We start from the raw sequence: 240,844 nt of genomic DNA, 5'->3' as shown, positions 1-240,844 counted from the left end.
TCAGGGTGACCGGTACTGCTTCCAGCCTTCTGTGTGGGGACCAGAAAGCTGCAAGACTCTGAGCAGGTGTGAAACCTGAGCTGTTGTTCTCATCAGAGGCGGACAAATTGGAAACAATGCCCACGGCCTCGGGTTGAAATGTGGGAATTTGACGACCATTCTCCTCCAGCAATTAAAAGTTTAGAAGGCAGAAGTTGTAGTTTGAATAAAGAAATTCACTCCTAAAAACAAAATAGGGGATCCCTGGGTGGCTCAGTGGTTTAGTGCCTGCCCTTTGGCCCAGGGCGCGATCCTGGAGTCCCGGGATCCAGTCCCATGTCGAGCTCCCTGCATGGAGCCTGCTTCTCCCTCTGCCGGTGTCTCTGCCTCTCTCTGTCCCTCTGTCTATAATGAATAAATAAATAAAATCTTTAAAACAAAAAATTAAAAAAAGAAAAGAAATTCACTCCTAGCATCCGTGGGGTTTAGTAAAGTAAGACCCACACCGCTCCCTAAATGATTTTGATGTTGCCACCAACAGCCAGAAAGATGTCTATGAAAAGAGCATCAAATATAAGAATTTACATGTATTATTAATTCTTCCTCAATAGGAAAAAGGGATTACCCACTCATTCAAGAAACGTGGCATAAATGTGCTTATACTTTCTATTCAAGAAGAAAGGAAATATTAGTACACAATTACTTAAACTAAATAGGACCTGGGGACAGGGTCCATTCAAGTTTTTCTGCACCCCATCATCCTGTGTGACGGTATTTCCCTCTGAAATTACCTCAATTGTCTGTTTGCTTTTAGTCTGTCTCCCCCAACTAGAATGTAAGTTCTCTAAGAGCCAGAGATCTTGCCTCTCTTCCTCTCTAACTGAAATCCCAGTACCAGCGCTGGCATGTAATAGAAGGCCAGTTGATACTCGCTAAATGAACTGATGATGGGTAATTGGGTTAATGGATCGATCAGTGGATGGAAGCATAGTATCCTTCAATTTTGGCTTTTCCTCAAGACAAAATAAAAGTATAGGTGGTGAGAAGGAGAGCAGTCTGGTTGTGCAGCCCAACAATGATGATTAATCCTGTAATAATTCAATAATATCCAGACAAGAGTATTCTTCTGATGCTCCATCAGGATTCCACCATTCATTAGTCTCAAATAACAGGTCATGAATTCATTCACTATATTTCCTTGGTATTGATTTTTTGCTTATTATCAAGTACAACATTTTCCTTTAACTGACCATTAAGTAGTGTCTGTGCATCTTTCTATCCTGTGGCTCTCACGGGGGCGCTGGTAGAAAATATGCTACTTTAACTAAATTAATCAGGATTCCTGTACCAAATGTTAGAATTACCCAGTCTCTTTTCCCATGGATAAGAGTGGTCCAATGTTGCATAACTCTTCTTTAGAACAAAGCCAGCATAGAGCAAGATTTCAAGGGCCACTTGTATGTTTCATATGAGCCTTTGGGGTGGGATAGTCTCATTTGTCCTGGAAATCTAGCTTTCTCATCTCAAGAGAGCAGCCTTTGGTTTGAGCCCTGGGACTAGACACAGTGGGTTATGTCCCCAACTTTGAACAGCCTCAGTCATGTCAGGAGCAGCTGACAATAGGAATCACACTGAAAAAAGAAAAATATTCCAGAACTTTCTAATTCTGAGTTAAGAGTGGGTCATGTTTTATTTCCCAAATCCCAGACGGTATTTCTCCATGTCCTTAGTTTGGGTCATGGGTATTTCACCTTATTTTGCCCCCTCTCAACCAGCCACCAGTGGTTAGAGGGTTTTTATCTTTTCATTAACCTTTTGGCTAATTGTAATCAGTAGATGATCACCACATGATTCCCTCCAATTAAAAAAAGTTAAAAGTGGGATGCCCGGGTCGCTCAGCCATTGAGCATGTCTGCCTTCGGCACAGAGCATGGTCCTAGAGTTCCGGGATCGAGTCCCACATCGGGCTACCCGCGTGGAGCCTTCTTCTCCCTCTGCCTGTGTCTCTGCCTCTCTCTTTTTGTGTCTCTCATGAATGAATAAATTAAAAACTTTAAAAATAAAATAAATAAATAAAAAGAACACATATAGTTTTAAGTGCATATATCTGATTATGATCTTCCAATTTAATAATCAAGGCTAAGTGTTCCTACTTCTTCCTCGGAGGTGTTGCTGTGTGGTCCCTTCATGGAGAGTCTCCCCTTCACTGTCTGACCAGCATCCGTCCTCACCCTCCCAGAGCCTACCTGCAGCAGCAGGAAGAAGTGGGGAGCTCCTGTGCCTGCAAAATTGTCTCCATTTTTGACGGCTCTGGCCTGGATGGACAGTGCCATTTGAAGGTGTGACTATAATGACTGTCGAGCATGTGACAGATAAGGTAGGAAGGAACTGTCTTATGGTTTCCAGTTTTTCAGTTTCAGTTAAGAAGGTGTATCATTTTGAAATATTTTTAAAAATCTTTCAAGGCGTTAAACAATTCTGTGACTATTTTTTTTCTACCCAGGGCACAACATGGTGACATGATGGGCAGTGGGACCCAGATCAGCAGCTCCTCTCTGGTGTGAGCTGCAGTGAGAGCAGCACCCAAGGGCTCCATGGCCCCTCTGCCAGCCCCCCACCCATGCACTGGTCACCCTCTCCTGCACACACCAAGCAGGCCAACACTTCCTACCCCTAAACTTCCAGTCTCCAGCTTGGGTTGAGCCCTGGAAGGATTTGACCGGGTCCCATAATTCTGCATGGCCAACATATTTGAATGTAAAAATACCATATGATTTCACTTATATGTGGAATTTAAGAAACAAAACAGATGAACATGTGGGAAAGGGGAAAAAAAGAAAAAGAGAGCAAAACAACCCATAAGAGACTCTTAGTGGGGCACCTTGGTGACTCAGTGGTTGAGTGTCTGCCCTTGGCTCAGGGCGTGACCAGGGGTCCTGGGATCGAGTCCTGCATCGGGCTCCCCACAGGGAGCCTGCTTCTCCCTCTGCCTATGTCTCTGCCTCTCTCTGTGTCTCTCATGAATCAATCAATCAATCTTTTAAAAAGACTGAGAGAGATTCTTAGTGATAGAAAACAAACTGAGGGTTGATGGAGGAGGGTGGAGGGGGATGGGCTAGATGGGTGATGGGGATGAAGGAGGGCACTTGGTGTGATGAGCCCTAGATGTTGTATGTAAGTGATGAATCACTAAGTTCTATTTCTGAAACCAATTCTGCACTGTATGTTAACTAACTAGAATTTAAATAAAAATCTGAAAAGAAATGAAAAGAAAATGGTCAAACCATATACATCATATACTTTAAACATGCTTCACTTCCTCTTTCCATCTGCTTCTCGTTATGACCGTCAACCTTGGTGTGAGTCAAACATTGAGGAGAAAACTCACATTAGCTGTGTTGAACAATTAACAGAATGTCTTGTAAACTTTATGAGAAACTCATGTGCACTTTTTCCTTGGCACAATTCCTATTATTTGTCCCTTTTGAGTATTATTATGGACTTCTAACTCTTTTTATAGGCTCAACTTGTCTCATTTGACCATAATCACTGTTTTTATGATGGTGCAATTGTCCCTGTGTGGTCTTTGTGGATTTTCCATGTTTAGAAATCTGTCTTTTTAACACTACCTTAGACATCTCCAAGAGTCTTTGGCAAAAATGTTTCCTTCCTCTTCTTGAATTCTGAATTTTTGTTTTTGTTCGTAAGCCTAGCATAGCAACTCTTCTTAGAATCATGATCTTTCTAAATTAAATTAAATTATTTATTTATTTTTTAAAATTATTTATTTAAGGAAATTCTGTAAAATCTGGATTTCTAGAGTACACATTTGATGGCCTCATGGGCTCTTGTAGTAGGCAGAGTGGTGCCTCAGCCACAGAGTAAAATAATAAATCATTTCAGGGCACCTGGATGGCTCAGTGGTTGAACGTCTGCCTTCAGCTCAGGACATGATCCCGGGGTCCTGGGATAGAGTCCCACAGAGAGCCTGCTTCTCCCTCTGCCTATGTCTCTGCCTCTCTCTCTGTGTGTCTCTCATGAATGAATAAATAAAATCTTTAAAAAATAATAAATGATTTCAAGACACCTGACTAAAAGTAAAAGTGAGAACCGACACTAAAATCAGGCCACAAAAGCTGTGCCTTCTACACGTCCACAACCAAGAACGATCCTACATTGTAGTAACTGATGTGAATGCCTGGGATACTGCAGATAAAAACCAGACGCTCTCAAGCTTTGAGCTGGACAGCAAATTACAGAGTGTGGGGTCAAAGGAAATGACATCAACCCTTGGGAAAGAAGTCACAGAGGTGGGAGACGGGGGTGCGCTGACTCATAGCCGGTCCAGGCACACGGTGAACATTTTGGTCACCCTTAGAGGGCTCCCAACGCATAGATGCAAACAGAAAGGTTTTCCTGGAAATTTGGGTCACTATGTGGCCAAGCAGGATGCTCTGAACAGTCCCACCTCTCCCTCCCTGACTAGTCGGAAGCACAACTAGAGTCTGATGAGAAGGATGGAGGACGGGGCCGTGCCTTCCCAACTTCTCTCCCCAGCTGCTCTCTGACTCTTCAAACACCCCTATTGTTACCCTCTTGGGACCCACAGAGACTCCATCTGAAATCACCAGCAAGGGGCTGTGTCAGGGACAGCCACAGAACGTGCAGTAAATTTCTTTTGGATCATGTGGCTATTGCAATTCCTTTTGTTTATAGACGTGGGACAAAAAAAAAAAAAAAAAAAAAACAGTGAGGGGTCTTGTCACAGCAATGAGAGGGTAGATGTTCTTGACCTCAGTCATCATTGTCACAAGTGAGCTGTGCCAGCTGCAGGATGCCTGTTCATCTTCCACAGCCTTGCTTCTTTCTCCACAGGTTAAGGATGCATAGGCGGAGCACGGGAACTGCCTGCCTGGAAGGGCCCATCTGGCCAAATGTGCACCTATGTCCACAACTTCTTTCTAGCTCCCTTCATCCCCCTATTTTTTTTTAAATATTTTATGTATTCATGAGAGACACAAAGAGAGAGAGAGAGACAGAGGGAGAAGCAGGCCCCACTCAGGGAGCCCAACGGGGGACTCGATCCTGGTCTGCAGGATCAGGCCCTGGGCCTAAGGCAGCGCTAAACCACTGAGCCATCCGGGCTGCCCTCATCCCCCTATTTTTAATCTAGAAAGCAGCTTTGAGTTTTTGGAAATCTGGGCAGCCAACTAGCAATCTCCCTGTTTCCTTGTTGCCTTCCTAGCCTTACCTTCATTCCCAAAAGGTCCTGGGGAGGCATATTTGCTAAACAAAAGGCCATCTAATCCCCAGAATCAATCCTGTCCCCAAGGGGACAGCAGCATTGGACAAAGAGAGGGTTTTCCTTCCACTCCACTCTCCTAAAGGGTGGAAGGTAAGACACTTTCTCTCACATTTTAGGGCTTAGTACCTAGTGGAAAGGGGAGTTATTTAATTAGAGCAAAATTTTTCACTGCTGTGTTTGAGAAGTGTACCCATTGAGACATTTCAAATGCAGCCAGGCATGTTTGAGGTGATTTTATATGTAATGTAATATGTGATGTGAAATGTAATATATTCGTAGTGTGTGTTTGTGCGTGTGTGTGTGGAGAGAGAGAGAGGGATAAAGAGAACAAGATGGATTCAACACCTCCATAAACCAACCATGATGTGCATGCAGTTTAAAAGTGAGCATCTTTTTCCCAAGTGGTAAAAGAAAGAACACTTCACTGAGACAGGAGCCAAGAGCCAGGCACGCCACGCCCTAGGCACAAGGCTGCAAGTGAGTGCTTCCTGCTCTGCTGTTACATGGGCCCGCCTTGGGCACTGTGCCCAGGCCCCCAGCCCTCACCTGCTCTCATGCGATGGGCAGCCCCATCCCCTCACCCGCTCCCCAGCATGGGGTTCTACTTCTCCTATGTCAGCGGTTGACTTGCAAGACCCACAGGATGAAATCTCGAAGGGTCGCATGCTAGATGCTGAAGGGAATGTTTGGGGCAGGACCGGGGAGTTGGTCGTCAGACCCTCATGTCCCTCTGTCTGTTGATGAGCCTGGCTGCCCTGCTCCCCCACCCCTGCCAGTACCACCTGAATCAGGGCACAGAGCGCTGCTGGGAGCTCCTGCATCGGTCCATTGGTTGCATTCTTCACCTGCAGCCGTGTGTGGCCTATTCTGAGAGCCCAGGGTGACCTAGGCAGGTGCTTGGCACCTGTTTGCTGGATGAATAGGACCCACAGCCTTGCTCCCTGAGGAAGGGCCCAGCGGCCTCCCTGCCAGGCCCTCACCAGAAGGGCCTCTGATCTCCTGACACCTGTGGCCTCCTTGGCCCCTGAGTACTTAGACGTCATCTGTCTCTGCGAGCGCCTGATCTCTGCCTTGGCGCTACCTGACAAGCCCCCTCCGCCCTCAGTCTGGACTGACTGTGGCTCCCCAGTAGCCACATGGAGGAAGGCAAGAGGGGAAGGATTGCCAGGGCCTCCCCGCCACACGTCAGGCAACAAACACACTTTCTGCAGTTGGGCTCCAGGTAAAACCCGGTCTCCAGGCCTGAGAGACCCCCCTCCATTGGGGGAGCAGGTGAGCAGATGCCCTGGAGGAGGCCGACCCTCAGTCCACACACACACACACACACTCCTCTTCGCTAAAGCCTCCTCAGAAGTTTCACCAAAGGATTCTAAGAAGGAACCGAGAAGGCATTTCCAACACATATTTTAAATATTTTATTTTATTTATTTATTCGTGAGAGACACACCTAGAGAGGCAGAGACACAGGCAGAGGGAGAAGCAGGCTCCATGCAGGGAGCCTGATGCAGGACTCGATCCCGGGACTGGGATCACACCCTGAGCCAAAGGTAGATGCTCAACCACTGAGCCACCCAGGGATCCCTCTAACACATATTTTAAAAAATGATTTGAAGCCCACATTATATATTTGTTAGGACTGAAGGATATGTTACGATCAGAAAGATATCAGGCAAGGGCCTTGGCGTGGAGCAGAAATGAAGTGCTGGTCCTCTCCGTGTAGCCAGATGTATTTTAAAATAGAGTTCGGAAGACAGGGCCTTTCTTTTCTTTCTTTCTTTTTGTCAAGGGCAAAGCTGTAGATTTCCAAGTAGCCAATGTCCATCCTCAAAGGAAGACCAAATGCCGCTCAGGCCTGAACGCTGTGGTCTTGTGTCCCTGAGAGGATCACTGAGCTTGGCCCATGAGGCCAGATGTGTTTATGACACAACCACCTGTCTCTCACCATCCCTCCCAGTTCACATTAGGAACTTTGTTTCCCAATACACTCTGAGGGCTGGCTACTATGTTGTCTTTGATTTATTTCACTGGTAAAGAAATTTTAAAATAAAATTGTATGTACTCTATAGGAATGAAATCACTTCTTCAACCAGAACTTGAACCATGTACCACATAACTCACAGTAAACTGAACTCTTTTTGATATATTTAGTACAATGCTTTACAGCTGGCGTAGGAGTTTACCTTCTAGAATCACCAACAAGAATGAAAACCAAGAGTGAAATTGAATCCAATACTCCTGGAGCAGAGGTGGCCAAAACTTCTTCCTAAGAAGATTACAGTACTTCTTGCTTTTGGATGAAGGTCAGGTTTTATTCTATTAGTTGTGTGCAAACATGACTCAGGTATGGTTTGCTGGAAGCGCCGCCATGCTTGAGAAACAAGTGCCCTTCAAGAAAGTTACATGTTGAGATACTTTTGCCAAGATAGGTACTACAAATACAAAGACATTTTCTCTCAGAGTGAATAAAACAGTGGGAAACCAGTAACACAAGCCTCTTTTACAGCAATGTTTAAATTCTACTGACTCTTCAAAATATTTTAGATAATTAGTAACTGGTAACCACCAACAGCTCTCACTAGGAAAGGTAAGTAGATGAAAGATAACCAGAGCTTTGGGAGATTTCAAAGGAAGAAAATAAAACTCATGCAGTGTTCTTCAAGTTATTGGTTTAGGGGCAGGCAAGAGTGACGAAGAACAGAGAAATAAGGGTTTGTAAGCATTTCTTCAGATGAAAACCCCATCTTCATCTCTGCCACTCATTCCGAGCGAAGTGTCTCTCTCAGGTGCCGGCACGTTCTGATGTCTGGATCTGAAGGTAAATCATGTTTTCTTTGGGCTTTGCTATCCTGCAGCAGCCAAAAATAAAAATGAAAGTTAAAAAAAAAAAAAAAAGTCAATGTTTTGATTAAGCAACTGTTGCAGGGCGCCTGGGTGGTGCCATTGGTTAAATGTCTGACTCTTGGTTTTGGCTCAGGTCGTGATCTCAGGGTCATGGGTTCGAGCCCCAAGTCGGGCTCCTACTGAATAGGGAGTCTACTTAAGACTCTCTCTCTCTCTCTCTGCCCCTCCCTCCTGTTCACTTTCTCTGTTTAAAATAAATAAATCTTAAAAAAAAAACTATTGCAAAAAAGAAGAAAGAAAGAAAAAGAAACTATGGCAAAGTTGTCCATAGGAATACATTTCAAAAGGTGAAAATGAGATTAGCAAAAGAGAGAAGAGGCCAGCAGAGGAAGATTTCAAAAGATAAGCAAGTGCCTATGGACAAATTGTAATGAAACAGCTTATGATCTGGTAATCAATATTAGCTATCTGTCCGCAACTAGAAAATGTGTTTACAGTTAAAATAGAGTGTCCCTTATCAGTGCTGAGACACCCATTATTTCTCAAAGTGAAGTTTATGAAGCACTTAAATGCACTTCATTGGCAGAGTTTATTAAAAGCACAGATTCTTGGGGCACAGTTTTCGTTTACCAACTCGATAACCCTAGAAAGCCCAGGAATCTGCATTTCAGTAAGCCGCTTTTATTTGATTCTTCTACATACTCCGTTTTGAGACTCACCGAGGAGTTTACACAATATGCGAGAAGAATGGAGAGAATTCCAGATTTATTGAACACCTACTATGTCCCAGGCAATTGTTTAGTCACTGTCACCTGCTTTATCTCATTGCATTTTCCCAGCGACCCTCCAAACTGAGTCCTACTGTAGCTACTTCTCAGGCAAGGAAGTTAACTTTCTTTAAGGTTCAACAACATCCCCAAAGTCACTGGCCAAGTGGATGACTGGCTTTGAGCCCAGGTCACTCTGACCCTACAGACTATTATCAGGGACACATGCGTCTTTCCTATGGAATTCACAGAGTGAGCCTGGACGGGGACTTGAGTGACCATCTCCTCGAGCACTATTTATTCCTTTCCTTTTTTATTGCTCTAAGAGTAGAATTAGAGGGGCACCCAGGTGGCTTGGTGGTTAAGCATCCTACTCTTGATTTTGACTCAGGTCAGGATGGTGAGCTCAAGCCCCTGTTGGGCTCTGTGCTCAGCAGGGAGTCTTGAGGTTTTCTCTCTCCCTCTCCCTCTGCCCCTCTCCCCCCACTCGCTCTTGCTCTTTCTCTAAAAATATAAAAAATTAAAAAATAGTAGAATCTGAGACTCCATTAAAGCACTTGTCCCCTTCACAAGAATGAAAATTTTAAGTCATTCTTCTTTGTAAAGAGTCACTAAAGAACCTAAACCAACAATTGCTAAAAGGACAGAAGATTGATTTAAACACAGTTCCTGGGCAACCCTGGTGGCCCAGTGGTTTAGCGCCGCCTGCAGCCCAGGGTGTGATCCTGGAGACCCAGGATTGAGTCCCATGTCGGGCTCCCTGCATGGAGCCTGCTTCTCCCTCTGCCTGTTGTCTCTGCCTCTGTGTGTGTGTGTGTGTGTGTGTGTCTCATGAATAAATAAATAAAATCTTAATAAATAAACATAGTTCCCAATGCAGAGCAGTTAGCTCCAGGGATGAGCTAGGGACTCTGTCCTTCATCAGTCAGCATCTCAGACACATGTGCTCTGTCCCACAGTTTAGAACAGATAACTGCCCAGCAAAAATCACATATTCATGCTCTCCAATCTTTCCGTACCCAGAGCCAGTGGCTGTTTGTGTTTCTCCAGCAGCTCTGGGAGTAAGAAAACACACACACACACACACACACACACATACTAATCTACAAAGCTCTCCTAATCCATTAAGACAGAGGGAGGAAATGGAGGCCCCAGAAGGCAAGTCTGGTGGGCCCCGAGCCCCAGAGCACCGTGCACTCACTTCCCAAGGTTCTCTGCATCCTCGATGGTCTCTGGCAAGGTGATCCCTTTGGTCTCAGGAAGAAGCAGCGTCATTCCCCCAGCAACCAGGCCCAACCCCGCTTCAAAGGAAACAGAATTCACAGGGAGCCTTTAGAGCACAGCCAGTGCCACTCCTAGGATGCTGGCTGCTAACTAAAGGGCTGCTAGGTGATATACCTGGGAAGGATACTGGTTTTTAGAAGTCAGGAACATCTAGGAAAAAATTAAAGTAGTAGAATAATTGGAGAAATTTCAGAGTAAGAAAAGGGAATGTTGCCTTCTTTTTACTTCCTGTATGTTCTACTGATGTTTAAGTATTAGGGGATTATTTATTATTATATATAATATATATTACATATATTATAGTTGCCACAATAAAACTATACATATTAGAGAATTATAGTATAATGATTTGTTTTATATATAATATGTTATGGTTACTATATATAAACTATGTATATACTATAGTATAGAAACTACCATACATATACTATAGTTACTGTATGTTACTATTATATTATTACATATATGGCTTGAAGCATAGATAATATATTTGTGAGCAGTATGGGCCTCTCTCGTTTCTCCCTCTCCCTCCCTCCCTCCTCCTCTCTCCTCTTCCCACTCCCTGGTGGATCTGCCTGGGGCCCAGACCCAGAAGCTCTCTGTCCACGGACAGCCGTTTTGCCTTCTGCTCAGTGGCTGAGCAGGGTCTTGGAGGTCCTGAGGTCTTGGTTTGGGGAGAGAAAGAAGAGTTTCCTCCTCTGTCTCTAATCCAACTTAATCACTAACAAAGCAGATACCAAACTTTGATTCCCATTTGTCTCCTTGTGTCTGTTCTCAATTGTTAAGCAGAAAGAAGAAGGGTAATAACTTAGCATCTTCAAGCCTCCAGCAATTACATGTCAAATACACAAAAATTGGGAGTCAAGTTCATAAGAAAGCAGCAGGCTATGTCAAAATGTCTCCCAAATTCTGTCCTGTAGGATGAATTACTGGACTCTAGAGCCATCAGATATAAACCTCTGGCCTGCCTTCCAGGAATGGCATCTTCTCTTTCCCATGAAGCAAGACAGAGTGAGCCAGGAGATAACGGGAGGGGAGGCACCATCCTTCACCCCCTTCACTTGTCTTCTGTAAACTCACCGGAAGATATTATTCACTGATCAAGTCGTTATTAAACAATCATGCTGGGCTGGAAAGAAAGAATAATAAATATCCCAGGAAGTCTTACCAAACAAAGTAAGCGGCAAGCCGTGCCAAATCTCCATCAGTCTGAAGACCAGGAAGGGGGTGATGATCCCACCCAAATCACATAGGGAAGAACACACCATCACTCCAAGGTTCCTGATAAAATACAGAGAACAGAAAAGATATCTCTGTTATTCAGTTTTTTCAAATGTTAACCTTATCCTAGAGCAAGAACAGGGAGGGGAGAGAGGCTGGAGATAGAGTTAGTCACCAATGACCAATGATTTTTAATCAGCCATGCCTACATAATAGAGCCTCCATAAAACCCTAAATTGTAAGTTCAGAGAGCTTCCAGGTTGGTGAACGTATCTGTGTGCTGGGAGGGTGGCCCACCCCAAGCCATGGGAACAAAAGCTCCTGTGCTTGGGACCCTTCCATACTCATACTAAGTACCTCTCCATCTGGCTATTAGTTCATATCCTTTATTATGTCCTTTATAGCAATAAGCCAGAAAGTAAGCCAGTGTTGCTCTGAGTTCTATGAAACATGATACCAAATTATTGAATTTAAGGAGGTGGTAATGGGAATCCTGATTTATAGCCAGTGGGTCAGAAGTACAGGTGACAGCCTGAGGCTTGTGCCTGGCATCTGAGGTGGGGGCAGTGTTTTGTGGAACTGAGCCCTTAACCTGTGGGGTCTATGCTCACTCCAGGTGGTTAACATCAGAATTGAAGAGGATGCCTAGGTGGTTTCTGAAAAGTTGGAGAATTGGTTAGTGTGAGTTGTTCGTTTGTTTGTTTACATGAAGAGATAGGGAAGGGTAGAGAGAAAATATTAAGGAATGGAGAACAAAGAAAACTAGAGGGGGAAACAGAGAAATGATCTACCTGAAAGGGATCCTCTCCATGCCTGGTAATTGTCTTTGTGCTGACATCTATTCTGTCTTATATGAATAAGGCCACTTTTTTAAAAAAAATATATTTATTTATGAGAGACAGAAAGAGAGTGAGAGAGGCAGAGACACAGGCAGAGGGAGAAGTAGGCTTCATGCAGGATCCCGATGTTGGACTCGATCCCAGGATTCCAGGATCACACCCTGAGTCAAAGGCAGATGCTCACCCGCTAAGCCACCCAGGCGTCCCATGAATATGGCCACTTTTAATTAGTGTTTGCATGGAATATCTTTTTCCATCCTTTTAAGCTTCTACTACCTCTGTTTATAGCATCTTTTCCCATTCTTTTCCTCTTAAACAAGCTTTATCATTATATTTAGAGTGAGTTTCTTGTAGATAGTACACAGTTGGGAAAACCTTTTTGTCCTATCCAACAATCTTTGCCTTTTAACTGGGATGTTTAGAAAATTCATATTTCTTGTAACTATTGATAAGTATTACCTTGTTCAGTGCTGGATATTTCTGCATTCCTGTAAATAATCTTGAGCTATGTTTTAAAAGCATGGTTAAGTAGGAACACTACACTGAGAAAAGCTTTATTCTTCAGGATATTACTTTTAAGTTTCTTCTATTATGATTATTTGCATATCTCTTACTACCTACAGTTGTAATTGTAAGAGTAGTACATTCCATTTATTTCCCAATCCTTCCCCCCAACTACCTTATCTTAGTTGGTTATATCACCTCTTAGTGTTTACCACTATGTCTTTAAAAATATTTATAACTTACTTTATCAGCTTTTAATGATATGTTTCTTCTTAGCTGGAAAAAGCATACTGAGGAAGTTATATGCAAAATTATCTATCCCTGTTTAATGGAAAGATTGTAATAATAAGAGCAGATGTTGAATTTTTTTTTTCAGATGTTGAATTTTATTAAATGTTCTTTACTATCTGTAGAGATACAGTTTTAATTTATTAGCTTTTAATTTATTAGCTCTATAAAAACACTTTCAATTTATTAGCATGAATTATAGTATTAGATTTTCTAATATTGGACTATCTTTGTGTTCCTGAGTAACTCATCTTAGATATGATATATTATCATTTTAATGTCTCCACTATTCTGTTTGATAATATATTGTTTGGGATTTTAATCAATATTCACAAACAATATTTGCCTGTAGTTTCCTTATTTTCTTTATCTTTGTTGGTCTTTGATACCAATATTATGCCAACTTTATTAAAATGTTTTTTTAATCTTTCTCCTTTTTCTGTGTCTAGAACAGTTTAAGTATCATTGGAGCTTTCTATTAATTAAGTGTTTTGTAAAATCTCCCCATGAGACCTTATGGATTTCCTCTTTATCATTGTTTAGGGACTTCCTTATCTTATTAAATACATTTTTAGCATAAATTCAACTTTGTCTGATAAGATTGTGGCTCTTGCTATATTTTTGTTTGCATTTACTGATATGCTTTCATGCATTCTTTTCTTTTCAACCTTTCCAAGGAAAAGTTGTGCATCAGCTATGCAACAAATTGTTCAGTTTTGCTTTGTAACCAACTAAAGGAGTCTCCTTTTGTCAATAGAGGAGTTGGGCCTCTTTGTGTTTATTTAAAGGTCAGAAATGCTTGCTCTTAATTCTGTCATTAGCTTTTATGTCATGCATTTGTTGTTTCTAGTGTTTTATTTTCAACATGTGTATTTTTTTTTCTGATAATCTGGAAGGTTTATATTTTTTTTAACTTTTTTTTCCCCAATAATCTAAACCCAATGTGGGGTTTGAACTCACAATCCCGAGATCAAGAGTCATATGGCCTTCTGACTGAGCCGGCCAGGAGCCCTGGAAGGTTTGTATTTTTATTCAAATGTTACCTTTATAGCTTTATATAATACATTTTATACTCTATTTCTTTAGACAGTATTCATTAACTTCGTATTACAAACAATTATAAAATGTACATAGTTGAACTTCCTTTATCCCTTTGTGCACTGATTTTAATAAAATTGTATCACTGTTTAGTGTTTGCTTGTTCATCTTAAAATGCACCTAAAACACTATATAATCTATCAAAATAAAAAATATATTTTATTTATTTATTCATGAGAGACACAGAGAGAGAGAGAGGCAGAGACACAGGCAGAGGGAGAAGCAGGCTCCATGCAGGGAGCCAGTCTTGGGACTCGATCCCGGGTCTCCAGGATCATGCCCTGGGCCGAAGGCAGCTCTAAACCACTGAGCCACCCAGGGATGGCTCCCCCTATCAGCATATTTTAAAAAGATTGTATTTATTTGAGAGAGAGAGAGGGCACACAGGTGGGCAGGGGGAGGGGCAGAGAGGAGAGGGAGAAAGAGAATCTCAGACTTCTGCTGAGCACAGAGCGGGATGCAGGGCTCGATCTCATGACCTCATGAGATCATGATGATCATGAGCAGAAATCAAGAGTCAGGGGCTCAACCGACTGGGCCACCTAGGCATGCCACATCAGCTTTTAATAATACATTTTTATCCAAGCTGGAAAAACTATACTAAGGAAACCAGTGCATTACATCACATCCAACATCCCCTCTCCCTCCCTTTTCCCTCCCTGTCTTCTAGCATTTCTTTATTAGCAGATTTATGACATTTATTGCTGTTCTGTCATCAAAATCACATTCACTTTAATCCCACATTCAGTGATTTTCAATATTATAATCAATTTGATGTTCTCCCTATAAATCTGTGACTTAAACTTTCAGCTCAGTAACTTAACTAGACTATTCTTTACCATTGTTCCTTCTGAGTTCATTTTTCCTGTTACATAAGTGCCACTTCAAATCATAGATTCAAACATTCTTTTATTTCCAGAAGTTTCTTTGAAGTTTTTTTTCTTTCCTGAAGTTTTTTTGTTTCATTATTTCAGGTATCTTCTTTGGGACATGTGCATGCAAGCATGTGTGTGTGTGTGTGTGTGTGTGTGTGTGTGTGTGTGATTTCCAAGACTTAAACTTTGCTTATTTCAATTTTAATTTGCAATTCATAGCCCAGCCTTGCCTTTCCCTCACTAAATCAGTTCTCCTTTGCACATGACTTTCAGATAGGTTTCCATTTCTAGCATCTTGTCCCATAGTCTCCCAAGAATTTTTATCTCTGCTTTGGATCGCTTGGCCTTCTTCACATAGGAGCAAGCACCCAGCATCTTTGACAGTTTATACTTTCACTCAGTCCCTTGGGTCCAGTGGCCATGAAAATGGGATTGTTTGGCTGAGCTATTTTAGACTCTGGGCTCAGGATGCCCAACGTTGAAGAATTTTCTCTTTAATTTGCCTTCATCTCTTTGTACACAGTCTAAGTAAACTTTTACAGATGAGAGTATAAGACAGGGCCTTGTAATGGAGGACAGACGTGGAAGAGGAGAGTCAATCAGAGCCACCTTTGCATAATCTGGCTATCTGAGGGGCTCAGATTGCTGTGCAGGTAAGAGTTTGGGGAACTGGAATATTTCTTAGAAACCACTAGCATGATGGCTTGGGGAATAGGAAACCATAACAGACAGAAAAAAGAGTTTAAGGGAAAATACCAAATTCTAATGAAAGTCAGAACTAAAACTTTAAAAAAAGCAGTTAATCACTTTTACAATAAAAATAATCTTCATTTAAAACTAAGTGTCTGGGCATTTGGGTGGCTCAGTAGTTGAGCGTCTGCTTTTAGCTCAGGTCATGATGCTGAGGTCCTGGGATCGAGTCTTGCATCAGGCTCCCCTCAGGGAGCTTGCTTCTCCCTCTGCCTATGTCTCTGTCTCTCTCTGTGTCTCTCATGAATAAATAAATAAGATCTTTTATGAATAAACAGATAAATAAATAAATAAATAAATAAATAAATAGTTTCCTAAAATACAGATGGCAATAAGTACTTACAAAGATGTTCAACATTGTTAGTAATTAGTCAAATGCAAATTAAAGTCACAATGATACAACTACCTCCCAGAATGACCTGGAAAAATAAAAAACTTGACAATACCGAGTGCTGATGAGGATGTAGAGCAACTGGATCTCTCACATATGGCTGGTGGAATAAGAAATGGTACAGCCATTTTGGAAAACATTCTGAGATTTTCTTATAAATTTAAGCTCACCTCATATGAGCCACTCGTAGGTTTTTGCCCAAGAGGTTTGAAGACATATATCCACTTGAAGATTCATACCTGAGTGTTTATGAGTGGCTATATTGTAATCACTGCAAACTAGAAACAGTCAATGCCAATACACTGGCAAATGGATAAGTAAATCGTGGTACATCATTCACACATTAGAACACCATTCAGCACTCAGAAGGAACAGAGCTTGGAAGTCTGCAACCACTTGGATGGCCCCCATTGTGCTAAGTGAAAGGAGGTGAACTCAAAAGGCTACATGACATGTTGCTTCATTTACATAACAACATTCTGGAAAAGGTAAAACCAGAGGGAGAGAAATCAGAGCAGTGGGTACCAGGCGCTGGAGGTGGGGAAAGGGGAGACTGATTGCAAAGGGACGTGAGGAAGCATTTGAAAGTGATCGAAATGTCTCCATATTGATTGTGGTAGCTGGTAAATGAACACGCATATAATTAAAACTCAACAAACTGCATGTTACAGTGAATTTTGGTCTAACTCTGACTTTAAACAATAAGTCTTCTAGGCCTGGGGCGCCTGGGTGGCTCAGTCATTGGGCATCTAACTCTTGATTTCAGCTCAGGTCATGATCTCAGGGTCTCAAGATTGAGCCCCAAGCAAGGCTCTGTGCTCAAGGGGGAATCTGCTTGAGAATCATTCCCTCTCCCTCTGCCCCACCCCCTATTCATGCTCTCGCGCTCTCTCTCTCTAAAATACATAAATAAATCTTTAAAAATAAAAATAATAAGTCTTCTAGGCCTGCTGCTAAATATATTGAAATGTATTGTATCATCCCGGGAAATGCCCAGCTTTGAGGTCAGAAAGACACCCTGCCATTTTCTGGCTGTGTGCCTCTTACAAATTCTCTCTCCCTCTCTGAAACTCAGCTTCCTCATCTGTAAAATGGAAATAACAACAATATTAGGGCAAAATGGAAGATTCTAGAAATGCTTTGTGTGGTCATTGTACCAAGCAGAACTCTGTTTAAGCAAGTTATGTCTGCAGATGTCAGTGCAGCTGCTGGATTAACGCAAGCAGTCAGAGCCGAGGGCTGGGCTGAACTCCGTCTCGCACTGCTGTCCAGGGCTCTCTCCATGCAGGTGCCTGTCTTCTTCTGCTTGCCCACTGCACGCTCTACTCTAATCTTCCCGTTTCACATTCTCTTCCATAATTAGGCGCTGACCTTCTCTTTGAGGCCCACAGCCCACCTCAGTGTCCAAACGGACCAAACTTTTCGGGAGCCTTGAGGAACCGTCTTGAAATCTGGTCCTTACTGAGCCTGGCTGATGCCCAGCTGTGTCAGTGGTGACCCAACCTCCTTCCCCTCTCTCCCCCCACTTTGTGCACCCACCTGACGAACGTGGGATACAGCTCGGCGTTCACCAGGCACACCATTTGGAACACGATGGTGATTCCCATTCGGCCAACACAAGCCACTGTGATGTTTAGCCAGTGTAGATCTGGATAAGAGACACGCAGAGGTGAGGGACTCATGTGGAGACTGTGCCCACGGAGTTCCCTCCCTTGAGGAGCCACGCTAGGAAGCTTGGACTTTAGAGCTGGAAGAGCCAGAAACACTGCCTTGTTTAACCCTCTCATTCTGGAATAAGTAACTGAGGGCTGAGAGGTTCCAGAACCTGATGGTGACACAGGAGGGAGGCTCCCTTGTGCAGAGGAAAAAACAAGCATTTAGGATCTCAGCTTTGCCTCCTGTCAGCCATGCGACTTAACCTCCTTGGGCCTTGGTTTCTTCAGCTATAAAATGAGAACAATTATAGCCAACCTGTAAGCTGTTATGAGATTTTGAGATGATTTATGTCACATGTTCACATGTTCACCACGACCACTCCAGAAACGTTGGCTTTTTAATTTCTCTGCAATTGCATCGCTGCTAGACCCTGACATAGTAGGTCAACAATAAATGCAGCCACTTAGGCAGCATCCCTGAAGCTGATAGACCAGATTTCTAATCCCCAATCTAGCCTTCATTTCCAAATATATACATTTTTTTTAAAAACAGAACACCTTTCCAGACAGTCTCAGATGTGAGTACAAGGGAAGCAAACCCTTGTCTCATCTGAGTAGAGGGCTACAGGGCTCCTGCTTGCATGGGGCTCCAGGAAGCCGTCCCCCTACTGAGGACCAATTGAAGAATTGGGCATCGTCATCTGCTCTACCTGGATTACCCCAAACACCAAAAAGCAAGTGGCTCTTGTGACATGCCAAGTGACTAATAAAGCCTGTGGGGTCGCAGAAATTATGTTGTCTTGACCCCTGTCCCCTACTGGCTGCTCATGGAAGACATGCTTCATTTTATTCCACCAGCGCGAGGCTCCTGGGAGAGAGGATGCGATGGCCTCGGGAATGAACTTACCGCCAGGTCCAACCAGTCTCCCAGCCTCTGGTCAAGGATGGCCAATCAAGGGTGTACTTAATCAAGTACACCCCCCAGCTTCCAATAGCAAGGAGATGAGGAAGTTCACCCAGACAGACTCTCCAGGGAGGGCCTTGCATACAAACCCCGGGGTCTGTAACCTGGCAAGCTGCTCCATTGCCCTGGCTCCCTTAGCACCTCGGGCCCCACTCCCTTCAGCAGCCACACAGACCGTGGGGCACGTCCCTGCCCATAGCCCCCAGTGCTTCCCTCCCACACGGGAGAAGCAGCCCAAGGCCGCCTCCTGCTATCCCCAACCTCTGTGCCACCACTCCTGCCCCTGCTCTCCTGATTTCAGGAACAGGGATCCCAGCCGCTCCTAGAATGCTCAGCTCTACCCTTCTCTGGGATCTTCCCTCTTCTGTCCCCCTGTGTGGGAAGCACATTCTCCAGATGGTGACACTGCTTGTTCCCCTCAATCAGGTCTCCTAATGCCACCCCGACCACCACACAAAGGATTAACACCCACCAAGCTTCCCCTTCTCTTTTTCCCTCTAGACTGTAAACTCTGTGAAGCAAGAACTTTCTCCACTTTGCTCATTGCTGAGATCCAGGGCCTAGATGCGTGCTGGCCACACAGAAGGTACTTGAAATATTTCCTGGAGGAGGGAGTGTTTATCATCTAAGGTGACAAGGACTATCGATGTAAGTGGAAAGGGTAGGGGATGGGAGGAGGGCCCTGGGGGGCATGGGGGGGCTCAGGTTCTTGAGAATACAGATTTCAGGGAACTCATCCCACGATACCCTCCAGAAAAGCTAACCAAAACAACTCAACCCACAAAGGGCAGAGCACGAGCAATAAAACATTGAGAAAATAGCAAATCTGCCTTAGTGTTTATTCAACAGTCTTCCCCAAAATAACAAATATGAAAGGCAATTTGTGTACTCAGTTGAAAACCGACTCAAGTTATTCTACTTTGGATTATCTTGGGTGGTAAGAAGGATGGACTAAAGCACAGCACTCACCAAAATGTCTGGTGTCAAAAAGACTAGCAAAACCCAGTGCTGGCAAGGACGTGGAACAATTGGGGCGCTCAGGCATCATCGGTTGGAGTGTGCATTGGTCCAACCATTTTGGAAACCTGTTTGTATGGACTTAGAGCCACCCCTGACCTAGCAAATGCACTCACAGATTTGTACCCAAGGGAAATGAGAGTCTATGCCCATGAAAAGACATGTACCAGAATGTTCACTCGGCTTAGATCCCAGCAGGCAGACGCTGAAAGCCACGCAAGTGTCAATCAACAGTGGGACAGATAAGTAGCATGGGGTTCATACAGTGGAATGCTGCCCAACAATGAAAGGGAATTAACTACACTCCGGTGTGACCGCATGGACCAATCTCACAGATGGAGTGAGTGAATGAAGCCAGACAAATATATGTGCTATGGTTCCTTTTGTATGAAATTCAAGAGCTGTCAACATTGCTTTTCAGTGACAGAGGTCAGAGCTGTGGTGATCTGAGCAGGGAGGGTGAGTACAGATTGTCAAGGAACATGGGAGAGCCTTCCGGAGCATTGGAAATCTTCCATGTATCTAGGTCATGGTACCCAGATGTACACAGATACACACACGCAAAATTTCATCACCTTGTATATTGTCATCTGCTCATAGTGTGTATGTTACACCCCAATTTAAAAATTTTAAAAATTGTAAAAACCCAGTTGGAGACTAAGGTAACCTCCCTCCCGTCTTTGTCTTTGTTCTAGTTCGAGGGGAGTATCAAGGAATTGAAACAGTGTTCCCTCAGTTCGATAGTTCGATTACGGAGAAGATAGGGGAAAGGCATGACTCACCGTGTGAGATAAAAATCATGATGAAACAGGCTGTCCCCGCCACCAGATTGGACGTGGCCAACGGGCAGGATGAGGCCGAAGCGGTCGATGGTGGCCAGGATGATGAAGGCCGCGGGAAATTCAACCAGAGCCGAGTAAAGGAAATCCAGGTAGAGGTTCCCACCAGTGGCGCCCACGTGCATGATGAGACCCTGGTAGAGCACGGAGCTCGTGAACCTGAGCACAAGGGAGAAGCACAGTCTCGGGTGGAGTCTCCTGTCTGCGGGATGGGAGAGAGTTTGATTCTGGCAGCGAAGACAAAGGTCCCCAAGAGCTGGAGAGCAATGTGTGTCACTCGATTTAAAATGTCCTGGAGCGGGCGGCCCGGATGGCTCAGCGGTTTAGCGCCGCCTTCAGCCCAGGGTGTGATCCTGGAGACCCAGGATCGAGTCCTGCCTCAGGCTCCCTGCATGGAGCCTGCTTCTCCCTCTGCCTGTGTCTCTGCCTCTCTCTCTCTCTCCCCTCTCTGTGTATTCTCATGAATAAATAAATAAAATCTTTAAAAATAAAATAAAATGTCTTGGAGCGAAATGGGAAGAGGGGGTACAAAATTAGGAAGGGTGTCCTGGGGGGCCTCAGTGAGGAGCTCCTCTCAAGGTGTATGTGACATAACGACTTCCAGATACAACCACGTGTCCTAGAGATGGCAAACGATGACCCTAATGACCCAGCGGCCACAAGGGGACACGGGCAGGAGAAGGCGCTGGTGACTGAGCAGGTTCAACAATCAGGCTGCCGTGTGAGCTGTGTGACCCCAAGGAACTTAACTGAGCCCTCGATGCCTCAGTTCCCGCATCAATAAAGGGAATTCGGTCTTCGGAGAACACTCAGACCCCCTCGCATCCGCCCAGGCATGGAGACTCAGCCAGAGTCCTCCCCGCGGAGAGCGCCTTGCGCCACCCTGACAAGGGGACAGCGGGCCTGTCCTGACCACAAACATGTAAGGCTTAGAGGCCAGCCGTCATTCAGACAGACTGTGTCTACCTCAGTGCCACCTACAGACGAGATCTGCCCTCTGCGGACTGGCGACGACAGGTGTGACAGGTGCATGGCTGAGATGGTCCTCGCCACATCTCCCTCTGCACCCCTTGCCTGCCCACAGTAAGTGCCTAGTGGCTCCTGGCACGTGGAAAGCACTCATAAAGACGGCCACTAGCGGCGTCATCATCGTCATCTTCCCAAGGTCACGTACCCAGAGCAGAGCAGAGCAGGTGCCGTCCAGAGTCTTTCCCTCCGCACAGCGGTGCCGTGTTTAACAGCTGCTCCCCTCCCCCCGGAACCCACCGCGTGACTCCTCCATCTGTATTCCAGGGGCAAGGAGCAGTGCCTCAGAATATGGCACAGAGGGGACCCCTGGGTGGCTCAGCAGCTTAGCACTGCCTTCGGCCCAGGGCGCGATCCTGGAGACCCCTGCTTCTCCCTCTGCCTCTCTCTGTGCATGTGTGTCTCCCATGAATAAATAAATAAAAATCTTAATAAAAAAAAAGAATATGGCACAGAGAGCCACGGGGGCCGACTAAGTCACTCAGGGCGAATTTAGAGTCTCACGGGGCTTTTCTTTTTAGTGACATTATAGGATTTTAGAGACTAGAAACATGTTATGATTATGTTGGTATTTACACCGCAAGAAGAGACTTTGGTTGCTAAGAAATCACTTATTCCAGCAAGTAAATTGCCTATCAGCTCCCAAACTGAGATCACAACGGATATTTCTCATTAATATACTCCCTCGTTTTATCAAGCTGCACACAGGGAAACACTGGGATGCTCTTGTGTCTAGTCCTGAATCATCCCTGATTTCCCAGACGCTCACCAGGCCCCTCCCTTGGCCCCAGTTAAATGCGAACAGTCCCATATAACTGATAATAAAGGGATGGATTGAAGAGAAAGGAGAGCACAACCTGGATTTTGCCCTTAACGCCCATGCAGGGCTGCCATCTGTTGGCAGAACCCATGAATCGCATGTTGTCCGTGGTAAAACAGCAGCCCTGGTGTTAAGCACACGCGCTCTAAGCCATTTCCTTCCACACGTAATGTCACGTCTGCCAACACGCGTGTGAGGTGGGTCCTATCATTACCCCCACTTGCTGATGAGGATGCTGAGTCATAGAATGTGGAGCTTTCTGGAAGCTGCTTGGCCGGGAAGAGCTGGGTTGGCCTCGCGAGCAGCTGCAAGGAAGGAGGAGGTGGAGGGAAGGCCAGTAAGAGGGGTGTCTGGGGTCAGCTCCTTGTGGGCCACGGAAAGGGATTCGGTGTTCTCCTCGGGGGAGTAGGAAGCCAGTGGAGGGTGTAGACGGAGGAGTGTGGTGCTGTTTGCTCTATGAGTAGCTCCTGGGGTGCGGGGCAGCAGCGTGAAGAGAGAGGCCAGCCAGGAGGCCCCCCAGCCACACAGGCAAAAGAGCACGAAACTCACTCCGGGAACCAAGGGGGCAGGGGATGCCAAGGGCAGCTTCTGAAGACATTCTCAGATCAGAGCAGAGTTTGCGGAGGGAGTGGGTGCAGGGGTGTGAGAGCAGAGGAGCCGAAGCACCCCACGAGAGGAGTGCCCTAGGGGATGGAAGTGGGGGCAGTGAGAGGAAATAGGAGGAAGGGAGGAGGGTGACACAAGTGCACCAGGCAGCTGGGGTGTTTGCAAAGATTCCCGGGGGCCCATCATGTAGCTGGTGGCAGGACTCTGGGGCCAACATGGGGCCAGGGCAGGTGACTGCTGGGGCAAAGGGAAGGCATGGTGAGCCTGGCTGGTGTCTCCTGCACTCAGGATGGATTCCGTGGAACCGTGGTTATTCATTCAACCTTCAGCAAATATTTGCGGGGCTACCATGTGCCAGGCACCACTCTATTAGCTTGAACCCTTGGTTCTAGTAAAACCTTCGTGGAAGTGGAAATGAGTGTACCAGCAGCAGAGTGGCTCCAGCTGAGGGGGTACCCCACAGTCCAGCCACCGGGGGAGTGACTGAGGAGCCATCTTCATGCCAAGGACAAAGCCATGATGATGGGGAGCTGGACGGGTGTCCTCTGAGGGCACAGGATAGGGAGCAAGGGAGCAGCCTGCAGAAAGGAGCAGACTGGGAGAGTCCATATGTGTAGATGAGTCTCATAATCAGTGGACAATAAAGGCACAGCCCCTCTCTGACAGGGTCTCTAAAGTGCCAAGATGTGACGTAGGGATCTTCTCTTTGGAAGGGCCAGGAGCCACTGACATCTCATCCACCTTCCTCCACTAAGTCAAGATGTGCTGTTCCCAAAAGACAGATACGTGGGATCTGAGACAACCTTGGGATCCCTTCATCAGGTTTCACTCATCTTACTGCTGACATCTCACACGCAACACGCTCTTCTTGATATTTTCCCCCCTTATTCCATCCTCAAGGGAGACATAAAGATGTCTAAGAGCTCGTCGGCTGCTTGAAATTCATGTAAAAATTCCTTTTCATGCTTCTCTTTTTCCACCTGCATTGCTCCACTGTCTTTAACTCATGCCCTGGTGCTCAGGCCGGCACACTGAGTCCATCAGGGGAAGGTATAGGAAAGGCCGCTTACCACAGGTACATCAGAATAAAGGTGTGCTTCCTCAGTTGTGGCGTGCGGAACAGGTCTACAAAGGAGGGGCTTAGCTTTTCGGTGACATCCTCTTCGAGAGAGAGCATCTAGGAGGGAGTCAGAGCATCAGCTGCGGCACCGCTGTGGGGGAGCAGGAGCAGCCCTCCGAACCACCCCACCGGTTCCTGAGCTCAGCCCCATCACCCCCAAATTCCTCCAGGGCCTCCCCACTCCTCAAGGCAGCCCCAGAAGCATTTTCTAAAATCACAAACCCAACCCAAAGTTCAGTGGTGTGAGAAACCCCCTGCTGGTTTGTCACCTTTAGATCAGCAAGAGGTGATTTCTCGTTCTTTTGGGCGATGTGGCCCATTATCTTCATCACCTGAGCATTCCTCTTCTGTGACAGCAGCCATCGGGGAGACTCGGGCACGCACCTGTAGACGCAGAGCCTCACCACGGGGTGGCTTCCCCAGAGCAAGGCGGGCCTAAAGCCCGGATCAGGGAGATGCTAGCGCTCTGAGCAGCACCCCCTCCTCACAAGGGGACTGGAATTCCTCAAGCAGCTAGTGGACGAGGATCTGGGGTCGTTCTGCGCTGGCCCAGGGGACCCACGAAGGAGCTCTGTGGGTCCCTCATACCGTCAGTGCCACCTCCTAAGATCTGTGAGCAAACAAGAGGATCACTACTTTCCTACGTGGGCTTCATGTCACGGAGGGCGGGTCCCACTCTCTGCTGGCAGCTGGCAGCCTTGTCCCCCTGGAAACTTCTCGCACAGAATAGATGCTCCAGATGCCTCCCCCAACCCTTGTGCTACAGCGGGCTGTCCCCATGTAATACATGGGCTGTTGAACAAGCCTCAAAATATCTCCCAAACCAAATACACCGTATTCACTGTCTTTGAACACCAGGGAGGTAGCGTGCTGTCCACTGCAAACCGGGTAAGGACATTACGACTTGAAGGTCAGGAACGTCTGGTGTAAGGTCTTCTGAAAACACTCAGGCAAAGGCCCCCCTGCCCGACCAGCAAGACTAGCCAGCGCGTCCTTCCCACCGGAGAGCCGGGGTTTCAGCCTGATGAGGGGACAGCAGACTCACCCTGACCACCAACATAGCCCTCATAGAGGCAAGCCCAGGTTTGGAGAGATTGGGTCTACTTCAGTGCTACCCACAGGTGAGATTTGCCCTCAGCAGAATGGTGACAAAAGTTGCAGGGATGCGATATTTCTCTTCCCGGCCCTCTCTGCACCCCTTCCCTGTCCCATAATCAAAGCTCAAAACTCATCTTTCTGGCTGCGCGTCCCTTGGGACCCTGCCAAGTGCTGACAGCCAGTAAGATTAACAGCTCACTGGGACTGGTTTGTCTCAGTGGCTTAATGTGCACATTCCCCGAGAATTTTCATTCACTTATTCATTCACTCATTCATTCATTCAACAAACACCAAATGTCTACTTTGTGGCTAGGTGGATTTTTATCTGACTCAGATCCCCCCATCTAAGGGGATACAAATTTAAAGAGGGTAGCTGCCCATGTAATGAGGGCCACCCCATAATATGAGAACATCTCAAATGGCACAAATGGTGGAAGCAGCCATGTGCCTGTGTGTGTGGCCACCGTGGCCCTTCGGGGGATGGACCATGTGGCAGCCAAGGTCACCAGGCAGTCCTAGGGGGTGAGCTGAGCGTGGTCTGGGTGGGGGGACCGAGGAGCAGGGGCCCCCTTGGAGGACCCACATACCAGTAGTAGAGCAGGAAGAGGAAGGTGGGCAGAGAGATGGCCAGCTGGAGCCACCGCCAGTGAGGGATGGCATAGGCCACCCCCGAGAGCACCACGAGCCCCACGGTGAAGGCCATCTGGTAGAGGATCGCCACCATTCGTCTGTAGCCCATGCCCACGAACTCTGTGACTGAACAGGAGAGGAGTCACTGTTGAGGCTCCCGTGGCCTCCTTCCCTCCTGGCAAGCCCCAGGCCCCAACCCTCTCCTGCCTGACCCCAGGCTCCTTCTCCTGTGCTGCTGCTGCTCCACTCACGGCTCCCTGAGATCCACCCGGCTGCTCATCCCAGCTTCTCTCCAGCTCTTCCTTTTCTAATCCACCCCCACTTGCTGTCTCTAGTGTCCTTTGGGTGCTTCAGGATTCGGTCTACCTGAGCACTGGCCAATCCCTCCTCCCCAGAGCTTTGCCCCTATAAGCTCCAGACTGAGGTGTGCTATTTCTTTTCCTTTTTTTTTCTTTTTTTTAAGATTTTATGTATTTATTCATGAGAGACACAGAGGCAGAGACACAGGAAGAGGGCGAAGAAGGCTCCCTGCAGGGAGCCCGATGTGGGACTTGATCCCAGGACCCCGGGATCACGCCCTGAACCAAAGGCAGATGCTCACTGAGCCACCCCGGTGCCCCTAGAGCTGTGCTGTTTCTCACAGCCCTGGGAGCGTGTACTAATTTAATAAGCATCGCTGGCCTCCCAGGGACCTGGCACCACTCCAGGCATTTGGAGCATGTCATCAACTTCCTGGGCAGAGTTGTGTCTTCATGACCCCACCTCCTTGCGAGAGGGGACAGAGAGCACACACGGTAAATGAGTAAATCGCATGCCAGGCTGGAATGCACTCTGTGCCAGGGGGAATGGAAAGCTAACGGGTCGGAGGGAATCCAGAGAGTCGAGGGGGAAGGGGTGGCTGGGTTTCGGACAGCAGTGCGGTGGGGCGAACGTCAAGGGTGAAGTTCCAGGCAGAGGGAAGAGAGGACCTGGCTCTCCAGAGGGTCATGCAAGGGGGAGGCAGTGCCTCGGGGAGGCCATCCTGGGGCCCCCATGGAGTCTGGCCTGTGCTGCAGGAGGTGCAGAGCCAGTGCCCCAGGTGGCAGCACACTCCATGTCTGCTGCTGAGTTAAGATTGGGGACCAGTGACAGAGGTGAAGCGACGGTGTTGGCTTGGGCCCAGCAGCGGCAGTGAAGAGAAGGTGGTCCCAGGTGTATTGTGGAAGGAAACCCAGCAGCAGGACCCTGAGGGGCCAGGAAGCAGGTGTAGGGAACTGGGGGCTCTGCTGACTGCAAAACACCTGGCCTGAGCAGCTGGGCAGAGGGGACTTTACAGACAGGGACTAGGGTAGGGGTCTGCAGGTGGAGCAGGTTTGGGGAGGGAGAGGACAAAGTCCTGGGTCCTGCCACATTGCAGGATTGGGGAGAAGAGAAGCCCCTAAAGGAGGACGACCACTGAGTCACCAGTGGAGGACCAGGTGGTGTGTGACCTGCAAACACATGGGGAAAGCCTTTGGGGGCGGCACGGCTCTCACCCACCAAGATAGATGGCCATCTGTCTTCCTCTCTCTGGCATTTGAGCTTCTCAAAGGGAGGAAGGGTGCCTCCTCTATCTTGGTACCTCCAGCCCTGCCCCACTGCCTGCCACAGAGTGACAGCAACCCCACGGGGCCCATCGCGGGGCAGGCATCGCTCGGGCCAGAGCTCTGCAGTGCACCTGCCCATCAGGGCTCTGCCACCCCCCTCTGAGGGCCCCCATAAGCCCCTCTGAGCCAGGGCTTATGGGAATGGCCCAAGAGTTCATGGCCGGGCAGTGCTGGGGAGTAGATATTTGACCCCAAATTTATCGTCTTAACCACGTGTCAAATAGTGCGTATTCAACATACAGATGGCCAGTGAATATGTATTGAACTGACTACACTTAGCCAGAGCATACAGTTTCGCAAGGGAGGAACATGCTTTCTCTTGGTCCTGATGAACTACCTCTCAGAATGCCAAGACCAAAGATACCACTTTCAGAGATGGAAGGACAAAGTTGTTTCTTTTCTATTCTCTACAAATGAGCAAAAATGTGGATTATCCTCACTGCCGTCCAATGCACCCACATATGGGCTGCAGAAAGCACCGGTGGCTCTTGTACACGACTTTCTTCCAAGAGAGTGATTTTCCTTTTTTAGTCTCACCCCTCATGGAAAAATTTGAAAGGGGGAAAAAAACAGTATATAGAATTACAGTGGTTCACACCTCATTTTTTTTTTTTTAGAAAAAGATGTTTGAAAAAAAAAAAAGAAAGAAAAAGATGTTTGTCTGTTCTCTTACTCCTTCTTACAGTCTCCTCCTAATTTTTGAGTGGTTTAGACCAGTTGGGCTGTTGTATTTCTTTTCAGGAGATGCCGGTCCTTTCGTATTTAAGATGTTAAGATGCTCTCTTACCTGACTCCCCCTTCCTGTATACCACCCCCCCCCCCAGCACACTGCTGTAAATAAATCAGAATGTGGTCATGTTGTTCCCAAATAGATTAGTTGATATAGAAAGATTGATATATTTAAGTGGTTATTTAAGTGTCTCTCAAACAAAAAAGGAGGGAAGAAAGGAAGGAAGGAAGGAAGGAAGGAAGGAAGGAAGGAAGGAAGGAAAGAAGGAAGGAAAGAAGGAAGGAAGGGAGGGAGGGATAAGAAGTAGGGAGGGAGGAAGAGGGAGGGGGAAAGAGAGGGAGGAGGGAGGGAAGGGAGGAGGAGGGAGGGAGAGAAGGAAGGAAGAAAGGAAGGGAGAAGGGGGAGGGGGAGGAGGAAGGAAGGAAGGAGGGAAGGAAGGAAGGAAGGAAGGAAGGAAGGAAGGAAGGAAGGAAGAAGGAGGGGGAGGGGAAGGAGAGGGGAGGAGGAAGGGAAGGAAGGAGGAGGGAAAGAAGGAAGGAAGGAAGGGAGAAGGGGGGAGAGGGGAAGGAGGGAGGGGGAGGGGGAGGGAGGCCGTCCCCACCTAGTCCCCTGGCCCAGTCAGACAGACAATCACACACAGCTAGAGTTACTACCATTTCTCTGGAGCCCACGAACACCCCCTCTCCCCCCAGAATCCCACCTCTGCGTCTGGCTCCCTCCCCTTGTGCTGCCCACCGCCCCCGTGGGAACTGAGCACAGGGGGTGCTTACTCAAGACGTAGCCGGACGTCCAGCTGCCCTTGCTCACCAGGCCCTGCAGCAGGCGGAAGAGCAGCAGGGACGTGTAGTTTGGCGCCACGGCCGTGAGGACACCCAGGACCGCACTGGTGAGCGAGGTGGCCAGGAGACATAATTTTCGGCCAAACCTTCAGAGGCAAGGACACAGGGAAGTGAAGTGGGGCTGTTGAGTGTTTGGGGACCGATGGGCCCCAAGGGACAGACGGGGTCTCGATCGGGAGGCCCATGTCACTGGTCTCCTGAGGGACCCCCGACCTGAGAGCCTGGCCATGTGGTCCTCAGGGAACAGCGGCCCTTCCGAGGTTCATTAAATCACTGTAAGGGGGAACCAGGATCCCGGTGCTCTCAGGCACCTGGTGTCTCGGCCAGGAGGGGGTGCTCCCCTGGTGGCTCTGCAGGGTCCCCTGCATGACCCCCCTCATCCCCTAGTCGACTGTATTATTATTAACAGGGTTTGACAGCAGGCGCCCTCATGCTAGACTTAGCAGCAGCCTCAGGAACTTCTCTGGGAAAATACTCCGTTCTGATGGTGTAACTCCTGAGGATTATTTCCTTTTCCTTTTTCCATGAATGAAATGGGGAAATCGTGTGCTAACTCTTCTTCCCGGGCGGTGCTTCACTGACTCCATCTTTCCAACCTGACCCGGCATTCTGGTGGCTACGCAAGGAAGCAAGGGGCCAACGTCCTGTGTGGTCACGGTGCCCTGGTCCCCACCCCAGTCTCCCCACCCTGCAACCTCTTCCCTCCCTGCCCTCTGCCTCCTAGACTCCAGCCCGGGCCTTCACTCCCCTACTCCTTGCCTCCTCACCTCAAGCCCCTGCCCCTGCCCAGCGCACCTACCCACCAGCCCGTAAACGTCCTCGTCCTGTACTAACATAGAAACTGTCTGTCGGACACTCACCCCTTATCACCTCAGAACACTCAGACCTCATGACACCCGTGTCCACCCCCTCTATCTTTTCTCCTGCGCCTCTGACCAAAGGCTCTTCAGCTAGCTCCCCAGGGCCAGCCCGTCCACTGCCCCTTTGGTCCCTCGCACCTTCCACGATGCCATTGTCCCCTTCCTGGACCCTTCCCCTGTCCCCTGTCCCTGCAGCCCACCTGCCCTGCAGAGTTGTCCACATGCACAAACTCCACTTCCTTCTCTCTCTTGCTTTTCTTCAGCCTTCCCCTGCCACCATCCCTGTCACTGGTACTTATGGGACCAAGTCCCCAGATTTTGGCCTCTCCTCCCCATTGGGCCAGACCCGTCTTGCATTCTACAGCTTCACACTACCCCAGGAGAGTGGCTGCCCTTCCATCTCCCTACCATTTTGTTTAAATCTCCTCTGCCAGCAATTCCTTCCCTGCCAACATCTACACATCTCTCTATACTCTCGGCTAGCTTATCTCGAACGTGGTTGACAGCTTCTGGTGACAAATCCCAGATATTTATCTCTAGCACAAATCCCTCTTCTGAGCACAGCTCATGTATGCAACCCCTACTTGACATCTCTTCTGTGCCTCCAGGGCCACTCAGCACAGCTGAGAATTCCCTCGGCCAGGACAGAACTCTTGATGGCTTCCCACCCCCACAACAAAGTCTGCTTCTAATCCACTCTGTCCCATCTCAAAAAATGGCCCCATCCTCCCCTCACCCATCTGCTCCATGCATAAACCTTGGCTTTGACCCCATCTTCTCTCAGCCCACCACCCCAATTCTACAATCTGCATGGAGTTTGGACCCCTGAAATCCATCCCAAATCCCAGCCTGATTCATCTTGCTGCCCCACCCCAGTCCGAAGCACCAGCCTTTGGTGCTTTTCTCTGTCACCTGGACAGATTCTTCTACCACTACCCCCTACGATCCATTCTTCTCATGGCATCGCTGCTATGTCTGGTCGAATTGGACTTTACGTACCTGTCTGCAATGTAGCCGACCCCCAGGGAGCCGAGGAAGAAGCCCAGGTTCACACAGGATTGAAAGAGATCCACCTTCCAAGAGTTGTCACACACCAGGTTGAACTGCGCATCACACCACGGGCGGACGGGCCGAAAACACAAGACCGTTTGTAAGTCAAGCTGTATCTACTGTCTTGTCTCCAAAGTCAATGCTCACCACAAAGTGATACTCTCAAGGGTTTCACATCACTTTCCCTTCCCACATTTTCATAAGACAGATTCACGGTTTCTGGCAACTCTCCGTTACTACCACTATCTACCCAACATCTTTGTTTTACCCTCACTACTGTCAAGTGCTTTGACATCAAGAGTCGGTTATTGAAAGACAACACAGCCAACAGATAAGTCTTCTGGAAAGAAGTAGAGTGCGGTAATTTCCTAAAGATAGAAATGTAGCAAAATAAATAGAATATGTTTCCGAGGATTGGTCAGAAGCCCTCAGTTAAGTACCTATTCGTTATATATTTAATTATGTGAAGTCCGCAGATAACTCCGTAGGTCATGACTGGTGTTGCCACACATGGCACAGGAGGGGATGAGCACAGACACCAGGGCAAGAAGGCGGGCTTGGCGGGGGCAGCGTGTGCGCTAGCGTCCTGTGGGTGGGGCCCAGGGTGGCTGGAGACTCAGGGACCAACATGCCAAGAGCCAGGGAGGCCAAGGCAGGAGAGTGTGGGAGCCTTTGCTGTGTTTTAGGGGCAGCCCCACCTCAGGGGTCACACACCTGCGCATGTGACAGGCCCAAGGATGAAGTGGCCCATGTCGTCTGCGGGGCTCCGAGAAGGTAGAGGTCAAGGTGGAGCCCCGCCTGGGCCCTCTCCTCCTCCCCATTCCTGGCTGCTTTACTTCCTGGACATGAGCACTTTTTAAAATAAAACATAGGTAGCCCTCTGTGTCACCACCTCATTTTGAGAAAGTAATCGTGAGCCTGTCCTACCACCAGCTGTCTACGCCCAGACCCCGCGGTCCACTCCCGTGACGGCTTCGGCTCTGGGGCGCGACGAGACACCACGGGGCGTCCCGGGCATTCCCTCTACCAACCCAACGTTCGTTCCCTTCAGCTGAAAGCACACCCTCCCCACGAAGCTTCTCCTCTGGTTCTTTGGTTTTCCCGGCCTGTCCCAGGCCCTGCCGTTAAAGACGGAGGGACAGGTCACTCCTGGGAGCTATCTGGCTGTCCCCGGGTCTGTATCTCCAACTGCCCAACTGGTTTTTTTGCAGCCTCCACCCACACTGTCTGAGACCACATCTGTGTACCCTAGATTTCCCCGAAGCTGCGGGGCACTGGTTTCGTCTTGTGCTCCAATTTTTGCAATGAGCAGGCCCAGGCTCCACGTTGTCCCCAGACTGTGCAGAAGCCAGAGCGCTCACAGCACTAGAGGAAGGAGCATCTGGCTTTACCTGCCACCATGGCCTCCTGCTGAGGTCCCTGCCCCCGCTCTGCTACGCTCAAGATCGGTGTCTGGCGTCGCCTGCCATGCCCCGTGCCCACCCCCTCAACTCACACCCAACCACTGCCCCCCAGCCCATTTGTACACGCCAGGAAGACAGGCCCAGCCCTCAGAAAAGCCTGGGACTGCACAGCATGGGGGCGCTGGATGGGTCGCTGCCCCTGCTGGGATTCCACCGGCCTGGGCCTAGTGTCTCAGGCACCGTTTACCAAGCAGCAGGCAGTGCTCTCCAAGCTTGTCTACGAATCACCCAGAGGCCTTGTCAGAACACAGACGCAGTAACTCCTCAGCCGATCCCAGGAGATCTCTAGGCTGAGACAAGTGTGCAAACGGTATAAGCACTCCCATGACCTCAGGCTGAGGCTTTGCTTGAGCTCAGGCTCATGCTCACAAGCAGGGGAAGACAGGGCTTCCCAGCCTGGAGGGGGGCCCCCAGCCCACGGTGGGGCTGCAGCTGGCAGGACAGGGCCTCCCGACAGGGGACTCAGGAGTCAGGGGAAGCAGGCACATTCCTTCCCCAGAAGGAGCCGCAGCCCCCTCCCTAGTGCAGAGGGTGGGGGGCTGGTGACACCAGGGTGTTCAAACCAGCTGGCTCAGCATCCTCCGGTAAGCAAGTTCCAAGGTCCAGGGCAAGGCTAAATTAAAGATTATTTCTGCAGAAAGGAATCACTAAGGTGAATCCTGGAGAATCCGCTTCAGTTTAGGATGAAGAGCAAGAAGCAAAGGCAGATTTAAAGCAATGGGGATGGAGAGTGCTGAGTCCTCCTGCCCCCCACCCCCTACCTAGAGCCCTGGTCTTGTCACACTTGGTATCTCCACAGACTCCCACCGCCCTTCATGCTCTACCCACAGCCACTTTCTCCCTGCTCCGTCTGTGGATGAGAGCCTCAGGATCCCTTCCATCCTTGTCAGAGCTGAGATCTGGGGTCTCATGGAAGCTCACCCCTGCTGCCACCGATGGCCACTGGGTTCTGGAGCTCTTTCTCTGTCCTCTTGTGTCTTCCCCTCCCGGCCACCACCCTGCCAAGCTCCTGCCCCGCTCACCCACACCCCCAGGACCCTTCCCCCAACCCAGGCCAGCCCTGCATCTCCCCTGAAGCATCCTGTGGGTAGATGCTTCTCACGGGGCTCGTGGCTCAGCTTCCCCTCCTTCCGGGGACACGCCCTGCCCCAGCACCCTGGGTCCAGACCACTCCCAAGGTCCAGCCAGGACTGTCTTGCTTTGCTTTTCTGCCTAAACAAAACCAAACTTCCTTGTCTGACATGAAGACAGGGTTGCCAGGTTTAGAAAAAAAAAAAAAATCCAGAATACTCAGAATTTGAATTTCAGATAAACAACACATTTTTTTTAGTGTAAGTATGTCACATGCAATGCTTGTATTCCCTGCCTTGGCTCTCAGCATCAAATAAATGCACAAAAACTGGGACATAATTATCTTTAAAAAATTGTTTGGGCGCCTGGGTGGCTCAGAGATTGAGCATCTGCCTTGGACTCAGGTCGTGATCCCGGGGTCTTGGGACCGAGTCCCACATCGGGCTCCCCGTAGGGAACCTGCTTCTCTCTCTGCCGGTGTCTCTCTCTCTCTCTCTGTGTGTCTTTCATGAAAAAATATGTAAAATCTTTTGAAAAAATTGTTTGGCTTTTATCTGAAATTCCTATTTAACTCAGTGTCCTGCATTTTATCTGGCAACCTTACATGAGTACTCTGCGCTCTCGAGGGAAAGTGAGGAGTCCCCACCCTTCATGCCTGTGTTCCTCCACAGAACCCTGAACTGCAGGCACCTGGGGGCTCAGTGGTTGAGCATCTATCTGCCTTTGGCTCAGGTCATGATCCCGGGGTCCTGGGATCGAGTCCCACATTGGGCTCCCTGAAGGGAGCCTGCTTCTCCCTCTGCCTGTGTCTCTGCCTCTCTCTGTGTCTCTCATGAATAAATAAATAATCTTAAAAAAGAAAAAAAGAACCCTGAGTTCTACGCAATGTAACAGCTCATTGTCCCAAATGAACCTAGCACACGCTCCCTCTCCCCCAAGCCAGCCTTGCCCCTTGCTCCTTCTCCCGGTCTGTCCTGTTCCCTCTCCTTGCTGCTCAGAATACTGACCGAGGCTCCATTCAAATGCCACTTCCTTCTGGAAGGTGCCCATGATCTGTGCAGCAGCCAAGGTACACGTCCACCCCGGGAGCCCAACGGCCCCTGTGTGTCTACCCACACGTGACCCCGGGCACTGGTCTTCTTCTCACTGCCCTGGAGACTGCAGCCTCCCTGAGGGAAGCTCACGGCCTGTGTCCCTCCCAGCCCCACGGTGGTGCGGGAGCAGAGCAAAGGCTCAGACACTTTCCTGAGTGAGCAGACCGCGGAGTGAATAGATGAAAGATGGTATCCGATCCTTTACTAGCAGAGGAGGTCTCATCACACAGAACAGAACAAACACCTCCCTGTCTTGGTCGGATCTACATTCCCAGCCAGACTGTCAGACAGTTTGGTCCCCCCGGGAGCGAGGCGTCTCATTGGTTACCTGTCTTTGGAGGATGCGTTGGAGACCAGGTGTTCAGGCAGTGGCAGGTAAAGCAAGTCACACCTGCGCCTGTTCCTCCTGAAGGAGAAACCTCTGTGCTGTCCCCTCCCCAGCCTTGCCCCTTGATCAGGCAAGGGGAGAGGACACAGCTCTTTCCTCCAGTAGGAGCCTCGGCTGTGCTGACACTGAAACCACTAAGTGACCTCTTGTTCCAGCTAAGCAGTGCCCTCGCCAAAACCAGGCTTTGCTAACAGAGTGCCTCTGCATAACTTCCGGCCTCTGGTTTCAACAATGGTCCTCAATGCCAATCTCCAAGTGCCCACACTTTTCACAATGTAACACTTTTTACAAGGTCTATGAAGGGAAAAAAAAAAATCTAGTGGCTTTTTATTAAAATATTCTCAAGGCACCATACAGAAAGAACCCACTGAACTATGCAAATGAGGCCCTCTGACGCCATCGTCCCACCTGTAGGCCAGGAGCAGGGCCCCTGACGCAGCCCCAGCACTGATGCCATGTACCGTTGAACTTGCCAATCCTGTGGGGCAGGTGACTTGCCATTCCTGGCTGGCCCGTGAGGCAGTGGAGGCTCAGAGGCCCTGAGTAACGTACTCAGTGACGCCCAACTGATCTGGGGCACGGCTGGCTTTGAAAAGGTCCTTCTCCGGGCAGCCCGGGTGGCTCAGCGGTGTAACGCCGCCTTCAGCCTAGGGCCTGATCCTGGAGCCCCTGGATCGAGTCCCACGTGGGGCTCCCTGCATGGAGCCTGCTTCTCCCTCTGCTGAGTCTCTGCCTCTCTCTCTGTGTGTGTCTCTCATGAATAAATAAATAAATAAAAAGAAAAAAAAAAAGAAAAAAAAGGTCCTTCTCCAAAGCCAGAGCTGCTTCCACACGATCCCAGCCAGCATTTAGCTCTCTCATGAGTGCAGAAAGGGAGACCCACCAATCTAATGACACCCCAAGTGAATGCAGCAGGCTCTTAGAGAAGCCAGTGGGCCAGAAAGAAGAGGAACCTGTCTCCCTGCAGACCAATGTCCTAACAATCCAGCTCAGCCTGGCTTGCAAAGGTCTCCCCTACCTCCAGCCCGCTCCTCTAATACCCCACGTCTACAGGGGACCAGACAGGAGAAGCAGGCCACCGAGTGCCCAGGACAGCGCCGGACATGGCCTAGGTGATCAGCGAATAAAATTCTCCCCCCTTCTTCCCTGATGCGAAGCTGAACCTTCTAGGATTTGCGGTGTGCTTCCTCCCTGCCCCTGCAGCCCTCCTGTTCCCTCAAACACAGGGCCCGGCCTCACCTCGGTCACGATGGAGGAGCCGGGCGTGTCGTAGGCCCAGCCGTGCAGACAAGGGCCCGAGCGGCAGGTGGCTCCTGTTGGCGGCCAGGCCGGCCAGCGGGTCCACGCAGCCCAGGGCGCTCTGGTTCCAGTCCACCGCGTAGCTGCGGCACTGGCGGGGGAAGGCGTCGCCCGTGGGCCCCGGGCCCGGCACCGTGTAGTTGAGCTCCTCCGCCGCGCTCCAGCCGCATCGCCGGCCCAGCTCGGCCGCCCCGGGGCTCAGGCAGCGGTGATCCGGGGTGAAGGCCAGGAAGACGATGCCCACGTAGACGGGGGCGAAGGCAGCCGAGAGCAGGCATAGGGTCAGGAAGGCTTGCTTCTGGAACCAGCCAAACTCGCCGACCTGCTCCAGAATATCATCCACGGTGGGCATAACGGAGCCAGCACCTTCATCACTTTGACCCAGCTGTCGCGGCCGCGGTGGCCAGGGTCAATGTTCCGTGCGGACTTCTCTGCGATGGGCTGGTTCGAAAGCAAGTTGCTGTCCAAGCACGTCTACCTGGAAGCCGACCAACTGGAAGCGATCTTTCACCCCGTGGCGCCCATGACAGGCAAGGGTGGAAGCAGGAGGGTGACTGGCCACATGGCTTGGCCGGGAAGCAAGTCAACTAGGTGGAGGTTCAAATTCTCTTTCTCTCTCTCTCTTTTTTTTTTTTTTTTTTTTAAAGATTTTATTTATTCATTCATGAGAGACACAGAGAGAGGGAGAAGCAGGCTCTCTGTGGGGGAGCCCCATGTGGGACTCGATCCCTGGACCCTGGATCACAACCTGAGGCGAAGGCAGATGCTCAACCGCTGAGCCACCCAGGTGCCCCCTTGAATTCTCTGGAGTCAGAGCTCCCTCCCAGAGAGGAGAGAGTTAGAGCCCGCTGGGTAAACCCCCTGGTTGGCTCTTCCAGAGAGATTGCTTATCTAAAAACTTCATTTTAGAATCCAGCTAAATCAAAGAGGGCCAGCTGCCTGCTGGCACAGCTACAGGGGCTGTGCAATCCGGCGGCTCATAGGCTGGCCTGTACCCTACCCCCATCCCCACCCTTACCCCCACCCCCACCCCCTGCACGGACTGGCCTCGAGCTTGGCTCTGCAGAGCATCTGATCCTATTTGCCGCCGCCGCCGAGGGCTCTGCAGGCCAGCATCCCAGGTGAAAGGCTCTAGACTCAGCCACCAGCCAGGCTGACCAGTGACCATCAATGACAAGGCCGTCAGCCTCCAGCACAGGGCTCCTGCGTGTGTTCTGGAACTCCTCACGACGGCCTTCACGGGAGGTGTGATCAGACTCCCCACTGCTCAGCTGGGGAAACAGAAGCTTAGGGAGCTAACAGCAGCCTCCAAGTCCACGCTGTCACTGAACTTGAACCTCCTTCAGCTCCAGAGCAACATCCCTTCATTTATTAACCGGCCCTTCTTCACCACCTGCTGTGTTAGTTCTTTGGCTCACTCCACAAATACCGTGCCAAGTCCCTACACGTTTCCAGCAGCCCCAGGCTCCAGGACGCAGAGTTGGGGCAGCCCCTACCTCCCAACAGCTTACAGTTCAGGGGGGCACAGACTTACAAAGGGAGAGCTCCAGTGGACGGCACTAGGGGAGCCCCCCACACTGACCCCTCAGCCAGTCGAGCACCTTCCATCTATCCAGTGGGTTGACGGGGGGAGGGGGACGGGGCGGGAGGGCAAGCAGTCGGTGAGAAAAGGCAGGAAGGGTGTAGCAGGCTGGGATGGCAAGGTGGCCCCCTGCTGGAGTCGGCACCTTGGGGTATCCATGGGACCTGAGACTCGCCTGTCTCCATGCAACACATCCAATGTGGCAATGCCACCCATGTGATTACATCACAGTTTAACAGCCACGTTCCTCTTCCCATTGCTGCCTTTGATGGAGCAAATGGCCCTGTGGGGGAGCCCACGTGGCAAGGACATAAGGTGCTGACAACTGCAGGGACGACGTGGGCTCAGAAGGAGATTTTTCCCCAGACTGCAGAGGGTCCAGCTACACTGTGGCCACGCTTCTGTCCCCCAGACATGGGAGACACATGTGTGTGGCCTTACGCACCTAGTTTTGTGGTGATGTGGCTACACAGCAATAAACGAGGAGAGAAACTGTGGGCTCTGGGGAGCAGCAGGGTCCTGAAGGGCCTGGGGGCCTAGGAGCCACCTCGCTCCCAAGGCCTGTGGCTGGCTACCTGTGCTCCACGCGTGCCCCCTGGGACCTCACTTGCCGGACTGACGGCCGAGGCCAGGCATTGGCAGCAGAGGCCGGGCTCGAGCAGCTCTCCCCTCGGCCCATCCGACTGCACACACCCCCTCTGTGGCCAATCTCGGAGCAGGGAAGGGGGCAGAGGGGCAGCCTGGGGTCCCCGGCCCCTCCAGGCCTTCACCCTGCTTCCCCCTTGGCCTCCTGTGGGGGGAAATCAGAGCGAGGGGCCTGCTCATCGTGGGGCAGAGCTGGGAGCGAGCCGTCAGGTCCTCTGGCCTCTCAGACAGAGACTCACGTCCCGCGTTTCGCTGGGAGGGACTGAGGCTGAGCACGCAGGGCCAGGAGCTGGCTGCAAACTGATCATAGCGCGGCAGCGGCGCCTTGGCCGGACGGGGAAGCAGCCTCTGGTTTTCTGGTTCACCAGGCCTTCAGCCTGGGGCACACGGTGAGGGGATAGCTGAGCTCCCTAACACACTCATCCCCCACATCCTCACCCCAACATAGGATGGCCGGGCTTTGCAGGACCCCATGGGACCTGACCCAGCACCGCCCTCCCAGCCTGCCCAGGTGGTAGACTCCCAGCTGCTTGACTATACAACAAGCTGACACCCGGGTCACTGGGCCAAGGGGACCAACTGGACACTGGGTGGGACCCCAGGAGCCTTGGCTGGAGCTGCTGACAGGAGACATCAAAACGGCATCAGATGGGAAATATCTTCCCCGCCCCCCATCTCAGCCCTGGGACACAGACACAGATGTCAGGACGGGTCCCTTCACCTGCGCACAGGAGAGGCAGACGGGGCAGTGTTTACGGTGCCAACGGCACCCTTTTGTTTCTGGACTCTTCTCTCTCTGCTCCGTGGGCACTGGGAGCCGGCCTCAAGCCCAGGGCTATACCGGCTGGTGTGGCCAAAGTAAGGCCCACGTCACAGGGCTGCAGCTCTGCGATACCCCTGCCTATGCGGGCTGCTGCCAGAGGGCTGAGCACTGGCTGGGAGGGTGGGAAGGAGGGGGGCCTGGGCAAGCCTCCCCAGAGCCAGGACCTCACACACTCCCAGCTGAAAGGCAGTCCTTTCTACTGGTGTGAGTTCATAGGAAATGTGTCAGGGTCTCTTTCCCCGGTTCCTTGCGTAGAGCTCCAGAAACCCTTGTAATTTCCTAGGTGACAAGAGTGTCCTTTGTTCTAATGATGTGACTCCTGGATGGCTCCTGGTCACAGGACAGATCAAGCCATGCATGGAAGCTTGGAACATTCAGCCCCACCCAATTCTCTTGAGGAGGAAGATGGGCTGAAAACAGAGCTAATGATCCATCAAGCCTATGTGATGAAGCCTCTGTAGGAATCCTAAAAGTGGGGCACCTGGGTGGCTCAGTGGCTGAACATCTGCCTTCAGCTCAGGTCGTGATCCCGGGGTCCTGGGATCGAGTCCCGCATTGGGCTCTCCACAGGGAGCCTGCTTCTCCCTCTGCCTGTGTCTCTGCCTCTCTGTGTCTCTCATGAATTAAAAAATAGAGAGAAAGAAAGAAAGAGAAAAGAAAGAAAGAAAATAAAAAAAGAAAGAATCCCAAAAGTAAGGGATCTGAGAGCTTCCTGCTGGTGAACGCATCCACAACAGGAGGATGATGCACCCCAACTTCACGGTGACAGAAGCCCCTCTGCTGCCCTATGTACCTCTTGATCTGGCTGCTCATCTGTTTCCTTGATCGTATTCCTTGGTAAACTGGTAAATATCAGTGTTTCCCTGAGTTCTCTGAGCTGCTCCAGCAAATCCATTGAATTCAAAGGGGAAGCAGTCATGGGACCCAGATCTGCATCCAAGTCACAGAAATATGGGTGACCTGGGGACCCTCGATCTGCAATTGGTGTCTGAAGTGGGGGGTGGTCTTGTGGGACTGGGCCCCTTACCTGGGGTCTGAGGCTATCTCCAGGTAGACAGTGTCATAATCCAGTTAAATTATAGGACCCGCAGGTGGTATTCCAGAGCACTGCTTGGTGTGGGGAGAACCCCACACACTTGGTGACCCGAAGTGAGACGTTCTGAGTGAGGAGCAAGGGAGATACACACAGGAGAAGGGAGAGCTCGGTTTTACCTACACAGGAAAACGAGTGGCCACTCAAGCCAGCCAGGGCTGCCCACTCGCTCTCTGTGTTGCCTGGACCAGGGACTCGGTTTCCCATCTCACGATTCCTGGCTCAGGTGCAGCGAGGGTGGCCGAGGACATCTTGGGGATCAGAATGAAAACAGGAGAAGCACCAAGCACTATGACCCTGTAATCAACCACCAAACCACCCATGGCAACTCCCCACCCCTGCCACCCCCACCTCATGGGGGCCCCTTCCCCTGGCTGCACTCAGCCCCAGGGCTGAGTCCCAGGCCTGTCCCAGGCTGCAGGCCTCCTCACCAGCTCTGGGGTTGCTGGTTCCCTCTCTGTGCCGCCAGGAGGGCACCACCATGTCCTCTCCTCACAGCCTTCAGTCCCCAGCCCCTTGTCCAAAACAACAGCTTTCTCTTAAGGACCTGAAGGGACAGGGAAACTGCAGTGGGGAGTATGGAAACCACCAGAAACGAGGAACCAGCACAGGAGCCGTGGTGAGATTCGGCAGGGCCATCAGGGCACGGCCTTCCTTGTGACCCAGGCCGTCCTCACACCGCAGGCTCCCGCCCGCCCCATGTCGGGGCCCCTCTGCTGACACCAAACCCACCGACGCGGGAGCCTACCCCCCAGAGCTCGGCCAGAGGCCCAACAGGGCAGCCTCCTGTCTCCACCTCCCATCTCCCGGCGCCAGGACCATCCGGACCCAACAGCCTGTGTGTGCCTGCCTGGTTTGCTGCTTACAACCTCTGGTCCTCATTTGTCCCAGCACACGTAGGAAACAGCCACACATATTCCTTCCTACCCTCCCTCCCTCCAGAGCTCAGAGGGCTCACCAAGGTCACCCTCGGGGCCAGGGGTCCCTGGGAGCAGAGACTAGTCAAGACACTGGGGACGGGTTTGGAGCCAGCCATCACTGGGCTCTGGGTTCCGGTTCTATCCCCAACTGGATGCCGGCATCCCAAGTCCCAGTAACCTAAGGATACCTGTCAAAGTCCAGCCCGTGAGAACCTACTGGGCTCTCAGTGACCCACCCACCCTGTCCCCGCAAAGGAGCCCACCTGTTCACTCGCCCACTCACTCCTTGACGGGCACGATGGCGATCACAGGTCACAGGGGGCAGCTTCAACGAGGCCCCCAGGCACAACTGTGGGTCCTCCCTGTGTCTGCTGGCCACCAGGACCCTCTAGGGGACCGAACCGGGCCTCACATCCCTTGATTAGCATCCCGGGGCGGCCGTAACAAAGGGCCACAGGCCAGGGGAACTGAAATCACAGGCCATGTATTAGAGGTCACAGTCCTGGAGACCAGAACCCAAAACCACAGTGTGGCAGGGCTGGTTTCTTCTCAGGGCTAAGAAGGGAGGATGTGTTCTAGGCCTCTCGTTGGCTTGTGGAAGGCCGTCTTCCCCATGTCGTCACATCCTCCTCTCTCAGTGCACATCTGTCTCTGTCTTTGTTGTAAGGACACCGGTCCTAGTGGATGAGGACCCACCTCTGACCTCACCGGCAAACATTTAGAAAGCGCTGCATACCGTACCTTCTTGGAAACCTTCCTACCCTCCCTCCCTCCAGAGCTCAGAGGGCGGAGTGCTCACCAAGGTCACCCCCAGGGCCAGGGGTCTCTGCAGGGATCACTGGCTCGCCCCATGCTCTCAGGCCACCCAACAGGCTTGCTCAAGGGTAAGGCCAACTTACCCTTTTTAAAAAAAAAAAAAATATATATATATATATATATATATATTAACTCCGTTAACTCCATAATATGCCAATCACGAGCTAGTTTTCAGCAGTTACATTCCCTTGATCACGGCTGCAGAAGGATGTAATTGGAAAACAGGGAGACCAGAGACACGGCCGGAGGTGACATCACGCAGCCTACGCCACTGCAATACAATTGTCAAGTTCAGCGGCGGTTTGGTAAAGCCGGTTCAGTTCTGTTCCCTTTGCCAGGGATTCTCACGTTTGTGAAAATTGGACCAGCGAATGCAGCTGGAGAAGTAAGCCGTGTGAGCACACCTGAGTCATGAGTGGTCTTCAGAAGCTGATGGAGATTTACATCTAACCTCTCTAAACCACCTGTCCCCAAAATGCTCATCACCCCTAGTACCTGAACCCCAAGAAGAGACTTACATGTCCATCGGTTAACTCTCATGAAGGACTGGATTATCCCCCGATGTTGTTTTAAATGCCCAGGTGCCAATCAACCTTCTGGAAGGGATCATCGTATGCACTATACAGTTTCAGTGGTTGGTGAAGAATAGTTTTAGGTGTTCTAAGAGCAGACTTCTACTTTACTAGGGTTTCCTTGACACAGGGTTGCCTCATCATGCTCATCCCCCACTTACTCTGCTCCTCCACCACGCTCGGACAGTCTCAAACAAAAGGGCATGAGATAGTTGGTTCAAGGTATCCGGGTATCAGGGATGTCCTCTTACCAATAAAATCACTTCTCTGAAAACATCATAGTTCCTACTATTTGCTGTCAGGTCACATTTTTCTAATACTACCCACAACAGCTGGCAAGGGTGGTGACTGTCTTCAGAGCCCAGGGCAGTCAGTGGCGGTTGAGGTTCTTAAGAGTCCGAGCAAACACCCAGAAGCATTTGGCAGGTGGCCGCGGGTTCAGATGAAGACCTCTGCCATCACGTTCACCAACACGGCCAGTGGGTGCCTGCAAGTGGCCTTCCTGACCCAACAGGGGTGGGGAGGGCCTTCCTGTGTGTGTCTTAGAGGGAAGTGAGCAGGCGGGAGAGGCCTGAGAGAACAGCCCCCTGGACATGAAGCTTGAGGACAACCAACTCCTAGGTGTCCGCTTTAGCAAACTGGGGACACCGTGACGTCTGCTTTCTCGAAAAAGAGGGCTGACATGTCAGACCCCCAGAAAGCCGAATGCAGGCGAGGCAGCCCCAGCGCTGCCCACGAAGGGCCAGCAGGACCCCACCGCCGAAACCCACATGCAGACCTCTTTGGGGACTCCACAGAAGAGCACACAGGCTCCCAGACTTGGCGATGGGTTCAGCGACTCTTCACATCGAGGGGGGGGCGAAGAAAACATAACACTCGACTAATAATTTATCTTTTATTGAAATTATTGAATACTTTATATTACAGTAAATTCGATTGAAAAAAATGAGAGAAGAAATCAATTTTAAAAAATACACTCATGTTGAAATCAAAATTAGCCAGCCAAACCGAGTACAAACCAAGGAATTCTGTAGGGTAGTTTGCTTTTCAGTACATGAATACCACTGAGTCTATATACAATTCTATAATTCGAGAAAAGTCATTCATTAAACACTTCAAGAAAGGTGCCAACAGCCAGGGAAGGACAGTGGCCCCGCCCTCCTGTCCTGCAGCACTGAGAGGCCAACCCAGCACCCCCAGAGCAGGAATCCCAAGTGCAACGCTAGGGCGAAACGCTGGCCCATCGGCTTTCATGCAGTTTCCGTAAGTCACGCACTGTGCAAATTAAGGCTTCTTATAGGTCGAATGGTTGATAAACACTTTTTTTTCTTAAAAAAATAAGCACAGTAAAGGTGGTATCATGAGAACCTGAAGAGGTGAGACCTATATCCCAAATCTGGAAAAAAGTTATTTTCTCTGACATCTCAACTCCATTCTCACACACACACAAAAATAATCTTTGGGTGGGTTGTTTGAATTCACCAGCCGGCGAAAGAAATACTGATAAATGTGCTCTGCGCACCTAGGATTGAAGACGTCATGCAAAAAGCTGCAGCCGTTACTGACTGAAGAGGCAGAGAACAGGCCTCCAGAGCCTAGGCACTCGGGGACCTCTGCACGTGTGTGTGCGTGCACGTGCGCGTTCCCTTAGGAAACAGGAAGCAAAGAGGAAGGACAGAATGGAGCGTTCTAACTTAGAGGCTACATTATTGACCAGTTCAAAAATCTCATATGGAACCTTCCTAGCACACCGACAGCTTCTCCTCCGGGCGGGGGATGAACCTTGACGTCACCCCTGCCGTCAGGGGAAAAAGGCTGTTGGCTTGTTTTTTTATGTTTTTTGTTTTGTTCTTTTTTTTTTTTTTTCCTTTTTCGCAAACCTGAGTAATTGTCAAAGTCAATAAATAGGAGGAGAGAATTAAATGCTAAAATATAATGGTCAAAACCATACAGGGCCTAAAGCAGCAAGGGTTTTTCTCAAATACGCAGCCCTCGGTTCCAAGATGCGTCTGGCCCGGGCACACACTATGAAGCGCCCGGCTGCCACGCTTTTAAAGTGAGGGCTGGGGACAAAACCCAGGGCCCCGGCCCCACCCCCAGTGACAGGAGCAGAGCCTCGTTCCAAGGACTGTAAACCTGACCTCATCACCCTCTCCCCCAGCACAAAAACTCTTCCCTTTTGAAACAGTTTTTGTTAAAGGCAAAAATGATAGAAGCATCATCGAGCTGAAGTCTTATTTGGTTGGAGGTGCCTGGCGAGGCCGGACCCGCGTCTCCCGTAGGCACCAGGAGACTAGATGTGCAGGAGGTCCTCGTCGCTGTCGTCGTGGAAGGATGCCAGGCCGCCGGAGGTCCCGGTCTTCTGTGGCACAGGCCGTGGCTTCCCCCTGCGGACCCTGTCCCCTGTCACCAGCCCCCCTGCACCATCGGCGCTCTCCCGAAGCCCCCTCCTCTGTGGGATCCTCCCATGCGGCACACTCGCGGCCCCAGTCCCTCTGCCCGAGTGCACCCTCACCTCTGGGATGGTCAGGACCTCATCCTCACTGTCCTGGTCATCCCCGTGCAGGGAGGTGAGGGCTTCGGCCGTCACGGACTTCGTGGTAATGTGCCCGTTCTCCTGTCCTTCCTTCCCGGGCCTCGGGGTCGGTGCCTGGATCTCTTCCATCAGCCACTCGGTTTCGTTTTCATCCGCCTCCTCCTCCTTGTTCACCTGCATGAGACAAAGCGAGACCCTGGAGCCTGTTCTGCTCTTCTGTCACCCTCCCTTCCAGGACCTACTCATGAGCTGGGGAACCCCTCCCTGCCCCCTGCAGTCACCCCTTTCCCAGGCTCCCCCATCAGGGAAAGGAAGGGTCAGCTGGCAAGGTCAGCTCCTGCTGAGAGCCTGCCAAGGCAGACAGGGCCAGGAGGAAAGCTTCCACATTGAGCTAGGTGCCCTCAGGGGACAGGAGGGGCCAAGTGGTGAGACAAGCCTCAGGAAGGAGGTGACTGTGTCTGAAATAAGCCTTTTAGAAAGCAGTATGGTGGCTGTATCAGGAGGCACGAGCGTGCATATGCTCTTTAAACAAATAATGTGTTTGGGGGAAATTTATCTGAAAGCCAACCATCCAAATGGCAGATACACAAAAATTTTCATTATTACTATTATTATTTTTAATAGCCAACAAAAGCCTCCTGGGTGGCTCAGTCGGTTAAGCATCTGCCTCCAGCTCAGGTCATGATCTCAGCAGGGTCCTGGGATCAAGCCCCAAGTTGGGCCCCCTGTTGAGCGGGGAACCTGCTTCTCCCTCTGCAACACCACCCCCCAGCCCCTAGCCCCCCGCTGCCAGCTCATGCTTTTTCTCTCTCCTGCTCTCTCTCAAATAAATAAAATCTTAAAAAAAAAAACCCTCCCCCAAATAAATACAGCCAAAAAAGTAGAGACAACTTCAGTATTAAATGTTCTAAGAAAATTGGCTATAATCACAATGAGAAAAAGTTATAGGAAAAAAGGACAAGACATGTGCTTTGGTTCAAAGCAATGGATGATGCTTCCCCTTTTGTGTTTTTCTTGTCATCACCGACTGATGTCATCACCATATGGACAGCCCGATACTGGGGGCAGGGGAGGTGGGAAATTACCTTCGAGTATTTGTAGGACACGTTGGCACTTCTCCTGCAGCAGCTGGTCAGTCTGCTCACCACGATCTCCCTGTAAGGCGAGTGGTCACTGCTGGGTGGGACCAGCAGGGCAGAAGGCCCACCTGGCCAGCCCCACCACCTCGAGCGCCCACTGACAGAAGCCGCAGCGACCACAGGCATGGCCCTCCACGGCACAGGCGCACTAAACCCACGGCAGCTGGGTCAGTTCAGTGAAAAGAATGCTCTGGAATCAGACAGAAGGGGATTTGAAACCTGCTCTGCCTCTCAGCAGTCTAGCGAGGGCAGGAGCAAGTTACCTATGTTTGTGCTGTGTGACTACAATAAGACCATGTTGTTCCCACCACCCCAAGGCTGCACTGAGATTACGCGTGCCAAATAACTAAGCCAAGACCAGCTCACACCCAGACCTTCTCCCCTGACTCTTCATTCCAGCACATGCCTCTCTGGGTGGGATGGCTGCACACAGATTCTGGACGCCCTCTCTCATTTGCCAGGGCTGACCACACACAGGGCTCTTAGGCTCTGTGTTTCACTCATGCATGATGTGGAAGTCTGCTGGATGGACAGCCACACGTGGTGACAAGCCCTCTGACCCAAAAAAGGTGAGCCAAGGGGATGGTGTCATACCTGGCACACAGCAGGCTCTAGTAAATGCTCACTTTTACAATGGGAGGAAGGGGGCGGGGAGGATAGTGTAGAGGGGTCAGTGGATCAAAAGGAAGTCTGCTCATAAAAGGTGCTAATTTTTTGTCCATCTCAGGACACATCCAGAGACCAATGTCCTAGATACAGATGGGCCAGGCCGAGAGCCTGCAGAGCATCTGCTATGTGACGTGAGCACCAGAATGTGGCTCACAGACTGGGGACAGGTTCCACAGCCCTGCTCAAATAGAACACCTTGTCACAGGAACCCAGGCAGTTAAAAAAACACAGCTTTGAAGACAGCTTCCATAATTTACACACACACACACACACACACACACACACACAGAAGCTCAGATCCCAGGACTCCAACTTTGAAGCACTGGCCTCACGGCCCACCTGCCTCTGTCTCCTTACCTCCTTTCCTTCTTGTAAAGCAGCAGGGTCAGCAGACAGCCAGTGAGTGCCACCAGCAGCAGGCTGAGGACCGCCCCAACGGCCTGGCTTCTCTCTGACAGCCCCTTGTGCTCCTGTGTGTCCTCGCCTGCATTGTCACCATCAAGGTCCACTCTGAAAGGAAGCCACATCACTTGGTGGCACATCCCCCCGAGCAACAACCCCTGCAGGCCCCAACCCAGGGTGTGGAGAACAGCAAAGGACAGAGTCCTTGGATAGCGAGATTTCCACGAATATGGAAAATAGGTGCACAAGCAGGAGTACAGGTGGTAGGTGCTGCCTGGAGTGAGGCGGGCGGCGATTACAGAGGGCCACACGCACATCCCTGGGTCACCCCACTCTGCTTATCAGACTCCTAAGTGTGTTCTCGTTTCTACTTCGGGCTCTCCTGTGGGCCAGGAATTATTCTGAAGTGTGTTTTAGTGTCTAAATGTGTTTCCATTTTTCACTTAATTTCTCATTACTGGTTCCTAACTTAATTGCACTGAGTGTGTTATTTATATGGCACCAATGTTTAGAAATTTGCTAAGACTTGCCTTACATCCATGTTCCTAGAAAACACACGATAAAGTGGACTCTTTTTAAAAATGAAAACCAATCTAAGATCTAACAGATGTGATGTGGAATCCCCACCACCATCCCCTAGCACAGTTTTTCCAGACTACAGTGAAATCCCTCTTCAGGAAACAACAGAAACAACTGCAAGGCTGGAACTTTATCTCCTGATCCTAGTCTTGGGACAGAGGATGAGAAACTCCTGTAAGAACCAACCTGGATGAACCTAAAGAAGAAATCCAAGAGGACAGCAGCTTGTAGCCTTTTGTTCTAGATGAGTGCCTCTAAACCTGGCCAAGAACTAGGCAGAGAGACGAAGGCTGTGGGGCATGAGAAGATGTAGGTTCCCTTACCGGAAAGCCCTCAGCACAGAAATGCACACTTCTCATAAAAACCTGGCCTACGGCTGATTGTCAAAATCTGTAGAACAAGTTTTCGTTCATTCAAACATAAACAATACTTTGTTCAAGTTAAAGAGAAATTTATCATATAAGAACCTGCACTAGAACACAAGGAAAAATGTGCTAGGAGCACAAAGATGAGACTGAGCATCTGCCGCCCGCAAGCCAGTGAGGGGACGCATCGGCCAGGGAAGGCCGGGGCGCAGGGGAAAGTGAGGGCGGTCAGGCCTCGTGCATGCAGCCGGCAGGTGGACAGCCAATGCACTGGGAGTGGTGGGTGGTGGGGACAGGGACCAGGAAGGGTGACGCTTGGACAGCCCCTGAAGCTGGGTACTGGCTATATGTTTGCTTCCCTGGTTCTCAGGCAGGCTGGAATATTCCCACAAAACCTGGTGGGGGTGTAGGGATGACACATACAAACATAAGCTTGAGCTAAGTTGAGAGCAGGCTGGAGGTACAGCTGGGAAGTGTCCATCCAAAGGGGAAGTGACCAAAAGTGCCGTCCGTGCCAGGACAGCACACTCACCCCAGGGGACACACAGCAGAGGTGTACCAAGAGAAAAGGTACTGGCAGTCGGCGGTCTCGTGGCTGAACTCGGGGATCCCGTCCTTCACCAAAGGATCACAGTGGAAGAAGATGGTGGAAGACACAGACTTTGTCTTATCTTTTCCACACTTAGAGGATGAGGCAAACACCACATCCAGGTCACCATCTGTTGGAAAGGAAGACAATACAGCCACGCCGCATTATCACCAACATTTCTAAAAAGCTGGTGTAGACTTAAAATCATACGTGAAGGGCCTTCTTCAAAGGTCTTCTTCGAAGACCTTCTTTCACAGATGCCTGACACATTACAGAGGCCCTGCCTTAAGTCAAGGAGCAGGAATGACTTGAACCTGGCCCCAGAAGAGGTCTGGCCTCTGTCCTCAGCTCACAGCAGGATTCAGAACAGGGACCGGCCATGCGGGATCAGCTCATCTGGACAATGAAATGGACCAACTGGGCAACCAAGCAGCCCGCCAACTAAACCAGCCTCTACAATGGAGCCCTGAGTGTTGGGGCGGGGGTGGTGGTGGTGAGCGTCTCTGGTTGGTGAGACTCCGTGTGTATCGTCACACACACACAGACACTAGGAATGTAACACATCCTCATTCCACAGGGAGAGGACGATGGAAGCATCCAGCTCCCTTCTGGGGAGCCATTCTATGTGCTTCTTCCCTTGGCCAATTTCTATCCTTAACTGTGACTGTAATAGCTCAAATGAGTCCTGAGTCCTAGCAAATGCTCAAACCTCAGGGTAGTGATGGAAGCTCCCTGAAACCTGTAGTTTGTGTCAGAAGTGAGGGAGCCATGTGCAGACGGTGCCTTCTCCAAACTGCCAGTGGCTCAAAGTCCACAGTCAGCCGAGCTACAGAGCCAGGGCGTTCAGTGTGTGAAGCGGACACGTCCACAAACAGAAGGGAGCCCTGAGAGCCGGGCTCTGCGGGCTGGGCCCAAGAAGGCCCCATGTGTTCTCACTCATAACTGGCTGAGGTATGACCCGAACAGACCATCCTGCCAGGCCGGCACACAGGCACACATCCTCAAGCAGATGGGGGAGCCGGGATGGCAGCTCTGAATCACAGTGAGATGGGGCTCCGTGATTTCCTCCTCTTGCCCTCTGTGGTGAATGAAGACTTGGGAAGAGATTTAAGCTGCATTTCTTCACGAAATGCAAAGAGTGGTCTTCAAACTAAACTGACTTTCCTGTGTTGATGAATACTGAAGTGAATAGGTCTGGAAGGGGTTTTATTAACTACGAATAAACAAACACATTGACCCAAATAAACCCAACTCAGAATTACTGGATAAGAACAGAGAACCATGGGCGTTTACACCATGACGTGGAGTTGTGAAAGCAAATCAGGCTGACCTTTGGCGGGTCCCTCTGGCGGGCCCGAGGGGCAAGACTAAGTGCAGTGACACTTGGGCTCAGTGTCCGAGCAGAAACATGGACATCTGGGCTTCTACCACTCAGGGAGTGGCTGCTTCTCCCCTCGGGGAATAGCTCAGGAGCCCTTTTTAACATCAAAGTCAGCTGGGTTTTTAAACATGTTTAACTTTTTAAAGGGTGTCTATCTTTTTCTTTTCATCCTTTTGACAAACATAAAATATCTTCCTCTTCTCTAACAATATCTGAAGTTGCCAAGAACCAACATGACAAAACCAAATGGAAGGTGACTCTTGGACATGCACACTTTGTCTTCTGCCTTCACCCCCACTTCACAACCTCTGGTTCACACCAAGGTTTGGGCTTTCAGGTGTTTCTCTGTTAACTGAGGTGCCTTCTTCTTATAGGGAAATGCTCATCTCACACAACTCTTCAGCCCACTGAGCTGACCAGGTACCAAGACACAGAATCAGACCAGGACTCCTGCTTTAAATTCAGGGATTTCAACTAAGGGAGTTTCTTCACAAAGATGTTAAGCTCTTCCCTCAAAGAAGCCGAACAGGGAATGTTAATGGAAACCAATTACCTTGAATGTAGTATTTGGTTTTGTCAGAAGTTCCAACTTTCCTACTGAAGTGTTGGTCGTTGGGCTTAACCTGGCATATGTTAGCTCCAGAGCATGCGGGATTTCTGGAGCTTGTGATAGAGGAAAGCTGGATCTCATACAGGTACTTATCCCCATTTGTTCTCATGTCTCCAGAGGCGCTAAACAGCCTGAAGAGACAAAAAAGATGGCAGGGCCTCCAGTCCTTCCAGAAACCCACTTACATACACCCAAACACACAGAACAGCTGCAGGGCTGCAGGTCGCGGCCCTGCTCCTGCTTTGCCAGCCTGGGGGGCCTAGGAAGACACCTGAGGGCACCAACCTCCACCCCATCAGCTTCCTGCCTCCCACCCTGCACTCTGAGAGCTGGTGTGCAGTCTCAGATGTGGCGTTCCCCGCACCATGACCCCCGCAGGCTGCCCCTCCGCACAGCCAGCAGGTGTGTGGCCAGTCACCTTGGCCCCCTGACCTCAGGAACCCCTCTGGGAAGACCACTGAGAAACTCTTTTTTTCACAAACCAGTAAGCCCAAGGCTTCCTGATCAAAAACTGTTTCAGGTTTCATCTTCCAGCTTCGAACCCATGGGACTATCAGGAAGGCAAGGAGGAGGGGCAACTTTATTTTTACACTCGAGAGAATTCACCATCTTTGGTGCTGAAACTTCATAGTTGAGTAATGCTTTCCCTCAGTTTAAGCAAAATATGACAACTACCTAGAAACAGTAACTAAAACACACTGCCTATTTTTCTCACAGCTCCCCCCCTCCCCCCGACCAGGGAAAGATCTAAATTGCTGGTTTAATTTTGAATACATGTCAGTGTTCTAAAGGAAAATGTTCCACTTACTTAAAATAAATATCTCCAAGGCTGAAGCTCTTGCCATTTATAGGGTTGGTGATGGTGCCGTTCACCATCTGCACCTCCTGAGGCTTCACCGCACAGGCGGCCCGAGAATCCCAGCTGAAGTAGTAAGTGCAGCTGTCGATGTCGAACCTGGATGGAGGGGAGCATGGACTGCGGTCACGCCCACTGACTTGGGGCCTTGCAGAGCCTTGTGTGCCTGGATGACGGCCACTGGCTTTCAGGGGTCCAGGCGCTTCTGAGCTCTGGGAACCCCCCCACCTGTGCCCCTGTTGCCCCCAGGATGCGTGCCAGCACCTCTGCACTAGGATGGCTATTATTTACACTTCTCAACAGCATAATAAGGAAGATGATGGTCTAGCTCATCAGCAATGTGAAAAAGTACGCAACTGTTTAATATGGGCTTGTTTGTTCAAATTAAGAAACTATGTGACATCTAGGGGCTCCTGGGTGGCTCTGCTGGTTAAGTGTCTATGTTCGGCTCAGGTCATGATCTCAGGGTCCTGGGATGGAGAGTCCCATGTCGGGTTCCCTGCTCAATGGGGAATCTGTTCCCCACTCCCCTTGCCAGCCCAATAAATAAATCAAATCTTAAAACAATAAAAAACAAAAAAATCAAAAACACTGTGTGACATCTAAAAGCTGAAAAAATTTGCCCCCAAATTTTTGAACTTTATTTTACAAGCTTTTTTGACTCCTACATTGATTTAAATCCTCAGACAATTCCCGGGTCTCCCCAGAAATTCCAGCCCAGCTTCTGGAAGAATCAAACAGCAGCTCATATGCTCCCTCTGTTGGCCAAACTCCTCCTAGCATTAGATGCAGAGTTGCCTAGAAAATTCTAGTAGAATCCAAGAGCATCCCAGGTGCCAGCCCCACCTACTTGGGGGTCTCAGGCCGCTTGAACAGCTGGCCTTGGGTGGCACCCATTGTTGCCCCTTTGGGTCTACAATGATGTTGAAGAGTCCAGTTAAACACTGCTTTACAGCACCGCTTTAGTCAACGGACCATGGTGTCCCAGCCTTTTCCAGGAAATCCCTCCTGGTGCAGAGCAGCTCTACACACTATCGGACAATTAATAGCCCTGGGCCCCTCCTCACTGCAGCCACCCAAACCCCCTTTCCCTGCACACCCGTCTGCATAGCCACAAGGGAAAACCCTGTAGAGAGATCCTGGCGAGCCCCGCTCCATGCTCGCTTCCCGTGGAGGCCCCGACTCTCTCACCTCATGAACGAAGGTCTGCCCACTGTCTTCGCACAGGTCAACTCTATGACGGCAGATGCCGTCTTATTCTCCCCACACTGATAACCTTTTGAGTAAGTTACGATGACTTTGTCATCTGAAACACACAAATGATGGAGATGACGTTATTTCTGGTTATAAAAAGCTTCAGTGTCAGAAGTCAACATCTATATTAAAACCCCAAACAGAACAAATGTTCAGCTTTCTGAAGACCCATAAGTCTTCAGTCTTGGGTTCTCAGCCTTGCCAAGCTCGGTGACCGCCTCCTGGTCCACACCACAACCTGACGGCTAGGGAAGACCTGGGTTCAGATCCCAGCCCGCCTGCTCCCTAGCTGCCTGACTCTGGGCTACGCAGCTGCTGAGCCTATCTCCTCACCTGCGCAAGAGCAATACTGCCGAAGTGTCTGCCACGAGCCCAGTGCGACAGGCACAGAGAGAAGAACCTCACATAATGCCAGCTGTCATGGCTGCTCTAATTCCAGTGTCCTTTAGGTGCTTTCCCAACAAATCCCCTCATCTGAGTCCCCCGGTAGTAACGGGAGGTGCTAGACCTCCAAACTACAACGAGAAAAACCAGAAACAGAACGACTCTGGTTTTCTCGGGTCTTCTGGCTCTGCATTCAACTTTTCCACTTCTGAAAACACAGATAAAGAGCTGAGACCCTGACCTGCAGGATCTAAGAGGAAAGTGAGCACTGGTTCTCGGCTGCAAGTGCACAGAAGCCAGTGTGGCAACCAGCTCAGCTCTCGCGCTGCTGCCAGCTACTGTGTAGGGCTGCCCAGAGTTGTCCTGGGGCTGCCTGAGCCCAGCCGGCCTGGCTCAGGGCCACAGGGAGGGGCCCTCGGGAGCCACACACACCCAAGACAGGAGAGGCCAGGGGAACACGGGCCTTCGTACCAGCTTCCCACATGTCCTACCCGGGACCCAGGTCAAAGCGCAGGGGACTTGGCTCAGCCAGAGGCCCAGGCTCTTGGCCCTCCCCAAATTCAAAGTGGTACTGGATGAGTTAAATATTAGGCGCCTCAGTAAAATTTTAGAAAAAAGAGTTCTATTGCTTTAAAAAGAAATTCTTAAACTGCTAGAGTACGGAACCAAACCAGTGCAAGTCATAATGTAAACACCCCGCACTACCAGGCAAGCCACTCGACCTTCCGCGGCTTAGTGCCCCTGACCTGTGACCTGGACTCTAACCCCAAGCCCAACCTCACGACACCAGGAGGATTACACAGGCAGAAAGCACAGCTGGGGATCAACGTTAGCAACTGGAACAGAGAGTCAACTTCTCCACCCCAAATGGCCGCAGCCCTCACTGAGACTGGGGTCATGGTGTTTGTCCTCGGACAGCTGTCCTGTTGGGGCCCCCAGTGTGCTGGGGACCAGGAGCTCCCTGCTAACGCAAGCTCCAGTGAGTCCTTCACGAAGCAAACCTCTTTCAGCTGGTTGTGGGAAACTGAGGGAAAGGCTGATCCTGTGTCCACATACAATCATGAGACTGCGGAACAGAGAGCTACCCTCACCCTCACTGTGAGCTGTGTGGGGACGGCCATGAACCCGAACCCATGGGCTAGGAGGGCCCCTCCAGGCGATGTGACCGACCTGCAAGACCTGGTGTACTTCTCGTCAAGAGTGACAGGGGTTCCCTTGGAAACCTGCTCTCCCTCCCAACAGCTCCAGCAGACTCAAGTCACCCTGTGGCCTAATCAGGACAACTCGGGGCCCCGCTCTACTCTAGCTAGGTAAAGGTGTTGTTCTTTCTGGTACCCCAAACACACCCCAGTTGTTCCTATCTAAGAAAGACCTACCTTCTCCTGTAAATAATGAAAGATAGGCATACCGGGGTGATTCAGTCAGTTAAGTGTCTGATTCTGATTTTCGTTCAGGTCATGATCTCAAGAGTCGTGAGATGGAGCCCCATGACACGCTCCGCACATGAAGCCTGCTAAAGATTCTCTCTCTCCCTCTCCCCAGCCCCATCCACGCTCTTGCTCTCACTCGTTCTCTCTCAATAACGAAAGATAGAATCTTCCACTCAACAACCAATTGCAAGTTGAATTTTCTACTAACGTTAAGACTTTCATTATATTCTAAATTATTAAGACATTCCAAAAATGTACCCCTGAACTATCTTTACCAAGATAGTCTTGGTAAAGACTTACGTAACTGCCGTTCAGCTCTCCCGAATAAATGCTGCCACATGTATACGCAGACTTCAACACTCAACCCATAATGGGAGCAAGGATTCAGGGGAACCTTAACCACTGTGACCCTCCCAGGGTAGAAGTACGTTCCCAGGAGAGGTGACCCCTCCACATACACCTGCCAGAACTGCTATCTCTGAGAATACAAAATGGTACTTATTCTAATGTTCCAGGAATTTCCAAAATGCTTTAGAAACAGTCATTGGGAAGAGTATGTGTCAGTTTCAACTAAAGCCAGTGCTGCCCTCGTGGTCCTATGAGGAAGCCCTCACCTTCCCAACTCGGATGCAACACCTATAACCTGAGCACGACAAGGACCCAGGGCCTTACCTAAGACGTCCAGCTTCTGTGTGTGAACAAGCCCCAGGGCCTGGACGACTCCAGATGCACTCTTCTTGCAAATGCTGGCTCTGTCAGAGCAGTCGAGAGGCCCTTTATATATCTTCTGACACAGATTTATATAGTACCTGCAAAACAATCCAAAGGGATGCGGGGGTGGGGGTGCAAGGTCAGTCTGCCCTGACACACTGGGTGGCAGCTCTGGGCATAACTTCCAGGAACAGTACTCATTCTGACAACCAAGTATCCCACAGCACCTCTGAATGGAGCACTGAAACAGACTTTCAAATAAAGGCCCAAGGAGTAGTTAGCTACTGGAGAAGGGAGTATGTCACCCAGGCAGGTGGGGGTGAGCCCTGAGACGCTGTGGTTTTGAAGAGCTGGAGTTGAAGAGCAGCAGTGGCTCCACTCCTAGCAAGCTGGTAACCTTAGGACCAAAGTCCTGCAAGTCCAGACAGAGGACTTCCCAATCCGGGGGCCCCTGGCAGAGGGGGAATCGCACATGGAGCGGCCACCACAGCCCACAAACCTCGGACCCACACAAAGCCAAAGGGGTTCGTGCCAAAGAGCTGAGAACACACACACACACACACACACACACACACACACACCCATACACCCAGCAGTGGACAGAAGTCCCTCAGAGCACAATGCTGATCAAGACTCATTCTATGGAACCAACCACTGATCTCCAGCTTCTGGTTCCAAAGGCTCCCTTTCAAACGTCCACCTCTGCCTTCAAAACCTGCCCCATGCCCTGGCCCTGATGCCAGCGGGCTGCTTCCCGGGGCACACCAGGCTTACGTGGCAGCCCCAGCTCTGCAAGGACAAAGGGGGTAGACCACCATGAGCCTACTACCTGAAGGACATGGCCAGCAAGTGGCAACAGGTACTCACGAGACTCCTTCATGGACAAAGAACCAGGACCCGGTGAGCGAGGACAGCAGCCGTAAGTCATAGGTTTTGTGCTTCTGGATGAACTTGCACTCCATCTTCTTCGGAGGGCAGACAACTTTTGTTTTCCACTCAAAGGTCACCTCGCAGCCACGAACTTCACTGAAAACCTGTGGCCTCCCGATATCAGCATCCTCATCGCACTTGAAGATAATCGAGGACATCCGGTGGCTGTTTGCTGGGGAACGGCACGCAGGGAAACTTAGACCACAGCGTGGTCCCAGGCCGGCTCTCAAGCCCCCACCCACTCTGCTGTGCTCCATGCTGATGACTCCACCTGTCAGTGCCCACTGCCCCTGCGCCCCAGCCAGAACTCAGCCTGCCTCATTCACGCCTACCCCGACCCTGAACAGACCAAGGCCCCTCAGGGCCCAGTGTCTGTCTCTTTCTGTGCTTCTTAATGACCCCATGGCACTAGCTCAATCCCTCATGGTATTCAACGTTTGGTCACGCATGAATGAGGACAAAAAATAAAAACAGCAACAGTAAGAGACCTGGAATTAACTAAAAACATGAGTGTCATCCAACAGACCAGGAGAAAGATCTTAAGAAGCCTCAAAACTATGATAGTCCCTGGGCAGCCCAGGGTGGCTCAGTGGTTTAGCGCCGCCTTCAGCCCAGGGCCTGACCCTGGAGACCCGGGATCGAGTCCCACGTCAGACTCCCTGCATGGAGCCTGCTTCTCCCTCTGCCTGTGTCTCTGCCTCTCTCTCTCTCTCTGTCTCGCTATGTTTCTCATGAATGAATAAATAAAATCTTTAAATTAATAAATATATACATACATAACAGCACCCTGAAGATTTAACACTTTATAGTTTCTATCATCTTGTTTCCTGTTCCTTTATAAAAAATAATTTTTTTAATGCATTTTCTCATCACTTTCCTTGAGAACTCCCATCTGTGGGTGTCACACATTTGAGAAGGATTCGCTCACAGCCCTGGTCTCCACGCATCATCAGAGCGAGGGCACGAAGTCTGGCTCACCCTGAAGGCCTGGCCCCTGTCCTGGGCCTGCCATAGAGCCGAGAGCCAGTGAATGAGCCCACCACTGTTCTCATCACTCCCAGCCTGCAGACCCATGACAAGTAGGTCTCTACAGAGGCAGGAACGGGCCTCGCCAATGTTGCAAATTAGCATAAGGGCACCAACCCCCCATGTTACTGAATGGACCTCGCTGACCACCCAGCATCTGCATCTCAGCCCTGCTCTACTCCGGTCTAGGTACATGGTCACATAACACATCCCACGGAGAATTTGAGATGTCCTTTCTTTATGGAATATAGGCCTGACATGGAAAAATATATGCGACAGAATTAACCCAGACATCCACAAAGCTCTGAGCATGAAGCCAGCCTGGGAGGGACGCCGACTAAGTGGCAGCCAGAGCCCAGATGCATGCTCCGCTACGTACAGTGTCTGCAGAAGCCCCACTCGTGGTCTCTGTCATAGTTTGCAGTGGTAGAGCACCAAAGCCTTGCGCGGCCCTCCACAACACACTCCTCGTAGCTCTTCCCATTGAATATGAAGGGGAACACACAGGGATCACCTGCCTCAGTTTCTGGAAAAAAGAAAAACATCTAGGTGACCCTGATTCCCAGCACATCAGCTGTGCTTTCCTTGCCAGGCACGGTCACCTAGGAATGCTCAAAAGGATCTCGTGTGGAAGCAATCACCCTAAGCCAACATTGGGACCACTGGGATTCTTGGTCACAGTGTAACAAGTGGCTCACAGGCCAAGGTGTGTCCGAGGCCCGAGCACTCACACTCAGGGCTGTGTGGACAGAACGCCATGTGGTCCAAGCCAGGAGTCCACTTTCATAGCATCTGGAGCTTCATTCCTCAGTTTCTTCCTGCAGGCCGGGTCTAACACCACGTTTTAAAGGAACATTAAAACATCCTGCTACAAAGATTTACCTGGAGGACAATTATCTCCATTGGCGTAACTTAAAATGACAGCTTCATCCTGGTGCCTGTAATCCAGTCTCATTGAAGCCAGCCGTCCAAAAGATGCCCCTTTACTCCCAGAAAGTAGGCAGACACCCCCATCCTTACAGCCTCCTTCATCCAGGCCCGCCGCCGCAGTGCACACCCCGATGCTGTAGGTGCGTGAGTCTCGAGTCACCTGGACAGACAATAGCACACGTGGGGGGTCAGAAGTCTGGAGGTGGAGAGAGAGCCATCACTGCAGGGAGGTGCACTTGTGCCAGAAAGCAGAGGCTGCCGGGGGCTCTGCACAGGTGCCTCGGTCCTCTCCACCTTCTCGCCAATCCTGACCTGCCTCCGCAGGGCAATGCCTTACCCACCACCTGAGCATTTCCCTCCAACCACTGGAAGGATCCATACCACACCCCCAAGCCCAGCCTCTTCCTCCTCCCTCCAGGCCCCTACTGGCTGCTCATCCTCCTTCCCAAAGCCCAAGGAGTGCTGAGGTCTGGATCGATAAGCAGAAAGCAGACACAGCCTAACTAAGCTTGGATCTTGCCTTCCTTGCTCAGCCCCGCCCTCTGTGGGCTCACACCTGCTGCACACCTGTCACACCTGTGGAAGGTCTCCATCACAGGAGCTAGCACCACTGGCTTTTGGGCTCACTACTCCCCAGCTACCACCCCCTGGGAGGTGCTGGGATCAGGTGGGCACAGTCCACAGTGTATAACTCAGTAACATCTAGACTACAGGCCCAGAGGTGGAAGGTCCCCCAGACACCAGTGACTTGAGATGCCCATGGCCTCATCAATATCACCAACAGTCCATGACACACAGGCCTGATAAGCCCCCACCCCCAGATGCATCACAAGTCAGCTCCCTCCATCCATCGCCTCTGACTCAGCAAAATAGCTGCCTCTGTGTATCTTAAAGCCAGGTTGGAAGGAGACACGGGGGAATTACACGTGGCCTCTGCGGGGTGCACCAGACCTGGCCCTATCCTTCTGCAGGACCTGGTCATATGCACGTCCCCAAGCAGCCTTCTGATCTCTGTTGTTGCACCATTTAATCTTTACAAAGCCCTAAGGAGTGAAACTCTGAACTGTGGGGCAGAGCTCAAGTGTTGGTTGTACCTTGTTCGCTACACAATCTAAAACCCCCAATAGGCTAATCCTGTGCATGTCCAGGATGGGGGCTAAACCCATTACCCCTCCATGTACCGTGCCTGAGTGGTCACAGGTGTCCCATTACCTACAACACAAGTGGATAACACAAAGAATCCAGGTCGCGGTGTCCCCCAAGATCAGCGGGCTCTGGGTGAGTGGCATTACCTTGAAGGTGCTTTTGGAAAGGCTGGACAGGTTAAAGCTGTAGTGCAGCTGCTCATCCGTCAGGGAGCAGCCGTCCATCTTCACTTCGTCTGGACAGACCAGCGGGGTCTCCCACCCAAACACAAAGTCACAGTCACTGGTCCTCAGCAGCATGGGAGCTCCCTATCAGAAAAAAAAAAAACCCACATGGGTCATGTACAGCGTCCTCACACAGTTCTCCTTCCCGTTGCTGGCACCACAGAGAAACCCTTGCTTCCAGGGACAGTGGGTACCATCCCTGCACCTGGCAGGGGAGGGAGCCATGGCCATGGCTGTGAGGCTGCTGGGTGCTCTGGGTGACCTGCAGCAGCCCCCCTCTGGGAGGGAGGGCCAGTCATCACCACCCGCTGTGCCCTCATGCCACTGCCAGGCAGCCCTGCCTACACACATGGGACCCCTCACTACTTCCAGGACATCGCCCTGCCCTTAGACACAGAGTCTCTGTGTCCATACTACCAGTTCTTCAAATATCATGACAGAGAAGGGTGTGAAACTGAGCTCCTGGCATTGCACAGGAGGGGGGGCGAGGGCTCTGGTATGCTGGCCAGCAGCGGTTCCGTTTGTACAAACTGAGGATATTCACCGTAAGGGCCACACACATGGCCAGACCTTCCACTGGCCAAGTATTCTGGATCCATGTGTTTATGCCCTTCCCTGCTCAGCAACAGCCACAAAAACACAGATGGGGCAGCTGGTCAAGAATTTCATTTTTAGTTGCCGCTGAGAATCTGTTTTTCTATAAACTTATGTGGAAAAAGTATTCCCGCTAAAGATAAAAACCACAGGGGAAGAAAATCTCTAAAATCCTTCCAACGCTGAGTGAACATTTAGTGTGAGATGCCTCTCTAAAACCCAGTGAACACTGCTCACTTCCAACACGCTGCTGCTGCTGCTCAGAGAATCAGCACAAGCCCCATGGACATCCGACCACACATGGTTAGCAGTTTTAGAGCTAAGCCGTTACACGTTCTCTCTGTGGGAAGGTGAGATAACCAGCGCTCAAGGGAGGTGGATCTTCAAAACAATCCCCTTTGAAGAATGCAATGCTGATAGTGTCGCCTTTCTACAGATAAAACCAGGCTGCCTTAAGCTGTGTGTGCTGACAGACGCCTGTACAGACACACCCATGCAAACGTGCAGACACACATACAAAGAGATAAAAAGGGTTCACTGATCACAGCTCCACCTGCCCTGATAACTCAAGATTATCCTGACGGCCAAGGGACAATCTGTGAACAGGGACACGTCCAAGGGCCCTGAGCTGTGGTGTGGCACTATACAGGGAGGCCCCAGGCAGCAATGGTCTGTGTCTTCCCTGCTCTTACTTACCGTACTGTCCGTCGTCACCAGGCTGCTGTCACATCCCCTCCTACCACAGTCAACCCACCCCTATCTGGCAGCCAGAGTTCCCTCTCCCTTACAAATCTGCTACAAGCCAGGAAGTCAGAAAATCATCTTTGTGAATTCATAAGAGACACATTCCAGAACTATAATCCATCTACTGAGCTCCTAGGGCCAGATGAGCCTTGCAATTCATTCTTCAGGATTTTAAGAGGTAATTTGAGATACATATTTCTATTACCCCTCTGTCTCATATACATGCACACACACCCAGTCCTATAGTCAAGCACATTCGTATTTCTGCAGCAAAATGTATGAATATTCTTATATCAAGTGGGACAAATAGCATGAGGAGCCTCCACTTGTTCATGTCAGAGGTCTGCAAGTTTTCAGAGCTTCACAGATTTCAGGAGTACAGCTTCTGTGCTGTGAAGCTAGGCTGCCTGGAGCAAAGAGCTCTCTACAGACGGTGAGGGTCGCAGCAGCAGGGCTGCAGGGCTGTACGAGTCACATGCATCACCCAGCAGCTCCGAGTCATTGTGAAACAGGGGCACGACCTACCCATTCATCTCCCATTCACAGAAAGCAAGAAAAACGTACACAGGAACCCTCCATAACAAGATGGTACTCATGATGGGAGCCGTGTTATTTCTAAGTGCACATAGAACAGAAGTGAATAACCTCCTTAGGGGTAACGTGTAACTTTGTTAGAGCCATTTTGCTTCTGGAGGCCTTCTTTTGTTTGCTAACTTCTAAATTTGAGGTTGTATCATGAATGATGATAGCTGCCGAAAGTCAGTCTAAATTCCCATTAGGAATAAAATCACTAATGCTACAGTATTAAAAAGGAAAAAGAAAGATGACACTTTTATATGTCGGGAGACACCATTGAATACCACTCCTGTGCTCAGGTGCTTCATATTTTTAAATCATAGCAGGCTTTGATGTGCAAAGTCTGCCCCATTAATTCAGTGTGGGCTTACTCACTGTTAAATTAATGGTTTTACATTATTCAATGCACCACTGACATAAGAGATGACTGCATACATTTTCAATACGGGCATCCTTAACTGATGCATGCTTCCTGGGCTGGGAGCTCTGGCTCACTAATCCATGCTGCACACCCAGACTGTGCACACTTACCATGCTCACGCCTCTCCTACAGTGAAATGCGATCAGTGAGGTATAGTTGAAATGCTTGTCTGCTAAGCAAGGAGTACTACTTTCAAAATTCAAGTAAACTTCATTTGCTATAGGGTTGAGTATCGGAGGTCCGGTGACTCGGCCAATATCCTAAGCAAAGAAAAAAAAAACATTTAAGGAAATTGCTCCCCAGGTTAGCAGAACAAAGACTGATACAGAACTGTAAAAATAGTATTTCATCTGTTTTGAAAATAAACTAAAGCATCTAAAAAAACTAGGTTAACAGTAACTCACTTGCCAAGTCTGGACAATAAGCTGCTACTCAGAAAATTCAGTTTGTTAGCAGTCATCAGTTTTGATCCTACAACTTCTTTCTTTTTTAAAGACCATTCATTCATTCAGTCATTCAGTCATTCATGAGACACAGAATGAGAGAGAGAGGCAGAGACACAGGCAGAGGGAGAAGTAGGCTCCATGCAGGGAGCCTGTTGTGAGGCTCGATCCTGGGACTCCAGGATCATGCCCTGAGCTGAAGGCAAGCGCTTAACTCCTGAGCCACCCAGGTGCCCTGATCCTACAATTTCTAACGATGATTCTATTTCTAATCATGGGCAATTTTCAAAGACTCCCAGCAATAGGAACTCTCTCTCTCTGGGCACATCAAGGATGCTGCGTGGTCTCCTATCACCTGATGGTGCGCAGCAGGAGCTATCTGCCCCCACTCTGGCCTGCCTCCATGACCAGCACCTCACATTATCTCGGGACTGCCTGGCATCTTGGCAGTGCACCTCAGTACAACCTAGGGAGGGCACAGCTTTGTTCTCCAACGTGTTTTATTGCTTAGCACAGCGTCTGACATACTGGCTGCTCAGTAAATGTTTCTGAGCAAATAAACACAAGAATGAAGGAAAGATGAATGGCCAGAAGCAGTGCACGTGTGCATGATGAGTGCATGCGTGAGTGAGCTGCGAGGCTCTTATTCCTCACTGTGGGCCACATTCAGGCCACAATGATGCAACAGCTGCTCTGAGTAGGGAACTGGCGACAGTTTTTAAAATTTAAAATCGGATAGCCAGGCAGAAAAATGCAGCGGATCCAACCTCTCAGAAAGGGATTCACATCAGGGTCCCAGTCTGCACAGTCAGAAAGGACAGTATCAGGTGCTTCCTACTAAGATGTGGTCTACGCAGGCCTTCTGCTCCTCATGGAACTACGACTTTGTGAGATTTGAATCATGGCCAATTTCCCCACCTACTCCCAACATTTCTCTCCATCGACGCTGCAGATAATGTCCATTTTTAAAAGGACATCTCCAGGGGCACCTGGGTGGCTCAGTTGGTTAAGCGTCTGACTTTAGCTCAGGTCATGATCCTGGGGTCTTGGGATGGAGCTCCAAGTTGGGCTCCCTGCTCAGCGGGGAGTCTGGTTCGGTCCCCCCATCCCCACCCCACTCGTCCTCTCTCTGCTTCAAATAAATCTTTAAAAAAAAAAAAAACCCACAACGTGAAGATAACTCATGAAGACAATTTTCAAAGAGCCAAAGTTGTATTAGAGAGTGCTAGTAGGAGACTCAAACTTTCAAGGCAGGGTATCCAGCAATTAGATCTGCTCTTACCCTGAATGACTCATTTACCAAAGAAAGTTCCTGCACCTCCCAAGCATTTTACCCAAGACACGCATTTCAAAGAAAGAAACCAAGCTCTTATCAGTGTTCTTTCTTGCCACTTCACATAAAAGTTTCCTAGGTCAGGGTCAACCTTGAGAGTCCTAACATGATACCAAAGTCTATCTATTCATAGGTGTTCACAGTTTTCTTCCACAGCTCAGAGACACCTTCTGGCCGTCATCATCAGCCTGATGGCTCAATGCATAAATCCTTCCATGATTCTTCCCCAACTGCCCCAGGACATATACAGCCCCAGCTCATTTCTCTCTTTCTCTCTCTGCTACAGTAACCCTCCATTGAAAGAAAGAAACTCAACATGACGGTTGTTAAAAATCATGCAAAACTTGTTTCTGCCTTGCCTTTCCCATACTTACTATAGGGGGGCCATCAACTGGAACCTTGCACACGGCCGCTCCGGCAGGACAAGGCACCCCATGCATCGGGTTCAGCGGCTGGCAGATGTTGATGTAGAAGTCAGGGCCGGTGTCGGAGGTGTCATCCTCGCTCTCGTCATATGCCTCATAGCCCCCCGTGCGGTGGATGAGCGGGGACAAGTCAATAATAGAGCTTCCATTCCTCACAGAGCACTCCGTCTGTTAGATAGGAAAGGCCTTGCTGGAGCATCCCGTAACATTTTCCTTACCACCACTGAGCACCCAGAGGAATTTAAAAGCAGGACAGAAGCACGAAAGATGGATCAACGTCCCCAAATGCTTGGGCACTTACAACTACTCATGGTTGGGAATATCGGGTGAATAAAACATGCTGAGTGTTTGCTGGGGGGGCGGGGCAGTGGAGGACAGTGAACAGTAAAACTGATGCTGTAACCAGGGCCCACCTGGGCTGTGGGGACTCTCAGGCATCAGGCAGGCATTTCACAGATGCCACACAGACCCAGCCCCAGACTCACCACCTGCTCGCAGGCCAGAGGCGTGTGCCAGGAAAAGAAGAGCGTGCACGTCTGCTTGTCGAGAGAGATGAGCATAGGCCTGTTGGTGGGCCCGGCCTCAGGCCTGCACACGAAGCTGATCACACTCTTGTAGGTGAGGCCAGACTTGGAAGGACAGGGGGATCCGTCCTCATATACCAGCTGTAAGACCTGATCCACGTAGGTCAGCCTCTTGTTTGCCTTGCCCACACTGATCCTGGTCTGCCCAAAGCAGGCCCCTGTACCGAACGTAAAGAGAGATGGAAAACACATTGTGTATTCAAATGACCACTTTTCTGAGGACTGCTTTCTGCAAATCCAGAGCTAATATGTAATTCTGAGTGTGCAATGTGGTTTTGGCAAGTGTCCTGCATTTACCATTTCATCACCATGTGCCCCCCTGCATGAGCGGACTGTTACCACATAGAAGGTGATTGACCTTTGTATCTACTCCTCTCTTTTGCCACAGGAATGCACAGGTTGGGGACAGTCTTGGGGACAGGAGAGCCAGGTGGTAGGCAGGAAGCCATGGCACTTACCTACGCCAGGGGAGCAGTTTTCATTATCCTCACAGATGCTGATGTACATGAGCCCCTTCTCACTGTAAGCAGCTGTGTGTCCAGCTCTGCCACTTAAAGAGCTCAGATCAAACAGATGTCCTGCAAGGGAGAATGGGACAGACACACAGTGATGCCAGTATGCTCACACACAGACCATGCTGGCCATCAGGCCTTCTGGCATCCTGCAGTGAGTCCCCCTTGCCTCGTGCACTGACCTGGCCCTAAATATGCTCCTGGCTAGCCAGTCTATCTCATTAGGTTGCAGACTCCAAACTTACATGATAGCTCATCTTTTCCCCAGAAGACAGCGGCTCATAGCGTTGTCCTCCTCCTGGGGCTGGGCCATAGCAGCCACCAGGATTCTGGTGGGATTCAGGAGAGCCCGATGGCATCTCTCCCACAGTCAAGGCATGTCACCTGCACCCTCCTGGGTGCCCCGCAGAGACATGCAGTCGAAGTATCCTAGCTGCCCTCCCATCACCACTGGAAGGTTAACGGGGAGCCTGATTCTAACCCATCCTGCAAGCCTACAGCCAGCATGACTGGTACCCTCGGACACAGGAGTTACAGACAGCTAGGCTCACAGGGAGATGGACCAATCTCTTCCCCACTGAAGAAGAACTCCTAGTGAACACAACTGGGGAGAGCCAAACAAGAGGCCAGCATGCACACACAGGATAGAATGCTGCTGCCCAAGGGTGGCTTGCTCCCCAGGTTCACATTGGGCCCCTCACTATGGGGCACTGGTGACTAGCAGTGTCTTCACTATGGGTGGGAGGGTCAGTGACTGGCAGTGTCCTCACTGTAGGGGGCAGGTCAGTGACTGGCAACGTCCTCACTGTGGGGGACGTTAGTGACTGTCAGTGTCCTCACTGTGGAGGGTTGGTGACTGACAGAGTCTTCACCATGGGGAGGGTCAATTACTGGTCTCATTGTGTGTGGGTGGGGTGGGGGTGGGGGTGGCGGTCCATGACTGGCAGCGTCCCTCACCTGTGGCAGGGTTGGTGACTTGGCAGTTGTCGTGCACATTGCTCCTAACAGGACAGGCGGCTGCCGTGGGCCAGGAGAAGGTGTACTCACAGTCCTCCACTGCACTGATGAACATGGGCCTGGAGTTCTATGAGCAAAGAACAGAGCATTGCCAATAGGGCACAAGATCTACGAAACATCAACTTCCATCAAGTGAGAGCTCCTCTGCGATGTGGAATTTTTGCCAATGTCTTTATGGAGTCAGAGCAGACTTAGGAAAGCAAAGGGATCTGTTCCTGGGATCTCACTAGGGGCTTAACACACATAGGGTGAGACAGACACAGAGCCAGAAATCCACTTGGGGGACCATGGAGATGTTCCTACAGCTAAGGCTAGGGAAAGACAAGCTGGGGGCAGGGTGAAGAAGGAGGCTCAGAGGCTCTTTTGAGTCAGGAAAGAGTAAATACTTGATAACACTCTGAAGAGCAAATGAACTCAAATCTGTTATTATAGACAAAACAAGAAGCTCCACCCAGAGAACTCCTCATTTATTCTACTGATGCTTGCACTGGCTAAGGCTTGCTCCGTATACCCCCACGCTTCCTGTCCATCACAGAGCTGCTCAGACTGGTTCAGCAGTACACTCCTTTCCAGATAAACCCCTGGCGTCTTTGTCACCTGGCCACAGCCCACCCTGCAGCCCAACCTACCGGGCAACCCACGTGCAGAGACCCTCACACACCACCCTCGCTTTTCCCCCCACATGTCTGTCAGCAATTTCTTCCTTTGCCATGAGCCTCTGCCCAGTTACAGAGCTGAGAAGGTCTATCAGGGCCCAGGTGTCCAGTCCCCAGTGGCTCATGTCTACACCAAGCCTCTGTATGGTTCCTGGAGGAGGAAGGCCCAGCTGCTACTGCTGTTGAGAGGGCAGACCCCAGGCTCCCAGACTCCCTGGGCTCCTCCTACCACTGCTGGCCAAATACAGGTGGAGACAGTGGGTGCTTCGTCCTAACACTGAGTGCACCGGCCCAGCTTGATCTTATTCCTAAAATTAGCTACAACCCTAATCCTAGGCAATAGCACACAGGGTTTCACATTCATCTCACGTGTGGAGATGCTCCAGGGTAGAAAAACAGTCCAGAGAAACCATTAATTCAGTCCCACAGCTGTTAAACCACAGCAACCTCTTAGAGGCACCAACCACAGAAATGAGACTAGCCCCCAGTTACAGGCCCCAACCACACAGCAGCAGTGGGGCCCGGCACCTCCAACCTCTTCTCGCTAAACCTCACAGTGATTTGGTCACATGCAAATAGCTCGTGTTGTTCATGGAGAGACAGCTTAACGTAGTTCAGTAACCAAGCTAGGAAGTGAAGAGCAGCCCTGAATGAGGTCTGTCAAACCTTCTGCTTCTCCCAAGATGCATCCGTGAAGAGAAAGGGTGGGTTGTCAAATAGCCGTTTGCCCTACGGCCTTTGGGAGATCTTCAGGGACCAAACTCCAAGCAGAACCAACTAATCCTGAGACTAGAACTGCCAGGTCAGGCACCCCAAGAGCCAGAAAAGAGAGGAGGTGCCCACAGGCCACAGGGCTGAAGTGGTACCGCTAGCACCTGCTGGTAGGCCCAGGTGTCCGAAGGATCACAGCCTCTGCTCGCATCGCCTCGTTGGCCCTCGGCTCCTTACTGCTCCCCAGCTGCCGCACCCAGGGCCAAGAACACTGTGTCACTTACGACTTGGCTCTCGCTGCAGGTGAATCGGATGGTGGTTGACTTTTTCCGAATCTGGTCTGGACACAAGTCACCATCAACATACTTGAGAACAATGGTGCCTTCTCTCCACTGTGGCCCATCCCTCACCCTGCCAAGGTTCACAGGCTTGGAGCCGCTTAAGAGACACGCAGCTGCTTCTGGAGGGCACGGCTCTGTAAGATGAGACATGGTCAAGGGTTACCTTTGCTGATTTTCCAGTCTAGGATTTACCTGGCAAGTGACATCAGATGTGCTATATATCTGATTCCAACAGCCATTCCAAAGGATCTACTATTTCCTTCCCATGAGATGACAATGACGCCACAGGACTTATTCTAAATGCTGTTTTACCATAGGTAGAACGGGGTGTGGGGAGAACCCAAGGTTTCACAGCCTGAATTATTTTTGAACCCCAAATATGTTGAGGCTAAGATATCTAGATTAAGCCAACAGGACATTCTAAATGGGCCCTGTTCACATACCGTCTTTAAGAGTTAATTACCAAAAACTCTGCCAATTTCCCAGTCCCCAAAACGTCTATGCCACCTGGCGTACATGAAGAACTAGTCCCACCTCGTGGATGAGGAGAGACCAGTGGCAGATCACACTGTCACTGGTCTGCCCGGCACAGGCAGTGAGGGGAGGGGGGCCATGGCCTCACATGTAAAAGAGCACCACCCACATTACTCTTGGTAAACCTAGAGGGCATGCACTTCAACCTCCGTTTCACCCCTCGAGTCTCCTGTTTTGCTAGAATCAGCTACCACTATGATTACCTCCACCCACCTCATTTCACACAAGGTTACTATGCTCCTCATTTCACACAAGGTTACTATGCTCCCAGCAGCACCTTCCACAGGGACTTTGGCTAGACCATCCCAGGGATCAGTCATGAGACCCTTATGGGATTCCTTCTGCCACTTCATGGCCAAAGCACCCTCAAGGAATCCTGCTCCTACTCGATCTTCCCCCAAGCCATGAGCCCACTGAGAGTTGTCTCTCACCCGAGCCAGCCTGGGGAGACAGAGACTTGCAAACATTGATGAGGTAGTGCTCGGTGGCTCCAGTACTCGTGACGGCTTCCCAGTTGTCGCTGTACCTTGCCAGGGATGAGAGGTCGAAGGTGTTGCCAGCCTCATCTCTGTAGGGAGGAAAACACTGTGGTTAGGCTCAGGCTCACTTGTTACAGAGTCCATCCAGAAAGTCTCGCTATTAAGGTGTGGTTTGTGCCTGGCATCCTGGGCCTCAACTCTCACCCAGGGGCAGAACTTCAGACTGGACCCCCATCCCTCCACCCCCGACCTGCTGGCAGATTCAGAACCCAAGTTCAGGAAACTTCAAGACTTGGTTCAGCAAAATCAGGTATTAATCCAAAAAAGAGCAAAGACTGGGCCTGAAAAGTAAGCACTCCCCCTGCTTGGGCCAGTGAGAGGACAAGAGCAAACAGTGGGCTACAGGGAGTGCTTGCGGCATGGAGCACCTTCGGGAGCAGCCACCTGCTACTGAACCCTGACAAGACCACAGCCACTGAGATAAAGATGAACTGGTGTGGGCAGGTCTGCTCAGGCTGAAGTTTACTCACTACACAAATCCCACATACAAGTGTTACTGACAGCCAACCCCATACCAGGTGCCGCGTTAAATGGGGAGCAAGATGCACACTCTGTCCCCAGGGAGCACCAGGTCCGGGTGAAGACAGGCACGATCACAGATGCTACTTCACAAGGTCTCAGCCAGAAGAGGAGAAACGGAAAGCATTCATTCATTCAAAAACTACGTGCTAAACTGAGGGTATTGTATTGAACCAAATATACAAATCTCTTATGAAATTTACAGAAATTACCAGAATAAAAACACCATAAACAGGATACAAATTTTTTAAAGTAACCAATATGTCAGAGTGTGATTAAAGCTAAGGAGGAAAAAAGGCAGGCAAGGGAGATATGAAATCTAGGGCGAGGTGGTGGGGGGAGGTGGAGATTTTAGATGGTGTGGTCAGAGAACACCTTACCGACAAGGTGACCTCATTTCACACGTTCTTACATCCCCACGAATTTATTAGAATATGCATAGCAAACTTCCATTTTAACTGATCATTCATTTCAACTTCATTAACTCTTTTTAAAATGGAGCATAAAGAAATCTAGTAGGAAAAGCTTTATGGACAAAAAAACATAAAAATAAAGACTCTGTACAATCTCAAAAAGTGGAAGACAGTCTCAAATAGCAGTAAGAGAATGGCTAAGTCAATTAGGCTATCTACTCGGGAGGATCGTTCAAGCTCACTGGAAATGAGAAAGGAATTTGTTTCACATGAAAACGCTCACAAAGTGTTAGGTAGGAAAAGTAATGTCACTTAACACAGATCCCTGAACATACACTTTTCCATTCGTTACTAAAACTTTAAAAAAATTCTACTTTACCTAAACGAAAGGAGAGAATACAACAAAATAGAGCGGGAAAGAAGGAAAACCTGGAAATGACTACACATCCCCCCAGGACTAGATGCTGTAATGCTCTGATCCACGCTTTTCAGGGTTTTCACACAGCAGAAGTGAGAGCATATCCCTTAACCATTCAGAACCACAGACAAAACCTCCAGGGATAGGACGCAGGATGTGTTTTGTGATAGTTCCAAGGACAACTCGGAATGTCTGCTGACATTCACACAAGCAAAGACCTCTACTTCCCTCAGGAGCTGCCGGCCACCTGATTCTGGGAGCCACAGGTGAAAGAGATCAAAAGAACCACTGACAGCCCCTGAGAACCTGCAGTTGGGGGGTCCCCTCCCCCACACTGTCACCAGCACCCCAGCCCCTCATCCTCTCTACACCTGCCTTCACAGTGGTGTCCTCAAACACAAGCAGCGTGCAAGGTGGAGCGGAGGCCAGGTGACATCCTGGTCACTCTACCCGCCTTATATCCATGAATCATGCAAAGTTTTCTGTTCCAAGTGCAATCACCTCCTTGTATGCATCTTAACACAAAAAAAATCACCAAAATCCAACATTGGGTAGGATCCAGGAGGTAACCTCGTCCAACCGCTCACTTGAATATGAAGAAATGAAGGCTTAGAGACCACCTAAGCTAACATCCTGTCCCCCAACTGTTAATCATTAGAGCAAAACCTTGCCACGTTCCTCTGGCTGTCCAAAGGACTCAAAAGACGTGTGTACTTACTTGAATGAGCACTCAGTCAGGTCAAAAGGTGCACAGGCATACTGTGTTCGCCACTCAAACAGGTAGGAGCAATCAGAAGTCTCCCTGAGGAACACCGGCTGGAGGAGGTAACAGAGACAAGTCAGACGGGAAACTTCAGCTGGTTTTACTACACCTTAGATCTTAGCAATGAAAATAGTAAAGGATGGTTCTGTTCATGAAAATCCAAATTGACCAAGGTTTCAACATAGCTTCTGTAACTACTACATTTACACTTTACCTAAACAGAGAATTTTGAAACTCCAGAGCAGAGAGGGCTTATAAAGCCAAAAGCAGCAGGAGTGCTGAAACAGCTCCTGAGCACACTCACCCTCTGGGTGCTACGGTCACAGTAGAAGAAGATGGTCGTGGAGCGCTGGTACACCTTATGGCAGGTGTCCCCTCCGGTGTAGTTCATTTTCAACAAGCCATTTTCGTATGTCAGCTTCTGAGTGAGGAGACCTGTTCAGAAAGAACCCGATTAATAAAAGGATTGGTACCGCCATGCTTATCCTAACAGACATGTCACATCATGTACCCTGAATAAATAGCTGAAGATCAAGTATGCCTGGCCCCCAGGGCATTGGAGCCTGCTCCCTGACCCACTGTGCTGCAGGATGAATAAAACCAGGCCTCCTCTTGCCCAAGGTCACAATGTTACAGACTAACATGAAATAACGTAACTAAGAGCAGCCACATCTCAGCCTCATCACCTAGGAGGACTGCCCGTAGGGGCTGCCCACACACTCATCACATCAGCTACTTCTGTTTAAAAGTTCTTAAACTTAGAGGTGCCGGGGTGGCTTGGTCAAGTGTCCAACCCTTGGTTTCAGCTCAGGTCCTGATCTCAGCGTCATGGGATCGAGCCCTGGGCTCACGCAGAGTCTGCTTGAGACCCTCTCCCTCTGCCCCTCCCCTCCTTGTGCACACTCTGTCTCTTAAGTAGTTCTTAACTGTAGTATCAGTCACCCAACTGCTGAGTTAGCATGATGACCAACAGCCTGTCCTCTGTCCTGTACATTCATCGCCAAACCCTATACTAAATATGCCTCCCCTCTGACTTGACTCTAGAAAGTACTACCCCAGAACACCCATTACTGGCTACTTCAGTGTGCCCTGGGTTGCAATAAACAATCAGTACCTGGAATTGCCAAGTAAGAACAGAATAAGCTCTAATGACACCTGTTGGTATGCATTCAGCTTAAGAAAATCAAGTGAAAATCAGAAACATCAGAAGTATTTCACCAGAACATAGCTTTCTTTCTACTCTAGAAAGATGTCATCCTTCAGCATAGCACCATAATACGTAATTCCATTCTGGGACAAGAGCAGAAGAAAAACCTACGGTACCTGCCACTTTGTGAAATCCCAGGGGTCCCCGCTTCTCCTGACATGACGAGATCACCTTGGACTTGTCATCAGTGGGGCAGACATCTGAGGACAGCTTGCCACAGACCCGGAAGTAATAGGTGTATTCGCCAGCACTCACAATGGTGTCATTAACAGCCAGCGGCTTCAGGTCATACAGGTTGCCATGCCTTGGGTCCTTCACTTCACAGTTGTCTCCTTCAAGAACACACAGGAAGTGAAGTGCAACTGCAATCCTACCTGCACTCACTCTCTGGGGCAAAAAGTCTTCCAATATTTAGTCAGGTGAGTACTGCCTTAAAATAAGCATTAAATGTCATTTCTACATTCTCTCATTGTGTCTGTACACATAATTCAGATTGCCTAACAAATAGCTTTCTAATAGCTGAGGTCACGGGGTGAAGATCCACTTAACCAAACAAAACCCCAAATTAAGATTCTCAAATGTGAGAAGCCAATAGCCTATCATCACTCCAGGCATGTGTGGAGAATGTCCTGGGCAAGGTTAGCAGTGCAGTGGAGTGAAAACACAAGGATAAGAAATTATCCCTCTGCTAATCAGCATCTCATCATCATGCACGTGGCCATTACTATGGGGTCTTGCAGCTAGGATGCTGTCTGGAACATATGCTACTTAATCCACAGCTATGGGTGGGCTAGGCCCAAGGTCTTACCTTCCACTCTGATGACAGGACAGGCTTCCACCGTTCTCCAGACAAACACATACTCACAATCATCCCGAAGCTGAAATGTTGGTGATCCCTACGACGGAAACCAACAACTTATGTTTTTATCTTTAAAAAATAAAATAAAAAAGATAGCTACAATCAATATCCAACTTTCAACCTCCACAATATAAACATACAGCACGTACTAAACATGTAAAACCTTGACGAAAATCATATGTTCTAGGCAAATATTACTAGAGGCCTAAAACCCATGAAAACACAGGCAGGTTTGAACTCTGAGAGACTGAGACACTGAAAGGAAGCGGGAAACGGAAGCCCCACAGGCAGGACACTTGCGTGTCATCAGCTCACGCACCGAAGTCTGTGCGCATTCAAGCGTGATCCTGGTGGAGAAGCGCTGGTTCCCGCACTTGTCACCGTTGACATAGACAAGACTCAGGGACCCATTCTCTGCAGCCTGGGGGCTGATCTGCACCACGCCCAGGTTCCAGCCATTGTCTTCTGTCACCAGGCAGGACCCCACTGCACTGCCTGCAAGAGCCAGGAGTTCATCCGGGGCAGGGGGACAAGAAAAAGGCAAATGGAACTCAAGACAAATGCTCTCAACTCACCGTGGCATCCAGGAATATAAGGGAGGGGATTGCAAACACTCAGATAGAAAGTTCTCTTTCTTCCATCAACCGAAGTGTCCACAGCCGTCCAGGGCTTCCGGACTCTGCTTAAGCCACTCAGGTCATACTCGTTTCCAGCAACATCTGAAATATATGGAAACACTCCAGCTACCCCTGCCTTCCCGTTAGCCTTACAGCACCACCCTCACCGTGCCTGAAGACTCACAATTCACAAACTCGACATTCGTTACTAAGCAATTAGGAGAGCCACAGCAGCTAGAAGGCTTTCCCTACAGATGCATACACTAGCTCTGCCCCCTGGATGCTGCCCTTTGCAATGAAGCACCACTGATGTGGAGGTACAGGGCCACCTGCAGAGCACAAGGCATCCTGGAGACACTGTTCAGCATCCAAGGTGTGCCTTATAGAGCTTTGAAGACTTTCTTTAAGGTCCTCAAATAAGATCTGATAGTATTTCCTCCCCCTGAGAATTTTCTTCTGTTCTTAAGTAGCTTCTGATTCCAAAATATAGATTAAAATCCTTAATTCTGGGACACCTGGGTGGTTCAGTGGTTGAGCATCTGCCTTTGGCTCAGGTCGTGATCCCAGGGTCCTGGAATTGAGTTCCGCATCGGCCTCCCTGCAGGGAGCCTGCTTCTCCCTCTGCCTATGTCTCTCTCTCTCTCTCTCTCATGAATAAAATCTAAAAAAAAAAAATCTTAATTCTATATCCTGATTCTCTTCAAGAAAAATATCTGAAGGATCTAAAAAGCACATAAAAATATGCTGCCTATAAAACAAAGCACACTGCAGACCACCACACATTCACACATGTGCATCTATACCCTTACACACAGGGCCTCGACCAGCCTCCTAAACCCAGCCCTCTCAGGCTTACCTGTGACCTGGCAATCCACTGGAGAAGGGACACAAGCCAGTGCAGTCTCAAACTCAAAGAAAGTGTTCCAAATTCCCAGGCCAGAGTCAATGTCCTGATGCAGGAATTTGATGGTTCCTGGGTAAACATCATCGTTGCAAACAAAGCGGATGATAAAGGCATAAGAGTTCCCTGGGGAGAAAGGAGGCCAAGCTTGAAGAAACAGAGCAGCAATCACAGCTCAGCCCAGAGCAGCAGCTCCCCTGGGAACTAATCTCCCAGCCATCCTTTAAGACGACATCACAGCACTGGGTTTGTTTCAAGGGGCCTGACGTGAGCTGCAGAGCGGTCACCCACACCATAATGACCCACACAACAACAGGTGTACAGGGTGAGCCTAACACCCTCCACCCTGATACCCCAGAAAACAAACACAGCATCCATTTCTCAACCCAAACGGGAGCTGACGTCGCTGGTTTATTGGACAATACTAAGTTCCTAGCACACGTGGGAGTGAAAGAAACAGAAGAAACCCTCACCCACCCCACTCTGGGAGCTCACGTCCCCATCCAGGGGCCCCAATACCAAGCGCATGCCATAAAGTCAAGGGCACACAAGATGGCAAGACGTGTAAGGAAAGAAGCTGCAGTAGACCCAGGCAGGCGACACCCCACAGGGCTGAGGGTTTTGAAGGAGGTGGCCATCTGAGCCAACAGCTGAGGAAAGGGAAGAAAGGGACCATAGGGCCATCCTGAGGTTAAGAGCACTATGGGCAGAGGAAAGAGCAAGGACAAAGGCTCAGGAGGGGAGGGCGCACAAGGGAGCGTGAGGGAGCCCTGACGGTTTCCAGAGCAGGACAGAGTGAGGAGTGGGATGCCGTCCCTCCGGCCACTGTGACTGTGCCAGCTTCTACACCAGGTGCATGTGGCTGGGAGTGACATGATCTAACACTTAAAATACCACTCTGTGGGGATCCCTGGCTGGCGCAGTGGTTTGGCGCCTGCCTTTGGCCCAGGGCGCGATCCTGGGGACCCGGGGTCGAGTCCCACATCGGGCTCCCGGTGCATGGAGCCTGCTTCTCCCTCTGCCTATGTCTCTGCCTCTCTCTCTCTCTCTGTGTGTGTGACTGTCATAAATTAAAAAAAAAAAAAAAAAAAAACCTCTGTGTTGAACACAGAATACTGGGAGGGTGAAGGGGACTAAGGACACAAGCAGGCAGACCGCCAAAGGGCTCCCGCAGCCAGGGGGCCCAAGTCGCAGTGCCAAGGACCCACAGCAGTCCACAGAAGCAGCAGGTAACAGCATCATCCCTGTTCAGTTTAGGAGGGAGGAGACTGAAGCAAAGAGACTTGCTTCAGTCTCGGAGGTCACACAGCTTCATGTCATCGGACCACCAAGGGGCCCGATGCTGGGAGACTGGGGGACAGGGCAGGCAGCAGGAGAGCCAACAGCACAACCCCCCTAGTTACAGGAGCGCATGTCAGGGGCCTGGCCGAGCCACAGGACAATTCTGGAGTGCGGTGCTGTGGCCCGGAGGCAGGAGGGCAGTGACAGGACTGCACCATTGCTTACAGTGCACACGCAGAAGGTTCCTAGACAAGTCAGAGCCCCCAGGATGCTCATTAGCTGCAAAACAACATGGTCCTGAGCTCACCTGTTGAAGGGGAGAGAGGCCCTTTGTAGGTCAGAGTTATAAAGCCCTCAGTGGACAGCTGGAGGGTTTTCTCGAGTCCAACCAGCCTTTTGGGTTTCAGGTTCTTTAGATCCTCTGTCTGAAATTCCGCCTCACAGCCAGAGGCCGGTTTTCCATCGAGGGTCCCACAGACCGGCATCGTGCCACACACGTTAAACTGCAGGCCAGACAGCAAGAGCCGTACATGTTAACTCAGACCACATAACTCGCCACAAACAAGAGCCCTAGGAACTTAAACCCTGCCAGACTAACTAGTTTGCATTCAGGTTACCAACTTACATGTTCAGTAAAATTCTAAATAGTACATAATGCAACATTTAAGTCCAAATGGCAATGTCCATACACTGCTTCTAAGGAAAAATAAACAGGTTTATTTATACAGCCCTGTACCTCTAAATGCAAGAGATACATTGCATATAACGACACACCATCTCTAACAGAAGAAATAAGATGTCGATATCACTCTGTCATGAAAATGAAGTTAAATACACTCTGTGGTATGAAGACACAGAGAAGACTTCTCTACATCTGTTAAATGATCATGGACAGTGTGTACGTAGTCAAGATTTACATACAGAAAGTGCTTTTCTTAAAGACCAATTTCCGACTAAGGAAATGGCCAGTTAGGATGATACTGCACACAGGTGCTCAGCAGCCGAGTGGATTGTGTGCACGAGGCCTGGGGATGAAATTCTGGGACAGGCTCCCTTTCCTTCTTTCACAGACATGCCCATAAATTAACAACAGAGCTGAGAGAAGCCTGGGCTTGCTCTGCCATGTTGTGGGCACTGGCCATCCTGGCCGCCCACATCTGCAGGCCCCTCCAATTGGAGGTGTCCAGGAGCCCCCAGAGAGGTCTCACTCGCTAGGCAGCTTCAGCAGCACGAGGAGGCCACTGGGTGTATCCAAGGGCAAGTGAGCCCAGCAGGACTAGGTGACGAGGGTACAAAGCCAGGCAGTCAGCTGGTGGGTGGTGGTGTGCTCAGTAGACAGCTCGTCTGGCGGCACACTGGCCATGCCACACCCAGGAGACCAGACACATCTGCCATCTCCCAACACCTCTGCTAGTGTGCCTGAGGCAGAGCCTGTCTGACCTGCTTCTAGCATGTTCTGTGTAAGAGCATCTTCCAGCATGTTTTCTAGTGCACCAACACTTTGTCTGCCTCTCACTCTTACATGTGGCCACATACGCTCTCACCTATTTTAAACCAAACTCCGTAGAAGCAATCTGGGGGCTGAGGGTGGGTGGATGACCAGCCACTGTGCCACTGAGGGACAAATCCCGTTTGGGTGTTCTCCTGGGCTATGGAACGAGCCATATGCTCTTCCGCATGAGGTGTACCTACAAAGTTCCCCTCGGTATCAAGTTTACATAAGACAGTCTTATCCCAACTTCCTTTTCTCAAAGGTTATTCTCTCCTTCCGTCAAGGCTATTGATGAAGGAAGTGGTGTCGGAAGATTCTAGAACACAGCCACCCAGGTCGTTGCCCTTTTATAGGATAACATAAGTACCATTTCCTTCCGACTAGTGGTTCGCAGACTCCAGCAGACAACAGAATCACCCGGGGCCTGGTTAAAACAACCTGAAGGACCCACCCCACAGAATTTGTTCTTCTAACAAATTCCAGGTGACACCAATGCTGCTGGCCTAGGACCACTGCTCTAGACACGCAGCAACAGATCAGGAATAATGGATTTTCGGAAGAATGGCACCCTCACACATCTGCAGTACAGCAGGATGGGAGTGCGTTTTATCTCCGTTTCCCCTTAAATTTGGATTCTTTCTTCTCTTTCCAGTTGAGAGCTGCCACCACAGTGCCCTGGGCCATTTCTAAAGACACCTGCCACCAGCTGCACCAGCTGCAGGTAACTCCAGTGCACTCTCTCCTGGTTTCAAAGCAAACTGGAAATTCATCACAGAATTCTTACCACAAAAGTCTTCCCAATGCCTGAGACCACATATCCTTGGGAACTGTTCAGTGGGTTAAGATCAAACACAAAGCCACTGTTTGGGTCCCTGATAGAACAGGCCTGCAAGAGCAATGGGGGGAAAGAGACATGTTCAATCCAATTCCACAGGAGCTCAGCAAATACACAGCACCTCCACAGCCTACATGTATGGACCTCACAAAACATGCGCCTCTCATGGACTTCAAACCCCTATCAGAAGAGCAGCCCTCTGTGTACTCACCAGCCCCTTCAGACATGGCCCCTGCTGTCTACCCAAGTGTGATACTGGGCTTAGAAATATTAAACTTACCTGAAAGCTCTTAGGGCTACAATTTTTACCTGAGTAAGACCACCAAAGCTGACCCCCGAAGGAAAAGTTAGGTTGACTCATATGCAGAATATAAGAAATAGTGCAAAGGACCAAAAAGGAAGAAGGGGAAACTGAGCGTGAAAAATTCAGAGAGGAAGATAAACCATGGGAAACACTTAACTCTCAGAAACAAACTGATGGTTGCTGGAGAGGAGATGGGTGAGGGGATAGAGTAACTGGGTGACGGGCATTAAGGAGGGCACATGATGTGATGAGCACTGGCTGTTACACACAACTAATGAATTAATGAATTCTACATCTGAAACTAATGGTGGCAAATATGTTGGCAAATTGAATTTAAATGAAAAAAAATTAAGTGGAAGCAACCCATAAATAATTTTTAAAAAACAAAAACAAAAAACTCAAAGTTGGTTTAAGTGTTCTGTTTTCTGTCTCATTCATTAGAGGTAACGATAATGGGAGGCACAAGGGATTTCACCGCCCCTCCTCTTCTAGGAGACATCATAAACCTTCCCCTTCCCCATGTCTGTTTTCTGAGCACTCTGCCAGGTGCAGGGAAAGGAGCAGCAGCCCCAACCCCAGAAACTAGGAATGCAGACAGAGTGTGGACCCCTGTCATCCCCACCTTCCCCAGGCTCCACAAGCCCAGGACCCTGGCAGAGACCTTTCCATTCGGTGAGTCTGGGCTCTGCTGTCAAAGCGGAGATTTTAAAAGGGGAGGGAGCAAAGTAAGTCCCACCATAAAGAAAACACGCAGGGCTGTGAATCCACAAGTCTCCCTTTGGAGTCAGAAAACACATCACAGAGTCATTTGCTGCTACGCTCTACAGGAGAGGGCTCACCCAAGGGCAAGAATACATGCCAAGGCCAAAGAGTAGGACGAGCCAGGACGGCACGAGGCACATACAAGAAATGGTCATAATAAATGTGGGATCCAAGTTTTAAAACCTTGAATGTACTGAAACAGATGGGCTAGATCCTACAGATGACGGGGCACCAATACATTTTAGGTGTTAGGGTAATGTATTAACCACTTGCATCTCTGCAGTGGTGGTGAACCCCCAGAGCCCACTGGGATGCCACTGCAATGTCAAAGGGACAGGGGAATGGAGAAGGTAGGAATTTGCAGTCACTGGGCAGCAAAGCTGAGGGCCTGATTTTCGGGCAAGCACCTGGGAGCTGGGGTCAGGAAGTGCGATGCAGGATGATTCCCAGAGGCCTGCTGTCAATGTGTAGGAAAAGGTGATGCCAATAACAGATGGAAGCACAAGGGGAGGTGTGAGTGCAGAGCGGTGACACCTGGGTAGGAATATCCAGAGGCAGCTTGGGGAGATGCCCCGGGACAGCACACGTACCTGGTCTGTGTCCGTCATTATCTGGATAGGACAGGCGGCTTCTGTATTCCACAGGAAACTGACCACACACTCCCAACTGAGGGAAAATATGGGGTGGGTATTCTGAAAAATTAAACCCCGGGTGACAGTCAATATGATAAGACTGAGCTCAATCTCACCAAGACAATACTGGCATCGTGTCTAAAAACAGCCAACTCTACTGAATGTTTAAGAACGCATCTGTGACAGGCTAGCTGCCTCATGTACACTACCAAATTACAATGTAATGTCCTCAGTATTCCTACTAAAGGGATGGTATGTCTCAGGCTTGGGTGTCAAGGAATTCACCTGAGGTCACATGGTTGTAAACAGGAGAACTGGGATCCAAATCTGGGTTTGTGTTTAGTCCAGGCTTTTGAAAAACACTCTACACCAAGAGTATAGGGCATAAGAAACCACACAGCAGACTAGAGTGTGCATGATGTCCTGTGTAAGCTCAAAACTGGGGAACTGCCCCGTGGCGTTAGAGACCAGCATGAGGGTGGAGAAGGGACTGGAAGGAGCAACGGGAGCCTCCTGGGATGCTGCTCTAGGTAGGGTCTGACTGCACAGCTCTGCTCACTGTGTCAACTTACACTCTGTACACTCTTCTGGGTGTGTACCTGTAAGAAACCCCCAGACGTGTGCCACACCATGTTCTATGCAAGGCCTGCCCACTGCAGGTGACAGCCGCTTCCACCAAGAGATCTCATTGCTCCATGAAGTTTTGTTAGCATTTCTCAACGGAGACTCCCAATGACCCCTGGGAACCAGGGTCTGTACTCATCCACTGGGTGTACGCAGACGAGAACACAGGGGCGCAAGAGAGTCTGGACACCCGCCCAGGCTCACAAGATGAGGATGTGCTGGCCACCTGATGGTAAGCCCACACTATGCCCACTGAGTGCCCTCTCAGCCTCGGCATCTCTCACAGTCAAACAGAAACACATCCTTCCCTTCTGCCCCACAGTGCACTTGTGAAAAGGAGCTGCTCTAGGCATGGAAGTTCTGTGGCCTGCTGAATTCTGTGGACAGACTTCTGTTCACAGTGTCTGCATGCACAGCACATGGCCGGCCCTATAAGGCACTCAGAGATAGTCACCACATGAAGCTGCTCTGAAAGCCAACATACACTGTCCACATAAGTAAGGTGTCCCGGGAAGGCTGAAAAACTAAGGATCCCAGAAAGCCTCCTGGAACAGTCCACTATCTCCACGGCAACAAGAAACTAGAGTGGGAAAGGGGGCAAGGCTCTAAGGAGGGGACATGGACATGCCCAGAGGACAGTAAGGGTGGGGCTGAGCAGCCGGGAGTTCTTCCCGAGGCTGAGAAGACAACAGCAAACCCACCCCAGGCTAATCAAGGAGTGGGTTTACTGTTCAGTCATGGAACACCTTTCCTGCACAACACGGGCCCATGCTCATCCAGCTAGTAATTTCATCCCCTTATCAGAGACCCTTTCTTTACCTCCAAAAAATGATCTCTTGGAAAAAATCATGTGTTGGTAAATGACAGACAACTTGGGATCTTGAAGGCAACTGGGACATGTGTGACAAAGTCCCCAGAAGGCTAGCACTGCCTACTTCGGCTCTTTGTCTCAGTGAAGCTACAGGAAGCTGTAACAGACCCTTAAAATGTGTACCTGACTGTCCTCAATAATTTAATAATAAACCTGAATTTCATTATCTCCACTCTGTATTCACCTTAGAGTGTAGTAATTATTCAAAAACCACACGATCCAGGGCAGCCCAGGTGGCTCAGCAGTTTAAGGGCCTGCCTTCAGCCCAGGGTCTAATCCTGGAGACCCAGGATCGAGTCCCATGTCGGGCTCCCTGCATGGAGCCTGCTTTTCCCTCTGCCTGTGTCTCTGCCTCTCTCTCTGTGTCTATCATGAATAAATAAAATCTTAAAAAATTAAAAAAAAAAAAAAAAAACACGATCCAGATATAAATGTGAAACTCTCAGTGAAAAAGCAAGTGGACTTGGGAGAGCCAAGTTCTGGGCACGAGTGCCAGGGACAGTGCACGACACCGTGAGGGATCTTAATACCACTGAACTATATACCTAAAAAATGGCTTAAATGATACTTTTGTTATATATATTTCTACCAACTTCGTTTTTTTTAAGAAAGCAGTTGGGATGGTCTCATAATGACCCCAAAGCACTTTTATCTGGAGATTCCTCTTCTGCTTTGCCCTGACTGAGAAACTTATGGCCAAAAGCAATCTCTGTTCCTTTCTCTATGTTCTGGCCTTAATCTTTTATGCTTGATCTGCCCACGTGTTACACACGTAGCCCTCATTGCTCGCCTATGGCCCTGTGTGGCACTGGGCCCAGGCTTCCTTACCTACAAACATCAGGGGTTCGGGCCAATCTGTCCTAAGACCATTGTGCTTGTCGGGATCCTCCATCACCAGCTGACAAGAACTAAGGGACAGGATAGGGTCCATACCACCCAGACGGAAAATGCCACCCCACCTCCCCCCAGACTCATTCGTCTCTATAACAGACACACTGACTGGTGCTCAGCCACAAAGACCTCGATGGCATCAAGGTCACAGGCAGCATGTGCCTTACCATGCTGCCCCTGGAACAGACAAGATGGATCCTCGTGGTGTAGGTAGTCAGCTTCCCATCACTGGTGGTGCACTCAGAGCCATTCACATACTCTAATAGGAGGCTGCCGCTGTCTTCCACAGTAGGGCCTGTCTTTGTGACCCCCAAGTTACTGATTGATGCTACCTCAGAAAAGGAACCCTGCAAACAGATGTGTCTGTTAGATTTTCCCACCGAGGAGAAAACAAGACTTCTTCATTACTGATATATTTTGATTCTTGTTATTCAGCAACAGCACTTGCAGTCCACAAAGTCATCACAAACAATGACCCATCATCCCAGGGGAAATATGTCCCTATACATACACTATCCCATAGAGATGATGACCTTAAATCCTGAGAACAACGCATGCTGGCAGATTCTATTTTCTTTACTTTACCATAAGGGAAAGGAGGTTCAGATGTGGTAAGTAACTTGCTGGAGGCCGCCCTGCCAATGGGCATCCAAGACAGGCCTCACCCCCTGTGCACCTGGCCCTGAACCAAGAACCTCTGGCGCTCCTCCACCCTGCCCCATGAATAAATAATGACCATTCCATGGTCATCTCGGGAGAAGAACCCTCAGAAGGCAGAGCTTTGTCTGGCTCCACCTTCTCTGGGAACGTGCACTTTGGGGCCATTCTACACACATCCACATATGAATCATAGCACTGCAGGTTTTGATTTTGGGGCCACAGATCAGTGCTGACAAGTAAGTGATTCTCAAACACAGAACCAGTGGATATAAGGATTGACTCTGAAATCCTCACTCCAACAAAGAGCGCACACAAGTCTGTGCACGTGTAAATGCAGCAAGGAATGTAATTCTTAACCACCAGAGTGCGCTCGTCAGCTTCCTTAAGATACCTCCAAGCTGGAAAAAAATGCGCCAGCAAAAGTACATTCCCGACATGCTATTTTTAAAGAAGCACACATACATCTTATTTTAAGATTCACTGTGTACGAGGAACACAGGGAAACGTACCAAAGTTCCGGCAGTAACTGCATTCGATCGATGATGAGGTGCAGCCCAGCACTCCGAGTAAAAGCTAATGCTTGGATCTACTCTCCCAAGCTCCCTCCCCACTAACAAGCCAGAAGCAAGAGCCTCTGGAAGCGAAAACTATTCTTTATACATGTCTACTGGTCTGAAAGATGCTTTTGAACGCAGGCTAGATGTGCCATCAGGAGCTTCGTCTCCCCTGTGCTGTGATCAGAGGTCACCAGCACCAAAGCATCTCATGAAGTCCTAAATCTGAACAATGACTCGAGCATGATCACATCTGTGGGGGGCCCCCACTCTTGCTCAGAGGGCTTCGCCTCAGCAGCCAGGCCTACTCTGATCTGGAAGTCCCAAAATAACTGCCTCCACCCACTGAGTCATATGCTCCGGGAGGGGGAGGGCGAAGGCGAGACTCACCTGATCATTTTTGTATTTCATCTGGCACACCGACGCGTACCGATCACAGCCCGGCACGGGGTTCAGAGGTCGACACACATTTATGTAGTATTTCCTCCACGTGCTGTGCTCGCCTGCATTGTCCATGGCATACCAGTTTCCTCCTCGACCACCTTCAGATTTTGCTAGACTAGAATTTGAAAGCAAATGCATACTCTTAATTTTAACAGACTTCAATCTGACAGTTCATGTCTAAGTAGTTAAGGACATTCAGAATGAAACACACACTACCAATTAAACTATGGAATGTGGCTCACTGTGACTCACAATACCCATGAACATCTCAACCTTCACTACCCTCAGTACTCAGTGGATCCTGCATGGGCCCACTCCCCCACATCTCTGTACTGACAGTCCTTGTTTTACACAATGAGCTGAAGTCTGACACTCTGCTGTGGCAAAGAGCAGTGGGTGTCACAAAGGCTATCACCAGACTATTCTTAGAATTTACTCTGCTTAAAACTCCCCATCTGCTTCTGCACCCCCAGAACTTGACTCTCCATTTTCAACTCAGTTATGTGCTCACCTAAGCTAATTATCACTACACTGGACTAGGGTCAGGGCCAGGGCCAAGGAAGGCGGACTCTGGTCTCACCTGGAGAGATCATACTGCTCCAGTGTGGAGGGATCGGTCACCACACATTCCAGGGGCTCCTCTGGGCAAGCGTAACTGGTGTACCATCGGAAGTTGTAGGTAGAGTTATCTTCCTCCTAATCACATGACACAGAGAGGAACAGGCGGGGTGGCAAAGACAAAGGGGAATGTTATACCAAGCCAGCATTTAAAAAATGATGGGCAATTTCTGTAAATGAGAACTATAAGAAAGTAAATCTACTTTGCTCATCTACGTGTGTCTTATTAAAATGAATATACCCCAGTAATAAATGAAGATGGAAATCTAGTCTCAGTTAAGTACCATTAGGATGATTTTTTGATGCAAGCTGCATAGACAAAACCAACAGGGTGGTCGGCTACCATTAAGGTGTATGGCCCACTGAATAACCAGTTCAGATGAACAGTGAGTGCCCTAGGTACCCAGGCAAATCTAAAAGGATTAATTAAAATCACAGCAGATGATGATTTGGCCAGGAAACCAGACTAATCATAGCTCTGCTTTCTAAAATAAGGGCCGGGACAGGCTCCTGCGTAAGTCTCGGGGAGCCAGAGAAGTTGATGGTTTCTCCCCAGGAAAGACCACAGATCACACCTCAGCTCTGGTCAGAACCTCATCTCACTCCAGAAAAGTCACAAGCTGTGTTCCACCCACTGTTTTCTTCCCCCCTGTCCTCACGAGACTGATGTTCTCTCACTCTCGGCTCTCATCAGTGATGGAAGCCCACACATGTGCACACGGCTCACAGTTCCTACCTGATATTCAGGGTGACCGACTCCAGCCTCTCGGTCACAAAGGAAGGTGATCAGTGTAGCTCTTGGTGTGTGCTTCTCATTATTGTAAGGCGTGCCATCCTTATAGTTCAACTGGATCATCCCATCATAATATGACAGCTTTGCATTACTCACTCCCAAGTTCCAAGGCTTTCCATCACTAAAACAAGCAAACAAATGTCTCTCAGAAAAGACGGCAAGGCCAGAAACCCTGTGATGCTGTAACCCAGAAGCAGAAGGAAGGGCCGCCGAGCAGTGGGGTGGGGACAATGTCCAGGATCACCAGGGTCTGCAGTAGAGTAGAAGGGCAGGCTGACCCCTCAACTCCAGGACCCAAGGCCACGCTGAGCATGGCTGGTTTAAGGTACGACCATCTCACCTGAACTATTACTACACTGAACAGAGAAACATGTGCGTTTCTAACAACTAAGAAATGCAAACTACCCAGAAGCAAGGTATTATGTAAATTCTAAGGGTGCAGTCTGCTCCTCTTCCAGGGAATTAGACTCTTAGCATCCTCTTTTTAAGCCAGGTCTTCTTTGTGTTTACTGCTCCTTGAAAAGCAATGATGTCAGTAGAGAACACACCTATTCCAGAATAAAATATTTGTCAGTATGAGATACCTAAGGGAAGCCCATAACTAAAAAAGAGTTACTTGCCTTTTTGCTATTTGACAGGCTCCAGAGTCCTTCTGACAGAAGCTCACAGACACCGCACCACAAACATTTATGTAAAAATCATACTTCTCTGTATCAACTTTATATGCACCATTTTTCTTTGTGAGGGGTGACAAATCAAAAGAAAACCCTAAGAGTAAAAACAATGCCAATATGTAAGGTCAGTTGGATCACAGGCAAGAAGGGTGGCCCCAAGCTCGCAGTTTCAGAGAGAGAAAAGTCTTCTGAGGAACTGGCCAATGGCGAGGAGCCATAAAGTGGCAGGAAAGATGCTTTTCCCTTCAGGCCTCCAGAACTGCACTTATTGACATTTCCCTGAAAATGGATTCACCACCACCATTCCCATTTGTGTTAACCTAAAAACCCTGTTCAAAGAGCCTAAACTGCTGGGTGAATAAACAACCAGTAAGTTCAAAGCTAGATGACCTTCTTGAAAAGTCTAAGGTAGGGTTTCTAGGCCATTAACTTATACAAAAAGCCCTTTCAAACACGATTTCCTTGTGATCCTCACATTCTGCATTTGGCACACCTACCTCCACCATGCATTTAAGAGGTACGTTTCTCATTATCTCAACCTCAAATGTCAGACTTTCAAATTTTTGGTGAAACAGCATTAATATAATTCTGAAGCAGGTTATGTCTAAAACTCATAGAAAATATTAAAGGGGAGAAAAACAAAAAACCCTAAAGAGTTCCAGGTGGCACCACACCAACAAGGTGCCATGCAGACACACACCTGCCTGGGAATCAAAGACCGTGCAGTTCTCGCCCTCTGTCTTAGACAGCACGCAGGCGGCAGCTGTATGCCACTCAAACTCATAGAAGCAGCCACTGTCCCCAGAGGTCCTCAACACCGGAGCACTTTCCAGATCACCTGTCAACGAAGAAGAAAAATGTATCACTAATCGTTCCTAAACTAAAAATAGTCCCATGAATACTGTGATTCCACTGACATGAGGTTCTGAGAGTAATCAAACCTGCAGAGGCAGAAAGAAGGGTGGTTGCCAGGGGCTGGGGCGGGGTGAGGAGTCAGTGTTCAATAAGGACAGTGTCTGTCTGAGAAGCTGGAAAAGTTCTGGAGACGGATGGTGGTGATTGTCCTTAAGGCCACCGAACTGGACATCTTAACAAGGTTAAAATGTTGGATTTCGTGTTCTGTGCATTTTACTAGAGTTCCTTAAAATTGGCAATTTTTGCCTTACATATATTTTACAATTCAAAAAACACTCAAAAACAAAAAATAGTCCTAGCCCTTGACCTTATCCCACAGCTGGGCATTTTTCCAAAAAAAATATTTCAACAGGAGGGGGAGAGGGGATCTGTAACAGCACAATCACCAGCACTGGAAACATGCTACTAATCCAACAATAGGGAAAACATTTAAAAATAGTAAGACCAAGCCATTAGCAACAAGGAAGTCCCTAAAAATTATTAATATAACTGCGAAACAGAAAAGTATTCACAAAATGCCATGTTTTGAGGAACACTGAAAAAAATGTATGAATATATATATAGATTTTGACTGTAAAAACAAAGTAAACCTATAAATAAAGGTAAACGAAGAAGAGCATTGTGTTTAAAGGGTGAGATCACGGACAACATTTTTCAAGCACTTACGATTTTCCCCCTTTGGAGGAAGTTAAGCAGCCGGCACGGCCACTCGGTATCAGTCCCCAGGAAGAGGAAGCCGCGCGGAGACTCATAACTCATTTGGAAAATTGCAACACGACTCTCTCGACACCATATGGTTTCTTCATTTCTGGACTGGTTTGGGGTGGGGGGTGGGGGCTCGAATCCCACAGACCACCACTGAAGGTTCTAGAACCTACATGGTGTGGCACGACCCCTTCCTACCTCCCACTCCTGGCAGCAGCCCGTGAGAAACAGAAATGAAGCATGCGGGCTCGGCTAGGGCAAAAACCACTACCCCATGTAGCCTCTTCCCTTTTTCAAAACGGCTCACCTGGCTTGCAGACAAGTGTTATGTTACTCGTTATCTTCTTGTGGCCACAGTCACTACCATCTGAATATGAGAGCTGAAGATTCCCTCTCTCCTTTGTAGGAGGAGAAATAAATTTGCCTAGATTTTTAAATCCATTTTTATCTGCGGAAAGAAAGGGGGAAAAACAGAAGACACGATTAAAAGTGATGATGACACAGGAGAAGAGGTAGGAACATATCAGCAGGACCCAGCAAGGGTGCTGCGGCCCCATCCCCAGCCTGCCTGGCCTGGCCCCGTGGTTGGTGGGTTTTCTTGAGGGATGGGTTTGGCGGGCAGTGGCTGCCACTCTAGACACCACGGCCACGTCCAGCCTCAATGAGACAGCACAGTGATAATCAACAACGTCCTGTTCCATGGGCACGAGGTCAACAGCAAGCCATCCCATGGAGTAACATTGTTCCCCTGGTTTCTGGGTCTCCGCTCCCCTGAGACACAGGGTCTTTTGAAAGCACAGCCAAGAGGCTAGAGTTTGTCCAGGACCAAAGCAGAAACTAATTGAACTTGTTCAGCAAGCCAGGCAGGTGACTGCTTCTCTCTTGGTTCAGCTGACTTTTACTATCAAGCACTGACACTCTGTCCCAAGTCCTGCTTACACAGATGCATGGGCATGCCTGGACCTGCTTCAAAAGACACATCACCAATTCTGAATGCCAGGGTAATTCCTAAAACCCAGCCTAGGTGCACAATTCTGTATCTAATATTTGTAAACATCCTAATTACTCTCACTGCCCCTCGTTTTCCAGGTGAGTCTTACGTGGCAGACAAGTAACGTGTGAAACATGTGACTGAGCAGTTTCTGCCAAGAAAGCCACAGGACCAACAGAGTTATAGCTACAGGCACCCCAGGGGTACAAGTATTCTAGGAAGAGTTAAGTGAGATGCCACTTGCCTAAAGCCGTAATTTGTTAACAGTTACAGGCAGTAGAGCTGTTAAAACCCAAAATCAGTTTTATACAAGGTACTGGCAACATTGTTCTTCAAGTTACAAAGTGAAAAGATACTCAACTTCCAGCCTGATTCCTTCTGCTCCCAGTTATGGCATTACCTACCGTCAGGAGTCTCTGGCCAGCTTTATGACAACGACATGCTACAGTTTCTAGAGCTACATTTACCTACATTTGAGTCATCAACTTTTTTTTCCTCCCCATCCCATATCTGCTGAACTCAGAGGAGATTTACATAAACCACAGGAAGACTTTCTCATTTGCTCCAAACTGGATGCAGCCGAGTTCTGCATGCCTTCAGGAAAACCACCACCGGGATCCCTGCTCTGGGCACAACTCACCAACGGAGCACACAGCCGCATCTTCAGGGCAGCCTTTGGCCTGGCCTTCCTGCAACACTCTGTGGCAGATATTAATGAAGTAGTGCTTCTTTCCTATTTCCTCCTCACTGCCATCCACGGCTTCCCAATTCTGTTCCCGTTCTGTAATTAAAAAACAACAAAAAACACTTCTCTTAGCCAAAGGCAGTGATTATTTGTCCATGAGTCACACCATCAATGGTGATTACACCCAAGGAAAAGGTCCCAAGCTCAGCAAGCATGTAGTCCGTAAGCCTCAGGCACTCACGTTTCTGGATGTAGACATACCAGAGACACAGACTCACCAAAATCTTAAGGTTTCTCCTTTCATGTGGTAGAAACAAAGCATGTCAATACCTCCTCAGAAGAGCAGGCTTCACAGGGGAATAGGGACACAGAATCCCACAGCAAAGTTTTCCTAAGCACTGAAGTGTGAAATCAGAGATGCAAAAGCAAATCAGGATGGTAGCCCTTGGCCTGGAAGCAGCAGGGTGATACACCATCAGTAACGCACCCTCCTCCGACCACCAGGGAGGTTAAGGACATCTGCCACCACTTACACACTGGCAGAATGGATGCAGGGCATGCTTTGTTTCTGGAAGATAAGACACATTGGCCCCTAAGCCCCTACAGCTTGTGATCCAGTAATATATTAACAGGATCAAAACTCCACAGGATGGGAAGGGAATGCATGCAAGCACTAAGAGCAGGACCACCAATCACAGGTGTCCCAGACACCATGGCCAAAGGGATGCCTTAGAAATGTGCGTGAAGGGTGCACAGAGATTGAAGGCACTCCTTCCACAGGTAGGATGCCAGGGCTCAAAGGGAAAGCCCCACCACTCATCAGGGGTAACGGTTATTCTGAAGAGCTATGTGCCAATGTCAACCATCAGGAAGGACCCAGAGGTGGCCACGCAAAGACAAACAGGGACAAGGATATGGGGAGAGGGGTGGGTTGACCAGCTGGAAGACAGGTGGACAGTATAAGCAAGCTAGGAAGGAGTTCTGAGCTCATCCTCAGTGGTCGGTGTGAATCCTGTAGGAATCCCCCAGCTGCCCACGGAGCCTGAGCCACGGCATGCGAGCCCCAGCATGTGCCCTGTACGCATGAGGTTTAAAACAACAGTGCTGGACAGAGGGATCTACCAGCATGGCTCAGTTTACTGTAACAAAACTGAGGCCTGTAGAAGGCAGGCAACTCACTGAGGACAACACACAACACTGTGCTCTCTTTCCACCATACAAAGCCCACCTCTTCACAAACACGCAGGCACCAGCATTGACCTGTGGCACCATTCCCAGCTTACCGGGTGAACTACTAATGTACAAAGAACATTAGCTTCTGAGGCAGTTCACCAACACTGAACATTTATAGAGGTCTCGTGTTCAAAATGCAGCTCTTCAACACTCCTTACACGACAGGAATTCCTTTTTCTAATATTATACTGTCCAAACCAGATGGGGACTCAGAACACATGAGTAATCACTCCTACTACATGGGTAATTCTGTGACTCTACGCAAGCATTCTCTCTACCTTAGATGTTATCTCTACAGATGCAAATCACTTCTACTTACAGCTAATTCCAGGGCTGCTAAAAGGGTAAAACTAAAAATGTCCCAACTAGATTCAGTTTCCCTGTTGGGAACTCTGATTCTTAGCACTCGGTGTCTGGGCCCCCCACAAGTTTGAAGAACCTCAGCTGGTGCCTACTGCATAACCAGTGCTCAACGACACCTGCTGAGCAGACTCCACCTCCACCTCGGCAAGTCTTTACCATGAAGCCAGGCCTTGGTGACAGACCTCGTCACTTTGATACGGCCAGGGACACGGCACCCAAGGGCTCCCAACCCATTCTCCTTTCAGGCCCACAAGCATCTGAGGTTAGAGAGGAAATGCTAACCCCACTTTAGAGACAGGAAAAGAGATCATGAGATAAAGGGGGAAAGCACAGGCTGAAAAGAAAGACTGATGCCGGCCACATGGCCCTTCACATCGCATGTTCAACCATCAGAGCCCGAAAGGCCAGGGCTGAGGTGGAAGCATGCCTCCTTGAAGGCTGCTTTAAGACTTTAAATTTACCCTTTTTATTGTTTTTAATTGAGATGTAACTGACATAGAATACAGTACTCATTTTAGGTGTAAATGCTATAAAATAATCCCCATGTTTAATGAGCGTCCATCACAACACACAGATAATAAGTCGTGTGTTGGGGGAGAAGCTTTCAAGATCTACCTTCTTAGCAACAAGAATTTAAATCTAAAGTAAAAAACTTTCTAATCACAAAGCACAAGGCCTGGGTCTTGGCAATTTTTACTAAACTATAATAAGATTAGCCCCAGGCATCCCAATGAGAAGAGTCATGCCAACCTCAGACTCAGATATTTTGCCTCCTAATTCGGGGTCATTTCTAATAATTTATACGACTGTGGCATGAGAAGGGGGAAAAGGCCAGGATACAATCAGTTGACAGTTAAAGAAAAAAGCAAGAACATTTCCAAATGTCTTCACAGGGAAAGAGGCAAGAGAATTTTCCCACAAAGCCACGGACAGAGCCCCAAGGGGCCCAAGAGCCCTACCTGAGTGCCGAGCCAGGGCAGACAGGTCATAGCGCTTCTTCCCGTCAATGACGCTGCAGAGGAGATCCTCCTTCTCCTTCACACAGGCGTACTTCGTGTCCCATGTGAAGAAGTAAGTGCAGTCCATCTCCCCAGTGAACACAGGAGCACCTTTCCCATCATTACCTGTGCAATTTAAGGAGGAAACACACAAAAAAACAAAAACACTCCATGATGTGACCAAGACCTAGGAATGTCAACCAGTGACACCAATGCCAACTAGGCAGTTAAACTCAAGTCCCAAAACCCACACATCAGAGGTGTCAGCGATGAGACAGGATTCTTGAGTTTTAGGTAATCACAAACCCATCCACGGCAGGCCTATGTCCCTTCCACCTTGATAAGATGGTCTCATTAAGACATAAGGCTGTTGATAACACGTTCACCAAAGACATGAAATGGGGGGGGGAGGGGGAGCCTGGGTGCCTCAGTGGTTGAGCGTCTGCCTTTGGCTCAGGGTGTGACCCAGGAGTCCTGGGATCAAATGCTGCATCGGACTCCCTGCATGGAGCCTGCTTCCCTCTGTCTATGTCTCTGACTCTCTCTGTATCTCTCATGAATAAATAAACAAACAAAAACGACATGAAACGAGTGCCTAATGAGGACTGTGTAAGCCACCAGGCAGGGCTTGCTGCACAAAGGCTGTGGTCAGCCCCCGACAGGCTGGTGGATATCTTCTGGGTTAAATAGGGATTCACCAAAAGGCAGAGGGAGAGACCAGAGCTTGAGCTCTAAGAGCACCACTGGCTTTCAATGTGATTTCGAGGGAGTCCCTGAGATTCATACCTAAACTGAAAAGAAAGAGTCGTAACGTACAACTACCCCCATCGAAGTATGCCAAGAACTACACCACCTCACAAGGTCAGAGGCATGCCTCCAGACACTACAGCACCCTTGACCATCACGCCTTCATCAACATGGATGCCTCCAACACCTACTCTACTCCGTGCTCTGCTCACCCCACCTCCAAGGAGCCCTGGCAGGTCAGCTCTGGTCTGAAAGCCAGCGCTCCATGGGCCACTTCCCTGATCCACGTAGCCTGGGATTCGGCAAACTTTGGTAATTTTTCCCTTACTAGAAATACTATCCCCTCGTCTTTCCAGGCTGGTGGACCACTGGCACAGAGCTCTGTTTTCCACCCCTTGATGGTTTAATAATCCTCCTCTGGACCTCCTACATGATTTGCCTTTCTTGAGGTCTGGTGCCCTGAAGTGCACAATGTTCTAAAGGAAAGGGAAATAATATTTTGTACAAAGGGCAAATGATGTTTTGATTGCAATTTCTCTTAAATCTTTAATATTATAAATATTATAATTATAATACCAGCGAGAGTAGCTAACCTGTACTGAGCACAATCTAAGCCAGGCACTAAGCATCTAAGTGCTATAGGGGGTCTGCAGAAAACAGGGTCAGGGGTAAATACTTCATATACGTTGGCACATTTAGCCCTATGGCACAGGTACAGTTTTAACCCCATTTTTATAGATTAAGGGGGGGTTAAATAATTTGCCTATGGTTTCATAGCTAGGAAGCAGAGGAGCCAGGATTCAAACGCAGACAGTCTGGACCCAGAGCCAGGATCATAACTATAACCACAAGGCAATACTTCCCTATACTACTGTGGGGTTTTTTTTCTTTTCTTTTTTTTCCTCTTAAACATATGTACTTCAATCCCTTCTTTTTCAGATGCAGCACTCCCAGCTTCCCTCCCGACAACAAACAGCCCACCCTCTCTCGTTGGGAACCCCCCACACTCCCTCCACATGTGCTACCCCACCACCACCCCCCACCGCAATGGAACTTATTCGTCTCTTCACCCCACCTGTGTGACTGAAGGACGACCAGCTTACTCCGACTGGGTTTGTCTGGGTTTGCATTTCGCTATCTGAAAAAAGATTTCTGTTTCCCACAAACGTGAAGTATTTGCTGCGTTTCTCTCTCACCAGGTAAGCCGGCAAATCATTAAATAACACTAGGAATGGTTCTAGTATCATCTATCCCCATTTGGGAGCTGGTTCTACATCTGAAATCTACTGATGAGGGAGAGCCAGTTTTCAATAACCACTGGTGTGCATCTTACTTGTATTCTTATTTCATTACTCAATGAGTTTTAGAAGAATAGTAAGCTGGAACTCCACAGCTCAAGGGAAAATGGATTCCTCCCATGGAACCAAGTCACTCTCTGCCTACAGCACCATCCCACGTCATGCTGCAGCGAAGACAAAGCTACCTACTCACCAAAATGGCTTAATTCTCCTGGGTGCACAGCTAAGCTGCATTTCCCAGCCTCCCTGCCTCTGAGGTTGGGACATCCCACTTAGTTCTAGCTCATTTTTGACAAAATGCTGCTCCCATTCTGCAGAGTCCTTCAAGGACAAGTTTACAGAAAGCAACAACACGAGATGAGAAGGAAACACAAGGCAGCCCCGCTGCCAGTCCCTCCAGTGACCTGCATTGGCACTAAAGAAATCTTTAACGTAATGAGTCAGCTAAATTTGTGGGTAGCTCCAATATATCGCTCTTCCAAAAACACAATTTAATGTCCTTATCTGATACAATCACCAATAAGTACTGCATTACAGCAAACTAGATGTAAGTCGCTAAAACAAAAGGTTGTATGTAGGTGTATGCACATACAGGCTGAAAGAACAAATGTATGCACCTTTGTGTCTCAAAACGTGTGAGCTCTAGATTTATGAACATAAATAATTCTAGAACATCCAAGTTAAACTATAAACCACATTATATTATATAACCAGTTAACATTCATTCATATACCAAAATTACATTATTACACGTATCCAAACAAAATCCACCGAGGGATTTTTCAATAAGAACTCTAAATTTAAGCCTGAACAAAATAATAACGAAATAACTGTACATACAGTTTGCTCTGAAATTTGAAATACTGAATCACAGAGCTGGGAGCAGTAGTAAATATTTTATATTCCAACTCCAGTGTGAGAACAAGCTCAAAACCTCTCACAAAACATCTAACATCCCCGTCTGGCCTTCCTGCCACCATCCTAACTGGAACAGCCTAGGAAGACGTTGGGTTTTTGGCATGAGGACATCTCTGTGAATCCTGTCAGGTCTGACAAAGGCCCTGGGTCACGGGGAGGAATGGAGGTGGGGTGGAATGTTATGAACCATCAGTGGTGACGTAGAGTTTATATGAAGCAAATTTGGCAAAATATTAGCAACTGTTCAGTAAAAAGTGACAAGCAGATAAATTCTCATTGTAATGTTCTACTTGTGTGTTTGAAAAATCTTTAATAATAAAGATAAAAGAGGAAAAAATGGCCGTTAGCGGTTTTTTTTTTTCAAGCTTTGGCTCATTGAGGCATCGGCATGTTCCAGCACAAGGCTTGAGTGTCGGCGCCTCTCCCCTAGCAGTCACAGACTATGTACCCTTCTCAATATCCTCCTCACCTGCTGGGATCTTTTTAGATCATTATTCTATCTTCCCAGCATGCCCACATGAGATCAGTGCGCGCGCAAAGATCTCAGCCAAGTCATTTATAAAAAGCCCAGGACAGAACGGGGCCAAAAGGGGTAATGACAAGGTCGGAGGGGGACGTGAAGCACAGAAGTTGGCCAACAGCAAAGCAGCTTGGCCAGCAGGGGAGGGTGGGCACCCCGGGGTCCCAAGGCCTGGGCACACAGAGTAAGAAGCAGGGTGCACATCCCAGGCCCGGGGACACAGTAGAGCTGGACTTCAGAGACAGTTCCTCTAAGAGCTTGAGGAGGTGAGGAGGGTGGAAGAAAGATGGGGAGTCTGGAGAGAGCAGCAGGGCATTCAAACAACATGGGAGATGCACCCAAAACACAGTCATTCACCCCCCACCCCAAGGCCTTGGGGATCTATGCTACCTTCTACAGAAAATCCAGCTACTCTGCAGGACATACAAGCTTCTCACTCTCCAGTCTATAGTCCTCTTTAGCCATGTTCTGAGTGCGAAGCTCTGACCTATTCACACCTGCCCACACTCAGGCCTATGCACGAGCTACTCCCTGTGCCGCAAAGACAGTTCCCCACAGCTGCCCAACTTCAGTGTCTGGCTTACTCCTCTCCTCATGGCCCCACAGAGCTCACCAAGCAGCCTCGATCCTCATCACTGCCTCGCCCCCAAACCGCTGATTTGGTGCCACCTTCCTGACAAAGTCCTGGGTGCAGAACCTGTCCACAACCCTGGTCCAGCCTGTGTGACCCGCACCACAGGTCCCCATGTTGTCTCCCCGTCTAGGCTTCCAGTCTAAATGCCTGTAAAGGGTACAGCCATTACGGTATCCTAAGGCCTCAGGGTCTCAGCAGATATACAAGACAAACGTATATGGAACAAATCCACTTGAACGTGGAAGTTATCAAAAGGGCCAGCAAAGGGGCACCTGGGTGGCTCAGTGGTTGAGCTTCTGCCTTCAGCTCAGGTTGTGATCCTGGGGTCCTGGGATCAAGTCTCGCATCGGGCTCCCCACAGGGAGTCTGCTTCTCCCTCTGCCTGTGTCTCTGCCTCTCTCTGTGTCTCTCATGAGTAAATAAAATCTTAAAAAAAAAAAAAAAAAAAAAGAGCCAGCAAAGAAATTCCAGAGTGAGACCAGAGCGCACGCTCCAAGAAGATAAGCAGAGTTAATGGTGAGAGGGCAGGGGAGCCAGGGGGCCAGGGACAGCAGGGGGCTGCTGGAAACGGCAAACGGCACTTTGATTTAAAGTCTTCCCAACTGCTCTACTCCAGGACCCTTCTTTGCCTGCTCCCAAGGCAATTTATTAGAGCCCGGTGCCAATCACAACCGCCCTAACCCCCTTCACCGTCGCAGACGTGAGCTTCTAGAGCACAGTCCACGTCGTGTGCAGCTGCCTCTCCCCAAGCCCCTGGTGAATCACATAGGAACCTGCCTCATGACCACTGGTCAAAGCTCTGCCATAGAAACACAAAAAACAAACAGAACGAATAGCCAAAAAGACCCTCAGGGGTGGGGCAGCCTCTCGAGCTCCTGCGGCTGTACAGCCAGACTGGAACAGGGCCAGCTCCGAAATGAGAGCTCCACGTGGAGGTTCGGTCCGCCTGCATGCACCTAGGCTCACAGCCTAGAGGCCGACAGACTGGCTCTCTGGTGATGATGGGACCCCCACCACCTCCCTCCAGACATGGACTGTGCCCATGATCTTCCAAGATACAGACAGCAGCACAGTTTTTTGAAATGCTCATGCCGCTATGACTGAAAGAAAGCTTCTCTTCAACACTCAGAAAAACCAAACGTTCCACTTAAATTTGCCCTGTGACCTGTTGCAATCCCCACATCCAGCCTCTACCACGGGGCTGCCCGTTTGCAGAAAGGGTCATCTTGAAACTCACTTCGGTCAAGAAGAGCTCTTTTAGTGACCAGCCCTCGAGGGTGGTGAGGAAACCCACACTGCTGGACCCGCACACGCTTCGGTGCAAGCCAGAATTCAAGACAGAAATGCTTTCCCAGCAAGCCCAGTGCCGGGCCCATTCCCAAAACAAACAAGAGAGCAGGGGAAAATGGAAACAGGATGTGTGTGTCGTTGGTGGGGCGGGGTGGCAGGGGTACTCCTACCCGCTACAACACAGCAACCTCGTCTGGTGACCAGAGGTGGCCCTGTCCAAAGGAGAATGTTTGCCTGGTCCATGCCATGAACACACATGCTCCCATGGCGAGGACAATCGCCGGGCACTCACCTGCGGTCTTATTACACTCAAAGTTGATGACGCTCATCCGCTGGAAGCCTGAGCTGCATTCGTCCCCTCCAAAATATATCAAGGTGAGGTCTCCATCAGAGTATCTAGATGTTTGCAACAAACACACACACAGGTTTGGTAGAACCAGGAAAGGACCTTGAATTGTTACACGTTTCTACATTAAGCCTTTTGCATACCATCAACAAATCAGTACTGACATAAAACAGCAAGCTCTCTGGCCAGCTGGGGAAAAACGTCTAGAGGAAATGAGTTCCAAATGTATGGGCTTGTCGTCCGCGTACTTCAAAGTAATAGCTGGCTGGAAGAAAGGACTGAAGGTTTTGCTGTGAGCATGAAAACTCTTCCACTCTTGTTTTGGATTTTGTACAAAATAAATAAGACCCAAGAAACACAGAGTTTATCTAGCAACTGCCATAAACAGTCTTACCTGAGGAATCCTGCACAATACTCATTTGCAGAGAGCTACGTTTTCCTAACACTTTTGCGAAGATAACTACCAACAGGAATGGTACTGAATGTTTTTTTTTTTTTTTTTTAGTCATTTCAAACTTTCATGTAATGCTAACGGCATTTTAGATTCTCTAACTGCCAGAGAAAAATCGGAACTCCTCAGGAACACGCACTTTAAAATAAAGGCCGAATCGACTGTAAACTAATCAAATACCTTTCCTACACCGTGATTCCCTACACACAATAGATAATACAATGAGCAGTTTTCACAGAAATAGTCTTATTGGGAAAGCCAGGATCAGTGACAAATGGCAACTCGCCTACGTCAAACATGCAGGAATGTGGGCTCCACAGGACCTGCCTGCACTTTATGGAAACTGGAAGGAGGAAGAAGACAAGGAGAGTCGGTTATGTTTCACAAGAACAGACACAATGCACTTGAAAATTATTGTTTACACACCGGAGGGTCTGATTCTGGTATTTTCCTGCTACTCTGACTTGAGAGGAATCCGACTTTTTCACTTGGCAAACGGCGGCGTCTCTCTTACTACAGAACGGCACTTGGATTTCTCCACAGATATTCAAATAAAACATATATTCCTTTCCATCCGAAGTGTAGTAAGGGGACAATGAAGCTAAAGAAAGGAGAACAGATGAGGAGAGGTTCGGTTACGTGCACAAGCGCTAGAGGCTGAGGGGATCACACTTCGGGCACACCTGAACCCCCTTCTGAAACACCCAGTGGCAGAGGCTAGGTGCACCCACCCCCCACAACTTCCCCTTCAAAGTGCCCCTCACCTCCGTCCTGTCTGAGTGGCTGGAGGTCAATGGTGACGTCATGCTGCGCGCTGCTCAGAGAGCAGGTTCTGCTTTCCAGATAATCCCTGTGGCATGCATACTCGGTGACCCACTCGATTTCATAGCGGCAATTGGATTTTGCTGTGAGCTTGGGAATGGTGCCCTATTAGAAACAGTTTGAAAGGAGCAAAATTAATGTTCTTAAATGCAAATTCTCCATGCTTCTGAAAAGCTCAAAGGTACGCTGCTGGGTTTTATGTGCTTCTGTTGCTGTTTCTGAATGATAACTGCCCCTCACATTGTGCGCTCACTTGGTGTAAAACAACCCCTGTTTACTTGCAACCGTTCTCGTCTCTTTCAGAGTCACACTCAAGGTTCAGCCAGTGAGCCTGGCCTGGACTCAACGTCAACCCAATAGCCACAACCTCTGCAAGCAGCCATAACTTGTGAAGGCATTGGGTCTGTTCCCTCCTTTCAACCAGAGCTGAAAGGAGCTGGTCAAACCCCCAAGCTGAGTGGAAATCACTGTGCATGAGTGTATCTGGGGAAATGGTCTGTAACCCCTTTTCTCAGGTTGTCAATGGGGTCTTGGGCACACCTCACCTATCCTTAAATCTGCTCCTGCCCCTGGGGAAAGCCAGGGCATCACCCACTACAAACCCGACTTATGCCACTTTGCTGCCAGAGATCTGCTTTTACAAACAGGAGCTCAGATGCTAGTCTTTGGTGTGATGGGGAAGGAGGCGATCACTGTCGAACAGAGTAGTGTCACCCGTGAACCATCCTCGGGAGAAAGGTTTCACTAGTCTTAGTACCAGGAATAGCCACTCTGCTTCCAGGCAACACCACGCGGCATACATCTCCCGAGTGCCTGCCATGTGCCAAGCACAGTACAAAGTGCCAGGGCTACAAACACGGGCCACAAATTAGTACGATACAGAGCTGCAAGTCCAGGTGACTCAAAATCGAGGTTTAACCACTCGGCTTAGGGCAGTGGGACCCCGAGTGATGGAGTGCCAAGCACTAAGTGAGCAAAGCCAGGTACAAAAGCCCCTCCCTCCCCCCAGGGCAAGGTGCAGTCAGTGCAGTCGCCAGAGCTGGGGGTGGGGTGGGGAGTGACCCAGTGCAGTCTCCAGGGCTGGGGGTGGGGTGGGGAGTGACTGCTCCAGGGCACAAGGTCTCTTCTGGGGTGATGGAAATGTGCTCGTGTTGGATTGTACTGGAGGTTGCACAATTCTGTTAATATGTTCTGTTAATAATGACCATTTCGTTGTACTTGAAACAGGCGAATTTTACAGTATGTCAATTCAACACAGCTTTTCTTAAAAAGATCTATATGATATGGGGAACATTTACTCAAATTCCAGCTCCTAAGAGCATTCAATGAGCCTGAGTAAAGGCTTAAAGGAACCCGCAAGTGCTAAGGTATCATGTGTCACCCAGGTCTGTCCGCAAACGGTGAGGCTGGAAATGGAACCTCTGGCTCCACATATCACAAACCGGCCTCCTTTGCTAATGCCACAAAGTGCCCTGCATCCCACGGAAAAGAAGGGAGGGAATGCCCTAATTCCCCTCGCTGTGGTGGGATGAACCATTTGTCGCTGAACGGACAAGCAGGAAAAGGTAACACTAAAGACCCCCGGCAGCTTAGGACGTCTCATCGGGCTTGAAAGATTTCAAGTCACGTCTGCAGGCACAAAAGGCAAGTGCCCGTAAACATCCCCCCAACGTGTACTTCAGAACTAACGTCGACTGCTGATCTGTGCTAGGCGGACGCCACGTGGCCCTGCAAGTCTGCAGACCTAAAATGGAAAGCTGGCCTGGACTGCACTTTTGTCTCCACATCCCCCACACACGAAACGGGCCAGCTGCCAGCCCGAAACCAGACCAAATTCCATGTTTGTTTGTGGGGAGGGGGAGCACGGTTCCCTCGCCAAAGAATTCAGCTCCTCCTCCATCATTCTATTATGAGGAGACAGAAATAAATTAGAGGAAAGCCCTGCCCTTCCTCCCCAGAGGCTATCTCCCTTCCATCAGCACCCCGCACCTGCTAGAACACTCGAACAGCCACGGACACGTGCAATGTGCCGGGCACGGGCCCAAGGACAAGCAGACTCCAGCCCTACCCTCAAGGAGTTTACGAGTGTGCTGGAAGTGAGTGAACAGCCAGAGGACGAGGACAGGGTCAGGGACCCGCCTGTGAGCATGAGAGGAGGGGATGAAACACTCCACTGCAAGACCCTCAAATAAGAACCTTCCCTCTGGCCGGGACGCTTCTACCTGCATGGCCCCCAAACCCCAGACACTGGCCTGCAGAAGCTCCACTCAGTCTGCATACCATCTGTTCCACTCATTTCTTACTGTTTCTATAAACCAATTAGCTATTTTTACCTTGCCTCATCCTAACAAAGTAGCTAGGAAATCACAGGTTTAAGATTATATACATGGCTTTTCGAATATTCATTCAAACCAGCATTACTATATAATTTTTAAAAAGCTTTCCACGAACCACTTAAAATCCTCTCACACAAAGTAGAACAAAACACCATCCTGCTTCGATGAACGTAGGGGCCCCTCCAGGTTGTTGAGAAAGAGCACACACCAAGCTGCTGCCCCTGAGACCCTCACACATGCCAGAGAGTCCATCCCAGGAATCACGTCTTCCCAGACATTCCATCACCACATCGTTTTTCGGCTCACGCCCTCCTGCCTCCAGACCCACCGCCCTACCCCCCCTCAGATGTGCTTGCCTCAACAGCCCCCACTAACGTGGGCTGCCATTAATCCTCCTAAGACAAGACACTCACCTCTCTGCGCTCCGACGGGCAGACAAACGTAATCGTCACTGCTGGGCTATGACCGTCACAGAAGTCTAGCTCCCCAGCCCCTTCCTTCACGTAACTCAGGACAAGCCTGAATGACACATGTTGAGAAAATGAGTGTTATAGAAGTAGGAGTTCCCTTCAAATTGATCTGTTGCCCTGGGCATTCAGCACGCTCATTTGAGGGGAAGGGGTAACAGAATTAACACTAAAATATAAAGGAAACTGTAGTACAAAATACCTTAATTTTCACTTTTTTTAAAAAACCTGTTTTTAAGTAAACTTCAATGAATGCTAATTGCTTTTTTAAAAATAAATAAAATGACCAACACGTAAATTTAAATACTAAGAAAAGCTGCTCGAGTAAGACAAATAAGAAAAAACTATAAACGATCGAAGAAAAAATAAACACAGCCGAGTAGGCCGAGCACATTTCTGGCCACACGGCTGCACGACCACTTCTCCAAACAATAACTCGTAAGTGTAAGCCAAGATCTTCTTTCCTTTAAGCTGAAGACAGCCAAGGGCCCCGGCCACCGTGACCTCCCACAGCCAGGAGGAGCCTGGGCCACCACAGCGCGTGTGGGTCTCCCTGCAGGACGTGCTTGCTGCTCCCAGGGCGAAGGCCAGCCGCAGAACAGCCGAAAACAATGACCTTCCTTTTCTCTGAAGACAAGCTTGAGCTCTCACTCAATGCCTGTGTTTTGCAAAGTCCCCTCTCCCCTGTGAGGAGTCACCCACTTGCCACTTAGAACGGTGGGATGGACTGAACTGTGTTCCCCTACAATTCACATTCCGAAGCCCTAATCCCTGGTACCTCTGCATATGACTGTATTCGAAGGTTTATACAGAGGTGATGAAGCAAAAATGAGGCCACGGGAGCACAGGGGACAGGGGCATGGAGCTAACCAGAAATGACTGGTGTCCATAAACAGAGGACAGCCCAGGACACAGACACACAGAGGAAAAGACATGAGGACAGCCCGGGGAAGGTAGCTGTCTACAAGTTAAGGAGAAACAGCTCTCCTGACATTTTGGACTCCTAGCCTCCAGAACCAAAAGGAAATAAATTTCTGTGCTGAAGCCAGTCTATGGCACTGTTAAGGCAGCCCTGGCAAACTGATACAGACACACATATAGAAACCTCCCAAACATTTTTAAATTTAGGTTATGCTCCAGTGTCTTTTATGGACAGAAGCACCCGCCCTGACACATCACCCGTTCCATGCTAGAACAAGCCACAACAAGGCGTCCACTAAAGCCCCCTGGAATCTAAAGCATGATCTAAGACGTGGTCTGGTGTGACACACTGTAGAAAAACATCCCTCTGATAATTCAAGGTATGAAGGCAGTAGAAGAGCATGTGCCAAAAGCACAGCTTATTATAAGAAACAACCCCCCCGCCACTCCCTGCTGGAACTAGGGTGCGGGCGGTGCCCCAGTCAGAAAGCACACCAGCAAACTGCCCCTCCAGGATGGTGTTCTCCAAGAACAGAGGACTAGGGAGATGGTGTTCTCCAAGAACAGAACTAAGGACACAAAAGCAACTTCATGAGTGACATGGAAAATACCAGAACACACCATAAGGTAGGGGTTATTTCATGAACTGAACACACATATACATACAGTTGCATCGCAATATACATTGGGGGGGGGGGCTATAAAGACAAATGATTAGAAAATCAACAAGCAAAGTGGCCTATGTGACCAGCAGCAATGACTCATGATGTCACAAGCATCGGCAAGGTCTGCTCAGGCAGCACACAGCAAGTGCAGACTCACCTGTCCGTGCTCAGGAGCTTCAGTCCTCCCTTGGGCTGGCCAACATCAAACGCCTGCTCCCCTCTCACCAGGCAGGCAGCAGTGCCGGGGGGGCAGCCACGCAACTGTAGACTTGAGTCCCGCAGTGAGTCTGTAAAACATCCATCAGACTGGACATCAGAGCTGCTAATCAATCACACTTAACCTAAGGCACAGAAGTTCCTTTAAAACAATTACTGAATTTTTGAAGGTCCTCAAAATAACACAAAGTAGCAGAAGTTTGGAAACAAACAGGAGCTAGGACTCAGCCCCATTCTAAGAGAGGCCTGGGCACACCAGTGACCTCTTCAGATGCATGAAGTGAGAACAGCACTGCCTGCCCTGCAGAGCTGCTGGGAAGTGAAGGCAAGACTAGAAAGCACTTGGTTTGCACTGGTAGGGAAGAGGTACCTGAGAGACAGGGACTATTGATATGCCTGGTGGCTCAGATTTTTAAGTGTCTGCCTTCAGCTTAGGTCATGATCTCAGGGTCCTGGGATGGAGCCTCCCATCAGGCTCCCTGCTCAGCAGGGAGTCTGCTTCTCTCTCTCTCTCTCTCCCTCTCTCTGTGCCCCAACCCCCCTCCCCCATACACACACACACTCGTGCTCTCTTTCTCCCTCTCTCGAATGAATAAAATCTTTGGAAAAAAATAAAAGAAATAAAAAAGAAATAGGGACTATAATGTAATTTGTACTCAAGGAATGCCGGTATCCCCATTCCTAAAGATACACTAACCTGAGCATAATCCCCTTCTCCAAACTATAAACCAACTAGAAGATGCAGGCACTCCATGGATCAGTGGGAAGATGAGGAAATTCATGGAAAGAACCTAGAGACCGCTCTGGGTTGAAATCTCTTAACACCACCACTTGCTATCTCTGTAACTTTGCTCTAATTATACAACTATAGAATTGCAGGTGCATCCCCCCGCCCAAAGGTCTGGGGAAGGACATCTTGATGTGCCTAGAACAATGCCCAGACTTCAGATGACCCGTGGCTTTGCTTGCACCATGGCTGGCATCTACCACGGCAGAGGGTTTACTGGTTTACCAGGCATGTGCCACCCAACTATAAGCTCCATCCAGGGCCGTGACTCAGTGCCTAGCACGTGATAGGAGCTCAAAAAATATTTCCCCCATGAATGAGTAAATATGGCCCAGCCCGGTCTTTAACAAAAGCCTCATCAATCAGAGGGGGAGGGTTGCCATATCTTCTCCAGTTTGACAGGAGGCGGCGCCAGCTGATGAAAAGGAAAGTGCCCCCCTGCAGTGGTCAAGGCTGTACTTCAAATCTTCATAAGGGTGGGTGGGTTTAGTCCATACTGAGTACCTGCTGTGCTGCTTGCCCCCACAGCATTAGTTTACTAAAGGCAAAAATAGGAGACGAGAAAGAACCCTGAGTGTGCAGAGTTAGGCATACAGCAGCAAACCCACAGCTGCTTGTGAGGTTCTCAGGGTCAATGTCAAACAGGGTCTGAGGCCTAAGACAACTTCCTGGGGATGGAGAATGTCTAGACAAAAACTAGTATATTAACTTTATTTAACTTCAAACTCTTAAATTTAAAAAATTACTGTGAGTCAAAATCACTAAAGTTTAATCCAAACTGCCAGTAATCAGAATAACAAAAAAACTTGTATAAGAATATCTCCACCAGGGACACCTGGAATCAAAATGTCTCGCAAAGAGAACTCAGCAGTTGAGCATCTGCCTTCAGCTCAGGGCATGATCCTGGAGTCCCAGGATCGAGTCCCACATCAGGCTCCCTTCATGGAGCCTGCTTCTCCCTCTGCCTATGTCTCTGCCTCTCTCTCTCTCATGAATAAATAAATAAATAAAATCTTAAAAAAAAAAAAAAGAATATCTCCACCAATTTCAGACAATCTTCAAAATGATTTAAAAAAAAAACCAGGAATCTAAATGTTTCCTAAACTAAAATGAATCCAATAATCTGCAAGATTCTTCAGCTTTATAATCCAACTTGAGCTACGGACCCACTTAAGACACAGACTTTGTCTCTCCGCTTTTTTCCAAAAGAACATTAAAAGCTGTCCTTGGAGAAAAAAAGAATGATGCGAAGAGCTGACACACACACAAAAAAATCTAAGATTATCACTGGTCACTTTTACTGAAGCACGTATGTCATATACTCACGTTTTAAAACTGTTAAGAAATAATCAAAATGGTACACAACGTACTTGTACAATTCAAAGAATCACTGTAAACTCCTGTACCTACCACCCAGCCACACCCTCCTGTACTCAGTTTATTTTTAGTATTTTTTCCAAACTTTCCTAAGGCCAAAGTTCCATGTACTATGTGAGAAACAGGGACATAAAGAAAACACTAAAAATGATCTTTTTATTTGCTAATTACCAGCAAGATTGACTTGTGACACAACTGCTGCTAGAGTAATGGAAAGTCTTGGCCTACGGGACTAACAACCCCTAGCCCTGAAAAAACACATAAAGCTAGGTTCTAGAAAGTTCTGACAGAACAAAGACTTGGTAAAATTCCTTAGGGCTCTATTTAGATAAAGATCATTTACAATCTTCAGTTCATTTAACAAAGACACCCAAGCTTCTCCCACCACTTCTAGCACCTAAGGAGAATGCCAGGCAAGAAGTTGGCTTAGGCCAAAATACGCAACACAACCAAGTTCCCAAGGTCCCTCGACCATTCTTCTCCCCCTTTCGCAGGCAGGCCTGCAACTCAAAGCCCACAGACATAAGTTACACAACGCCCGGCTTCTAAGCCATCCTCCTCACGGCCCCTCCCTGGAAGGCTGACTCAGCATGCTGCGGCAGGTCTGGGGCGCCCAGCACACCCACGGCGTTCATTCTCCCACCATCTCACTGGAAGTCAGTTACCTGAGAATCCTGGAATCAAAATGTCTGGCAAAGAGAACTCACTGAAATGGACCAATAGACTACATAAAATCTGCACTGGAACCAAAACTGACTGGGGGCTGAGGGGTGGGGTTATGCACAGAGTATCTTCCTGCCTCCTTAGAGCGCCTACTCAGGGACATGGATATCCAAATGGAGTAGCAGTGGAAAGGCAAAGATACTAAAGCCTTCTAAGAAATCCTTCACCACCACCACTGCCAAACCTACCTATGTCTCTACAAACGTTGATGAACAGAGAAGTGTCCGGGTCAGAGTCATCCACCAAGTAACCCCCACTAATCTTGATCAGTGGATTTAAATCATGCTTCTTGAGCTCTCCATCAAATGCATAGCATGGCACCTAGAAGAGAAGAGAAAAAGTGAGTCTTCAACATGCACCTCCTTGGGCTACCAGCTCGGCAGAGCCTCTGACCAATGTCGTCTAACACCAGTCTTCACTGCTTAGGGGAGGCCATGAGATCACCCGGAGACAAAAGAAACAAAGCAAAGGCCAATGAGAGCTTCAGCTGCTCTGCATTTAGCACCACCATCTTTCCCTCCCTCCTGTCCCATCTCCACTGGCATGCTATAGTAACTGCCAGCTTACGGATGTCCTCCCTCCCCTCTACACTGCCCATGGCCCTCATGCCAGAAATCTGCCATTTACAGTGAAATTACTTGACTGGTTCCTCCTCATCCACCCCCCCTTCCTCCTTTTCCATTCTCTCCTGCATGTGGGCATGGGAGGTTGCTGTTCCCACCACACCAAAACCACTCCCACCACATCACCACTGACCACCTGATGTCAGACCCGATGTGCATTCTCAGCCTCCCCCTGGCCTTGCTCACAGCGGCATTCAAATGCCACTGGCCCTTCCCTACCAGTTCTTCCCTTTGCTGCCTGGTCCCCTAGAGACTCCTAGTTTCCTTCCACCTGCTGGCTGCTCCTTCTCATCCTCCTGGGAACGTTCCTTATCTCCCTTCTAACTCTTAATGCAGAGGCAGGCACTCCACACCTGACTTCTCAGGCCATTTCCCTGTCTACACCCATTCCCCTAGTGATGTCATTCGACGCCAACCAATGATTCCCAAATGTATGTCTCTTGCCCAACTCCAGACTTCCTAGCCAACCACAGTAGATCTTGTTTATCAGCAGACTCTGGAGACAGGATGCTTGGATCCAAACTCTGGTTGCTGACACTTAGCATGACCATGAGCCAATCTGACCTCTGTGCCTCCGTTTCCCCATGTGTCAAATGGAAATAACAGTCATAGCTCAGAGGGTTGTTGTAAGGACTCAATGAGTTAATGTCTGTAAAGTTCTGGGTGCAGTTCCCATCAAGCCCACATAACTGTTGTTACTGTCCCATTATCACTTACATACTCAAAAGCATCTTAAATTTAACATTTAAAAATGAGCACTGGGTGTTACATGCAACTGATGAATCACTAAATTCTACCCCTGAAACTAATAATACACTATATGTTAACTAAATTGAATAAAATATAAAAAATTCTACCCTTGAAACTAATAATATATTTTATGTTAACTAATATTGAATAAAAATTAAAAAATAAGTAATAAATCAAAAAATAATAATTAAAAAAATAAATGGGCCTTTGATTTCTCCCCTAAAACCTACTCTTACTCCAGGGTTCTCCATCTCAGCATTCAGCCGGCTGCTCAAGCTAAAACCTTAAGATCACCCTAGACCCTAACATTCTACCTTCCAAACCATCAGCAAGTCCTGTCAGTTCTGAATCCTTGATCAACAGACGGTCCCTGACCTACAGTGCTTCACCTTATGGTTCTTCAACTTTGCAGTGGCATGAAAGCGATATGCATTCAGAAACCATACTTGGAATTTTGAATTTGAGCCTTGTCTCCAGGCTGATGATCTGCAGGTGGACCCTGTCTCTGATTCTGAGCAGCAGCGGCTCCATCAGTGGGCGACCACAGGGGTAAACAGCACACTGACAACGATTCTGCACCCATACAACATTCAATAAATTACATCAGATGTTCAACACTTTACTATAGAATAGGCTTTGTGCTAGATGATTCTGCCCAACTAGAGGCTAATGGAAGTGCCCTGAGCATGTTCAAGGTGGGCCCGGCTATGCTATGATGTTCCTTCATAGCACTGATGTGTATTTCCAGGCACTGCCATTTGCTGACTTGTCAGCTTCCTCCCACGAGTGGGTAAGCTCCCTGAAGACAGGGACTTAGTCACTCCTGTAGTCCCAAGCAAGGGGCTTAGGATAATGCCTAGAACCTCACAGGGGTGCCTCAAACACCTGTTTAGTAACACATGAAGACAAGTTCCCCCTCTGGTCATCTAATCCAGCCCTTACTGGATTCCAACTTATGATCTCTCAGCTCTATGAACTAATGTCCTCTCATTTTTAAAATTTCAAGGAACCCATCACAGTTGGAAGAGCCTGTGCTTTACAAAGTCTATTTCTGAAGGCAAAGCAGTCAAGTCCAGAGATGTGCTCAAGAATAAAACAGACCCTGCTCATGTGGTTAACACCACCTACTGCTATGTCTTTAGGGAAACATCCCTTTAAATCTTATTTCCAAAATAATACACTATCATTTTAATCACCCTGCCAGAGAGTATCCCAAACTTCATGTTCTCGGCAATCATTTCAAACTAATTTGTTTCATCACTATCTAAGGATGATTTTCCTAAAATTTTGTCTGTTAGACTGAAGCTATTCACAGGCAGATCTAAATATATAACAAAAGTTAACTGCTTACTATGTAGCTAACAAGTTTTTCTTAGAAAGATGCTATCAAATCTGCAGGAATGCTCTGACCTACTAACCCTTTTCCGCAGTCTGGTTCTCAGCGATTTCACAGTGATCTAATGGATCGAGTCAACCGGCACCTCCTCCCGGCCCCAGGGGACTCATGAACTCATTTCAACCAGACCCTTAAAGCAATCTCTCCCAACATCCACAGCGGATCAGTGGTCCCGAGGATGACTGAAGAGGCTGGCGTCTATCCCAGGGCGGGGGGGTGCACAGGCACACAAAGCCAGCAAGGTCAGAAAGCCAGGCACCAAGCCTAACACTGCATCCTGCAGAAAAGCAACCAAAATTAAAGGTATTACTGCATACTGGGACCAGGTTCCAATGTCCTGCAAATGTAAAGTCTGCCATCATCACACAGAAACATCAACTCCAGCAGGGAGCGACCCGGGTGGCGTGTGGGACACAATGCAAGGAGCAAGTCTCTAGCTACAAGACCAAGGTCTCTGAGAGGAGGGAGCAGGCTGGGAAGGAAAGCCGGGACCACGTGTGAAAGAGCTCGTAGTTCTAAACTAGCTCGATTTCACCAAAAGACTTAAAGAGATTCCAGTAAGCAAGGTCCACAGACCCCCCACTCGAGGCAGTTTTAGCAACTTCTGGCCGGCTCTCTCCTCCAGGAAGGAACAGAAGACACGCCTAACACAGCACCCCACAGAATTGGAGCATGCATCGGAAAAACAGTCAAGGCTCCTGGGGAAAGTCCTCCCCACTTCCTGCTCCACTGAGTAGAGCAATGGAGACATTCATAAGAGCAGGAATGTAGCCGCCGGGGAAGGAGGTCGTTTGCCAGCTTCACACACCACACAGTGAATCAACCTAGTTAGTGCTGTACGTATATTAACTGTATTTATGTAACTCTGGTAAGAACACTAGCATGTCAGTCCTGAATTTTCTGTGTTCCCCAGAGCGCTACAGTAAGGGGACGTATGTCCAAAATATTTTAGAGAAATTACTATCTTAAAAAACAAAAACAAAAAACACACACAACAACAACCCTACCAGAATCAACTAAACAAGCATTATACGGGCAGTCTGTAAAGGCAGCGTCTGGAACCATCATGAGCTTTGCCCGCCCAATTACTCTAAATCGGACAAAACCACTGACAACAGAAATGAGGTGCAGAAATCAAGACTCTAGGGACACTAAACCAAATCTGGGTTTCTTTATTTTTTTTTTCTAACATAAAACATTTACTACAGTTTTTGAAGTGCTACCAGAGCCTGCGAGGTGTAACAATGTAACCAAATCTTGCTGAAGACAGACAAGAGGAAATCTGCTCCCTCTGAACTGCTGGGGGTGCCGGGCGGCTGTTCAGCAGCAACCACGCTCTCCGGCTCCTCCCGGCTCAATTTCTCTGTCCCTGAGGCAGAACGGACCCAGGTCGTGAGCGAGGACTTGCCCTCTGTGGCCTCAGTCTGTGGGTTCTCCAAAAGCAAGAGCCCTCTCCAACTTTAATGAAAATCCTACTTCTGAGCCCACGACAGGCCCTCAATAAATGAAAACTGCACGAATAAAGAGCCCCGGTTGCCCCGCAGACCTAAAGGGAGTATCCCTGAGAACAAAGCACACATTTCTTGTGCATCTTTAGGTCAGCTTCGAAGAGAAATTAAATGTCACTGTTTTAAGAAAACACATAGACCATCTCTCTCGCCTCATATACCAAAAACTGATTAAGAGCAAGAGGCCCCTGTTCACTTCCCTCCAAAGAGCAACAAAGTAAATTAGTTTAGGCTCTGTGAGTCACACAGGTCTCTCTTGTTGCTGTTCTTTGCTTTTTTCACAATCCTGTAAAAATGTAAAAAGTGTTCTTAGTTCTGGGGCTGTACAAACATGGGCCAGGGGCAGGCTGTGGCCCAGGGGCTGTAGTCTGTGACTTCTGACCTCCAACACAAAGAAACAGAAAACAAGTAACTATTTGTGGATTTATTTTGCAAAGCAATATCCACCCCCCAGGTAGTGGGAGACACAACTGTCAGTTCAGCAAAGCAGCAAGGCAACGGGACGCTCAGTCCAAACAGGAAAAATGGGTATCACTACCGAGCTGGAGAACCAGAGCCCAGGAGGACATCTGTGGGGCACGGAGAGGTCTGAGGTCCCACAGGAGATCTGGAAGCACACCCCTCCGTGGTTCTCAGATGCTTTTCCTGCCACTAACCATATACCAGGAGACTCATTAACCGAAGTGTTAAAATTCAAGGTTTCATTTGACATTGTCACCTCCAGATCAGTTTCATTGTACATTATACCTTCACCCTTTCCACACTTGGAACTTCTTTCTCTCTGAATGTTCCTTATGCTCTTTTCCGGGAGGCAACATTTTGCCTCTTCTACTTCCCTATCAAACTGCCACATTTGAAAAACCACTGATCATTTATTATTTATAACTTAATTTAGCTTTATTTTTTAAAAACAAACTCCTCCCTTTTTACCCTTCTTAAATGACATCGTATTGGGCCATCAGTGAAAATAACGGATTGCTCCCATTTTCAGTTCCTAGATCCTAAAAGAGTCTTTGAAATCAACCCTTCAGAACATAAAACTAATGGAGTGATGTGAGAATAACCAACCCATAAAGCCTGTCGTCTAAGCCAGCACAGAAAACCACTTTCAGACCTGAGGTGGTGAGAGGGGAAACGCCATACAGCGGAGCCAACCTCAGAGGCCCTGGGCCCGGGGAGAGGATGGTTCATTAATCACCAAAGATGACTTGACCAAACACCAGGAAAAGAGTAGAAGGAATTCCAGGAGACATCTAGTCTCCAAGGTGAACAGCAAAGAACTGAATGGCTTAGGGACACCTGGCCTAGACTCACAAAGCATCCAGAAGCCACTCCAAGGCCGAGGAGACGGGTGCCAGTACGGAGAGTGAATAATATAAACACAAGCTCAACCATGTCAGCCACTGGGTTGCACAGCACCAGAAACCAAGAACTAACTGAGTAGACAGTGAGCCAGTCTACATCCAATCATATCCTGTGATTTTAAATGCCCTGTCCTAAAAATAAAAACCACCCAGCCACATTTTAACAATTATATCACATGGTATCTCTACTCAAATGGAATTTGAAAACTAAAAAAGATTTTTACCCCAACAGGTTTGGGCCAGGATTTCAATTCTTAAGGGTCTCAGAATGTCCTTTATAAAGCACATGACTTTGAGTCCCCTTGTTACCTCTTTTTTAGCTTTAAATGTGTCTTTCTTGCAGGCAGCAGTAGTCCTCCACTCGAAGTAATGCACACAGTCTGTTGCAGTTACAAATTCAGGAGTTCCCTATTTAAAAAAAGTAAAAATAAGTTACCATACTGCATATTGTAAGGGTTTCCCCCCCCGCCCAACTTTAAAGTTAGAAACAGTAAGGGCTAATGAAAATTTTAAAAGCAGCAAGAAGAAGGGGGAGGAGGGAGGAACACCAACTGTTTTAGTTAATCAAGGTCATCAAGAAGTTCCCAAACCCAGAAATTATGAGACAAAAGCTTCGTGAAATCACGTTGGAATTTTGGTATAACTGGTCCAAAGCTGTTCTACTGCCCCAACTATGCAAGCACAGTAAACTCATGGGATGCAATCCTCGGAGCCCTTCCACTCTCAAACTCCAAATGTTCTCTTAACCAAATGCCAACAAAATCAAAGCCAGAAAATGTGACCTCATACTTCCTGTAAGCTGAGGACGGAGGCCCATCTGGACCCGACCGAGTTCACACACCAGCCTCGCTTTAGACACCCCCACACTCAAGGGAAGCCCCTCCACACAGACTGCAACCCGGGTCGACTCCAAAATGGTCAACCACAGCGCTGCCGGGTGATTGATACGTGACACTGAATTTACCTCCACACTCCCGTGTGCAAATCTAGGGGGTTCTTCGCAATTCTGGCTCTTGTATGATGAATACAGAATTCTTGAAGGAAATCAGTTAAAATTAAAGCAGCAGCTAGCTTACTCTGTAACACAGACCTCCATATTTCATACCACTACAAACAGATCATTTTCTAAGGTTTCAACATAGACAAGAGTGTATCTGACAGGCTGGTCCAAAATTAACAATTTTAAGTTCTATTTTTAAAGTTCTTCAGAGGAGACAGAATGGGCCTGAAGATGCCACAGTCACAGCACCAAATTCTAAAAAGATACTTTAAAGCAATCTGGTAGCCCACATGAGCTCACTCAACCTTATTTTTCTAAACACTTGGGTTCTTACTCTGATTAGAGAACATTCACAGGATCTGTATGTAAATTGCTTCTCCTAAAAGCTAGCAATTATTTACTGAAAGTCCCTTTCTAAATACCAGAGATTAAAACCAACAACTCACATGCAATATGGAAGAGTAAGAACAAACAACATGCTTTAAGTAATGATGCCCTCTTGCAACTGGTCCAAAGCTGTTGCACTCAAAAAAGGTATGATTAGGGGCCATTACCTACTGGCCAAGACTTCTCCTAGATAGATGTTGGTCTCTCCAATTTAATATAAACGAGGAAACAAAAACAATTTAAAAAAAAATAATAAATGCATTGCCCTAAAAACTACCAAGATAAAAACGCTAAGAAAAGAAGTTTTAGAAAGAAAAAAAATTAGGGGGGAAAAAAAAGAAAAAAAATTAGGCCTACAATGTAAACACTCAACAGTGTTTTGAATTTAAACACACTAATCACCTTGAATTGTAGTTTTATACAGGATGTAGGTCAAGTTTCACTTAAAAGTTGTAACTATGGGGTAGGGTTTGTTTACATATTGGTTCGTAATGGTGATGGTGTTTTGGTTGCTGGTTTGATGGTTCTGTTTGTGTTTTTAACTTTGCTCACTTATTCTTCCTGGAAAAACACTATAGCAAGAATGCCTAACAGGCAAACATTTTTAACAAAAGGAACATTATATAAAGTACTTGCTGTGGACTCACCAAGGTTTTCCCACATAAGAAGGTGATGCTACTTTGGATTTTGTGACTTGGGTTTTGCTTACAACTGTGTGTTGTGCTGAATTCCAGCAGGGATCTGGTTGCAGTTTTTGAAGAAAAATCACCTATTTGGAAAAGAAAAGCATGAACCAGTGATAAAACATTCATAACCATAAAGCCATCTCCAAGCATAAGCAAATTAAAAGTGGTACATAATTCATCTAAAGCTTATAAGCTTACAAACTGTCCCTTCCCCAGAATTCTCATCTGATGAACAACATCTCCATCCACCCAGTTGCTTTTCAAGCCCCAAATACATTACATGTGAGTCTTATCTTTCTCTCATCTACCACATTCAATAAATCAGAAAGTTCTAATGGTTTTACCTCCATGTCAAATCCATCCACATCTCTCCACCTCTACTACTGCTACTACTAAAACCACTATTACCTCTCATCTATACTCTGGTGATAGCGTAGGATCAGTCCCCTTGGCTCCACTCTTGTCCCTCACCATCACCCCCCAACCCAATCTATACCTCAACCAATGTGACCTTTGAAAACACAAATCAGAAATATTTAACTCAACTGCTGAAGTTCAATAACTTCCCATCATACAGGCTATAAAATCAAAATTCTTAAGAATGGCACTAGGGTGATTACATCTCATTTGCCTGGTATGTCACCGTAGGTAACAAAAGTATAATATGTCTACATCACATCAATATAGTGATCGTTGGTATAGGAACAGATAAACTGAAAGCAGATTAGAACAGGAGCACAGAGATATAATGTGTGAACCAAATCTTACTATATGACAGTAACAGATCAGAGGGCAAAAATGAGACTACTCAATAAAAGGAGCTGACAACAAAATGACAACCTATATGAAAAAGAGATAAAAATTGGATCCGTCCCTACCTATCACTATATGTGAAAATCAACTCTAAAACAATTAAAGACATAAAAATCAAACTTTAGAAATTTTAGAAAATAGTGTATCTTTCATACCTTAATGTAGAAAAAATATTTAAGACTCAAAAACCATTAACTCCAAAATTATCAGTATATTTGACTTCCTAAATCTAAAAGTTTACATTCTTTAAAAATATAGCTTAAGGAAAACAAAAACTAATTGTAAACTGGGAGATACACAGAGCTGGCAAAGAACTGGCACCAAGAATATAGACACTTACACACAAAAGAATAATTAAAAACTTTTTTATATTACTAGAAAGTGAAACAAAATGATCTCTGAACTGAAAGAACACACACACACACAAAAATGAAGAGATAAGGGAAAACCCACCAACTAGTCATGTCTCGGTGAATTTTAATATCAAAGCCAAAGAGAAAATTCTAAGGCTTCTAGCGAGATAGAATAGTCACATGCAATAGATAACTCAATATAAAATGGATAAGATGCCATCAAAGGGAAGAAAGAGATGTCAGTAAGTATATGAAGTGATAGATGTTCAACACTACTGGTAATCAAGGAATTGCATACCGGGACCACATGACATACCAATTACAACCATTCCACGGACACAGGTTAAATACCAAGTGTTGGAGGAAAAATGGTCTAGGTCTCCTTTGTTGCTTCAGCATGGCATTAGGTCCTAAAATTGAACTTTCATGTACCTCGTGAGCTACATATTCAACTCTCAGGTATCCACACAAAAGAAAACCATATATATGTGCACATCCATATATGTAATATGTATACATACACACATATACACGATTTTATAAATGTACACATATATATGGTCTTACATACAAAAATCATAAATGTAAAAAATAAGAAACACATGAAGCATGAGCAAAAACCTGGAAACAACTCAAGTGCCCATCAGTAGAAGGGTGGATAACCTACCTTGGGAGAGCCAACACAACATTATGTAAGAGTTCACAGGAGCAAACCCCAGTGAAAGGTAACAAGGTGGTGGATCTTTAGCAACATGATATCGCTGTTAACCACTTTAAGTCCCAGAAAATCACACATAGCATGTGCATACATTTTCTATGAAGATAAAAAAAAAATCACACACACGCAGACTTTTGAGAAAGAGACAAAGACGGAGAAAGGGAAGAAAATTTTAAATACAGGCTAAGGATGGGGGAAACACGCAGACACTGGCTATTCTCGGATCACTAGATTGTATTAGGGATGGGGCTCATTACGTCGTCCAAAACAGCTAGTGGAGAAAACAGAAAAAGGTCAGCCCACGGATTAGTTGTGACTGTATCACGAACCGATACAATGGTCCAATTCGATACAAACACCTGAGATCTTTTTTTTTTTTTTTCCAAGAAAGAAAGAAGAGGAGGAGGAGGAGGGGTCAAAACCCAGCCCCGTGGAGAGGGGTAACGGGCTTCAGAGCTGCCCCCGCAGCACAGGCTCACAGTCCACTGGTCCTTCCCGACTGCCCGCCCGCCACTGCGCGAAGGTCTGCCCGAACCGCTCTCCCTAAAGCTCCCGACATCTCTCCGAAAATCCCTCTCGTCGGCCGGGACCGAGGACAGCGCCCCGCAGTCTCCGGGACCGAGGACAGCGCCCCGCGGACAGCGCCCCGCGGACAGCGGCGCCGTAGCCCCGCCCACAGAGGGCGGGCCGGGGGCGGGGCCGGGCGGGGGCGGGGCCGGGGCCGGGGCGGGGCTTCCACGCGCCCCCGCAGCGCGGCGCTCCAGGAGACGCGGGGGGCGGGCGCGGACGCGGACGGCAGGAGGCGGCGCGCGCCGCGGCCACAAGGGGGCGCCCACAGGCCGCGCCCCCCGCCGGGAAGACCCTCCCCCACGCCTCCCGCCCCCCACGCGGCGGCCCCTCCGGCCCCGCGCCCAGAGCTCCCGGGGCTCCTCGTAACAGCTGGGCCCGCCCCGCCCCGAAAAGGAACCGCGGAGGGCCCCGGCCTCGGGCTGGGCGGGATCCAGCCAACCTCCGCCGCCGCGGCACGGGGCACCGGCATCCCTAGGCGCCGGCCCGCATCTGCACCGCACCCGCCCGCCCGTCCGCCTCGCCGTCTTCCTCGGCCCGCTCCGCCCGGTGGCCGGGACCGGCTGCCGACCCCGGCACTCGGGGAGAGGCCGCAGCGAACCGCGGCAGACAACGCGGCAACCGGCCAGCCTGGCCGTCCTCCCCGGGCGAGAGCCGGGCGAGGACTGCGGGGCCGCGGCCAGCACGCCAGGCCCACGGCCAGCTCCCGAGGACGGCGCCAAATGGGCTGGGCCGCGCTCGCCGGGCCCGCCAGACCGCGCCGGGTCCTCCAGACCGCGCGCCGGGCCCGCCAGACCACGCTCTCCAGGCCGGGCCCGCCAGACCAGGCCGCACTGGCGGGGCCCCAGCAGACCAGACCGCGCAGGGTCCTCCAGGCCGCGCTCGCCAGGCCGGGTCCTCCAGACCAGGCTGCGCGCGCCGGGCCCGCCGCACCGCGGGCTCCCGGCCGGGCCCGCCAGACCAGGCCGCGCTCGCCCAGGCCCGCCAGGCCCGCCAGGCCCGCCAGGCCCGCCAGGCCGCGCCGGGTCCTCCAGACCGCGCTCCCCAGGCCGGGGCCGCCCGACCGCGCCGGGCCCGCCCGACCGCGCCAGGCCCGCCAGACCGCGCGCGCCGGGTCCTCCAGACCGCGCTCTCCAAGCCGGGTCCGCCAGACCAGGCCGCGCTCGCTGGGCCCGCCAGACCAGGCCGCGCTCGCCGGGCCCGCCAGATCGCGCCGGGTCCTCCGGGCCGCGCCGGGCCGCGCGCGCCAGGTCCTCCAGACCCCGGTCTCCAGGCCGGGTCCTGCAAACCCGGCCGCGCGCGCCAGGCCCACCAGACGGCGCTCTCCAGGCCGGGTCCGCCAGACCAGGCCGCGCTCTCCAGGCCAGGCCGCGCCGGGTCCTACAGACCCTGCGTACCAGGCCCGCCAGGCCACGCTCACCAGGGCCCGCCAGACCGCGCCGGGTCCTCCAGACCGCGCTCTCCAGGCCAGGTCCGCCCGACCCGGCCGAGCTCGCCCGGGCCCACCAGACCAGACCGCGTTGGCGAGGCCCCACCAGACTAGACCGCGCCGGGTCCTCCAGGCCGCGCTCGCCAGGCCGGGTCCTCCAGACCAGGCTGCGCGCGCCGGGCCCGCCGGACCGCGGGCTCCCGGCCGGGCCCGCCAGACCAGGCCGCGCTCGCCTGGGCCCGCCAGACCAAACCGCGCTTGCCGGGCCCGCCAGGCCGTGGCGAGTCTGCCAGACCTCGGTCTCCAGGCCAGGTCCGCCAGACCGCGCCGCCGGGTCCACCAGACCGCGCGCTGGGCCCGCCAGACAGCGCTCTCCAGGCCGGGCCCTCCAGGCCGCACTCACCCGGGCCCGCCAGACCAGGCTGCACTCACCCGGACCCGCCAGACCCGGCCACGCTCCACAGGCCAGGCCGCGCCCGGTCCTCCCGACCCTGCGCGCCAGGGGGCCCGCCAGGCCACACTCGCCCGTACCCGCCAGACCCGGCCACGCTCCACAGGCCAGGCCGCGCCGGGTCCTGCAGACCCTGCGCGCCAGGCCCGCCAGGGCGCGCTCGCCCGTACCCGCCAGACCCGGCCACGCTCCACAGGCCAGGCCGCGCCGGGTCCTGCAGACCCTGCGCGCCAGGCCGCACTCACCAGAGCCCGCCAGACCAGGCCACGCTCCAGGCCTACCAGGCCTCGCCTGCAACCCTCGGCGTCCCCGGCCGAGCCCAGCCGAGCTCGCAACTCGGCCTCGCTGAGGCTGCAAGCCCTGGCGATCCCGACTTCGCAGGCAGCCTCAGGGCCCACCGTGCGGCCACCGGGCCTCCCCAACACATCGCTCAGAGCCTGTCAGGCAGGCAGGCAGCCCTCCCCGTGCTAGTCACCAATGTGCTCCAGCAAGACTTCCCTCTTCCCCACTTCCCTTTCTTTATTGTGTCGTGTCCTTCAACGTGTACTATTCACGTGTTCTTTCACCAAATGAAGAAAAGAATCCTCTCCACCCAATTTTTCCCTCCAGCTGCTGCCTCATTTTTCTGCTCCTCTTTATATTAACACTTTTAAAAAAAAGAGAGAAAGAGAGAGAGAGAGAGATTTCTATTCTTGCTACCACCAATTACCCTCCCCACTCAAATACTGCCCCTTGTCCCCTGCACTGGCTGCTCCCCCCAGAGCTACCTGACTCACTCCCTCCACTCCAAGTCTTTGCTTAAATGTCACTTTCTCAGCGATACTTACCCCCTTTAATATTCTTGAACACACACTCCTGAGACCTCCAGCACTCCTGATTTTCCTTCCTTTTCTTTTTTACAGCACTTGTCACATTCTAGCGCACTATCTAGTCACTATTTCGGTCTGTCCCCCACAACACTATTAGTATGTAAGATCCACAAGAAAAGGGATTTTTGTCTGTTTTAGTGCTGAGTGAGTCATTCAAGTATTTGTTATAAATAAATAAATGATTAAATGTTGTCTGTTTCAAAATATAATTTATACATGTATCTTTTAAGATGTGACTTAACCAAGTGAATCAGAATACAATATACTACAGTTTATGGAACCCTTCCAGTAGTTAGGTGGTGCCAGCATATCTGCCACAGTTACCAATGCTACCAAAAAAACTACCGTGTATCAAAATCTGTGTACAGTGCTAATTCCTCTACTGGTAAGACTTACAAAAGTAGGTTATGGGAATAGAGGCTTTAAAATTTAACAGCTATTGCCAGACTATCAGGAGAGACATAAATTATATCTAAGTCTCAACCAGATTATCATCTTAAATAACCAAAAGAATTACATGGTTTTAAGAAAAGGAAAGAATACACGGCTTGAAAGGAAAAGAGATGTTCACATCTTAAGAGTCAGAGATGCAAAACTGAACCCCGTGAACAACCTGGAATGGCTGTTCTAGATTTATCTGACCACATACAAGAATCAACAAATAACAATGTCATCTAAAGTCAGGGGCCAGCCTCTGTACAGTAAATGAAGTCACCTGATGCAGCAACTACAACGGGATCCTCTGTGTCCTATCCAGGTCACCGACAAGAAGCCGATCAGAACCCCAGGCTTTGGCGGTAAGTAACCACAATGACCAGTCTTTCCTGACGTGTATGTTACCTCAGTTCTGTGGGCAGGTAACAGGCTTCCTGAAGTAGATCTACAGCTTTTAACCCTCAGAAAGATTAATGACGTTAAGACCAAAGAATTAACATTTGGGATGTCAGGAGGAAAGTGAATATATTCGGTATTTTTACATAATGGCAATGTTCAGTGTTAGGACTGCAATCAATCCACAGGTTATAACTGAGCAATTGATTGAAACTTGTGACATAGTATTTAGAACATCTAAGAGAATTTCAGGCTTATTATATTTATGTTTAAACTATTAAATTTATAATAATTATTAGTAGTACTTAAGGTCTCATAGTCAATCAGACATATGAAGCACTTTAAAAGGAAATCATATAGGTCAAATGTAAAAACCATCTTAAACTGTGGTGAAGACGGCTCCACTAGGTAGTAAAAAGAACCAAATGTTGTTCACAGGTCCCATAAAATGATTGCTAAACTCTGCTAGACTGATATTTGTAACAATATAATTTGCCTAAGGAAGAACACATGATTTTTTTTAATTAAAAATAATGTAGTATTGTTTAAACCAAAGTTGAGGCCTTAATATTCATTTCTAAGAACAAAAACAGCCTTTGTGGGCACCATAAAACTCCTATCAACAATGATCTTCCCAAAAGAGTTACAGACAACCATCCTCCTGTAGCAATACAGGCATGTGCCCTTTCTAGGCTCTGTGCCAACACTCTCTGATTCAACCATTTAAACTTCTGTCAATTTGATAGAAGAAAAATGAGATTTCATTATTGCTTTGATTTGCATTTACACCTGGCTTACTAATGAAGTTGTATTGACCATATGGGATTTCTTCTTTTGTGAACTAACTGCCTATCTTCAGACTTTGCCATTTTTCCTCGGGTTGTCTGTCTCCGTTATCATTTACTAAGAGAAGCTCCTACCTCCCCTAGATTATATTTCTGTTTTGCTAGGTTTCTTCCCAATGTTCTATTGTCATTTTACTTTTAATTTTAACTGATATGAAATTTCTGTTATAGGGTATGAAGGAGAGGTCTAAAGCTGTTGTAAAAAAAAAAGTAAAAAAAAAAAAAATAAAAAAATAAAGCTGTTGTAGCAGATAAATAGCGAAACTGCACCCCAACTTTTGGTTATACATTAAGTTTTCATATGTATTTTAATCTACTACAGCTATATAGCTTTTCCACTCCTCTGACCTATTGAGAGCTCCAATTTTTGTGGCTGTTTTCAAAATTCACATTGTTTTCTTTCTAGCAAGTTCATACATAAGAAGTTAGGTTCTCAGTTGTCCTCTCACATCCAGGAGTTCAGATTTCCCATCAGGGTTCCCATTTTAGCTCTGCAACTGTCCAACATGACCCTATGACTCCAGCCCAGAATAAGTACCCAGGCTCTGGAGTCCACCTGTCAACATTCGAATCCATAATCGTGCAACCTCTAACCAGCTTCTGTATCCATTTTGTGCTTCAGTTTCTCCATTTATAAAAACAGGAGAAAATGAAGTCATGTACTTCAAGAAGTTGGTGAATGAGCTAAATAAGATATTTTACTTAAAAATATGGCTGGCACATAAATGCACAAAAAATTAGTTATTATTTAGTTATGAAACCAAATTTATAATAACAAATTCCATTATTTCTATTATACAACACAAACTAGCAAAATTAGATCTGACTCAAGATTGTCTTACTGGAAGGTCATTCGCATTCATTCTAAACGAGAGTTTGCTCTCTTGAGCTGAAGAAGTGGGTCAATGAGGGAAGTAGCCACCACCTAGCACACCATTCTCTCCCTTCGGGAGTGTGAAACTCTGGGAAAAGTGTAAGTAAAATGAGCCTAGAAACTGCTAGGTGACATCAACCTGTAACTTAGCTTTTTAACTCCTCTAGTTACCTTCGGCCTCTTCCCTTTAACCAGCCTTTCCTATTCCATTCTACCCAGCTTTCTTAAAAAAAAAAAAAAAAAAAAAAAAAAAAACATTTTGCCAGATTACCTCCCCCATTACTGTCACAAAGAAACTATGATGGATCCACTACCTACATCTCAGAAAATATCAATTCTCCTGCCTGGCTTTCAAAGCCACCCCAACTTGGTTATTCTCAAATTCTGTCCAGCCACACCAACTTCACAAATCATCCTCCTAGTGACTTATCTGCATCCAGTGTCCATCTGTTACACTGTACTTTCATCAGCCAGAAATACTGTAGTCAAATATTAGAATCAAGTCAAGAGGAAGACTATCCTTTTCTCTCTCTGAAAATCTGAGGAACAATGACCAACAGGCCCACCTGTGTCCTACAGCAGGAAGTTGGCCACCTCATTTGCACGTTTTTAAGCAGAACACAAAATGAAATTTGTCTCACCCAAGAGTTCAGAAAAACCTGGTGCTTTCTCAGATCTCTGTCCTGAGCCTCAACTCCTTTTTACCACTGTTTCTAGTCTAGACAATGCCCTTGTTGGGAGAGAGGGGAGCCAAGAGAAGTCACTTGTCACGCAGACCTTACTCTTAACCCTCTAAACGATACTTCCTCAAAATCCTTTTTAGCCGTGTTTAGGAATTTTCATTCAAAATGACAGACAGAACTACCACAGCAAGGCAACCCTCCCAAACTCCAAAAACCTGCCCAGGAGCCTCTACCAGCTACCACACACATCTCCACTTCATGACTATCCTTCACCATCACATCTTACTGTTCAAATTGCTCTGGTCAAAGGTCACCACAGACATTCATGCCACCAAACCCAGGGAAATACCCACTGCTTTTAGGTCTGCCCTCCGCCTCCATCCTTTACGCATCTCCCCCTTGCCTGCTCCACATAACTCAGTAGGCCTGCCGCTGTTGGCCAACTTGAACCCATCATCCTCACCAGAAGAAAGGGATCCTAACCCAAAAAGAGGGCATCTGGGGAAATGAAATGAAAGGAAAATTTGCACTTTTTTTCCTCTGGGATTGGCAGTCCTTAGGACCATTAAATTTTTAAGGTAAGCTTAAAACCAATGACCATCTTTGATCCCATGTAAATACTGACAGCCTGAGACTCAAGCACAGAAGAAAGCAGAATCATAGGAGGGGGTGAAGAGGGACTGAGCACCAGAAGAAATGAGTGTGAAGGAGGGAGAAAGGTAAAGACTGGGTTCAAGAAAAACATGAGAGGGCAAGAAGAGTCATCCAGGAAACATCCTTCCATACTAATGAATAGAAAGTTGCATAATTCTTCATGATTTTTCATGATTACTATTCCACTAGATGGAAGTAATCTAATTTAATCTCATGTTGCACACATTTAAATTGTTACCACTTGTAACCATCATAAAACATGAAATGTATATATTGTAAGCAATATATAAGCCTGCATATAGATAGCTAGAGTCATTTTTGAAAAATTGGGATCTTGTACATTCAGTGATTTAAGGGTAGTTGTACTTACCCACGGAATAATAGCTGTTTGTCTTCACGTCGTACATACAAACAGCACTTGACAATCCACACTGGTCAATATTCATGTTTCCACAGATGTTGATCTTATAAAGCATGTTATTTTTGGTATCAACAGCTTCCCATGTATAACTAGAAAGGAAGAAAAACAATTTGTCACTGTCACTGATCTGCCAATAATTAAACTTCTCCCTAGTTTCACATGCAAGCCATTTACTCCAGGACTACCACAACCTAGAAGACATACTTCCATTCGCCAAAAAATCTAAACGCAAACTATGTTACGTTGAACAGAAGCCAGGGCAGAAACCACTAAATACCGCCTCGCTCTGGTTCCATCCACCCTGAGCTGCCACAAGACTGACCATCATCAAAATACTTAAAAATTCTACCATTAATTTAAGAATATCAACTCACATAAGTAACTACTCAAGAATCATGTTGAATATAAGATAGTAACCTTTCCAATCACATTGGAATGCTGAAAAACCAAAGGACCGTTTTTAACTTTATGTTATATAAAAACTAGTTACAGCATGAAAGATAGTTCTCTTCTGGTTTTACCTTTTACGGCCACAGTTGAGACCCAAGCTGACAAGACAGACTTGTGCAATGGATCCACTATCTGATTCAAAATCAGACAAAATTTACTTTAGTTTGATCCACTCTATCAAGCATTTAACATGCATTAAAACTCACTCTCCGCAAAGTAAATACTGAGTAATTGTTAAGGAGTCGATCTGCATACTTGGGACAAAATAATGGTTTGTCAGTTCTGTCAAAACAATTATTCTCAATCCTCCACTCTTCCTGGGGAGAATGTTTTGTCCGTTTTGTAAAATAGGGGTCATATCCTCAGCAAAGCTAAAGACAGGAAATGAGGAAAGTTGACTAAAAAGCTCCTTTGCAAAATGCAAAGATACTGTATCAATTCAATAGCATCCCTGAAGAGAAGTTAAATATGAACTGCTTAGGTTCAGCCTAGTCAGGAGTTGTGGGGGGTGAAGGGGAGGTGCTTGAGGTTGCTAAGCTCTGAGACCACTCAAGTGTAGCAGGAGTGTATCTCCCCAAAGCAATACCACCTCGAGGACAGAACTTAGAAAGCACTGGGCTCCCAGCTCCCAGGCGGCTCCGGCTCCCAGGCATAGCAGCGCACTTCCCAGGTCCCCATTTCCACGGGGCCTCAGGACAAAGGCCCGCACAGAGCACAGAACACCCGGCAACATGCCCCTCCCTCCCCTCCTCCCCAGTAAGGGAGGAGCCCCAAAAGTAGGGTTGTTGGCTGGCAAGGAGCCAAGCATTCTCCTGAACTTAGGGCTGGGGGATGATTGAATTTACCGGGAAGCATAGAGACATAAGCACACGGAAACACTCAGGCAGGGTGGCAGGATGCTCTCCTAGAAGGCTCTGACAGCCACTACTGGAAAACCTGAAAAACAGGCTGCTGTGCTGGGCACAGTGCAGGCCTTGCAGTACAGGCCTTGCGGTAAAGCCAGGTTCATAGCAGTGACAGCGGAACTATGTTTCTTTTTTCTTTTTCTTTCTTCAAGTATAGCTGACACAGTGTTACCTTAGTTCCAAGTGTGCAACATAGTGATTCAATATCTCTACTCCTTAGGCTGTGTTCACAAGTGCAGCCCCTGCCTGCCAGCCTACAAGGCTACTGACCACACACTCCCTAGGCTAGGCCTTTTATCCCCATGATTCTTCATTCCGGAACTGGAGTCCTCCCACTCCCCTCCACCTATCCCCCTACCCCTCTTCCGTCTGGCAACCACCAGTTTTGAATTCAGCTGCTTTATCAGCAACCCTTTAGATTTATCTCCTAAAGTCAGGAAGGCTAAAGGCAAAAGAAAATAACCCAAGTATTCCCAGGCATGAGAAAGTCATCAATAAAGGCCTGTTTCCTTTGACCTTCACTAACCTTTATTCATTTGCTTCACAAATATTTAAGTACTTCCTGCAGGGGCACTGAGGGGTGCAGCGATGATCAAAGCCAACCAGAAAATCCCTGCCCCCCTGGAGCGTGTGCTCCAGGGGACTACAGAAAATAAGCAGGTACATAAATTCACATACTTCGCTGAGCGCTCCCGGCAAAAAAACAAGATCGCCTGTACTAGGAAATGAGCAAGGACCTACTTTAGACTGGCAAGTCTTCTGAGATAGCATGTGCCCCAGGAATCGAACAACGAAAAAGGAGCAACTCAGGGGAAGAGATGGTGGGAAGCATATTCCAGCAGATAGATTAGCCACTGTTGGGCCCTGCGGGGGGGGGGGGGGGGGGGGGGGGGGGGGGGGGACGACTTAGCACCCTGATGGAAAAGAGGGCAGTGTGGGGGGAGCAAGGTGGGTGAGGTCAAGGAGATGAGGAAGGCCGACTACACCCTACACTGGGGGCTTCACAGATTCAAGCGGCAGTTTTGATTTTGTGCTTGAAACAAAGGAAGGCCAAAGACACTGTGGATCTTATTTTAAAATTTTAAGCTAGGGGTTTTATTTGCAGAGTACTAGTAAAACTTTTCTATTAATTATAGCTAACTAAATCTCTTATTCAAGAGCCATGACTATGTTTTTCTGGGATACTAGACGTTGAATCTAAAACCTTAATAGTGGCATCATGAAAGTGTTTCCCAATCCTAAGTATATGAGAGAGGTACATAGAGGTATCATTTTAGAATGAATCAACAACTAGGAAATCCACACAGGACCTAAAATGCTATGCTTTTCTTAAAACAGAAATCCACTGCTGATTTTGCAGAAGTGGTATTTAAATAAGGTAGCTGTAAAGAGTGTGTGTTTCAGGAGCAGAAAAGAGATGAAAAAAAGAAACTGGGGAATACTGTCTTATCTAATCAGTGTCCCTGGAAAGAAAAATGTTGCTCTATTCAATTTTCTTTTCTTTTCTCTATTTGCATTTGATACTTAGTCAAGACTTAACAAAACGATCAGTGGTTATGGGAATGAGGAGTAAAGAGGATCCTATGAAAGTATTTGAGTGCTGGCTTTCTGCCAGGGGTTGATATAACCACTTACCACAGAATAGACCCTCCATGCTGGCACCTTCAATGCCACTCACAATCCCAACCTCAAATACCTGGGTGTAGAGTCCTTCATCATCTCACGTAAAAATGAAGGAATGGCCAGAGCATGTTTCTAATCTATACTACCAAACTTCTGGAAAAAAGTATTTGCAAGCCACGTAGAAATGTACTCTACACACACACACACACACACACACACACACACACACCCTCACAACAGTGCTCATGTGCGTGTTTTAAATATATCTGCTACACAAAGATCTCCTGCATCAAGTCAGGTGTGAAAGCCCAGTAGGCATTTCCTTGAATCTGTAACACTCAAAGCAGTATCAAGTCTTCTAGGTCACTGTGGCTCTATGCTATCTTCCAGCCCCTCAGAGGGAAATGACAGGACACAAGGAGGTGGAATGGGGAGAACCGCAAAGGCCTAAGGAAGTGGTTGGTCAATGGGAAATAGCATCCATCAGCCCTGCCCACTAGCCTTGTGAAATTCGGCCAACATCCTCAGAGGAGGCAGCCAATTCCCAGTTGAACTGCTCTTCTGGACACACCACCATCTGCGTGAGAACCCTGGCTCTGAAAATTAGCAAAGGTAAGTAAGGTCCTTGCCATTCTACCGCATTTTCCAGTGTGTGAAATGCAGTAGGCCAATGTCCCCCTCCCACTCTCAAAAAAATTCAAATTTATTTCAATGCACACCTGACACTTCTAGATACACACGTAGACCCAGAAAGTCCCCCAAGATCCACAGCTGTGATGCCACAGCACCAGCACTGCCCCACACACAATGCTGGATCTCCTTAGGTGTCCCCAGCCATACAGGGCAGTCAGGGCCTCCCCTCCCAGAATGATGACTGCGGGCCCTGGGCCACTAGGGAAGAAGGCTGCAGTGGGCCAGGATGGCAGCACAGCACAGCTCTCCCAGCAAAGCCACCCCACCCTTCTTCCACTATTCCGAGCGCCTCAGCCTGGGAGCCAAAGATACCAAGGCTCAGAATATCAAGCTCCTTGCCCAACGTCACGCAGTTATGAAATGTGCCAAGTCCAGCTCAGCTCCAAGGGCAAGTGCTTAACCACCAACGTGAATTGCCTCATTTATTTTTAATTCTTAAAAGTTTTTTTTTTTTAACTTCCCAGAAAATAGTTTCAATTACAACACCACAACTGACAAAACACCCCAAAGAACTAAAATGAGAGATTCCGCATCGCGGAGATTCCCAGGGTGAGCGAATCCACCTGCGGAAACGCTGGGAAGGAACCTGTGCAAGATCTAGGCTGCCCCGTGCCACATGGCCCAAGAGACTGTAACTTTCTGAACTCAAGTTCTCCTCGTTTTCCACTTCTGCTGCCCTCTTGCACAGTTTGAATGGCCAAATGCCAAAGGTGCCACCTTCTGCAACCTCTCTTCCCTCACCCAGTGGTTTCTAAGGAAAGGATATCAATCCCCTCAGCCCCCTTTCCCAGCGCTACCCTCACCCCACTTGTGGATCCAAGCTGGTTGAGGACTTCATGGAGAAGGGACTCATCTCTGATTCACTCTCCTTCAAAGTGAGCACTTAGCTTGGCAGCGAGTGGCCCTTTCATACCCCAACCCAGAGTCCAAGAGTGTCACCAGGAGCTCAGAAACACCCTGCCATCACTCCTGCAGATCCAGCGGGGAGCAGGGGCAGAAGTCACACACAAGGCAAATGACTTTAAGATGTCTCTGATTTTAAAGTGAATTCTGAGCCTGAAATATGCCCTAAACATGGACAACTAATTTCATCATAAAAACTGAGCACACAGGCTGAGTCCTCCCTTTAAAGGACGCTTAAAACTGTCTGGCCCCGACTGCAATCCCACGGCCTCTGCCGAAAGTCAGTCGGTGTCTGTCCAGTGGCACAGAGGTTCCATTTTAACCTCATTTGGTTTAAATTTCATAATATCCTGAAAGGTGTTGGCAGATTACCAGCGAGAAGGAGGCACACAAGTAGCATACTGTCAACCAAGCCAGAGACAGGAAGGCATTTCTACTTTCCCAATACTGCTCCAGCAAATGCCACAGGCAGAACCCATCCTGGTCAAGAATAAACCCATGTATGGGCAGCAACAAAGAATCAAAGCCAGCTGGCCAACACAACTGCCTAGAGTTCAGAAAGCTTAATGAAGAAACACAAGGCCATCTCCTCTGAACGAGGTCGATATGTCTGTCCTAAAGAAAGAAAATTCCAAAGAAAAAGCCAGAGAGGTACTAGACAAAATGTGTAAATTATTTGAGGGTAATGTCTTCCTGGGACACCTCTCAGGTTTTCGTAACTGTCATCACTGAATATCTGCAAAACTGCAATATCTTGCAAAATAGAATATGGGTTTCTCTCATTTTTAAAACTGCTAATGTCTAAAGTAAAGGACATAAAATTCAGTTATACAATGTAGGATGTGCCCAACTTCCTAGAGAAAAAAAAAATCTTAGAAAACTTGAGTTCCCTCCCTCCAACACAAAACAGCCCCATGCACTCCTCTTCTTCACATGTACTGCCACAAAGCCACACACTTTTGAAATATACCTTAGTTCCCTCACACTCCCTGAGTCTTGGGGTTATGGTAATGGTCATGTAGCTATTAAACTTTTTATTACTGGCCTACAATTAATTATTGGTTTATAAAGCAGTATAGAAACATGATGGAATCGGTAATAAAATTAATAAGCATGTGTGAATCTATAATTTGGTTTCTTAAAAGAAAAAAACACACAAAGCTCAGTAAAACAGACTAAATTCACACAGCACAGTAACGGGGCTAGAAGAATGTTTTTCTGAATCCGGAGCGAGCAGCAAATCTAAAATTTTAGGGACAAGGGAAAAGTCTTTCCAACCTGAACATCAAAAAAAGACTTTCCTATTTTTTGGCCTGCATCCAAGTCCTCTTGCAGAACATTCAGGAAATCGTCTGGCTCACTTCTGCCCCTTATCATTACCAGATAGTTTCTCAGCTCGTATATCCAGCTCGCTAACCTTCAAAAATCTGGAACAGTCTCCCAAACTTCAGAAGGGGGAGGGGGCAGGCAGGGAGGAAAAGGAGGGCGCGGAAAGAAGCAGGATTTCCAAAATGGACATTGCAGCAGAATGTCAAGAGCTTAATGGAACCACCGTTGTGGACGACTTTCTGTAGCTGACACGAAAAGAGAAGAATCTGATTTGGCATGATAAATCTGCGACCTGGTCTGAAGGCCAGGAGACACATGAGTTTGACACAGCATGGCAAAAGCATATATAGGAAGTACTTCACTTCCTATTCTAACAAACCCACAAAGCTGTGGATAAAGATATGAGGCCTGCACAAAAAAAAAAAAAAAAAAAAAAAGAAAGAAAGAAAAAGAAAAAAAAAGAAAAAAGAAAGGAAAGGAAAGGAAAGGAAAGGAAAGGAAAGGAAAGGAAAGGAAAGGAAAGGAAAGGAAAGGAAAGGAAAAAGAAAGAGAAAGAAGCCAGACATTAGTCTTTGGTTTTCCCGGGTGGTTACACAGGGTCTGGGAGCAAGAAGCCAGTTGGCTAGAGAGGGATCCAGCTGGAAGCAAGGCTCTAAGTCCACACCAGAGCCTAAGGCGCTAGGGGATGGTTGGGGGGGTGGGGGGCAGCAAAGTTTTCAAACCATCACCAAGAGTGACTAACAAAGGTCATGTGAAATAGAGAGGGAGGTGAGCTGCACTCGGAAAGGTGCCATGGCAAGTGGAAGGAGCCCAGAGACATGGCTCCAACTCCCACCCCACCCTGAGCAGCTGCGTGGGACACGCTTAATCTCCCGAGCCCCGACTTCCTCATCTATGAAACTCAGCTGCTACACAAAGTCACTGCGAGGAAAATCATGACCAGGAATGTAGAACTTTTGAGAAACTAGGATTTAAGGCTTTCATCTGATCAATAGAAAGCTTCAGGCTGCTTAAAAATGGAGTTTACAAAAAAAGGTACATTGGCTTGGAGCCTCCTAAAGGAATGTCACGTAACACAGGTCAGGAAGTGGAGGGAACAGGCCCCTGTCTTGGGCCATCTCCATGGAGCTGGAGATGGGGGTCCCTCAGGACAACGCATGTGTGTACACACACACACACACACACACACACAAACCCTACTGCCTCCTAGGTTCTCTCAGGACAAGAGATCCACTTTGGACCTACACATGCCTGGGCCCCATAGCCACCAGTTGCCACCAGAACAGAGGCCTGATGAATTTGAATTTCTGGCAGAGGAGCAGGGGAAAAAAAACATGAGACCTTCCTAAGGAGGTTCCACTGCAATGCAAGAGGTGGAATTCTTAGTAAATTGGCAAGGGCCCCTCCACAACACAAAGTTCCCCAAAAGACTGCTTGTCCTTCCTCTGCTATGACCATGGCACTTTTTTGCTCAGGTCAACTCTGTGGTGTCAGGATGCAGGCCTGTATTTCAACCCTAATCCCTCTGCGAGGATTTTTTTAAAAATCAGAGTAATTACCTGGATGTTCCCATACTTTGTTCCTCATGTGCATAAAGAAAAGTTGGATTACAGGCTAAACCTCCTTAATTATATGGATGCCTGAATTCAACTGCTTTTAAAGCCAACCCACCAGCCCACGGCATAGAATTCAAACCATAATGCTCAGTCCCCTTGTAAGCTGTCACCAGTGTCCCAGAAACCCCTCCCAGACTCAGTGCAATTCCAGCAGAGACGTAACCCCAAGGGCAGGTCTGCCCTCTGCAGCATAACGCCCCTGAGGCTGCTCTCAGGTGCTAAATCTTCTCCAGGCTGGTGAGGCTGACACAGGAGAAAAATCTCTGCTTTGAAGATGCCGGGGTCAAATGTCAGACTGGCGAAGACAGCTCAGCAAAACCTAACACCCAACTGGGAAAAGGAAACACACAGGGCACTCCTTTAGTGCCAGGACAGGTATCACCTTTATGAGTTCATTTTAAAAGGACAGCATTATCTCACCTCAACTTCAAGAGCTCTCATGAAGAATAAGGGAAACATCTATCGAGCGACTTCATGGCTCACACTTTTGCTGAATGGTCTGCAAACACTCACTCAGCTGCCCCCAATCCCTCCGGGGCGGAGGGGGGGCGGTTCCCTTTTCCAGCACAGAATGATGGCCTGAGAGAAGAGGCAGCCACTTGCTGAACTGCCACCCTCAGCAGAGATCTTGCTTCTTGCTTCACTATGGAAATTAAAATAGAAACTTCCAGATTTCCATCATATCTACCAGTCTACCTGCATCATCTTCACACACTCCCATCACTAAGGCCCACCCTTCCTGGTGCCCTGGCTGCCAGACCTGTCCCCTATTTGGGGACAGCACCCAGGTTTTGTGTTCTCTCTCTCTTTTCCTTCCTTCTCTCCCTTCACCCTGGATCACCAATCTTTCTCTGTGCTGGTTCACTCCCTTCAGCATACCAACCTTTTATAATAGATCCCACTTTTTACAACCCTCTCCCTTGACCCCACACACCAGTGCAGTATCCCCCCCACTGCTCTGATCCCTTTACAGCAAACCCCAAACTTACTGTTTGCTCGTCCTATCATGCCCTCTCATTCCCTTAAAGCCAACTGGGCTTTCACCCACCTCTCCACCAAAACCTGTGGTATCCTCATCAAAGACCTCTGTGCTGCCAAATCCACTGGTCACTTAGTGTCGTGGTACTCGGTGCTCCACATGTGACACACCTGACCACTTTCTTCCTACAACCCTGCCTTCCCTGGGCTTCCAGGACATTGCGCTCTCTTGATTCTCATCCCATCTCCCTGGCAGCTCTTTGTCAGCTTCCCCTACAGGTTCCCAGCATCCTGCAGACCTCTGAGAACAGGGTTCCTCAGAATTTGCCTCCACCACTCCCTAAGGACTCACTCAAGTGCTTTCTAGCTATGCAACAGCAGCTCCCAAACTGACATTCCCAGGCTCGGACATTGCCCTCAACCCAAAGACACTGCTCTAGCTGCCCACCCGACCTCCCCACTCAGATGCTAGATGTAACCGAACATCAACATGGCTAAGCCAAACTCCTTGTCTTCCCCCTAAACTGGCTTTTCCCCCCCATCTCTGAAAACAGCAATTCCATTTGCAATGCAACTTCCAATTGCACAGACTAAACCCTGCACTCGTCTTTCTCACCTCATATCCCGGACACAATCGTCAGAAAATCCATCAGCTCCACCTTCAAAATATCCAACTCCGACTACTCTTCACCACACCCTTTGTTATAACCCTGGTCCAATTACTGTAACTTCTTACCCAGTCTATCAAAAAACCCAGCTTCCCCCTTTGGCCACCCCCACCCTATATCACTCCTCTGCTCAAAATCTTCCCAGGGCTCGCACCTCCCTAGGAATAGAAGCCAGAGTCATTGCAATGGCCTATGGGACCTGACACCCAGCTACATCACCTTCCCTCTGGTTCCCTCCTTCTGTTCCCTTGGACACTCATGTTTTTCCAGCCACAAGAGCCCCTCTACCATGTCCTAGCCCCACCAGCGTGCTCCCAGCCAGAGCACCTGATACAGGGTCCCCAATTTGACCCACTTCCTGCATGGTCTATGTTTTCACATCATCTTACAGAAAGGCCTTGGAAAAGTTTGTCCTGCCTTATAGAAGGGCCCTGCCCACAGCTCTTCCCTCCCTTGGTATCAACCAAAGGCGGACTGTACAGAGACAGAAAAGAGCTACGTGGCTTCTCACTTTGCTTGTGGTGAGGAACACATGTACAGCTCACAGCAGGTGAAGGAGTCTCAGAGAGACAACAAGGGTGACTCAGTGGAGATGCACCCTTGTCACTTCTAGGAATTCACTTCTTTGGCACTTCCAGTTTGGTGGTTTGGTTTTCTATTTTCAGACCAGGGGCAAACAGCAGGGAGCGTCGGGGGAAGTTTTTGGTTTTCGGTACAAAACACCATTTTACAACTGTGACTGGCTGCAGAGTGGAGAGAACCTACAGACAGCAACAACTGCATGTGACACACAACCAAAATCCAACAGTCCCCTGGCTCCTCGATGGGCTCTCTGCATGCACACATTACTGCAACACACACATGTGCATGAAGGATACTGACAGCGCTCGGGCACAAAGGCTCTGATTGAAAAGCCAGCTCCTGAACTTTCCTCCCAGGCCGCCCACTGGCAACCACATTTCAAAGGCCACCTTCCACTGTTCCCACATGCCACCATCTTTCCCTCCATTGGTTAAAATAAAACCACGAGTAACACCTTCACGATCTAACTTCCTGCATCTCTCCTCGCCCTCTGTGAACCGAAATACTTGTCAGAATCCGCTCCATCCAAGGAAGCTACCCTCCATATGTTTGCTCAAGGACAGCTGCCCCAGCAGAGCTAAGAGCACACCAAAGCTAACAGAAAAACCCCACCAAAGGTCTCTAGCTGCTCTGAAAGGTAAGTTTCATGCTCCCGGGGACCGGAGCAACCAGCCTTTCCCCACCCCGCTGTGAAGGGCTGGCGCCCTGCCGCCCCCCTGCGCTGGCTAACATAGAGACGAAAATAGGCAGATGACACAGGGCTTCGGGCACCTCCAAATCCTCTCCAGCAGCAGCTGTCTAAGCTGAGCAGCACGGTGGAGCTGAGGAAGTACTTGCACATCCACCACCACCCCACCCCACCCCCGCCTTGCCTCCTGGCTCCCTGTTCCCACCTACGACAGACAGCCTGCAATCCAGCACCCATTCCCCCTTCCAGGGAAGCCCTGCGAGGGCAGAGAAGGGGCCCCTGCTGACCACTGACACCCATGCACAAGTCGGCTGGGGCTCCTTAACCCCTACAGGAGAGAAACAAGGAGGCTCTCTCTCTTTCCTTGGACCGTGGAACTGCTGCAGCCACCCCAGGAAGGAAGACAAGCCAAGAAAGCTGCAGGAAGGGGCCCAGGGCTGGCCTGACATATGGCATCTGGCATCCGCCCAAAGCCTCCACCTCCTATCATCAAACTCCTCCTTGTTTAAGGGAATTTGAGTTGGGCTTTCTGCAACTCACAACTGGAGGAATCCTGAAGGATGCATACCTCAGAACCACAGAATTTTGGATGCAAAATGGACCCCGAGAATCACACAGCCCAGTGGTTTCTAGACTTTTTCAAATGATGGAAACGTTTCTTTCTCAAAAGGACTCTTTGGGTGGAGTGCCAATGTATAAAGCGGCTAAAGAAGAAATGCTCTCTGGTTGAGGCAGAAGCCCCAAGGCACTAATAGAGAGCCCAGGGGGTACAGGATAACAGGCTAAAAATATCAGGAAGCTAACGCAGGAACTCTAACTTATAGACAAAAAGGAATCACCGCCACTGCCCCAGTAGATGAACATGAAGGGTGGGGCAGGCACTGAAATGCATTCTGATCCTCACACCACCCCTAGAAGCTTGACTAGCACCCTGGTTTGACACAAACAGAAATTAAGGCCTATCAGGACCAGTACCTGGCCTGAGACCTAATAACTAGTAAAGGGAGGGGTCCAAATTCAAACCCAAGACAGCCACTGCCCTCTCATGTGGAGGAAACTGAGATCCAGAGAAAGGAGATGTGCCACAGCCAACTCAACAACCCAGCTCTCCTGTGTCCAGCTGCAAGCAGGACACGTTGCACTTGGCCAGTTGTGATCAACACGGGCTTATCAGATATCTCTGGGCAGGCACAGGCTGGGAGGGGTGATACCTGGAAGGGCAGAAAAGTCTCGAGAGATTCGAGATTCACAGAGCAGGCTCGAGATGCATCAGCCAGAGGCCCGCCTTGCCCATCCCCCAGACTCCCCAGAAACCATTTAGAGCCAAGAGCCAACAACTGCTTCCAGCCCTACCCTGCACAGCTGCACTAGGACAGGCAACAAATGTCCAAAAGGAGACTTACCGCCAAGACCACAATCAAGAATCACCAGTTATCAAAAGGGCGCCAACGCCATGAAAACGAGGACAAACTCCCCCAACAAAAGAAACTGGGCCCAAGGAAAGAGAATTAATAGAGCAATCAGAGCCGAACTTTACAACCTATCTTACTAGGAATGATGAAAGCTGTGGCAGCCACAAAGATGGATTCACAGGCAGCTGTGAATATACATCAACTGGAGACCTCGCTGAAATCAAAATTAAAAAAAAAAAAAAAACCAGAAAAGTTTAAGAGCTATGAGCAACAGAATGGCTAAGCTGGGAATGGGAGACAAGGCATTCTTCTGGAACTCTAAGTGGTAGCCAGATACAAAGTATTAAAGACAAGTCAAGCAGGACAAAGAATAAGTTACAATGAAGAAAAGCTGAACAGAACAATTATTGAAACTTTGACCCAAATGAAGAACAGTTTTTCCAAACACAGAACACTCCCAATTTGACTAGGTGCTAGGCCACAAGGGAAATGTCAATAAATTCCACCACATTTACTAGCCACCACGGGTGGAAGGGATCCATTCTAGGGAAAAAATGATTCTAAAAAATTAGTGAGTTCAGAGAGTTGAAATAGTTAGAATTTAGGTCCTGAAACAAACTATTTAGAGCATAAAAATAAAAAACTATGTAACAAAGCTCTGAGTAGTACAGTCCTTAGAACAAAGAAACCTATAGCTTTAAATTTATCTCATATTATGTAAAATTATTTAAAATAAAAGATCTAAGCTTTTTGACAAAGTTACTAGGAGAGAGCAAGTTAACAAAATTGACAATACATGGTGATGGAGCTTGTGAACAAATGTAAAAAATCTTTAATAAAAATGATGAAGAAAAAAATGTACAAACATCAGAAGTTTTTAAAAATTTACCTAGAGATACAAAGAGTATTTTCAAAATTATAAGAGTAGCACACTACATATTTATACGTGAATGCAAAATTAAAATGACAATTTTCCAGAAAATATAGTTTTGGTTAAACTGGATCAAGAATAAATAGAAAATCTGACTAGATACATAAAAAAGCTAAAACTGAAACCATAATCAAAACAACTCCTCTACTGTACTCTACTTTCTCAAAGACTCCAGGCCCAGATAGTTTTACTGGTGAGTTCTACCAAAATTTAAGAAAGCGAAAACATCTATCTTACACAAAACTATTCCATGGCATATAAAATAGTAAAAGCTAATTATAATTAGCTCTTTCCACAAAGCAAACACATCCTTGATGCTAAATTCAGCCAAGACCAGCATGGCAAAGAAAATTATAGTCCAATCTCACTTTTAAAAAAGCTATAAGTGGGCAGCCCGGGTGGCTCTGTGATTAGCACCACCTCAGCCTGGAGACCCAGAATTGAGTCCCATGTCAGGCTCCCTGCATGGAGCCTGCTTCTCCCTCTGCCTGTGTGTCTCTGCCTGTGTGTGTGTGTGTGCGTGTGTGTGTGTGTGTCTTTTGTGAATAAATAAAATCTTCAAAAAAAAAAAAAAAGCTATAAGCATCCTACATAAAATATTAGTAAACATAACTAGATATATGCGTGGAAAAAGTAAACTTTCACCCTGTCCTCACATCATACATAAAAATTAACCCAAAAAATTGATCATAGGGCCAAACATAAAAGTTAAAACTACAAAACTTCTAGACAACCATAAAAGAAAATCTGTTTGAGCTTTGAGTCAATCAGTGGTTCTCAACAGGAGGTAATTTTGTCCACCAGGGGCCATTTAAAATGTCTGAAGTCATTTCTGTTGGTCATGACCAGGGTGGGGGCAAGGGGTTCCCTCCTGGCATCTAATGGGTAGAGGCCAGGGATGCTACTTAACATCCTCCATGCACAATGCAGTCCCCACAACTGAGAATTACCCAGGCTAAATGTCAATAGGGCTGAAATTGAGAAACCTTAACACAGGTAAATATTTCTTAAGCTACAAACACCAGGAACCACTAAAAGATAATAATAAATTGAAGTTCAGCAAAATTTTCAAGTATTTGTTGATCAAAGTATACATCAAGGAAATAAAAAGGCAAGCCAGGAACTGGGAAAAAATATTCATAGTACACATTACACATACCTACAAAAGGACTTGTACTCAGAAAACAGAGTCCTTAAAACTCATTAAGATGACCCTTCCCCCAGAAAAATTGGAGAGGGGAGTGGCAAAAGACTGGTTTTAACAGACATTACTGAAGACTGTCCAAATGGTCAATAAACACATGGAAGATGCTCATCATTAGACATTCCAACAAATGCACAAAAAAGATATTCAACGTCACGAAGTCAGGGATATGGAAATTAAGATGGCACTGAGGTACCACTACAAACCCACCAGAATGGCCAAAATTAAAAAGACTTGTAAGACCAAGTGTTAGCAAAGACGCAGAACTGAAAATCTTATCCTACTGATGGGAATGCACAATGGACATCCACTTCTGAATACATTTGACAGCCCCCATAGTTAAACACTCACCATTCAATGAACAATTCCACTCCTACGTTTCTACTCAAGAAAAAAAGGAATGTACAAGTCCACGCAAAATCTTGTACGTAAGTACTCAAAAGCTTTATTCAAAAGAGCAAAAAATGAGTTAACATCTTAGATTATTTTTAGATCAAAGGGAAAACCAATAGGAAGATTACACTGTTTAAAATTAACAAACATAACGCGAGAAGGGTGTCATGGTTGCTGCTGTCATGGCCAGCACAATCTTCTTCCAACATGATGTTCCATTCCTGGGGTCTCCAATTCCAGCTTTGGCCTCTCCCACTGTTCCCTCTGCTTAAGAAATTATTGGAGAATAAATGAATCCTGCGTCACCTTGCCAGGATTAAAGATGAGGAGAACATAATAAGCATAAGTTCAGGCCTCTGTCCCTCAGTGGTCATGAGTTAGCTATAAGGAAGACACAAAGGATCCATAGGCATACCCAATCTCAGCTACTTCCACCTTCTCACACACCACAATGGCCGGTGCCATTACCAAGAGACAGATCCCGGTGGCTGGGAAAACAAAAAGGAAGAAAAGGGAAAGAGGAGGGGGTGGGGGGGAAGAAGAAAGAAGAAGAAAAGAAAGAGAAAGAACATTACCTGCAAAGTAATGAGCTACTTCCTGTCACTCAGTCCCAGTTCTGAGACTCTACAAAACCTCTGACCAACGCAATAGTTTTACATGCCGAGATCAAAATAAAGATGAGAACATCTGAATTATTTTTCTCAACTCCATCTTTTAAAAATCCTTCTATGTAACACTGATAAAAAAACGTGAAATCCATTCAGGAATTCATTTTCTGGGAATTTATCAGGAACACTCTTCTAAGAATTAATGCATGAGATCTAATGTACCCATAATTAACAATTGTGGGCTTCTACACACACTTACTGTTGCAAGAAATGTACACACACAAATGGATGTGGTCCAGGTTTAACATGTGGCCCAAATTAAGCATATAAGCATTGTTCCTTCAGAAAAATCTCAGGAAAAAAAAAAACCTCAGGAAAAAAAATCTCCTTAGAGACAGCAACTAAACCAACCTCAACTCCCAGCTGGCTTCATTATTCTCTTGTTCTCAATATAATAAAAACTTTCCAGCATTGGTACCCAAATGATTGGGGGGGGAACTTGTTCTGAATAAATTATAAAGTACCCTACTTAGATCAAGCAGTCCAGTGCACTATTTTATAACTAGTACAAACTGTTAAGATCTCACTAATGATGTTAACATCTAAATAAAATGGAAACTCACCTACTACATAGGATGTAAAATGATATTTTCTGAGGTGTAAATCACACGGTGATAAGTAAAGCTACTGACCAGCAGAGAGCATCTTGGTGACTTTTGGTGACTCTGCATGGCCACTTGGCTTTCACTGCTCCAGCCCCACTGACCTCCAGACATCCCTCACCAGCACTAACACTCCTCCTTCCTCAGAACCTCGGTACCCGCCAGACCCACAGCCAGGCACAGTGGCCTCAGGAAACATGTTCCTTCTCCTAGCACCACCACCACCACCACCCCACCACCCTCCCCAACCCTCCCCAAGAAACGGCTGGTGACTAAGAATACACCAACTTCTGCGGCACACGTCTCACCCGGCACAGTCATCTGTATCTTAGAGAACAGACGACCGAGGTGCTCTAAGAAACAGTGTGCTAATAAGTGCTGCAGGGGGCCAGATACACTTAGGGAAAATCACCTTTTCTGTCCCTGCTTTTCAGTACACAACTCAGAGACCTGTGCTCTCCTCCATGTGCACAAATATAGTTAAAGCTACTGCTGAAATAGTTCTCTACTGTTTTCTTCACCCCTCCCAATAACTAACCACACCAGAAACCACACCCCTGCCACCTCCTTACCCCAGGAGAGAGCTGGCCCTTGGCTTTGCCCTCACCTGGTGACCTGCAGGCAGCAGGTCGACTGAAGCAGACTCGACTTCCCTCCAGTGGGTTCTAAGGGACCAAAGATGAAAAGTACCCTCTTTGGTTCTAGAAAGCTGGACTTGAGAGAAGTTGCTTCCTAGGATCCAACTCTATTATTGAGAGACAATGAAAATTTACCACCAGGGCTCCAATTAAGGCTGTGCAGTGTCTGGGCACTCCAAAGCTGTGGTGTGGATGACAGGTTTCTGGTGACTGCCATGGGCACCAAACCACAACGAGCAAGACGATTCTCAATAGAAAAATATGTTCTGTATTACAAACAAGCAATTTACAAATATTTGGGATGTGATCCTTGGGTCTACAGGGGGTGTCTACCTGGGGTCTGCTGCCACTTGACCAAACTCCACAAACGTTAACACTTGTAAAGTCTACTTTTCATGCTCCTGGGAGAAGTGGGGTGGATCTGGGTGGGTTATTCACATTTCAGACAAATGGACTCTCAGAGATAGAATAAAAAGGCAGCTTAACACATCCTGCTTTGGTGATACTAAGAAGAACTTTTCATACTGTATTTAAAAAATTATCGCTCACATTCCTGTTCTTCAAATATATGCTAAAGAACTTTTAGCCAGTGTTACCTAATAAAAGAACACAGATTTTTTACATCCCCCCCCCAACCAAAAAAAAAAAAAAAAACTTAAGTATTTAAGCCAAGGTATTCATTTAAAATGGGAATAAATAGGAAAAATTTCATTTGGCGGAATATTGAGTTTAAAGTTGAGATTATGCACAGCTCTGGAGCAATCTCAATGCAAAACCGCAGAGTGCTGAGAGAGAAAAGAAATGTGTGCAAGCTCACCCCTGAATGGACTGGGAGATTTGCTGTCCTAAGGAAATCTGGCAGAAAGAGTAAAAGCGCCAACTTTAAAGATATTCTAAGATTGCAGAAGACACATTTGTCACACTAACAATGCATATCCCCCTAGAGCGCTCTCTAGCATTTTCGAGCTGAAAATACAAAGGCCATTTCCTACTGGACCCAGAGGCCATGTTCCACTCGCAAATGAGGTTAACAAATGCAGATTCAAATTCAAGACGCTGTGAGGACTCACTTAATGCGAAACTAAGCATCCCCCCCCCATCAGCCACTAAATATGTGTCTGCCCTCGAAGCCAACTTTAACCCTAACTATTAAAAAATAAATTCCAATTTGCTAACAAGACCAAGACTTCGACACCACTAGCCCCGCTGAGCTAATTTCTCATGGATAGGGCTGGTCACATTAGCCATTATTCCAAAACCTCCTTCCTTTGAATGTAAGCCACGTTTCTCCACCTGGCAGAAATTGACCCCCTTTTTCTGTGTACCCTGCTCATTACTGTATAGTATGTATCTTAGGGCAGCCAACTAACTATAAACTAATGTGCAGTAAATTCTCCAGCCTGCCATCCTCCCCTCTCCCCCCCAAAAAAGGGAAAAGAAATAAAGAACATGGACCTTGCAAGGAATTTCTATTGTGAGCTCAGCCTTATTCTCCTTAGAATAGTGGTATCTGCAAGTCCTAAACTCAGGGGTACGAATCAGACCATGTCTGATACAAAGGAAAAACTAAGAATCCCATAAACCCCACCAAAAGCTCAAAGTTCAGCTCAAAGCGGGCTCAACTTCATTCTGAGAAGTAACTTGCTAGCGCCGGTCCACTGGTCTTTCTGAACCCTTCATCCTGCTTCCTTTTTACCAAAGTTTAAAAAAAAAAAATAGTATAAGTTGGATTTTCCATCATCCTAAACAGTCCACGAAAGGTTGGTCAGAAAATTCTCTGGTGGTTGGTGGTTCCCCAGCCGGGGGACTCCTATCCTCGCCAGCGCAGGGCACTCACAGCCCTCGATGGGACTCGCGATTATACAATCATGATTCCCAGAGCGAAAGCCTCCACTAGAATAATCCACCCTAGAGACAATGACATCATGTGAGCAACTAGACAGGAAGTTAGGCTCGGAGAAGTGGAGGGTAAAGTCTTGAGAGCCAACACAGGATGACCACCCTCCATTCCCGATCGGGGCGGAGGTGGCGGGGGGAGTCACCTTCTGCAGAAAAGCTACTTTAAAGAGAAAAATGGAAAACCTACAGGGAGGAAATCAATCAGCAAGTGACACCGACGCCCCCCAACTCTGAGGCCACTCGTGCGGCGTCCTCCGACACTGAGGGGCCTCGCCAAGGTCCCGCTGGTGGAACTCGGAGGAAAACGTGGAGTGGGAACAAAGCAAAGCTGTAGTTCCTGCGTCCTCCAACTTTGCCGGCGCCCCGCTGAGAGGGCACGAGCTGGCGGAGGGTGCCCGCAGCGTGCCACCGGCTGGGTCGGGGCGGCCGGCTGCTCGCACACAAAGCCGCCCCGGACTCAGTGACAGCCACAAGTGGCCGGGCAGCGCCCCCCCCCGCCCCCGCCCCCGCCCCCACCCCCCGGGCAGCGCCGGCCGGCACCGGGGCGGCGGGAACCCCGCGCCCCCCGCCCGCGCGCGCGCGACCCCTCGTCCCCCGTCCCTCGCCACCACGCGGGCAACTTTCCCTCGGGGCCAGCGGGACCCAGACCCGGACGGAGGGAGACTCGGGGGCCCAGCCCCTCCCCGGAGCGCCCCCGCCCCCCACCCAGCCCCGCCGCGCGCCCCGGGCACTGCGAGCGAAGCCTGCGCCCCGGCGGGGCCACCCACCTGCACAGCTCGGGGAAGTCGGCGCCCTGGGCCCGCGCGGCGCCCGGGGCCCCGACCAGCAGCAGCAGCTGCAGCAGGACCAGGGAGCGCAGCGGGCGGGCGGCGGGCGCGGGCCCCGGCCCCAGGTGGGCGCTCCGGCCGGCGGCGGCCCCCATCGCGCCCGGCCCGGGCTGCGCGGCGAGCGCGGAGCTAGCGGCGCGCGGCTGCCGGGGGCCGCGCCCGGGACATGGTCGCACCGCCAGGGCGGAGGCTGGGCTGCAGGCGAGGAGGAGGAGAGGAGCACGACAGGAGCGGGAGCGGAGCGGGAGCCCGAGGGGCGCGCGGCTCGGCTGGGCTCGGCGGCGGCGGCGGCGGCGGCGGCGGCGGCCCCGGAACCGCGTCACGTGACCGCGCCCGGCCCCGGCCCCGCCCCCGCCCCGCCCCGCCCCGCTCACATGACTCCCTTGTTCAGGTGATCCCCGCCCGCCCCGGCTCCGCCCAGGCCCGGTCACGTGAGCGCGGCACGCGCGGGGCAGGAAGCGGCGCGGCGGGGCGCGGGGCGCAGGTGCGTGGCCCGGGCCTGCGAGCCGGCGGCGGCCCTCGGCGGGGACCGGCGCACGCCCCGGGGCGCGCTCTGGGGGCCCCGCAGCTCGGAGCCCCCGCAGCTCGGAGCCCCGCACCTCCGCCTCGACCGACGGCCGGGGTCGGCGAGGGGGGTCGGACCTTGGTGCCGCGCGGCGGATGCCGTCACGCGGCGGCGCGGCTGCGGGTCCGGCTGGCGGGGCCCGGGCGCGGGGTCCCAGGGCTCGCCCCGAGCCTCTCCCGGCCGCCGCTGGGAGTGTCACTGGCCCCGGGCAGGAGGGCGGCTCCCCAGGTGGGGGCGGCGGAGGGAGGCAGGCGGGGGCGGCTGAGAGGCGAGTGCCCCTCGCGAGGCTCTGGGAATTCCTCTGTTCAAAGGTTCTCTCGAGCCCACCCCAGGCGAATGGCTCCGAGCCGGGCTCGGTGCGAAAGTAAGCAGACCTCCGAAGCCCGGGACCCCAAGCGTGCGCCTTGCCTTACAGCAACTAGCGCGACCCCGACCCCCGGCGGAGACCGCTCGTCTTCAAGGCTTACTCCGAGCCCGACGCCGCCGGCCCGCACTGACGCACCGGGCTGGGAACCGCGAGGCTGCACCCTCGTGACAGATGAGCCGCAGACTCCGAGATGTCGAGTGACTTACCCAGGGACACTCTGGGATGTGGCAAAGCTGGGGTTCAAACACAGACGCACGGGGATCCCCGGGTGGCGCCGCGGTTTGGCGCTGCCTGCAGCCCAGGGCGTCATCCTGGGGTCCCGGGATCGAGTCCCGCGTCGGGCTCCCCGCATGGAGCCTGCTTCTCCCTCCGCCCGTGCCTCTCCCTCTCTGTGAGTCTCTCATGAATAAATAAAACCTTAAAATAAAAAGGAAGCAAATACATACATATGATTAGGACCCAATAGCAGCTGACATTTACTAAGCAGGTAATTATGTGCAAAGGAGCATTCTGGCGCTTTGGTGTAGCTCACTTAATTCTAACACGATCCTGTAAAAAAACGGTACCTTTATTGCACCTACTTTACAGATAAGGAAACTGAGACCAGAGAGAGAGAGTAAATGACTTGCCAGTCATGCAGCTAGTAAGAAAAAGCCTGGGTGTGAGCCAAGTCAGGCAGTGCCCCGAGTCTCTGTCTTAGTCACCATGCTTTTGAAAGAGTAATATAACCCAAGAAAGGAAAAGGTTGTAGTGGCTCAGAGGAGGAGCTCGGGTGTCCAACGGTGGGTATCTAGAAAGGGTACGTATTTTGCAACTCCAGTGTTATAACTGACACAGCAAAGATCTTCAGGGGATACTGAAACCAGCAGGTGAAAAATCATTACAACTGGAATATTCACTTTGTCTCAAAGTATCACCCTCAAAGTGTATTTCCCGAATACAAGGGAAATATACCTTTACAATGGAAAGATCTGATAGATCCACCTTAGGTGATTAAAATTACTATCACCAACATGTGGAAAAACTAACATTTTATGCATCCTATAGTGACACAATGAAAAATACTGCTAAAGGTAATATTTAAAAGAGAGTATAATGATGACTCAGAGGCGGATGTAAAATGAACACGTGTTAAAGATGTTATTTAAATCATTAATTAACATAAGAACGAGTAGCATGTAACAATTGACTCGAAGGGGAATCCAAAGACAGAGTCCAACACATACATCAAGTAGTCAGGAATGCTGAAGTTAAATTGCCTAATAGATGGAGGGTTGGTCACTATCCATAAGTCAAAAATCAATTGCATTTCAACGGACATAATTTGCATTTCTAAAGACAAGAATCATAGATTATCAACAGTATTCTACAATTTCCAAAGCTGTAAAAGACCATGAAAGATACAAAACCCCATAGAATCAGCACAGCAGGGAGCATTAGATGGTGCTTAGCCTTCAGCTGAGGTTGCTCCATATTATTTTTGGTCTGTTTCAAAGTCTTCCATCATTTTCCCCTATAGTAAGCAATATCACTTGTATATTCTTCTCATCATGATGTTTAATTTAAATCAGAATAAAACCATTGAATCCAGTTATGAAGCATTCTATAAGAAAACTGAATTAGACAATTAAAATATGGCAATGCTCAGGGCCCCCGAGTGACTCTTGAGCATCGGACTCTTGGTGTTGGCTCAGGTCATGGTCTCGTGGGATCAAGCTTCAAGTTGGGCTCAGTGCTCCACGTGGAGTCTGCTTGAGATCCTCCCTCTCCCTCTCCTCCTGCCTCTCTCCCTGCTCATGCTCTAATTAATTAATTAATTAATTAAATCTTTTTTAAAAAGTCAATGCTCTGTAAGGCACCCCCCCCCCCAAAAAAGCAAGAGTACTATTCCAAATCAGGGTTACAAACAACACACTAAGGGCCAAATCTGGCCAGAGAGATCTTTTGTAAATAAAGTTTTATTGGAATGTAGTCATACCTATTTGTTTATGTATTGTCTACAGCTGCTACTAAATAAAAGACCTTGAAGTCACATTGTCATTTCCTGATCCTCACAACAATAAGCGAAATAATCTGCTTTCCGGGGCAGGCAGGCGGGTGTGTGGGGCGGGGGGGAGGACTGTACAGTAAATAGTATTATCAAATCAATGTTAAATTTTGGGAGATGAGATCATGATATTGTCATTTTGTAGGCAAACATCCTTGCTCTTACGTGATACATGCTGAATGTAAAGTATCATGATGTCAGCAACTTTCATATGGCTCTAAAAAGAAGGATATGTATAGAGAGAAAACAGGTATCAGGGTGCCTGAGTGGTTCAGTGGAGCATCTGATTCTTGGTTTTAGCTCAGGTCATGATCTCAAGGTGGTGAAATTGAGCCCCGCGTTGGATGCTGGGCTGGGTATGGAGCCTGCTTGAGATTCTCTCTCTCCCTCTGTCCCTCCCCACAGCTCTCTTTCTTAAAAAAAAAAAAAAAAAAAAGGGCATGTCAAAAATATTAACAATTGCCACATGTAGGTGAAGAGTGTATCAGTGCTCTTTACTATCCTTTCAGTTTTTCAGAAGCTTGACATTTTTCAAACATGAGTTGGGAAAGAGATCCCACCAGGGAAGAGACTGCTTCTGAGATGAGCCTGGAAGGAAGTTGGATGGGGTGAGGGGGGCACATGGATACAGAGAAAGGACATTGCAGACAGGACAACAGCAAGAGCAAGGCATAGGTAGAAAAAGACAGAAGCTGTATAATGAGCAAGACCTTTTCCTCGAGTGAGAAGCACATAGGAATAGAGAGAAGCTACTTTGGCCAAAGATTGTGCTAAATCCTGGCCTTATAAAATATAATCCTTCCCTCAAGTAGCCCATGACACAGTAGAGAAGATCATCCATTTTAATGTAAGTTTGGAAAAATTTTATTGGGGTCAGCTCCTACAGGATTTTAAATGGTCGCTTAAGAAATTTAGATTCAATTGGATATAAAGTGAGGAACAATAATAGCTGACAAAAGTAATATCTATTGAAGACTCACTCTGTGCCAAAAATCATTTTGTATTATATCATTTACTCTTCATAGCATACCTATGAGATAGGTACTTTTATTACCCTCATTTAAAAGATGAGAAATTTAGACATAAAGAAATTAAATTCCTTGCCCAGGGTCGTGCAATTAGTCGTGCAATTAGAACTTCAGTGTAAGTTGTATGACCTGATATGAAAGTCCATGATTTTAACTCAGAAACTTCCCCCTCATTGAGAGGTTTGGAGCCTGAGAAAGAGATGGTCACGGTTAACCCTTCAGGAAAATCCATCTGGTTACAGGATGCCCTGGAAATGGCTTCTGTAAAAGTATCAAAATTAAGGTGACGAAGAGACGGTAGAAAGCCTTTTGTCCTTCCTCAAGAACTGTTTAACATTTGGCCAAGAGTAGAACTCAGGGCTTGTCACTATCCAGGGCACCTGGGTTCATTGTAACTACCCAGAGGGAGGGGGAATGGGGATAGAGGTGTGAGGTGGGTAGGGTTACCGTCTTCTTGTAGGCATTCTTTTCTGTGCTGGCAAAGCCCATCTTTCACTGAAGGCTTAAGACCCTGCATCTCAGCCATTCTTACAATCAGAGGGAGAGCATAAAACACAATTCTTAAGATGGAAATTAATGGGACGTCTCCAAAGACCTTCTGCAAAATATTTTCCTCTTCAATAAAAAGTGAGACCAAGAGGCAAATAAAACAAGATGAAATCAGAGATGGAGACAAACCAGAAGAGACTCTTAACCATAGGAAACAAGCTGAGGGCTGCTGGAAGGGAGGTGAGTGGAGGGAGGGTACATGATGTAATGAGCACTAGGTGTTATATACAACTGAGGAATTATTGAACTCTACAACTGAAACTAATGTTACCTTATAACTTAACTAATTGAATTTAAATAAGTAAAAAATAAAATTAAAAATTGTTAAAGTGAGACAAAGGAGGAAATTCGCCACCTCTTTTTTTTGTGGATGGAACGCTCTCTGTTGAAGATACCTGTAGGTGCTATAGCCCTTTGTAACTCTGAGGGAAGATATGTCCAACACAGTGGGAGAACGATGGAAAACATCGGGATCTTTGATGACATTGACATTCAAGAAAACTCTGGAACTGGCCAGTATCTGATCATTTGCTTTGTGACACAATAAATAAATTTGCTTAAGCCATCTGTGTTAGTTAATCATTTATTGCCTCTCAGTTCCAAAGGCACCCTCTAATATATGTTCTGTGATAAAGGAATTTTTTTACAGTAGTCCTCCTTTAAAGGGAGCATGCTGTTAAGCTTTCTGAGTAGAAGGCACCCTGGAGGGATGCTGTGGGAGACAGGTTCTTCAGGCCTTTCCAGCACATCCATGACACTGGTTGCTGATTATCTGCCACCCTCCCCACACACACTCCAAAGGAGGACCTATTGCAACTGCAGACCAACTCCAGCCTTGCTAATCCAGAGAACTTCTCTACAATTCAGTCACCTGAATCTCACCTCCTATACAATCTGAACCCCTTCCAAGCCTGTCTTTCCCTGGGTCCTCTTCCTCAGCCCTAGTGTACCATATAGAGTTTCTTCCTATCTCATAGCTGCTCTTTTGTCACAGTTAATAATTTTCTATATTAGGGACCTCTGGGTGGCTCAGCAGTTGAGTGTCTGCCGTTGGTTCAGGTCATGATCCTGGAGTCCAGGGATCGAGTCCCATATCGGGCTCCCCACAGGGAGCCTGCCTCTCTCTCTGCCTATATCTCTGCTTCCCTCTTTGTGTCTCTCATGAATAAATAAATAAAACCTTTAACAAATAATATGTTTCTATATTAAACATCTCTGGGATCCCCGGGTGGCGCAGCGGGTTAACACCTGTCTTTGGCCCAGGGCGCGATCCTGGAGACCCGGGATCGAATCCCACGTCGGGCTCCCGGTGCATGGAGCCTGCTTCTCCCTCTGCCTATGTCTCTGCCTCTCTCTCTCTCTCTCTCTCTCTCTCTCTGTGACTATCATAAATAAATAAAAATTTTTAAAAAACATCTCTATTTCTGTCTTCTGATTGGACCCAGACTGCTATACCATATTTAGTTGGCCTTTGTATTGTAGCCAAAAATGTATCAACTGACCCAATGCAACACCTTAGCACCTCGCTGGATAGGACAGACAAAGATAGCATCAATGATGATTAAAATTTCTAGATGGGAAGATTGATGCTGCCAAGAACAGAAAGAGGGAACAGGAGAAGAGACATGAACTTGAGGAGAAAGAGGCTAAGTGCCTTTCTGTGCATGAGTGAGTGTGAGGCATACCCAGAGAAAGGTACCCTGACAAAGAGAAAGCTGACAGTACAATGCTGAACATGGACAAGAAGTTGGACCCAGAAGAAAGTATGGAGGAGACACTTGCAAAGAGAAGAGAGCTGGTGATGGGAGAGATAACTGGACATCAGCAAAGTAAGTGAACTCACCCAGGGAAAGAACAAAAAAGAGATTCTTGGCATATTAGAGATCTATTGAATGTAACAAATTACCCTCAAATGTGGTGACTTAAAATAACAATCATCATTTATTAATTCTCACAAGTTGTTGTGGGTCAGGAATTCAGACAGAGCCCAGTAGGGATGGCTCCTTTCTGCTCCATGACTTCTGGCCCTCAGCTGGAAGATTCAAGGGTTCATGCTGGAGTCATCTGAACACTCATTCACCCCAACATCTGATGGTCAGTGCTGTCGACTGAGACTTTAGCTGGAGTGCCTGTGTGTGGCCTCCACATGTGGCCCGAGCTCCTTCAAATATGGTGGCTGGGCTCCAAGTCAAACAGAGAAAGAGAAAGGGGGAGAAGAGGGAGAGAGGTGGACTCAACTTGGAAGTCACATTAACACCAGTTTGGTCATGCGCAGTTGATCAGGGCAGTCACCAGACCCTGTCCAGTTTCAAGGGGAGGAATCCTAGACCCCCGTTCTCAGGGGGAGACTGTCAGTTACACCACAAGAAGAGAAAGTGGAATGAGATAAATATTAAGGAGTGGGCATCTCTGGAAAGGGCAATTTGCCACCCTTGGGAAGCACCATTATTCATGGGGGAAGAGAGAATACACCAGAAAAGGAATGGAGGTGTAGAAAGAGAACAGAGAGGAATCACAAGAGCCAAGAGGGAAGAGAAAGTTCCTGTGAAGTTCCACATGAGGTTGGTGTGGAGTTCAGTTATGAGAAGCACATACGAAAATGGAAGGTGGTGGGTGTGTTGTGGGCAACCTCTACTTTCAGGTTGGTGGTTGGAAAGTCAAGTCCTTAGATTAAAGACATCCATTCTTTAGGTTGTCCTACTAAGAAGCAAGACAACCTCATGGAAGTGAGGAGATGAGAGAACAGAAGTGCCCTTTTAAACAAACCATTCTCTGGCTGCCTTTCCTTTAGTTTGTAATGTTCCCTGCAATGAGAGTTAGGAGCTCATGAATAAATACAAACTGTCTGGGACACCTGTGTGGCTCAGCGGTTGAGCACCTGCCTTCAGCCCAGGCGTGATCCTGGAGACCCAGGATCGAGTCCCACGTCGGACTCCCCACATGGAACCTGCTTCTCCCTCTGTCTGTGTCTCTGCCTCTCTCTCTGTGTCTCTGATGAGTAAATACACAAAATCTTTTTTAAAAAATAAAATAAAAACAAACCATTGGATCCACATTAGCAAGACTCCACCTCCGTGCATTCTCTCACAGAACTAGAATGGGACCGAGGTGACTCTTTGGGCCACCATCTTTCTCTTCTCACTCTCCACAAAAGGTGTAATCCCAAGAGAAGACAGTAAAGTTAATTCAACAAACACATATTGAATATTGATGTTTTTCAATTGATAACTATATTCAGCCCTGAGGGAGCAAAGAAGGCACAGTCCATGCCTCCAAGGACTCACAGATTTAAGAAGAGACACAAGTAAACAATTTCCCACTCAGCGTGATAAGTAGGGAAATACTTGCCTACAGGAAACCAAAGGAAACAGAGTTTCCTCTAAGTCTCACTGAACCAGGAGGAATCAGGGGGAGGCGGACCCACATACAAGAAGGGTGCCACGTGTAGGTTGGAGTTCTGCTGCCATGGGCCAAGGAACCACCAGAACCTGGAAGAGAGGTCTGGAGCCTTCAAAGGGAGCATGGCCTCACCAATACCTTAATCTGGGACTTGGGGCCTTCAGAAATTTCCGTTGCTCTAAGCCATCCAACTCCTTGTGATAGTTTATTGTGCAGCCCCAGGAAACTGATCCACCTGGAGAGGGTGATGAGGGTTCAGGTAAGGCAGCCACACTGAGGACAGAGAGCAGCAGGAAGTACTCATCAGATTCGGGGGCTCCTTATGGAGGTTGGAAGAGAGGAGTTAGGACAGCTCCCCAGTCTTGTAGGAAGACTGAGTATTTGTTGGCACCATCCATTGAAAAAGAGAAAATCCTCCCAGAACGCAAGCTCAGTGGCTGTGTTTTGCTCAGTGTGACTCCTAGTGTCCAGAACAGTAACAGCTCAGTACCTGGAGCAGATGGTTACTGAGTGAACGGGGAACCAAATGAAATAGGGAGAAGAGGAAAATTATCTGTTTTATGTCTATAACACATGCATAGACATTTTCAATGTTTCCCCACCAAGTTTTTAAAGTTCCATACAAATCCATTTTGTGTGCAGCCTTCTTTTCAGTGTTCTCTATTGTCCCCCTTTTTTAGCCCTCCTACCTACCATTCCCTCCTTTTCCCTCTTCCCTTCTGCTAAAGTGCAAATTTTCTAACCAAAGAAATCAGGGTCTATGATCCCCTAACGAAAGCATACTTAACAGATTCCACCACAGTGCTTGACCAAAGCAAGTGCTCCATAAAAGTTACCTATTTTGTTATCTAAATAGTGAACTTGTACTTCTCTGATAAACCTGAACATATCTTCTCTTTTTTTTTTTCCTTCTTTTCACTTCATTTTATTTTTTACTTGCCTCCTTCTTTGTCCTTTATTTCATGGCTAATCCTTCATTCTGACCTGTGTACCCCATGTACCACCACTCTTTTGACCTAATATGGATGAAACATATTAGTTATCTACTGCAGCTTAATGAATCATCCCAAAACTTCACGACTCAAAATAACAATAGGTATTAATGTTCTCCCGTACTTCTGTGGGTGAGCAGGGCAGGGCTGGCTCAGCTCTCTCCTAAGATTGTCATCATCTGAAGGTCTGACTGAGGTGGCTCTGCCTCCAAGATGGCACTCACATGGATTGCAAGTTGGCGTGGCTGTTGGTTGGAAGTTCTAGTTCCCCACCATGGGGGCTTCTCCACAGGGCCCCTTGAGCATCCTCCCTGCACAGTGACTGGGTTTCCACCAGAGCAAGCAATGTGGGAAGCTAAGTTAGAGGTTGCAGCGCCCCTGTGGCAAAGCTTTAGAGCTGCACACTTTAACACTGCACAAAGACCAACCCTTATATAATATGGAAGGAAACTGTAGGAAAGCATAATGCCAGAAGGTGAAGGTGACTGGGGGCCATCTTGGAGATTGGCTACCATGGAAAGTCAGAGAGGAAGATGAGGAGGGGGTATTGAAATATAATAAGGAAAAAATAGATATCATAGTTGTGTCTTTTTTATGAATACTATATTTAGTCATTCACTGTTTTCCCTTCATCTAAAATTAATATGAATCAACATTTCATCTATGGGAAGTTATTTTTTGAAAATCCTTAATTTTAACCCTATGGTCATTGAAAATTTTTAATCCTATTCCAGTTGGTGTTTCTGTATTCTTAAGTGGGTGTCAAGCTTATTTCGATGGATATTAAAATATCCCTTCAATTTTCTCATGCCCCAAACTATTCCTTTATTTATAGCAGCCTGTGAATTCATTCATTGTTTCTAGGAATTGCATTAGTCATTATTAACATATTTATTCATCAAGCCTATGTCAATGTTGCTGTGTATAAGAGGCTGAATTGGCACACATCACAAAAAAAAAAAAAAAAAAAAATGCAAGCCTATCCCAAGAAATTCTTTCCTGGGGGTAGCAAGAGTTGGGCATATGGGTTAGAATCTAGCCTCTGTGTCTTGTTAGCTCTTTGACTTCAGACAGGTCATTTAACCTCAACTCCACTTCCTTCATTTAGAACAAGGGCCAGTATTTTAGGTTTTGTGAACCACATGGTCTCTAACACAACTATTCAACACAATTTTGCAGCATAAAAGCAGTTGTAAATATGAGCAAATGAGCATGGTTATGTTCCAATAAAACTTTATTTACAAAGACAGGTAGTTAGCCAGATTTGCTTCAAGGACTATAGTCTGCCAACCCCCAATCTAGAAAACAAACACATGAAAAAAAAGTTATAGTTGAGTGCTGGATACCTATTATATCCCAGCTGATTAATTTAAGTCGATCTAAGATGTTGATCCCTTGGGCCATATTAGCTCAGAAATGGGCATGCCCAAGCCATTCTGTGCCAGTGAAACATGAGGAGAAGATTACTGGAAGTTTCAGGGCAATCAACAACCTTGCTCTTAGAGAAATCCTGAAAAAAAAAAAAAAAAAGAAATGTTGAAAAATCCTGCTGCACAAGGATAGCCTCTCGGTACCCAAATCATGGACAAGAAACTACAAGCTGAATTGCCACTAACAGCTTTAGGAACAATTGTACAATGTGGATGGCAGAGAGAAGCCTTTATCTAGACTTCCTTTCATAGAACTAAAGAAATTTCCAACTTCTGGGACCTTCTGGGAACTTCACCCTTCTGGGTGGCTCAGTAGTTGAGCATCTGCCTTTGGCTCAGGTCGCGATCCCCGGGTCCTGGGATCAAGTCCTGCATCAGGCTCCCCAGGGAGCCTGCTTCTTCCTCTGCCTGTGTCTCTGCCCCTCTCTCTCTCTCTCTCTCTCTCTCTCTCTGTGTGTGTGTGTGTGTGTCTCACAAATAAATAAAATCTTTGAAAAAAAAAATTTCCAACCTCTCCTTATAAACTCTGGGTTGGATCATCTGTTATTTCAGCTAAAGTCATCCTAAGTGGAAACCTCATCAAGTATACTTATGAAATCTAAGTGGGACAGATGTGTGTGCCTGTGGCATGTAAGTTTAAATTCTAACATATGAATGTTGCTAATATTGAAATAATTGCCAAGAACCCCTCCCCCAATCATCATTGGGTCTCAGTCATGTTGACTGTATACACATGCCTTTGAGACCCGTATTCCATTGAAAAGCCCTTCATTTCTCTTCAATAATAATAATAAAAAAAAAACCCTGCAAACTATCACTTCTCTTAGATTGAGATTCCCAACCCACATAAGAAAAAACTTAGTGGAAAGAAACCAACAATAATTATTAGCTTGTCAAAGTGATGAAGTAGTGGCATCCTGACGACAACCACAGGGGCTGGTGAAGGTGCTTACAAAGCAGTCTTTCTTTCTGTCTCTCTTTCTCCCCACCCACCCCCCCTTCCTTTTCTGGAAAGTAGCAATGCAGAAACTTGAGTTTGAGGGATGTCAGACTGGAGTGAACAATTCGTCTTCTTTGGCTATCCAACTTTGTCCCTAAGTAGATTCTTATATACTAGATGTTACTAGTCCTCATAAATATTATCTCATATCAAAAAAGTATAACCAGGGATTTGTGGTTATTTGTTAAAATAAAAAATGCCGAGTACCTTAAAGAGTGAAAACAGTCTTATTCTCTCTCCTTCCCTCTGGAGAGATTTAGCACAACCAGCAGTATGTTTTTTCTATTGCTTTTTTTATCTTTCCATGATGACCCAGTTTTGTGATGATTTGAAAATGTGTAACAAGGAAATAAATATATCCAATATAACATTTCATAACCTGTGCTGCATGTGACTATGTCACAGGTACGGTATACCAGAGGTGGTCAATAAGTTGCTGTTCTAATTTACCAAGTACCAAGGACGTCTGAAGAACGGTACTGAGTGCTTGACAGTCATTAACCTTTATCGCAACCTTGTAAGGCATTATTATCTGCATCTTACATGTGAGGAAACTGAGGTTCCCAAGAGGGTAAGGAAACTTGCCCAAGGCTGTAGAACAAGAAAGTGGGGGACCTGGAGGTGGATACACACCTGGAGGATTACAAAGGGTATTTGGGGAAAACAACTCAACTCAGAAAGCTTGAAAATTGTGAGTCTGCCAGAAACTCATGTTATGCAGGGCTCCTGGCTGAGACCACTCCAAGGGTGGGCGTGCCACATTGGGCGGCAGGACTCTGGAGACGCAAATACTGAACATGAGTGAGAAAGGAGGCAAGCTGCCCAGGGGGAGTCTGGTGGGCTGGGCTCTCCCTGCTGTGCCACAGACCTCAAACCCAAGAAGCTCTGTACCAGGCTCAAATTCACATGTGACAGAACCTGAACGCCAGCTGAAGGCTAGCTCCTGACTCTTATCCCATTCCTTTTTCTGTTAAAAACAAAAACAAACCCCAACAAAACAAAAACCCAAAAGCAAAACAACAAAACACCTTCCCTTTATTAAGCCCTGCACAAAACTCTCCTTTCTCCCTGTGCCTTGGTCGACCCCTCTGGGCCCCCTGGCATCCCCACTCTGAATGCCAAGAACGCTCCTCTCGTTTGGCATTTGCCATAACTAATTAACTTGTATCGTTCGTTAACCTTCCATTAATGTGCATTTATTTTGGCAAACTCAAAGACAGGAGCTGTATTTTATGATTGTGTGTGTGTGTGCCCACTGCTAAAAAACAAAACTCAGTTGAGTGAGTTTAAAGATCTAACTGGCTTTATTCAATATTCATGACTAGGGGAACATCTCATGAAGGGAGTAGAAAAGAGCTCTGAGGAGCTCTTTAAGGAAGATGGAAGGATTTTATAGGCAGGAAGGGGAGTGGGACAAGGAGATTATCAGCAGAAGAAAGGATCATTTCAGTCAAGGTCACCTTCCCTTAGGGGCAAGGGGAAGGGGTCTTATCAGGCAGATGACCTCCCTAGTGCTGAACCAGAAATTTCAGATCGATTGGTTTAAAATCCACTCCTGGGAGAGGTTGAAACTGCAATTAAGGCTTGGTTTTCTGTCCTGGGACAAGTGACTTCACCTTGGGCCTGTTATTTTATTTTATTATTTTACTTTATTTTATTTTATTATTTTATTTTATTATTTTATTTTATTTTATTGACGGTGCATATTTTTTTGTGCCTCTCACAGGATCTAGCACAATGCCAAGCACACAATACTCACCGGATGTTGGACTGATGTAACAATAGAGATGGACGGGGACATGTGTCTACATGTGCCAACCTTTTCCCACAGACCCTTGAGTGCACAGAGCTGTTTATGAGATACAATATGGTTCTGTGGGTAAGCACCTGGACTTTCAAAAAGGCAGCCTGGGTTTGAAATCCTGCCCTCCTACATTCTAGCTGGGCCATCTGGATGATTTACTTCTCCAACTCCTATTTCTTAATCTGTAAAATACGAGTAATAATAAATAGCTGTAAAGTGCCCAGCACTGTCCTCAACACACAGAGAGCAGTTGACAAAGAACTTCCATATGCTCCATACCCATTAAGTGCTCAATAAATGGTATATGTTGTCGATGCAAATTGAACACACCTTTTAGAATCTCTACAAGTAAGAAAGAGAGTTTTATTCGAGCCCAAGTTAGGACAACTGCCTGGGAACATGCTCTTCACAGAGAAGAAGGTGCTCCAGAGAATGAACAGTTTTTACAGGGTTATATACTTTTTACATCTTGTAACAGTTCTAAAGATTATAGATGAGCATATAGGCAGGAATCACAAGTTTTATTGTAAAGGAATGCAGGGAGTAGGAGCGTTGGTCCATATGTCAAGGACAAGATGGTTTTCCTCTCGACAGCTCATTCACAAAGCAGACGTACAGTGCATGCACGGCAGCCATAAATCAGGCTTTTGGTTTAAACAAAATTTATACACAGTCCTGTTGACTTAGAAAGAAATCTAAACTGGCTCCCCTCATACATCAGGCCTTCAGAGAATGTTTCTCTCATCAGTGTCTTGTGACAGTTTTTAAATATCAGTGACCGAAACATTTGTTGAATGCACATAAAAAAGTAGACTAAGGGACGCCTGGGTGGCTCAGCAGTTGAGCGTCTGCCTTAGCTCAGGGCGTGATCCCAGGGTCTGGGATCAAGTCCCGCATGGGGCTCTTTGCGGGGAGCCTGCTTCTCCCTCTGCCTGTGTCTCTGCCTCTCTCTCTCTGTGTCTCTCATGAATAAATAAATAAAATCTTAAAAAAAAAAAATTCCTCCACGCAGAAACATCTTTAAAAAAAATCTTTTTTTTAAAAAAAAGTACACTAAGAATTAGTAGAAATAAAGTTGGCATTCAACTTTGCTGCTAACTGGCTGCAAACCTGTTCTGGGGAACATATTTTTAACCCCTGTAAAATGAGGATCTTCTTTTCCACCTTGCGCTGCACCCTCTTCTTCAGGCTATAGATCGAAAACTAAACAACACTAATTGAGTATCCCCTGAACACAGAATTCAGTTCTTCAGTGGTCTCCAGAGGGGTGCATTTCTCTATATCAGAGGTTCTCAAAGTGTGGACCAGAGACCCTTTCAACGTGTCTGGGAAGTCAAAGCTATTTTTATAAAAATAAGATGCGCTTTTGCCTTTTTCACTTGTAAAGTATTACTTTCCAAAGGATACCTGAGGTGTGATGATGTATCTGTCTCAGCTGATGGCGAGAGAGTTTGGGGATTCCTGTGTTTTTTAATTTTCTCAGTGTTAATTTTGAATATGATAAATATCTGGGGTGCCTGGGTGGCTCAGGCAGTTAAGTGCCTGACTCTTGGTTTTGGCTCAGATCATGATATCAGGGTTGTGAGATCAAGCCCTGCATTGGACTCCGTGCTCAGTGCAGGGTCTGCTGGAGATTGTCTCTCCTCCTCCCTCTGCCCCTCTTGCTTGTGCCCTTTCTCTAAAATAAATTTTTAAAATCTTTAAAAAATTGAATATGGAAAATATCAGTAGATAGAATCCACATTTAAAAAAGAAACAATGGGGGCAGCCCAAGTGGCTCAGCGGTTTAGCACCGCCTTCAGCCCAGGATGTGATCCTGGAGCCCCCGGATCGAGTCCCATGTCGGGCTTCCTGCATGGAGCCTGCTTCTCCCTCTGCCTGTGTCTCTGCCTCTCTCTCTCTCTCTGTTTCTTTCATGAATAAATAAATAAAATCTTTAAAAAATAAAATAAAATAAAATAAAATAAAATAAAATAAAATAAAATAAAATAAAAAAAAATTAAAAAAAAAAAGAAACAATGTTGGGACCCCCCAGTACTTTTTAAGAGTGAGTCCCACCCAATACCAAAAGGTTTAGGAACCTGGGATCTAGATGCTTCTGTGTTACCTTTGCAAGTGCACCAGGTAACTTTGCCTTACACGCATTCATCCCCAAGTCATCCACTATCTTCATCCTCTTCGTTATAAAGCCATGTAAGCAGTGGTAAGGATGCCCTTTGATTTGAGGATACATTTTTCTGATGGGTCCGTTTCAGTAAGCCTTGCCAGCATTTCTGTTGAAAATTATGTTGATGATTACGGGCCTACAGACACTCATGGAAGAGTCGATCTTCCTTTTAGGTTAAGAAAAATGTCCAGCAACAGGCCACTACTCATGAAAATGGTCCCTGCAAACCAGCTGTTTCTAACTGTCCCATTGCTTCTCATTTCATTTTCCACCTTGAGCGCTGGGCTTTGCTTTCAAACAATTCTATTCCAGAATTTGTGAAATGGCCCCATTGAGCGGTCCTTACAATGATTTTCTGTTTCCCAAGAGTATGCTTTTAAGGGTCGTGGTTACAGGAGTTAGAAAAGGCTGGGTGGGGTGAGCTAATTATATATAAATTATTGCTTCACGTTTTCCTGTCCCACAGACTCAGTGCAGATGGGAAGATTGTCCACACAGCAGGGGCAGATCTGCCACCAAAGAGACAGGAAATCTTGGCGGGAGGCATACAACCTCCACGGGTGTGTCTCATTGACCTTGGCATCCCTCCAGCAGAGCTTTCCTTTTTGGTAAACGAGGGAGACAGCTTGCGTGGGCTCTGCCAAGGCTAATCGGACTCTGGTTTTCCCGAGCTCTGGAACTCGCTGGCTTTAGGCTTAAGGGAGAAACGAGACGCCTCTTGAGAAACAGCAGCAAATGCACATTCCCCCTTAATCACACAGGCTTCGTCAACGGTCTAATCTCTCACAAACAGGACCTTCCTGGAGGTATCCGCTCAGGAGATGTCTATTCTGGAGACAAAATAAATCCTGAATGTGTTTACAAGAGACATCTGCTTTCTTTGGCTAGTTGTTGCCATTAAATCAAAATGTATATGGAATTTACAGCCCTTGGCAGAACAAGGATATAATCAAGGTTGAAAGGTTGAGAAGGTTGACAGACTGAAAGAGAATTTATAAATTCCACAAATGGGTAGGACCCGTCTCCAAGGGTCCTGGAAATAATGAAATAAGGTCCCTGACTTAGAAGCACCACAATATGGCAGGCTCTCCAAACGCAAAACAAATCGGCCACCCCCGCCCAGCTACCATCCTCACCAGCCTCCTTGACTGGCCTTTCTCCGTCCTCTGCTTGCTAGGCGTCCGCCACTGGGAAATTTTAGAATGTTTAGAACATTCCAGAATCAGATTTCAAAGCCCTTGCCAGTCCCATCCCCACCTGAAATTCTTTCCCTTGTGACTTGGGGCCCCTCCTCCCCGCCCTTGGGCCTGAGTCACCCACTTCAGACCAGGAACAGTGTGTAAATACTTGGCTGCTAGGCCCCAGAGCCAACGGCCTCTGGATTCAGATGCAGATTTACAGAGCTGTTTTTTTTGGTTCCCAGAGCTGAGAGAAAATACGCTGGGGCCTCAGAAGCAGAGGGGGAAGGGGAGGGTCCCTGGGACAAAGCCTGGAGGGGGCTTGTCTGAAAGAGATGGAACCACCAGTCCCTGGCTGTGCTTCGCAGACAACCACCAGTCTCCTGCCTGCCAATGAGCTGGTGTTAGTTGACTGGTGCCTCTACCCAAGACTCCCCAGTTTGTTTTTTGAGAGCCCAGGACCCTCCGACATCCTCTAGGACTTCTAGAATGGAGGACAGAGGTGTTTGTAGAGGTGAGCCTCCTAAGGGCAGGGACTGGGCCCGATGAAGGGAAATCTCACTTTTAACCAAGTCAGGCTCAGAGGGAAGCAGTTTTCAACCCACCAGGTGGAATATATTGACCTGTTACACTCCTCCAGGACTAGGGTAACTCTGCCTTCAGGCTGCACAGGAGCCATTTCTCACCTGTAAGGCAGATTTAAGCCTGTAGATGAGAAGAAAATTGAGAATCATTAATATTTTAGTTTCTGGGGGTCTCCGGAAAGGGCCCAGCTCCGTACTCCTGGGCCAGTGCTACAATAGAAGAGCAAAAAGTGAGAAATCCCAGATAAAGTGAGGAATGCCTGGTTCTCAGGGCAAAGCTCATGAGGCTGCAAACCCCAAAGACAATTTGTATGCCCACAGGACACCGGGGTGAGTGATTGGGTAGCAATGCCAAGGTGTTTAGGCTGATGTGTTCAAGAGAAGCTTTTGAAAGGGTGCAGAATGCATAACCTCAAAATATGCCTTTTTAGCATGCACACTATTTTGAAGTGAAGGCAATCAAGGCCCAACAGATTCAAGAAAAACTTTTACCTCTCCCTTATCTACCTAAAAGAATTTAGATAGGGTGCCCAGCTCAGAGACAGGGCTATTACCAGAGATAACTTTTATCTAAACAGCTTATCTGTATGCCAGGGCAAGCGTCTAATTACCAACATATGCTCTCCTTATGTCCCATGAATTACCTTTCTGCCCTCTCAAGCCCTAGGCCCTATTCCATTCTTTAGCTTAGGAGGGCATGTAAACCTCAACGGCCCGACCTGCCTTTAGGGCTCATATTTTTATGGGGTTGCTGTACATACAAAATTAAATGAGTTTTTCTCCTATTAAGCTGTCTTATGTTGATTTAATTATTAGGTCAGCTGAAGAACTTACAAGGGTAGAAGGAAAATTTTTCCTTCCCTATAGTACACAAGAGGGCAGAGCAGCAAGGAGATGGCCAAAATAGCGAGGGGTCTCAAAAGGATTCTCCTGATTGGGATGGAGACCAACCAAGTTGCCCCAGTGTAGGTGCCCTTGGAAAATGGTGCACCTTCTTGGAAACCAGCAGAAACAAGATCACCGAGAACCATAAAGCACTTCCCCACAGCAGGATGGTGGGGAGCCTCCCCCAAACCCAGATACCACCTGGGGAAAGAGAAGAAGGCACAGAGGTCGGAAAGACTCCCCAGTTAACCTAGTAGTTTCCTAAAGGAGGCTGCTGTAAACTAGAGGCAACTGAATTGTGGCAAGATGAAGTTCTCCTTCAGAGGAAATGAAAAGTTGTCAGCAAAGTTGAATTTGGTTTTAGAGAAATTACATTTCTGCACACCCGTGTTTGTGGATGGAGAAACTTATGCCTTTTACAGGGTCATGGCAATCTCCTGCTAATACTATCATAGTTTCCCGTTGCACTTGTAAATTAATCCAGACTCTGACCTCTGACCTACAAGAGTATGAATCTGTTCTTCCTCTTCTAGTTCCACCCCACCCCCTACTAAGCTTTTGTCCCACTGGTCCCCTTTGTGAATGGCACACTCGCCAAGTTCTTTCCTACTCAAGGCTTATGTGTATACAGTTGTTTCTGCCAGGAACACTCTTTCTCACACCAGCAGAGGAAACTGGCGCCTTTTCAAATTTGGTGAGGCCAGCTGCAACGGATCTAAATAGCTGTTCTCCCTACATCTTATTCTCTATCTCAGCACGCTTCTCTTCTCCACTTCCTAGCACTTCACGCTTTAGAGTCACTTGTTTATTTATGATCTGTTGCTCCCACTTAGACTCTAAGCTCCGTGAGGGTGGGGATCTTGTCTATCGTGCTCACAGTGGTACCTAGAGTGCTAGCACATCGCCTGCATGTAGTAGGCATCTGTCAAATATTTGTTGATTAAGTGGCTAAATAAGCAATCAAATTAACCAAGCAGCGTAACAAAGGACTCCAGAGAGTGCACCGGAAGTCCAAGTCTACAAATGACTAATTCTGCTCAGTGGATTTAGAGACGATTTCACAGGAGGCGCATATCGTGACAGCATGGGAGAGATGGGAGTGGGTAAGGCACACATATACTAGGAAGAAAAAAAAAAAAACAGAGAAGATAACACTTATACCAGCTTTAATATTCTTCCATATTAGGAAAGGAAGTAGCATCTATGGTTTGGAGGAGGGAGGGGTTCGGGTATATGCAGGATGCTAGAGTGTAGAAATAGGAATAGGGTGTAAAGACTAAGATTAGACCTGTCACTTTATACTCTTATCTGAGGCTTATGGCATGCTGGATATATCCAGGTCAGGAACCAAGGCTGCCTGAGACATGGCTCTGTCCACTGTGGTGGGGCCATCGATCGATCTCTGAAAGACTTGAAGCCATCAGCTCCAGATGAGCATGACATAACACATGTGACCACTCTGGGTTGTCATAATTTTTTTTTTAAGATTTTATTTATTTGAGAGAGAGAGATTGAGAGAAAGCAAGTGAGCATGAGTGGGAAGGAAGAGCAGAGGGAGAAGGAGAAGCAGATTCCCTCCTGAGCAGGGAGCTGACTCAGGGCTCCATCCCAAGACCCCCAGGATCATGACCTGAGCTGAAGGCAGATGCTTAACTGATGGAGCCACCCAGGTGTCCTGGATTGTCATACTTCTTGAATGAAAGAAAGGAATCTGAAAGAAATTCACTGTGAGACTTCATGATTGGTGTATGTACACTTTTTGGAGGAAAGATTTAAAAATAACATGTATATGTGAAACTCCTAAGGGCCATGTGACCCCCAATTGGGATATGCTGCTTTAAATATCAGTTCACCTTAATGACCAGGCACCTTCTTACAATTCAATTATAAAAAGACAAATAATCCAATTTAAAAATGTGCAAAGGGTCTGAATAGACATTTCTCAAAGGAAGATATACAAATGGCCAATAAGCACATGAAATGATGCTCAACATCATTAGTCATTAGGGAGATGCAAATCGAAATCACAACCAAATATCACTTCACACTTACTAGAATGGCTAAAATTCAAAAGTGAGATAACAACAACTGTTGACAAAGATGTGGAGAAACTGGAAGCCTCACACACTTCCTAGTGGAATGTAAAAGGGTGTAGGCACTTTGGAAAACAGTCTGGCAATTTCCCAAATGATTACCATAAGACCCAGCAATTTTACTCATAGTATATACCCAAGAGAATTGAAAATACCTATGTGTTTTATTTATAAACATTTATAAACAAACTTATGTTAATAGCAGTATTACTCATAATATCCAAATGATGGAAATGACCCAAATGTCCACCGACTAACAAATGGGTAAATAAAATGTGGTACATCCATTCAATGGAATATTACTTAGCTATGAAAAGAAATGAAATACTGATATATGCTACAATTTGGATAAACCTCAAAAACATCAGGATAAGCAAAAGAAACCATGCAAAAGACCACATACCACATAACTCCATTTATATGAAGTGTCCAGAAAAGGGAAATCTATATAGAAAGTAGGTAAGTGGTTGCTTAGGGATGGGGAGGGGAATGGTGGAGGGTAAGGGGATGGTAGTAAATGAGTATGGGGTTTCCTTCTGAGGTGATGAAAATATTCTAAAATTGACTGTGGTGATGGTGGCACATATCTGCAAATATACTTAACAAAAACATTGAATCGTAGACTTTAAATAGGCAAATTATATGTGAATTATATCTCAATAAACATTGTTTAAATAATATAATAAAAAAAGACCAGCCACCTACAGAATAGTTAGGAAGGTATGCTAACATACCTGTTCTGGATAAAACAAAGTACCCTTGTATTGTCCCAATTGGAGTCATGGTCCCTTTAAGCCAGAAACACATTCATCATTGCAGCCTCTAGGTGACTAATGCAATGCTGTGCACATAAGAATAATTCAATAAAACAGTTGATAAAAAAATGAACAGGAAAGTAAATGAGTTACTTACATGAGTGAATATTACTGTTCTTGAGCACAGAGTAAGAAAAGAGAGATAAATGCCAGGAGGAAGCTTTTAGATTAGGTATTTGGTAAAACGGCCTAACATGAAGTATTGGACCAAGCGGAAGAATAATCTGTTATGGCCTCTTAATTACAAAATTGAAGTCAATCCAGCAAGCGATTAGTGAACTTTTCTCTGACGGGAATTGGAAGACTCAGTCCACCATTACTATCTCCAATCCTCTACCTTTCCTCAACTACGGGAAACACCATGGAAAGAAAAGCATCAAAGGATCAACAGCCTAGTCAGGCAAAAATAACATCCCCCAAGCAATTAAACACATGCAGCATATTATTATCATTCCCAATATTTTGGGAATGATGACATCTTTCTCTTGTTTGTTCAAATAATCTTCTTCTTTCCTCTCTACACTTCTCCACCCTTATTGAGTGAATTAAAATTAATCTCAAGTGAATTAAAAGTTTGAGAATTTCATACCCCTGAGATAGAGACACCTTAAAAATTGGGACTGGAAACTCTAAAACTGGGTGGGGGTGAGGTAAGGTCCATGATGAAAATGCCATATTATCTGTGACATAGTTTATTTAACAGAATATGCTTTACGTATTAATGGAAAAGGAAGTATTATACAAAGACAAGATAAAAGGCCCCATCCCTGATGTTGACAAGCATATGATGTTAGTTCTGGAGTTGGCCCAATTACTCCCTACCAGGCTTGTCAGGGCAGAAGCATCACATTTCTTTCTGCTCCTCTTCTTGTTATCGAGAGAGGAGAATCTCCACTCCCCATGGGCAGTACTTATGTGGTACACTTGAAAGGGAGCACAGCTGTGTCCCTGTTCCGAATCCAAACCATAGGCTAACTGTTCTACTCCCACCAAAGAGGAAACCAGACTCATTTTCTTGCAGCCTTGCAAGAACATTGCACATGGAATACTTGGTAAAAGTTGGATAAATAGATCCCACAAGGATCCTGGAACTGTGAGGTGAGAAGCCCTAGTTCCCAGAGAAGGGATCCCTCCAGCAGGGCTACAGTGGTCACCAGCCCTCCCTATGCCAAGAGATGAGCTGGCAAGAAAAGGATTCATCCTACCGGCAGGGTTAACTGACCCTGATCATCAGGAGGGTCTGTCCTTCTACAACAGGGCCATGAAGAATAAATTTGCACAGTGGAAAAAAAAGAGATTTGCGCAGTGGTGGTCCACAAAGGTATCTCTTGACATTCTCCTGCCCAATTCTGATGGTAATGAGACATCATGCAACAGCAACAGTCTGAGCAGGGCATGGTGATCAGGATTTCCAACCCCTGGGATGAATATCTGGGTCATGCTACTAGGTAAGCTACCCAGACCAGGAGAGCTGCTGGCTGAGGGGGAGGGGAATCTAGAATGGATAGAAAAGGAGGGAAATGAATAGCATGTGGCCTCAAGGCCACCTATAGCAAAGGAGACCAATCTTACTCTTTCAAGTTTCTCCAGAAAAAGAGACTAACGAGACTCCTGGAGTAGCTGTTTCCAGATGAAATGAAGTCACTAAATGAAGTTGCACAGAATGTGGGCCGTGGTGAATGATGGCATGCTCTCCATGTTCCCTCCTCACAGTCAAGGCACTAACACGTCTCCAGACGGAGGGAATGTTTTCTGCTGAAGGCTCACAACCAGGTGTGGTCCTCTGCTGAAGGAAGCTATCCCACCCGAGGTAACATCCCCTCCCCGGGGGCAGCTTGCATGCAATGATTAGTTGAGGCAAAGATACAAAGGTTCCATCCTCTTACCTCATTAGGGACACACATGTGTATCCTAGTAAATATTTCACAACCGGTTCTCTAGGAAAAAAGCCCTGGCTTGTAATGTTGGGTGGTTTCCATGGTGTAAATGCTCCCATTGTGGCCAATTTCAAGATCAAGCTGACATCACTGAGTGAGAAGCTGGAGGGGATGCGCACAGTCGCTCCCACAAGCCAGTAGGAACCAGTCCGGCATACCACTGCACATCACTAAAAGGGCCATCCGGGTTTCAGAGCTGCCATGGGATGGGCTGAGGCCTGGTGAAACCACATCACAGTTCAACTTGTCCCTCCACCCAATCCCACGTCCTTGTTCCGTCACAGGTGTTGGTTCTGAGACACTCCCCAGCACACCTGCTGGCAATTCTCCAGCACAAAGGGTATTTCCGGGGGAACCTGTGCTACAATCATCCCTGGGGTTGGCCACTTTGGGGATCCTGGTTCTGTTCTCTTCTCACTCTGTAGTCTTTCCCTGGGCAACTTCATGCTCTCCCACACGTGGCCATCCCCTCCGGATCCAATGACACTACTCCACTCCAGACTTGGGAAAATAAATTTCCAGATCCTTATGGAAGCCAGACAGGTTTCACTGGTACTTAGAACTCAAAGTACATAAAACAAGCTCATTACCTTTCCTGCCAACCTGCCTTTTCTTCTGTACTCCCTTTCAGCACAATGGTTCACCACCTTCCCAACAGTATATGATTTAAAAACAAAACAAAACCAACCTAGAATTGCCTTTAACAGTTTGCTCACCCTGAACTCCTGCCAGTTGTCTCTGAAGGTTCGCCTCTGCACTCACATCCAGCCTCCACCTTACATAGATCTGTATCATGTCTTACCACACTGTGCTCATAGCCCCAAGGGTCTCTCTGATTCTCTTTGCTCGTCTCCCTGCCCACACGGTCTACACCAACAACCTCCACAGTGGGGTGTGCCTGACAATCCAATGAAAAGCAAAGGGAACTAGGGCTTTTCTCTTCTTTATTTTCGTCCGTTCCTTCCAACATATGGCTTTTAATGTACATGCTATGCCTGTAAATGCTTAAAATTTATAAATACTTTTAGTGGAATGCCTACTCGCTGTTTTTGTTTGATTTTTAGTGATGCATGATCAGAGAAGTTTATAGATACGGCTCTCCATTCCTACTCCACTGACCCTCTTATCACACCAATCTCTCATGTGCCTCCCTCACTCAAAGATGTTTGGTGACTCCCTGGGCTCAAATGATCTCCCTCATTAGATCTTTCTCAATTTTCCGTGCTGTCATCCACTTCATCCCCCATTTATCCAGAGCTCCTAACAGTTTTTTTTTTTTTTGCCTTTTAATATAGAAATTGATGTAAAACGTCCTTATTCTCTGGTATAATTTAAGCTCATTGAGGACAGAGACTATATTTATATTTTCCCCCAGAATGTAGCACTTCTCCTTGCATATGGATAATGAATGTTGGTTGAATGAATATTTTAAGTATCCTGTACCTCAAAGATTGATCCTAATAATATATTTTACATCCAAATAAATTGACTTTTTTTGGGGAGAGCACAATGGTAGTTAATAAGACACCGTTCAGGTTTAAACACTTATCCTTTTCGGGGGGTGGGGGGTGGGGGTAGGGGGGAGTCAGTGCTCCACAGCAGTTGCTAGGTTACAGGCCACAGCAACAAAAAGAAGTCACAGGAAGATGTTACCACAAGGTGGCAGAATGACATTGCTCTTCAATATAGGTTTTTTCAGAAGGAATTCTCTTTGGAAGTGTTGTTAGCTTATCCCGTTAAGCTACCTTAGAGGCTGACATGTCCCTAGAAGAGAGTGCAGTAGGAGCTGAGGGGTCCTCCTCACCCCTTCCCACTGAGCCCTGACTTTTGCAGAGGGCATCAGAGAAGGGGAGGGCCCATGTCCTGAGCTCACTGCGCTGGGAGGGATTAGGGCTCAGTGGGTCTGTCTCCTGCTCAGCCCTGCCCAGACGCAGCCACCACAGCTTCAGCACTTGGCGGGGAGGGGTAGTCAGGGTGCTAAGGAAGCTTCTGCTGGCAACTTCCCTCCTGCGCCAGGTCCTTCCACAGACCTCAGAGGGCCAAGCAGAAGCTGACATGTGATGATGTGAACAATGGGTACCCCGTATGCCCCTGTGTGTGTAAGCAGCCCATGTTCAGTCATCCAGGGTGCCCACATCACTAGTGCCCTGGACCGAGCAGAAGGCAGACAGCAAAGGAGTAAGTCCTTGGCTTGGACATTTGAGAGGCCAGTGGAGGGGTTCTGGGATTGGGGTATGTGTGTGTGTGTGTGTGTGTGTGTGTGTGTTGGGGAATAGCAAGGCATTCTGCTCTTACCCTCTCTCCCCAGGACTAGGGGCCTCTCCCCAGAGGGAAGCCCTGAGTAGAGTACAGTGGGGCCCTGGGCTTTGCCCTCTCCATCCCTCAGAACTGCCATATTGTTTGGGGGAGATAAGATCAGAGAGGCCAAGAGCCACCTTCCTGGTAGAACCTGGAGGGACCCAGAGCCAGGCGGAAGGACGGACAGCACCCCCCACCCATGCCAACATGACAAAACAAATGTCACCAAGGTCGAGGCACTGTTTTAAACACTGACTCACTGAATTCTCACGACCACCCCATGAGTGAAATGATTTTAATTTCCATTATTTTCAGGTGTGAAAACGAAGTTTCTGCCCTGGCTAGGCAACAGTGGGGCTGGGCTTCGTGTCCAAGCAGTCTTCAGGCTCATGCCTCCCATTTCAGTGCCCACTGCCTCCCCTGAACGGGGTGTGAGGAAACAAAGGAGGGCTTGGTCTGTAGGGAACTGAGGTCACATGATCTGAGACTCAACTGCAAGTTGTGTGGATCATCCTCCGAAGGCCAATCCAGACATCTGAGCAACCCTAGCAAGGATGAGACCCAGACCCTTCACCCCATCTGTGCCTGACATAAACTACAGTTACTCTGAGGAGAGGAACCAACCAAATGGATTGCTTTCTACCCTCCAGGGAATCCATGACTCAAAGTAAAAATTAAATTCAGTACCAGAAAAGTAAAGAAGAAAATCATTTCTTAGGTCTCTCACTTAGTAGGCTGAGGAAAAGGAAGAAAGCAAACACTATTTGAATATCTACTCTAGCCCAGGTATACCGAGCCTCCCCACAGCAGCAAGGGTTAATAATTCCCCCTCCATGTTAACTGAGCACCACCAGGAGCAGAGGTCGAGGCACATGTGGAGCCAGAATCCAAACCTAGATCTGTCCAGTGGAAAAACACAGGGCATTTCCACCAAGCCATGAAGCTGGTTATTAGAGGTCAAGTTGCCCATGGCCACCATCTTACAGATGAGGACACTCAGCTCAGAGATGAAGTGCAGACTCTTGGCTGCTGCTCATCCCCTCTCCCAGTGCCTCCGACTGGCTCCACAGAAGATATAAGACTCCAGAATCTCCTCTCATTCCGTACAAGTGACTCCTCTCAGTTTGCAACTTCTGGCACCGCCTTATCTCAGATTTTGATAAAGGGAGCTTTGCTGAAAACCTCTTGGCGCTTGTTCAGTAGAGGAATTTTTAAAATCTAAATAGCTTTATTAGGGTACCATTGGCATGCAATAAATTGCATATTGACATACAATAAAATGCCCATTTAAACTGTGTAAGTGTCCATCACTTACACCACTAGCACACTGGAGACTGAAAATATCCATCCCCACCAAGTTTCCTGGTGCCTCTCCTTTGTGATCCCCCTCTCTCCCTCCTCCCCCAAAGCAACTGATGATCTGCTTTCCATCACTATAGATTAGTTGCATTTTGTAGACTTCCGTAGAAATGGATTCACACAGCAGTACTCTTTTTAGTCTGGATTCTTTTACTCAAAATAATTATTTTGAGATTCATCAATGTTTGTCAGTGTGTCAATAACTCATTCCTGTGTATTGCTGGGTAATGTGTTGTAACCATTGCTGGTTTATCCATTCACTTATTGATGAACATTTGGGCTGTCTGCTATGAACATCGTGTACATGGTGTTGGACATATGTCTTCTTTTTTCCTAAGTAAATACCTAGGAATGGAGTGGATGGATTGTATGGTAAGTACACCTAACTTTTAAAAATACTATTAAATCATTTTTAAAAATAACTTGCAACATTTTACATTTCCAGCAGAACTGGGAGTTCCACTTTTCCACATCCTGGCCAGCACTTCATATGGTTCGTCTTTTTAATTTTAGCCTTTCTAGTAGGCATGTAGTGTTACCTCACTGTGGTTTTAATTTGCATTTATTTCCCTAGTGTCTAATGATGTTGAATATCTTTTCATGTGTTTATTTGCCATCCTTATATCTTTGGCAAAGTGTCTGTTCAAACTTTCGGCCCATTTTTACATTGGGTTGTTTGTTAATTGCTGAGTTTTAAGAGTTCTTTATATATCCTGGATACAAGTTTTTTTCAGATGTATGCCTTCTAAAGATTTCCTCACTGATTATGTATATCTTCTCATTCTCTTAACAGAATCTTTTGAAGATCAGAGCTTTTAATTTTGATGAAATATAATTTTCAATTTGTTATTTTATGGATCATGCATTGTGTTATATGCAAGAAATCTTTGCCTAACCCAAGGTAACAGATCTGCTATGCTTTCATCTAGAAGTTTTATACATTTAGGTCTGCAATCTAATTTAAGCTAGTATTTATATATGGTTCAAGTTATAGATCTGAGTTCATTTTTTTTCATGTGGGTGTATAATTGTTCCAGCACCTTTTGCTGAAAAGACAATTCTTGGGGCACCTGGCTGGCTCAGTTGGTTAAACATGTGACTCTTGATTTCAGGTCAGGTCATGATCTCAGGGTCCTGAGATGGAGCCCTGAGTCAGTCTCTGTGCTCAGTGCAGGGTCTGCTTTGGATTCTTTCTCTCCCTCTGATCCTCCCCCTCCTCCCTCTCTAAAAAAAAAGAAGGAAGGAAGGAAGGAAGGAAGGAAGGAAGGAAGGAAGGAAGGAAGGAAGGAAGGAAGGAAGGGAGGGAAGGAGGGAGGGAGGGAGGAAAGAAAGAAGAAAGAAAGAAAGAAAGAAAGAAAGAAAGAAAGAAAGAAAGAAAGAAAGAAAGAAAGAAAGAAAGAAAGAAAGACAATTCTTTCTCTCTTGCATTTCCTTTGAAACTTTATCAAAGATCAGTTGTCCGTATATGCGTGGGTTTATTTCTGGACTCTCTATTCTTCTCATCTACTTGTCTATCTTTATGCCAATGCTATACTGTTTTGATTGCAGTAGTAGAATTTTTTTAAAATATTTTATTTATTTATTCATGAGAGACACAAAGAGAGAAAGAGGCAGAAACAGGAAGAGGGAGAAGCAGTCTCCCCACAGGGAGCCTGATGCGGGACTTGGTCCCAGGACCTCAGGATCATGCCCTGAGCTGGAGGCAGACGCTCAACCCCTGAGCCACCCAGGTATCTCTGCAGCAGTAGAATTTAAGGTGTGATGAGCTTTTAAAAAATGGCCCCAAGGTCCACTCCATCCTAGAGAGTCTGCCTCTCCCTCTTTCCTTCCCAGGACAAGGGGGAAACCTGCATTCTCTTCCCAGAGCTCAGCATGGTTCACATTTCACTTAAGTAGTCTTCGAACAGCCACCACACAGTTTGCAGCAGAGAATATTCTGAGCTAATGTGGAGAATATAAATGGTGGGATTTCTGCAGAAAATTTACCTCCAAAAGAAGAAGAAGCATTCTTCTGAGAAACAAAGACCGTTAGTGTTCCTAGCACTGGGTCACCCAACTGGACACTTGCTAGCCATTTCTGTAAAGATTTGCAGATAGAGAGACTGAAGTTAACCATTAAAATAAAGTTTGAGAATGATTAAAGAATTTATTGTGCCTGCCCCCTTTCCTCCCCTTTCCTCTTCTAGCGTCACTCCAAATCTCTCTGCTTTGAAAATTTTGAGCCAGTTATGTGCTAAAAAGGAGGTAGAATAAAAGGATCTCTCTCTCTTCTTACACACTAAGGGCATGGTATTGATGAATGTGGGAGCCTGGCAGCAGGGCACTGGAGAATTTGAACAAAACGTTAGGGAAATAGTGTGTATGGAATCTCTCTGTACTATCTTCACAAATTGTAAATATGAAACTATTCTAAAATTAAAATGTTATTTTTAAAAAGCCAGAGTAGCCATTTGAAAGAAAAGTTGGGGAAAGGGAAGGTCTACTAAAACTGCTTTAAAAATAACACTGCAGTTCTAAAAAAAAAAAAAAAAAAAAATCATCCTCTTTGTTAATTATATTCCCAACTGAAAAATGACCATTAACCTTCAACCTTCCAGCTGCTCCTATTATATTGAATATTAATTTATTTCTTCAAGCTGTAAGGTTGTCTCTAGATGTCCATGGAACCGTGCAAGAGTGTTTTGGTTTCTCCTCAACCTCCCTGGGTGCAAACAGCCTTCCATCTGTTCCTTTTCTCCCCAACCCAAATTGAGTCATTTTTCTGGTTTAATCAGAGATAAGAGGAACAAATATTGAGAGTCTCCTCAAAGGAGAGTCCAGAGATTCTCTGTGCTTGTGGAAGGTATGAAAGCATGGGAATTCAAAGATTCATGGAATTCAGCCTATTGTCATGTATCACCACTGTTCTGACATAATAAAAATGGAGGCCATATGCGCATCCATTCCATGAGCTGGAAATCAGGGTCTCCTGTTGACAAAGGCATTTCACTGAGGAGTAACCTACTAATGGAATAATCCCACATATGAATAAAGACAAAAACACAGGGGTCCATCACTTACTAACACCAACCAGTTGCTTATCTCCTGGGTATAGCTTTGCCCAAGAGGAAGGCCATCCAGTAAACATAGGTGTCAAAATGAAAGGAAGGGCCCTGGAAACTGAACACAACAATGCTTACTACTGAGTGGAATTCCATTAATGTCAGATCTATCTTAGACCTTGTCATAGAGACTCATTACTAAAAAAAAATCACAAGGAGCTAAAGAAGAGATGATTGCATAGTATGTAAAAGGGCAGCGTCAGTCTAAGACTTTGAGGTTCTTACCAATGGGATGGAGAAGGTATTAAAAATTCATTCAAAGGTCAGGTTAATCTCGACCTTTGGTGACCCTCAAGGAAAGCTACCTCCTGGGGTTCACTCATATGTGGGAGCAAGACCTGTGACTTGCTTGTAACCAAGAGAGTATGTCAGAGGTGATGGGATATCACTCCATGATTAAGTATGTAGAAGACTCTCTTTCTAGCAGACATGCTAGACTCTTCCTCGCTGGCCTTGAAAAAGCCACCATGAAGTAAATGGCCATGGTGGACAGGCCTATGTGGCAGAGAACCATGAATGAGTGACCCCTATTTGCTGAAAGCAGCCTCCAACAAGAACCTGAAGGCTTAGTTCTGTGATAAGAAATAAATGAATTCTGGCACAACCAAGGGAGTTTGGGGGCTGACCCTTCTCCAACAGAGCTTCTGATGACCCTACTGCATTGGCCAATATTTTAACTCTAACCTGGTGAGATGTTGCAGCCAAGAACCCAGCTAAGTGATGATCAGAGTCCTAACCCCCAGAAACTCTGAGATTATAAATGTGTTTTTTAAGAAGCTGCTATGTGTGGTAATTTGTTATGCACCAACAGCTACCTAATGCGTAGAGTAAGATATACTTTTGTGTGTTAACCACTTTTACTTTAAAATATAAAAATTTTGTTTCCCTTTGTGCTCCGAGAGGCATCCTTCCCCCACTCCCACTGCCATAGAGGAAACCCTGAAATCCAAGCTTGTGACAGATCCCATCTGAAACACATGATGGTGGAAAAAGTATGGTTTCCTGAATGAAACAAAACAAAACCCAGGATCCCATGACTAGAAGAAAAAGAAAGTAGAAGATGAACATCCTAAAAAATAACAATTTCCCACCTGAGAGTCCAACCCATTTAAAATGAGAGAGGAAGAAATAAACCCAGAGAGGTAAACAGCTTCCAAAATCATCACTCCACACAGGGTTAGAGGCAAAACTCTTTCCCCATCCTTTAATCCAGGACTCTTATCACTAGAGCACATTATATGACTAATGTTTTTGGATGATCTTGTTTCTCTGTTCTTTTGACATATTTAGGAATATTTGCTCAGAAAGAAAGCATTAAAATCAAAGTGAAATAATTAGTGAAGATAAACAAAAGTTTTAAAAATCCAACAGTGGAATCAAACTTGTTATTTGGAAGAGAAACACCCATTTGGCTGCCCTTTTCAAACATTTCCAACTGGTTTGTGCATACTTGGGACTTCGAATTACTCCCACAATCAAGAACAACAGAGTAGAAAACATGAACCTGTTAAAGAAAGAAAAAAAAAAGAATTCAGTTTTGGCTTCCACTCCTTACCCACCCCCCTTTTCCTTACATGTATAAACTCTCGGGGGTCTTTTATATAAAGAGATGGAAATGTAGGTGCTGTCATTGGAAGAAAGCTTTGACCTTACAGAATCAACTGCTCTCCTTCCCACATCAATAAATGAATGGGTAGAGGGACTTGTTCAGAGTGGGGCAGGGGGGCAGGGGTTCAGGGGCTCTAACACTGGCCGGGGGCTCTGATGTGCTTCCTTCCTTCATCATGGGATTTCTGTTGGGTCCAACCATGTTCTGGGAGCTCTGGGAGATTCCAAGGGCAGCAATAGGTGTGTAAGTGGCTTCCTGAGGTCAGAACACAGCTGCTCATTGACCCCACAGTGGCTCTGGTGCCCTCAGAGCAGCTGCATCATGGAATGAGGCCCATACAAGTACTAAATAGCATGTTGTTGGTCAGACCCTCGGAAAATAGCTTCCGGCATTTGCTTCCTCCATTGCCTTCCCCTTTTTATTTCTGCAGGCATGCTCTTGGGGATGGCTCTGCTGCTGCAAAGGTCAAGGGGGCAGGGGAGGACAGAGGTAGCAGAGGAGAGAAACTATGATGCCAAGTCTTGCTGTCTGACTCAGAGCTGAGCAACCTCTGTGAGCGTCTGCTTCTCCCATATAGAATTAAAGTACTAATTGCTACCAACAACCTCACCATGGGGAGAAAGCGAAATGGCATATGGTTGAGAGTGTGTCTAAGGTATTTAATAAATGCATGGGTGCTGGTCTGAGCCAATTCTACATCCATAACTACTTCTCACTCACAGCTGAGGCCCGAGGGCTTGGAAGTAATCCTGATGGACAATGTGCAGTGCTTGCTGTTTGCCACAGTCACATGCTTTCCTTATAGTAACACTTAATCCTCACAATCTCATATGAGATGAACACTATTATAATCATCCCCACTGTACAGATAAGGAAACTGAGTCATGGAGGGTGAGGCATTCATTTGGAGTAACTAGCTAGTTTGCTAGTATAGCCAGAACACAGACTCAGGTCAAAGGTCCAAAGTCCATACACCTCATCACCACATTCTCTTAGGTAATTAAAGTGTCCCCAAAGAAAGGGACCAAAGAGCCCAGAGACCCATCCTCCCACTTCTCCTTCCTCCCATTCTCCACTACTAGTCTCTCAACTCTTCAATTCTAGGACTTTCCTGTCTCACACCCAATTCCTGGATTCCAACCCTCCATGAGCCCCTTCCATCACCACCTCTGTTGGGTCACCTGCTTTCTTGGTGTCCACTGAGCATCTGTAGCCTTCTCAAAATCAACCCCAGCTCCACCCTGCAGCCTGGAAGTGTTCCACCCAACCCAGAGCCTGTCTAGAGGGAAAGGTGGGAAGATTACAATTGTTGATCATTTGGCAGAGAGTGTTTCTTGGTGGCCTATTAAAGCCAATATAGCGTGATTAGACATAAAACACCTGACCACACCAATGTCAGAGTGATGCTAGCCAATCGATGCATGGAACTTACCAAGTGATCTGAAACCCTGGCAGTGAGCTGCCTTTCAGGTAAGCCCCAGGAGGAAAAAGAGACACAACCCTAGAGAAAGAGATCACACTTGAGTTCGGATGAACTGCAACATAGATTTCATAAAATGTTCTGATGAGACCATGGTGGGGAGAAGGAACCATGGGGGGAGAATTGAGCATCCTCCTTTCCAGCATCTTTGAAACAAGGATCTTTGGCACCAATTCAAGCTGTGGGCTGCGTGGTAGAGCCACAGCACACTCCCTCCAAGTCACTTATATGAACGTATTTTTCCTTCTGTCAAACAGTCTTTTGAGCTCATGACAATCTCTTTTTTCCCCCATTTTCAACCTCAAAGGTTTAGTGCATTTCCTGTTGCTGTTTGATAAATTTTACAAATGGAGATCTCTATTCCTTGTAGAGGAATCTGATATTCCAATAGTGGTAGCTTCCAGCATTGTCCAGTCTGGTGATATTGGTCAGGACGCATCCTCGTGGCCTGGCCACATATCCTCTCATCATTCCTAACCAATTAACCACCAAGATGCTATGGGTGCTGTTAAGTGTGGTTGTATCTGATGAAGTGGGACGAGAAGCAGCAAGAGATGTGTATGATCTATATTAGCAGATCAAGCAGCTACTCACCCACCCCCCACCCCACCAAATGATGGGGTCCTGAACCTGAGACTGAGCTGCCTGGGCATGAGGCTGGAGGAGCCACCACTGCATGGCAAAGTCACCAGTTGGCATCCAGTATGGCTGACCTAGCCACGTCCCTTTCTCCTCGATATCCAAGGGTATTAGCTTGACTGAAGGGCATGACCCTGTCCAACAGAGAAGATCCCTTCTTGGATCAAGAATAACCTTCAGAGATACATATTGAAATACTGATGGACACAATATTGGGATTTGCTTTAACATACTTCAGCAGCAATAAGTACAAATGACAATACTGAAACTGAGTGGGGGAAAGGGAGATGAGCTGCAGAACGTTGACAACTATTGAAGCTAAGCACTGAATTCATGGGAATCCACGATACTATTTTCTCAATGTTTGTCTATATTTGAAATTTCCCATAAGAAAACTTTCTTTTTTAAAGTAGATGTCAAGTTCCCACGCTGGTGTGGAAAGATATAGACACCTCTGACAGACTGGGAGCCAGTCATTTTCTGCTGACATGAGTAGAATGTTGGGGTGAGTATTCTCATACTATGGAGCATGGTACCTTATTTTTGTCTGAGCAGGTCAGTTGTTTGAGATAAGGATTCACATTCATAACCTGATGTGGCCACAGAGCATAGACTGAGACCACAGGAACCCTTCTAATCTGGTGTTTTTTCAACCTGTGCTCTTTGGAACTCCAGGGCTTCTGAGGAGAAGCTCCAGAAGCTCTGAGAGCCAACCTGTCTTGAGCACCTGTGGCATAGCAGGTACCCCTCTAGTGCCAGGAATGCAGTAGTGAGGGAGACCCACCGACCTCTGTCCTCATGGAGTCCCCACTGTGGGAGAAGTGGGGACAGACAAGACAGATGCATACATCCATGGTGACATGGAGAAAACAATGCAGGAGAGGGCAATGGGTCACACTAAGGAAAGGGTCATAATATCCACAGCCTCCCTCCAGAACCCCCAGCTAGCAGAACCTCAGAGGGAGCCAGCAGCAAAGCATCATGTGTTTGCAGAGCCCAACGTCACACAGCTGAGTGCAGGAGGGGGCTGTTGACAGATAACAACTTAGTGACGGGCCCCTGCGAGGGAGAGAGTATTAAGGAGGCAGACACAGCTCCTGCCCTGGTCCTCCTCGAGGTGAGCCTGTGCTTTTCACTCTCCTACCAGGTTCCTGCCTCAGGCTCCAGTGTGTGTGTGTGTGTGTGTGTGTGTGTGTGTGTGTGTGTGGTGAGGTTATACATAACACAAAATTTACTGTCTTCACCATCTTTAAGTGTACGGTTCAGTGACATTAAGGACATCTGCAGTGTTGTATAACCATCGCCACCGTCCATCTCCAGAACTTCTATATCTTCTCAAACTGAAATTGTGCCCACTGAACAATGATTCCCCATTTCCCCCCACCCCTTGGGTCCCTGCCCCTGGCAACCAGCATTCTACTTATGGCCTGTATGGATTTGACTATTCTAGAGACCTCATGTAAGTAGGATCATAGAGTATTTGTCCTTTTGTGTCTGGCTTATTTCACTTAGCCAAATGCTTCAAAGCTCATCCAGATTGTAGCAGGTGTCAGAATTTTATTTCTTTCAAAAGCAGAATAAAACTCCATTGCATGGATAGACCACATTTTATTCATCCATCCATCCCTTGATGGACATTTTGGGTTGTTTCTACTTTTTTTCCTACTTGTGAATAATGTTATAATGAACAGAGTGTACAGATACCTATTTGAGTCCCTGCTTTCTTTTCTACTCAAATCTGATTTGGGTGTATACCTAGGAGTGGAGTTGTTAAGACCCCTAGGTTCACTTTTTAAGGACCTATCACACTGTTTTCCACAGTTACTGCACCACTGTACATTCCCACCAGCAATGTGACAGGGTTCTAAGCCAGCATCCCTCTCATCAATTCAGAGGAAAAACAAACATTGTGGTCATAGCGTCCCAGGCACAGCTGGACTGGGCAGGGAACATGTACATCCAGACCCAGGAGGCAGGAATGCTTGCTTATCACTCAAAGGAACATGAAGGAATGCAACCCCACTAGCTTATGCACATACAAGTGGTTAGTTTAGGTGCATACAAGCAGCTGGTAAGCACTATCCTAACCACATAATCACCAGGTGTACCTAATGAAATCTCTAACATAAGAAAAAAAGATATTTTTCATATCCCAAGTGTCTTGACATAGAACAGACTTCCATAAGACTAGACAAAGTGGCACCATAAGGAACTAAGTAACATCTGTTAACAGGACGTCATGGGCCTCCAACCGGAGGCATCCACTTTCTCCAGAGACCCTCCCCCAAATTTTGCCCTTAAAAACCATAACTTGTAAGCCATTGGGGAGTTCAGGACCATAAGCATTAGCTCCCATGTGCCCGGGTGGCACCACACCAATAAATAGCCTTTCCTCACTGCAAAAGCTCGGTGTCAATATTTTACTGGCTTGTGGCACATCAGGCAGACAAACTCTTGTTTGGCTCCTTCCAGTTCTAATTTCTCCACATCCTTGCTGACACCAGTGAATTTCCACATTTCTGACAACAGCCATCCTCATGAGTGTGAAGTGACCCGTTGTGGATTTTGGCAGGCATTCAGTGTGGACACACTCTTTCGTGGGGTCTTTGTCAAGATGGCACCTCAGTTGTCACCCCTGCAAACTTCCAGTTGACCCAACTCTTCTCTCCTTTCCCAACCAGTTTGGTTTCTTGGCTTTGGCAGCTTCAATATTTCTCAGAAGAGGATTTGTACCTTCTTAGTGGAAGGAGATTAACAAAATGTTGTGAGATGAGAGATGCAGAAAGATATTGCGAAAGCACTTTTCATCTTCCTCAGTGTCTGCAAATATGAACGCTGATGGGGGAGAGAGGCTTCCCCAATCTCATCTGGAGCTGTCACTAGTGGGCAGCTGGGGCCCTCTAGGGATTGAACCACAGAATATATAATTTGATGCTGCAGTTAAAAATTATGCTTCTAAGACATATTTAATAATACCAGAAAATCTTATGATTTCATTTCAGGTGCAAGAAGGTGAATACAAAATAATGACGTTAAATATTTATACATATGCCTTAAAAGAGACTAGAGAAATATATAAAAATGTTAGTAGTTATTTCTGGTATGGGTCACTTTTAATTCTCTCTTTATATTTTTCTACTTCTCAGATCCACTAAAATAAGCACTTAATATCTCTTAATTAGGAAAAAAAAAAAAACATGATTAAGCAAACAAGCCAGTGGCTGCAATAGATGCATTGAAGTGGCTGCCAGCAGAGGGGAGCACGTGGAACCGCCTGGAACTTGGCCAGGGAAAAGTAAGGACATAGACAGTGGCTGAGAAGATGCGCCTATTTTTGTTACTGTTTCCATGGTTACCTCAGCCCTTGGTTGGCTCTCTGGGCTGGTGTGGTGTGGACAGACAAAGCTAGGAGAGTTCACATGATACATAAGACCCCCGCTCATTGCCATCCTTAACAGAGAGGACTCCAGAATTAGGAAAAGCACCATTAGCTATTCAGATGTTTACTCATTAGGGATGCTCCTCTTTTCTCTGCTCAAGTGTCATATAAATGGACCTGAAATTGTCCCCATTTTGTTTTCTTCTTCACAGAAGCCAGGACTGTTAGCTCAAAGCCCAAATTAAAATTCTTACACTCAATTGCTTTACATGTAGTCCTAATAAACATTAATTTTCACCATTCAGAGCCTATCCACTTGTACTCTGTGAAACTGTACCCAGCATCTGCTAGCCATGGATAAGAAAACCCTGTCATTATAGAAGACCCTGTATCAGTTAGGGTTCTCCAGAGAAACAGAACCAGTAAGAGATTATTTTATTATTATTTTCTTTTATTTTATTATTTTATGGAATTGGCTTGCACAGTTATGGAGGCTGAGAAGTCCCAGATCTGCAGTTGGGAAGCTGGAAACCCAGGTCAGCCACTGGTGTAATTTTCAAGTCAAGTGCAAGTCCAAAGGCAGGAGAATACAATGTCCCAAATTGAAGACAGAGAACAAATTCTCCTCTAATAGATTGACTGAGGCTCACCTACCTCAAGGACCTACCTCAAGGAGGGCATTCTGCTTCACACCGTCTACCAACTCAAATGTCAATCTCAACCAGAAACATCCTCAAAGAAACACCCAGAACCATGTTTACCTAAAAATCTGAACATTCTGTGATCCAGTCAAGTTGACATATACAATTAACCATCAAGACCCCAAGATGCTGTTGCCCTTGGAAGCTCTCTGACCCAGACTCTCCTCCACCCCTGCTGCTGAGAGATACCACCTGAATACATAAGTCTCCTCTATGATTCCCCTCTGCCCTGGGAATTCCAAGGCCCTCTTCACCTTCTGGGTGGTGACCAAGTGCCTGCTGTCTCTGGAGGTTCTGCCCAGAGAAACTTCCCTGCAAGCAGCCTGACCAAGTATCACCCAGTAAAGCTAGTTGTGCAACACTGCCACCCTATGGTTCTGTCGCTTACTTGATCAGCCTAGAATCCCTCAAACTGACCACAATAATCCTATCATGAAAGAACTTTTGTAGGACCCTTCCTGCTCCTGTCCAAACTCTTGAGAAGAAAGTGATCATTTTGAGATCACCATGTCTCTGTATCAAATATGTCACCATGTTCCTTGAATTTTTCATCCCTAGCCCAAGGAATTCTGAAGGGTGTTTTGGAGAAAAGCAGGCAGAGTGAAGTATTCTATTTCCGTTTTCTTAGCTTCTCTCAGTCAAATACATAAAGTCAAAGCTTAAACTCAAACTTTGCTAAGACCTTTAGTGGCTCCCAACACTGAGCAGGTTAACATGCCCACCACGTGCCCTCTATGCACCTCAAAGTGAGAACAGCGCTAAACCATGAGACTCAAAACTTAAATATGTGCTGAAGTTGAAAAGAATTTATAGGTTTTTCTCTCTTTTTTTTTTTTTTGCATTTTTTAATTGGAGTTCAATTTGCCAACATATAGCATAACACCCAGTGTTCATCCTGCCAAGTGCCCCCCTCAGTGCCCAACACCCAGTCACCCAACCCCTGCCCCCCTCCCTTTTCACTACCCCTTGTTCACTTCCCAGAGTTAGGTGTCTCTCATGTTTTGTCACCCTCACTGATATCTTCACTCATTTTCTCTCCTTTCCCCTTTATTCCCTTTCACTAATTTTTATATTCCCTATAGATTTTTCTGATTTTTTTCTTGAAAAATGCTAAATATTTTTGTGGAAAATAAATGTTTTATTCAAAAAATATTTGGGGGATCCCTGGGTGGCGCAGCAGTTTGGCGCCTGCCTTTGGCCCAGGGTGCGATCCTGGAGACCCGGGATCGAATCCCACGTCGGGCTCCCGGTGCATGGAGCCTGCTTCTCCCTCTGCCTGTGTCTCTGCCTCTCTCTCTCTCTCTCTCTGTGACTATCATAAATAAATAAATAATTTAAAAAATATTTGGGGAGGGCACTTGGCTGGCTCAATCTGTAGAGCATGCGACTCTTGATCTCAGGGTTTTAAGTTCAAGCCCCATGTTGGGCATGGAGCCTACTTTATTTTTTAAAAAAAGGTTTATTTATTTTATTTTAGAAAGAGAGAGAGAGAGCAGAGTGGGGGGGGGGGGGCAGAAAGAAAGGAAGACAGTCTCAAGCAGATTCTACACTGAGCACAGAGCCCAAAACAAGCCTCAATCTCATGACCTTGAAATCACAAACCAAACTGAAACCACCAAAACCAGGAACCAGTCACTTAAATGATGGCACCCCCAGGTGCCCCATGGAGCCTACTTTAAAAATTATAAATTTTTTTTGTTTGGCTTTGTTTTTGATTCTTGACTTATTGATACACTTAGCCTATGGAGAAAACTTGTGCTGCTTACACATAAGCATGGTACAAAATAGAAACTCTCAAGGCATGACCATATTATTTATGCTTACCATAGTGCATGATGTGTAGAAGACATTCAATAAATGTTGGGATTGCTTTGAGTAGATAAGGTGGAGAATTATAATGACCATTTTAAAGCCACATACTCTAAAGGACTGTATTTTTCCTCCAGCTGACCTCAAGAAATTGAAATAATATAACGTGGAGAGTATCGTACTATATTGATTTATGTATCCCTTGTAACAAGAAAAAATTACCAAAAATCAGAAGGGAAACATTCTTCATGCACAATCCATGAGAGAAATAATTGGTAAACTGGGCTGTATTAAAATTAAAACCTGCTTTGTGAAAGACAGTGTCAAGAAAATGAGAAGACAGGCCATAGAGTTGTAGAGAAAATATTTGCAAAAGATATATCTGATAAAGGACTATTTATTCAAAGTATAAAAAGAGCTCTCTAAACTCAACAATAAGAAAATAGACAACCTGATTTTAAAATGTGCCAAAGACCTTAACAGACACCTCACTAAAGTAAATATGCAGATGGCAAAAAAGTATGTGAAAGGATGCTCTACATCATATGTCACCAAGAAAATGCAATCTAAAACAACGAGATGCCACAGCTAATAGAATGGCCAAAATCCAGGACACTGACAAGCCCAAATGCTGGGGAGGATGTGGAGCAAAGGAGCTCTCACTGATTGCTGGTGGGCACGTACAACAGTACAGCCAGTTTGGATGACAATTTAGCAGTTTCTTACAAAACTAAATATACTCTTACCATACAACCTAGCAATTGCACACCATGTTATTTACCCAAAGGAGTTAAAAACTCATGTCCACACAAAAATCTGCACATTGATGTAGCTTTACTCATAATTTCCAAATCTTGGAAGCTATCAAGATGTCCTTTGGTAGGTGAATGGATAAATACACTGTGACACTTCCAGACAATAGAATATTACTTAGTACTAAAAAGAAATGAACTGTCAAACCATGAATATAAATTCCTTAAAGGTAACCTTAAATATAAATTATTAAGTGAAGGAATCCAGTCTACAAAGGCCATATACTGTGTGATTTCAATGATACTACACTCTGGAAAAGGCAAAACTATAGACACACACACACGCACACACACACACACACAAAACAGTGGCTGGCTGGGGTTTCAGGGAGGCAGGAATAGGCAACACACAGAAGTTTTTAGGACATGGGACACCTGGGCAGCTCAGTGATTGAGCATCTGCCTTTGGCTCAGGGTGTGGTCCAGATTTCAGGATCAAGTCCCGCATTGAGCTCCTAGCGGTGAGCCTGCTTCTCCCTCTGCCTCTCTCTGTGTGTCTCTCATGAATAAATAAAATCTTTACTAAATAAATAAATAGAAGTTTTTGGGACAGTGAACATACTCTGTATGATTCTGTAATAATGGGTAAATGCCATTATGCATTTGCCTAAACCCACAGAACATGCAAAACTAAAACTGAACTATAATGTAAACTGCGGACTGTGATTGATTAGGATCTGTCAATATAGGTTCGTGAGTGCTAATTGATGTATCTTGTGGTAGGGGATGGTGGTGATAGGGATGTCTGTGCGCGTGTGAGGCAGGGGGCCTATAGGAAATCTCTGTACCTTCTTCTCAATTTTGTTGTGAACCTAAAACTACTATAACAAAATAAAGTGCTAAAAAAAAAAATCCTTCTTAACCAAACATTCAATATTTCTGAATTTAAATAGTGAGATTTTTTTTTAAAAGCTCAGATCTCTATTTGGTAAAAGGAGACTGCACTATTACATAACCCTTTCTGTTGCCAAAACCCAATGTAAATTAACTAACAGGTCAAAATTGTACCTTTAAAATATCTGAGACAATTTTTGGATCACTGAAAGGACAGAAGGCAACTGATCTCTAATCTTTCATTTGTCTTGCTATTTGGTAATTAACAAATATATTTAGAAATGCTCTTTCCTTCAGAAAAATATTGTGCTAGAGGAAGAGAGTTAGTATTCCTCATAAAAAAAGATGACAGACGGAACTTATAAAATTCTATTTACAGCGTTTTCAGCAAAAAACTAAAGAATAATTTATTTGGCTTATTAAGCCCAGCCTATCTCTGAAAGCCAACAAAACTCCCAACTCCTGAGTTTTCAAATGTCAGAACCTTGTGATGAAATGTCTTGATATCTACAATCTGTCTGAGGTTATTATCTGCGGAAATGTATTTGCTTCTGCCAAATATATTATTCCCTAAAACACTGGGTGGTTGGGATTCTCTCTTTGTTCAAAGTGACACTAAAATAAGTTCTTATCTTGGGACTCCTGGAGGGGTACATCCTGACAAGGAAAAGCAAGCCAGAGACAGATGAAGCCTTCCAAAACTGCCATTTGGTCTCATATCAGCTCAATCCATGGTTGGATAAAGGTGATTGAACTGAACTCTGTTTGCCTCACCAAAGTCTGCAGTGAACCCCCTCTGGAGGAAAATAGCATTATCCAGAACTTCTAGACTGTTCTTAACCTGGGGTCCATGAATCCCCTAGATTCTTTGGGTTGCAATTAAATATAATTGATTTCTTTGTAATTCCATGGATGTTATTTTCTGCATATAAATCTATTCTAAGGAGTCAGTAGGTTTCACTACTCTGACAAAGAGGTCCTGGAGCACATTTTGCATGTACAATGTCCAGAATTCAGCCAAAAATTACCAGGTATACAAAAAAATCAACAAAAAAAAAAGACCAAGAATAAAAATCTATTGCGTTTATATACACTAGCAACACTTAGGAAGCAACGTTAAAACAAAACAAAAACCCCACCATTTATGACAGCGAGGAAAGATACAGGGTACCTAGAAATAAATCTAATAAAATGTGTTTAAGATCATTACTCAGGAAATAATAAGGCCTTTGTGGAAAGTTATTAAAGAAGACCTATAAATGGGAAAACATATCCTATTCACATGTAAAAAAATATAATATCACAAGGGTATAACTCTCCCCCAAATTGATCTGTATATTCTATACAATTTCAAGCAAAATCTCCACAGAATTTTCATGTAACCTGAAAAGATAATCTAAAATGTGTGAGAAATATCAAAGTATTAAAATAGTTCCTCCAATAGTGAAAGGAAATAAAGGGAAAAGGAGAAGAATGAGCGGGAAATATCAGAGAGGGATATAGAACATGAGAGACTCCTAACTCTGGGAAACGAACTAGGGGTGGTGGAAAGGGAGGTGGGCGGGGAGTGGGGGTGACTGGGTGACCGGCACTGAGGGGGGCACATAATGGGATGAGTACTGGGTGTTATGCTATATGTTGGCAAATTGAACTCCAATAAAAAAAATAATAAATAATAATAATAAAATAAAATAGTTCCCCAGAAGACTCTGAGACAGGGATACAGGAAAAGTGATTTATTAGGAAGTGTTCCCAGAAAAAACTGGTTGTAAACTGGAGAATGTAAAGGAATTCAAATGTGTATGGGCAGCACATTGGCAACATTTGCTATATATTGCGCCCAAATAAAATGAATAGGGCAAGGGAATTTTCCTATTAGATACCAAAACTTATATAAGGCTATGGTAATTAAAGAACTTTAAGTAATGAAAGCAAATTAAGACTTGACGGAGAAATTTTAAAAAATTTGATCCATGAAAAAATTCAAGGGGCTGGTAGAGCCATGCTCCTCTGAAAGCTCTTGAAAAGAATCCTTTCTTGTCCCTTCCTAGCTTCTGGGTCTTGCTGACCATCTTTGGCATCCCTCTACTTGTAGACATATCTCCAATTTCTGCTTTTGCCTTCACATGGCCATCTTCCCTCCATATGCATCTGTTTTTGCATGGCCTTCTAATAAGGACATGCCATTGGATTCGGTATTTATCCTAATCCACTATGACCTCATCGTACCTTAACTAATTACATCTACAAAGACCTCATTTTGCAAAAACGGTCAAATTCTGAAGTTCTGAGCAGACATGAATTTGGGGAGAGGAGGAATGCAACACAAAGGGCCAAGAATCATAAAAAGATGCTCATCCTCTTTAGCAATAAGTGCAAATCAGGTCTACAACAATGTGTAGTCTAGACTGGTGAACACTGAGAAGTGAAGAGGGGGTCAGCCACATCCATGTATTTTGGGAGAGTGTGAATTGGTTCACTCCATCTGACCCACCCCACTTCAGAAAACATTGTGCTATTGTTTTGTAAATCTGGCCCAGCAATCCTTCTAGGTTCGTGCCCAAGAGAAATTCTTGCATGAATGTACAAGGAGACATGTAGAGAAAAGCTGCTAAACAGCAATGTTTTCAGTTTAAAAAAAAAAAAAACTAGCTGGAAACTGTCCATTGACAAGAGAATAAGTAGAATGTGGTCTATTTGCCCAGAGGACTATATTTCAGCAGTCAAAATAAATGAACTACACTACACACAATAGCGTAGGTGAGTCCCCTCAACATAATGCTGAGGGGGAAAATGTGCAGAAAACTGCATAGAATAGGATATAATTTTTATACAAAAACACACAAAATGAACTACATATGATCTAGCATACATATATTATGTAGCATGGGTGACAAAATATTAATTGCAAGAGTGTGATAAAAGTGAAATTGCAGGGTAGTGACTGGAGCAGGTGTCAGTAGATTAAAGGTGGATGTCACAGCTGCACTGAGGAGTTTTCACAAGCAGAGGATCTGAGAGTGGCACACAGAAGGGGAAAGAGATTTGTTTTTTCTATGAACGGTTTCTTTGCTCATTCATTCAACAGTTATTGAGAGGCAAAAACTATTGAAGATGAGGCCTCCCTAGAGACTTGAAGATAGAATAGTGGATGGGCCTGGTCTAGATCATTCTGGAAAAGGAAGGTGCTCCAAAAATGAGGAGGAGGGCTGGGGTGCATAAATTTTTTAAATTTTATTTTAAATCATTTAAGCTTTTTGATGAAAGAGGATATAGATTCCTGCTAATTATTACAGAATTCATTTTTCCCCATAACTTGTGTACTGTTAATTCTTATCTTTCTCAAACCAAAGTCATTCTTCTTAGTTCATTGCTCAAGTATTTTGTCATGTCCTTTAGCCTTATGGTTTACGGTCTCATTTCTCCTCTACTCTCAAGATGCTTTAGAACTGCCCTTCATGTTTCCAACCCCATCTGTCATGTGTTTTCATGCTGTACCCTCCAACTTGCCAGGTTCTGCTCTGGAACATTTATGTCATTTGGCTCCTTCAAGGGACAGAACCCCAGGACTCGTTTTTGGGAGGAACAACCACCAGGTGAAAAAGACCCCCAAGAGGGAACTTCCAGGTGCTTCCTAGAAATAGTGTCCAGGCCCCAGCCTGGGATCTCCACTACCTGAGATCTCCTTGTCTTGTTTGCAGGCAGGGGCAGCTCAGCTTAACGCAGAACTTTCCTTTGAAAACTGAAAGGAGAACACTGGCATGGCCCCAGCTCCAATTCTCCCATGGAGTTTAACCGTAACATACCAAACTACAGCAGCTGGGCCGGAGGAGGAAGACAGGGACGACGAAGGTGCCAGAACACCAAGGTTTAGTTTTCTTAACGCTAAACCCTACACTGTGAAAGATATTAAGCTTAAAAGAACATCTTAATCCTTCTCAGGGGTTCCTCATGTCACCTACATGACATATACATTTCTCAGCTTCCTCTTCAGGATTAACAGTGAAAGCAGATCTTTGGCCAACATGAGAAAGAATCGAATATTTGAGTCACATGAAGGGTAGAGGCTCTGGGGTCAGACTATTGGAGTTCGAGTTCTGGTTCTACTGTTCACTAGTTTGGGGAGATTGATCTGTAAAATAGAGGTAATAAAAGTATGTGCTGATGATGTTGTGAGTTTTACATAAGATATATGTGTGAAGCTCTGAGAAAAGTATCTGGCAAATAGCTATTTGAGTTATTAGCAGTATTAACCTCTACCTCTCACGAAATAGGTGTGACTATTGACACAAATAAAGCCTCATGACTCTGGCTGGTTGGTGTTACTTCTGAACTCACGTGCCTTCCAAAAACTATATATATTGCTGGAAGAGATGTGGAAAATTGCACAACATCGACTCTCCCTTTTCAGTTTAAAACATAAAGGGTCCCTCACATACCCAAACATAAAGCTGTTCAAGGCTCTAGAAGCAATATAGAAATTTGTTGCCTTAGCTTCTTGTGAAATATGATGGAATTGAAAAAAACTCAGACAGCCTTCATTACATAATTTTTTTTATTATCAACTCATGCACAGTTAGATCATACAAAAAACTATACTATAGAACTCATCATCTTAGGTGTGCAAATTGATGATTGATAGTGTAAATGGAATGAAAAATACCTCCATTTTTTAGAGGTTAATCACCCAAGTGATGAATATTTGCTACCCTGTGATTTTCTTCTTTTTGGGGTTTTCTATTTCGTTACTTCTCTGTAAACCCAGATGAAGGATCCCAGGGCAGGAAGAAGGGAGAGGAAAGGGTGTCACCCAGACATCCCGGACCAGGATCTGGATGTGTTCACTGGAAATGCTCTGAGCTGCAGAGGGAGGCAGGACATGTGTGGAGGGCATGGGGGGCTTACAAATGGGGAAAGGGTGTGTGGAATATTGGGCAGCCAAAGGCATAGGCCGTCGAGGGCATTTGTCATTCTTGAGTGTCCCATTATGTGTAGCATTTGTGGAATGTAGAGACCCAGGTCCCACAGGGGAAGGGAAAGGGGGTAGATGCAGGACATGAGTGTGTCAACGACGCATCCAGCTGTGCTCTTGCCTTGGACTTTGTAGGGACAAATCTGTGACCGGAACATCCTGGTAGTGGCATGTGGAGGTAGCAGGTGGCAGCAGCTCAGCCTCCCAGTGGTGTCCAGGTGATGGTGGCACCGGGTGGTACGGGGAATGTCAACAGCAGCAACCTGGCCAAACCCTGCCTGATGGCACAACTCAACCCCCTTGATAAAAACCCCAGAACTTTCCACTCTGTCCGTCATTGACGACTGCTTTTTTTTAGACGTAGCGTCACATAGTGCAACACAACAGCATAACTCTATAGTTAAGCATAAGTTCCCAGAAAGAAAAGGAATAGAGTCTAAGTCACAGGCCTCTCGCAGGGCTACCTAACAATACATAGCAAGGGACGTTTCCCTCTGTTTCTACTTCTAATCCATCGCAGACCTTTTTCTTTTTTTTCAAAATATAATAAAAATGACGTGACACATGGAATGAAAAACAAAGTCATGCAAAACACAAGTCTGATGTTTTAATTATTACATTTAACGGGCATGGAAATTATTCTGTCGAGGTGCCATCAAATTGTCTCAACGCTGCCTCTCAGTCTGGCCTCACTGTGGACCAGGACCCAGTCAGGGAGCCTCCCAGCGTAGAGTGGAGAACATTCTCTGAGTCGGCATCAGTCCTCATCCAGGCTGTGAATGGCGGTGGGGGCCAGGGCTGGGGCCCTCTGGAGAAACCCTACCCTGTGGAGGTCTCCCGCATACAACAGACATTGCTGAGCTCCTAAGATACGAATGTCCTGCCTCGCCTTCCCCAACAGTCCCTTCAGTGAACTCCATTGAACTTCAATGAGCACCTCCAGTCACTTGGGGTCATCTCTTGTCACCCAGGAGACAGGGCACAGGTTCATCAGGCATCCCAGGCCACTTCCCTAGCGTTATCCTTTCATCCCACAGCCAACAGCACTATCACATGGGCGGGGAGGTGAGACTCTAGTATGTCTGTGGCCCTCAATGATGCTGTGCCCTCACCAGCATGCTCTTCTCTCACCTCAGCTCACCCACTTTAAGATGAATTATTTAATTCATACTTATTTAAGATGAATAAGCAGAATGATTTGGAAGTTGGGAATGAAGTTGGGAATGCCAATTTCATAAGGGAAAGTCAAAGCCAGCAGGAACTCTCTATGAATGATGACACTCGGAGTGTCACCGCGAAGAGCATGCTGCACACCGTCCTCCCCTCCTCCGAGGACGGGCCCAGGGAGAGCAGCCACCCATGGAGGACTGAGCCGGCCAGTGGACCAGCTCTATCCATGTGGGACTAACTGATGTTCCTACTTCGTGTGTCTAACGGCAGGGCCTTCGATCCTGACATTCACCTGGGAAATACCCTTGTTCTTGGTCTGTAGAAATAAAAGGCAAGATTTTAGGTGCTGAGCTCTCCAGGAACACAATCAATACTGTCACGCACTCATGATGTTAGTGAGTCCCTGCCTCAGACAGCTGCAGGAAAGGAAAGGGTCGCTCTGTCCCTCAGGCCTTATCTATCTCCTCTCCCTAGAAGAAGAAAGGTAGGAAGTCCTCAGGACCTCGCTTTGATTTCGCATAAACATTCAACTACACTCAACCAGGGCTAATGAGGCTGAAGGACTTTTAGTGGTGTTTCATTGTGCTGTTATTGTGCTTTAAGGAATCTTTTTATCTTTCTACATTTGCCCAAGAGCAAATCATTTTAAGGGTACACTTTGATCAAAAGCATACATCCATAAATCAGTGTGATAATGACCTTTGCATTAATAACATCCTGAAATATTTATCCCACAACTCTAGGCAAGTCTTATGTTCCTTGTTTAAGATGGTGATAGTACAAAGCTTGCAAGTGCTAATCAGCCCAGTATTAGGAATGTTCTGGTTTTCAAATTTGTCAGCAATTAGAGTTTATTCATGCTGTACTCAAAAGCCATATGTGAGATCTTTATCTTTCTAAAAACCCAACATGAATTCTCACACATGAACATTTCATTCCTAGTCTCCGAAAAATTCCAATAGTTCCCTCTGAATCCAAAGTATCTAGTTTGGTATGACTAAATAAAATGGTCCGAGTATAAAAAAGGAATTGCACTTATAGCCAAGTTAGCTACCATAGAACATCTTTCCCTCGTTTTCTGGTATCACTTTATGGTTCACTGAAATAGAAAAGGAATTGTATTTATAGCCAAGTTAGCTACCATAGAACATCTTTCCCTCGTTTTCTGGTATCACTTTATGGTTCACTAAATTTCTCAGATTTATGCCAATTTCATCCATCAGATTTGAGTCAAGGTGTCTGCTGGTCCTTTTGCAAAGTCAAGTCCTCAGGGGACAATGGAGATTTGCCACCACTGAGGTCAGGATTGTAGATGGATGTGCTGCAGCTACAATAAAAGCAATTTCAGAAGACGGAATCCCAAAATATTCTCAGTCAGGGATGGCAAAGTACCACGGCCACCAAAGCCAGCTGCCACTTGTTTTTATACAACTTACAAACTAACAATAGTTATTTACATTTTCAAGTGGCTGAAGAAAAAATAAATTTTTATGGCACGTGAAAATTACATGAGATTCCATTTTAGGGTCTGTAAATAAAGTTTAATTGGAACATAGCCATGCTCACTCATTTATGTATGGTCTATGGCTGCTTTCACACAAAAAGTGAGAGTTGAGTCATTGCAACACAGACTGTATGGCCCACAAACCCCAAAATGGTGGCTCTCTACCCCTCTACAATGGCTTCACTGAGATCATGGAGAGCTCCTGCAGGGGAGACTACACTCATTTGAAAATACAGATTGTGTGAGGTATCGTTTAATTAGTCCCATGTCTGTGTTTGCACTGGAGATAGTGTCAGTGCTACATCCCCTTCCCCGGAGTGACAAGTTTGTCTTCATTCCTGGTCATCAACGCTATTGGCTTGAGGCCCATCAGTGGGCCTGACACTCAAGCTTACTGTGAAGCACAGCCAGTGCCTTGAGAGTATAAAAAGTAATTGTTTTTAATGTGACAAAATATACATGGTGTTAGAGTCACCATTTGAACCTTTCCTAAGTGTCCACTTCAGTAGCATGAAGTACATTTACAATACCATACACCCATCACCACCATCCAGCTCCAGAGCTTTCTCATCTCCCCAAACAGAAACTCTGTCTGCCCTAAACACTAATTCCCCATGCCCCTCCCCAGCCCCTGGCAGCCACCCTTCCATGTTCCATCTTTATGAATTTGACTGCTCCAGGCATCTATAGAAGTGGAATCACACGGTATTTGTCCTTCTGTGTCTGGCTTATGTCACTTAGCATGATGTCCTCAAGGACTTTTTTTTTTAAGATTTTTTAAAAAATTATTTTTAAGTGATCTCTACACCCAATGTGGAACTCAAACCAGCAATCCCAAGATCAAGAGTTGGATACTCTACTGGCTGAGCCAGCCAGGCACCCTAAGGAGTAAACTACCTTTTGATTGATGTTTCCCAGTTTATGCAGAGTTTCACACACAATATCTCACTTGTATTTGGCACAACTATTTTGTGAGGCAGGGTATTTCTATACTATTAGAGCAAATGCTATTGATTAGTCCTGAAGCCACCCTGAAGTCACCTGCAGGCAGATCCTGTACCTGCCCATGACTCCCTGAGCCTCTCTGCCTCGAGGAGCTCTTGCCACAGGCTGTGCTCTGCCTGCATGGGGCAGGCCCAGAGGAGCTAGGGAGTTGTCACTCTAAGAGCGACCCTCGCCTACAAGAGATGGTGGCTCAGCACCACCTTCACCCCTCCAGGAGGACAGTTCTGAGTGTCTCACAGGAGTGTCCACTGTCCTGGCCCTCCCGTACTCACTACTTCACTCTATGTTGGCTTCCTCTCTTTTCTGTCTGAATATCTCAATCTCTCCCACACTGCTTAGGGTGTGACCCCCTAAATAAATTACTTGCACCAAATCCTTGCCTCAGGATCTGCTTTGGGGGAAACATACTGACTCTCGCACGGCTGGTAAGTAAGTCAGGCTTTAAGTCCTAGTCTTCTCACTAGTGAAAAGCCTCCTCTCTGCCTACCTTACAGTAAGAGCAGTCTCTGCCTCTGACTGTGAAGAGCATTCACAGTCCTGGTGTTGGCTGCGGCCTTAGAAAGGGAGGAGTGTTAGCAGCAGGTGTAACTTGCTCCTTCCTTATAGGGAGCACCTCAGGGAATGAATGACCTCAACCAGGGCTACTTGAAAAGACACTAATCTCAACTAGACTGCTTTGTAAAAGAGTTATACTTGGGGAACTAGTCCTCTTTTCAGCAGGATAAAGCTGATCTGTCAAGATTGGTTGTAAATAAATTTGGAATTTATAGATACATGGGACTCAGAAGACTAGAGAAGGAGGAATAGTGACATACATATTTTAAGTGTGATAAACAGAATTGCAAAATGGGCACACTCCAAACCTAAATGCCTTCCCATGAAAACAATGTGCTTATCTACATTGCTCAAAACTCACCAGTCTAAAGCTAAACTACATTCACAGGTAGGAGAAGGGGATGTTTTGGGAACTACATCTCAGTTTAGGGCTCCTCTAGAAAAGAGTGTTTCATTTGTGTCTGTATTGCCTGTGTCATTTGAACCATTACCTTTCCACTGGGTAAGATCTGTACTTTATATTGAGTCTGTTTTGGTGACTCAGTGTATGTGCTAACACTCATATACACAGGCTTAATTATAATAATTAGTGCAAGAAGATCTCCATATCTAAGGATAATTTTCATAGAAGTTTGTTAAAAGAGAATCTTATGAAAATGAGGACCAAAATTTCATAGCAAATCCTAGGGGGAAATATATTATCTTGAAAAGTGAAATTAGACTTATGAAAAAGTTTTTCATTTGTCTTTATCAAAACTTACTGTAATGTTGTACACCTAAAACTAATACAATGTAATATGTCAATTACATGGGAATGAAACAAGAGGGAAAAACTTGTAATTTCAATCACATGCTAATTCACTTAAATAAGTGAGAAATCAACAGCTGATTTTTGGCCTCTTCCAAAAGCTCATTCTCAGAAAGGTTCCTCTTAAAACACGATTGCCATGTTGTAAAAAAAACTCTAGGGACATCAAGAGATCAAATGTAGGAACTCTGGATAACTTCGCCAGCTGAGCCCACAGCCATATATCAACCCCATGAAGGCACCAGCTTGGATGCCCTGCCTAGTCCAGCCTTCAGACCCCTGCTGCCTCAGCCAACATCTGACTGTAGCTGCAAGAGACCCCAAATGGGAAGCACTCAGTTGAGCTCAGTCAACCCATAGAACCTTGAGAAATGACAATATCTTGTTTTCAGTCACAGAAAAAAAGTTAATAATTTTTGGAATAATTTTTTAAAACCGCACCTACCAAAATTATACCTAGACTAGGTATGAGGGCTCACCTTAGCCAAGAGCACAGTGAGCTCCCTCAGAATAAAAAGGAAGCCTATGTGCAGAAAGATGCAGCTAGATCCATAGATACAATGTTGGTAAGATGTAGAAGATTTCTTCTAGTTGCTCCTATTCTTGAGAAAAAGAAAGCAAACTGTGAAATTGTCATCCAGGAACTCAGGTTCCAGGAAGGCACTCCTGAATGATTGATGTATGACCTGGATGTATATGGATAAATGGAGCTCGCTAGATTAAAAAGAGGGAAGAGCAAGCTATACAAAGGGAATAGCATTGCTGGGGTGACAGGGTGACTATGTTGTCATTCACTGAGAAAGGAATATAGGAGGAACAGTGCAGAACTAGACAGGTTACACTTGAGATATTTGCAGGGCATCAAGACCAAATATCCTTCAGGTGGTTGGATACACAGAAATGGAGCCCAACAGAGTCATAAATATGTAAGCGATTATGGGTCAGGATATAAACGAAGAGTATACAGAACAAGAGAGCAGAGGTCTAGCCACAGAATTAAGGAAGACACAGCCATTTAATGGGGGGAATAGGGAAGGGCCAAGAGAAGAGGTGTGAACCCTCCAAATCAGTAGACTAAGATTAAAAATACAAGCTAGAGGGAAAGTGACCAACTAGAACTCAAGAGAAAAGATATTTTCAAGTAGAGAATGGTCAGTGTGTCCAGGGACACAAAAGGTATAAGTAGAAAAGAGCCCATGAGATGTGGCAATGTGGAGGTCACTCTTATTCCAAGCTGGGCCAGCTTCGGTGTGGCAGTAAGGTCACAAGCCAGCTGGCTGGTGTGGAGCCCTGAATCATAACAGAGAAAGAATGGAAGAGCCTTTCCAGAAGGTTCTCCGTGAAGTGAGGGAGATGAGAGAGTCGTTGAATAGGACTGGAGGAATTGGCTTTTGTTTTTTGACAGTTTGTGTTAAGATGGGAGTGACCTGAACCTGTGAGGGGGCAGTGATCCCAACACTACAGCAAGTAAGGAGCACCTGCTCTTCCAGGGCTGAGGCCGCAGCTGTGAGCAAGAAAAAGTCCCTGCCCTCCAACAGCTTATCCTCCAGACTGAACAAGCCTGCAGATAGACCTGCAACATGACCATGTGATGAACTCTGAGGAGAAACTGAGCCACGTGGGGAGGAAGAGGATGAGAGGCTGGTAGCCATGTGTGTAGTGGCAGCGGGAGCTCCCCTGAGGTGACATCTGACCAGAAGCCTGAGGGAGGAGGGGAGGTGAGCAGAGACGGGGTGGAGGGGGTGGGGGGGAGGGGGGCATTCCAGGTAGAAGGAACATCACAGAGAAAAGCCCAGAAGTGGGAGTGTACTTGACATCTTCAAAGGCTTGGAAGGAGGCAGGTGTGGCTGGAGAAGGAGCCTCACTAACCCTGGGGACAGTTAGGGAACTCTGATCACATAGAACCCTGTACAGACCACTATAAAGACTTGGATTTTTACTTAAAAACAAAAAGCAAAAACAAAAACCATTGGTTGCTACCAGGACTAAGATTACTTAGAGGCCAGTAGACCAAAAAGTGTGGAAGGGGAGAAAAATCTTCAGGCAAGAGAAAAAGGAATAGTGTCAATGAGGTCACCCTGGAGCATTAGAGATTTGTTGCCTAATGGCCTTATTTGTTTTCAGCAATCTGTGAAGAAGCTGGTGAGGAAAGAGTAGCAATGAAGGGAAAGGCACTCAGATAGAGAGATGAGGAGGGAGAGGGTTTGAAAGACCTGCCCAGGGAGTGATTCGTGAAGAGGGACCGAGCTGTTAGCACCTCGACTCTGCAGGACCCTCCACTGACAGGGGCTGGGGCTCTCTGTGCTGTTCAGAGGGGGACAACCAGGCAAAGAGCAAGTGGGAGAGCAAGGAGGCAAGAGAGTCAAGGAGCACAGTTGGAGTGACTGACCCAGGGACAGCCGAGACAGAGATGACACAGAAGGGACTCGTAGATGTAGTGGCCATAGATGCTGGAGACAAGAGGTCTCGGTGCATCTAAGTCCAAGGCGATGAGTGTCCAAAAGTGACTGATGTGAAAGTCAGATGATGGTCATAAGGCAGACTTGGGGGATTTTTATTTTCACGAGTAGATTGGTGTGTGTTGCTCTAAGGCTCAGAGTGTCACCTAGAAAGGACAGGAGCTGAGGTCACCCAGGCACCTGGCCACCTCATGAGGCCAGTGGATGGCTTGTGGATAAGAAACTGGAGTGCCACTATGGCAAAGCTGGATGTCGGTGAGAAAGGACTCAGAAGTCCTGGGGGCTATATTCCAAGAGTCTTGGAGAATGTGACGACAGAAAACCAAAGGCAGCAGCATCAGAGAGAGAGGAGCGGGATGGTCAGCAGGACCACGTGAATCTCCAAGGTCTGCTTCTCCAGTCACCCGTGGAGGTGACAGGGATTGGCCCTGCTTCTCACTCCTGCGGTGCGCTTGCCTTTACTCATGCCACCCTCTGCTGGGGATCCCTCCCCCCTCCTTGCTCCTCTGAAATCCTACCTGCCCTCAAGCAACCAAAGGGCACCTCCATGAAACAGTCCTCCTTTGCTACAAGATGGATTTTGCCTTCCTCTTGACCTCAACACAACTTTGTTTAGAACACTCCCTTATCGTTGATTTGTGTGGAGCTTGGACCTGCAGATATTCCTTGCGTGGGGGCTTCCACATGCTCATCTTGACCTTGTTCACATCATGGAGTTTGGCACAGAAGACTATCCATGAATATCTGTTCCCTTCATCGAGGACAATCATCATAACTGAACAACTTTCTCCCTGGGCCCAGGGAAGTCTCAGAAACGGCACCCCCTCCCTTCCCCCCAGCCTGCGATGACTCAGGCGAAGGGTCTAAATGCATAAGGCTTACAAATCACCCCATCTACCTCCTCCATATGTGCATATTTACTTAAATCTTCTTGGTTTACTTTTAACTTCATTCCCACTTTGGGAAATAGGTTTAGGTAGGAGAGAGGAATTCGTCCTTACAACGTTGAAAAACTCTGAATCTTACCTGTTTGCAAGGCATTGCTCTTTAAAAGGTCAGAAGTTTTATATTTATGATCACATTCAATTTCCCCACTTTATCTGCAGGAAGGCAATCAACGGAGGCTTCTTATGAGTTTGCTGTATTTTCCATGAGTGAAAAGTCCTTGTTTCCCAGGGGTTTTTAGGTTCCTCTTTGAGACCAGAGATCCCTTTAAGATAAGATGAGGCCAATCCCTTTTTACTACCCCTAGAGGCAAGCACAGCACCAGGGAGATGGTGGCAAACAGAGGAGAGCTGCTCTGACCTCCATATTCTGTTCTTTCCCAGGGAAGATGCTCTGTTTTCCATCAAAAACAAGATCATTCTAAATGTCAGCACTCCACACCCATCTGGGCTCCTGAAAGCAAGCTGCCTGGTTTCTGAATCAGATGTCATCACCCACTGAAGAGCCGCCCGCCTCCCATCTCGGCTGGGTGGGAGGGACTTGCACATCTTCCCCAACAAAGCTGCCCCCATGATCAGATCACAGGCGATCATTTCTTTCCAAAGTCAGAGGATGGAGAAGAAAGGGACAGAACAGAACCCTTTCATCAGGGCTTCTCTACCCTTTAGAGACAAACAGTTAAGATAAATCCTAATGCACTCATTTATGGGCACGAACATTTTACACTCCTAGAACCACACAAAGAGTTGCCACTTTCATGGGGTGCCTGGAAGGGGGCAGAAGGAAATGAAACAAAATCATACAGTTTATGGGCTACGATGGTTTCCTAGGTGAGACCCAGGACGTGCTGTCTGAAGACTCACACACAAGTCACGGCAGGCGAGCAGCAGAGCACTAAGATATTGATGAAGCCCTGCAAAGATTTTCTTGGGAAAATTGCCCTGGTCCCCTCTGAGTTATGGCCAAAACTCTCACTAGCCCCTGCTGCGGGGCCTCCTCCCCAGGCCTAGCACAGAACAGTGCTCAGGAGGAGAGGAGGCTCAAGGTACAGAACCCTGCATCTGGCTGCAGGTGAGAACTCTGTGGCTATAAATAACCCATCACTTGCCCCGGGGGTGGGAGGGGAGGCTCCGAAAACACAGTCACTCTCACAAACTCGTGAATTAAGTCCCATTCATGAAAACTTATGTCAAGTAAAGGATTTCCAAACAGACTTTCATTACATCAGGCATTCCCACAGAGGGAAGGAAAAGCCATGAGAAACTCCCCTACTGGTGGCCAAATGTTTTTCTTCACAATCTGAAATACTGCTCTGACACACGGCTGGTTGGGTGCTGTGACATCTGCAGATGTTTCCAGTAGAGGTGTCGTGCCATGAAAAGCTTTCACGCTTTAAGCAGAAAGACCTTCATAAATTTACATTCAACATTGGAAAACACATAACAATATTTGTGCGTGACAGAGCTCTGTTTGTGTGTGTTTGTGTGCATGTTACAGAACCGAAGTATGTCTCTCTTCTTCCACTTCAGGGAGGAAAGACTAACGTTTATTGAGCATTGACAACGTGCCAAGTGCTCAGCATATCAAATCTCCCCGTTTCACCCTCGCCACAACCGGGAGGGATGGACTATTCCTATTAAATATCCTATAAGTGAGGACGAGAGGCTCTGAGAGGTCAAGCACTTGCCTGAGGTCCCACAGGCAACAAATGACAGAGTCAGTCTGACTCCAAAGCCCATGTCCTTCCTGCTACACTGGTCACCTTCTCAAGTTCCAGCAGATGCTTTTGTTACCTTTTCCTGTACTCATCTGTACGCCTTCCCGCTAGAGCAATTTCTACAGCTCAAGGGAAATGCTGCTGGAAGAGCTGAGGAGGAACAGAAGGGTTTTTTTATGGGTACAGAAATGATAGCGGTCCAACACATTTTTAGGCTTTTTCAGAAGATACAGTGCAAGGATATTGTCTTATCATTAATTAGTATCTCATGCATATGGGATGCGGCATCCTTCTGTGTCATATTTAGGACATCCTTAAGTGGTATTCCAAGCACTAAGTACAAATTATCCGTGCCCACCATTTGTGTCCACTGTTTCCCACCACCGTCCTCAGACCACAGTCTCAATCGTGGTGGTGTTGCCATTGTCTTCCTGGCGCCTGGGTTGCATTTCATCCTTGAAAGCCCTGGTCAGAACTACTTTTAAGGACTCCTTGAAACGCTTCTTCCTGCTGCTGCCCACGAAGAAGTAAATAAAAGGGTTGGCGCTGCTGTTGATCGTGGAGAAAAGAAGAGAAATATGGTGCAAGTTCCCAAAGGCTGACCAGTACTCGTAATACAGCAGGTACAGGAGCCTCATGGGCATGGCGAAAATGAGGAATATGATGATGGTGACCATGATGACTATGTACAGCTTCGAGGAATGGGCCGTCCACGTGTTCTTTCGGATCTTGATCACCAGGATGGTGCTGGACACCACCATGAGAGGAGTGAAGACCAGGAAGCTCAGAATGGCTATGAAGATGATCACCGCCCTGCAGTCACTTCGAGAGTGACTCTGCCCTTCACTGTCAATGCACATGACATATTCCATGGTGGTCACCAAGCACGAAAGTGCCCACAGGAGGGCACAGACAAACGCTGACTGGTGCTTGGGGCGATGACATCGGTACCAGATGGGGTACAGGACAGACAGGCACCTCTCCACACTAATGGCCGTCAACAGATAGAGGCCCGTGTTGTAACCGAATAGGAAGGTCACTGATAATGTGACAATCGTGTAGTAATAGCCAGAGGAGAGCTCATAATCTAAAGCATAGTCGACAGACAGAATAAAAATACAGAAGAGCAATGAGATGTCTGCAATAGACAAGTGGGTGATGTAGACTGTGAAGGGATTTCTTCTCATCCGGAAGCAGAGAAACCAGAGGAGGATTCCGTTTTCAACAAAGCCCAGAGGGGAGATGCTCATAATTACCCAGTGCACGATTGGGATTTCCCGACGCAGGTCTCCGACCGAGGTGTTCCTGGCGGTGGAGGCGTTCGTGGACTTTCTCATCAACGAATGACGTCACGTTCAGCTCATCCATGAGGAGGCCTCAGGCAGGGGCTCTTCAGGTAATTTTCTATAAATAAGTCAAATAAAAACAAAAACAAAAAAGACATCCTGAAAACTGATGCATTGAGGGAGGAGGGGAAATTTCAGCAATGGATCGTAAACTTCATGTTATGAGCAACTGTGTCTAACTGTCCAATTATCTTTCTGACAATGATAAAAGCAGACATTTCACCAGAAAAGAGAACTGATTTCATGACTTTTTTGTCCTCCAACAGCCCTTAATTCCATATTACTATTTGCTTATAGCTCAGTGCCAAAAGGGTATCAGCAAAAGCAGGAAGGTCAGAGTCCCTGGTGTCCATTTCTGGCCTGGCCCAGGCTTTCAGAATGGTGTCTTGAAACTCCTTTATCTTCTGCACCTCTATCTCCCATTCTGAGGACCCAGATTGTATTCAGGTGCAAAGACAAAATTTTTGTTTGGTCAGTGGTGTCATTTTTTTTTTTTAACGCATAAAGTGCCATAGTGATAGATAAATGAGAGGGAATAACTAGCAAAATGATGTTCAAAGTGTCCCAATATTTTTGAAAGTGTGAATAATGAGAAGGCATTTATCTTATGTGGTCTCAGTATCTGTGACAGAACTGGGCACCTATCCACACGAGGTGTGGCATGCAAACCAACAGTCTTGAGTGACAGATGGTGAGCCCTAACAAGGTGTGGTCACATCCTCACAAAGCATAGGCCAGACCGTGCAGGAAATCACTACTGACAGACATTCAACAAAGCACTAACTTGACACCAATAAGAGCGCTAAATATTTGAGACTGCAAAGCAAAGATCCTCAGTATCTTTCTATCACATGTCTATGAATTGCAAAATAAATATATGCACATCCCTATCCTCTTCCTGTTATGTAATAAATACACAGATGCCACTTCCTCCACTGCAGAGAGGACAAGGTAGGCAGTGGCACAGATCCTTGGTGCCAACTTTAACTCATCCTTGACTTTGTCAAAGTCTTGTTGTTGTTGTCATTTTGACGGTGGTGGTAAAATACTGTCTTTGACCTTGGAGACCAAGATCCCTACATGTGCAAAATAATTAACCATTAGGAAGTCGATCAAACCAACTGTTTCCTGAAGCAGAGAAGTGTGGGGATGCAGTATTTTTTGACGCTTGCTCATCTCAGTGATATTAGATGTTTTCAGGATTCAGTCAGCAGAACCCCGGCGTTGGTACAATTCTGCGCCTGGAGCTCAGTACAGCTGTGCCTGACACCCGGATTAGCAGGCGGCCTGCTGAGAAGGACAGTTACCTCCCTAGTGGAGTGATCCAGGAGCCCAAGGGGCCTCTGACTCCACTGTCATGATCCCCCATCTCCTGACTAGCACGTCCCTCTGGTGCTCTGATAAGCTGCTCTGATGAGGTACTGGAAATTATTTTCACTGGAGCAAGTTCTCCTTCCATTTCATAATTAAACAGGAGAAATAGATCCCAGTACCCTTGGGAGCTCAACACAAGAACCAGAATTCAGAGCACTATGGCATGGTTGACCAAAGACATGCTGTAGAGACCAGCCTTTGTTAGAATTTTGTAGGTAAGACAGTCATGTTCTCCAAATTCACCCATCAAATATTTATTCAGAGCCAACTTCCTGCTGGGCACTTTTCTAGGCATTGGGACACGGCAGTGATTGAAGCACCAACCTCTACATGTTCTATCAACATGTCATGCTGAATTTTTAAGTCCATGGGGGTTTACAGACGCACTGGTGGGCTCTAAGGTGTGCCCCACAGCTTGCTCTTTGTGTGTTTCCCTGGTCCTTTCTCTCATTCTCTTGATTATTTTACATGCTGCCTCTCTCCTTAAACCCTCCACCTCTCCTCACTCTTAGCTGCTGATCTGGCTTCTTACTTTGTTGAAAAAGGAGATATTGTGCATTCAGAAAAGAGCTTCTTCCAACTTCTAACACCCTGGCTGTCAGCCTACCTGCCTAGGTGCATCTTTAACCACATCCCCTGCCTTCCCTTCTGCTCTGATGAATAAATTATGCTACTAGCTAAAGCCAGCAACTCCACCAAGCTCCAGACCCCTAAGTCATGAATCATCAATTATTTCTTTTCTCCTGAAAAATTCTTTTTTTTTTAATTTTTATTTATTTATGATAGTCACAGAGAGAGAGAGAGGCGCAGAGACACAGGCAGAGGGAGAAGCAGGCTCCCTGCACCGGGAGCCTGATGTGGGATTTGATCCCGGGTCTACCAGGATCGCGCCCTGGGCCAAAGGCAGGCGCCAAACCACTGCGCCACCCAGGGATCCCTCTCCTGAAAAATTCTTATTAGCTTATCAACTTTCTCCAAACCCCTGCAGCCCTTTCCAGTTACTGCTCCATTTCTGCTTGAATTTACATAAAATTTACTCAAGAAGTTGTCTATACCCACTGTCTCTACTTGCTCTCCTCCAATCCTCTCTGGAATCCATGTTGGTTAACCAGGCGCTCATTTTCTCCACTCTACTGAAACAGCTCTTATCAAGGTCAGCAATGACTCTACCGTAGGGTCCATCTCCAATTCTCATCTAATTTGAATTTGAAGTAGAAGTGAGGACAGTTGATCACACCTTCGTGAAACACATTTGCGTTCCGGACATCATACTCCCTTGGTAGTCTCTTACCTCTCTGCAGATCCTTCTTAGTTTTTTTTTTTTTCTTCTTTCTCTTCATCTTCCCAACCTGTAAACTTTGAAATGCCCCAAGGTTCAGTCTTTGGACCTCTTCTCCTTTATAATTACCTATATTTCACAGATAATCTCATTTAGATGCATGATTTTAAATCCCACTTGTTTGTATATAATGCCTGCAATTATATCTCCAGCCTATACCTGTCTCCCCAACTCCTGACACTACTAGACATCCTCACTTGCATTGGCTTTTCTTTTCTTTTTTTAAAGATTAACTTACTTATTATTTGAGAGAGAGGAGAGAGAAGTGGGGGAGGGGCAGAGGGAGAGGGAGAGACATCCTCAAGCAGACTCCACACTGAGAGTGCAACCTGGCACAGGGCTTGATCCCACGACCCAGGGACCATGACCTGAGCCAAAATCAAGAGTCAGAGGCACCCAATGCATAGGCTTTGCAAACTCAATATGCCTCTCCTAACCCACTCCAACTGTACCCACCAGTATGTCTGTAAACCCCCATGGACTTAAAAATTCAGCATGACATGTGCTTTTCTCCAGCTATAGTTCAGCTGCCTAGGTGTGAGGCTGATGAAGGAGTGGGGCTGGATGTAGCCAGTACCAGTTTTCCCAGGCTGGCGGAAGAAGGGCCAACAGGATCAGGCCACGTGGAAGGGAATGGTTACAATGATGGGCTACAGAATTCAACAGGTTTAGGAGAAAAGTGAGGTTGAGAGATTGATGACAGTGAATAGGACAGCTGACAAGTGCAGAACATAACCATGGGAAAAAACGGGTAGGAAAGCATGGAGGACAAGGTCATTTGAGGCGAGATCAGGACGTGGAGCTGGGCTTTGGAAGAATTATCTATATGAACATTGAAATGGCTGGGGAATAGTGGAATGTGGTTAGGAAAAAAAGACTGTGAACCAGGTGCCAAAATCTTCAAGGAATTTGGGAACACAACCCAGGGGTGTATGAATACTCACAGTGAGGAGGGTCATAGGTAACATAGCTGGGTATTTTGTTGTTGGGGGTGGTGTTTTAGAGGCAGAAAAGAGGAAACAGAGTAGTCTGGAGTACCAAGAGGTAGAGGGTAAGAAAGGTCTAGATTGGCACTAGCCAGTAGAAAGATAATGCAAGCCACATGTTTAATTTAATTTTTTCTAGTAGCCGCATACAAAAAAACTAAAAAGAAACAGGCAAAATGAATTTTAATAACTATTTTATCGGACTCAATGTGTTCAAACTATTATTTCAACATGTAATCAATATAAAAGATATTAATGAGACATTTTATGTTCTTTTTCTCACAGTGCATCTTTAAACCTCCATCTCTAAGGGCACATCTCCCTTGATACTAGCCGCATTTCAGAGGCTCAATAGCCCCACCTGGCCAGTGGCTACCATACTGGCCAGCCCAGGTGGAGAACGATTACAAAACCAAAACACCTTGTACAAGGAAGTCAAATGCTTTCATTTTTTCATAACTAACCTAAATCAAAGACCAGATATGTAAAATCAGAACCTTTCTCACTTCTAATTGAATTCTAATCAGAATGTTTAAGAAAACTGACAAGAACATTTTTCTGAAGCAGGCTTACATCCTTGAACGTCTCACAGACCACAGCACTGTTCAGCTTTCTCCTACTCGTTATGTGCAAGAAAGCTGTCATGTATTCCTCATAAGCTAGGAAAGGCATTTCAACACATGAGATCAAACTGTGTTTTTCTTTTAAAGTCAGACCAAAGTAATCAAATTCCTTTTCTGGAGAGAGAACACCCTCTGCCCATTTTTCAACAAACATTTAGGTTCCAGTCACTGTCCAAAGTGTTAAGGATAAAGAAATAAATAAGTTTCAGTCTTCATAGTTTTGTAGGGGAGACAGACAGAACTAAACCTAATTCAAAGCAGGAAATGGAATGAAGGAGACCTTGACCGCATGCCAGGCAAGCACACAGCAAGAGGCAGTCTCAGGCTTTTGAGGAAGGCTTTACAGGGCTGAGCTTTGAAGGGTCAATAGGAGTTTGTTAGCTGAGGGAGGGAAGAAAGACATTTTAAGAAAAAGGGACAGGGATGCCTGGGTGGCTCAGCGGTTGAGCATCTGCCTTCAGCTCAGGTCATGATCCCGGGGTCTTGGGATCAAGTCCCGCACTGGGCTAACCATGGGGAGCCTGCTTCTCCCTCTACCTGGGTCTCTGCCTCTCTCTCTGGGTCTCTCATGAATAAATAAATAAAATCTTTAAAAATTAAAAGAAAGAAAAAGGAACAGATGGCCTGAGGTATGGAGGCGGGGGGGCATGGGATGTTGGGGGTGGGGTTCTAGAAGTCTGATGGACCCTGGGCGGACAGCTGGGCTGAAGTATGACAGCCAGGGTTTGATGCTTCTCTAAATGTTAGGCTTCTTCTACAGGCAATGTGTATCCAGCTTGGTGCTTAATAATGAGCTTGGATTGCTTAAGAAAAAATGTAAATGCCAAGACCCCATTGTTTCAGAAACCCTGGGGAATCTATAATTTCATAGCTTCTGGTGCAGGTGGGCCAGGGGTCATGGTTTGAAAACCTCTGCCATTGCTGAGCCATGAAAGGCTTCAGCACAGGGTTGGGATCTGACCTGAGCTGTGTTTTAGAAAGGTTACCTGGGGGCACCTGGGTGGCTCAGCTGGTTAAGTGCCTGCCTTCGGCTTAGTTTATGATCCCAGGGTCCTAGGATCGAGTCCTAGATTGGACTCCCTGCTCAGCAGGGAGTCTGCTTCTCCCTCTCCCTCTGCCGCTCCCCCTACTCATGCTCCCTCCTTCTCTCTCTCTCTCAAATAAATAAATAAAATCTTAAAAAAAAAAAAAGGTTACCCTGGTCCTTGTCTAAAGGCTGGATGGAGGGAGATGATAGATGGAGCAAAGGAGCCAGCGGGGGCTGCTGAGAAGTCCTACTGAGAGTAGGTCCTCTTTTTTTTTTTTTTTAAAGACTTTATTTATTTATTCATGAGAGACACAGAGAGAGAGAGCGAGGCAGAGACACAGGCAGAGGGAGAAGCAGGCTCCACGCAGGGAGCCTGATGTGGGACTCGATCCTGGGTCTCCAGGATCACGCCCTGGGCCGAAGGCGGTGCTTAACCGCTGAGCCACCCGGGCTGCCCAGAAGTCCTGCTGAGAAATAATAAATAGGATGATGGCCAAAGGAGGGAATGGATTCCAGTTTGGAGAAGAGCAATCAGGCCTCCGTGACTGTGAGGGGACAGGAGAAAGGGGGGGCCAGTGGACCCAGCACCCACCTGATGGGGCTGCATCAATGAACTGCCGGTGGCCAAGAGCGGGGCCGGAGGGAGGGGCTGAGACAAGACAGGACAGGACAGCTGGGGACAGAGAGCCTGGTGGGCAGCGCACGAAGCGTGGGAAGGGCGCATGAAGGCGGGAACCCGCACCCCAGGGCCTGCGCTCTTCGGTAAGCAGAGCTGCATCAGACGAAAGGTAATAGGCACACAGGTGAGATCTTCAGGACGTTATTTATCACTGTGCGTTTGCCTGGTTGTGAACTCCAGATGCAGGAGCAACCAACGGCCTGGCCTGCCCCTCTCCGCTGGTCCCGGGACTCAGGCCTGGGCCGCGGGAGGTGTCTCTGGTTCCCTGCACCTGCCAGCCCATGCGCCTTGCCCACTCTGGTGATCTCTCTCCTCCGATTGCCTCCACGGCCACGACACTCCTCCTGGCAGCAGAGATAAAGTTGCATCTCCTCCACTAACCTGCAAACTCGTGGAAAACAGGGCTTTATCTTATTCATGTCTGAGTCTCCAGCACTTGGCACACAGTAGGCATCCAAGGACTACTTATTGAATTATTCCAAGAAATGAAGCCCATCACAGTGGTCCGAGAGAGAAAACCACCACCTCCAGCCCAGGACACGTTAATAAGAAAGTTCTGTCGCAAAAATCCTGAGGCAGATTTTGATCATGATGTGATTGGAAAGCAAATAAAAATCTCACAAAAACTAATTCTTATTAAAAACTAATGATAACTCAGGGCGCCTGGGTGGCACGGTCAGATAAGTGTCTGCCTTCAGCTTAAGTCATGATCTAGGGGTCCTGAGACTGAGCCCTGTTGGGCACCAGGCTCAGCGGGGAGTCTGCTTCTCCCTCTCTCTTTGCCCTCCCCACTCCCCACTCCCCTCTTCTGCTCTCTCTCTCTCAAATAAATAAATAAAATCTTAAAAAAAAAAAAACAACTAGTGATAATCCTCCACATTGTTTTGTTAGAGTGGGGTTTTATTTAAATGACACATTGCTAAAAATCACATTCCCGGTCTTACTGGACCAAACTGAACTTCAGCTCCTCCAAGGAAATAGCAGGTGGTAAGAAGCACCTTGGATGCAGCTGGTCCAACATGCTCCCCACCCACCCCCTTCCTAGGGGCTCCCTATCACCCCTGAGGGTGGATGGCTAGGACATGTGAGGCTGGGCAGGATGGGGAGAGTGGAAGGGGAGTCCTATAGACCACCTAGCTCAGAATAACACATGGCAGAGTTCTCAGAAAACCCTGAAGATGGGCGGGGGGGGGGGGGGGGACACAATTGCACTACAGGATTAGCACTTGTCTCCATGTCCTCGCAGGTCTAGTGCAATACTCTGGCCAGACATGCAAATCACTTCTTTTTATACAGCTCATTTTCAGAGAGACATCATATTTGCAGTAATGCCTGTTACCTGGCAGAAACCATCTGGGGAGAAAGGAGAGCTCATCCCTACAGCCCTCTGTGCCCTGATGTGGTCAACAACCCAACACCACAGAAGATCTGGGTCAGAGCAGACTATAAGCCGAGTGGGGGATGGCACTGGTGTTGGTAGGCAGTACTGGTGGCATCACAGAAGCACCTTCCTACCCTGCCTTCCTTCTCATAGAACACTTCTGGAATAAAGCAATATTAGGGCAGGAGAAAGCAGCTGCGAAGGACGTCACAGTCCAAGGGATCTTCCGTTCGAGTTAACTTTGGATCCTTTAGTCAGCTCCAGAAATGATAAGGAAGGCATTACAGCCCTCTTTTATAGGGGAAAATGGAAGGATTAGTAAGCAGGCCATGATCAGAGCCGCTGTGTCACACGGCTCCCCAGGGCCTTCACCTTGTCTGCGCTCCTGGGACTCTGCAGATCGGGGCTGAAAGCGCATGTGGTTCCCCATCCCAGAGCCCGCCAGGGCAGGAACCCAGATCCCCATCCTAAGTGAACTTTGACCGTTCTCCCACTTAAAAAAAAAGAAATCTGAAACCACTGTCTGACCAAACCCCCTCATTTTAGAGACCCGTCAAAGGAAGCCCATGGTGGAGACATTGGGAGAACCCATCTCACAACCACCTGGAGGGAGCCCTCTCCCTGGGAGCTTCCAATTCTGACTCCTGACCGCCTCCCACTCTGCCCCGGGGCTGGACCCTATTTTTAAGACTTTACCTTTTATAGCCTGTTCTAGTCTGCCTCCAGTCTTCCTACTCAAGGAATTGAAGGCATCAGATTCCCTAATGTTATAGGGGATTTTTTTTTTCCCCACAGACTTGATGACTTTCTAATTGTGACTTTGCCAAGGTAGGACCCACAGCTCTGTGCTCTCTGCATTCAAATTCCACTAGGAGTCCAGTAGCCACAGGCGCTGGTTGAACAGCCTTGCAGGAGACTGGGCTCATTCACCAAGAGATTTGCACCCCCTGCCCAGGTTTATTTTATAATATCTCATCACAACACAAAATGGGGGTATTTTCAAAATGTTATTTAGATGGGTTCTCTAATTATAAAATAGTATGTGTTCATTGAAGATTTGGAACATTTAGTGGGGAAAAAAATCACAAGTGAAACCACCAATCAAAATTAATCTGATTTAACATTTTGGGATATTTTCTTTTAGTCTTGTTTCTATGCCTCACGCATGCTCCTTTTTAAAATTGAAATTGCTTTTTTTAAAAATAGTTTTATTTATTTATTCATGAGACACAGAGAGAGGCAGAGACACAGGCAGAGGGAGAAGCAGGCTCCCTGCAGGGAACCCAATGCAGGACTCGATCCCAGGACCCCAGGATTACGCCCTGAGCTGAAGGCAGATGCTCAACCACTGAGCCATCCAGGTGCCCCAAAATTGCTTTTTTAAAATCTGTTTTGGTGTCCTGCTTTTTTTTCTACTCATACTCAACACCATATTATAAACATTTTCTCTGTTAGCATGTACTCTAAAAACATGACTTTACTAGTCACTATTTGGATGAACCATAATTTAGTTTTAATAATCCTCTAACCCTGGACATAACAGTTGCTTCTGATTCTCATCATTATTTCTAAAAACAAACCACTCTAATGAACTTCCTTGGATGCAAATTTTGTGCACATCTTTAATTATTTCCCTAGGACATATTTCTAAAAGCGGAATTACTGGATGAAAGGGTATAAATATTTTTGAAGATTTTAAAGCATATTAGCAAGTTGTCTTCCAAAAAACACCAGACTGATTACGTGGACATCTACAGTATGTGAGCACAAACCCCCCCCGCCCCGGCCCCACCACAGCATATTTATACATATACTTTCTGCCCCCACATAGGGCATCTCCATATTTTATAATTTGCAAAATTGGTAGGTGATAAAAGATACCTCGTTTTACTTTGCATTGATTTGATTGCTAATGAGTTTGGATGTTCTTTCACAGTTAACATTCACTTCTCTTTCTTCTTTGATGAATTATTTTTCCATGGTCACGTGTCTTTTATTGAAATGCAAGAATTCTTCACAAATGTAACAGTTTGTCACACATGGGACAGATTCTTTTTCACCAGAAACTGGGGTGTTTTGTGGAAGCTGAAAGAGGATGCAGCTTGGAGTCTTCTTCACACCACCTCCTTACTGCTACAAGTCTGCCTGCACTCTGTTGGTCATGGATGCTTTGGAGCTTGGAGGAATTGGGTAGATTCTGCAAGCTGCCCTGTATTTCACAGGTGAGAAAGTTCAGCCACAAGCAGCCCAAGACCACATATTTAGCTTAGCAGCAGGCCGCAGTTACCAGAACCAGAGCCTACGTGGCCCAGGTCCATGTGGGCACTGTTCCTACTCCCTACGCCAGTTCTTTGTCAATGGTTCATGTACGTGGGAAGTTCACTTACTCGTACATGTGATCAGGATGGTCTTAATGTCATCAGAAGCCATCACCACCATCAACTTGATTGTCAATAATGGTCTTTACTAAAACCTCTAAGGATGGGCTTTATTAAAGCTTATTTAGGGACACCTGGGTGACTCAGTAGTTGAATGTCTGCCTTCAGCTCAGGGAGTGATCCCAGAGTCCTGGGATCAAGTCCCACATCAGGCTCCCCACAGCGAGCCTGCTTCTCCCTCTGCCTCTCTCTCTGTGTCTCTCATGAATAAATAAATAAAATCTTTAAAAAAAGCATATTTAATAAAAAGATGAATTATTTATTGTTATTGAAGGATAATAACCATTTATTAAAGATGAATATTATTTATTAGAGGATAGATTTTTATTTATTAAGGTGTCATCTACCCAATGCCAAACTCATAACAACAAAACAGGAATGAGTTGCTTTCAGTTTCTTCTGATCCCCATCTCTTCTGTGAAGCGGAGTGACCCAGAGCCATCACCACTATCAGCAAACTCTTCTATCAATGAAGGGGCCACCATACTTCACCCTTTTAGGTAATGATCATTGAAGTCAGAAGGGAACATGCAGTTTATGTCCTTTCATGAGGATAAATAATAAGAATGAACTGCATCCACTCATCAGCATTGTGCTTTTAGATGGGTCCTCCAAAGGGGAGGTGATTTCACTCTCACCCCGCCCCCCAGCACATGCACAGCAGGTTATGGACTCTTACCCCATGTCTCTGCCGCAGGCTCCATGAGGACACCATTGCCTAGACACGCTTTCTCCCCTCTGGCTTTCCTCCTGGCTGCCTGCAGCTTCTTTTCTGTATCCTTCCCTGGATCTCTACTTACACAACTCCTTGGGCTGCCGGGGTCCCTCCCTGACCCTCATCCCTTCATTCTCTGCAGACTCTCCCCAGGTGGCCTTGTACAACCCCCTCAATTCAATACCACCACACTCTGGTGACACCGAAATCTCTAGCTCTAACTTGGACAGCTCCCCAAAATATCAGACCCTATAACCCCTAGTCCCGGATATCTCCAGCTGGGCCTCTCGCAGAGGCACACCTGCCCCAGCCGACCCAAAAACAGAAATCGACCTTCTCGGCTGTTCCATGCTTGCTCTGGTACTCCTAGGCTTCTAAGCCAAAAAACTGGATGTTTTCCCAGGCGCTCCTCATTTTACGTGTTCCCTGCACCAATCCCTGTTCCATGTTATATGTACTATATGTTGTATTTTATTCAAATTTATTTACTCATTTGAGAGAGAAGAAGAAAGAGAGAGGGAGAGCAGGCGGAGAGGCAGAGGGAGAGGGAGAACCTTAGGCAAGCTCCCCGCCGAGTGACCCTGAGATCATGACCTGAGTTGAAATCAAGAGTCAGACATTCAACTGACTGAGCCACCCCAGGTGGCCCTTATATGCTGTATTCTTACAATGAAGTAAGCTGGAGAAAAGAAAATGCTATTAAGAAAATCACAGGGAAGAGAAAATATATGTACACTACCGTACTGTAGTCATGGGGGAAAACCTGCATGTAAGTGAACTCAAGCAGCTCCAACCCATGTTGTTCAAGGGTCAACTGTATATTTGCATATACATATGCAAATTATATATATATACATATATATGTAATAGATTCCCATCAGCATCTCTGATTTCACTCCAACACCACTGAGTTCAGTTTAGTTTCTTCCTCTCCATATTTCAAACTCCCTTCTCTGATGGTGAGAAACTTGGTCCCCAGTATCCTCTACAGATTTACTTATTTGATCCATCCACGTGTGGGTAAATCACCCCCTACATCTGCCACCGCCCATCCCCTGTCCCTGCACAGATGCTCCTTCCACCTTGTGAGGCCACGGCTGCCACTGCCCTCCTTGCCGGGACACACTCCTCACCCAACAGAAGCTCTGGCCCTGGTGCCAGGTCCCCTCCTGCCCCCATGCTGACGCCCTCCTTGCCCTGCCATGTCACCACCACCATCGCTGTCACCTTGGCTGGGCTGCCCTCCTGTGCTCGCGGCTCACCTGCTCAGGCCCCAACACCTCACACAAGCCATGGAGAGCCAGGTTGGTTATAGGAAAGAGTGTACTTAACCCCCCACCCCCCTCTCGCAAAAATCAAGAATTACAGGCAATTTGGCATCTGAATCCAAAAGAAATGTTTGAAAAGAGAGATTTGATGTGGTTCAAATCGCACCGCAGAGATGACCGTCTATGCTGCCTCTGCCTAAGGCTGCTTTGCTTCAAAGCCACAAAGTGACCACTAGATGCGGGTCCTAAGTAAAGCAGCTTAGCTTCACATAATTGGTATTTCCAGGTATTTCTGAAAGGCTGGAGTATAAGTAAATCTAGATATTGAAAAGTACTTTGCCAATGAGAGTCTTGTGGAAACGCCAGACTGAGATAATGGATCGGCAAGCTGGGAAAACCAGCATGGTGGTTTCCATAGATGTTTAAGGATGTGAGCTTTGCAGAGCTGTGTCCTGGCAGGTCTACTTGAGATTGCTACATGCATTTACCTGTCCATGAAAGTGAGAGGCACCGGTGGACAGTGGAGCTGATAGATCAGCAAGAAGAGTCAAAGAAGGCCAAGAGTTGTGGGGTTTCTTTAGCTTTATTGGGGCACAGAGCAGAGAGTTTTCAATGCTCTACATTTTGCTTGCTGAAGTTTTCTCTAGGGATCTAAGAAGCAAACATGCTCTTTCACCTTCCCATTCCATGGCCACAGTCCTCCCATTGTCCTGGATTCCCAACCTGATACATCACTCTTAGAAGAGAAGGAAGGAAGGAAGCAGTAGGAAGGAAGGAAGAAAGGAGGGAGGGAGGGAGAGAGGGAGGAAGGGAGGGAGGGAGGGAGGGAGGGAGGGAGGAAGGAGAAGGAAGGAGGAAGGGTGAGAGAGAGGGAGAGAGGGAGACAGGGAGGGAGGAAAAGGAAAGAGAAAAACCAACAAAACTCAGGCTGCATGGTGGGTCATCTGAAACCTTTTTCTGTTCCTCCGCAACCAAAACCGGAGATCTGACCTGAGGCTGGACCTCCCAGGTGTGCAGCTCCAGAGGAAAGGGCAAATTCTGCCCTCTGTGTATGTGCAGTAACCTGGACAAACAGAAACCTATTTGTGAGATGGAATTTCCATGGCAGGTAAGGGATCTGACGGCAACGCGCAGGGCAGGAACATCTGTCCTGGTATTATGTGCCTGGTTTCCAGCCTCCTACCACGCGAGCCATCTGCATGGAGAAGCAAAACTTTCTGCTCCCTTTCCAAGTGTACAGCAGGATCAACTTACAACACCAGTCTCCGGACAGAGGGGTGAGAGGGGCTGATCCTATCCCCTAGAAGACATTCGACATGTCTGGTGACTTGAGTTGTGACAACTGAAAGGAGAGTCTGTTGGCATGTAGTGCTTGAGGCGAGGGATGCTGCTGGACACCCTACAACGTACAGAGCAGCTCCCCACAACAAAGAATTATCTGGCCCAGATGTCGTGGTGCAAGGTTGGGAAAATTTGCTCTAGAGGAAGGCTTGTTACCACCTCCTCACTGCTGCTTACAAAGCAATTGAACAACATCCTAGACATTGTTTCTGCAAATTATCCCCACCGCTGCCCTGGAAATAATTGCCAAGATGCATCAAAGATAAGATGGGGCAGGAGATTTCTTTCATCAGAGCCTGGCCACCCATGGGCTGCACGTCTGAGTGTATAAGCAACAGAAGCTAGTGCTGATTCTGCTGCCCACCAAGGAAAGGCCCCCAAAATAAATAAATAAACAAATCCAGCTAGCCTCTGGCCATGCCCAACTGCTTCTAGTCCAGTGATTTCCCCAGAGGAATCAGATATAGTAACAAGCCGTTCAGACCCCAACTCTTTTATCATTCATAACAACAAATCAAACGGCCTTGAACACCCCCCAAGTCCACATCAGACTCAGGAATCAAGCCTAAGCTTCTTGTCTCCATCACGAGTCAAAGAGAAAAAGCTAACACAGAAGTTTCAACCCCAAAGTTGAAAAACAGCGTCTGAGGACAGTTCGCCCAGCAAAGAAGCAAATTTTCCAAAACAACAGGCAGCCAGGAAGATACAGAGGTTTTGGCCAACACACACCAAATATCTAACACGCTATAAAAACAACCGGCACAGAAAGAGTTGCCCGGGCAATAGGTTTTTGAAGAGGGAAAATCTTACTCTGGTTGCCAAGGGCAGCTGAACAGTTAAGACCTGGGGTGCAGACTCACTAGCTCCATTTGCTCAGGGAGGGTCAGAGGTGGCAGCAGGGGTGGTGCCCCTTCGCATCCTGGGGCACCGCTGCCCCGCCGGCCTGCAGGGTCTCCGGTCCCCTCATCTCCGAGGACGGCTGCAGCCTCCTTCTCTGAAGAAATCAGAGCTGCTCTCCCACTGCTGAAAATATTTGAGATGTGCCAAGCAGATGGTCCCACGCTTATCAGCAGAAGCTGCGCTTCAAATGGCATCATTCAGTGAAACACTCAAGTGAAAATCTTCACGCTGATCCAGAGTGGGAATGAGCTGGTGCTTGACCCACCCCCCGAGCCCTCAGGGCCAGCCGGGGCTCAGGGGACAGGTGACCCAGAGAGATGTTCCACAGAAGGGCAAAACCACGTGTGTAGCAGAAGGACAGAACGGCTGACAGCCCTCACTCAGCCTGGATGGAGCTAGCCCACTGGTCTCTGCAAAGCTCTTTAAGCCTCTGTTTTCTCGCCTGTAAAATGGGGCCACTCGTAGCACCACAGAACATTGCGATGAGGAGATGAGAGGCAGGGGCAGAGCTGCACAGCAGGGGACAGGCAAGGCTCAATAATTCAGGGTCCCTTCCCTTCCTACAGCCCGTGTTCGGAGTCACAGCCCGGGCTGGCGTGCGAGCACGATGCAGTGGCGAGAGAGCCCGGGAGCTGGCTTCCAGGGCTGCCGGGACGGCGGGGCCCAGACCCCTTCTCCGCCTGGCTCGGAGACGAGCCCCTCGAGCAGCTGCTCCTGTGACGTGCCTCCTCGCCCCCGCAGTCAAGTGACCTGCCCCCCACCACCCCTGCCCCCTCTCCAACTGCCCCAGTGTAAAGGCCCAAAGGCCAAGCCAGATAATTCTGGATGGTTCCACTCGCCCAGCCCCACCACGAAGACCCACCCTCCATTCGTAGCAGTATTTCTTCCTTGTCACAAGCATCCCTTCGTGGTTACTGTGTCAAAGTAGTAATGGGCCCCGGGGACCAATTAGATCAAAACAGAGCAGGCGATTTCACATTCTGTGGGAAAGCTGACTTGGGAGGCCACATAAGACGCTCTCCTCCGGCTGTTTCCAGGAGCAGCAGGACTGGAGCGAGCCCCACTGTTCCGGTGGGAAGCCCGACCTGTGGCTCCGACCATCCTCCCGGTGGGAAGAAGAGGGAGAGGGGGAGCTCCCCCCCAAACCCCCCCCCCAAGACCTCCGAGCCATAGGTATGACAAGGTGAGGCTCGGGCATCCCCGGGCCTGCAGGTGCAGAGCCACCAGCCAGAACTTCAAGGGCGCAGGGCCCGGGGAGCCCAAAGTGCACTTGCATTACCTGGTTTGAAGTTCCCAGGGAGGCGAGGGGCAGCCTCCTGAAGGACTTTACATCTCCCAGAGGCTCACCAGAGACTGCAAAGAGACCCGGGACTGCCTAAAGCAAACCCCGAGGCAGAAAAGGAGGGGCGTTTTGCGGGAAGGGGGTCAGACAGGTACAAGCAGACGTAGTTCGGAGCCGAGTACCGGGCTGCTCTGAAGGTCGGGAAGGAAGAGATGCCCCGAAGGAAAAGAGGAACGAAGGAGAAGGAGGTGGGCAGTAGGATCCACTCTGCTCCTCTGTTCCACATTTGCTGCTTTGCAGAGGCTCGGGGACTGTCCAGATTTTATGAACATTTCGCCCTGTCCCTACGGGGGCTGTGAAACCCTGAGCACAGTGACCAACTGGAAGGAAGACTCCAACGTCATTATTTAAGTCAACAGAACAGAGGGCCTCACCAGTTTGCTTTTTCCAGCTCCTGACAGAACAGAGAAGTCTGTCCATGCTGGCAGGGACAGGCTGCCCGATTTGTAAGTTGGTGACAGTCACAAGGTGAACGAGGACCCAGCCACCAGGACGGTGGAGAGGCCAGGTGGTGCTCAGGGTGGAGGATACGGAGGGGCAGTGGCTGGTCAGGGGGAGCCTGGGAGAGATGATGCTCCCCCCACCCCCTGCCCCCCAGACCAAGGGGGGGTGGCAGGAGGCACCGATTGTTTTGTGACTAATTGGCACCGCCAACAAAAGCAAGAACTACTGCAGATGGAGCCGGGGTTTCATTTGTGGTAGATAATGATTTCTACTTAGAGAAAATACAGCAACTCTCTGTAAAAATAAAACTGCTTGCATTTAAGCCACAAATAGGTTGGCTATTTCTGTGCCTGGCTTGTCTTTGTGAGTAATCATCCTTCTCTTGAGAGGTAGGGAGAGTTTGGGGGAGGGAGGTGTAGAGAGAATGGGTGACAGAGCCAGCGGAGCCTGGGGAAATGAAGCCCGTGGTCCCCACCGTCCAGTGTGGAAGGAGGTTCTAGCTCCCACCTCCACGAGCCAAGTCACACCTTCCAAAGTTCCCTAGAGAAACAACAGCCCTCTTTCTCCCAACAATCAATAGGGAAACACGGTGGAGGAGGCCAGGGGAAGGGAATTATAGGAGCTGGAAGGGGGAATTCACCAACCTAGAAGGCCAGCGAGTGGCCCCATAAGTGGTGGAACCTGTAAGAGGTGGAACCCATAAGGAGGCTCCTAAGTGAAATTTACCCAAGTTCCAAATCCTTTCAATGTCATGGAGATCTTGCTCAGTGCTGAACCCAGAGATGCCCAGTGAATTCCACTCACATCCTAGAATGTCTTCCTCACCTGGAAGGAAGTCTTTACCTGGGATGTGAGCTTGTGATGATGGCGAGATAGCCATCAAGGGCTTCCCCAGAGCCCAGCACTCGGCTCAGTAGTAGAAAGTCGCATGCAGAGACTCCTAACTCTGGGAAATGAACAAGGGGTAGTGGAAGGGGAAGTGGGCCGGGGCTTGGGGTGACTGGGTGATGGGCACTGAGGGGGGCACTTGGTGGGATGAGCCCTGGGTGTTATGCTCTATGTTGGCAAATTGAACTCCAATAAAAAAATTAAAAAAAAAAAAGTCACAGGCAGTAGAATAACAAGAGGGAGGGTCACTCGCACTGGGGAGAGAATGGCTGGCTGGGGCAGGTGGGAGTGCTCATTTTCATCCGAAGATGACAGACCTCAGAATCCGGGTTGGAAACAACAGATCTCAGAGTGGCAGACGCCTAATTTTGTACCAGTTATCTTGGTTCACCATTTGGGAGCAGAGCAACCTCAGGTATGCTAGAAATTTTGGACTTGACCGCAGTGATAAGTGTGATTCTTCACCAAAACCATTTGACTGATAGGGTCTTAGAGCAGTCAGCCTTCTGCCTTCTGCCTTCCAGTCCTGCAAAGGAGCTTCAGATCTCACTGGCCAGATAAAAATCCAAGATAAAACCCTGAGAACAGAACTCTCCCGGGCTGATCTGAGTCCCATCAGCCTCGGGGAATCTTCTCCAGGCTTCTCCTAGCCTGTCCTGTCTGGGACTGGTTGGGTCTCTCCCAAGTAATGATCTCTACTTCAGTACACATTTCTTAAACATCAGATCTTAAAGAAAAATGGCATGTTTCTCCCCCATGTCACTTGTTTCCCTTCAAGCAGACAGGCCCATATGGTGGGGCAGAAAGCACAGCAGGTATGACAATGGGGGGAGGAAAGCTACAAGGACCTGACGGAAGCCACTGTCCTGGATGAACCCTGGGAGGATTAGACCCAGCGGTGGGAGGCTAGGTCCCCAGCCCCAAGTCTTCCCAGACCTCCCACCATGTTTGGAATCTTCCAGAAAGGAGACTCTTCTCCCCCGCAGCACCAGCATCTTTGCAGAGTGATGAGGAGAATATGCAGGAGGCATGATGAGGCTGTGTGGGGACGTGGGGACACTCCTGCGTGGCGCTCATCCACAAAGACACAAATCTCAGGCAAGTTCCCTAATTTGAACAAATGGAATATCTCCTCGTCCTCCAAATCAGCACCTAATCGGCTACCCAGACACTTTGCCCTCTAGATTCCTTACCTAGATTGTAATCATGTGCTCTCCCTTGTCCAAACATCATGAAAAAATCCAGTTGTGAGAAAGAATATTTTTGGATCATTGCCTTGGGACATGGAGTCTATCCACCCCTCTAGATGTTCTAAATATTACCCTGGGTTCAGCCCTGCATACTTGGCCAGCATTGTCTTGGCCCTTCATAAAACTGTAATTTCTAAATTACCCTTTGGAGATATTCATCAGCTAGCATTTAGAGGCTCTGTAAAAAAAAAAAAAAAAGAGAGAGAGAGACATAAAAAGATCAAAACTGTGTTCGTGTAGGAACTGGCTAGCACCCTTCCCACCAGACCTACAGAGTCTCCTTCTGGAGATTTCTGCATCAGAAGTAGCTAAGTTTCTCCTAAGCAGCAACCAATTTGTTTATGACAGTAGAATACCATCAAATGTATAATTGTGTTTTTTTTTCTCTTCCTTCTGGAAAGCCTGAAGGCATATATTTGACCTACTTTTGCAAATGGACCACAGGGCTACTTAAGAGGAAAAATGTTTGAAATCACTAATTTAGTCAGAGGTCCATCTGAGCACCATTAAACTTGTGTTCATTATCCCTTTTCTGCTCCTGACTGTGGATTTTGACAATTTTTGTTTTTGTTTTTGTTTTGTTTTTTTACCTACCTACCTCCTGAGGAAGACCAAAACGAGTCAGTCACTTCCAGATGACACTAGTAGTGGCTAAGCTGACACAGCAGTGACTGGACTGTTGCAGAAAAGAGTTCTCTAAATTCTACGGTAGCACCTATTAAATGACATTTTTAGAGTTACTTGTTTACATGTCCTTTCTCTCCCACAAAACTTAGCTCCTTGAGGCAGAGGCAATGCCTTATTCATTTAGTATGAGCTGAGCAAAAGAACGAATTGAACAAATCAACTCTGCTAAGAACGGCTCCTGCAATTTCAAGTATTAGTTGTTCTTTGATTGTTTGATAATTGTTATAAAATCGTTTTTGTAATTTCTTGAGTGTTCGCCTAATTTCCTCCATTAACTTGTAAGTTTCTGGGGAAGGAACCACATTTGTGCTTTCTTGCCTGGTGCGAATGGGGCTGAGAACGCAAGAGGTGAACACTGCCGGGTGGCTTGATGGGTTTCGGGCTCCACACAACGCACAGTAAAGCTAGTGTCCTCCAAATATCAGGTTGATATTTTGCTGAAACAATCTGTCTCGGTTGATTATCATGACACCCAGCAAACCCTTCGCCAGAGTGTAACACGATACCATAGTGATGACTTCTGTTTGTTTGGGGTCGGGTATGCATGGCGTATGTCATTACTACCTGTCACATTGTAGAGGATGAGGACTGGTTGGCTCTCTTGTAAAACCAAAACTGTCTTTTGAGTGTCTTATCATGGCCTAATCGGCACTTACCAGACAATTTTAGTGGCAAGTTACAGAAGTGAAAATGTAGCCTTGCCTCAGTTGTCTGAAAACAATCTGAATAATTGTTTCACATTCTACACCATCTACAGGACTCATTATTGATCTTTCAATGTCCATATATTGCCCTAAAGAGGGACACTCAGCATCTGCAGTCAAGAAAATAATAAATATTTCTGGCAGCTATAGCTTACCCAGCTACACTGTGTTTACTTATAAAACTGTATCAGAGGTGCCTGGTGGCTCAGTCAGTGAAGCGTCTGTGTTGGGTTCAGGTCATTATCTCGGGGTCCTGGGATCGAGCCTCGTATTGGGCTCCCTACTCAGCAAGGAGTCTGCTTCTCCCTCTCCCTTTGCCTCTGCCCCTCCTCTTGGTTGTGCTCCCTCTCTTTTTCTCATAAATAAATAAAATCTTTTAAAAAGCCGTATTAGACAAAGCCAAAAATGTCCAGCCTACAACAGTATAAATAGGCAAAATAAATAAAATCAATCTTTTTAATTTTGCCCCAACTTTAATCATTGTTCAGGGGAAAGAGGAAAGTACTGTTGAGTCCCAGCAATTCAGACTTGACCACTGGTAGGTGGCTCTCCAAGTCCCTGACCTGCTTTTCCGGACTTTGCTCCATCCTTGTCCTGTAGACCCATCACCATATAAAGGTGAGGCAGAAAAACAAGGGAGGGGTAAGCCCATACTATTATGAGAATGTACTGGAGAGGGACATTTTACTATTGGCCAAAATGAGATTGAGAGATTTTCTATATGTTCCATTGAACATTCCCTGTGCTCTGATGACAAGGACATCTGGGTCCCTGAGTCAAAAGATGCAGGGGTGAAGGGAGTAGTACAGAAGTGGACTCCTCAGGGCACCTGGGTCGCTCAGTGGTTGAGTGTCTGCCTTTGGCCTAGGTCGTGATCCCGGGGATCTGGGGATTGAGTCCCCGAATCAGGCTCCCCCCAGGGAGCCTGCTTCTCCCTCTACCTATGTCTCTGCCTCTCTCTGTGTCTCTCATGAATAAATAAATAAATGAAATATTTTTTTAAAAAAAAGGAATCCACTTATTCATGAGAGAGAGAGAGAGAGAGAGAGAGAGAGAGGCAGAGGGAGAAGCAGGCTCCCCACAGAGCAGGGAGCCCAATGTTGGACTTGATCCCAGGACCCCAGGATTATGACCTGAGCCAAACACTTAACTGACTGAGCCACCCAGGCATCCCCAGAAGTGGATTCCTAAGTGCTGAGAGGAAAGGTATGGATGATGAAGGAAGCAGAAGGCCTCCAAACACAAGGCAAAAATGAGTGAGCCCTGAGAGGTGCACCTCCATCCCTCAGGGAATCCCTGGAGCCCACAGAGAGAGGTCAGGGGTAATGGGCAGAGACCTATTGATATAGGTCAAGCTCAGCCCAACCTAAGTTAATGTCATCACTAATCTGTGTTACATTCAAATCCCTTAAATAGAGGCGCCTGGGTGGCTCATGGTTGAGCATCTGGCTTTGGCTCAGGTCGTGATCCCAGGGTCCTGGGATCAAGTCCCACACTGGGCTCCCCACGGGAAGCCTGCTTCTCCCCCTGCCTGTGTTTCTGCCTCTCCGTGCCTCCCATGAATAAATAAATAAATCTGGGCAGCCCCGGTGGCTAGCGGTTTGGCGCCACCTTCAGTCCAGGGTGTGATACTGGAAACCTGGGATCGAGTCCCACGTCGGGCTCCCTGCATGGAGCCTGCTTCTCCCTCTGCCTGTGTCTCTGCCATTCTCTCTCTCTCTCTGTGTCTCTCATGAATAAATAAATAAAATATTTAAGTAAATAAATAAAATCTTAAAAATAAAATAAAATAAAATTCAATCTAAATTTTCAGTAAGTCACTTAGTTGTTTTTATAATACAAACTATAAAAACTAGGGCTTAGCAGAGTCCTTTTAACTGATGGGAAAACAGAATGGGAAAGCATGGTAGGTGGCATGGTGTTGGGGTCCTGGGGCCGCTTAACAAAGTACCACAGCCTCGGAGGCTTCAAACCACAGAAATGTATTCGCTCACACTTCTGGAGCTGGGACTGTAAGATCGACGTGTCGACAGGACCATGCACGGAGGCTCTGGAGAGAGAATCCTTCCCTGCCCCCTCTGGCCTTCTGGTGATCCCTGGTGATCCCTGGTGATCCCTGGCAATCCCTGGCGATCCCTGGAGATCTGTGGCAATCTGGGATGCTCCATGGCTTACAGCTGCATCATTCCAATCTCTGTCTCCAGCATCTCATGTCCTCACATGGCTGTCTTCTTATGAAGACACCAGTCATACTGGATTCCACCATCTTAACTAATTATGTCTACATTGACCTTATTTCCAAATAAGGTCACGTTCTGAGGTGCTGGGGCATTTGCACACCACTCAGCTCAAAACGACTGCTACACAGAGCTGAATTTTACTGCTCTGCCACATTCTGGGATGACATTGGAAAGTGTCCTGCAGCCACTGCTTAGATAACTCTGGGGAACTTGGGGGTACAGGGTGTCCTGTGTGCCGTGAGCAGCCACCCTCGACACTGGGGCCCTCTGGACCCCAGCCCAGCTCTCTGTTGGTGCAAGCTCAAGGAAAACAAAAGCATTTCAATACTACTGAAAAGTCTCACGTGCATGTTGGGGGTGGTAACTAGGGAGAAAAGTCATTTGTGAAGAAAGTAAGTCGTCCTCCTTTGCTGCTATCCTTTCACACTGTTTCTATGGGAACAACCGAAATGTTCATTGATGGATAAATGGATAAAGAAAATGTAATATATATATGTGCATATATATATATATATGCCACATTTACATATATACCACATTGATATTTATACATATACACACACATAACATACACAGTGGAATATTATTCATCCATAAAAAAAAAAGAAGGAAATCTTGCCATCTGCAACAACGTGGACGGACCTTGAGGGCCTTATGCCAAGTGAGATAAATCAGAGAAAAACAAATACTCTATGATCTCACTTACATGTGGGGGAAAAAAACAAACTCCTAGAAACAGAGAATTGGTGGTTGCTAGAGGCGGGGGCTGAAGGGTGGGCAAAATGGGAGAGGGAGGTCAAAAGTTACAAACTTCCAGTTCTAAGTCCTGGGGCTGTAAGGCACAGCAAGATGTCTATAGTCAACAAGACTGTAGTGTACATATGAAAGTTGCTCAGAGAGTAGATCTTAAAAGTTCTCACTACAAGAAAAAAACCTGTAACTACATGTGGTGATGGACGTTAACTAGAGTTGATCATTTTACAATACACACATGTAGCAAATCTTATGTTGTACACTTAAAACTAAGTAATGCAATGTTATGGGTGCCCAGGTGGTTCAGTTGAATAAGTGTCCGACTCTTGATCTCAGCTCAGGTCTTGATCTCAGGGGTGTGAATTCAAGCCCCACATTGGGCTCTCACGCTGGGCATGGGGCTTTAAAAAAAAAAAAACACTAATTCAGTATTATATGTCAATTGTATATCTCTCTCTCTTAAGATTTTATTTATTTATTCATGAGAGACACAGAGAGAGGCAGAGACATAGGCAGAGGGAGAAGCAGGCTCCATGCAGGGAACCCAATATGGGACTCCATCCCAGGACTCTGGGATCACGCCCTGAGCCGAAGGCAAACGCTCCACTGCTGAGCCACCCAGGCCTCTCTGTCAATTATCTCAATAGACAAGTGTCTGGTGGTTGCCAGAGGGGAGGTGAGTGTGAGGATTAGTGAAATAGGTGAAGGGGATCAAGAGCCCTGAGCAATGTATAGAACTGTTGAATCGTTATATGGAACACCTGAGACTAATGTAACACTTCATGTGAATTATACTTGAATTTAAAAAAAGATGATGTGAGTAGCCTTGGATTTATATATACGTAATATAAATCTAAGCAGCTCCTAAAACAGCTATACAAAAACACTATATATAAAACAAAACGTAGTTCTGAAATATGTTCAAGGAACTCACATGAGGGAACTAAAAGGAAAAAAAATAAATACAAAAAAGAGAACAAAGGAAAAATGTTTGCTTCTGCATCTTGAATAGGGTGGTGGTTACACAGGTGTACGCATTTTATTAACAGCCATCAAGCTGCCTGCTTAAAATGTGTTCATTTTTTGTATGTAAATTACATATCCGCAAAACATTTCTTCAAATGAGCACAAAAACAAAATGTCTTGAAATGAGAAAGAGTGAGAGGAGAGGAAACTCCGGCGTAACATTACTACCCACTGGGCATCTTAGTGGATGGCTTCGAAGCACACGTGCTGTCGATGTATGAATCGAACAGTTGCGGAGAGGCCCTATTCTGTCCTCTCTTGAGCAAAGATCAGGCCTTTCCCTTTATCGGTCTGAAGATCTCCAAGCCGCTCACTCTGTTCTGCAGGACTGCGGAGGAGGGGGCCACCCACTCGACAAGGAGGTGGCCGAGCCGGGAGGGTCCTGCCCCGACGGACAAGTGCCTCGCTGTGCCACGGACAACAACCGACCTTGGGGACAGTCGACGGCAAGGAGGGGTGGCTCGGATCTGAGTCCTGCCCAGGCAGCCCTCCACACCCCCAGCACAGGCTCCCCCCGCCCCCGCCCCGCACCTCGCTGGTTCACGCGGTTCTTCTCCTTCTTCCCAGCCGGTTATCACGTACCCAGTCAAGGTCAGTGGAAAAATTGCTCTGTAAGTACGTGCCTGATTCTTTCCATCTTGGCAAATTGCAGCCTCTTTTTTTCCCTGTAACAGCATCAGATGATTGAGCAATGCAGGCGGGGGGCTGGGGAGGAGCCTGCAAGGTACCATGGTGAGAAGATGGAATATTGGAAATACTGGGACATCTTGGTGCCCTAAGCCTGGTTTCCCTCCACAAGAGAGGACCTGGGACCCTGTGCCCAGTCTGTTTCTCTAGAAATATGTGTCCCTGTGGCCACCACACACACACACACACACACACACACACACGGCCACCCCTGCGGCAAAGGGCTTGTGCCCTGTTCCTGTCTGGCATGCACTCTGGCTGCCACTTCTAGAAGCCCAGGTGAGAGCCCCGCATGCCCTCTCCCCCCACAGACCTCTGCTAACCTCTTTGAGCCTCAAGTTTTCTCACACTTTCCCTGGGGTCACCGACACGTGACACCTGCAGGAATGAGCATCCTCATGCTCCCCGCTGCAGCTCCATCCGTGAGGAATCTTGAAACAACAGCTAGCTGAGAAGGCCGTGCACCCCAACTGCCAGCCTCTGTTGCGGTCTCGGTGCACAGTTATATGAGGGGACTGCTGTCAGCCCTCACCATGAAGATGCCTCCATGCTCCTACCCCTGAGACCCATCCGCCACAGTCCTGTGGAGGCCTAGGCAATGCAACCTGGTGTGGGTTCAAGTCACATGACAGTGAGGCCAGCTGACACTCGTTGGTAGACCCCTTACCTTGCATGTAACTTTTCATGATAAAAGATACTATCATAAAATTTGACATTTTAACCATTTTAAGAGTATAATTTAGTGCATTAAGTGCATTAATATTGTGCAACCACACCACCATCCGTCCCTGGGGCTATTTTTCATCTTCCCAAATGAAGGCCTGTCCCCATTGACCATGAACTCCTGCTCTCTCCCCCAGCCCCTGGCAAGCTCTAATCTTCAGTGTCCCAGACTCAGACTCCCCTGGGTACCTCATGTAAGCGGGAGCACAGTATTGCTTCGTCTGCGACTGGCTTATTCCACTTAGCATCATCTCTTCAAGGGCCGTCCGTGTTGTAGCCTGGGTCAGACTCGCCTTCCTTTTTATGGCTCAATAATATTCCACTGCATGGCACGGAATGTGTTCAGAACACATTTTCCTGATCCACTTATCTGCCCATGAACTCTTGGGTTGCTGGAGGACATTCTTTTTAAGAGTTGCATCGGGAGACGTGCCTCAATACCCTTCTTCCCATCCAGGGTGTAGGACCCCTCTCAGAGGCAAAAGTACCCCTAGAAGGCGTTTTGCAGGTCCTGCCGGCCCTACTTGGCACATGTGCCGAGGGACCAGTCTCAGCTAGGGTTCGTGACTGTGGACGAGAGAAACAGACTCCAGCTAATCTGCCTAGAAAGGGGATTTATTAAAAGGCTATTAGCTAGCTCACAGAATCCCCAGGACAGAAAAATCCAGGCTAAGCGAGGATGCCAAAAACAACTGCATGATTGCTAAAATCGTGCGGCAGCTTCAGCTCCATCAGGACGCGGCTGCTCGGCCAAGCCTTGGATGATTCATCTCCCTCACCAGCATCGCGCCCGGCACAGCATGCGGCCCGGCTGCCCTGGGCTCGGGGGTCTCCCTAACCGCACCCCCCACGCACACACCAGCGCCAGTATTCATGTCCCTGCTCCCCCTTGTCACACGCGGCCGAGGCCAAGTCAGGACCAGACCTAGCTGGCTGGCTGCCCCAGCAGCATGTGCCCGCAGCCCCGAGAAAGATGGGCTGGGGGCAGCCCCGGTGGCAGCGGTTTAGTGCCGCCTGAAGCCAGAGGTGTGGTCCTGGAGACCCCGGATCGAGTCCCGCGTCGGGCTCCCTGAGTGAAGCCTGCTTCTCCCTCTGCCTGTGTCTCTGCCTCTCTCTCTCTGAATGAATGAATGAATGAATAAATAAAAATTAAAAAAAAAAAAAAGAAAGAAAGGTGGGCCGGGGGAGTGAGAGCCCACAGCATGGGAGACCGCCCAGCGCGGGAAGGCGCCGGGTTCTGCGTGGCCGGAGGGAGAGAGGAAGATCCACGTCAGCTTTTAGTGGCAGCCTCAGCCCAGGTGGCAGGTGTCTCAAATCATCCAGGACTGCCATAGGCCTGATTAAGTGGGACCCATGTCCTGCACCCCACGCTTTAAAGGCCCCGCGTGGCTCCCTTCCATCGTGTCCCATCGTCTGTAGTCCGTGGCCAGCGAGCCACGTGCCTGGCCTGTGCCCTCCTCCCGTGGGTCAGGCTCTGGGTAGCATCAGGCAGGCGGCACCAGGGCCTGCACACGCCTTAACCCGGGGCCACCCTCCCGAGGGCGAACGACACTGCCAGGCAGGCCCCCCACACGGGGCCGTTGGCCGCGAGTGTGCTGCGGGGGGCCCCACGCGGGCGTCAGCGAGCGGCCGGTGGTCAGGACAGGGCCAGGGCAGGCCCGGAAGGCGCTGGACGAGGCCGGGCCCGGCCGTCCCCCCAGGATGTCCCGCCACGGAACTCCAAGGAGTCCAGGGAGTCTAAGCTCAGACCTGGGTGACAGGTGCATCTGTCAGGGGAGAAGGATAGGACCTAGTTGGGGGGTGGGGGGTGGTAAAATAGACACAAAATAACATTGACCATTTCGACCATTCCACACACAGCTCACTTGTGCAATTGCCACCAGCAGCCGTCTCCAGAACCTTCTCATCTTCCCAAACAAACCGCTCCACTGAGCGCAAAGCCTCACCCCTGCCCCGGCCCCTGGGCCTCCAGCCTGCTTCCAGGTGGGAGCAGAAGCTCGCGGTGTTTGTTCGTTGGTCCGGCTGCTTCCACTGAGCAGAGTGTTTTCCACGTTCATCCGCCTGGTGGTGCGTGTCTGGATCCCCGAGCCTGACTCACGTTCGGCGTAGGAACCACGGCGCGTTGTTTATCCATTCGGGCGTGTCTTCCCTTTCGGCTGCTGTGAGCGATGCTCCTGTGAAGTGGGGTGGAGGCCCTGCCTGCCGTGCTTTGGGGTGTGCACCACGGACTGGAAGTGTCAGACCCGATGCCAGTCCCGGGGGGCAACTCTTTTGAGGATCCACAAACTGCTTTCCACAGGGGCTGCACCACGCTGCCTGCCCACCTGCAACCGAGGGTCCCCAGTTCTCCACATCCTCACCAACACTTGCTGTTGTGTTGGGTTTTTTGTTTTTTTTTTAAGATTTTATTTATTTATTCATGAGAGACACAGAGAGAGAGGCAGAGACACAGGCAGAGGGAGAAGCAGGCTCCATGCAGGGAGCCCGACGTGAGACTCGATCCCGGGTCTCCAGGTTCACGCCCTGGGCTGAAGGTGGCACTAGACCGCTGAGCCACCCAGGCTGCCCTGTTTTGTTTTTTTTTTTTTTTTTTTTTTAATAATAGTCATCCAAGGGGGCCTGGGGGTAGCTTGTTTAATGACGTGCAGATACTAAGATGAGGAGTATGTACTTGTGCTCTTACCTGAGCCCAGAATTGCCAGGGTTGGGCCTCTTCTCACCACAATTATATTGGAGAGTGTGTTCATTTCCTAGAGTTGCCATCACAAATCACCCCAAACTGGGTGGCTCAAAACAACAGAAATGTACTCTCTCACCTTTCTGGGGGCCAGCAGCTACCTGCAGGGCCTTTCTCCCCATGAAGTCTCTAGGGAAGGGTCCTTTCCTGCCTCTTCCACCTTGTGCGGGCTCCCAGTGCCCCCTGGCTTGGGCAGCATGCCCTGACCTCTGCCTCCATCTCCATGGCCCCCTGCCCCGGGTAGGATGGATCCTCAGTCTCGGCACCCCAACAGTTCTCATCTCTTCTAGTTTAAATAGTCTCTTTTGGATAAGAAGGAAGAAGACTTTGAGTTCAGGTGTCTCAAAGACCCACTCCACACAGAGGGATCTTTCGGCCTTAGGGGTGGTGTTGAGTTGGGTCCCAGGAGAAGCAAGCACCAAGGTGGGATGGTATCTGGGGGACTCCCCCCAGTAAGAGCAAACAGTAAGCGGGCAGCAGGCAAGACAGTTGCCAGACCTCAGTGCAAGCCTGGCCCTGTGTGCGGGGGCAGGAAGGACAGTTGGTGGCTGTGGCCTGGCCTGCCTGGAGCCAGGGAAGCGCAGCAAGCCCGGTGGGGCATCCCTGAGCACTGCGGGCTGTCGGCTGTCGCTGGAGTCCTGTTTGCTCCAGCACCCTGCATGCGGCTCCCAACCACTGGCAGGGAGGCTGGGAGCATGCCACTGCCACCTCCCCCCCCCCCCCCCGCCGTGTCCTCTGAGCTGCTGGGCTGTGGGCATCACCAGCACCCTCCTGGCCTGGCTCTGGCACGTCTCCTTGCCCTGTCCACCTCTCCCCCAGCAGGGTGTTCTCAGCCCTGCAAATGAAGAAGAAGGTCATGGCAGGCTGGTGTGTGCAGACGCCCCAGGGCCCCTCCACCCAGGGGCCCAGACAGGAAGCAGGACAGACCACCTCTCCTGCACTTCCTCGAAACCCTCTGGCCTCTCTACTGCCTTGGGTCTGAGCACCAAGTCCAGCATCCCACATTCGAGCCTTCCTCCCCAGGCCCCACGCCAGTCCTGGTAGGGACTTCATGGCCACCACCAGCCCCTGAATGTCCAGTCTATCTTAAAATAGACCCTCGGTGCCCTGGGCCTCTGGGCCAGAGCCATTGATGTGCTGCCAAACAGCCCCCAGGAAGCCACTCCTTCAAGGGGCTCAGGAAGCTTTTCTAAAGTGGTTTAAACCCCGGTGTGAGCAGTGATGTCTGTCCTCTCTCAGGCAGAGGAAGAGATACGGGTCACAAACTCTCCTGAGAGCAAAAATACATCAAAACAAATTTCAAAATAGCATCCCCCCCTCCATTTGGGAAAAAAAAAATGGAATTTTAAATGACTCCACCTGTAGGCAAGGAGAAGCCCTTTTGGATTTCTTATTTTTTGGTGCCCTCAAGTGGTGACTTAGGTTTTCAAAAAGTGGAATCATTCTCCTAATTCTCTGTATCCTTGTTTCCCTGCTTCTAGAACATGTCGCATTTTTATCTCTTGAACTATTTTTAGGGGAATTTTGTCCAAAAAAACAGGGAAGATCCCCTAAACTTGACAGACCCCAAATTAAATCGGCTGTTTTTAAGCAAGTGAGAGAGAGAGGCTGTTTTAAGCAAATGAGAGATTCTACATTTCTAAGAGGCAGCACTCAAAACGGGCTTTAATGAAGTCCCTTTGTTTTCCATAAAATATAACATCGTGCTCTTCAGATATCACTCACCCCCAGTCGTCCACACCTTCTCATCGTTTCCCCTTGACGTTCCAAAGGCTCAAGCAGAGCTTGGGGGCGGCCTGCCTTACAAGGTTGGACAAAGGCAGCCCCAGCCCAGCCCCTGCTATCCTCCCATGGGGTGGCCTGTCTCCCCCTTCTATGCCCCAAGATGACTGACAACGAATACAGCCAATTACAACTGTCCCTTTCTCCCTTTGGGGGCACTGAGAGGTGGGTTTGTTCATGGCCAACAGAGGCATGACAAAACGACAATCACTAGAAGTTATCGTGACATAAAGAAAGCTCTAAAGACCAAAAGAAGAGCTTCTCTTCTTGTTGTGTTTTGTCGTTAGAGCTCCCAGGATGACCCCCAGGGGCTGGCTGTCCCAGGAGGATGGAGCGATGGAGGAGGTTCAAGCAGATGTCCTGCTCACTTCTGCCCAGGGTCCCTGGCACACCTGTTGTAACTGAAAAATTCAGACTGATCCTTGGGGCGGCCACAGGTCCTGAGAATGCGGGTGCCAGATGTCTTAAACCAAATACTAGACAAAATTGATTACAGTTCTGCACACAAAAAAACAAACTTCTTGGCAGCCCGGGTGGCTCAGTGGTTTGGCGCCGCCTTCGGCCCAGGGTGTGATCCTGGAGACTAGGGATCGAGTCCCACATCGGGCTCCCTGCATGGAGCCTGCTTCTCCCTCTGCCTGTGTCTCTGCCTCTGTGTGTGTGTGTGTGTGTCTCTCATGAATAAATAAATAAAATCTTTTTTAAAAAACCCCACAAACTTCTTACGTTTATATATCTTGTATTTTCTCAATACATTTCTCAGGTGGAAAACACAAAAGCAGAGGATGTAGTTCAAGATTGGAGACTGGCAATCCTAAAGGTGGGATCATCCCTGTTTCTTCCAGGAATGGGAGGTGGGCCTGAGGTGCTCAGGCAAACGGGAGCCCACTTAGTCCAACAAGCCCAGAGTTCCTGGTTGGGCAGGTATAGTAGTCTCCTGCCTTCCCTTTCCCAGCTATCATGGTACTTCCTTCCACCCAGACCCACAGGAATATTAGCCCTGCTCCCATAGCCCTGTTCACATTGCTGCAAGGAATAAGAAGGGGGTAGCCAGTGAAGCCCTACAGATACACAGTTGTAAGAAATGGCCATCCATAGGGCACCTGGCTGGCTCGGCCTGTAGAGCATTCTACTCTTGATCCTTGGGTCCTGAGATCAAGCCCCACATTGGGCATAGAGCTCACTAAAAAAAATTAAAATAAAAAATAAATAAATAAAATTTAAAAACAGAAATGTCCATCCATAAATATTTATTTGGTTTGTTTTCACCCTTCTCAACTACGTAAAACATTTCAGATGACTTTAATGAATGCTTATAAATGATGGACATAAAATTAAGATCTTAGAAGGATAGGTAGGATGAAAGATATAGTCCAAAGGAAAAATTAACATGTAGATATCCAGACTGTAGTCTCACCTGTATTAACATGAATTAATATTTATCTACATATTTTAATTGAGCTTCCTGGTGGTCAAAGCAATAAGGAAAATATTATTAGCATTCTCTGGAATGGAAAGGAAACTACACCAATGTTTCTTAGCTCTCCTTGCATTTAGGTCTGAGTAAAATTTCTCCCCTGGTCTTCCTTGGAGTGAAAAATGAATGCCTTTGTAACATAAAAACACTGTGGTCCAGGTACACAGCTTTTTAGAGGTCTAGCTTAGAATGTAGTTAAAACCCTATATGATCTAAGAATAGACTGACAAACGATCTTCCATACATCCAGATTTCTTTAGGTGGGTTCTTGATAAAAGTAGATCATCAGGCTGTTCAAGGATTATATTCTCAGGCAATCATTTTCTGTATCAGAATCAAAATAAACAAAGCTACATGAGTTCCTGGTATCTGAAGGATGCCCATGGCAGCCGCCCACAGCAATTGGTCTGCAACTCTGTTTTCTAAAGGAACCTACCTGACACTTTGCTTGTGTGTGGGTAGTAATATTGCACAGAGGAAATATTCTCTACTGCCTTAACATAACACAAATTCCACCTCGTGGCATTAAGCAAACCACGTGAACCCACTCAGAGAGAGCAGACTCTTGTGTTGGAACCAGGCAGAAGAATCTTGCATGGGCTGATAATGAAAGAAGGGTCCATGTCAAGAATGATAAACAAACGTAAAGAAAAGCCAAATACAAGTGATTGAGGAAAAAGAAAGAAAACTAGCTTGTTACCTTCTTTATGAAAGTATCTGGGAAGAAACAAGGAGAGAAGAATGGAAGTTTGGGAAATTAATATTTTTGCCCGTTGCATATTTTTAAAAGGATATTCCTATAGAACAGCCTACATACAGAGAACACAAGAGAAAATAGTGACCAGTGGAAATCCCTTTTTGGTTTCTGATTTGGGGCACCATTAGGTGGTCCTTTCTGCCTAAATGGTTCTAATGATTATGTTCATTACTCTATCACTTGTCATCTTTCTTTTGGAGGTAACTGAAATGACTCCTTCCTGAATTTTGATAACCTTCCTAAAAGTACAGAATTTTTCTAAGAGGTGACTATTTATCTTGAGGGTAGAGTTGCCAAATGGCATTTACCAAAAATATTAGCTATACGTGATACAAATTTGCCAACCTACGAGGTTTTTCCAATGGCATTTTAAAATTTGATTCTCACTCAGAAAGCACAAACATTAGAGTGCCCAGTTCCAAGCCAGAATCCCTGCCAATTCCATATGGAGGGTCATCCATATCTGGTCTCCTTTCCCTTGTCTCCAGGGCAAAGAGGGGAGTTGGGGCCTTCATTACAGGTAGGTCACCTAGTGGCTAACCTCTGCACCCCAGGGAGAGTTGCCACTGCCTCTCCCAAACCAGCTGTTGAAAGGAGTAACCACAGTTCACCTGCCAGGTACATCACAGGGGAGGTGGAAATTGTTAACCTGTATGCAGCCCTTGGAAATGTCCATAGGGATGTGTGTGTTTATTTCACTTGTGTTCCACAAAGGAAGTGAAGTAGCTAAGACACATAAATTAAGTAAAAATGTGGACATGGATAAAAGCCAAAATCAGAAGGGCACAGGCAGCATGAGAGAGGAAAGCCAGGGGGAAAGAGCTATAAACATGCCGACCACAGAGCTGTCTGGATTCCAGCCAGTGGGCTGTAAACACCCAGGCATCAGAGCAAAGAGAAAAACCAAGTAGGGTCCATGATTTGTGTCCTCTGTAAACTGACTAGTTCCTGTCTGGGGGGGGGGGGGGGGGGGGGGGGCGCGGCACAGTGCAGGGAGGGAGGACACACATGTCCTGGTCTGAATAGAATTTCTACCATGGATGTTTCTGGGGAGACAGTGAGCAAAGACTTTAAAACCAGTCATCGGGTGGTGTTTTTTAGCACTCTGTTTTTCCAGACATTTTTTCTGGGATACAATTCACATACCATCAAATTTACCTTATGTAAAGAGTACAATTTGGGGCACCTGAGTGGTGTAGTCAGTTGGGCGTCTGACTCTTGGTTTTAGCTCAGGTCTGATCTCGGGTTGTGGGATCGAGGCCTGAGTCAGGCTCTGTCTGTGCTCAGCACAGAATCTGCTTGGGCTTCTCAATCTCTCTGCCCCTCTGCCTGAGTGCGCTCTCTCTTTCTCTCTAAAATAAGTCAACAAATCTTTAAAAAAATAAAGTGCGTAATTCAGTGGGTTTTAGTAGAATCACAGAATTGTGTCACCATCCTAATTTTAGAACATCTTTATCACCCTCAAAAGAAAGCCCATACCCCTTAGCTCACACTCCCCACTCCCCAGAAACACGCATCTACTTTCTCTATGGTCCCTATGGATTTGCCTACTCTGAACATTTCATTTAAATACAATATATGGTCTTTTGTGACTGACTTCTTTCACTTAGCCTAAGGTTTTCAATCCACATTGCAGCGGGGATCAGTACTTCATTCCTTTTTATTGCCAAATAATATTCTATTGTATTGATATACTTCATGTCTTCTTTTTAAATTTAAATTCAATTAGCCAACATATAGTACATCATTAGTTTCAGATGTAGTCTTCAACAATCCACCAGTTGTGCATAACACCCAGTGCTCATCACATCACGTACCTTCCTTAATGCTCTTATGTCTCTTTTGAAGTTAAGCAGATAGCATAATTCTAGGGTGGGGGTAGGGGGTAGGCATCAAGTCAGAGGCTGTCTGGGATAATCCAGCTGGGTCCTGGAGTTCACAGAATATCTAAGAATTGAAATGCACAGGGAGTCCTTCAAATTATGGTTGCAACTTTGTTCCAGATGTGCACTTGATCAGAACAGAGAGCAACCCAAGTGCACACTGCTTGGAAAGGCTGGGATGGGCAAGGCAGATCTGGGCTGGCTCAGGACAGACACATAGATTTCAGAATGGACTGGTCAGATGACAGGATTAAGGACCTTTTGCGGTATTAAGGACCCTACCCAAGATTCATACTTAGAAAGATGACTATTCAGTAGGAGAAGGATAAACATTATATGGTCTCATTCATTTGGGGAATATAAAAATAGTGAAAGGGAATAAAGGGGAAAGGAGAAAAAATGAGTGAGAAATATCAGAAAGGGAGACAGAACATGAGAGACTCCTAACTCTGGGAAACGAACTAGGGGTGGTAGAAAGGGAGGTGGGGGGGGGGTGATGGGGTAACAGGCACTGAAGGGGGCACTTGATGGGATGAGCACTGGGTGTTATTCTATATGTTGGCAAATTGAACACCAATAAAAAATAAATTTATAAAAAAAAAAAGAACGATGACTATTCCATCTGTGTAGGAGGTACTTGCAGGCCAGGGTAGAGTTTTACTTTGCACATTGTTCTAGATCTTCCCCACCAGGTGAGTAAAAAATGATCAAGACCACAAAGCTGTGTAGCAGAGAGCCCATCCCAGGAGGTTTTGAGACTTTGAGAACTTTGTTTTCTTTGAGAACAAAGAAAGCAAATACCCACTACTATGCCAGAGAGATCTTACTGCAACCATGAGAAACAGCCCACTACTACAAATAGGTTGCAAAATGAACCTCTAAGTAAAGACACTCGTTCCCTTGCTGACTGTACTTGCTAAATATAGACCAATTAAACTTGGACAAATTATCTGCCAAAATAAAAATCATTTAGGTTTTAAAAAAATCATTCTCATTTCAAGTGATTTTTTTAAAGATCTTATTTATTTGAGAGAGAGAGAAAGCTGAGTGGGGTGGGTGGCAGAGGGAGAAGCAGTCTCCCCACCAAGCAGGGAGCCCAACGAGGGGCTCAATCCCAGGAGATCATGACCTGAGTCAAAGGCAGACGCTTAATCAATTGAGCCACCCAGGCAACCCTGGTTTTAAGTGATTTTAAAGTAACTCTTCCTGACAGTGCTCAGGTTAGGGAACCAATTGCCTACTACTTACATTCCTAGCTTATGATGAAATAATATGAGAGGATAGTTCTTTCAGTCTGTGACCCTTTGTTTCTGTCTCTGCAGCCAAAGCCCTCCTGCCCCTTCGTGGTGTAAAAAGAAGACACCCCTCTCCCCTACCTTAGCAACCATATGTGGCAACAGGACTGAGGAGCTGCCCATCAGATGCTCTAGGGCTGGAGTTTGATTCATCATTAAACAAATATTTGCTGAGCCCCCACATGTCAGGCAATGGAGACATGACAGTAAACAAGACAAAGACCTTGCCCTCACGGAGCCCACATTCTCGTGGAGAGACAATAAACAACTACCTGTAAGGTGCTAATTAGTGCAGCGTGGAGTCTTAAGATAAGGGAAGGGGGTTATATATTAGACATGGGCGGGGGGGGGGGGGGGGGGCGGCTTCCCTGTAGATGTGACCTTGAATGGAGACCTTGAATGGTGAGGAAGAAAGCCACGTGGCCTGGGACGTGGAGGGAGGGAAGCAAAGTGACTTAGGAATTGTTGCTTGCAGCAGCTGTGCTAGAGCCCAGAGGGCTGGAAGTCTTTGCTAGTCTATGATGGGACAATGCAGGGGTTGTGACGGGGATACTGTGGTAGAACGAAGCGAAGCGTGTCTGTTCCCTTAGGGTTCAGCTGGGAAACCTGAGCTGCTAAAAGCACACTGGGAAGAAGGGAGGAACCAAGACTAGAGGTGGGAGGTCAGAGGATCAGAGAAAGTCGCTTGGAGCAGCCTGGAGCACTGGTGCAGGTGGGCCGGTCTGAGCGCACAGGGAAGTCGGAGGAGCCCTCATGCCCACCACTCTACAAAGGGGCGCGCGCCCTCAAAGAGGCCCTGGCTCTGCAGAGACTGGCTGGGGCTACTGATGATGGGCAGGGCCACGGGCCAGGGTGGTATTTGCATCCTCCTACCTGAGCTCGTCTTGGGATTGAGGGGTGGCGGGGGGGGGGGGACCAAAGGGAAACAGCCCTGAACGTGTCAGACTTGCCTTGCTCCTGTCTTGAGTTCCCCTTCTGCACTGGGCAGCATGGGAGCTTGCGGCAAGGACCTCAGTGGAGTTCTAGACATAATGGAGGTGCACACCCCAGCTGCATGTCCTGTATTAACAACCCTTGAGACACCTAGGTAGCACTTTGTGGAGGCGCTCACTGGCCGCCAGACCAGTCAGGTGGATTTTGGGGTAAGATGCCAGCGGTATGGATTTGGTGGGTGACACGGTGGAGGCGTGGGTTCCAATGACAGCTGGGAGCTTGTATCTCCGCTTTTGTGGAACTGAACTTCGAGGGTCCTCGGGCCCTCTCACATTAGGTCCTCAGACAGGAGAAGGAACTAAAAACTTAGCTAATAAGCACTTTGAAGGATTTCTCATGCTATCTGAAACCTGCCCACTGGTAGGTTCCAGCTCTCTCCCTCCCGATGGTGATCAGACATGATTATCATGCCCACTGTGTTTCATGCTGCAGAAGCTCTCGAACCCTGTACGCTGGAAAGAGGAGGACTCTGCCACAGAGTGTGCACATCCACCAGCCAGGTGGGAAAGCCACTTGCTTTCCCCACCCAAAACATCCCAGGAGCAGGGACCCCCTTCTGGGAGCATCAGTGGTCAGCATCCTCAAGAGTCCTGCCTGGAGGTCTGGGCCAGACCACCCAAGGCTGTTTTTATCCTTGTGGAAGTCAACACGGACACTGAAAGGGAAATGACCAGTCTCTGAATGAGGTCAGTCGTTCACTCTTATCACAAAAAAGGCTGAGCATTAACCCAGATGTGCGTATTTACTGATAAGTTGTGTGCTGTGCTACATGTACTGATATGCTCATGATTAAATAAATCTTTAAAAAAGTTTCATTTTTTCATGAGAGACACAGAGAGGCAGAGGGAGAAGCAGGCTCCCTGTGGGGAGCCCGATGCAGGATCCCAGGATCACAACCTGAGCCAAAGCAGACACTCAACTGCTGAGTCACCCAGGCGTCCCAAAATGAAAGTTTTAAGGGTAAAGAAAATAAATACAAATAGGTTCTCGTATTTCCTTTCCAAACACCAATGGAGGTTTTAAGTTTTAGCACAAGCTTGGCCACCAGGTAAGTAAGTATAATAGTCACCCATCCAGGCAGTTTTTAAGGTACACTGAAAGGATCCCATTTGGCCTGCAACTTAACAGCCCAGTATCTAGAATTCCATTAGAAATAATTTCGAGTGAGACTGCAGGGTGGTGCTCCCTTGGCATTTAGTGAAGGGATGTGGGAATGATATCCCCTGGGTTTGCATGGGACCCTCACAGAGCCAGCAGAGGAGCACACTGAGCAGAGCCCTGCAGCAGGGAAGGCCTCCTCAGGGCCTCCCCAACTCCAGATGGCTGCTCGGTGGGGATTCAGACAGGGTTCCCTTCCCCTAAGGGATGCAATGCTTCGTCAGAGCACGTGGCTGGGGGAGGAGAGTGCTGCCCGGGCTCCAGGTCCCCACCCCTTCCTGCTGGCAGCCAAGTCCACGTGGGTCTGCAGGATGGGACCCCAGCTGTTCCCATGGGTGCCAGCAGGGAAGCAAAGACAATACTGATGTAGGATGTGCCCAGAGGAAGGGTGGCTGTGGCTGCACTCATTCTGGTCCCTCCCTCCCCGGGAGGGAAGGGGGGGTGGGTTGGCATCTGAGCAATTCAGCAGCATCCAATCCATCAGCAATCCGCAGCATCTCCTGGAGGGACTTTCCTCTCCCACATGGCCGTGGCCCCTTGGTTCTCGCCACCTGGAAGCCTCTCTTTACATCCTGTAAAAACAGAACCACAGCCAGCCTGGCAGCATAAGGGGTGGAGATGCCGGAAAAACAGGCAAAGGGGCAGTGGGCACAGGGCCCCAGTGCATGACGGGACAAGCACTGGTGGCGGAATTCAACCAACCTGGCCCTTGGCCTGACCCTGGGACCTAGGGAAAGGTCACCTTCTACCTCACCTGAGTCACTTTTCTCTCATTGCCAATAAACGACAAACACTGTCTCAACAACAAAAATAGTAAGTGTTCTCTACTCACAGATACTGAAATAAAACAATCTCAACACCCTCACATAGCAACCCCACACTTCTAGCTGCTCAGGCCAAAATCCACACATTCTCAGGGGAAGCCAGGCTCCTGGGAGGCAGAGCACACGCCCTGGGGGTGGGGAGAGCTCCTGGGGAAGCAAGGACAGAGGGTTAGAGGGCTGGGAAGGCAGGGGTGGGTGTGATGCCATCACCCTGCGTCCCAAGCAGGCTGGAACAGGGTACAGCCTGAACAACGAAGCAGGGGGAGCCCAGGTCTCCCTGCAGCCTCTCTGTCCCAGATGTGAGGATCCCGTACTTCTCTTTAGGAAAAGGCATCAGGACAAACGATAGCAAATGAAAACCTGTGTGCGTGAGCTGCCACGCGCTGACCCTCGGCAGACGCTAGGGAAGCACAGTGGTTCCAGAGACCAGGCAACAGAGCAGGGGCCCCAGCAGGGACGGTGCGTCACTGCCTGCAAGCCGGGCCTCCACCAAAGCCTACTACCTCGGCTTCACCGTCATAAGGTGGGGGCACAGACACATACCTGGCTGTACCGCGGTGAGTTAGCTAAGCCAGTGCTTGGTAAATGTGATGCTGGAGAACGTGTTGGGCAGAAAGGATTCTGACCCCAGAGAGGCCCATGTCCTAACCCCAGAACCTGTGATATGGCACCATGTGTGGCAAGGGGACTTAGCATTTATTTTTTAAGGTTTTTTTTTTTTTTTTAAGATTTTATTTATTTATTCATGAGAGACAGAGAGAGAGAGAGAGAGAGAGAGAGAGAGACAGGCAGAGGGAGAAGCAGGCTCCATGCAAGGAGCCCGATGTGGGACTCGATCCTGGATCTCCAGGATCACACCCCAGGCTGCAGGCGGCGCTAAACCGCTGCGCCACCGGGGCTGCCCAGCATTTTAATTATTAAGCTTGCACTAGATTTTCAGACAGATTTATAGAGATGGCATAGAGATGTTTAACGGTTAGAAAGTAACAGACTTTCTTTCCCTAGGAAGTATTCTAAAGTTGATCATGAAGGACATGAATTTTTTTAAGTAGCTTCCATGCCCAGGGTGGAGCCCAATGTGGGACTTGAACTCACGACCCTGAGGATCGAGACCTGAGCTGACATCAAGAGTCAGGTGCTTAACCGACTTAGTCACACAGGTGCCCCAAGGACATGAACTTTTCTCTCTCAGAGAAAAGGTACCTGAAAGATCTAAAAAGGCTAATTTTAAGATGACAATTTTAAGATTGCTATTTCCACTCATGATTTTTCTTATGCTAAAACATCTCATCAGTTACACGTAAGATTCAAACAGCCAAAGAGCAAGGACTGGAGTCATGTCAGGAGCCAGAGGGTCACGAGGACATTCTAGGCCAAGGTCATGTGGAGCGACCGTGCATCCTTCTCAACTGCAGAGGCAGAACCACGTCAATTGTGCAGGAGGATACTCATCATTAAGATGCCTCAATGAGCAGCACCCAAGAATTCAAACTGCATTCCAAGTAGCTCAGAGGCTCCAGCACAGGGAACATCAGCTCACACAGACACAGAGGGACCCGCAGGTTCCGTGGACCTGACAGCAGAGAGCCCACCTGTGAGGGGACAGCCCAGGACCTGGCCACACTGTGCTAAGTGTCCTAATAGAGGCAGGAGAAGCCCGACGACCCCTGATGGGGCCATCAGAACAGCAAAGATCCAGAACGGAAAGGAGATGCCAGGGAGGCTCAGAGGCAAGCAGAAGAGGAAGGGTGCTCAACACAGCCTACAGGGCAGGAGCAAGCAGGAAGATCAGGGGAACCTGGCCGCAGAATCCATAGGAGGACTCGGAGCAGGAGAGGCAGGGAGAGGGGAGGCTCTGCATAGCGTTAGTGGACCAGGAGGTCCCAGGGAGGGCAGGCAGCTGGGGGCAGGCTGCCAACGTGGCCACTATGGCCTGTGAGCCAGTTTACAAGGAAGGGAGATGCAGCTGAAAGGAGAAGGGTCCAAGCCACAGAGGGAGGAGGCAGACAGAGGGAAGGGGGGAAGGGGGGGCAGCTGGTTTACATTTTGCTTTGGATTTTTCATTTAATGATGGCAGAAAGAACTACATGAAAAGCACAGCTCTGAAGACCTAGACAAGATAACGAGAAAGCACGGGGAGGGGGAGGCCCCATGACTGGGACCCCGAGCCCACCCAACACCCCGGGGTTCTCCTTGCACTCGGCACTTCTGAACAGCACACAATCAATTGAGAGGCTCCGGAGAACTCGTAAATGGAACCCAAACATGATCAAGGCCCAGCCACCCCCCCAACCACTAGAAGAGGCAGCAGACAGGCAGTGCAGCCAGCGTCCCCACGGTCCGGTACAGACCACTACCGCCAGCACAGACGCCCCAATGAAGGTGCACACAGCAGGTAGGAGTCACAAGACTCCAGTCTCAAAGTCACTTCAGGGTGGTCCTCACTCCAGAACTACACAAACTAGCTTCTGGTGGTCAGGCCCTGCCCCAATCTTGGAAAGCCAAAATGGTCACTTGGTACACTCAGGTAAGTGTGTTTTTCACTTCTCACGTTTGCTTACTGCATGTGGAGCTCGTCTAATGAGACGGAGCCCCAAAAAGCCCACAAGAGAAAAGGGGAGGGGCACCTGGG

General features: G+C 47.5%; 3 protein-coding genes and 2 long non-coding RNA genes across 6 annotated transcripts; 1 reads left to right on the top strand and 4 right to left on the bottom strand.

Annotated features, from left to right (window-relative positions):
* Window positions 1-7,404: 7,404 nt before the first annotated feature.
* Window positions 7,405-36,957, bottom strand: SLC22A1 (solute carrier family 22 member 1). Its single transcript, XM_038526495.1, is given in 13 exon segments — window positions 7,405-8,130; window positions 10,094-10,193; window positions 11,345-11,457; window positions 17,682-17,790; window positions 20,561-20,624; window positions 20,626-20,776; window positions 24,140-24,246; window positions 24,459-24,573; window positions 25,875-26,043; window positions 29,043-29,197; window positions 30,971-31,074; window positions 36,277-36,333; window positions 36,335-36,957. Coding segments are annotated over 13 exon segments (1,665 nt in total). The 5' UTR covers window positions 36,689-36,957; the 3' UTR covers window positions 7,405-8,063.
* Window positions 36,958-43,668: 6,711 nt separating this feature from the next.
* On the bottom strand, window positions 43,669-143,369 carry IGF2R (insulin like growth factor 2 receptor). Its single transcript, NM_001122602.1, is given in 48 exon segments — window positions 43,669-45,497; window positions 46,409-46,478; window positions 47,489-47,641; window positions 49,010-49,196; window positions 51,001-51,188; window positions 51,866-52,012; window positions 53,105-53,219; window positions 55,654-55,790; window positions 56,560-56,794; window positions 58,028-58,174; window positions 58,531-58,738; window positions 59,871-60,032; window positions 62,394-62,543; window positions 64,434-64,652; window positions 64,970-65,226; window positions 65,527-65,646; window positions 66,538-66,664; window positions 68,249-68,439; window positions 69,271-69,407; window positions 71,447-71,544; window positions 71,796-71,926; window positions 72,815-73,030; window positions 73,507-73,594; window positions 73,877-74,052; window positions 74,133-74,276; window positions 75,031-75,201; window positions 76,664-76,859; window positions 78,633-78,734; window positions 80,340-80,441; window positions 82,935-83,114; window positions 84,372-84,540; window positions 85,006-85,121; window positions 85,780-85,957; window positions 86,457-86,604; window positions 87,211-87,348; window positions 88,438-88,578; window positions 89,762-89,902; window positions 92,362-92,526; window positions 98,100-98,203; window positions 99,031-99,205; window positions 99,369-99,531; window positions 102,176-102,281; window positions 103,973-104,102; window positions 107,107-107,239; window positions 112,869-112,967; window positions 114,594-114,715; window positions 124,090-124,229; window positions 143,090-143,369. Coding segments are annotated over 48 exon segments (7,494 nt in total). The 5' UTR covers window positions 143,245-143,369; the 3' UTR covers window positions 43,669-45,080.
* Window positions 138,543-142,746, bottom strand: LOC111095908. Its single transcript, XR_005353765.1, has 2 exons — window positions 140,393-142,746; window positions 138,543-139,003 (listed from the first exon to the last, which is right to left on the bottom strand). It is a non-coding gene; the product is annotated as an uncharacterized LOC111095908 (long non-coding RNA).
* Window positions 143,370-159,776: 16,407 nt separating the features above from the next.
* LOC111095907 lies at window positions 159,777-170,815 on the top strand. Of its 2 annotated transcripts, none has more exons than XR_005353764.1 (3): window positions 159,777-160,189; window positions 165,766-165,862; window positions 168,603-170,815. It is a non-coding gene; the product is annotated as an uncharacterized LOC111095907 (long non-coding RNA). The 2 variants fall into 2 exon arrangements; XR_005353763.1 differs by lacking the exons at window positions 159,777-160,189; window positions 165,766-165,862 and adding an exon at window positions 167,803-168,167 and having other exon boundaries at window positions 168,603-170,139; window positions 170,440-170,815.
* A 28,719-nt stretch (window positions 170,816-199,534) lies between these two features.
* MAS1 (MAS1 proto-oncogene, G protein-coupled receptor) lies at window positions 199,535-214,734 on the bottom strand. Its single transcript, NM_001284493.1, is given in 3 exon segments — window positions 199,535-200,476; window positions 200,478-200,549; window positions 214,523-214,734. Coding segments are annotated over 2 exon segments (978 nt in total). The 5' UTR covers window positions 200,514-200,549; window positions 214,523-214,734.
* Between the last annotated feature and the right edge of the window lie 26,110 nt (window positions 214,735-240,844).

The sequence above is a fragment of the Canis lupus genome, chromosome 1 (genome assembly GCF_011100685.1).
Source record: "Canis lupus familiaris isolate Mischka breed German Shepherd chromosome 1, alternate assembly UU_Cfam_GSD_1.0, whole genome shotgun sequence".
NCBI lineage: Eukaryota > Metazoa > Chordata > Mammalia > Carnivora > Canidae > Canis > Canis lupus.
The sequence above is the reverse complement of the archived record's forward strand: the minus strand, read 5'-3'. Positions and strand labels throughout refer to the sequence as shown.